We start from the raw sequence: 278866 nt of genomic DNA, 5'->3' as shown, positions 1-278866 counted from the left end.
GAGGACTCTAACACTGGCACTTCCACAGAATGGCAACAAGCTGCATGAAAGCCCAAGGGCTCCTCCCGGAATGAGTTTGGGCAGTGCAAGGTCTGTCCATCCACTGGGATGTGAACATGCATGGGGCTGCCTGGATAAGCAGACTCCCACTTCTTTGAGGGTAATCCACATGGCTCTTCACTCAGCAAATGACCTCTGCTGAAACTGCTGTCCTCTGGGACAGTCCTCCTGGCTGCTGACCCTCCATGGATTGTTTCTGTAACACTTTCAGACAGAGGATCTCTGAAAGCCTTTCCTGAATCCACTTTACTGCTCTGCCTCGGCTCACTGTCAGCAGTGTCAGCCCCCGGAGGTTTCTCAGCACGCCCCACCTCGGGCTCTGCTGCTGTGCAAGGATTTGCTAAGACATCTGAAGGCGACGGCTCTGTGATTTCAGTCTCTGGCTGCACACTGCTACATCCAGCTTCTTGTAGGCCCCCGGCCTGGCCCTGGCCGTGGCTGTTTGCGTCTGAACCAGGTCCTTCAGAGGAAGGCGCAGGACTCCGAACAGTCCCTTCGGACGGGTTGATGATGCCATCGCCCAGCATGGTCTGCGAAGCGCGGGCAGGAGTCAGGAGCGGGATCTGCCCTCTCACCCGAGGCCTGTGGAAAAGTCTGTTCCAGAGCCTGCCCAAGCGCCGCCGCGAGGAGCTGCGCCGTGACGAGTGCCGCCTCATCTGTCTCCGCACGGCCGTGCGAATGTTCTGCAGCACCGATGCCTGCAACACAGGTGCGACAAGCCATGACTGCACGCAGTCGCGGGGAGGCTCTCCAGCTCTCTTCTCTGCCTTGCCAGAACTCTCAGGCTTGCTCCCTGCACTGTCTCGTTGACATGTGTTTCAGTGCACTGTTCAAAGCTCTGCCTGTACCCAAATGTTCTCCCTTAGCATTTCCTGTACGAGTTGCCTGAGAAAATACTCCACTCATGGGATCACACCAGCACTAAAGAACCAGACTGCAGACCACTGAGCCCTCTGTCACCAGCAACAGCAGAGCCTCCTGCAAAACTGGTGACATGAGCAGAGAAGAAAGGCCAAAGCAAATCACTTCTCCGCTCCACTAGCAAACCACAAGAGCTTTATTACACCAAGAACTGTGTCACAGTTGGATGGTTTTGACAGGGCACAGGAGAGTTTTGACATCTCGATGAAACAGAAGAAAGACTTCCCAGTAATGCATTGGTCAATGAAAAATAATGCCCTGGTTTCTCCAAAACAGTGCCAGAGGCCTTAGTTCCCTTATAATTTCAGACACACTTCATTTCAGCTGGAAATGCCTTCAACTGTTTACTTTCTGACCTTTGTCTCCGTTTATTCTATCTTGAGGTAAAGCAGCATGCACTCATCTCACTGCTGTTCCCAGAAAACTAACCTAACATCTTCAAAGCTACCCACAACACCAGGATGTGGCACCGTGGTTCCTCTCACACGTATTTTTCTATGGAGAATACTGTCACAGCTACTGAAAAATCCAGGCCCAGCCTGAGTCTACCTAATTTACAGTACTCTGTCTGCTGGGTTCATTAGCACTCCTGTCTCCATACCTGTGATGCATTGTACGCAGGGAAGTCTTCAACTGGAGGGATCAGTCCTTGTGCAATCAGCTGCCCATAGGAAGGAGGCGCTTCCCGACGCACAAATTCTGCCTCAAGTCGTGTCATCTGGGTCTCAAATGCTCTGCAAAAAGAAACAGAGGGAAAACAAGGACAGAAGTAAGTCAGTTTCTCATACCTCCATCAGTGCACGAAAGCACTGTGAAGGCTTCACACACACCCCTCAAACACAAACCTTCAGCTAGACTGACGCTAAAACCAAGGGAGCAGGAGGACAGGGTAGTAGCACCACTGAGTGGCTGGGCTCTGTGGCAGCAGAAGTGTTTGTGCCAGTACCAGCGGTAACATGCTAGCGAGGGCTGGAGGGTTATTTTTGGGAAACACAGCAGTTAGAACTGGCAACAATCGCCCACGTAGGGCAGCTTGCAGCTGCAGAGAGCCTTGGCTGTTCTGCCAGAACAGAGGCGCTGAGGCTCCCAGCACAGCACCACGGCTGGTTTCAGCTCCTTAGTCATGCAGATTTGATCAGAAGAGCACAAAGCACACAACGCTGCAAACACCAGCGGCGTCAGCAGCACGGCACAGAGCTGCTGAGCACGATGACAGAGGGGCTACGGAATGTCCCTGACAGCCCCCATCTACAGACACAGAAACACACACACAGAGTCCACACAGCAAGGCACCCAGGACCAGAGCTCACAGTGGCAGCAGCCAAGGGTAAAATGTCCTGCTCAGAAGGGGCCTTGCCACTGCAGGCCATTGCTGCCAGCTAAGCTGAGCGTGCAGTGCTTGGGCAGGGGAAAAGAGTCATTCTCTTTGGATTCAGCACAGACTCCACTCTAACAGTTCAGCACTCAGCTCTGGCACTGCAAGCAGTTCGTTGGAGGCGGCAGCAGGGGGAGAAGAAATTGCTCGGAACAGTTTTAAGTTCAACACAAGTTCTGCCAGGCTGCACACTACATGTGCATACCTCACAGACTACAGAAGCAACAACATTGCCCTCAGCACTTGCAAAAACCTCTAAGCCTAGCGCAGTGGCTGCTATGTAACTGTCAGCAGTGCCTTGAGCAGATTTCACTGTTGCAAACTCTCCAGTTAACAGCAGACCTCTTTTCCTTTGAACAAAAGGAGAAAAATGCCCCAGCTATTGAAACACCATAAAGGAAAGATGCTTGCCTGTACTCCCTGGTCCTGAGAGAATACAGTTTAAATGCACAGCCCAGGGCTATCACCAGCAGGAGGCCACAGACAAGGCTCCCGATCAGGGCTGCAGTGATGACCTTCCTGGGGACGATCACCAGGCAGTTCTGTTCATCACTTCCATCCTGGCAGTCTTCTTGGCCGTCGCAACGCCAAGTCTCAAAGATGCACAGATTTGTGCCACAGTGGAAGTTTCCTGGCTGGCAAGTGAAGCAGTTTTTTTCATCTGAGCCATCTGGGCAGTTCTTTTGGTTATTACAGCGGTCGAGTATTGAATAACAGAGCCCACTGTTGCCTTCACACGGGTACTCGTTCTTCTGGCAGGTGGGACAGTTCTCCTCATCCTTGCCATTGGGACAGTGCCACCAGCCATCACAATGCTGCTTATCTGTGAAACACTCCTCATCGCTTCCACAAGGGTGCTCCCATGGAAGGCAGTAGCCCTTCACCTGATAGGTTGCATTGAAGCCATGGCCAGTGCTCTTGGAGCGGGCATGGTAGGAGACGGTGAGCTGGCCCTTTGAAGACTCCACGCTCACTGAATGCCTGTTGTTGTGGTATGAAAAGGTTTGCATCAGTTTGTCACCTCTCTCCTCGATGCCATCGTACACCTTGACATAGTCATTGTAGCCTAACTGCAAATCAAGCTGCAGCAGAACGTGTCGATTATCCTGCGTGTCCACGTACCATGTGCAGCGAAGGTCTGACCTGCTATGATCAGCACGGAATAAGTCTGGGGAAGCAAAAGAGCCATAAAAATTACCCAGCCTCTTGCCACAGGAGAGATCGGGACAGTTGTCTTCATCTGAACCATCACTGCAGTCCTTAACTGAATTACACCTCAGCTCATTCACCAAGCACTTGGTGGAGTGGGCTGCACTGCACTGGAACATTCCTGATGGACAGATGCTGGACAAAGGCTCTGTGGGAAGGACAGTGCAGTTCCTCTCATCTGAGTTATCGCCACACTCATCCATGGAGTTACACTTCCAAGTACTGGGAATACACTTTCCATTTGCACAACGGAATTCATCTGACTGGCATTCAGCCTGACCCAGCTTTCCTGTGAAAGACAGCACAAAGGAAGAAGTCAGCATAAACACTTTTGGAACCACAAGCTGTCCCTTTTAATGTCTGCTACCCTGCGCGTCACAAGTCAGTCAGGACAGTACACTTCAAGAATACTGATAAAAAGCTGAGTGAAAACACCATCAGTGTTACCCTGCTAACACCTCCCAGCCACATCAAGAGTGGCCCAGGACTACAGACAACAGAAGTCCCACCAGCAGAGAGAACAGAAGTGGAGCTAACAACGCTGTGAGGTTTTACCTCTAATGTAAGAAAGGCGAAATCCCCGCGCCTGGCCTGAGCTTGATGGGTCCGAGTGAAAAAATATCCAAACGTGGTCCCTGGCAGAGATGAATGATGGAGGTATGGAAGAGCCACACACTTTGTACTCCTCTCTCTTGGAAGAGGGGCCAATCATCAGCCAGTCTACTGCACACTTCTGAGAGTCTTCCAAATCAAAGTTCTTAAAACTGTCAGTAACAAAAGAAAAGGCAGGTTACAAAAAGGATGTACGGCAAGAACAGAGCCACGGAGAAAACCCAGACCAACAGCTGACACCTGCACCAAGCAGTGCTGACAGATCCAGTTCAGCAACAAAGAAACACCTCAGTATCCCAGTACACGTCAACAGAGCAGTCAAATTCCTGCAGCTTGGAGAAGCACCCGACTCACAGGCACAAACAGCATGCCAGGCAGCTCCCAGAGCTGAAAGGCCGGTTCTCTTTCACTCAGTCCTTAAACAAAACTGCTCCCTAAAATATAGCTGTGAGTGAAAGCACAATGCCAGAATACATTATACAGAGGGCAGATCAATTTCAGCAGTTTTTTTCCAGCCTTAAATACTATGAAACTATGAGAGGAGATCCTGCTGTCTTGGACAAAGCACAGGGAGCACCAAAAAGAGAACAGTATGAGACATAAAGATCAACTTTGAGATATGGATGGGCAGAGGGAGGGAGAGGAGAGGACTGCAAGGAGTGGAAGTGTAATCTATAGTCTAACACTATTATTTGTAATTCAAAGACTAAAATAGTCCCTTTTCTGGGAACACAAACAGAGCAAAAAACAACCTGTAACCTTGTACAGTCAAACCCAAACAAAGAGCAACTAATTTTCCCACATCAGTTGTGAAGCTGAAGTGGATTCAGAGCAGAATCCCAGCTTCCCCACTAAGAAATCCAAGTTTTAGCCACAAAACTGACTGAGTACAAGGGTGATGAGGCAGAACAGACTTGCAGGAGTCTCATCTTTTAGAGCCTCCTTGAAAGCACCATGCCTTTCAGAGGTGCACAAGCTACCCAAACAAATGCCTTAGTATGGGAAAGAGGGCAATGCAGAGCATTCCTAAAGATGAACTCTCGTTGAAAAACAGTTAGCATCTGAATCACAGGTGCCTGGAGTTCCAAACACAGCTTCCCTAAAATACAGATGGTCTCATTCTGATAGAAAGTTTCATATCTAATAGATACAATAGCATTTTAAAAAGGGCTTTCATCCAGAGCCTGCACTTAGAGGCAACACTCCTCAGCACTGGCATCACAGTGCACAGTGACAAAAGCAAGAAGAATCTGGCCTTCCTAAAAGGCTTCTTGTCCCCTCCATGGCCAGGACACACAACTCTAGTTCAGAGGGCAGGGAGTCGCCGTCCCTGGGGCAGTTCAAGGCAAGGTTGGACGTGGCACTTGGTGCCATGGTCTAGCCTTGAGCTCTGTGGTAAAGGCTTGGACTTGATGATCTGTGAGGTCTTTTCCAACCCTGATGATACTGTGATACTTAGGTAGAAAACTGCAGGAGTCGAAAGCTGGCATTTTGAGCACTTACAAGTGCAATGTTAACAAAGTCCAGAACCCAGCACTAACACACACAGCTCCCCTTAAAGTGCTCTGTCCCTTAGCTTGTCCTCACCACATCTGTGGTCCCCAACACAACACAGCAACAGAGGAGACTGGTGCAAAAGACCAAAAGTATCAGAACAAATCTGGCAGTTTGTGTTTCTTCTGAAAGACGCTATTCAGAAGCACAGACTGAGCTATCCTGCTTTTGGAATGCCTCTTCTGCAGCTCATTCCTTTTAAAATCCCCTGATTTTATAGGTAAGTACAAGAACAGGCTGTCAAACACTGGAAGCATTCAAGCTCCGAGGATCACAACTGCCAAACGCAGTAGGACATCTGGCTTTACAGAATCCTGGAAAGATAGGTAAAATCATGATTCTTCTTTCAGTGAAATGATACTGAGGCAAGGTTGCCTCCAGCACTGAGCAGACTCCAGGATCAGCCATGGATCAGATCCTGCCTACAATGATATTTTCCTATTAACTGCCAAGTCTTTTTATGTTGCTGCAAAGACTGTCATTGAACCAGCTTGTCATAAATACTCGTTCACACTCTGAAATAGGAAACAATGTGCTACCTGCAAAAGTAATGCCGAGCAGAGCTAAGCTCTGTGCCATCTGCGCTCAAAGAGGCAGCAGCAACTAGAGAAAAAGAAGCACTTTACAAATAGAGCAGGGAATTCTCTGCAGCTCTCTTAGTCATTCACACGAGCAACTATAGCTTCAAGCATGGCATGATCAGGAGAACAAAAACCAGTCGGAGGCCCCACAGATGTAAAATCTGAATAAAAGTAATTGGCAAATAAATGTTTTTTCATGGCAAATTTGGCCCTCTAAACTCATTGCAAATGAAGAACAAATATTATGGGCAGATCAGTAAAGCACAGTTCCAAAATAAAACACACCAACCAATTAAGCAAGAAAAGTTACTTCTATTTGCCAGCCTCTCACAGCAAGTGCAGACTGTGAACAACTGATGACTTAATTGGCTCATTAAAAACTTCTGCTTAACCGCCGAAGCACAAGGACCTGGAAGTCAGAAGAGCTCCGTTCTACTCCCGGCTCCCAGGCACCACCTAACCGTGCAAGCTCAAGCAAGAGACAGAGCTGTGGTTTCAAAAGCAGAGCACATGCAAATGAAGGCAGTGAGAGGCTGCTACGAGTTTTTCCCAATTAATGTCAAGCTCTGGAATGCTGTGTTTGGTAAATAGGGCAGGCAGCAGGCCCTTCAACTCTTCACACAGAAGAATTACAGATCAGCAAGCCCTGACACCAGCAGGCCTTAGCTTTTCTCAGAAGCTCAGCTGGTATCTGCACATTCAGATTTTCAAAGCCAGTGACACGAATGACTGAAGTGAAAGCCTGTGAAGGTGATGCCTCACCTTGTCTCAACTGAGAAGAGACAGCTCAAGTGCATCACAGTACTCATCTTGAATTCTGAACACGGAGAACATTTGAATCTGCCCTCTAATTAACCACAACTCATTTACACTGTGCCCACCTCAGGTTAATTACTGCCACCAGGTAACAGTGGCTGGTGAACAGAAATGGTTTGATCTGTTTCTCAGATGTAAGAAAATGGTGATGGGTAAAGCCTGAAAAGGATGGCATAAAGGCAGGTGCTGCACATGGCACCTTTATCTGATCCTACAGGATTTGTATGCAGCCTCTGTGAAAACTGGCATAGAAAGAGAGAAAATGGGAAGAAAAATCAAGTAATTTGTCCAGCAATAACCAACAGACTGAGTACCTGAATCTAAAGTGACACAGCAAATTCTTGGGAAGCAGTGGCTACACACTCATCCCCAGGTCTCAGCAGGACCTTTCCAGCACACACACAGGCTTAGAAGTACTGGAAGATGCACAATTAGCAGAGAGGAACAATCTCAAAGAACATGTGCTTCCTTATCTTGTAAAGTCATCCTCAAGGATTTCTAACAAGTAAGCTGTAAGGCAAAACAATAATCATGGAAATGTGAGTGTGTGAAGAAGACCAACACACAAACATGAAAGGCTGGCATTAAGACAAAGGTTCTCAAGGGCAGGCCCATAGCAGCCAGCATTTAACATCCACCTGTAGATCTGGGCACTGATCTACTGAAAGCTGCTGAATTATCAAAAATGATCACTGACTGCAAGTGCTTGAGCAGTCGAAACTGCAATGCTACCCCTTAGTGACTCCTGCTGCATCTCCAGTGTGGTCCTTACAGAACATTGCTGCCTCGCTGCCAGCGAGGGTTCAGTGCACTCAGTGTAACACAATGCAGAGAAGGGGGAGTTTTTAAACCTTTCCAAATCCAGATGGCAGCACAGGAACTATTTGATTTTCCCAGGAAAATGTAAAAAGCTATTCTTTTGTGCTCTTTTCAGCACACTGTCAGGACAAGAAGCACAGGCAGCTGATAAAAGCTGTGTAAAATGCTTCTTTGCTAGTCCACCTATTCAGTGCTGGCCTAGGCTAACCAGCTGCTTCTTTTAGCTCCGTAGTACTGCCAGGGCTACATGCTTCTGAAGAGATCCTCCTGTGCTGTCTGTTTTGCATTTCATACCCCAGAGCGAGTCACTACAAGCACATTTATAGCCAGACACATAACACCAGACTGCTACTTCCCAGCATGTAAACACACAGCTCCCACTGTTTGCATGTGCACAGGAGGGCAGGATACGGTGGGGACAGAAAACAAACCCAATGAGAAGAAACCTTTCAAACCTTGCTGCTATGCACACATCTAGGCTCTTGGGCTGGTTTGAGGCTAATTGGAGCATTTTAATAAGAGAAATTAGATCACTGGAAAGTAACACTAAAGTCTATATCATTCATTGGATTGCTGAGAGGCATAAAAACGCAAAACATAACAATTTGTCCCCCTCTGGTCTGTGTCTGGATCTATTTGCTGCCTCTTCACTCTGCTGTAACCTCAGCTAACAGAGACGTCAGCTTTGCTGGTTGTTTTGTATGTCTGTCTGGGAAAGCAGAGGGAGAAAGAGAGGGTAGGAAGGGTGGCTTTGATCCTCTTCTGGGCAGTTTCTTTGTCTGGGAGGGAGTTTGTACTTCTGTGTTATTTCTAGTTTGTTTACAATTGTAAGTGCTTGTAAATGTACTGTGTCTATATGCTTGTCAGTTTTGCTTTGCTGTAATATAGTTTCATCTTACCTCATCTGAGTCGGCCTGGTAAATTCCAACAGCGGGCACAGGTAAAGGTCCTAACCCACATCAGCTCTCTACAAACATCACAATCAGTTTCCTCATCTCATTTTCCTTTATCTCCTTAACCTCACTTGCATCCATACCCGCAGAAGAGAATCCTAACTGGGACTTCTGTGATGTTTCATCACACAAATAGCAGTCCCATTCTCCAGAGCCAAGTCTTGTGTCTCATTTGTATGCTTCCTCAGAGTTGCCAACAACTTCTGCTTTGAAACAAATTCCCCAAGTCCAATACAATTTAATGGGGCTTAAAAGCATGTTTCTATTTATGGGTCTGAAATGCTGGCAGGTATTTGCCTCCTCACTTCTGATGAGCGGTTCCTATTTTGAACTACGCATGGTGGAGCCCTCCTATTATTCCATCTGTGGCAGATTTGTTTTTAATTGCTGAGCATCTGCAGTCAACGAGGTTTGCAGTCCTTTCAAGCAGCTGAGCAAAGAATGAGCAGATGGTGTCAGATACAACAGTGCTAAAAACCTAACAAAAACCCCTTTCCGAGGCTTGCTTTCTTTTTCCTTTTTTGAATAACAAACTCTTGGTTTGAAAAGTGTCACTATTAGCTCAGAGAAATGCAGCACATCCACAGTATGCTGACATTAGAGCCTAAACATTCTTAACAAACCATTTGTAATAAACTCCAGTCCTTGCTGAACAGCATTTTTACAGAATGCCCAGAAATTGTGCCAGCCACACTGTTCTTCAATGCTGCTAAACAGAGCATGTGTCTTTTGGTTAACAAGTAGTAACAAGCAATTACTACCTTCAGCTGTCAAACTCAGCACCATTTCAAGATAGTTCAGAAAACATCATTTTTGCTCTAAGGATTTTACATACCCCACCAAGGCTGCCCCAGGTTTTCTAGCCTTCACCTGTTCTTACTTATGAGCGAGGAAGAGAAGAGGGACTATTTACTGCGAGCAAATACATCACTGTTCTCCATCTCCTAACCTACCGAATCTCACTACTAGCGATTTGCACATACAACAGCTGCAGTGGAGCATTCACAAAACGGGAAGTGCCCCCCCTGGAGCCATGCTCCAGTGTAACCAACCTCAGCAGCTGAGACAGCCTCATACTGCTGCATCAGATAAGAACTCACATTTTGTTTCGTTTCAGCACATCGTGCCTGTATCTCCACAGAACATCAGACCATACCTAATTGTTATCATGTCTCCACGATCTCCTTTAATGTACCAGCTGCAGTTTACAGCTGGAGGGTAGTTGAAGGGCCAAGAAGGGCTGTAGATAACTCCCCGTCTCTCCGTGTGCTCTTCCAGCTCTCCACTGCAAGCAGCTGTTAATAAGGGGGGGAAAAGATACGACTGTTAATGTTTTACCTAATCAACAATTCACATTAGCTACAGAGCTTTCATCAATTTCTGGGGATTACAGACAAATGAGTCAACAGCTTCATCCTCTTACTGCTTTCTGCTCTGCCTCAGTGTTTAATTAAGACAGCAGCTCTATGTGTAGGTAAGCACAACCTGCATCTCAATGCAGGATCAATCAATAACCTCGTATGAATCTACCAAAGGCTCCAATCAATACTGCTGCATGGATCTGCCAAGATGCAAAACAGAAGTCCTTTTCACCAGCCTCCCAAAGCCTGGGTACATCACCCACGCCTGATGAGGAGCCACATTCAGTGCCAAGCATCCAAAGACTCATTCTGCTGCAGTATGCCCCTGACACATCTGCTCTCCTAGTCATGGGACAGGCTCAAAGAGTTTGCGATGGTTAACAAGAGAGTAAACTGCACTCCAACGTCAAATAGTTTCACCAAACACTACAAGGTACTCTAAATTTCTTCTGAACTGCCACAGACAGGAGAAATTTGTCAGATAGGGGAAGGAGCAAACAGGGCTCAATGAAGCTCAGTACTTTCAAAGCACTTTTAGATCTTCCTATGGAAAACAGCAGACCAATTAGGGGTACATCAAATACTTATCATTAGTGAATAAGTAATTCAAAAACGAAAGTAAAATGTTCCAAGGACAAGTAGGAAAGCTGCTCTGATGGGAAAACGTACTCTCAGCAGACTCCAAGAGGGGAAATTCTGTGTACTGCATGAGCTATTCTGAACATTCTCCAAAAATACTTCCTACACTATTTTTAAAACGGATCTGGAGCACGGCTTGTGGTCTGCAGCTGAATATTCCCATCTTTCACAGCAGCTTACTTTCTCTTACTCTTTAAAAAGTGGCAAGAGGGGGAAAAAAAAGTCACCATCCCTCAGGTTTCCCCGTGAACATATGAGTTCAAACACACTGCATTGTACATCACACACAGAAAGGCATCGCTTCCAGGTCACTGTCAGGACCAGGTTTATCTGCATTGGAGGGCTGGGGGAAAGCAGTGCCAGCAAGGCTGCTGGCTGCAGTCAAGTCAGGTGGCAGGGTACTCACAGAGCTGCTGGCTAGGGCCAGGCCGCAGCACTGCCCTCCCTGCAAATCTGTGCCTGGCACTATGCTGTTTGTTCACAGTAGGCACTTTTGAAGTGAGAGCCAGGAGTATAAAAAGCATAAGGTGAGTAACTTACCTGAGGCAAAACATTATTTTTACTCTCCAAGCAGGGCATTCCACTGAAACATATGCATCTGACATCTACTAGTTTCAAAGGCCACCAAAGCACCCAGAATGCATAAATCCATGGAAACATCTATTCTCCAGACAAGTATTTTCCAGCACCGCAGTTAGCAAAAACAACAGCATTTCTGTTACCGTGTTTCTAAAACCAGAGAGGCTCCACACTAGATGCTGGCAAAACACTGAGATGTAATCATGAATTACAGAAGCAAGGGCAAGATCCACAGGACCTTCCAACCCCAACTCTCCCTTGGGTTAGGTCTTCAAAAGTGCTCCTCCGCGAACTTGTCATTGCATCAACACATCATAACAGCATAAGAGGACTTGGGCCCAGCAACCACATAAAAGGAGACAGAAAGGCTGCCAGACTACTCAATGGGAAGGAAATAGCAAGCACAAAGCAGAAAGAGCAAAGACAACAGACAGCACTATCCAGAGGCTTCCAGTAACAGCTCTGCAAATACTTCTGATGCCCTTGTACCAAACAGAGCTCTGGATCAATGTCCTTTACTCACAATATATGCACTAGAGAAGAGAAAAGAGCCAGAATTACACACAGCTGAATCTGGTTCCCATTCTGAGAAGCCCCATTAACAGGCTGTTGCCTCCATGTGAGCACTCCTGCATTCAATCAGTGCAGTTCAGCAGAGCTTCTGCTCTCCCCAACACTCATTGCTCAGTTTCGGGAAGCACTCACAAAGATCAAAGAATCAGCCAGGTCGAAAGAGACCTCCAAGATCAGCCAGTCCAACCTAGCACCCAGCCCCATCCAGTCAACCAGACCATGGCACTAAGTGCCTCATTCATTCTTTTCTTGAACACCTCCAGGAATGGTGACTCCACCATCTCCCTGGGCAGCCCATTCCAATGCCAATCACTCTCTCTGCCAGGAGCTTCCTCCTAACATCCAGCCTAGACCTCCTCCGGCACAACACACAGTATACACACAGTATCACCAAGGTTGGAAGAGACCTCACAGATCATCAAGTCCAACTTGAGGCTGTGTCCCCTCATTCTATTGCTGGTTGTCTGGAAGAAGAGCCCAACCCCACCTGGCTACAGCCTCCCTTCAGGTAGTTGTAGACAGCAATGAGGTGTGCCCTGAGCCTCCTCTGCTGCAGGCTGCACACCCCCAGCTCCCTCAGCCTCTCCTCACAGGGCTGTGCTTCAGGCCCCTCACCAGCTTCGTCGCCCTCTTCTGGACACCTTCCAGCACCTCAACATCTCTCTTGAATTGAGGGGCCCAGAACTGAACACAGCACTCAAGGTGTGGCCTGACCAGTGTTGAGTACAGAGGAAGAATAACCTCCCTCGTCCTACTGGCCACACTACTCCTGATGCAGGCCAGGATGCCATTGGGTCTCTTGGCCAACTGGGCACACTGCTGCCTCATCTTCAGCCTACTATCCACCAGTACCCCCAGGTCCCTTTCTTCCTGGCTGCTTTCCAGCCACTCTGTCCCCTGAGCAACAGCTGGATAAGCATCCCCACCTTGCTGAAGTAAAACCGCGAGCCATTTTAGTTCTGCGGTCACGTATAGCTTCCTAATCTGTCAGCACTGGACCTGGTGTAACACACAGTTCAGGTTCCCAGCGAGAAATGCTTCTTCTTACTAACACTGCACATCTGCTGTGAACACAGGACTTGGGAAGAACAGACAAAAGAAAGAAATTTCCCATTTTAACATGGAAAAATGCTATGGACATAAGCAAGGGACAGTCTCCACTGACACTGTGTGCCACCTGGGACAGTTCCTGCAACCGTCATTGTTGCTCAATACTTCCCCGTGGCTTTACCTCTTTGACACACATGCATTTCAGACTTTCTCTACCCAAAATGGAAAGGACAACTTCTTTGGTCTTAAAAAGGCTCCTGATCTGAGTGGATCACCAATCTGCATCCACATTACCAAAACACAATCACACCATTTTAAGGATATACTGACAGTCTGCTAAAGCTGTTGGAGCAAAGCGGGGAGACAAATCCATCCACCCCCCAATATTACTGTTCTGTTTACACACAAATCACTGCATCGCTTTTCCAGCACTGGTCACTGCTGTGGTACTGGCAATAGATCTCCCTGCTAACCAGACACTAGCCTCTTCATTCCTGTACTGGCTGCTGTGTGGTAGACAAGGTGGAATATCTGAGTGCTGCTTCCAGCAGCTGTGCTCTCACCTACATGAATTCTTAAAGAAAAATCTACACTAAACAAAGCTTTCAGTGGTGGCAACAAATCAGAGAAACCAGACAAGGGTGCAGTTTCATACTGTTGGGGCTTCAGTGTCAGTTAAAGGGGCCCCAATTTCCTCCTCAGCCCCGGCCATGAAGCTGGCAGAATCACACAGGTGCCTAACGAGTGCACTGCTAAGTGGAGCCTTGGCATGACAGGGAGATTCCTTCAGGAAAATAAACAAAAGCCTTCTCAAATTGCCAAAACATCTAAAGGAAAGGGAAGTCTCTAAATAGAAAGGTACAGTCCTGGATGCTGAAGGCCTCATCATCAGCGACAACATGTGACAAGAGCAGTGACAACGTGTTTTCAACAATTGTTCTGTGACTTCTTTCTGTGCAAACCCAGAGGTGAAAACCCAATTTATAAGAAGCCTCAAACTGCTTAATTTTTCATGTTTAGAACACCAGTCCTTGGACTGGGGATCCAACCCACCAAAAAAATCTTACTGAAATGGTGCTTTAAAAAGAAAAGAAAAATTCTTAAGACCAACACTTTTGTACTCAATGAAAGATTCATTAAACAACTTGAAACAAATGCCAGAAGTGGTTTGAGTTCAGAGAGTTTCTGTCAAGCAGGTACAAATCTTAATTAGGCTCTTTCTGTAATAATCAAATTGATTTTTTCTACTGTAAACAGCAACAGATTCCACTTGCCAGTTAAATACATCACAAATACTTGCAAGGAAGTTTCCAGCACTTTACATGAATAAAATTACTCCTGTATGTGCAAAAGCAACTGTACATTGAGCTCCACCAGAGGATAGCGCTGGGGGCACTAAGCTATGTAAGAATAAATGTTCAGACAATCCCAGCAGAAAGTAAACCATACACTGCCACACTCCTCTGAGATGCCCCAAGGTCTGCCCTAGTCCTTGGGGACACATCCCAACCATGTGCTGTATCATAAAGAATGGTTTGCACCTGCCACAAGGAGCCCTTTCTCCAACCCAAAGGCTTGGCAAGATGCACTTCCCCAGCAGCTACCTCAGGATCAGCAGGAAGCTCTCCCCAAGTTCTCTAAGTGCTCCCTCAACGAGGGCTTGCACACATTGCTCAATGTAGATCTTCATGCCCATGGAGAGAAAAAGATTGAAAACTGCCCTTCACCAGCAGGCTGCTGCTTCTGCTGCTATCAGAACCAGCAGAGGCACAGCCAAGAGCTTGACTGGCTGTGCTGACAAAAGCTGAACCTGTGCATCGCTGGACCTAGAGGCTGAGCTGGCTCACCAGGGGCACAGGCAGCAGGGCTCAGGGGAGAGCTGTTACCTACCAGCACCAGCAGCAGCAGCTGCTCTGGATTAAGGCTCTTGTACAAACACAGCCAAAATGGTGGCTCAGTCCGAGTCCCTCAGAACTCATTACTGTTGCTACTAGTGTTCTGAAGAGAAACCACACAATACCTTCTCAGAGACCAACGCTGCAACAAGTTGCTTTGCTGGGACGAGTTTGGCACAGTAAACCATCCTCCCAACCTTTATCAGGGCTCCTAAGGAGCATCTCCTGCAAGACCACACCTGGCAGGTGCCTTACAACTGTACTACCCTAACCTGTAATCCTCCAGCACACAGGTAAGAAAAACTACACGTGGATCACACAACTGCATCGCCTTTCACCACCATTTTCCTCCTCCGTTACAGTGACGCTGATGGGAAACAAAGCAACTCAAAACTGTATCAAGACAAGACAACATGAAGGTTACAGTAGGCTCCTGAGGTTTTCAGCATAGTTGAAAGGGTAACAGACAAACGTTACAACCTTCTGTTTCTAACAAAAGCACAGCAGTGTGAATCAGCAGAGCTGCCTGGATGGAGCATTACGAACTTAAACCAAGGTGGGAGCACCAGGTCAGGCCAGCCACCACACAGTCACAAACCCTCATAACTACACAGCCAAGGGACAGCAAACTCCATCAAAAGCCAGAGAACTATCCAGACAGATTAGGACACAGATGACACTGGAATTCTTTTCAAAGAAAAAATACTGTGTTGAAAACAACATGTGTCCTGTGTGGTTCATCTCTGCTTCCCCTGAGCTAAACTCAAAAAGTCACCTCACCACAGAATTACCTTTTCCCAATCTCAACCCCCCATGCCAAATGGAACACTCAAGCTCACACGCTATTCAACACACTGCCTTACAATTACTTTCATGTTTCCCCATTTCATTTCCTCCTGTTTCCCTTATTTTTTGCTGTTTTAAGTTGCAACCTCTTGGGAGATAAAGTACACCCACCAATGTGACAGTGGAGGGACAGGCACAAGAGGACCCTGATGGCTGAGAAGACCCTGACTGCAGTGTTGCTCTCAGGTCAGTAAATAACAGTACTGCTGCAGAGAGAGAATTACACTGAGCACTTTGATTTCATAGAATTTACACTTTGACATTCCTGAGGCATTTTTAACATTCTTGTTTTAACTCCCCTGAGAATGGGCCACGGTCCCTGGCTTAACACTTCCAGGCACATTTCCTAAGCAGAGCTCTCCCCTGAAGGTACCAGCAGGTACTGTGACCTTAGCATCCAGCTTAGGATCTTTTCTTAGCACGGTGACACCGAGTGAGCCTATAACCCCAGGAAGATTTAAGCGTCCTAAACTTCCTCATATGTCATTGTTGCTCCCCCTCAAACAAGGGTCATGCTGTTTTGTTGAAAGACCTCGTCACATGGGGAAGAAACAGTAAAATCCCAGAACAAGAAATACAAATAAGAAAAGTACATCTTACCTAATGAGGTAACAGCACTTTCTATTTTCCCAGTCAGGAAGAAATTCACTGTGTAAAGACAGAAAAATAACATTGATACAGGTTCCAAGTGGCACAGGGTGACAGTCAGCAGTTAACCATTTCTAGGTGGTTGCTGGGGTGTTAATACAAACACATCACACTTTTCCAACAAGAATTCTGCTTATCTACACAGGCAAGTCATGTAATCAACGATTATCCTTGACTGCAGCTAGAACAAAAGTCAACACACAATGCTAGTTCGGTATCTGTCAAATACGCTGCCAAAAGAAACAGCTGCCAGTCTGTTCCGAATTCTCTCCAGCAGGGCTTTTTTAATTGGGGAAGACAGCAAAACAATCACACTACAACATTCACCATCACAGTTAGTCACTTCACCCGCTTAAAGCTAGAAAATAACCATTGAGATCGTCTTTAACTATGTCTGCTCTGACCAAAACAAAGTTCAGTCCTTTCAGGCGTATGTCACCTTGAAACCAAACTGCTAAAGCTGACCTGATTACCTTCCAACCAAAGATAACCACTGGCAAAAGGCAGCACAGGAGGTGCTGTTTGCCACTCACAAACGACTTACAAATTAAGTCTTGGATACTCTTCACTCTCCTCTCAAGAGTATACACAACTGGAGTGATCTGCTAAGAGCTGTGACTGCCAAAAAAATCTCTCCTGTGTCAGTGCTGCTCCAGAGGTCTGCATCAACAGGTAGTTCCACCTCCATACGTGCTTTAAGACACTTTTCCAACAGTTACAACATATTTCACTAACTGCTCTCATTACAGCAGTATTCTAGAATCTACAAAGAAAAACTATTAATAAAATGGCATCTGTTTAAAGGAATTAGAAATGTTTAAAAGCTTACCAAAATTTAATTTACTACACCCCAGCCCAAGCACTTGCTTTGGCTTTATTTTGCATGTGTTATGTCCTAAATCTTTTTACAGTCAATCTGCTGGCAAGTAAAAAACATCATGAGAAAATGAACAACAGCAGAAGAGAGGAAGAGAACTGTCCCTGTTCCCAACAGTCACTTGGGAAGCTTCTGACAACACTATTTATGTCTCAGAGAAGCAAGCACGAGTGCAGGCCCCCATTGGCTTAGACACTGCCCAAACACATCACAAAACAGTGATCCTTGCCCTGACCACCTTCTGACATAACTCCAAGCAGTACAAAGGCAAAATGCAACTAGCACGGAAGGAGCAGAAAAAGAGAAGTTAAAAGGATCCCCCAGCTTGGCAGTTTGGTCCCAGTCACAGCTTCCCATCAGTGCTGGGTCAGGGCTACTGCTGAACTGCAGCAGTCCAGGTGTCCAAATCAGTCTTTCCCTGCCCTCCACCTGGATGTGCACAAGTGGCCGAAGGAAGAGCTCCCACAGCTGAAGGCAGATGGCCATTTCAGCAGGCATAGGCTGCGTTACTGTGCACCTTAACTGCACTGACTTTACCAACATCATTAACGTGCCTTGTCCTGGTTTCCTTTGTTCTACAGCACCAGCTGGCTCCAGCAGGTCAGCAGGCACACCGAGCAGCAACAGACCACCCCGCGGCAGGCCGTAGCTGGGCTGCAGGGGCTCTTTCTCTGTGACAGCAGCATGTCCACGTGTGACAAACCTTGGACCGCAGCAAGAACAGCAACATGTTTTCTGACAGGGTACTGAAGTACTGCTATTCTTGTAACCATGGTAACGCAGTCATAAAGACAAGAAGAAATTAACCCATGATTAAGTCACAAATTTAGTTTCATGACAATGAAAACGTTGTGGTTTGTCCAAAGAAAGTACATGAATACACTCTGTGCCACCAGCAGCACCACAGCTGAACGAGCTTGAAGGTGCATTGTATGGAAATGCCCAGGTCTGTACTACCACGCTGCAATCTTTCTCCACATTTCCTACATGACGGCTGTAACAGAAGACAAGCTCCCAAACAGAGGCACCCTCATGGCTGCTGAGGGGCTTCCTATGCCCTTTAAATGGAAATAAACAGCATGAAGACAAGAGCTGCGATAGAGTGGAGTTAGCTGACTCAAAGTCACCTTACTGCCTTCTGAGGACTGTGAAGCACAGAGCCCTATCTGAGGCAGAGCTGCAGGCAGCTTTGTACACCAGACCTCGCAAATACCCACGAAAGACAACCCTCAAAACTGTTCATTTAGCTCTGCAAGTGCGAAACATCTCTTGGCTGCTCTTGCAAGCTCTTTGCTCTCGTTTTCAAACTCTTGTACACCAGCAAGTCAGCAGTCAAGAACAGTTCTTCGAAATGAAGTCTAACTTTCACATCAGGTACCTTCCCCAGCAACTGAATATGCTTACAGTTCCCAGCATCTGTTTTCCTCACTCAGTCTCACTCAGGACCATCAAACCAAACGACAACAATGCTGCAAACCAACATTTTTTGAAGCGCACACCTCCCAAATCCATCCAAGGCCCAGAAGAAAGGACAGCTATTCGCTGCTGCTTTCTTGTCTCTTATCAGAACAAAGTCTTGTCAAAATAAAGACAGGTATATTACAACATTTTCTAGGTGACATTTCTCTTAAGTGTTGTGGAAAGCCAGAATAAAACAAACGTGGTTCAGCTGGCTTCACCTCCATGTAAGAAACTCACTGTGCACTCATTTGGATTGCTAAGTAATTCCTAGGGTTAGCTTTTCAGCTAGAAAAGCAGTTATTTGGATCGAAACTTGCACCATGGCACCTCCAAACCAAGTGACAGCTACCAGACCTTCCCCCACAGTTAGGAGGAAATACCAGCTTCACTGTTTTGGTTTCTTCCTATCTGATAATTTTCTATGCCCTACAAGATTTATCAAGAATGAGAAACAAAATGGCCTCATGATAGAACAGTTGCAATAAACTCAATCACAGTCTTGGAGCAGCAGTTTACAGACAAGGTCAAAAAGAGCAACGGTCAGTGTCAGTGCACTGATACAGACACGAAATGCTGCACGCAGCCTAAGGAAATCAAAATGTAAAAGAAAAGAATGGCAAGAAGCAGGGATCAAAAACAAGACCAGAAGGAAAGGACAGGCAAGCAAGAAGTAAAATGTCAAATTAGCTAAAGCAGCAGCATTATATCCTTAAGGGTTCACTCAAGCAGAATACCTTACAAGCTTCCTACCTCTCACGTTTCTCAACTTCCACTACTGTCAATTGTGCAAGGAATAGAAATAACATTCCAGCTGAAAAGAAGAGCCAGACAATGAAATTCTAGGAATCACAGAAAGTAGAAGTCTGCTAACCTTTCAACCTGGCATCAACTCACAGCTAAGTACAAGAAGTGTTTTCACTTAAACTCTGGGGTTCATAAAATCTTTTTTATCTTAGTAGTCATTTTAATAATAGCCATTCTTTCTGCTAAACAACATAGCTTTACCAAAGAGATGACTGGGCCAGAACAAAATCCCCAAGAAATTCAGAGATGACAGAAATTTGTATCTTTAACTTTAAATAACCCAGGTAGCAGACACTGTCCTCATGCTGTGCAGACCTCTGACATCCCTCCAAGGCTCTGCACTAGCAGAAGGGATGATTCTTGCACTGCACTTCCGTTAAGAAAGGGACATCTGAAGCAGAGTAGCTTTTAATCTTCAACTTCCCACATTTCTCTAGGCAAGCAACATGCTAGAAAACAAACAAACCAACCCAAAACAACAACCAACAACAAACCAAGACGCTTTTACAAAACCAGAATTAACAGCCTGGCCACAGATACACATTTCTGACCATTTATGTAACGAATAGTAACTGTCATTTGGGATTGTAAAAATCCCACTTTATTAGCAAACAGCTGTGGTTTTAGCACGTTCTAGCTGGAGGAGTTTACCAAAGAGCTGTCAGGAGAGCTGGGGCAGCCCTGGCTCGGCGGCGGCAGGCAGGAGCGGGACAGACAGAGCTCCGCTCGCTAAGCCCCGGGTTCTACGTGCCCGTTAAACACGCGGGGCCTTCCGCACGCTCGCTGCGATCACAAGCGACAAAGCTTCTCCGAGCCAACAAGCCCTTCCCCGGCAGGCAAGGCTGACAGCCCGGCCCTAGTCGCGCCGCACCACGCTGCCATGGCCGAGCACCTGCTGCGAGCAGCGCGGTGAGCTCCAAGCAGGAGGGAGGAAGGAGAGCAAAACATGGCAGAGGCACGGAGGGGATAATGTTCTTCCACCCTGCCACTCAGAAGTGAGAGGCAGGCGAGAACCACGACCGAGCGCAGACAGGCGAGATGGCACCCGGGGCAGTTTCGTAACTGGCCCGGGAGCCTCTGCCTGCACGGCGTTTCAGCGGACCGCAAAGTCCGGCGAAGGCCCCCATGATGGTCAAACTTTCTGCCTAAAGCGTTACACGGCTTTAGAAACAAAGGCGAAACGCTGATTTCCTCTCGGCCTCTCCAACGCTTGGCACCGCGACCTACCAGGCCCCCCGCGGGACCCGCGGCCGCGTAGCCCACCCCCATCCTCCCCTCCTCGTCAGGAAGCCAGGGGCAAGAGGAGGACGCGCTGAGCCGCTTTGGTGCGGCGGCGTCTCGTCCCGCTATCTCCCTCTTCGCCCTCCTCCGGTAACTTCCCGTAGCGGACGAGGGGGCCCGGGAGCCCCGACGCAGGTGCCCGTGCTCCCCACCGCCGTGCCCGGACATGCCCCGCCAGGCGGGGAGCGGCCGGGCCAGCACTCACCCAGGCAGATGGCCGTTAGCGGCACCAGCGCGCCCTGCCGGAGCTCCACGGCCGCTGTCTTCTCCATGTCGGGTCGCCACCGCCTGCCCTTCAGCGCGGGGGAGAACCGCGGCAGCTCCGCTCCGGCCGAGCCGCTACGCCGAGCCGTAGGAGCCGGCGGCACGGGTGGCCCGCGATGCCCGCACCTGCGAGGGGGCCGGGAGCGGCGCGGGCTCCCGCCGCCGCAGTCCCATGGCCGGGCCGCGCTCCCCACTCCGGGGCAGGTGGAGGCGGACAGACCGCAGCAGCGGCGCTGCCGCCGCTCCGCCGCCGCCCCACGTGACAGGTCCGCCGTGCAGCCGCAGCGGCCGGGCCGGGGGACGCGGGCAGCGCCACCCGCTCCGCGCCCCGCCGCGCACACCTGAGCGCTCCGGCGGGCGGCGCAGAAGGAGCGCGGCCCCCGGCGGAAGGGAAGGCGAGGGCCGAGCCCGCCCGCGCACCGCCGAGCTTCCTGTCAAGCACCGGGCCCCCCCCGCCACCGCGCCCCGGCCCCCTCCGCTGCGAGGCCCGGCACCCCCGCCGGGCCGGGGGCGTGCGGCGCAGCGCCCAGCGGGGTCGCCCCCTGCTCCAGGCGGCCTGCGGGGAGCCCGCGGCCCCATGGTAGGAGGCCGCGCCCTACACCGCCGCGGCCTGCCGGGTCCCCCCGCCCGGGGAAGCGGCCTCGCCGCGCGGGGGCGGGCGGAGCTGCCCCCGGCCGCCGCGTCCAGCGCGGGTGAGCCGCCTCGGCCCCTCTGCAGAGCTCCTGGCGCTGTGCTGTGGGCGGCAGCGAGGGCTCGGGCGGTCGGCTGTCGGAGCTGCCTCCTCTGCAGCTCGATAAAGGGAACGCGCGAAAGGTGAGCAGGGGCAGGAGCCTCCTCAGGAACGAGACCGTCTCCGGAGCTCTCCCCTTCCGCCGAGTCATGCTGCGGGCCACTGGTCTTAAGGGATGGGACGCAGAGCCTTCCCGGCCCTGCTGAGTGTGCACCTGAAGCCGTCTGGTCATACCAGCAAGGTTCTGTATCCACAGCAAGTCAGCAGAACTGGGCTGGGTGCGAGGAACGTAAAACCACCTTGCTCCACTGCAAGCAGTCTCGTGTGTCTGCAGCAAGACAACAAAGTTAAGGGAACTTCAGGAGCAGAACAGCAAGAGTGACAGATGAAAGATACTTGTGCTCAGGAGACGAAGTGCTAAAAGGAAGCACTTCTGCCTCACCTATTTCCTCATCTTTTCCTTGAGTTCTTGTACAAGCGCCTCTGTTGGTGCCACAGCATCTCTCTTCCAAGCAGCAAAGCCCCAACGGTGCTGCCACGCAGCTCTGACATTAGGGCTACAGCCCTCTGAGCAGCCCAACAGTTGAGCTACAGATAGCAACGACGACAGAAAACCGTGCCAGCACCTTTTCTTAACCTACACGGACGAGGGCTGTGCTACAGGATGCGGCTTAACGCTCCAGGGCAAAGATGAGGTCTTGCTGCATTTCTCTGTAAAGAGGAAAATCCCTGCATGCCTCCAAAGGTGGCATCCTTGCATTCTGTCATGAGAGACCAGACCTGCAGTTGGGGTGTTTACAATGAGAACTCTCTGACCACGAAATTAAGTATCGATTGGTAAAATCAACATCACAAAACAATAACATAGGTTATTGTGCCCAGCTTCACACAAAAGAGATGCATTTTCCAAATAAAATTCATACTGGAAGGGGTTTCCACCCAAGGTGAAGGTGTAACTGGGGCTGACACGCAGGCACTCGCAGGCACAGCTGCTGTCCCCTCCAGGGTGCGGTGTAGCAGGGTACCAGCTCAGTTACAGAAACTAGGGTCAGGTTCTGCTCTCCCGTCTGAGCAGAGATGGTGGAATGACTGCGTTGAAAGTGCGACATTCCTGAGGCAGAGCAAGAAAAGCAAGAGACAGCAATAAGAGGAACTGGGATGCTGGGGTACAGGTGAGGTGCTTGCTGACGGTGAACACCACCTTTGAGCAGTACACACACCCCAGGAGTGAGACTCTCACAGAAGAGATGCAACACCAGAAATCACCTCTGCTATGCTATAGTGAAAGTTGAGCGCAGCAGCCAGGATTAGCTCAGGTCCTGTCCAAAGCCAGGTCAGAAATGAGCACCTGCAGGATGTGAACAAGCTCAGTAAGAACACAGGTGTCTGCTGGGAGGGGAGTGAGCAGCCATGGCAGGAACTGGGCTTCTTGGGCCCATGGCAGGGAACTCACCCAGCTGTGTACATCATCAGGGTTCTCCTCCCAAACGCCCATGTGATGCACACCCAGGCACACATATTTCAGGTATTTGTTATACATCAAGGCAAGCAACTGCACAGTTCTAACCAGCTGCCTGTAGGGCTAAAACATGGGAGAAAAGCACATTGAATGTGCCTGGGGTGCCCTGCACTTGAAATATATCAATTAGAACCATGATCCTCCCTTGGCTGTAAGCTCCTAAGTGTAATTTTAAAACACAGCTCACTTAAATACTTTCAAACATGCCTACGATAAAACCATTCCACAGAGTCGTGCTCCTGGCACCATACCTTGTTTAAAATTAAGCCACTCAGCAGAAAGTTTTGGAGTCAGATTTGGCCTGGGAAATAGAGAAAAAGGTGGAATTATAATATGGGAAACACCAGTTAAGAAAGGGAAGGCAGAAATGGATGAGAAAATGTCAGGCCAGGCCAAAACTATTTCTGGGTAGCAGAGATGACAGCTGCTTTCTGAGGCACCTGCAGGAAGCAGTCCTGTTGAGTACAGAGAGCACACTAAAGGCGAAGCACAGACCCAGGTTCCCCTTTGCTGATGCAATGGTGACAAACTGTCAGAACAGTGGGACAAGGGGCTAAGTGCTCTAATGCCTGGGAACGCCACAGCTCCACCAAAGGACATCTCTGAGCACACTGAGGTATTGCTTCAGGCCCGTTTCTTTCAACAACACAAAGTGTGGCTCCAGCAATATCTTGGGGGTCCAGGCCATCCTCACTGAGCTCAGCCTTGTGCCTTATCTCAGCAGCTTTGATGGAATTGTAATAATTGTAATTCACATTTGTCTATCACTCTGGATCTTAATGGATGCCTAATGGATGACTGGCCTGAGGATCAATAGTATCACGTCTTGCCTGCTCAGGCTGAGCGACCTGGATGCTAAAATACATCCTTCTGCCGTGCTAAAGACCCAGAAGCAGGCAGCAGATCAATGCAAACCGAGTCTCCCTGCAGGTGAGAAGGCCCCGCAGGCAGCGTGGAGGGGACCTGTCTGTGCTGCAGACGCAGCCTGCAGTGCACGTCTGTGTGCTTTGTGAGTAGCATCATAAATCACACAGCGCTTTCCACAACTAAGTTCTTCCTAATCTAACCAGACAATTCTTAAACCTTTAATGGGCCCGTGATTGTAAAATCATTTTGTCTGAGTTTTCAAGCAGTAATCTTCAAATTACAGGTCTGTGACAGCAATCATGGCATGTGTCCTCAGTGAGTCTATTACTGTAATAAAATAATGTGTCTATCACCTCTACCTTCCACATTAACCCTTTTATGGTTATTATGCATAAAGTGCATCTCAGTTTCCATTAAATGCTATCCCTACATCTCCCTGCAGCAGCAGGCGACACAGGACCCAAGGCAAAGCCACACATGCCTGTCCTTTCTTAGCAGATTCTGTCCATGCCACTAACTTCTTGTTAAGATAAAAACCACTCAGTCTAGAATTATTCTTACTCCTCGGTGTTCATGTGAGACTAAGTTAAAATTCTGGGTTCTGATTTTCAGGCAGACATTTTTGTTTTCACAGAAATCTGTACAAGTTAGACCATGCTATCTGCAATAGCCTGTACACAAGCACTGCCTCTGCTGGCCTAGAGCAATTCATGCCCCATCACACCATCCACACAAACACATGGAAAACAACCAGCAGGACCCAGGCGAGGTGCTCCAGTTCGGAATGACCTGCAGGTCGTTTTAAAATCACTTTAAAAGAGTTGCACCAAGCTATAGCACTGTTGCAAGCCGAGTGCCGAGCAGTTTCAGAACACAGGATATGGAGACGGCTCTAGCAATGTCTCCAGTAGGAGCTGTATGTTATGTGTGCTGCAGCCATAGGCATGCTCAGCTGCTTGAAGGCCCTGGACAGAAGAGCGTCCCAGGTGTCCCAGGGAACACCACCACAATGAAGTGCTGAGCAGTTTTACTGAGTGCCATCAAAGGATACAGCAAGTTCTTGAAATAGGCAGGGAAAATAGGAAGATGTAGTGAAAGGACACAGCAAAGGCGACAAGGAGATGATGGATTTCATCAACATTAGCACTAAGAATTTTAGCATATCTTGGAACCTTACCCTGGCACCTGAGGAATCCGAGTCTTGGTCTGACTGCAGACTGTTTTATTGCATTTTCCACAACAATTCCCTCAGTGCCTGGTGTTTGTAACTCATAAAAGCTTATGCTTCTTTTCTTGGATTGAGATCTCTTTAAGACTATAATTTCACCTGTTCCACAAGTCCTTTCTATGCTCTTTCACCAGCAATGGGTTTCAGTGTGAAGGCAGCACACACAGAGCTGTGTAGAGAAGCAGGGCTGCAGTCTCATCATTTTCAATGATCACTGTGCTCTTTTGAAGCCTGTCGTGGAAAGAAGGTTGCTCAGAAACCATCAGGTGTGGTAATGTGTACTGTTTGCCTCAGTCTCAGGTGGGTCACCATTTTTACTTTTTTTTACTTTTTAGTTTTCACAAGGGCTTGTACTGCACCACGACTTAAGGCTACCCACATGGATTTAGGAAGGCTTTCATGCAATGACAGCCTCACACTCCCTGAAAGGAAAGAAAATTCTCAGCAGTACTTGGCTGCACTGATTTTAGCACTCTTCCTGTCTTGATCCATTACAGATCATTGCTAACTGTAGCGGTTTGGGAATTGCCCACCCACCCTCCCCAATTTCACCAGACTAGACTCAGTCAGCTGGAAGTTAAGGCAGCTGTATTTACAGCTTAGCAAAATTCACAAGCATGTATATGTACACACAGTATACACAGATATTTACAGCAATACGCGAGTTAAGAGTAATACAGAGACACAAAACCCCTCCTGAAACAATCAGACTGCTCAGAAGGCTCCCAACCTCTCCCTCTCTTCTTCCCCCCCAGAAATAACCAGATCAATCTCCATATAGCTCACATGGTTAATGTGCAGAGATCTGAGGTGAGATGTCAAAAAGAGATTAGGAAGGTTAGAGGAAAAAGGCTTGGATCGGGTTACACAGATCTCATGCAAAGGAAAAGAAGGGCGAGATGCAACCAGACCCAGCAGACAGAACTGAGAACTAAGTGAGAAGTGTGTGAGAAGTGAGTACCTTACCTGTGTTTTGACTCTTTGTCTCTCTCAGCAGAAGAGCGAGTGATAGAGCCACCACTGTTATTTCCTTCCCTCAGCCAAGGATTTAATTTCTCTCATTAAAATACTCCAATTGGCCTCAAACCAGCACACTAACCTTCACAGGCTTTCTCCCCTTTCTCTTCTTCAGGACTTTGTTACTCATCTGTTCTGTGAAGAGCTGAAAACAGAAGCATTGCGATTGACGTTCGTTATACTAAATGTGATGGGAACAAGCACAAGCAGCTTGGTGTTGCAGGGAAGCCAAGCCAGACTGTTTGCTGGAGAAAGACTACAGTAAGGTCAGCAGCACATAGGCATCTTCCTGGAGAGGCTACAAGGCTGTGCAATTCCACTGTGAATGTCCGAGGAAATTCTGAACTTGTATCAAGCAAACCAGATTATGAGAAGCAATTACAGGAGGGTAATTGGTTGAAAAATAAAAACAAAGTCATTCTCTCTTGAAAGGGTTCAGTCTCTGTGACCATTATCAAGGCAGATTAAATGCATCTTGGTTTTTTTTATACTTGTAACTGCTCTTTTAACAAAACTGGAGGTCTGCTTAGCCTGCTCCATCAAGTACATTAGATGGTATTTTTATTTGTGCCCCTGACATGACAGTTTCAAACCGTGCAGCATAACTACAGAACATCAGAGTTGTCTGCATGAGAAAGTTTAGCTGAGTTCCTCATCAAAATGGTTGCGCTGGACTTTCTCTGGGTAGCAATTTGTTCTGGACACCTAGAAGAGGAAAAGCCAGCACCAGGACCATTTAATTTCTCTCTTCTTTTTTGCCTTTATTTCCAATGTGATTCAATGGTAAAACTCTCATCTGAGGGGCTGGGTTTGTGGCAGCAGTCATGTCAGTTGTTTGACAAGACCCTTGTCTGTCACTGCCCATGCACACCCCTGGTCTGCTCGCCAGCAGCCTCCTGCCACCCCCTCAGCACCTGCCCAGCCCCCCTGCCTCACACAGCAGTGCTGCAGCTCAGACAAGCACAATGAGTTCCTACACATGTATTTCATTTCTGACTCCACAGTAAAAGGCTATTTCAGCACCACACCTCCTGCCTCCCTGGTGACTTTATCATTTAATAACTGTATTTGGATTGATTTATGCTGTGGTGATGCTGGTTCTTATTATCTACATCCTAGAAAAGCATTGCAAGACAAGAGTGAGTCCCCTGATCCTCCAGGACATTAAATTGATTCGTCTCTTCTGCCCATTCCTTTATGTCAGTTGATGAGCTGGGTTTGGATGATTTAATTTGGTTTATGATAAATCTTTTTATGCTTTGGTTATGTTAGGGGCTTACTCTCTCTGGAAGCTGGAGTCATTCTGGGATTTACTATTCTCTTTGCTATATGAAACCTTCAGTGAACGAGGGCCAGAGTAACCCAGAAGTGAGTCTTTCTGCTTGTAAATGAGGGAAGAGTGATGCCAAAATAGGCTGAGTCACACTGCAGGTGTGTCAGATTCCTCTTCACACACAGAAATTCAGGGAAATAATGGACCCATAAAGCCCTAGAGTTGTCTTTATTCCTTTACCTCTCTTACATGGAAAAAAACAACCAACCTACCCCATACATTCTTAACCAAGCATACACTGGCTGCCTTGCTACAGACTTGGTTTAGAGTTTAAGCAGGAGGTCAGAGTTGAATTAGAAACATGAAAGCTCACCTCAGTCACAGGACGAAGACAGGGACGTGCGTTAGAACTCCCTCCCAGGGAGAGCACAAATAACTTGCTTGGTGTGCAGACTGTTCTCAGGGCAGGCGAAGTGAGCCAGGACCGGCTGCCCGGCAATGTGCTGCCAGCCTCTGGCTCTGCTGGGGGAGGGAGAAGTGGGGTGGTGGTGTTTAAAGAAAGGGAAAACAATGGAAATGAAATACGGTGCTGCCTGCAGTAAGGCCTGTCTAAAATGGAGCACTCATGGAAGCAGGAGTACGAGGGTTCTCAGTGGTTTAGAGCATCAGAACCCTTCTAAGACTGCACAGGTACTCGCGCCCACAAAGCTTTCCAGAGACTTTGGAGAAATCCTGGACTCTAAAGCCATACAACACTACATGCAAACACAACGCCACAGAGTCAGTCTAATGTCTGTCAAAAACTGAAAGTCAAGAAAAATGTGAGAAAATTCCTGTACTTCCCTTTTCCTGAAGGCAGAACCATCAGAGAGCCTCTTCCATACACATCAACCTTTCAGGCAGACTCAGTGGTCCTCCCCTCAGCTGTTTGTTGATTTATCCTCAAGGGCAGCAGCTGCAGAATATTTACCTGACTGTCAAAACATTCCAAGTATTCCCTTAGCTGAATGGGAGATGAAGGTGCTGGGTAGAGAAGCCAAATGAAATAATGAACAATATTATTTTAACAGAAATAAGGAAAATATTATTTAAAAGGAAATAAAGCTGGGGGGGGAAAAGCAACAGCAGAACTTAAGATAGTATCCATCAGTGTCTGGAGCAGTGTGCAGACGAAAGGCACTGCTACAAAATGGCACAGGCTTCAAATCAGAACTCTGTGAAGGTGATTTTGCCTTTCCTCAATATGTAGTTTCTGTGCAGGGTGCCCAGCCTGGAAGGTCTCAGGACTGAGCAGATACTCCAAAGGGCCTGGCTGGGGAGCAGGAGCAGAACACTGCAACAAGCAACGAGACAGTCCAGTTCATGCACAGGCTATAGCATTGGAACTGGATGATCTTTGAGGTCACTTCCAACCTAAACTGTTCTATGATTCTATGATTCTCTGTGCTTACACATTACACATCTATGAGTCCCTGCAACAAAAGGCAGCCAACCTGGCAAACAGAAGCAGCAGAGTCACAAACTCTAAGTGAAAAGTAACTGGCAGAAAAGTACTTTGGTCTTGTATGGGTAGGAAAGGAATTCATGGTAATGCAATATCCGTAGCACAGAAATTCTCCCATACCCAGACTGGCATCTACATTTGCAGCTATCACTGTTCAAATAGCCTTCACCACAGCACTTCTCCCTATGGCACCATTTTATTGGGTTTGTCCACGTCTGGGGAGGTGCTGTGAAGATTTAACCTGCTTTAAAACTTATTTGAATAAAAGAAGAGCAATTTATTTATGCTTAAATTTGTGTTCCCCTTGTCAGAATCATTTACAGACAGGTTGTGCTGTTTTTTTCAATGACTAGCCTAGCCAAGCAGTTGCTTTGGGAGTTGGCTCTAATTAGCTTCTACAAATCTATCATTATTCACAGACCACTTTGGAACGAACGAACAAAGATTTTTATGCATTTGTGTGGTTGAATACTAAAAGTCTGGCAGCTCACCTTGCATTTTCATGCAACTTGGGAAAAACTATGAATTTTAAAATATTATTTGCTTCAGTAACTTGTCAGTTTCCGTAAGTGGCCAAGGTACTGCTAACAAATTTCTTCCATGGACCTGCAGAGTGCAACATTTGCATAGTGAATGAAAAAAAACAAAGTCACTCACATCTTTTACTTCTCAGCTCTAACCAGCTTGAAAGGTGTCCTGTGTCCTGCAGTCCTGTGACCACCCAGAGAAATAAACCATTCCTGGAACAACTGAGGCACATCTTCAGCGCCAGTGTGCTGCCCTCACCCAAAGTCTGCCTGTTTTAAGATGGCTGCAGCCACAGGTGTAGCAATCACAAATTCAGTTCCTGTTGCCCCTGCTGCAAAGAGCTTTTGTATTCTGATGAGTTGCTGTGTCCTCAGCCCTATGCTGGCTGACCTCAATGGCACAGCATAGCCGGCTGACTGCAGAGGCACGAATCACAAAGGGCTCCTGACTCTGGAAAGCTAGGCACATCAGCGAATATTTCACTGAATATTCCATCCCATGTCTCCAGCTTTACTGAAAGCAGAAGAATCCCAGCTGGAAACACTTGCAGCGCCCCACTGCAGTGCCCACAGAGCCTGGCTGCATTTGCTGGCAGCCTCCCCAGTGTGCCGCGGCACAGACAGTGTGCCTCACTGGCAGAACTCTGTGCCCCCCGCAGGAGCGATACCAAAACCCCGTCTGCAAACATTCTCAGTTTAACACGGCCACAGCACAGCTTTGTTCCAGGAGTGTTTGTAGTCACTGAACAAAGTACACCCTCTTCCTTAGGGGCAATTTTCACTCCTCGGTCACTCCTGAATATTCTTCCCGAAGTTCTTCATAAGAAGAACAGAACAAAGAACTGGATCCATTTCAGACTGTGCAGTGCCAACCAAAAGCCAAACCAGCTATGATCAGCAGCAGGCAGGCTTGAAGCCAGTGGTGCCCAAGACAGCCCCAAATCTATTTTTATGCTCTCCTGAGGGTCCCATGTTCAGAGTTGCTGAAATACAGAAACCAACAGCAGCTGCATAATCAATTTACATGAAATCACTTGGAAATATTAAGTCAGGAATTTAACAAGATGGTATCAAAAGAAATTATTCATTCCTTCTCTTATTTCTAGTCACGCAACATCACGTCTGGACCAGCGCACCTAAACTAGTGTTGCTATGGATCTTAGCAGCACCTTCGCAAGAGCTGGGCTAGCAGCCCTGGGCTCTAGTCCTTCCAGCTACTAACTCATTAATCCTCCCCTAATCTTCCAGGTTCTGTTCCCACAGACCACAGCTAGAGGATTGCCAGAAGAAACGGCAGCTGACCTCGTGGGAAACAACGTTGAAAGAGCACATGAAGTCCACCCTGTTCTTGCCATCTTAAAACAGGCAGACTTTGAGCGAGGGCAGCACACTGGCGCTGAAGATGTGCCTCAGTTGTTCCAGGAATGGTTTATTTCTCTGGGTGGTCACAGGACTGCAGGACACAGGACACCTTTCAAGCTGGTTAGAGCTGAGAAGTAAAAGATGTGAGTGACTTTGTTTTTTTTCATTCACTATGCAAATGTTGCACTCTGCAGGTCCATGGAAGAATTTTGTTAGCAGTACTTTGGGTGCAGTTTCTCGAGCAAAAGAAAAGGATATGAAGATGGTACTGAGCTGTCTGAACAACCCCAACCTCCACCACTCACAAGCATGCAGTTGCAGCGATTCAGGGCACGCAGCTCTCACCTGTTAAGGACATCCCGTTAGGAAACAAAAGAATACAAAGATTCGGTTTGGGTTGTTTTAAAGGTAGAGAAATAATAGGGCATTGGTAGCCTGCTCAAGTAAGATACTGCATCCAAGCACAGTTATTATACACAGATAAGGCAAATGACCACAAGAAGTGCTGGAGGAAAGAGCGCAGCCCACACCAGCAATCCTGTTTTGCCTGAAAATGACATGGAGGAAAATAAAAACCTTCCAAAATCTCATGCCGCAAGCAATGGCCAAACAGAACTGACTTCGGCTGTTGTCTGAGGATTCCTGGTCCTGACAGGAAAGAGTTATTCTAACAGAAAAGCACCATATATCATATATTTAATCAGAAATAAACAGAGTAAACTGAACAGCTTTACATAAAATATTTTCCAATAGCTTATATAAAATACTCCAAATATTAACTCAAATCCATAAAAATAATTAGGGACACCACAATAAGTTATTTCTGGGCTCTGATGTTCTCACCTGTTCAGCGAGACACATCAAACGGAACTGCAGGTGGAAGTGGTCATGTTATTTACTCTTGAGCTTCAACCACTACCTTTTGTATCCCAGGAGAAAAAGAGAGAAGGATGTGTAATGTCTAGAGCATAGGTACTATAAAGAACACATGCTTAGAGAAAGATCATGTGGAGAATACCTAATCGACCTTTATGTGATAAGAAAGCTGCAATTCAGGCAATTTCAAAACACTGCCTGCCCTGAAAGCTTTCCAAGAGATTTTCAGAGAACCTCAGCACTCAGTTTTGCTTAACAACAACGAGAGATCAGCACAGGCTGTGGCAAGAATAAGGAGAGGGCCAACTGTGTTTAGTTGCCTGTCAGGAAGGAATAATAATAAATGCTGCAGCAGATAAGGACAGACCTGGCTGCTTCCATAGCACCGCACAGCTAAGAACACGGGGAAAACTACCCACACAGCTTGGGCTGATTCATCTTTTCCTCCTTTTATCATGAGTCAGGTGCTTCATTAACTTTCTATTGAATGAGCGCCTGACTGCAGCACAGACAGTGGGAGCTCTGCCATGGACGTCCGCGAGGTCCGCTGCTGATTACCTCACCACCTAGTATTAAAAACATCCTTCTGTATCTGAGCCTTGATCACAGCTTCACCGAAGCTTTTTGGAGGAAAGAAAAGGGCTCCTGCAAGAAGGAAAGAGATGTCTGCCCGTCTCGCACGGCTCCGATGAGCCCTTGGCGGCCGGTGCGCAGCACACCGGCTGCGTGCGGGCCCTTCCGAGACGCCGAGCGGCCGCCGCCCGCGCTGCTCCTGCAATCCGTCACCTGGCGTCTCCAGGACCGAAGGGCAATGTCCTGCGACAAAGCTCATGCAGATGAAGCCAGAGCAAAGCACCCGCCACCTAGTAAAGCCATCTGCATTGTACACCTGAGACAGGAGAAGTGAAAACACCTTCAAGAAAGTGAACTTGAAGCATGAGCCAAGTGTAGCTACCGAAATAAGCTTTTTCAGCCTGCTCAAACAAGATCTCCAAAATGGCTCATTTTGGCCTCTGGTCCCACAGAACACCTCCTTTCACGGCTATGGATTTCAGCCTTGGGGATGAAGAATGCTCAGTTTTGCTGCTGGAGGGCACACACTTGCAGTTTCCTAATTAACCTGTCTCCCTTCTTAAAGAATCTTGGTTTTCAGTCTGGACTGAAAGCTTTCAAACCCGATTTTTCTTCTGTTGAGGTGTACCCTCAGCTGGGTCTACTGGAAAGGGGAGCAGCGCGGGTTCAAAACGGGAAGGATCTAAGTTGCTCAGTGCTGGTCTCTTACTCTCTCTGCTGCTGCCCTCTGTGGTGTGTTCTGGTTTTTAGGTGACACTTTGGGGTATCGATCTCTACGTTCACAGCCTGGTTTTGTCTCTGTGAAGGTCTAGACTGTAAATATCAAGAGCAGAATATACGAGGGACCGATCTGCTGGTGATGGGGGCAAGTCACTTTCTTCTCAATAAGGTGCTTTTATGTGGTTATTTTGTCAGAACAGACAGTGAAAACATTACAACAAGCCTACAAGTGACAGGTATCATTGCTGCAGAGTACTTACAAATTAAACTATCCAAGTCAAAGTGTTCTACGAGCAGCAAAGCAACAGTGGAAAATGTCTTTGTTTTCCAATATGCAGACTACAGCATGGCAAAGACCTGCCCCATCTCAGAGTTCAGAGCTGGCATCCCGTGCTCCGGCAAACCCTTACATGCCACATACATCACAGCACACAGGCACGATGCCACGTCAGCAGACGTGCCTGCTGAAGGGTGACACAGGGCAGAACAGCACAGCATGCCAGGAAAAGGTAAAGGGCTGTCTCACAGACTGGGGTAATAGGCAGCGTGGCTTCGCTCAGTGTTTTCGTCAGCTGCTTTCACCCAAACCCTTGTCAGCAACCTGCAGGCAGCAATGCAGCTCCTGGGCAGGCTGGAGAGCATCACACCCTAGGCCTGCAGTCACTGCTGCAGTGAACAGCCACTACACATCTGACTGCCTCCAGTATTGTCATTCTTTAGGCAACTGTCCCAACAATAAAGGCATCTCCATATGTGGTCTGCCTGCAGGAGCCTCTTCACCGCTTCCTATTCACAGGCACAGAGAAACAAAAACCCAATGTGGCCAAGTCCATATGGGAGAGCTCAAGCCCGGGTGGCTTAGCACACCAGGTCATGACACATGCTCAGCTTCACTGAGCCGCCACGACTGGGGTCAGATCTGGGTACACTTTCACAGAACAAGCTGGTTGTGAAACTCCTAAGACAATTATTAGTCACGGGAGAATGGGAGATAAGGACCTTCTGGAACTATTCCTGCCACTTGAGAATTCTTTAGAATGCCAGACACCAGCTTTTTAATTTCACCATTTCACACTGTTTGTACATAAACGTGAAGCTGTTGAGATGTCTCCTCACATGTTGCGCTCCTATAGGGCCTGGAGCTGATTCTCAAGAGCAGCTTCATTTCCTGCTCCTAACTCAACTTCAAATCAGAAGTTATGGAGCCTCTATTTTCAAGGAACACCTTTATTGAAACCCTTTGAAAGTTCCATTTGCAAGCTGATGGTCTACTCCATCAGTGAGGTGAAGTCAGCCAGGCCCTTTTTCCCAGATGCAGACCAAATGCATCCGTGATTGCTGCCAGCACAACTGGAAAGGCTTGGTACCAGCGTGACCTAACTGCAGAAGGGCTGAGCTTACTGAAAAGAAAAACAAAAACTCGGCTCAAATCATATTGATTTTATCCAAAAGCTCAAAGTGCTTCATGCAACATTAGTTAACTCTCCCAGCAGCTCTGTGAGATCAGTATTACTGCAGTTTTGTAGACAGCAAAAGAGATCAAAAGTTCAAAGCAGTGTGTGCAGAGCCCAGGAGCACCTGAGGAGCACAGAACAGGGCTCTCCATGCACCAGGCCGGTTTGACCTGGTGCTCTCTCGCTGGCTTGCAGCTAAACAGACCACACTTGATTATTTCTGTTCAAATACAACACTGCAAATGCCAGCAGCGAAAGATCCAGGGGGGCTATCAGCACTACTTGCTGTAATTTAGAGCAGCTGATGACATGATTGCCTGCAGAGTACAACTACTTTGCTTTTGCTGGTGTGGTGGTGTAATGCTGGAGTGAGGAGTGGGAGAAGGAAGCTCCTCTAGCTACTATTACAAGTGAAAATTGAAATATTTATGCAAAGACAGCTGCTGCCCTGGCAAGCCATGCATGAGCTTTAACGCCGTTTTATCACTACTGACAAATCTGTAACTACAACCCTAAAGTCACTAAGTGGCCTTCACCTGGCCTATTCCCACATGTAAAAGGAAAAACAAAACCAGCAAACCACACCGGCTCATCACTCCCGTTCAGCTCAGGTGTCAGTGGTTTGTCTGTCTCTGTGGGATCTCACACATGAGCCATACAGAATCCTTTTGGCATCACCAGTGTTCCTGCACCAGAACTGGGGGGGTATCATGTGCATTAAAAATACTTTCGACAGCCCCACTGTGTGTTTCTGGGGTTCTTGCTCTAGCCCTCAGCTTAGGAACTTAATATTACCGCGAACAGAGGAGCAGCTGAAAGCCTTCATCTTGCAAAAACGTTTGTATGGAAGTAGTTTCACTGAAGTTAGCTGAACTGATTGAACAGTCCAGCTGGCTACTCCTTCAAGGAAAACGAGTGAGGTGATGTAGTGCTCAGCCAAAATCAAGACCCATTTCAACAGGCACAGGCACTGTTTCCATCTGTGAATCAGAATCTGCCCTTATTTCCTGTTCCAGGACACTCAAAAACTCAGCCTTTTAGGTGACAGTTGAATTTTGCCTCCTCATAGACAGCACTTATCACCCTCCTTGCAATCAGACAAAGGACAAAAGGCAGTGCAAAACGCTGGACAAAGTGACTGAAGAGAGGGACTGACACCGCCTACAGCCTGAGGCATCCACAGGCCCCCGTGAGGAATAGGCGGGCAGCAGACCCTGAGCAGCTGAGCCTGAGCCATCGCCCCCGCCAGCAGTACAGGCCCATCGCGGTGCAGCTCCCATTGCTCTGTACTGCGCACCTTGCTGGCTGAACAAGAGCAGCAAGCAGCCGAGCAGCCCGTAAGCCCTGCCCCATGCGCTGTGGGCAGGCAGGGCAGGCAGAGGGCTCAGGTGAAGCTGTGTCCTGAGTACAGGCATAAAACGTGCAAGTAGGAGCCAAAACAAGCAGGCTCTGAGATGTCTTTGTGTCACAAAATTATGCACCAAAGCCCAAACCCAAACAACACAGTTCACTCAGACTGCTTCAACACTGGCTTAAAACACTACTTACCGTGTCAGTATGCAGACCAGCCCAGAAAGCTGCACAGAAGCCAAGGCTCCACGCTTGTGACCAACACGAAACCACAGAGTCCCTCTTACTGAATCCAGACAAACGGTGTCTGTGTCCAGGAGCCAGTTCAGTATCTGATTTTGTCCTCTTTCGCCCTCAAACTTTCAGAGACTTTTTTTGGGGTGACCACATTGGAACAGGCAGTGCCCGGCATGCTCCTGTCTGGCTTATCCTGACATTCCTGCTGATGCACCAGAAAAAGTCTTGATACGAACACCTGGAGACTCATTAACACTCAGGGGTCTCATCATCAGCCTAAGACCAGAAACCAGAGGGAAACAGCAGAGTCACAGCACGTACAGATACCCAGGCTGAAGAGCCTTCTCTCCCTGCTGTGTCACAGCTGCCAGGCTGGGGCTTGTGTCAATGCCTTTTAAGCCTTTATCTTTAGATCTGAGGGCAGGTTCTGCCTTTGTTTACAGTAATGCAAATTTAGGATAATTTAATTGAATGCAGTTCCCAAGCCTAACAGGGCAGGATTCAGCCTTTGATTTTTAAAGACCTTAGGAAAAGCTTCTGTGCCTCTGGGGCCCAGAGGGTGGTGGTGAATGCTGTCACGTCCAGCTGGCAGCCAGCCACTAGGGGTGTCCCCAAGGATCAGTGCTGGGAACAGGCCTGTTCAATACCTTCATTGATGATCTGGATCAGGGCATAGAGTCCAGCATCAGTGAGTTTGCAGAGAACACCAAGTTGGGAGCAGGTGTGGATCTCCTGGAGGGTAGGAGAGCCCTGCAGAGGGAGCTGAACGGGCTGTGTGGGTGGGCAGAGGACAAAGGGACGAGACTGAGCAAGGCCAAGTGCAGGGTTCTGCACTTTGGCAACAACAAACCCAAGCAGTGCTACAGGCTAGGGACAGAGTGGCTGAGAGCAGCCAGGCAGAGAGGGAGCTGGGGGTGCTGGTAGAGAGTAGCTGAAGATGAGGCAGCAGTGTGCCCAGGTGGTCAGGAGAGACAATGGCATCCTGACCTGGCCCAGGAGCAGTGTGGGCAGCAGGACAAGGGAGGTTCTTCTGCCCCTGTGCTCAGCACTGCTCAGGCCACACCTTGAGTGCTGTGTCCAGTTCTTGGCTCCTCCATTGCAGAGAGATGTTGAGGTGCTGGAAGGTGTCCAGAAGAGGGCAACGAAGCTGGGGAGGGGCCTGGAGCACAGCCCTGTGAGGAGAGGCTGAGGGAGCTGGGGGTGTGCAGCCTGCAGCAGAGGAGGCTCAGGGCAGACCTCATTGCTGTCTACAACTACCTGAAGGGAGGCTGTAGCCAGGTGGGGTTGGGCTCTTCTTCCAGACAACCAGCAATAGAATGAGGGGACACAGCCTCAGGTTGTGCCGGAGGAGGTCTAGGCTGGATGTTAGGAGGAATCTCCTGGCAGAGAGAGTGATTGGCATTGGAATGGGCTGCCCAGGGAGATGGTGGAGTCACCATTCCTGGAGGTGTTCAAGAAAAGAATGAATGAGGCACTTAGTGCCATGGTCTGGTTGACTGGATGGGGCTGGGTGCTAGGTTGGACTGGCTGATCTTGGAGGTCTCTTCCAACCTGGTTGATTCTATGATTCTCTCCTGTCACTAAATGCACAGAGAAGTGCACAGAGCAGTCGACACAATTCACACTTAGAGAAGGCAGAGCTTGTGACAGGCGCCAGTCCTGATAGTGACAAATCCTCAGCATCAGCCAGCAGGCACCCAGACTGCAGAAGGGGAACAACACAAAAGGACAGAAAGGCTTCGCTTGCTTCACTAAGCGACTGCTGAAGATCTGGAGACGAGAAAAGACTTTTGCGGGAGGGGTTTTCTTGGCTCTGTGCGAACCACAGGCAGGGGAGCGGCAGAGAGCAGAGCAAGCCGGGGCAGCCCAGCCCGCACGGTACCGCCTCGGTTTCTATACCGAGCTCTTATGGGCTTTTGGCTTGCAGCAGCAGCGGAGCCACAGCCCTGCGCCCGCCCCGGTACACGGGCTCCGCGGGCGACCCCGACCCAGCAAGGAAAAGAGCACCCGGGAGCAAAATGTACGGAACCCACCGCCCACAGGCACCGCTGGGATTCGAACCCAGGATCTCCTGTTTACTAGACAGGCGCTTTAACCAACTAAGCCACGGCGCCAGGCATTGAAGCAGCTTTCCGCGCCACCCCAATACTGCGGCTCGCTCGGCTCGCTGCTGCCAGTGCAGCCACTTCTGTCGTGCCTGGTGCCTTTGCCCGTGAGCTGCGCCGCACGGCCCTTGCAGTCTGGCAGCACACAGTTCAACTCCCGCCGAGCTTAGCCAGGCAGCTGCACGGCGAGCAGAGCTTTGTGCTGCGAAAGGCGTAGGGCTGCGGCCGGTCCTCGGCGGGTCCCGCTTCTCCGTGCGTGGCTGTAAATGGGCGCTCGCCTTGGCAGCGGCCTGGGCACCGGACGTGAAAAGGCCGAGGGAAGACAATTAAATGCCAGCAGCTTAAGCGGCGAGGGAAGGCTCCTCACGGTGAGCTCTAGTGCCGCTTACGCCACAGCGCCTCGACTGCCCAGGGCTCACCGCAGTCATCTACAATCATCGCCAGTGACGCCAGAATGAAACCTCGCTGTGCCTGCACCCACTGCTGAATGCCCACACGTCACTCGGGTCCCTAACCAAACACTCACCTGTTCCCACACACCAAATCAGTAGAGCAAGTGACTTGTCTGGGTTTCCACAGAGCAGATCAGAATGCTTCCCACCGAGCGTGTTCTGCCATCCCTCGGGGTCCAGCCTTCAGCCCGGTCCCTGCACAGGGCAGCAGCTGAGGAGGTGTCACTGCACAGAGACGAGCTACCGGTGGCTGCAGAGCCTGACTCGAAACCCAAGGGAAGGATCGTCCTCATGAACAGACCCAGTTGCACGCTTGGAGTGACATCAGGCTCAGCAAAGCATGGAGATTGCTTTGCAATTTAGCAGGCATCTAAAGCATTTGACAGTCAAACTGTAGATCATTCCTCAAATGACTCCTGCAGAATGGCAGCCAAAACTGACTTGGCCTAAAACTCATCCAACTTACCCATCAGACAAGAAGAGGAACTTATGAAGCTACAGGTGTGCAAGAGTTGGCAAAAATGCATATAAACCTCAAGCTTATGAATTGTCCATGATTATCACATCTCTGCCTGCAAATAGGGGCCTGCTGCTGCAGGTGACACCAGCTCAGGCAAGTGACATCAGCTCAGGGATAGAGAGAAAGTGACTCACGTGGCAGCCGGGCACTGAGCAGGTGATGAACAGCAAACAGTAATAACATTTACTGCTTTTATTAAAACCACAAGGTAAGAACTTTTTTTTTTCCCTTGGTTTTCTCAATCTGGGAAAACAGAAAGAGGATTTATTCAGAATAAAATTTCCGACCTATTTATATTACTAGTGCAAAATTAACCAAGGCACAGAGGGTTTTTTCCTGTTTCAGTGGGGGAAAAAAAAGGAGCTTTGATTTTTACATCTGAAAAGAGTCAAGGAAGAAACAAAATCCATTTTCAGTTCTAATATAACACTGACTGTTATAGGGCTAATATTTTCTAACATACAGAAATCAGTTCAGTATTACCAACTACATTAAAACCAAATTACTTCAGCTATAAAATATGCATATTTTATGTGATCTGTTTAAAAACAATCAAAACAAATCTCACAAACCCACACCAAACCATGAGGAGCATGGACACAGCATTTTCTTTTAGCCTCTGCAACAAAGCACTATTTCCTTATGGAGTAAAGAGGGGGAAAGAGTGATGGAAAGTAATACAATTTAGCACCTCATACTTATTCAAAGCCATAAATCTGCACCAAACAAACTATTCCCTAGAAATATGTTTTCATTTAACCTTGGACTCAAGTGTAATTGTTGCTACCGAACTCACATAATTTAAACAAGGGGAAAATCTACCTACTTAAACATCTTTGTATTCCACAGCTCAGCTACATACCAGGCTGTCACATGTCCGCTCCCTACTATTCTCCCCACTTTGAGTTCCTTCTAGACAGAAACGATGAGAAGGCTGAAAACACTATTTTAGGAAGGAGGCTCCCAAACATTTTGAAACACTCCATCTTTTATTTACTAACATTCTCACATATACTTGATAGATAAAAGCCTTTCAGCGTTGCTCCTCGTTGGAGGGAGCCTCTAACACACAAAATTATTTGTGCTCCAGCACTTCAGGCATGAACTGCAACACACTTGCAAAGGCTGAAAGCTCCTATAAATTTTTTTGTAAGGGGTGTGGCAACAAGTTAGAAAAAGGTTGTGGTCTTCATGGTTTTACTCACAAAAGGCAGCCTGACGTCCACTGACAGCAAAGATTCTTGGTTGCTGTAGGAAAGAAGTAATGCATCCACTTAGGCTGTTAGAGAGTTTCCAAAGCAGGAGTAACTAATACTGTTCTCTGGTACCAAGCAGCACAAGCAAGATTTCCTGGTACATCACAGCTATGGAAGGGGCTAGTACAACGTCTTTCATTGCTCCTCCTATACAGTACTCTGGTAGAGCAAGGTTAGAGGAAAGCCTTAGCTTTGCATAAAAATGGGCAGAAAGTCCATTTATGCTTAAATCCATGAACATCCCAAACCTACCAGAACAGGAGAAAGAGAAGGTGGCCATGGCCAAACTGTTCTCACTGAACACAGACCACAGAACTCACACTTGGATACTAGGACAGACTTTTAGAAGCTACACATAAAGCTACTGAAAATCTATGCTGAAAAAAGGAGAGCTTCTGTAATGAAAATGGCAGGTAAGTAACCTTCAGTGCAAGCAGTCAGCTCAGGTTCATTCCAGGACACCAAGTTCCCTTCTAGGCTAGAAGATTTGCAAAACCATGATGAGTTTCTTCTGTAATGAATGTGAAATGTTCTTGTCACGAGGGGTTCTGGCTCTTCAGTGGCGATGTTGCTGGGTAACCTGCTGCGACAGACACTGCTCTGCACAAACACAGAGCCACATCACACAACAAAGCTACTCTCTCAAGTTGCCTAAAACAGCAGGTTTCTGTTACATGAAAGGCAAATTTTTTCCCCTCACAGATTTTTATTAAATCATTCCCAAATAGCTAAAGTAATATTTCTACTGAAAGTCACTCTGTGTGACAAATGTTTTTTGAGACATTTTGTTTTTTTGCTTCAAGTTCATAACCTGTCACATTTCCATACTTCCCCAAGGAAATCCACACAGTTTCCAACAACTACATCAAAAGTACTATTATTAGCAGCCTTTTCTCTACTCCATCTGTATACTTCCTGTAACCAACACAATATCTGTTCTTAAACAGAAACATGGAACACAGACAACCAGATGGAGACGATGATCTGTCAGCATCTCTGACTGCGCAGTGGTTTCCAGGGCTGTACACACTGCTATTTTACTGTGTTTTTCAAAACCACACACAACTGCAACAGCAGCACAGCATGGTTACTATTCCCTGATCAAAATCTAACCAATCAGCTCTATAATCCCATGAAAAGTGATTTAAACTATGACTTAATGACAAAATGTGCCACGAAGAGTACCCGTGGAGGCACTGTGTGGCCTGCTTAACCAAACATTAACGCACACTGCAATTAGTTTGACTGTTGTGCCTAGACCGGCACAGGATCAAGATGCATTTCTTTTCTAATTGACAAGAACTGAATGGAAAGGCTGCAGGACATCAATAAACCACAGAGACAGAAGAGAACCTTCCTAACTCTGACAGGTACACACCTGAACCTTGGCTATGTAACACTGTTCTTTTACACAAGTGATACATATCTTTATATACCTCTTTCAGAACATAGAGCAAAGATAAACTTGCAGCCCCGTATCACTTAGAAGCAGAATTAGACAAGGCCTTTGCTCTAAAGCAGGTCATATGTACCAGACTCTTTCAACAGGCATTGAAGACAATAAAAAGATCACTGCTGAATTCAGCAGATGTGATATGCAAACCAGGAAAGAGTTAGAGCTCTGTACAAATCTTAAGTGAGAAGGAGATGGCATTTTTGGTTGCAGGAAGATGGCAGGAAACAGCCTGCTAGCAGAACATGGGCAGCAAAGATGAAAGTGCAAGGATGGAGAGAAGTAGGAGTGTATGGAAGAAGGGAGATGACAAAACTCTGGCAGAATGATTTATCACAGAAGTTAGCAAAAGAAGTTTGACTTTGATGTAGTATAAGTGAGGAAAACATAGGAAAGACTGAAAATCTAATTTAATTGTTCTAAACTTTGTAATAAGTGTTTGTGTATGCACTGAAACTGAACCTTGAGATCACAAAAAAAATCAGTTCACTTGTTTCTTTAAATTAATTAAGACAGAAAATGTTCACCTTCTGTCATCAGGAGTCAAGATGCACTCATAAATTGGGGCAGTGTGTTCTTCAAAGACTTGAACAGGAAAACCTTTCTCAACATCCTTCACTAAATCCAAATGAGTTTGATTAGGAAGTGCTTTGCTAAACTGTAAATAACAAGGGAATACAAAGCTCAGAGATCATTAATGATAGCCTTAATTTAGTCATCTTCCAACCACAGAACGCTAGGGCTTGGAAAGGACGTCTCTGACTAATCCTTCTTTCCAAGGCTCAGTGAAACAAGAGTTCATCTCTCACACACAGACTTCTGTTCATCTTTCCCCATTGCAGCTGTTTTCACCAGAGACTTCCTGAGGAGGGCCCCATCGGCACCCACACCCAGGTCCTCGTAAGCCCTTCTCCACAAGCCAAAGCCCAGCTGTCCAGTGAATGCTCACACTCTCAAGGCTTGCCAGCCCTTCTGTCATTTGAGGCTTCCTGCATTATTGGATCTTGCCATCCGCAGCTCCTGGATAACATAAAGGTGCTAACCTGAAAATTGCCTGCACTTGTTTACACTTTTGGGGTTCTTGGGTCTTTTCAGGATGTCTGAAAAAAGATTTGGATGACAGTAGAAGCCTAGTCCTGCACTGGCAAGAAGCCAACACTTCAGATCCTCTACAGAACTATCTGATGTGTTTGCAGCATTCCTGTAACTAATTACCAGCTCTTGAGTTGTCAGGACTATTTAACATATGCCAGATCTCAATGCCTGCCATCTACTTAGCACAGCTACATTCTTGTTTGCTTGCATAAAATTCAAGAGCTCACAACTCTTGACTCTGAGATATCTTTTGGACTAAATTGAGATTTGGAGCACCCACTATCTGTACAATTCTCCAGTTCAGATATGCCCAAGGTAGCTGGAATTTTAACTGCACAAAACTTGGAGGATCAAGAAAATAAAGGGTGCGAATCAAGGCTGAAAGAAAAGGAAAACGCAAGTGACAAGTTTGAAAGCCCCATGGCCATCCTGGTAACTGTGTGATCTCTGACAGACAGTAACACACACGAACAAGCTAGGAGAAAGAATGGCCAGGACACAAATGCAAGCTTTGTGCATCGACTGGCAGTTTTTCAGTATTAACAACCAGAGCTCTGATTCAGTGCACACTACACATGCTGACAGGAGTCACCCTTTAATGTCAAAGCTGTGTTCAAAGTATGAAACAGGAGGTTTATGGTTCATCTTCAGAAGAGCCCTTGATGACTCAGGCAGCCTCCATGCCTGTATAACATGCCTTGTTTGATTGCAGCTTTAAGACAATGTTTTTAACTTGTCGTTGATACATCCATAACATATCCAGAGCTTCACTGTTCTGTTGTAAGAGCTTGAAAGTATTTGTGTCTGCAAAGCAAAAATGGCAGCAGCTCACAGTATCACTGTGTCCTCTCTGAATTTTAAATCGGAGCAGCAAAGGAACAGAGCACAATCTAGGAATGTTTTGCCTTATTTTCGACGGCTTGGTCCACAGGGGGGAGTGTGGAAGCAGGAAGAGGAGGAGGCTCTGTTAAGGCCCCTTTGCTTAGGAAGAGTTTACTTCCTCTCCTTGGTACCAGTGCAGAGCAGATACACCAAATCCACTTGAGAAAGAAGCATTGATAGAGGGGGATTTTTACTTTTCTTGGGTGAACGACAGCTTGTTGGGGTTTGGTTTCCAATTCTTCTGCCTCTCATGAAACGTAGTATTTATCTTTAAATCTCAAGGCACCCAAGAACTTTCAAACACTCGTCTCTTGGTCCTGGCCCAAAGGGCAGCAGCACATCAAACTCCAGTGCCACATGTTTTAGCCAAGACCATGAGAGTTTCCATCACAGCCCTTTTGCAAGGGCTTTCAGTGGGCTTTTTAGTCACTTGGCAGTTTGCACCCATGACTTTCCAGCAGGCCTTTGTGTGACCAGAGCTAAGAGCCAGCTGCCACAGGTGGTTACCACCGCCAAGGTGACCGACAACTCTCCAGCAGCCCCTATCTGCCTTTGGGTGCAAGCCCTTGAGGCCTGCCTAGGCCCAGCTTCCCTCCCTTCATGGTCTCCCTGGGCCATTGATTCATGGCTGTCCCCAGCCACCCTCTGGTCCCTGGGCCAAGGGCTCCCCACCACTGCTGCTCCCTGCTGCTGTTTTACCCCGTGTGCCACCTCAGCAGCAGTGGCAGCCTCACAGTAGGCTTGGGGCCCACCATTTACCATGGACTGCTTCAGACTGCACCGCAGCAGGGTGCAGCTCTGGAATGCCTCCAGCACATCAATGACACCACTCTGGGCTGACCCAGCACAAGGATCTGATGAGAAAGGGAAGAATCCAGATTCTTCTGAGGGCTGGGTTCACTAAAAGGCGGAGCAAGGCCAAGGGGCCTGCACTTGTGCACTGGGCAAGAGTTGTGTGGGTGGTTAACAGCCTGACCACTCAAAAGCAGTTCAGCATTATTTCAGAGTTTCTATTAAAATAGCTCCACAAGATGAGGATTGCTTTTAAATGTACTGCAAGAAACAAGAGAGTGCTGTAAACCTTTCCCACAGTAACCACACTAGGCAGATTACAGCAGTAATCTTTTGGTACACTGGCCTGAGTAACTTGTGTCCAAAGGGCAGCCTACTGGTTCAGATCGGCTACAGTAAATGCTGCATCCAATTTGGAGATGTGAAAACTCCAAGTACAGGCAGACACTGTGAAAGAGCAATGAGAATTTCTGTATTAGACTCACCAAAAACACCTGCATGCACCCAATACAAATCTTGCACTGCCTTCACTTTTAATGCCCTAATTTAATTCGGGATGAGAGCATTTTAGAGGTACTGGGCAACAACTCATGCTACAAAACTTATTTGCAATACTTACATTTATTGAAACATCCTGTTCCAAGTTAATTAACACAGAGCCTGCGGTACTTCTGATTATGCTGCCCAGAAAGGGGCCTTTTCAGCATTCCATCATCCATACATTTTGAACATGTGCAGCATCACAAAATAAACATATGCACATTTACTTTCAGACCAATTCAATATGAATCCAGTATCTACAGTGCTGCAAAGTATACACGGTTGATCTACCATCATGGAGGAGACCAAACATTTGAGATCAGGCCACACAGCACTGAAGAATGCAAGCTACCTCTTCAATACTGAAGTTGTTTTAACCTAAAAGAGAGGAATAAAAGAAAGGGGTCAGACTGAACAATAATGTGCTACATTAAGAGCATTTAATTACTTGAGCAATTTCTTAAAACTGAGTGTGAGAGGTCTGAGCTATGCTGGATACTCTGTCCCACGGACGTACAGACACAGACCTCCACAACTGCCTGGACAAAGGAGTTTTGTGCTAAACACGTAAAAACTTCTTTAATCTCTTTAAAAATCAAAAGAAACCCCATTTGTTTTTTTTAATAACACCACACTGATCCACGAGGGAAGTTCAATTCCAGAGGAATGGAAGGCAGAGGCTTTTCTGCCAGCCCTTCCAGTAGTACATCTGCATTCCACTGAATGCCCAGGTCCCAAGCGGTCTGCCAGCTGGTTATGGTGTTTCAACAATACTTCAGCTAATAAGACATGCTAAACAGAAGCCAGGGCAGCGACTGTTCCATATGGGATGCACTTAACCTGAACTAGAGACAGCTACTTTTGTTTGTACTTTACTTTAAGGTGTGTGAGCAAAATGAAACAGGGAATAGATTTTTTCCTGCTGGCACTATGTTCAAGCCTCTGGTTTGCAAGAGTGTACCAGCAGAGTCTCAATTTAGCAGATACGAGCATGACTGCAGCATTTTGCTTCACTGCTCCCTACTCAAGCACAGAATTACCTTAAGCTACACAATACATCTACCTGGATTGGATCTTTTGCTAATTATGAACAAACCAAAGCAGAGTCAAACCTTCCTGGTGCAGAAATATTGTTTCCAATGTTTCCAAATAAGGACAAGTAGAAAAAAGTATCAGAAAAATCAATCACCACCTCCATTTGGTTAATAGCTAACTTCTATTCAAAATACCTTCCAAAATATCAGTCATCTTTAACCTCCTTTAACTAGCAGGGCTCTGTACTTGGTGGCTTCTAAACACCTGAATGTTGTCATCATTCCCCAGGTTAATTGAAACTGAGCAGTATTTTATATTCATAAAGAGACTGTCTGACCACATTTGCTGCAAACAGGTTCACTAGAATGACAGCTCCTGAACTGAAGGTTTGGTTATTCACTGAAAAATCTCCTAGTGCTTCAACATTCTCTTACCTCCTCAGAAGTTCTTTGGGTGACAGGCCTGTGGTATCTATGTCACTAAGACTGTCACTGCTCTCTGTAGAGTCTGAGCTGCTGTCTTTTTCAGATTTTTTATTCTTTTGTTTTCCTTTGTTTTTCTGTTTCTTATGTTTCTTTTTCTGTTGAAAGAAAAAAAGAAAAAGAGAGATAATTCCTTAGTTCCTTGGGAAAGGCTTGTTTTTCTCTGGCAGGCAACGACAGCAAAAAGTTGATTTCAGTGTAGACTTCAAGCTTGGCTGAAACAGAACACTTAACAATGACTCTTTTCCACTACTCAGTCGGAAGTAAGTGCACCGCAAAATCACCCATTTCATCCCGAGCGCTTTATCCCCTCTGAACTACCCACAATATTGTACCTGTAGTCACATGGCAAAAATGGAAAAAGCAGCTCCTTACTTCCAAAGTTCAGGTTTCAAGACACGGAGAAACTCAACTGAGACAGTTTTAGTTTCAGTCTATTTTCTACAACCTAGTAAAAATAATAAAAACTGGCAGATCATAAAAAGCAATACATTAATTACCTTTTCCTTTTTGTGTTTGTGTTCTTTTTTAGTCTTGTGTTTCTCTCTGTTCTTCCTATGTTTTTCTCTCTTACTAGGCCCAGGAAAACTTGTTGGCACCACTGGTTCTTGTTGCCAAGAAGGGCCTAAACCACAAAAAATCAAAACAGAAACAAAAAACATGACAAGAAGAGTAACTCTTATTCTACAGTGCTTTCCCTCTCACAGAACAGTTTCTAAAAGACAAAACCATGCCTCTATGCTTGCAAATGGAAATAAAATGCCTAAGACTGCTAACTGCAACCTTCCAACTCCAGTGAAATGCCTGTGCAATCTCTTACTAAAAGAAATGACAAAGTTGGCCCTATGTTTATACTACATTTTTTTCATCCTTGCCTGCATACAGCTACACCAAAATTGGTAAACAAGCAAAGAGGTTCCTTTTGGAGGCTCACAGCACGGGAGCAAAGCATTTGCTGATGCCAGTTTGACACAAGACGGGCATTTAAGACAAAAAGTCCCTACTCACAGATTGTTTTTTTAGAAAATGTCTGTACAATATCATTGTGCAGAATTTACACACCAGAATTCCATGGAACCTACCAGAAGAAAAAGCTGGAGGCAACTTTGGTCCAAATTCTTCTGCTGCATCCGGTTCCTGTTTTGAAGTAGGCAACAAAGAAACGCCAGGATCGGTCGTTGCAGCCACATTCTCTGCCAACAAACAAACCAAAGCAAACCAGTTCTTTATCTGAAAGGACAATAAGGGAGCATTTGCTCTCAGAAGTGCTGAAGAATCTTAAAGAAGACTTTCTAAAATACTTTAAGAAAGCCAATGGCTCTGCACCCTGTTTGTGTGGGCTGCCTTGTCTGGCTGGGTACTGAGACGCTGGCAGAGGTCAGCATACTGGGCTGCTGCGGCTTTTGGCCTTATTCAGAACCGACCTTTCACACTGCACGATTACTGCTTACATTAGTGCCAGTGTGTGCCTGCTTTCCCTGAGCAACACAGCACTGCTTTTCCATTACTTACAGAGCAAAAGACCCCATTTGATGTATGAAGTTAATGAATGCTGCAAGTCAGATGCTAACAGGACTAGCTGTGCCAGTAAGGGCACAAAGTGGGTTGTACATTTGCTTCATTTAATGACATTCTGAAAAGAGGGCAACTTCTTACAGCTTGCTAATTAAATTTGATTAAGGAGTAAACGATAGGTCTTCTCCCTCTTTTGCAGGAGAGTCCCCATTACATTTCACTAGAATGTCAGTACCTGGAGAGTGAATGTCACTGTCAAAGAAATACAAGTTAGTTATTTCTGAATTTGTCAAACACCCACCACAAAACTCATGGTTTATCAACCCATCTTATAACTTATCATAGATTAAAAATACTTTCCATTATTTCTCAGTGAAGTGCCCTCTAATGTTAGATGTTCTGGTTTCCCTCACTGTTTAACAATCATGCTTCAGTTTGCTTCTAATGCCCAGGAAAGATGCATGGCATCATCAGTAACACTGCCCCATGCAAGGCCTTCCTCGGTGTTGTGCTCCCGACACTTTCTGACATGGCCAGCTCCACCATAAGCACAAAAGCATAGGATGGTCCTAGAACTCCTGGAGTATTTGATTCATACACATTAACAAGGTATTTAAAACAACACTTATTAAGCACTACCTTTTGCACTGGAGGAAGAAATGTCTGGTGTAGCAGCCTGCTTGGTGGGTTCTGAATCTGTTACTGAAGCAGTTGGTGGCTGTTCTTCATCACTCTCTTCTTCAGAGGAAGATGATTTTTCATCTGAGGAACTCACAAAGATGGCCTTAAATAAGTCCATGGATGGCCTGCTTTCTTCTTCCTGATTCTTATCTTCATTAGTTACCTGCAAAACAGGTAACTAACTGTATTTGAACACTGCAGAAACTACTGATCCCTGTCTGATTGTTAATAGCTTCAAACATCCTGACCTGTGTTTACAGAACACTCCAGTACAGCAAGAGCTGTGAAAGACAACCTTAGCCACTTCTAGTGCAGAACAGTCAAACTCTGCAACACTGCCCAACTAAGTCAATGGAGAGGGCAGTGCAATGTGTGAAAGCAAATCCCTACTTTAAATTCTAATTCACTGACTCAAATATAACTTAAGTAGAAAGAAAAAAATGATCTTTCTCTTCAAGGTATGCATCCTCCTCCACTCAGAGCAGAAAAATATACATTCTGTGCCTGCAGCAAAGTGAGTGTGGGGAACTGATTTTAACCCTCAGACTGCTGAGCTACGGTTTTCCTCCTCTGAAGTTGTTTCTTCAAGCAGTCACACTTATTGTCCTTGTACTGATGTCATTGCTTTCACACCTGAGATTTCACAGAGTCACAGAGCTTTCGAAGTTAGAATGGACCTCCAGAGATCATTGAGTCCTACGAGGCAGGATCCCCTAGGGTAGTTCTCACAGGAATGCAGCCAGGCAGGTTTTGAAAGTCTCCAGAGCAGGAGACTCCATAACCTCTCTGGGCAGCCTGTTCCAGGGCTTGGTCACTGTCACTGTAAAGAAGTTTCTCCTCTTGTTGAGGTGAAACCTCCTATGTTTCAGTTTCTAGCCGTTGCTCCTTGTCTCATTGCTGCTGACCAGCAAAAAGAGTGAAAGAGAGTTATAATTTCAAAGCATAATCTCATATCTTGGCTTCTTCCTCTACGGACTGCTCTGCATTCAGTTTATCCACTACCCACCCTCACTTCAGGTCGAGTGTGAGGGTTTACCCCTGTTCCTCTTCCAAGTCAAATACCAGTGTAAACTCACCTCACTTGGCCCAGTTCCATGTTCTTCTGTTGCTGCCACCGGTGGCTGCTGCTGAGCATCCGCTTTTGATCTAGCAAGACTAATGAATTCACTGATAGAGTCTTGTTTTTCCTTCTCTTTATCTGACATATCCCATCTTGAAGGTTTCTTTGGTTCTAAAAACACCCCAAACACTCAAATGAGTTGCATGTCAAATTACACTGCATTTCGTGGCCTATCTGACTTTAACTTACTCTGCTTCTTCAGTACAGTTTGACATTTTAAAAATCTTTTTATTGAATATCTGAGTCATCATTGTCTTCTAGGAAGAAAGTAGCATACTATCACTGACTTCTGTTTCTATGTCACTGAATTATTTTTTTATTTCTATGTGTTTGGGTTTTTTTTTTTTACATTACAAAAATTAACCAGACGAGGAAGTTCTCCCTGACAAAGATAGGCTTTTTTAATACAATTACCTTACTTACAGCTAAGTGAACAAAGGAACAACAAACTTACTGTTGAGGCTGTTGCTCTGCTGGCTTTTTTCATTCACTGCCTGAGTTACAGACGTGGAGGGCTCAGGCAGAGTCAAGAAATTAAACACAGAATATTTGTCCCGTTTCACTTTTGGTAAGCCAGCAATGGAAGAACTAGAAGGAAATAAAAAATGTCTGTTGATTATTGTTTTGAGCACAGAAAAGGCCTCAAATTACCTACAAGCAGCTGAAACACCCACATTAGTCCTTAAAATGCATGCCATGTTGCCATGGGTCAAATGAAAGCATCAGGCAGTTCTGTGTTGTGTCTATTATAAGACAGGAGAGAACATCAAGCCAGACTTTCCACAAGCAAGTGAACAATTCAGAATTTTCAAAAAGTATCAGTCATCTTACTCGGGATATGGATCAGGAACATTAAATCTTCTGCACAACAGCTTTTCAGGATGCCATTCAAAAGTGTCTCTTGTGAGTTTGCCAAACATCTTCATCTTCACAGCAGTTTCCTTATCATCAATATCATTCTGAAAAAAATTAAACATTTATAGCTTCTAAATAAGTAAAAACTTAGTTAACTGAGTACTGCTGCTGTAAGACTTAAGAGCAAGACAGAAACATAAATGCTTAGGAGTAGTTTAACAAATCACTGCTTTGTATTCAGTGAGCATCTTCAAAAGGTTGCTAAACAGAGGGGCAACAGAACACTGACACCCTGTCTACAAAAAAAGCTTTCGAGGAAATTAATTGTGAAGGTCCAGGTTAAGGCAGCAGCTGCAACTCCCACGTACAAGAGGCCCACAAGCAGCACACACCTCTTCGTCCCGAGGAACTTCAACTTTGTCAACATCATCCTCGTATTTGGCTCGAGTAAACCTGGATGACAGTGTCGAATTTGAGGATTTGTAGAGCATTGCTGCACGGAAGAACTCCTCTTGTTCTCTTCCTCGCTCCCATTCTGTCATACTTGGGTCTGAATAATGGTCCAATTTCTCTGCTGTAAGATAAGGAGGGAAATGCTTGGCAGAGATCACACCTTACCTAGGCCTGATGCTTTCCCAACAGAAGGTAACAGAGGATACTTGCTGAGGTGCTTGCTCCAGCACTGGTGCCAAGCACAGCACTAGTCTCAGTAAGCAGAGGTAGAAATTTCAAGACATCAAGAACAGCAGCATTTCCCACAGGCAAGACAGAGATTTAAAACAATTTTACTTGCAATGCCTGCTCCTTACTCATTCCCCATGTTCAAAATGCTTCATGTATTTAGCAAGTATTTAAAACAAGATAAAAAACCAAACATATAAAAAAACTCAAAACATTTTTTCAGAGAAAAATGAACTGTCAGGATCAATCTCTTCAGTTACCTTTTTCTCCTTGTTGAAGACTTTTCACAAAGCTTTCATATCTTTTTTGTTTCTCTGGATTTCTTGCAAATGGTTTGAAGTCACTGGAACCAGCATTTGCTAGCTGGTCTCCCATCAACATTTGCCACTTGTGAGCAGCATTCTCTGGGGATGCTGGCTGGAACCTGCTGGTTTGTGCCTGCTGAGGCAACACTTTGGCTTTCATTTGTTGTTCAGAAGCTTGCTTCACTTCTTTGAGTCTTTCCCTGTCCTTCTCAGAGAGATATTCCAAAACAGAAGGAGCTGGACCTAAAGCCAAGAAAGCAGTAAGAGACAAGTCGAAATGAAAAATTATTACAATTCTTTGTGCCCCTTTAGTGGAGGAAGCCCACTGCTAGACACGTGCGCTCAGAGAAAATGCTCCTGGCCATCAAGAGAGAGTTTAACAGCAGAGACAGCAGGTAAGGAACTGGCCACTCTTGCATCTTTTATGCCGTCTACCGCAAACATATTACTTTGCAAATTTCAGTCAGCTTTTTTTGTTGTAGATAGAACCTGGGACAACATTTAGAAATTACCTTTTTAATTGATTTGTATTTCAGTAAAACCTCGTTTTACAAAAACACAAACAAAAAACAAACCACAGAGCTCACAGCCTAGTACATTCCAAATTCATAAGAGCACCAGAAAAAGAGAAAACCCAACCCACATCAAAACATAAGCCCACACACTTCATCTTTACAAGAATGAAGCAAATGAAAAGACAGATACACCAACAACCCATCTGTTGAAACTGAACACTGACCAGGTATTCTGGCTAATCTGACCAGATGCTGTCCTTTTGTATCAGAAAACAGTGCTCATGGCTAGACTGAACTTTCACTGTTGTATAAATGAGCAGGAGACCAAGCAAAGGTAAAGTCAGATCTACCAATACCTTTGAGACTAGTCTCTCCCAGTTGTTCCCTCCTCTGGGAGGCATTCAAAGTATGCCTACTTCGTTGTGTCACATCACTTTCCAGCCTTCCAGTTGACTCCTCTAATGCCCTCTGTAAATGGTGGCTTTGACTCCCAGCTGCTACCACAGGTCGAAAGTAATGGACTGGTCTGTAATTCCGTGGCAGGTCCGGTGGCGGGTAAGTCTTGGCAAGGAGATGACAAAACAAGAAACCACTAAGAGAGAGACACAACTTTGTATTTAATGGTTACAAATGTACTCCAGGAAAAGCTCCCTCAATATAACTTATGGCTTAAGAGTAGAAACAGGTATTACAAGTTACTGATTCTTTCAGACCCCATCAGTAAGAGGCACTGCAACACAAGTTTTGGGAACAAACCCTTACACTGTCACTGCAACCGCCCCCAATTGACTGCAGAGAGGCCAGACTTGAATGACCTCTACAGGCCCCTATCAGCTCAAAGCATCCCAGGATTCAATGCCAATGTCACGATTACAAAACTCAAGCAAACATGCACATCATGCCCCAGCAAGGTTAACAAGAGTCTCAGGGTGCATTGCGTTCAGCTGAGAAAACGTTCTTGGTATTCCTTAATAAAGAAGAGGAGGTTTAAACAGAGGTCAGATGATTTAACCAATTAAACTATCAAGTACTTCTGTGCTTACTATATCTTAATGGCTTTCAAAGTCCTTTTCCCTCACTCTGGTCACTTAAACTGTCATTTCAAAGGTTAATCATATGCTTTTCACACACTGAGCTTTTACACACCAGACAAATGCTCTTCCATGTTCTTCACTGGAAGCAGGCCCACGTCCTGCAAGTCTGTTTGCCATTCCCATTTATGCAAGTATATGTGGTATGAACAATGCAAACCTGGTAACAGGGCTATCCATTTGTCACCAAGAGTGAAGTGGATGAAGCACAAGGCCTGACTTTCACAGAAAACAGAATGCTACATCTAAAAGATTTGGGAGAAAAAGCTGCTTATTTTTTAACTTCCCATTTAAATGGAAGTAATTGTTTATGTCAAATAACACTGGACAGCGTGGAAAGCATTTGCTCAAAGCCAGTACCTAAGCAAATTTTAAACCCATGCAGTAGCATGACAAATTTTAGCTTCCTACTGAAGAGCCTCCAAGGCTATAATTTTTCTCATTCAGCAATCTTTACTGCTGACCAGAACTTTTCTTTCCAAGAACATAAAACCCAGTGAGCAACAGCAGAGCCCATACAGCTCACACGGCAATTGGCTGATGGCATTCTTAACACAAATATATCAGTCTCTGCATACCTTGCTTGGACTTGATGATTTCGATGCCAAGGAAAAACCATCCAAGATCTTGCCTATGTATTTAACTTCTCTTTCAGACCCTACAAAATCACCAAGGAATTGGTCAATGTTTAAAATATGTTTGGCAAATGACACTGCCTCTTGGTATTGTCCTTTTTGCAGTCTATGTTATGAAGCATACCTGCATTTCTTTCTTTACTGCCTTTCATTTAGTTACAGGTTCTGGATTATGCAGCTACAAACCCTCCCAGCAGGGATTGCTGTAAGATGAACAAGGCTAAGAGCAAAGCAGCAGTTCTCCTGCTGCACACAGCGGACACCAAGAGAGCTGTTAATTGTGTACAGCTAACATCAACAGGCACTCTAGAAATCATTGCACTATTTCATGGACTTAAAAGCTGCACTAAAAAGAGAGATATCAAGACAAAAGTTGCAAACAGTTTTACAAGTAAAACATGTCTCTGCAAGGCCTGGATCGTACTTGGCAGGCATAGTTCACCATCATTTGCTCCCTTCAGAGGAGCTGAAGGCTGTATCTCAAAGCAGCACTTATTGGCCTTTAAAAAAAAAAAAGGGTAATTTGGGTCTAACGGGTTTAACCCACATCGTGAGGAGTAGAGGACTTTGGAAGTTAGTTCCAGATTTGGGCACATCAATACAGAAGGAAGATTAAATGAAATGTCAGGTATCTGGGCCAGAAAATACCAGCCCACTGAAAATCAAATTCTTGGGTAACAGAAGCTACATTTGGGCCTTTTTTCCCCCCAAACACAACTTACAGAAGCTCTTCCAACAGAACTCCAGTTCTTACTTTTTTTGGACTTGTACTGCTTAGGTGCTGTCCAGCCATACAAGCCGTCTCCAGGTTCCTCATCCTTCAGAACTGTGTCGTATTTTGACAGTGCTTCGGTTGCATATATATCATCATCTTCCTCCTCTAAAGCTCCTACACCAAATGCCTAAAACATATTTAAAATCAAAAAATTGTAACTTACACATCAGAATATGTCTGCAAGCACATCTATGTATTTGTGGTATGATACAGAGTGGGAGAAAATGTACCCCCAAAAGTGTTACCAGCTACTGAAAATAATCCAGTGAACAAAGCTCACTGAACACAAAAGCTGTGTCAGGAAGGGACAGACAGTTTGGGTTGTGCAGGATGAGGGCAGAGCCTAACCCTACAACATTTGAAATCTGACTAGAGCAGACTAAGCTCTCAGAAGGAAAAAAAATTAAGTTGGCATTGAAACAAAGATAATCCCCACAAAAATAAACTGACAATGTTTCTCCATATTACAGCATTGAGGAAACTACAAACACCACTTCTCTAGCTGACAGATTCAACAAGTGAAATTAAAAGATGTAAACTCACTGATTATCAGTTTTCTCGAATCAAAGAATACAGACATTTTCTCCACCCAACACTTACAGGTATTTTAAACAGGATCTACAAGTGAAGGCATTTAGGTCTGTGAAGATGTGGATAAATTCTCAAAGTAAAACCATGAAAAAAATTCCCCTTTTCTCAAACCACACTTCAGATTTCTTGTAATAACCCTACAATGAGTAGATGCCTTCCATGGAAGTAAAAAATGATTGAGATTTTAGTGTGCTGACAACTAAGTGCACTTAAAAATGTCCTTACCTGACCCGTTATGCCCAGCTTCCTTCCTCTACTGTGGCTCAGATCACCAAGCAAATTGCTTGTGTCTTCAGAACTACCGGCGAAAAGATTGAGGTGTTCTCTTCCAGATGCACCAAACAAAGCTTGTGAAGGGTCCAAACCCTTATAGCCAAGCCCATGGACATTCTCTTTTGGAGTCAGATCTACAGGCATTACATCTTTTGGTGCAAATGTCACATTCTCTGGCTGGTACTCATCTTCTTCATCCTTGTACAGAACAAAAGACAGCAGCAAATCTGACCCAAAGTTTTTTCTGTTGAGCTTTTACAATATGAAGTTGCCACAGGCCCACACAAGTTTGCATTGCCTAAATCATACATCAAAATGGGCAAGTACTGCACCTTGCCCAGGCAGCAAAAGAACATATCCAGTCACTTTAGAACCTTTCCCCGCAGTAAGCATAAAAAATATGTGTGAATACATTTAGCAAAAGTCAAAGATGCAAATTAAAATCCTGCTCAAAGACATCAAAGGTTTCTAAAGGTGTTAGCTCACATTCTGACCCAAGTCAACCACCAACTTTTGCCAGTTCCATACCTCAGAACCCTCAGAGGGTCCAGGTGGCAACGCACAGCCGTACACTTTCACTGCAGGATCTGCAGGAGACACAACAGCATCAGATTAAACTACAGCTCTTCATTCAAGACTAAAAGCAACAGGCCAAAGAAAAGGAGGCTTTTAAAAGAGCTTTCTGATCAGTTTACAGATGCTCGCTCTCTGCTCACGAGGTCAGGAACTTCGCTGCCCTTACCAGGTTTCTGCCTGCGTGGCTTTCTTTTGATTCGAGGTCCAATTCCCTGTCCTTCCTTCCAGCCCATCTTTCGTAACAGTTCAACACCAACTGTTATTCTAAGAGTGAAAGGAAAAACATTACCTGGGATTGCATCTTTAATGGTGAGAAACAATATACCCATACACCATTCCAAATTACACTTTTATATTCCAAAGTCCAGTCTGAATGTATTAACATTTGCATATATTCCACATCGTAGTCTGTGAATGTCTGAACAAAGGAAACAAAGATCCAGATGAGGAGCACTTAAAAGTGTAACACTGTAGATCTTCCAGTCTCTTTCAAGGACTTGCCTAACCAATGCAACACTCATAAATTAAAGGAATTGTTTGGTGTGATTTTACTGAAACGTACTTACTTTGATGGTCCTATTAAATCATCAAATGCTGTGGTTCCCGGAATGCTAGCAACTACCCCTGCGATCTGCCTAGCTTTCTCTTTCACTCTGTCTTTAGTTTTGGAGGCAAAATCATCTGTGGTTGTAATATCTTTCGGTGCTATCCCAAACTCACTAAGATCCTGGAAAACAGACAAAAAGGAACAATTTGCATTAAAACCATGTTTCCCTCAAGGGTTATTTATGGTGGTGGTAAAGGAAAGAAATTGGAATACGTCCCCCATATTGGCTAAATCTGTTAAGCCATTTATGTGGTTGCTTTTTTTCAACAACTTGAAGGGTCATACTTCAAATAGCTTCAGAAGCATTTGTATTTTCTGACAGAGGAAGCAACAGGATTGAGTTCTGAAGGGTTTTTTAACACTGTAACTACAGAAGTTTCCTAAGTGAATCTATGGAACATCCTGTTACACTCTAACACTCCACAGAAGAAGTACTTTTAAAGTTACTTACTTGCATATGCACTGTTCAAGTTCTTTAGAAGATTTAATTGTCTGAAAACCCTGCAAGTACTTCCAAAACAATCGCATTCCTTTCTAAATTTACCTCTTCATCCATGAAGTCTTCTGGTCCAAGAACAGTTCTGTCCGCTCTCTTCTGCCGTGATGACACAAAAGCTGAAGGAGTCCATCCTTTAAAGAAGATAAATATCTAAGTGAAGTGCTGTAAACTCCAATATATTAGTTTCTAAAAACCAAAACCACTTCAAGTATTTTTACCTTACATCTATAAAACTGCAGTCCAGACACTCAGGGGAAGAACTTCAACAATACCATTTCAACTATTTACAGTGTAATGAATAGGAGGGGAAAAAAAGTTTACCAGCAGCTGGTTTTACTACCTTTGGATTACAGTAATCAACTAATCCTTCCCAGAAGGCGGAAAAATATCTAACCTTCCTTTGTGCCAACAGTGTTAAAGTAACCGGCAGAGAAGCCACCAGTAAACGCTCCATGGAAACGCTGGTATCGTCCTTTTGCGTCCTTAACAGTCTGCTCTTGGAGAGGAACTGGCTTTTTAATGCGTTCACCTGCAGTTGGAGAAATCAGAAACTAGGTCACAATGCTGCTTAAAGAATGGACTTTCCCCTTGCTCCAGACACCATCTCTTCCTTGCAGTTAACAACTCCATCAAATAGCACCCACCCAGAAGCAGAAAGCACAGAATCACAGAATCAACCAGAAAAGACCTTTGAGATCATCAAGACCAACCTACCACCCACCATTATCTAATCAACTAAACCGTGGCACCAACCACCGCATCCAGGCTCTTCTTAAATGCTTCTAGTGATGGTGACTCCACTGCCTCCCCGGGCAGCCCATTCCAATGCCAATCACTTCTCCTGCAAAGAACTTCCTTCCTAACATGCAGCCTAAACCTCCCCTGGTGCAGCTGAAGACTGTCCCCCTTGTTTTGTCACTGGTTGCCCGAGGGAAGAGACCAACCTCACCTGGCCATAACTTCCTTTCAAGTAGTTGAAGAGAGCAATAAGGTCCCCCCCAGCCCCCTCTTCTGCAGGCTGCACACCCCCAGCTCTCTCCACCTCTTCTCACAGCGCTGTGCTCCAGGCCCCTCCCCAGCCTTGCTGCCCTTCTCCAAACACCTTCCAGTACCTCAACATCTCTCTTGAATTGAGGAGCCCAGAACTGGACACAGCACTCAAGGTGTGGCCTGACCAGTGCTGAGTATAGGTGCAGAATGACTTCCCTGCTCCTGCTGGCAACACTATTCTGACACAGGCCAGGATGCCATTGGCCTTGTTGACCACCTGGACACACTGCTGGCTCATGTACAGCTACTATCTACCAGTATCCCAGGTCCCTTTTTGCCTGGCTGCTCTCAGCCACTCCGTTCCCAGCCTGTAACACTGCATGGGGCTGCTGTGGCCAAAGCATAGAACCTGGCACACAGACTTGTTAAATCTCATGCCCTTGGAGTCTGCCCACCCATCAAGCCTGACAGTCTTCCTACCCTCCAACCTATCAACACTTGCTCCCAACTTGGTGTTCTCTGCAAACTCACTGATGCTGGACTCAATCCCCTGGCCCAGATCATCAGTGAAGACAGTGAACAGAACGGGGCCCACCACTGATCCCTGGGGCACAGCACTAGTGACAGCTGCCAACTGGATGTGGCTTCCTTCACCACCACTCTCTGGGTGCAGGCCTCCAGCCAGTTTCTAACCCAGCACAGAGTGCCCCTGTCCAAGCCATGGGCTGCCAGCTTGGCCAGGAGTCTGCTGTGGCAGACAGTGTCAAAGGCTGTGCTGAAGTCCAGGCAGACTACATCTACGGCCTGCCCCACACCCACAGTGGGTCGCCTGGTTGGAAAAGGAGAGCAGGTTGGTCAGGCAGCATTAACTCCACCCTAAATACCTGCACACACTATTGATGCACACTGATGAAATAAAAGCATCAGTTGCTCAAATAGGCATCCTAAACTCTAACAAGTTCCAAGAACATTTTCTTGCCTGTGAAACTGCACCTTCAGTTGCCAACTGTGCAAGATACCTGATGGGGCTTCAGCGACTGCCTTGAAAAATGACACCACATCACAAGTGCCCAAAACTGAACAAAACACAAACCCTATAATCTTCCACATAAACATCTGCACCTTTTAAACGTATTTTTATGAATCAATTAGCACTGACTCAGGATCCACAACTGTTCAAGAGCCCTTGGTGATGTGGAGTCTGTCTCACGAATATGAAGTGGAGGCCTCTCACACTGCTGTAGCTGCACACGCCTGAGTTGCATTTTAACTTCCTTCTTTATTTTAAGGCTTGGGGGAAGAATATAAAGACAGGCCCCAGCTTTAAGGAGAGGAGTGCCGGCGGACACGAAGGCTGTTGTACCCCAGGCCCACACCAGGCTGAGCGCCGCCCGCGGGAACCTGCCCTCCGTCCCCACACCACTGTACTCCGTGGCCTCCGGCCCAGGGCCCGCGCCGGCAGCGCTCTCGCAGGCCGGCACGGCCGGCTGCCAAGGCAAGCCCTACTCTCCACGGCGACAGCAGAAGGTCTGTGCTAGGCTCATCCGCCACAGCTTGCCTGGTGAAGGCCGTCAGGAGGCAGACATCAACCCCAGACCGCACCGACCGGGTCCTCCGGGACGCCCCGGCGCCTCACGCCGCGCTCCCTCGCAGCCCATACCCACCGCAACACCCGTCGGGAGTGCTGAGAAGGTTCAGGTGCGCTCTCCAGGGGTCCCTTACCTTCCTGCAGGGGCTGCAGCGCGGACCCATAGCTCACCAGATCCTCCTCCTCGCTGTCACCCGACTCCGCTGCCGCCATCTTTGCCGCTACGGCGCCTCACGCCGGACAAACCCCGTCACGGCAGGGAGGCGGCGCGCCCCCTGCTGCAGAGGAGGACCCGGCGGCCCGGACACGGCGCGGCAACGCGGGGACCGCGTCGTGTGCTAGTCCAGAGCAGCCGCCGGCAGTCTTGGTCGGTGTCTTTTAACAGTGGAAGGCGGCGGAGCACGGCACGCATTTAATAATCAATGGCCACCCGACCACCCACCCCGGACAGCAGTGTGCCACATCAGGCCCACCCGCTAAGCACCGCAGGACTAACGACAAGGGCAGCAAAACATCTGTGAAACAGGGTTTATCTAAAGGTGCAAAGCAGACTCCATCCTGAAGCCGTCTGGGCAGAGGAGGTGTGGACTTAACTCCCTTCCAGGCTTTAGCAGGCCCGTGGTAAATGGGGTGAACTGCGCTGCTTTACTCGCTGTTCAACCAGAGCATGCAGAGCAATGGGGGCAGAAGTTGTTGCATTCAGACCTTTGCTGAAGACCTTCATCCCTCTCTGCGCTGCCAGGTATCTCTGCACCTCCCTGGGGAGTCCTGTCATGAGCGAAACCTTTACCGAGTGTTTTAGACAGACCACACAAGCACCCATGAATGTTCACCAGTAGTAAGACCCATGTGTGCAGAGTCTGGGTTTCAGTTTTGTCACTTTCCACAGTGTTAGCCACAAGAAACTGCTGATTTTGGTTCATTTGATTTTCTCATGCATGACATTTTGCTTTAGTATTCTGATTCTCTACATTTAAATGTAAACAAACCAGGCCCAAAGCACTGCAAACCCCAACAAAACCCACTTAATTTGGCGTGGAGATAGATCACATCAATCTACAAGTTGTGTAAGCAAGTGGCATCAGTTCCTTTAAATGCCTGAAAATCAATCACAATTCCTGCTGTCAGCAGCTAGGATGTCTGCTCTGGAATCCAATACTTGTTTGTTTGTACACACAGAACCGGTTCTTTCAGAGTGAAACTCCCTGAGTTGTGCATGGTTTCAGGTTTCCATAGGGAACATTTATATAGTTTCATGCAAATAGGAAGTACTGTTTAATTGAGGTCCCTAATTCACTTTAAAACAATATAATAGAAGCCACAGATATATCTATGTGCATTATTCTTTCTCATCATTACTAATTAGTAAGCAGTTAGCTAGAACATGGAGTGGCAAAATGAATTGTTAGTACAGTTGCTGTTCCTTTGCTTAGGAAATAATTGTTCTTCAATAGGCAACCCTATGAGACTTTGATTTAACACACAAGCATAAATAAAATCTTTTTTGCACAATGGTAACAGAATTTTGTCTGCTGTGTTCAAAGAGTTGAGGTAATCAAAGATCAAAGTGGTTTTCCCTTTAAGGCTTTTACCAGATTAGAATTACTTCGCAACCTAGGGGTACTTCCTTCTCCATTTCCATTTCACAATGGTTAACCCAGGTGTCAAGTGCTATTTGTAGCTGGTAAACAAGGCGGTAGTTCCAGTGGGTTTGGATAATTGCAATGAAATGAAAATATTAGCAGATCTGGATAACTTACGTCTAAATTATATGTTACCATCATTTGGATGGTGAAAAATCAAGTTCAAGTACACATAAAACTGAAACTGAGCCCTTCAGTCACAGATGGACTGTGGGCCTTACTTTTCCAACGCCTTTTCAACACCTCTCTTTGAATGAGTGCATCAAGAAGGTTGACCCGAGATGTGTCTTCCTACATCTTCTGCCATGGTCTGTAAAACCTATTAACCTGCTAGAACAGATAACTTCTCATTGATTAGCTTTAAGTTATGTGAGCCACTGGAACTTCAGAATAAAATAATCATAAATGACAAAAGCAGGAAACAATTGTAATTCATTTACAAGGGTATTAAAAACATGTTAAAGCAAAAAGGAAAATGCATGTACATGAAGTATAAAAATGACAGTATTAATTCAAACCACAGCACAGAGACAAACAGCTTGGACTTCACCTCTGCCTTGTCTTGCTTTCAATGGGAATATTCCCCCAGATGTTCTTCCTACCAACACTTGGCCACCATATCGGCTGATGGAACAGCTTGGTGAGGTACTACAGCCTCTGAGGTATTGTTTTAGCTTCTCTCAAGTGCTAATATTCATTTCAAGAACAATCAACAAACAAAAGAGATAAGGAATACTGTCCTTAAGTACACACTCTGTGAATCTCAGCCAAGGGCAAGGTATTAGCTGGGGAAAGCAGTGATGGCTTTGCTCATGTTTGACCTTACATTCTCAGTTGCCACTGAAACTGCAGTGTCTTGTTTCCAGGATGATCTCACAGCGGAATAGCCACAGCATACCAGCAGATAAGGGCAGTTGGCAGTGAAGATAAAGCTGCGATTAACAGGTGCCCCACGCTATGCTGCCTGTAGCCAATCCTATCATGGCCATCCAAAGACTTTACACTGCTTGTGTACACTATTTTGTTGTGACTCAGTAAATATCTTGATAAGGAGACTACATACTGGGACTTGCTTGCAGCTCCTGTCTGGTCACTTCTCAACTCATCTGTCATAAAAGGCAGAACTCCTTTTCTTTATGAAGATGCCTTCCCATTCTTTATTCTTCAACTTCTAACTTGGCAATCTCCTGTATCTTGTCTCAAAGATTCACACCACTGTTGCTAAGAAGGTTTTGCCCTGGTTTTGCCATTCTCAGACTCTTTTTTTCCCCTAAAAAATGCATATTTGGAAAGAGTTGAGAGTGAGGAAAAATCCATTCAGTTCATTAAGAACTGCAATCTTCAGAAATCAAGGATGACACCAACTCAACTAACTGGCTACCTTTGCATTCATGGATGGTACAGCTACAGGCTCTCAGGGTTACTGACAAAGCCTTTCTGTCTTTCTGCTCAGAGATTTAATGTTCAAAGCCACCAACTTTGTCAACTTTTGTCAGGTTCAGAATTCAAGAATCTACCTAGAGTTGATGCATCCTTCTCTCTTCATCCAGTATCACTCTAATATGTTTTTGCTGGTAAGCTCCCATGTCTCTGTGTGACAAAAACTGTCTTTGAGGCGCCTGTGACCATCCTGTAACTTTGGGGGCTGTAAAATCACTCTTAAGAAAAGATTCAGCACCTGACCTTACTAAGTCAAAGCAGATTCCTCTCTTCACTGTGTAACAGCTTAGTAACACACATGCCAGCAGAAGACACATTTCCCAAACCGAGACCATTCCCTTGTGGCCACAGAGAAGACGAAACTCAGAATTCCACAGTCATGTATGTTTTCAGGACAGGGAAGGAGGCAAAGGACAGGATTGAATGAGTGGGCAGAGTGGCACTAACAGAACAGAAACGTGGCACAGGATGTGCACGTGTACACATTTATTACATCCTGTGTCTGTGGCAAAGCCGTTCAAATTCTTCACAGAATCACAGAATAAAGCAGGTTGGAAAAGACCTCCAGGATCATCGAGTCCAGCCTGTCACTGAACCCTTCTGATTAACTAGCCCCTGGCACTAAGTGCCTCATGCAGCCTCCTCTTAAATACTTCCTGGGACGGTGACTCCACCACCTCCCTGGGCAGCCCATTCCAATGCCAATCACTCTTTCTGTGAAGAACTTCTTCCCAATGTCCAACCTGAACCTGCCCTGGCACAGCCTGAGGCTGTGTCCCCTTGTTCTGTTGCTGGGTGCCTGGGAGCAGAACCCAACCCCACCTGGCTACAATCTCCCTTCAGATAGCTGCAGACAGCAATGAGCTCTGCCCTGAGTCTCCTCCTCTCCAGGCTGCACACCCTCAGCTGCCCCAGCCTCTCCTCATAGGGCTGTGCTCCAGGCCCCTCACCAGCCTTGCTGCCCTTCTCTGGACATGTTCAAGCATGTTCTTGTTCTTCTTACCTTTAGTACTATGAGACAAAACAAGCTCTGCCATTCTGTACCTGTTCTTTTGATGGTGATCACTGCTCAGACCATCTGGCTAGCTTATCTGTGAAATGCACGAAGACAGATAGCAGAGTCCTGTAAACAAAGAGAGATTGGATGCAGAGATGAGATTCATTGCTTTCAGTTTTAGTGCTTCAGGCACAACGCGGTCATGTTGTGCCATTCTAGGATGCGAATTCTAAAGCATCTGATGCTTTTCCAGAGATAATGCCATGTCCAGTGCACCAGATCACTCAGTGGACTCTCTTCTCATATTAACAATAAATAATCAACCACACATCTGCATCTCTAAAGCCCTTTTTCCAAGTGGATGCATTTCAGATTCCCAGCCTGTTATTCCTCAGTCTTTGCAATGCAGCAAACCAAACCTAATTGTGAGAAACTGAGAAAGTCTATGGTACAAATCCACCATTATTTAGGAATTCTTATAGCAATCAGAAAGCTACTGGAAACAAGATGTTTAACCAACTGGTGGGAAGAGCAGGGACATGTTTTTTTGGAGGACAAATTATGGTTTGGAATGTTCTAAGCTGTAATTTACATTCCAGGGTCAGGGAGCACTCCTACCCAGTCATTCCCCAGCTCAGTCCTTGCTAACGAGTCCATATAGTCCATATGTGCCTTTTGCAGAAGAGAACAGAACACTCACCATGTGCAGCCAAAGGTGACAGTGACTTAGGAACTTGCCTTCAGTCCTAATGCAGTCCTTAACAAGCTCCCTTTATGCAGGTGAGGGGGAGGCACAGTCTCATCTGGCAGTTGCGAGTGTTGAGCAATGTACCCGGGACCTAAGGAAGTCGGTTAAGAGCTGCCTTGGCCTCTCCTGAATTTTCTCTAGAAATAAGCTGTGTGTAACACTGCTGACTTTGGTTCAGAGAATCCACCGGCAACAAACAAAGGCTGGCATGGTAGAAATTCCTACTTAAGATCTAACTGGATTCATTCATCCAGTGTCGTTATAACTATTTAAAAAACGAAAAGGCTCAGGAGCAAGAGTGAACAAAATCGAGAAGAAACCTCATCTGACTTTAGGAGATACCAGCAGATCTTTGGATCCCTACTTCTGAGCTGCTGACTCCAGCCTTCTTCCTTACAAACAGGCAGCAGGGGCAGAGCTTTCCCGGGTTGCTCCACGTAGCCCTCTGGAGACAGCGGCACTGGCTCCAGGTTCAGCTGAGTATGTCATTCCAAAGGGCTTTCTCCTTTCATAAAGAAACATTGTCTCTGCAGATTTTTTTTGTGACAACTGTACTTCTAAGGATGAAAAGAGAGATAAGGGAGAAGGAGAAAGCCCAAGCTTGGCAAGTAGCAGTGTAAGTATCGTGCTACATCGCAGCTTTAACCACGAGATGCCCACGTACCGCAGTCTGGCCGGCAAGAGGAGACAGTGTCGGCAGTTTCCGGACACCACCGCCCGATGGCAGCGTTTGTGACACCGGTAACGGCGAGAATTTCGAAGGCGTTTTCAGTTCGAACGCTGCAGGTTTTGCCATGTCCAGCCCTGCCTCTTACCCACACGCTGCTGTCCCCTAACCAGGGGCCAGAGCCGGAGCCCCCCCAACTCCCAGGGCTCTGGGATCTCTTCTGGGCTCCTGCCCCGTGCCGTGTGAGGCCGCGGGCCGGGGCAGAGGCAATGCGCACAAGCCCACATGCACCCCAAAAAACAAGCGTTAGGGTCCGATGTCTCAGTACGGGCTCCGGCAGCAGGCCCCCGTGCATGCTCCCCGCTGCCCGGGGCACTCCCCGGTTTGGGGACCACCACCAGTAGGAAGATGCCTGCGCTGCGGGACAGCCACCTGCAGTAACTTCATTTCCCCGAGGCGGGCCCCGGGCCCGGGGGAAGCTGGCGGCAGCCCCATAATGCCAGCGGAGCCCGCCCCGGGAGGGCAGCCTATGGGGCCGTCGCCAGGAGGAGGCCGCTGGAAAGCGGCAAGAGGCGAGCGGCCCCTCTGGGGCTGCCAGCCAGCCAGCCGCCGCCACGCTCCAGCGGAGTGCGGGGCGCAGAGCACAGCCGGAGGGCCATGCAGGAGCGCGGTAAGCGGCCGCCGCGCAGCGGGGCGCCGGGCTCCGCTCCTGCCACTCACACCCACCGCCTCTCCTCGGGTAACAGGGGCACCCACCCACACCCCCACACGGCCCGCCAGAAGCTGCCCGGCCGCGGGGCTGCCACGGAGAGCGGCACGAAAGTCACCGCCAAGACCTCGCCGGGGCCACCCCCGGGGCAAGAGGAGGATAGCGGCGTAGGGCGGGGCAGCTCCTCCCCGCCACCATCGGAGGTGGAGCCGGGCGGCACCGTGGGGCAGCGCTGGCATTTCCCGCAGGGTCGCGGCTCCCCGCAGCAGCTCTCGCCTGGCAGCCGGAGCGCAGGAACCGCTGGCTCGCCCGGAGATGACGGACGCCCTCCCGCCCCGCGCCTGCAGGGCGGCGGAGCCGGCAGAGGACGGCTATTTTCGTAAGGTGAGAGTCGCGGCGGCCGGCTCGGGGACCGTGGGCTCTTGTGCTGCCCGGGGCAGCCCTCCTCGTGGGTACTTCGTCTTTGGCCGTCCTCTGTCCGCTGCTCCTGGGCTGCGTCCTAGGCAGCGTCGCGAGCTCTACCCCTTCACAGCCCGCGGTGGTGGGAACCTGCCGCAGGGTGCGGGAGAGGAGGCGACCTGGGACCTTGGCTCTGGCAGAGCGCCCGTGCCCGGCCGTGGACAGGGCAGTGCGCGGGGCCGGGCCGGGGGTACGCGTTAGGCTGGCGGCGGCACGGACGGGGCGCTCCGCGGGGTCTCGGGCGGCCACAGCCCGACCGCAGCTCGTGCGACTCTCCGCTGTCCGCGGGGCAGACTCCACCGCGCAGGGCTCGGGCACTCGTACCTCAACACAGCCAGCGCAACCCCTCCTTGTTTTCCCGGAGCTCCTTCCTGCTCGCTCCTCCCCGCGCTCTCTAGCAATGGGCTTCTGTGCCTGGCGGTTGGCTGGGGTGAGGCAGTGCAGCGAACAGACGCCTTAGGAAATTTTTAAGGAACATCCACCCTAATTACTTCTCAGACTGAGTGGGCGGCTTATGCCGTAACCTGCACCCGAATTCTTTCTGCACAACAGCAATTATAGTTAAGTATCGCCTGTAATGCAGCCCGGGGGCTGGTGGGAACTTTCCCGCGGGGACCGAACAGCGAGCGCCGTGCCCGGGGAGCTTTCGTTTTGCCTCCCCGCGATGAGTTTTAAGTTCTCCGCGCCTGTAACTGACGGGCTTCAAATAGGAGTGTAGATACACGAGGCTTTCGGTGTGGATTCTGGACCCGAAACTAAAAATTGTGCACGTTATGGAGAAAAAAACCAACCCACCCCATAGCTCAGGTTGTTGCTGTTCACTTCTGCACAAAGATAGCCCCACGATGCTCTTCAGCTCCCACCTGACTTAGGCGGCAGGGAGGCCCTGCTGCCCTCTTCACAGGGTATTTTTTTTTTGCTCCTAGTAGTTACCAAATCCATGAGCCTGCAGGAGCTTCAGCAGCAACACTGTCCTTCAGCAGAGGGACTGCTGGCTGCTGAAAAGAGCAAAGATTTTACCTGCGTCAGCCATGTTGAGAGGAGTCCGTGCTGCTGTACACATCGCTACGCAGGCTGAAACACAGCTTCTACCAAAGCTTGTCTGCTTTCTTCATCTGAGTAATCCTACTGTACTCTTTGCTGAGTAATCACTTCTTTCTTAGTCCTGGGCAAGAAATGTGGCATGAAGTGTGGCAAAGTTGTAATTTAGAGTTGTCACAGCAGTTTCCTGACATATGTGATGCTCGTAGTCTGTCTTGAGGCATCCTAGTAAAGAAGTTGACTTTTATTGAACTTGTTAAGTTAGATAAATCAGCTTTTTGACCTGTCTGATGTTAATGATGGAGACTAACTGAAGCTGAATAGCCAAGTTGTGCTTCATGAGTCACAAGAGTAGTATGTACCATCTGCATGCAGTCTTGCTGAAGGGCCGAGCTTATTTTCAATGAACTTGCCATGTGTTGGGATAAATTCACTAAAACAGCATTGGATCACCCTATATCCTGGGAAGGGATTGGTTTTTTTCTTCTCATATATGAAAATACTGTAAAAATCAATTTTACACCTCATCATGAGCATCTTTCCCACATTCAAAGTGCTTATGTCTTAGAGCACTAGAAAAGAGATATGAACCTGGTATTAGCTAGATCTGGGCAAGCCAATGTTTCAGTGGAGCATTCTTCCCTCTGTTCACCCACGTCTTAGGTTCACAGAATTATCAGGGTTGGAAGGGACCTCGAGGCCACCCAGTTCCAACCCCCTTGCTATGGGCAGAGACATTTTCCACTGGATCAGGTTGCCCAGAGCCACATCCAGCCTGGCCTTAAAAACATCCAGGGATGAGGCTTCCACCACCTCCCTGGACAACTTGAGGGTCTTGCATGCTGAAGAATTTACTCCTAATGTCTAATCTCAATCTGCCCTCCTGTATCTTGGATCCATTCCTCCTGGTCCTGTCACTCCCCAACACCCTAAAAAGTCCCTCACCAGTTTTCTTGTAGGCCCCCTGCAGACACTGGAAGATACTCATCAGCTCACTTTATTAAAGACACTTGTCTTTATTAAAGTTGTAAACTTCAGGCTAGATGCCCAAAGCCTTCTGAGGTAAATGTAAGTGGAAACCACTGTTCCTGTATTATACATTGTATTATTAGAGCATTATGCATTGGTGCCATGGTCTTAAGAACCAGAGCTTTCACTCTGGCTTGGTAGTTCTAGGAGAAGGGAGGAGGAATAAAAAACAAATGACACAAGCCCAAACTCCCAAACAATCCCACTCTTGGAATCTTGAACCCAAGGAGGTGCTCTGCATAGTGTCTTCAGGCCTGCCATGCTCACCCGAATGGCACCCCGGGTGGTGTCACCTGACTGAAACCAGTGACCTCACCAGTGCCCATGGGGCTTGCCTCCCCGCCTCCCTTTGTGTCACTTTCCCCTCCCTTCTTGAAATCACACTCCACTTGGTTTCCTGGAAGGATTTGAAGGTCAGTTACCAGCTTTGTTGGTGCAGACCACATCAGTTTCCAAGGTCCTCGTGGATGTAGGTCAAGAGGTGTTTCCATAATTCCTTACCAGTGGGGTAAGGTGAAGACATTTGCGTTGCTTCAGTCCTGCTCACAGGAGGGCTTCCAAGTGCTATTTGCATGGTGAGGAAGAACATGGTGCACAATGAAAAATGAAGCAGTTGATACCATACCTATTTGTTTCAGGCTCTGGGTTTTTGACAGCTGGATTGCAGTGGGAAGCCTGTCAAGGCGAGCAGTGCTCTCTTGTGCATCACTGAAGCCTTAAATGCAGCATACCAGAAAACAACCCTCAGTATCCCCAAGATGCAAATGTAAACCAGCTTATTTACTTAATTCTTGTTTAGTACTTTGTTATCCTCACAGGGAGGAGGCCCTGTAAAACTGACTGGTTCTGTGTAAAGGGTTGTGACCAGCAATGGTGAAACAGATACCCAGTCCTGTTTCCTGCTTTGCTTTCTGTTGCCACACTAGAAAGTTAGGCTTGCTGTGACACTGCCAAGTGAGTCTAAGAGGATGAGTGGTAGCTGCTGTGGTCCACTTGCACCCTTCTTCAGACTCTCTCCATTCAATCCCAGCACTGTCAGAATTGCTCTGTAGGGACCTTTTCCTGTTTCCCCTACCCCATCTCTGTCCATTATCTCTCCTTTTTCCCCATGGTAAAGGCCTGTCATATTTATCTAAGTAAAGTTAAGTTTTCCTTAAACCCATAAGATGCTTTGAGCTGGATTGGATGTTGTGTTCTGTTTTCTTTCAATATCTGCTTTTAAGAAAACTACCTGTGTAGCCACACAGCATACGTGCAGCTCAGTTAGTGTTGCCCCTAAACCCTCCTCCTTATCTCTCCCCTCCAAAACAGCTCTTTTAAACCATTTGATTAGCTGCAACTAAACTTGTGAGAAGAATTTAATTTTAAAAACAAAACTAACCAAAAAATCCATATCCTGAAGAGAGTTTTGCAAGGTGGGAGAAGCCCTTTACTTTGCAGGAAGAAGAAGATGGAGCTTTTGTCTAGAACTGTTTACTTTCTGGTAAGACAAGGTACCAGGAAACTGGTTCTGCTGCTGTTTATCTTGGCCATCACATGTGGATAGCTTAGCTCAGGGTGTTCCATGGTGCATTGCCAGGGCAAACTGTACCTGTGCTCCTGGGTCCTGAGCGTGCACTGGACTGTCTGCCCCATGCCTCCACCTCCTCTGTGCAGAGTTCCACATTTTTCCACTGTTCAGGCAGTAGCCTGTGAATCAACCATGCCTGTCCTACAGATCCATCTCAGCAAATTCTGGCCCTAGTCCTTCTGTCTTGTGAAAGAATCTGTGGTCAGAAGACAAAACTAATGATAAAAGCAAATCCCAAATTGTTGTAAAAGCAGATCAAGGCATTTAGACAGGAAGGATATTTCAGCAGCTGGTGAAACAGACCTGTCCTTGGTTGATGCTCTGCTCAGGCGAGATACCCCTGGGGAAGTTACTCTTTAAGCTTGCCATGGCCCTGTGGACTGCTTGGTCTCTCACACCTCTTCCTGGCTGTGTAGTTAACTTTCTAGTTCTTGTGGAAGAAACAACTCTTTCTGAAGCTGTTATTCCCCATGGCACCCTTTTTTTCCCCACTAAAGTAGGAAGTTTTGAGAGAGTAAATATCCTCAAAACGCAGCAATGCACAGGACTCCAGGTATTTATGAAGTGACACTAACCTAGTCACAGGATCCAAATTCCCAGCTCAGTCAGGACATTGCAGTAAACGACAAGAAAATGCCATCATTCGTTTTCCAGGCTTACCCTTTCTGCAGCTGTCCCACTGTCTGCTGGGATAGCCCTACACATCCCATCTTTGGTTGTTTTGGGAGCAGTTCAGGGTGCTGCATAAAGGCATTGCAGGCTTAACAAGCCTTTGGATTCTGGTCAGCTTAATGGAGATACTTCCTTTTCCTTTAAAGCCTTGGTGCCGTCTGTAAGGCTAGATACTTCCCATACAGACTAAGCTGATGATTCAGAAACAGACAGTGTATTTTAGTTCTCCCTGCCAGGGGAAAAGGCTAAAACCAGAAAACAGGCAGTTCTGTACATGAGGCACCAAGCTGAAAATGATGATAGGTATGGTAACCAGCTCATGAATCAGTGCTTTCCTGTTTGACTCTCTCCTTCCCCTCCTTAGCTTTTGGGGTTTCCTCTGCAGGGCTTCCCCCTAGCTGTGGTTCATGTATCAGTTCACCAGCCTGCTCCACCTGTGCTTCCACTGGGCTTTAGTCTCAGTCATTGGCAGCCAGGCAACCATTAGCACTGACACAGGAATATTTATTGGGCTATTTCTGTCCTGCCAGACAAGTGGAAAGAGAACAAACAATACTGCAGTGATTCATGTCATTGCACTCTAATTCATAAAACCTAAACCCGAAAGCAGGCTTTCATGTGAATCTAGGAATCATCTGAAACTTGGGTGGTCAAGAGGCAGACGTCGCTGGTGAAAAACCAATTTTCATTTTGCTTAGTGAGCAAGGTGACAGGATGGAATATCACATAGAAAAGGTGCACTCGGAATGCAATACCATAACCACTTAGAAAATGTTATATTATTTGGGGCAGGCAGGCACTTAGAACTGAAGAATACTTGTTCACAGCAGAAGTAGACCAGGCTCTGTGAGACCAGATCTTCTTCCTCCCTACCCCCCCCCCCCCACACACACTTTTTTGAAAGACTTGTAGCACAGAACTGACAGAGAAACTTCAGTTCTAGTAGTGGAGGAAGGTGAAGGAATAAACATCATAGTTCAGCAGGATTTAGGGTCAGCCATAGAAGCACTGCTGAGAATCCTGCTGTTTACTACAGCTGCAGCTGAAGAAGTGAGGAAGGTGACACGGTTAAACCCCTGGAGGTGCACAGCTGGGCTTGCCAAGCAGCACAGGTTGCACTGGCTGCAGAGGAATGCTTTAAGTAAGAAGGCACACCCAGTTTCAACTCTGTGTCACCTCCAGACACTGGCTCATCTTAAAAGTTCAAACCACTACTTCCTAAGCCATACTTAGGTTAATTTCAAATGCTTCCTGCCATTACTCACCATTTGGCATTATTACTGTGTCCAGCACAACTAGATTTTTGGTGCTAAAAACCACTTCTGTCTTGAAGGAAGAACTTCTAAATGAAATACAACTGCTTCTGTATTTGGGACCCGTACTTTGCACAGCTATCCCTCTGTGGTAGGTAATTTCTCAAGGCCTAGAGCCTGGACTTGGAAACCCACAAAGATGCTGCTTGTACCTCTCAGACTGCAGCATTTTAAGGTTCCTTCAGATGAGAGGCAAGCTCTGATGCCTTGTGCAGAGACAAGATCTGCCTGTCCAGAGTCAGCCTGCAGTACCCAACTGCAGGTTTGCCTAGCTACCCTCTCTGTCCTCTTGTACTCTGTAGACTAAAATCTCTCCAGAATCCCAGGTGAGTCCAAAGCTGCATCCCAGCTCTGCCTGAGCTCCTGCAGTTGGGCTGGCAGTGCCTGCTCTGACAGTGACACACTGTGAGACCACAGGCATTCACAATACAGCTGTTTGCCGGGTGTGTGTGGTATAATGTTTATAAACTTGAAATAAGCCTGGGTGGGATATCCTGCCACCTGAGCTTAGGCATCAGTTCAACAGCAGATGAGCAGCAATGCCAGCTCATGGAATCTGCCAGCATGCCACATCAGTCAGAGGGCTCCTGTCAGGCAGGCAGCTCTGCACAGCCCAGCCTTCCTCAGGGGCTGCCAGTTTATTTGTCCAAAATCAGTGCCTGCTTCTTTAAAGATGTTACCTGGCTAGGTACATAAATAACATATGGCAGAAATCCATAGTTCTTGATAGGATATATGAAAGACTCACCAGCTTCCTGATGCTGCAGCTCAGTAATGCTGTTCAACCAAGCATGAAGAAATAGACTAACTAGGTAACTGAACTTCAGGGTTTAAAAAGCATCTGCCAGTTCAAGAGCTAAGGATAATAATACTTAAGCACTTAAAGCACTTGTATTTAATGCAGTAGAGCTGTGCTCTGAGGGGGAAAAGGCTCTAAAACTGATCGTTGAGTTTGCTACTTGAGTTGTCTTGACAGCAGTGTTACTCACTTGTCTTTCTTCTCCCCCCTCTTCCCCAGCGTGTGCACCCAAAGCTTAAACCATGCTCCATTCTTGTCATTGTTGCATCTCCCTTCAAAATCCACTCTCTCGTGGCTATGTAGTAAATTTCATTGATCGTGTTATAAGCCAGGGTAGGCTCCAGTTCCCTCTCCACGCTGTCTTGGCTGGGCAAAGAAATGAACAGTAATTCCATGAAGCGTGTGGCATCCTGTTGACAAGAGCTGCAGCAATAGGTGTGGAAACCACTGGGAAGCGTGGCTGCCAGGTACTGCAGTGAACTGAGCTCTGACGTTCTGGGGGTTGTGCAAATTGCAACCAAGCACAAATGCAGCCTGGGAAAGGAGTCTTCTGCATGGAGCAAAATAAAATGGGCTTTCTTGGATCTGTCTGCCAAATGACTTTTAAATAGACAGAAGCTGTGCTTTACACAAGGGGGAATCTTCCCCAGGTTGTGCATTTCCCTTTTTGCAGACAGTGGTTATTTTTTACTGTCTTCCATTGGTTTTCTGGCAGCCTGATGACAGTAGAGTTTAAGCCTGCAAATGCACACAGAGGAGCTGAGTGGCCCCACCCCTGTGCAGGAGATGCAGAAGCTGCATTTTCCCAAAGCTTAACTATGACCTACAGGCCTTGAGAAGTAAATAGGAGGGCTGTGCTTGCAGCAGGTGAGCCTGTCCTGAAAACAAGACTCTCCTCAGGAAGCCTTTCATCAAGCAGACAGCCGTGCAGCACTGCCAGGCACACTGGGGGCAATACGGATACCTCAGTCTGTCAGTGCCTTGTCCTCTGGAGCCCCAGAGCTGGTTCTGCATTAAAGCTTTATGAAGAGATCGGTGGCTGGTCGTGGTCTTGACATGCAGGCGAACATCTCTGCCATTTTTTCTGTCCATGGAGTTTAAGATCATTGCAGCTTTGAACTTTCTTCAGTGGGAGCTTATTTGATTTCTGGACTAGAGCTTGAGCAAAGGTCCACGAAAATAAACCATCACCACCTACACTGAGCTTCATGGGCTTGGGGATCAGGCTTTTGATCTTCCTGAAAGTTTTTCCAGAAGCAGAGCTGTGAAGAAGTATTTGAATGATGCCACAACACTTGTTTGGCACATGGAAAGGGCAGGGAGTTTTGTCAAGAAGCTGCAGCTTTACAGAGAAAATGAAGACAAGGATATGTTTAGTAAGATGCTTGGATTAATTGGTTGAGAAAGAAGTTGGAAGAAAGTACTGCAGACCTATACAGGGATATAGAAATGAAAGGTCCAAGCTGAAAATCAAATATTCAAACCAAATGCAGAAAGCAAGAGGAAATGATTGGCAAGGTTCTGGTGAAAAATGGCATAGAGTGAAAGGAGAGGAGACACTGAGCAGCAGCAGTAAAATTTGTACAATGCAAAGTGAAGAAAAAAGTAGAAAAAACAGTGTCAAGGCATAAAAGGAAACAGAAAGGAACTTGTGGATCCAAGGCTATGTTGTACTTCTAAGTGTGCTTTGCTTATCCCTCCGTGTATGAATGTCTATACTGGAGCATGAAGTGTTTGGTAGTGTGTGGTAGGTTGAAATTACCCCCAAAATAAATTGCCAGAGTAGCTCAGAAGTTTAGAAGCAAAATGAAGCTCCATTTACAAATGCAAGCTAAACAATTGAAAGTATAAAATACAAAGAAAACTTACAAAATATATTTACAATTCAGAAACAACACAAGGACCCTCTTGACTTGTTCCCTGTCCCAGAGAGGGCTACCAGCAGCTTCCCTTCCCTGCCAGCAGAAGGTCAGGAAAAGAGCTAGGGGAGTCATGCTAAGCAGAATCGCAAAGCAGCAGCAAAAAGGAGAAGAAGCCAGAATAGTTTATCCTAATCTCAAGTGAATGGAATGATACAAACTTATATTTTTTCTTTTGTATCAAAACTCCTATTTTATTTGCCTTTTACTATTTTCTACTCAACACCTCTGAAATTGAAATTTTCCTACTCTTTTTTATAATTAAGACTAAGCTAATGCACTTTGCTTCGAACCATAACAGGGTGAAAGCAATGCCTTCAAGTCTGAGGAATGACAGTTTGGTGCATGTGCGTGTCCTCCCCAGTAAGAAGTTCATCCTTTATGTCTTGTGCTTGCTGCCAGTGCTTTCTCAACAAACAGAGGATGTACTGACACCCAGATTTTGGGCTTCTGTTATAGTTATTTCAATGCAGAATTATTTCTGCAAGCAAAGTGATTTACTGTGGCATGTTTGTTTGGAGTTACTTGGCAAGCAGTGCTTCTGAAGATGTTTGCACAAGCTTCTGACATCTTTGCTGTTCACAACAGACTCTTCAGACTAGGGATTTAGAATGAACGATATTGAGCTGTATGCTTTTCCAGTTGAACTACTGTAAGCTGTACTGATCAAATCATTTTTCTATTGTCAAGCCACTTTGTTTTCTCTTGCCAGCCCAAATAAGAAGTGAAATTCAAACAGGTTATTACAATTTTGTGTTCTGTTTTTAATACTTGCTTTTGTTGTGCTGGTGTCTCATTGAGCACTCAAAATTAGAGCTTGTTGACTTCTAAATGCTGTTACATCGAAACCAAAATTTTATACTCAAAACTAAGAGGAAAAGCCCCAAAACAGTGTTTGGAGTACTCGAGGGAAGACTTGTCTCAGACAGATCCTAGCCTCCTCCTTGTGTAATGTATGGTCCAGAAGGACCCTTGCAAGCCACTCACAAGAGCATGCTTGAAGGATAAACCTTAAAGCAAAGTGGTCTTAACTTGCTTCAGAATCAGGAATGTGCTGGTTGGCTGTAAATGGGTGCTCACGGTCAAAGACCTTTCACTGCTATAAATGAGTGTTCATGTTCAAAGACACCTAAGAGAAGAATAAAAAAGTGGAAGTCAGACATCTGATGTGTTTAAAAAGGTGCCAGGCCTGTGTGTCCCTCAAAAAAAGGAGATGACAAATGTGCAGTGCCGTTCATCCCTGGCCACTGTAGCTCATCGGCGCTCGCCGTAGTGCAGCGTCTCGGTGCTGCTCAGCTGCACCAGTCTGAGCCTTGTGCTCGTACACAGGGGCATTCTCCTAAATTCTGCATTTCATGCTGTACTTTTAAGGGCTTCGTTTGACGTGCTTCTGAACCTGTCTAGCCTGTCAAGCTCTATTACTCCATATCCCACCTTATCTTAGCCTGTCTCCATTTCCCATCTTACTTGCTACTGAGCTTTCAATATGCAATCTTCATCTGGCCAACAGGCAACATAATCTAATGAGCAGATAAATCACTGCATCCTGAACTGTGAACAGATGAAATAACCTGTAAAGCTTATGCTCATTTTTGGTGCAGTATGCAAATGTGCTCTTGGGTTAGGGCAGGGTAGACTGAAAGATTTGAGAGATCTGCTGTGTGCAAAGAGCTGTGCAGATAAGCAATGCTGTCCCAAAAAGAAGCTTGAGGGATGGAGAGAGGAACCTAGGGCAGGAGGTGTAGGGATTGCACTGAAGGTGTGAGCACCAGAGGGAACAAGAACAGAGATCTTTACCAGGGTTCTTACAACTGTGAGCAGTGGTGCCACCAAAGCCCCTTTTCTGATAGAGTTGTCTTTAAGACTTGCATACACCCCAGTGTGGAACTCTAATGTGTTGCTAAGGTTAAGCAGATGCTTTGCAGGAGTTACTGTCTTGTCAGAAACTGGTTTTATGAAAGCTCTAACAGACAGTAACCCTGTCAGATTTGGATGCCACTGGAAAATAGCTTCACATGTACATAAACCTTGAAACAAACCTTTTCTGCCTCAACTTTGAAGTGAAACACTCTGGTCATGGTGTCTCTTTCATTTTTAAAGGCCATGTTTGAGAAGAGGAATGTTGTCAGTCACCCATCACTGCTGTCAATACAGTTAATTTGTATTTGTGCAGAACCCATGCCATTAGAGTTCATTTAAATTCAGTGTTACTCCTTTTTCTGTGTCTCTTCCAACAGTAACAAAGACCCTCATTTCCTTGATTCTAGGGATGTAATCCTCTGGCTGAGACTGGACGAAGCAAACTGCAAAATCAAAGAGCTGTCCTAAACCAACAGATCTTAAGAGCAGTGAGAATGAGAGCTGGTGCTGAAAATCTGTTAAGGTATGTGCCATGACTTCCAACACCATTGGGATACATTGCTTAGCAGTCTCTGAGCTCTTGCTTTTCCCCAGTCTGCCTATCTGCTCCCCTAACATGCTGCATAAATTACTGCTGGAGGTTTCTAGTGCTGTAGCTCTGTTACTACCTGCTGTAAAGTGTGCTTTCAAAGCTCTGTGCTGTAGCAAATGAGCTGCATGTCGGGCTGTCTCGTGATGCTCTGTTTGATCAGCTTTACTGCCAGAAACAACGGCAAGTGAACCTTGCTGAATACTGGAACGAGTCCTTAACTCAAAGAAAGGTATTGCCACTGTGGTGCTGCTTCTGCCAAGGTCCTTCAGTGGAAAGGACCTGCCTGGCTGTAAAGCAGTTCCGTGGGGGAGCTGGTTTCTTTTATTCTTAAGCTCAGAAGTCTCAGCAGATCATTATTCAGTTTATAAAGTGGGGATGTTTCTTTTGAAAGAACTGTCTCCTGACTCCCCCCACCTCCACTCTTACCTCCTTCCACAGACAGGACAGTGACTCTGATTTAGATTCTTTGGGTTTGCTGGTTAGTGGATCTGAAAAGAGGCATGACCTCTAATCACACAAAAAACCAGCACGTAGCAAGTCTTCCCTGTGTTTGTATGCTGTTACCTGGAAACTATCCCAGGCCCTTTCTTTGCAGAAGAAACTCATAAATTCTGAGCCATGAGTCTCATATCATCTCTTAAGGAGATTAAAAAAATCTTTAAAATGCTGAGAATGCTGGCAAAAGGGCAGCCAAGTTTATGTACAAACCTCCTCAGCAATGAAATCTGATGTGTCTCTTTCTGCAGAGCAACCACTAACAACAAAGTGCGAGAGCAGGTGCTACTGGAACTGAGTTTTGTAAATTCAGACCTGCAGATCTTAAAGGAGGAACTGGAAGGACTTAATATCTCAGTAGAAGTTTACCAAAATACAGCGTAAGTATAAAGCTTCAAGTTACTCAATCACTAACAGACCTCCTGTTTACCACTGGAAACAAAACTGTTTCCAGGTGAGAGTGACTGCTGGAAACAGTGACGTGAAAGAGCTCGATAGGGAGAGAACATACTGGACGGTGGATTTGTTGACTAAGGGTTAGTCTGCATATTTGTCTTTCACTTGGGCAAGGTACATACCGCAAACCCTTAGATATGGAGTTCCTTCGCAGAGGATCGAAAGCTCCTGGGGCTTTCTGGGGAGACACATGGCATCCAGCAGAAGTTCCAGTGCTAGAATGGATGAGTGCACTCCAGAGCCAGCAAACCTAGTGATAGAATTTTCCGTTCTTAAATGCAGTGCACACAACAGCCCTCTGTCTGGCTGGAGAACAGAAGTCCAGCACTGATTTGGAGCTCAGAGCACACCTGGAGTAATCTTTAAGGTGTGTACTTCAGCAGCAGAAATCCATAAATTAGCTGGCTAAACCAGACACCTTTAGCAGATGAGGCTGGAAGAGTTCCAGGATATTCTCCTGGCTTTAAAGAGCACACTAACCTTCAAATTGCAACGGATTCCTCCAAGATAAAGCTTCAGAAGTAAAGATTATTTGTTGCCTGAATACTGCACAGATTTATCAGTGTTGTTGCTTACAGAAGGGAGTGGTTGCCATTTGATTAACATCAGCAGCTCAAGACACAAATGAAGGGCTTCATATGAGGGGAGTGTAATTCAGGGTCCCTCTTAGCACTCACCTCAGTTAGATGGTAACCTCCAGGTGGACTACAGGGAATTCTTACTGTAGAGGGATCGAGGACGTTTCAAGTGGAGCAGTGTTCCAACTGATGCAAAGTTGCAGTTTCATTTTTCTCAAACAACTTATACTCAAGTTCCTGCCCTCTCCACCCACATGTCAAACTTTGACAACTGTTTGATGCAAAAATGGTTTTTAAGATTGTACCAGTCTCCATGGATGCATGTGAGCATAGAGCAGTGTGGAAGTTCTGGGTAGGAGAGCAGGGCTCCTGAAGTTCCATTTCTCCTAAATAAAGAAATTCAAAATGTTGGGATTCTCAGGGAAGGGTGAGCAGGAGGTCAGGCCCCAGGGCAGGCAGAAGCCTTGCAGCTGGACAGCAGTGTGCTTTTCATCCTCTCCTGATCTTGTTTTCCCAGTCTGTTTTGAATTGTTTTATCTTTCTTATGCTGCTCATTCTAAGCTCCAAGCACTTTTTATGTTCCACCAGTTAAAAGAATTCACTCCCCTCAGCTCTCCAGCCCTTAATAGCACGAGCTCACTCCCACACGACTAGGTTACACTGTGCTGTGTTACAGCAGCCCACAGGCTTGGCCTTTCTAGTCCTTGCACACAGCTGGACTGAGAAGCATGATGCCATTTCTGCTCGTCTCTGGAAATTCAAGGGCAACTCCCTCACTGTTAAGTGCCCCCAGAATGTTAACTCCATGGTTGTGGCACCTTAGAAACTTCAAACATAAAAATTCGGTTGCAGTGTCTGCACGGACTGTGGGTGGTACTAGAATTCATTCACTCAGCGAGTCAGGATTTCTTTTGTGTGTGTGGCACATCCTTTTGGTGAAAAAATCTTGATACAATCTGTTGTAAAAGTGTTGTGGTTTCTTCTAAAAGCCTTACCACAAATCAGGTTATTTGCATTCTCTGCATCCTGGAAGGCCTTTTCAAGCTAACAGAGCCATTTTCTGATTGTGACAACCAGTTTGAGAATTCTTCTTCCTCTGCTGAGGAAGCTGCACTCTTGCTCCTACTTTCCTGAGATGGAATTTTCACCAGCCAGAAAGTAATTTTGTTGGCTTTGCTGGTTAGACTATAAATTAATCACAGCCATGGGACTTGCTAGCTGTTAATGGAGTGCTCTAAGCAATGATTAGACAGGCAATCAGGTGTTTTCAGGAAAAAGGCAAATGTTAGTTAAACCTTCTAATTAGTACTGATCTATTCTGATCCTTCTGGCTTATAACTGGGTGACATCCTTGTGGCAGAGGAACAGATGTAGTTTCTGAAGGATAAATGGTGCATTTTAATTCAGAATAGTCTTATCAGCTAATGTTGTTTACCAACATGATCTGGGATTAAGTCCATCATACAGAGGTGGTATTCTCTTAAGGATCAGATTTTAAGTCCCAATTCTCATCATTATTGCCCTTTGATAATTTACAGGTTCATACTTAGCACCGTCTACGAACTCAGTAGTACTCAGATTTCCTTGGTGTAGACCTTTCGCTGTTAAAGTTGGTACCCTTAGGTCCTGCTTTTCCCTCTGTTAGACTCACCTCACTTCTACATCTGAAACCACTGGTAGTAAAGTACTGATGATAACTATTGATGATCACCATAGCTCACCATAGATCACCGTGGCAGACCTCCTGTTTTCTGTCCAGACATCTTGTGTAGGTGTATGTGTGTTGAGGTAAATTGCAGTAAGCCAGCTTTTGAGAGTCTCCTCTTTCCTTGAAGGAAAAAAAGGCTCAAATGAGAACAGACCAAAAAAGCACAGGCAAGTAACTTTCCTCATGCACTTTTTCAGGAGGCACAGGCCATTAAGCAGTGTTACAAACTGTACCTTTCACCTGAACACCCAGCAGCACGCTAACTTTCTGTCATCAAGCCAGACAAAATGAGGTATCAACAGAAAAGCAGAAAAACAATGTTTTCTCAATCTTGGTTTTTTCCTAGAGAGACTTTCAGCATTCCCTTGGTACCTCTTGGCCTGAAGGAAACCAAAGAAGTAGACTTCACACTCCCCCTCAAGGTAAGTTTCAGAGGCATATTTTGGAATGAACGGTTACCTGAAATACCTGCCATTTCAGATTTGTTTCAAGGAGAAGTAATTTTCTTTGGTTCCATTTGCCCTAAAGCTGAGATCACAACGTGTTAAAAAATAGCCACTAATCATTTGGATCACTGTTCATATCTAACTGGGAGAGGAAGTCAGAAGATGCTGCAAGAAATCCCATTTCAGAGGCCACAGAGTCAAACCAAAGAGAATAAAAAAATCCTTCTACAGGTCTTGGTTGCAGTAAGACTGTTGGTTACTATTCTAAGTGTGAAATGAAGTAGTGAAGGTTGTACTCGGCACAAAACAACACAAGGCAGTGCACAAGAGTGCAAGTCACTTCTGCTTGCACTAACGGAGCTAGCTGAGCTGGGAAGCAGTGCTGCAGCATTAGCACTGCTTGTTAGCTGGCCAGTGCACTTCGCTGGCTCTTTGAGCCACCTTCTGTGTTTTGGCTGGCGTGTGTTGTGCAAGGGCAAACCAGCTTGTATCACTATAGCACTTGGCTCTGCTTTTCCTTCTGTTGCCAATCTCCGTGGCCAGATTATGGTACCACTTGATGCCACTGCAGTTCTGTTAATTTCAGTGGAATTGCACTAACACAGCTGACAAGAACTTGGCAGTCTCTTTGTTAGCAAGTCGTTAGGGTAACTCGATTCCCTTGTTTTAGCTAACAGGGTTCATTTGTCCCTTTCAAAACCACTAAGTGGTGTTGTTTTAGAACTCGACGGCATTTAGGTTCTTTACAGCAGACTGAAATTTCTTGTCTCAGACATCAAATCAAATTTCAAGTTCTGTCTTTCTGTACCTTAGATGTTAGGGTACACTGAGTGGCCAGGAGCAGATGACATGCACATCACAACTGAACTGTGTTTGTACCGTTTGCAACTGCAGGAAAACAAAATTAATAGTTCAGTTTTGGGGTTTTTTTTAGGACTTTATTCTGGAACATTACAGTGAGGACAGTTCTGAGTATGAAGATGAAATAGCTGATCTCATGGATCTGAGACAAGTAAGTTCAAGTATGGGACACCACGAAGTCTTTTAATGTATAGCTGTAATTAACAGCATTTGTACAGCATCAGGGTATGGCATTGTTACTTATGACTCACCCTTAGCTCACTCCCTTCTTCCTGATGTCACTTCTGAGATCTGGAACATGAATCTCCACAGTCCAAGAGCTTTATGATCTGAGCAGAGAACAAGTGCAGTTAGGCAAAGTGCTTGAGCTATTAATACAAGTTTGTAAAGCCTGTAAATCTAAGATTCACCTTTTCTACTTTTTTCACTTTCAAGTATTTTTAGCTTGGCAGGAGGAGTGCTGAAGTGAATGAGTGGCAAAAGTCTGCAGTAGAAGAGTAATTTTTGACTGATGTTTATTTCCTGTCTTGTTCTAGAAACAAACTGATTTTGTCACTTTCATAAGATAGCTACAATCGTTCTTTCACTAGTCCTGAGACCTGTCCAACAGATCTGTTTGGCTTTCCCTAGTGAACTCTGGGGCTTTGCCAAACAGATCCTCTTTACTCCTTTAATGTGCACCTTGTGCAGCTGAAAAACTGATTTGGAACGCATCCATACAGCCTTCAGCTGACTGTTCTCAGACTCCTCACATTTCTGTGATCTGCAGAAGTCCAAAGGAAGCAAAGCTCTGTCCTTGCTATTTCGGTATTCAGTAACTCAGCAGCATCCACTTTCTTTCCCTCTGCCGTGGCGAAGGCCTGCCGCACTCCCAGCCGAGATGAAGCTGGCATTGAGATGCTGACAAGCTATTTCCTTCAACTTGGTTATGTAGAGAACAGATTTTTCCCACCCACCAGGCACATGGGAGTTTTATTTACATGGTAAGTGTGTACTTCATCTTGTTCCTTTGCCTCTCTTTTCTCAGCACACTGTTAACCATTAACTGTATTCTGTTTAAACTGAGCATGTCAGTGAGTTTCTGTCCCTGCAGTGTGGTGTCAGGGCTTTTTTCAAGGCAGCATTGAGAGCAAACCCTGTTTGTGCTCAGAGTGAAGCCGCTGGCTAGATTGTGATTTGGGCTGCAGGTTAGCACATGGGGAAAAGAGAGAAAACAATCTTCATGGTGGACAGCTGCAGATGTTTCCTGGACTCTGAACCTTGGTGCACAAAGGAGATGGGGAATGGGTCAGACCTTAATGTCTCCCCTTGCACTTGTTAAGAGCACTTGAGCTAGAAGAGTGGAGCAGCTTGATTTATTACAATGGGCAAAGTTTGACTGTGAATCGAGACTATTTAAGATGAAAAAGGATGTCTGCCAAGCAGCCAAGAGCAACTGACCAATTTCTAGTGATAACTGCAAGAAGAAGGTTTAAAGTACAAGCTATGGAGACCAGATGATGCCAGTAGTTGATCTTTGGCAACATCTAAGAACAAGAACTTGGCAACACATACGGATACCGCCCCTCTCGTGCTCTACAGGCAGTTCTGAGCCAGATAGAACATGCTTGTGGAGGCTCTGCTGTATGTCCTGCTGAAAACTAAGCCCAAAGCTGTACTCTGGCTTGTAGCACTCAGCTTGTCCTCGCAGCACATTGTGGTATTTCTTCTCACCCTCTCTTGCCCTGTAGCAGAACAACTATGTCTGTCGTTTCAGTGGACTCTGCTCATCTTAACACTTTAATATTTGTTTCCCAAGGTATGATTCCTTCACAGGTGTGCCGGTGTGCCAGCAAAATCTGCTGCTTGAAAAAGCTAGTATCTTATTCAATATCGGAGCCCTCTACACTCAGATTGGAACAAGATGCAATCGTCAGACCCAGGCTGGACTTGAAAATGCTGTTGGTGCTTTTCAGAGAGCTGCAGGTACAAATTTAAAAGTATTGGGAAGGTCTTTGTGCAAATGTTCCTAATCTCAACCTGATATCCTCCAGATTTTTGCATTTCATTACACAAAAAAATGAGGAATAGGGAAGTTAAAGAAGCCTGCTGAAGAGCTGAAACAAAGGTTAAATTAAAAACCCCAGAACTGCAGCCTGAGCCTGCAGATAAAACCACTGAACGCTGTGGTTAACAATTAATGAACTGCAGCTCAAAGGTCCCACCAACAGCCCCAGCTTAACTGCTTCAGTGTGCATTCTTTGCTACACCAACACAGCTGCCCTTGCCTCAGTGACACTGCATTGGTGTAAAACCTGTACAAGACAACTGAAAGAACTTAAATCCTTAAATCCATATGGTCTCTTAATCTTACTGTGTTCTTTAGTAAAGTCTGCTGGCTATGTATATTCCATAGATTCCAAAGGCAAACAGGTTCAAAATAATCAATCTCTGCCCCAAGTGAAGAAAAATACAGATGCTACTAAAGCAAAGCATATCTCTTGAACTGAGATGCTGCAGAAGCTTTTGCTTTGTGGTGGTTTTTTGTAAATGTCACCTGTCTGCACATAATGATAAAGACAAGACCTGTGGGGTGAGGATGTACTGTAAGATTTACTGCTGCACCAACAAGCTATGGCTGCTGGCTTCCAGCCTGTGGGGAGCTTTATCAGGTACAAATGCTGGACCACCCGGCTGGACTGTCCTAACCCCCCAGTTTTGACAATGCACAGCTATCAGAAACAAATTGATAGTCTTTCTTAATGCATTTATTAAAGAAACTGGCTTTCAGTCCTGGTATTCAGATGACTAAAAGGAATTTCAGCACTTGAAATGTCTCCATTTTGCTGCTGCTCCTCCCCCCATTTTGCAAATATAAAAAAAATCACTGCTCTACACTTCAGTATATGTGAAGAACAGAATTAATTCACAAATGGAAGTGCATCATTTGCTACCTCAGTACCTTTGAAGGGCCCCAAAGCACTCTGCTCTGGAGGCATTTCTTTGTACCTGTGCATGGCTCCGTGACACCTTTGCAGAGTGAGTTTTAACCCTTTCTCTGTGCTGAGGGAAAATGGTGCAGTTTAACCTCTTCTGAGCTCTTGGTGTTGAGAATGGGGGAAAAAAAAACCCACAAAACCAACAATTCCTCTCTGTACCTTTGGTTCCTGTCAGTAGGGCACGGCATTGGTACTTGGGATGTGCCTGGCAAGCTTAGGGTTGGGGGCTTTTGGTGAAAAAGGTGTAGATGGCTGCAACTCAAGTGTGTGTAGGGGCATGTGAGTAAGATAAAAGGTACAACTGTAATATAGAAGATAAAAAATCCCAGAAACTAGCAGTAGGTGTATACAGCATGGAGAGAACTGGGTGGGAAGAAGTCTTAGAGAAGCTGGGACACTTAAAAAGCAGAGGTCTTACCTGTTCTCTTTGGTGTTGTTATCAGCAACTAGCAGGCCAGCAGAGCTCTCTGGACCAGTTGGATGACACACATTGAACATGGTGCTTCTCTGTCCCAGAAACTGTTCCTGCTTGTCGGCACTGCAGCTACTGCTTGGCTTTCATTTGATAATGACTGAAGGGATTCATCTGTTGGTGGAACCAAATCTCTGAAACAGAATCTACTTTTACTCCATTAAATCTTACTGTTGTAGTTTACTTACAGGGATGGAAGTGAGCTTTTATTGGGACACGAAATGCACTTAGCAGCATCTGAAAAGGAGATTCACAGTTAATTAAGTTTGTATGTCCAAGAGTGTTACTGTCACCTCCTCATAGTTGTGTGCATTTCTTTTTCACTCTTGTGCTATGCATAAGCCTTAGGCCACCTCTCCCATGTACAAGTCACACTCTCTTTATGGTCAGTCCCAAGAATTGCTACAAGGGAATTTGAAGGGATTACCCTTAAAACTTACAGCTTCTGTTCCTCCTCTGAACTGTAATCTTGAAAACCCTGCCTGGAGATGTTTAGTGGAAATGCAAGGCAAAACATGTAGGTCAGTTTAATTTCCTGTGTACTAAGAATCCCCTCAGATTGCTGTAGTGCAATACTAGAAAGTATGCTCTCAAACTCAGTTACCATGGCACATGTTCACTTGTTTCTCTCTTAGTAATACTGACAAAACCATTCTGTTATTTCAGGAGTCCTAAGCTACTTAAAGGAGACCTTTACTCACACCCCAAGCTATGATATGAGCCCAGCCATGCTGAATGTGCTGGTGAAAATGCTGCTTGCCCAGGCTCAGGAGTGTGTGTTTGAGCAGATTGGTCTCCCAGGGATACGCAATGAGTTTTTCACCCTGGTGAAAATGACACAGGAAGTTGCCAAGGTAAAATGCGAGACTTAAAATTCAGTCTGTAAAGTAACTGTTTACAGTGCTGAGTTAATAGCTGCAGCCTCTAGTAATATTAACAGAATATATTAAAGCTCAGTGTTAACCACTAGGACTGAAAAGCTGAAGGAGGGAGAGCTCACAGGCAACAACCTTTCAGAAGATGAAAATGTGAACAGCTGCCATTTAGTGCTTTGGAAATGCTGACATTTTATCAAACCCCATAATCCAGGAAGTTCAGCAGAGACATGTCAGAATGCATGGGCTTGCCAAAGGTTGTTTGTTTTTTGCAAGCTATGTATCAGTATTGCTCCTTTGAACAGTACAGATCTTGTCCACAGAACAACATACAAAAGGACAGGGCTGTTTTCGTAGCTCTCTCCATTGAACACAACCAGTAGCTGGAGGTTATGCAAACCTAAAAAGCTGAAGTCCAAAAGAACAACTAAATTGTAACTGGGGGAAGGACCCCGAGGTGCAGTCACATTGGTAGCTGCAGTCTTTGGGCTTGCCTGACTAGTGTTGGGGGCAGGTTGTACCCCAACAGGTACTTGATGGAGGTCGCTGACATCAAAGACTGGGTATGCCAGCAAGACCTGAGTGTGCTTTCTGAGCCATTTCAGAGCAGCTGGCCTAGAACTGGTTCCATACCAGATAAGTGGGCAGAGCTTCTCCTCCCGAGCTTGTAAATCCACCCTGCTTTATCTGTAGGGCTGATCAGCTGCAGGGGAAGGATTTTTTTGATTCTGTTAGCTGGAGCTGTTTGATCTACTCACTGCTTGAAAAGCTCTTCGGTTTACTCCGTGTGGAGGATGGCAGCCCAGTTTTAACTAAGCCACACAAACTTAAGGCTAGATGTGACCCCATAGTTTCAGAAGTGAAGCACAAGCCTATTGTGTAAGTAATGTGCTTCACCCTTTTTCTTAGCTGAATAAACCCAATGAGATGCATTTGTAGGTTAGAAATGTTTATTCTGTAGTGATTTGTTGAACTCTGAAGCCATGTAGAGTGACTGACTGGGTCTACCTTTTCTTGTAAGGCAAAAATCAGTAATGGAACTTAAGATTGTCTCAAAACTTACTTCCAACATATTCTAACCTTTTAAAAATAACCGCCTTTGACATGATGCACATAAAGCTATTTTAAGGCTGAAAAGAATATCCCTTACTTGAGCTCCTAATGACTAATGTTAAGTTTGCAAACTTCATTTCTGTGCTTTATTTCAGGTGGGAGAGGTTTACATGCTGGTTAACACTGCAATGAATCAAGAACCAGTGAAAGAGAACATCCCCTACTCCTGGTCTAAGCTGGCACAGATAAAGTCAGATCATTACAAAGCTCTGGCACATTACTTCATTGCCACCATCCTGTGTGACCATGAACGTAAGAGTCACACATTCCCTATATGTTCATGTCAATAGCAGCAAACACACAGACAGTAACAACTTGTTCTATGACTAAGACGAGGAGTCAGGAACTTTGGGGGGTTCAGTGTATGTTAATTTGCAGTCATTTTCCTGTTCAGATATGAGGCCATGCTTTTCTGTCCATTACAGAAGAATGTGAAAGTTCAATAAACTAACTTATAGAGAAACAAAAGAAATATTCTACCTAAGCTATGAAGTTACTCAGTTCTTGTCAGTATGTTCTGGCATGTCACAGCTACTTGCAAACTGCAGGTAATAAAACCATTACAAGTCCATCAATATCTATGTGTAAAAATGCACGGCTGCATTTAGAGAGAAGGCAGCAGTAACTGCACAGCCTCACAGCTGCAGGGACAGGCCCCCAGAGATGTATAATGTTCTCTATCAATTGTTACAGTGCAGGCTGGCGATGATGAAGACCAGCAGGAGAAAGCCTTGTCTCAGCTGTATGACCACATGCCTGAAGGACTGATGGCTCTCAGCGTATTAAAGGACAAAGTCCAGAGAAAACAATTAGGTAACTGCCAGCTATGGTTTGAGAAGTGCCTGAGCCCTCCCCAGACCCTGCTGTCTGGGAGATGAGCAGGTCTCTCTTTTCTCAGGGAAGGCACATCTGCGCCAAGCTGTGGTGTGCCACGAGGAAGCTCTGCGGGTCTGCGGGCTGTGCAAGAAGCTCCGAAATATCGACGTTCTTCAGGAGGTTCTGACAGCTGCTCACAAGCGCTCGCTGCTCAAATACTCTCAGCAGGAGACAGAAGATGACTTTCTCAGTCTAATCCAGGCTCCAGATATCATTGGTGAGTATGCAGAGCTAGCAGTAAAGGGTATCTCACCACATGCCCCCGTGGGACCTGCACTGATGTAGGTGCAGGCATTTATGATATGCATCCATCTGCAGCAGAAACAAGGTACAGGCTATAAACTGCACCTGTCAGCTCAGAGTCCTTACACATTTGCTCAATCACAGATAAACTTGTTTGTTACAGCTGCTTCAGTGTTTCTGGCCACATCATTTTCCAGGGTAGGTAATAGTGGTTATTATTTAGAATTCAGCTTTCTTTGGTGACTATATTGTCAGCTAGAAAAAGTGGGCAAACTTTAAATACTGAGATAAGCCAGGGGAAAACAAGTAACTGCCTCTTACAGCACAACTTTTGCCTGCTCTAAATTGGTAACTTGATTTGATTGCTGTTGGTTCTTCCTACCTCAGTTGAGCTCCTCCAGCTCTTTACTCTTTGGAAGCAGGGGGAAAGAATGAGAGCTGGTTTTAAGTATTTGTCAAAGGCAAACAAAGAGGATGATAACCTGGCCTCATTTGGAGAGATTGGTTTCAGGTTCCTGTATTGATGCTACGAGCTTTTCTACAGCCTGGCAAGAATATAGGAGAAGTTTCTGTCTGGCTTGGAACACAAGAAAAATACATTTGTATGTCTTGTAAGTAATACTTGAGAGAAAATTAATTTGGGTTTTGTCATGTTTCAGCTAAAACAGAGCACAAAATTGAAATCATCATGCCGCAGTTTTCCAAGGTCAAAGTGAAGGACTTCTTTCACAGGCTGGTATGTGATGTGCTCCTGCTAGCCAACAGGAGGGAAGGGATGCAAGGATTTCACCCTAAAAAATGATCCTGTAGTAACTGTGTTTTCCAGAAGCTATTGGAGAGATCACTCCTAGCTTCAGAGGTGGAAGTCCACTTAAGGCTAGCAAAGAATCAGAGTGCCAGTCTGTGTGGCTTTACACTTGATAACCTTTACAGATGCTCCCTAAACTGTCAGTGGGTAGCTGCACACAGTTAAGAGGCAGGGGGAAGTGGGTAGTTGGAACCAGGCAGCAGAGGGTGTTACGGTGCAAGCTGCACAGCCAGTCTTTGAGGTGTCTCTGTATCAGTGAGCAAAGGGAACTGGGAATTGTGGTGAAGCTCCAAACATGAAATGTTTCTTGAAACAATTTATCTCCTCCAATGGAATCATACAAGACCTTGGAGCTTGCTGCAGTCAAAAGGTTCTGCACACCTAAACAGAGATCTCAGAACAACGTGGCAATTTGTCTCATCCTACTCTGAAGCATCACCTGAGCAGTCATGAAGTAAAGCTGACCATGTCAGATGACATCTTCAATTTTGGGGAAAAATCTCATTGTTGCATTTCAGAGAAGGAGATGGAAGTTAATTTGAGTAAAACCTACACAAGATGAGCCTAAAGCATTATACTGTAAAAAACCAGACATGCTTACCTACCAATGAGAGTAGCCCACACTGTGCCTGCTGCTGTCACCTCCAGGGCCCGCTGGCAGTATTCTCAGCCAAACAGCGATGGACAGCTCCACGGCCCCTTCGCATCCACCGTGAGGCAGGAGAGCTGGGATTCAGTCTTAAAGGAGGTTCACCGGTCCAGATCTATTGTCTTGATCCAGTTTGTTCTGCAGCGGTAAGTATGCAGGTGCAGTATCGACAGCTTCCGTCCAGACTCCAGCATTACAGTGTTTTATGTGTAGCTTCAGCTTGTCCAGACTGCTCTGTGGAGTATTTATTGAATTCTAGTGTACATCAGTATAGTCAGTTCATATAAGCTGAACTTTAGGTGTCAGAGTGTCCTTATCCCTGACATCACATTGAACTAGAGTTGTGTTTCTCCCTCCATTCACACTTAATAGATAAAAATTCCCCAAACCCAAAAGCTAATGTTATTTCCCATTTATTTCGGAAAGTTAGAAGAGATAAAGGCTTTCCAGAGTAGCAGCAACAAAGGTGAGGATCAGGAAGGGAAGGCAAAGTAGTATGTGCCCAAGTAAAAGAGGGAAAATAACACGTTATTGCTTCTAGTATATCGTTCTTTTGGGGGAAACAACAAAGGGATAATGCAGCACACAGTGATGAGCATAGTTTAGCTACAGGAAAGGCAGAAACAACCACAGGAGTACAAACAAAGCTACTGAAGAAATAGAAGAAAAAAGACAAAATAGCCCATGGGGGTTTCACACACTTCAGGAGAAGAGTGAAAAGGACATAAAGAAGAGGTAAGGTGAGCATGCCTCACGTGGTTAAGCCACATAGATAACTTGTGTGCTTAAGGGAGTTGCAAGTTTTGGTGCTGGGTGTTCACCTCTGTTCCGCATCTGGCCAGACGATGGCTTTACAGCACTGAGGAGGGGAGTGCCTTTAGGGCAGGGACTGGATAATGACAAAAACACTTTATGCATCTGTATAGTTCCAGATAATAACTTGTGCACAATTTTTTTGACAGTCAATGGGCCTGAAGGAAGGTGACTACATTGTTTCAGTTGGTGGGGTGGATTGCAAGTGGCTTGGAGTGAATGAGGTGCTGGAAAAACTAAAAAGCATGGGAGAGCAGCCCATTGAGATGGAGGTCATCAGCTGCCAGGATACAGCAGCCTCCATGGTACGTAATTAGAGAAAGGTGTTTTACAGGTGGGACACCTGAGAGCTTTTTCATTTTCCCTGATTGTTTACTTTCATGTAGTCAGACCTCTCACTCCATCGGTGAACCCGTGAAGTGTTCAGGCATGTGCTCAGTTTCAAATCATCAGGACTTAGCAAGCTGAAGTACAGTCTGTGTGCATAAGAATCGTTGGGTGGTGGGTTTCTTGTAGTGGAGCTAGACTGGCTGCATTATAAATTCCAGGGCATATTTTATTTTCCCCTAACTTGTCCCAGAAGATGAAAAAATAATCCTGTCCAGCATTGGAAAAAACATAGTGAAACACAACTAGAATGATGTAAAACATTCAAGAACACATGCTTATTTTTTATGGACTATTAACATAAATAATTTGTGACTTCTGTATTGGAGCACCAATTAGAATCACAGAATCAGTCAGGGTTGGAAGGGACCACAAGGATCATCTAGTTCTGACCCCCTCTGCCATGGGCAGGGACACCCTAGCCTAGATCAGGCTGGTCAGAGCCTCATCCAGCCTGGCCTTAAACACCTCCAGGGATAGGGCCTCAACTACCTCTCTGGGCAACCCATTCCAGGCTCTCACCGCTCTCATGGTGAAGAACCTCAACCTCACGTCCAGTCTGAACCTCCCCACCTCCAGCTATGCTTCATCAAGTATTAGTGTATGTATTCTTTATCTTGATGAATTTTAACTATCTGGTCAGTTACTAAGCTACTGCAGAAGCTTTAGACCAAGGAAAAATGATCAGAAAATTAAAAAACATTAAGCTGCAAATAACTTCAACTTGTTTGCAGTGTGAGAAATTATAATATAGCTAAATCCACTGTTTCATGTTTCTGACATTTCCTGGCAAGCTTAGGCACTAAAATGCTGTTGCCTTTAAAGTGATCCAACTGCTCTTCAGTACTTAGTTTTCTTCATCTGTTTAAGTGGATTTTTCTTACTGAAAATCCAGACTTGCACACCTGCCCTTCTGAATTGCTGCTGGAGACAAAAGGCTGGAGCAGAAACAAACTGCTTCGGGGCACAGCTGAGATAAGGCAGAGAATCCCAAAAGAATGCCCTGCTGTAGCTCTTGTTGTCATAGCTGCAGCCAACGTGGAACCAATCCAAGGACAGCAAAGACTCCCCCCAGAGCTTTGTGCAAGAGCTGCCTAGCTAAGCTTTGCAGAGAGGTCAGTGTACCTACCGTGGAGTTAGGCTAGAAGCCAGTGGGCACTCCAGCACAGCCCCTGGAAGAGACTCTCGTGTCCCTGCACACAGCTTCCTCTACCCCAGAGCCTACACAGGCAGAATGCCAGAGCCACAGCACTCTGAAGGGCCTTGTTCCTTAGTCTTCCAAGGCAGAGGACAGCAAGCTCTCTGTGCTAATGACGTACCATCTGCACACTAACCTTTTGTTAGCCTCAAAATTTTGACCCATTTTGGGTGACTGATTCTTATAATGATTCTCTTTTTCCTACAGCATAATAAGAGTGCAACTTATTCTGTGGGAATGCAGAAGACCTACTCCTTAATCTGTTTAGCCATGGAAGAGGATAAGATTGATCAAACTAAGAAAACACCACTGAAGTTGCCTTTTCTAAGTTGGGGAACGAAGAACAGGCAGAAAGCTGCAAGCACCCTCTGCCTGCCTTCAGCTGTGGCTGGAAGTTCCCATATTAAGAAGAAGCTTTCGCCCTTGACCCTTCTTAATTCAGAAAGTTCATTGTACTGACTCTCTCCTCAGGACCTGATACTGTGGCTGTTTTTCTTTTAGATGTACGTAAAATATTGAACTGTTTTAACTTTATATGTGTGTATGAGCTCAGACAAGTGCTGCTGGCTGTGCTGTGCGTTGAGCCACTACGGAGGTCAGGGGCCAGCTAAACCTGTAAAACTGAAGTATGTGAAGGTTAGAATGAAGTTGTTTGGGAGGTCTGCAATAACAGGTTGCAGATAGTGTTGCTTACAAGACTGAATTCCTTTGGAATTTCAAAATAGTATCATGACTAGCATTTTGTAACTATGATAATGGGAGCTATTTATTTCAGACTTGGTGCTGCATGCACAATAGGGGACACAGTAAAGGATGATTTTGCTGTAAAAGTGTAGAGCAAACACTAAACCACTGCACACTATAGAGTTCTCTTGTCAAAGTACAGGTGAGGGAGAAGGATATTCCTCAGCTACGCAAGCCTCATGCCATGGGGCAGGGCAGGTGGTGGTTTTTATGCACGGCCATTCTCATTCTGAGAGCCCTAGGTGTATTCTGCTGAATAGTCAGTTTAATTCTAGATGAGAATTAGAAGGTGTAGAAGCCAAAAGATCTTTCAAACTGCAAAAGGTTTTTACCCTGCCCTTTTTCTGGTGCCTGATGGTGCCATTGTTAAAAAAGGGCTTTATTCCAAACTTGAACACATTTAACCTGGCTACCATAAGACTTTTATCTCAGCAGTCTCGATAAAATGGATAGCTGTAGAACGGTTCTCAAACCTGACATGTTCCAGTATATTGATCAAGAGTGGTGATGCTTCAAAATACAAGAAAAGAAGTCTTAAATGGCAGAATACTTGGCACGATAAAGGCAAATAAAGGGATACAAGATTCTCCTTCCCCCCCTTGGAACACCCAGTGAGAAAATACTGGCTATGTGTTAAGGAGCGTGACAAATAACACAGTATTGCTTTGAGATTCCTCTATTTGCTGAAATTGAAATGAATTGAGAATTGCTAACACTGTAGTGTTAGTTAACATTGCCATCTACAGAGTAGATATATGCTGTTTGATACTCAAAACTTCAGGAGAAAATGTGTAGCTGGGTGTAAAGTTTGAAGTTGGCATTTCTTTTTAGTTTCTTATGTAATAGGTGTAAATATGTTGATGACACTTATTTAATAATAAAAATCAGATGCTGCCAGTTGGTAGTAGCTTCTTGATTCTGCTACACTTTGAGTGTCCAAGCCTGTCAGTTTTGCTCTATTTACCTCCTGGGTGTTTCTTTAATATTGCTCTCAAAGAGCTAAGACAATGTCTGTCTTAAAAATTTATGTTGTATAGCACAGGAACTTAGAAATCACAGTCTAGAACTTCCTTCCTTAAAAAGGGTGTTGACATATTTCTAGTTTCTCTATAAAGGTTACATTAGAAGTGTTGTGAATGGCTTGTGACTGACCTGTACTTGGTAGCTGCTCTTAAAAGGTGTTAGCAGCAGCACCTCTTTCCCACACTGGCACAGCAGCAGCCATACACCCACACTTTACATCACTACCCTTCCTGCCAAACTTGTGAGAGCTTTGGCAGAGCCACACCATGCACCCTTCCAGCTCTTCACTTTTCTCAGCCCATTGTGATGGCCTTCCTGCAAATACACCTCCTCTGCTTACAGTTTTCTGGCAGCTAAGGACTCATTCCACAGGGAGTGGTGGCCAGCAGCTAATGTAAGGCAAACCCCAATTCGACAGCAAGTTACGTTCTCATAACAAGTTTCTATCTACAAAGATTTAGTATAAGGCTATAAGGCCCTGGAAGATTTGCAACAGATCAGTAGTTCAGCCTGTAATTCCATTAGTACTACTTGTTACTACTTCAACTGAATTTTATGTAATGCACTCAGCAGGCTCTTTGAAGGAGTGAAAAGGTGTTTGCCTTGGAACATCAGTAGCCCAGTAACTTTAGATGTGAAATTCACTCTCTGTAGCAAAGTGACAGAGGCTGAGAGACAAAAATCCAAAGCTACAAGCAGGGAATACTTAAGCTTCTTTATAAGAAAGTAGTATCCTGTTGTTCTGGGAAGTCTGACGTTTATTTTTTGGTAAATAAAACAAATATTTATGGCCAAATTATATTTTCATCCCAAGTAAGAAATCAATATAAGCAACAGGGCTTCTTGCTGCCCAGGCTACGTGGGGGATGAGAACAGTTACAGAAGTGCCAAGGGTCTATTACTCACTTCTCTTTGGTTTACCAAAGGGAGTTGAAAATCCTGCTTAACTGCTTCCTGCTGTGAGCTGAGCAGTATGAAAGAAGCTTTTCACACAGACCCTTCATCAGTGCATAAAGCAAAAGGCAATTGTACTAAGCACGGTAAGAATGTATTTTAAAATAAAATTAATGACGTCAAGAGAACCACTCCTCTTTACAAGTAACTCAAAACAATCAGTACTCTGAGAATAGATCGAATTACGAGTTGTAAGTCACAGATAGCACTCTCAAGCAATGCCTGTAACTTTGGTAAAGAACTGTTACTCACGTGCAGCACAATTCCTGAGCGGTAACACCATCCACTTAGTGACAAAGCCTTTATTTCTGTAAGACAAAAGGCAAGCGAATGGCTTTTCCTTTTTTACTGGGGATGCCGGAAGGGACAGCTTTCTCTGAGTTTTCTGTACAATGAAGATGGAAACCACCTCCTCTCCAAGGTGATTTTCGCTCTACACGAGCAGAACGGCTGTGAAGAACGCCCTCCAGTTGCTATCAGGATTACAGAAATTATGATACGTATCAAAGCCAAGATTTTATCGTTCACAAGAAACAATCAAACAAAGCAGCACTACAAGTGCACGTCAGGAACATAGAAACCTGTACATCTGTTGTGCTGCTGTCTGTCCAACTACTAGCTCGAGCTCTTTGACGGACGCGTTACAAAGCTGGTGGATGCTTCCAAAGCGCTGCAGTAAAAGCAGAGCTTTTGTCTTGCCGACGCCTGGAATTTGTTGCACCGTCCGAAGCACGGCTGCCTCTGCCAGTTGCGGGCACTGCTTACGAAGGAAGGGGTTGCTGCCGCGGTCTCTACTGAGCTCCCGGACCTGGAGCAAAACAAAGGCGGGAGGGGCAGTGAGCGCCCTCTGCTGGAGCTCTGCTACGGGCTTTAAAATGCTCTTCGCCCACCTCAGAAACTTTAGTTTTAAATACAAGCTCTCTCCTCAAGCGTGCCCTTACCACGGGCTCTAATGCACATCCTCAAAGTATCTCTAGGAAATCAACAGTTTCTTAATACCGTCTATGAATTGAAACAATTATTTCATCATCTTTGTGGATGCAGTCAGAGAAAAGATCAAAATAAACAACAGAACATTGTTCCAGCTCCCAGCCAAAGCAAAATCTCCTGTTGTTTTGGACAGAGAAGTGAGAAACGTGAGACGCTATCCAATGGCATCTCAGTGCAAGTTACATTAAAAAAATCCAGTATTATATTCTTTAACTTTTCATTGTTGTTGTTGTTGCCAAATGAGCCTTCTTTCCCCTGAGCTGTATCACCAGATTGCTGCCTCAGGATATTTACTCCTTACATCCAAACAACAAAACATGTAGCTTTCCTTTAAGATGCTAAGTATGCCTTCTGGATTGAGGCAAGATTGATGGAAAACAGGTACTGCTCCTCACAAAATCACAGAATCAACCAGGTTGGAAGAGACCTCCAAGCTCGTCCAGCCCAACCTATCACCCAGCCCTACCCAATCAACCAGAGCATGGCACTAAGTGCCTCATCCAGTCTTTTCTTGAACACTTCCAAGGACGGTGATTCCAGCACCCCCCAGCAGCCCATTCCAATAGCACCATAGCCCGTGTTCTAATGTTTGTCTGCTAACACAGAAACTTACTAGCTGAGTAATAAGTTGAGAAGCTTCTCCTTGATTTGCCACAGGAAGCAACACCATTCCAAGCTCTAGAACAACAAGCTTTTGTACTGCCATGAAGTACTGATCACTTATTCGGGTTTTTTCTACAATTACAATTCCCCTGAGACTGCTGGCCTGTGTTGAACAGAAACAAGAAAATGCTTTATGACAAGCTGATGCAATGGAACGGAGAGAATTTCTGTCAAGCACAAGCAGCCTGAAAGCAAAGTAGAGGAACAGCAGAATTTGCACCAACAGTACCGATGCTTAACACAGCTGCATAATATTTCAGTTTTCAGGTGAAAATTATCACAAAAGTTTAGTTCCACTAGAATTTGAAAATAACATAAGAATGTTTTTGGAAGCACAGAACAAACAAATACCAACTGCAAACTTTTCATTTTTCTCTTTATACAGTACTTACATTTCTAAACCGAACCAATCTCCGTTTGAATTCATCCCCTGCAACCAAATCTGCTTCAGAAATATATAAAATGCAAGTTCTGCTTGAAAGATGAAAATCCACAAGTCCCAAGCCATCTTCAAAGATTAATCTAATTTTCCCTTAAGGTGAGATTATGAGAAGAAATAAATGCAGTTATTACAAATACACTGTTAGAGCACACCCTTCCCTTGATGTCAGTAGTGCTTGTCACTCGACAACAAACGTTATACTCTAAAACACTTTCTTCTCTCTGAGTTAATAGCACTTCCAAGCTACAGATTGGAAACTGTGCCAGCTTCTCACTAAACTCTTCACTTGAACAAAGCATCACATACTACTCTGAGCAGAATCAGCCTCATGTAGCTTGCTCTGCCAGCAGGTGGCAGCACAGTCCCAGCCCAGACACACTCCAGGGGACTTCAGAGGAGCTGCATATCCACAATAACCCCACGGCTGTGGTTCTCAAACAGCAGATACTTCTACTTCTTGTTCATAGTGCTTGGCAACTACGCGCATATGACAGAACTGATAACACAGACACACAATAGAAAAAGACTAATTTTCAGTCTGCTAACAGGCTGTAACACAAAAAAGGGATCAGTCAGGCACAAAGTAAAGCATAAACCGAGAGGAATGCTTTGCCTGGATTGTTTTTTCTTTCAGATTGTTTACCCTGTAATCTTTGGGCTATCTCCGACCCCCTCCACTTCTCATTTCCAACGGCGTGCCCGTACGGGACAACTATAGACCCTGCCGTCACCGGAGAGCTTGCTTCCGTTCTCATTACACCTCCTTTAAAACTTCCCTTCAGGAGCAGTTACACCCTAGAAAGAAACGTGGAAGAGATACTAACACACGTATAAATCTGTGTAAAAAATACTAGTTGAAATACTCTGGAAGAGATGCTCGCTCCTCCCTGCAGCTACTTTAGCCACGCTTATCAAAATCAGCAGGCAGCTCTGATTACTTGAATACAGGCTGCCGGCTTGCAAATTCCACACCCAACTGTCAGCCAGTCTGAAAAACACCTGGATTAAGACACGGAAATAGTAGAAAAACCCAAAACACCAACCCACCGCTTTTTCTACGCCTTCATCCACCCTCGCTGGGACAAAGCCTGCCTCAGCTGCAAAGCTGACTCCAGAGGCGCCTCCAGTCCTCAGCCGACAGAAGCCTCCCGAGAGATTATTAGAAGGGAGCTGCTGGGAGAGATTATGTTCGCGTTTGTCAGCGTTACGCGCTGTTCTGGCCTTCGGGCAGGAAGGGAAGCTTTGCCCTTAAGGCAAGATTAAGGAAAATAACTAAAGACGACCACAAACACCACCATCTGCGCCACAAGCCGTCCCGAGGCGAGCCCTCACTGCCCACCTACTCTGAGAAGAGCGGAAAAGGACCAACAAGCAGCCGCCGCTCACTGCTGACCTGCCCAGAACAGGCTGAACTCCTCCCTGGGTGTGCCGACCTCCCGGAGCAGCCGCCCGGCGCCCCAGCCGCCCGGCCCCGGCGAACCCCAGCCGGGAAACAGGCTCCCCCGCCCCTCCGCAGAGAGCGGCCCGCCTCAGAGCGCGCCTGGCTGACAGCCGCGGCCGCCAATAGAAAGAGAGAGCTCTGCCGTCCGGGAGCGAATGAGGCGGCGGCATGGGGCGGGCCTCACCGCTGGTAGGTTGCTAGGGCCGGGGGAAGGGTGAGCAAGGCGCATGCTGATTGGCGGAGCGCAGAGCCTCAGCAAATCCGCCGCGCCGTTGTTCCCTGGCGGGTCACGACGGGAAAGCGTCGGCGGCGGCGACAAAGTCGCTGGCGAACGGTGTCCAAAGCCTGTCCTCTGCCCGCTCTCCATGGCGTTTAGTTTCAGGAGAGGCCGGAGGGGCCCCTTCGTGAGTATCGCTCCAGCTAGGGCAGGTCTTCGTCCTCATGAGGCAGGGCTAGCCGGGGAGGCGCCAGGCCGCGCATAGGCAGGACAAGGGAAGGCGGCCGAGCGCTGCGCTTGAGAGAGGAAAAATTAAGGCCTAGGCACGGAAAATGCTTTTCTTTCGCTCAGTCCCGGGCCTGCCCGCCTCCGAAAATACCTGGCTTTGGCGGGGCCAGGAAGGTGTTCGCCAACTCCTTTTTCTCTAGAGAGGCGCGGGCTGGAGCCCCCAGTGCTGAAGTGCGGCTCGCTTGTTTCCAGAGCTTGTTGAGGTGATCCTCGAAGCACAAGTTCACTGCCCTCAAGTAAACTGATAAAAATGTTCATAGGGAAAGCCTCCAGCAGCCAAGAGTTGTATAGTCTGCAGCGGGGCTGTATTATCTTCTAACCTACTGGAAGTAATTGAAGGATTTTATTATTAGAATGAAAGTAGAACATAGTGAGCTGTTGTCTGACTTACACTGTGGGATGGTAACAAGCCTCCTTTTACCTCGGCTGTAGTTCCTGGTGATGATAGTAAAACATCCACAGTCAACAGCTTTCAGCAAACAAAATCTGCACATCAGACTTTCAATATTACAAAGCAGTGCATTTGCAAGATAGGACCAACTGAAAAGGGTATCTTTGTGATGTATCATTTAGTTATTTAATGCAACTTCCTGTAAAAACAGAAGTGTTTCCCATTCATTTGTTCATTATCCTTGGGGAGAAGCCAATTAAAAAATAATAAATAATTGAAAAGGAAAAAAAAAAGAGTAGTCTCTGTAGCAGAGCTGGCATTTAATGTTACCCTCTTTTAAAAAATGTTACATTTGCTACTAAAAGTAATTAGGAATTATTTATAGTTTTAAAATCTAGGTTGAACCTTTGCAAGCCTTTGTAGTGATAGTTCTGTTCTTCCATGCCATACTGTTATGGCTGAGGGTTTCTTCTGACTGCCATATTTTTCTACAAGAGAGGGATGAATACTGTTGCTCCTTTAAGTTTTTTGTCTAGTACTCATTTTTGTATATATAGGAAAAAAACCCAACTTGAACTAAGCAAGTTAAGGTTCCATTTTTTTCATATTGCAGTGTAATGAATGGAAAAACAACATTCATGGATCTTATGTAAATTATGTTCCTAACCTTCATTAGCAGTTGTTTGTACCTGCAAGAGAGTTCAACTTGGAACCATTTCAGGTTTACATTGCATGCAGTTGGTTTTAGTTTTTTTTTAATATTATTTTCATTGTTGTTTTTCTTCATGTACAATTCTGTGGTTTTTTCATTGTGATTCTTAAAGTCATTGTCAACTAATTTTATTTTAAACTGTTTAGAAACATATTGCTCATGGCCTCGTCCCTGCTGCTACCATAGCTCCTAAACCTGCAGTTCCCCGCACCCCTCCCCCTCGTAGTCCAAACCCTTCTCCAGAAAGGCCCAGGTAGGTTTTGAGTTGTTTGGGGTTTTTTTGTGCTTCATCAGCTATGGTAGCATACTAGAAAAGCTTGTTTAGAAGAGTTGCATGTCCTTGCGGCAGTATTTACATAAACCTTTTCATAAACAGAATATGTTTTGAACTGGGGCTGCGCTTTTCTTTGAACCTTGAAGATAACTATTTCTCTCCCACTCCTAACCATGCTAAATCGTTAGGCTAATGACCATTATGGTTATGTAACTTAGCAGAAATTTCAGTCAGTTCAAGATGAATGGACTGTCCAAAGTTAGGGCCATTCAGATTTGGCTACAGTAAAGCATAGCACTGTAGCACTGGCAGTACTGTGAGCTGGGAAATGTAAACTCCTTAGAAAAGCAGCAGTTAAACATTACTGACACACTGTTTTATTGTGTGTTCAAAAAACAGGGACTTAAAAACCTGGCATGTAAAGCTATTTTGGGTTGGATTTGAGTTAGCTATACAGGCAAGGTCAATAAAGAGAAAACAGACATTTATTTTTCTTTTAACTTGTAGTTTCTTACAGGGTTTTTTTCCCCCTCTATGCTTAGTTCAGTTCTGGTTGTTTTCTGTGGTCTTTCTAGTGTCTGTAACATTCCTACTTTATCTTTCTTTTTGACCGCCAGTTGTCATTCCTGTTACAGTCCTCACCATTTCTCTCCTTAAATCTTTGTTCCTTCTTGTTTTCTCCTTAGTCTTCTGTGTAGTCCACAGCACTCCACAAGTAGACACTTCTATCAGTATATGCTTGCCCTAGCTTGCAATCTGCCAGCACCAGAGTCACATCAGTGGAAGGTTCAGAGTAGGGAACAGTGAAAATTAGGAGACAAAATAGCAGAAGGTGGAACACTTTCATCAGAGCACGAGGTAGTGTGATTAAAGGTTAAAGTGAATGCTAAGATTGCAACTGCTCAGTGTCGTATTTTGGAATGTAACTTGGTGTGTTCCATGCCTTTCTCGTGTGTGAATGGTGAATGCCATTGGGTGGCTGTGCTGCAATAGCTCACCATGTCATGCATGTTGCTTTGGGAGGTCATAGTTTAGTTTATAACCAGTCCCTTAGCACTTTCACTTTGTTAGCTGTGAATGTTTTGCTCTGCTGAAGCAGTTGAGGACGTCTTGCAATGAAAAAACTGCAAAGTGTGGCACAGATTGAAGACAACTCTATTCTGTTCTGTCTGTTTGCTTCCAGATCTGCTCTAGCAGCAGCTGTTTTTGCAGCAGCGCTAACAGGGCGCACTGTTGCTATTCCTCAGCCTCGGCAGCGATCACTTTCAGAAGGTGATTCCACCTATGTGGAGCAAGAATGTTTTGAACCATATGCAATAGTCTCAGAGTTCAGAATGGGGTAATGTATACTTCCTGGTTTGATAATCTTATCTTAGAAATAGAATCTGTCAGTGGTACAATTTTACCAAAGAGCTACAACAAACTTCTGCTGTTAGAGACACTTTTTTTTCTTATCATGTCCTAAACTGTGTCTGAGTGTCCACAGTCCTTACTCTCTTTTCCCTAAAGTGATGTCATGCATACGGTCTTCGGAGAGGGAGATTTGGATTGTGCAGCAGTCACAAGTAAAACCAAGCATTATTTCTGCCTAATGACTATCAATTATACAACCAGCTAGTCACTGCGAAAGCATCTGAATTACACGTCAGATATTTTCTTTGTCCTAAGTAATTACTTCAGACTCATCTTTTTGGTAGAATTGGCAGCCTTCTACCTCTAATCTGCCATGATTTTTTAAGGTAGAGAAGAAGATATAACTCCAGTGTTAATATTCTATTTTAAGCATACTTACAGGCTAGATTCCTTGTTTGCAGCTGACCAGTGTAGATGCTGTTTGGATTTGATGTGTATATTGTGAGACTGATGGTTCTACTACTAAGTGTTTGTTTGGAAGAGTAAGCAACACTGACAGAGACTTTAAACTGCTTTCTACTTACAGCACTGACTGGAAAATTGATGGTAGTGAGAGATCATCTCTTCAGTCTGCAGAAATCTCAGGCAATGATGGCGAGGATGAGGACATGGACACTTACCTTTCAAATCCTGATAAACAGACAGAGTCCAGCTGTCAGAGTGATGAGAAAAGGGGAGAAAGTTGTAGCACCGATGCTATTTATGCTGTTCCCTGTAAAAATAAAACGGTAGGGGTTTCAAATGTGTTTGTTCCTTTGTGGTATTTTAGCATATTAATGCAAATATTAAATATTTTTAAGGCTCTTCATTCTCTTCATACTCCTCAGGCATTTTTTCCAACACTTACTTCTTTCTGTGATTCATTTACTCCCATATGACTTAGGCTGGTTTGTTGATCCTCACAGATACCACATCTTTTCTTGTTAGGAAAACAGTGGTGGTGTGTGTAATTATTGTGCATAATTTAGTTTTGTAAAATGTTCACTATTTTATATTGAGCATGATACTTAGTAGATGATGTGCTAAAAGCACTGGAACTTTACTTTTAAATGATGAAAGCTTAGTTAATGACTCGCATCGTGTCAATGAGCAGGGACCTGTATGGAGACAAGGAGAGTCCAAATCAGTAAATAACCTTGTTGCCTTGAAGAGCCGTGGTTTTTCTGTGTTAAAGTCTTGGATTGTCTAACCAGCAATGAGCAGCTTAATACTCTTAAGGCACATCTAAAATTCAGTCCAAAATGATGGCAAAATTTAACAGACAAGAAAAAATAAATGAGTAGTGAAAAGGCAGTAAAATGCTATGTATATAAAAGAAATCAGAACACAGCTCTAGGGGAAGAGATAGTCATCTGCAAGAGGAGAGAAGGGAATGAATCCAAGTGTGAGTGGAATATGTGGGACACTGTTATGCAATCAAAACAGCAAAAACAGTGTCAAACATTATTGGTGACTGCTTCAGTGCTGTGAGGTGGTAGGGAAATGATTGATGTTTTATTAAGAGCAAACTGAGATAGAACCAGCCAAACAAACATGAGATAATTTCACACATTTCAATGACTAAGGTGACAGGGAATATTTGCCCTGTGAACTAAATGTCCGTTGTAGTTTCCTACCTCCAGCTGTTCATGGTAAGGTTTAGATTTTATTTACAGAGCCCTCAACTGAAAAAAAAATGTATTATGTTGAAATATTGGAGCACAATTCTTTGACTGGGACATGGGTGCAATAAAGGTTTTCTACAGAGATCAGGCAGTGGCTGTTTTACCATGGTTTATATAGGCTTGTCTTATTTGCACATAGGAAGAGTTTCCACCATCTCCTAGTACTAATGCTGAAGAGAAAGAGATACCTTCTCGTGAAACTGAGTTTCAGCTGCTGGTGAGAGAGTCAGACAAGCAACTAGAAGGTAAATAAGCTCACTTTAGGTCAAAATGCCCTATCTTTTAATGTTTGGTTTTAATAAAATAATACTACATGCTAGTGATCTGTTCCTTTTGTTTGAAAAGGCCAGTGAAAGAAATGCTACTAAATACTTCACTATTTCTAGTAGCTACAGAAAGTTAAAAACCTGCTTAAAAGAGAAGACTGGTCTGTATTTGCTGTCTGAATGAAACTCCTAAACATCCACTATCCACCAGGGCAAAACCACAGTTGTCTGCTTTCCAGTGTCTATTTCAGTCATTCTGCAGTATGTTTCTGTTGAGATGTGATTCCAGTTTGTGTTCTGGAAGCTGTTGGACTTTTCTCCAAAAACTGGAAAAAAGATGGAACTAGCAATATTTAAAAAAGAAGAAAGCTAAAGAGGTAGAAAAAAAAATTCTATTCAGGCATTTTTCATGGATAACAAAATGCCATGTCTAAGAAAGAACTTTTTTACAGACTGCAGTGGCAGGATACTAGGATGGTTCATCTCTACAGAAGTTGTATCGTTCTTGACACCTTATTATGTCTGGCCATTAAGAGGAAGACTCTGACTAGAGTGTGGAAGATGATCATCAGTCTCATGTGTAACCTTAAGCTCTGAATTAGACTTCACAAATAATGTCTTTGCAAGAAGTACTTTCATTAGAGTATTTTATTAGGGCTTACAAACGCTTTCATTTGTAACTGACTGAAAGATGTGTTTTTCTTTACCAGAAGACCAACCTATCAGCTTGAATGTAAAGGTAAGACTTGTATGAAGAATAATCTGTGATTCATTTTGAAAAAAAAAAAAAAAAGGCTGATAGTTTACAGTCAGTTTAATTTATTGCCACTGGGGAACCTTTTTCATTTGGAGTACAAAAACGGTACTTTGCTAAAACATGGCTATAGAGGTAAAAAAGGCCATAGAAGGTAGGCTGGGTTGTTTGGTTTGTTTTGGTTTTGTCTATCTTCCAGCGTTCATCATGTGGAAGAAACAGTGGGGGATGCCTTGTTATATCAAGAGACTGCTTTTACTGATCATTTTCAAATTCTCAGCATGGCTCCACCAGATTCCTATCTAATCTTCCAGTCTGGGCCCATCTGACTGTTTTCAGAAGTTTGAAAAAGAATACCAAAAGTTTAGTTTTTCAGATCAGTTTGCTGGAATACTACTGACAAAAATCCTCAGTTTTTCCATTGTTAACATCTCCTTTTTTTCCTCAAGCTCATGACTACATATTTTTTTCTTTTGAATTTGTTGGTGAGTTTTGACTCATTCAGTCATCAGTGCCTTGGTATGATAAATTGCATGGCATTGTATCCTTACAGGAACTTCATGCTGTTTCATAAAAAATAGGTTGGTTTTGTTGTGGTTTTGTTTTGGATTTTTTTTTAACCAGCAAAGGGAGAACAAAGTTCTCCAACTTTGTTGAAGAGCATTTTATATTTTAAGGTATTGGTTGAGTTGTCAGTTGAGGACTGAAAGCTCATACCATACCTGACTTGATGATCTGTGAGGTCTCTTCCAACCCTGATGATACTGTGATACTGTGACTATTGTAAAGGCAGCAGGAGCAATATCCATCCTGCCTGGTGAGGAAGCTTTTTAAAACTATTTTGAAGCCATAAAAGTGTTTTGAGAGCTGTGCATCTCTGACAACTAAATAGAATGTTAGCAGCCTCAAGTGCCCACAAGTGAGTGATGGCAGTGATGAGTGACAAAATGACACCAAGATGGGCAAGTGACAAGTCATGTCATGTCAGTATTGGATACAACCTTAAATTTTGTCGATATTAAAGAAATTGCTTCAGAAGTTCTGTTTCTTAAGTTTTCCAGCAGTGATGCTATCCACAGCACTTCAGAAAGGATAACTGTTATGGCAAATTGTCTCATTTTGTATTTCTTCACTAGGAAGAGAAACCATTAGCTGAGAATCTGACCTGCGAGAAGCCTCCACCCTCCCCAGGTACTTGGCCTATATGAGCACTCTGTCCAGAGGGATAAAAGGAAACATTTGAACATGGGATCCATTATTACTAATGCCACAATACACTCCCCACTGTGCAGATCTGACATGTTACTTTTGTGAGGTCTGTGAAAAGGCTGCGGTCAGTCACAGATCACTGAAGCCTCTTCAGTGGGAAGGGGGGTAAAGCTTTCATTAACACAGGGGATTGAAGCAGGAAGGTGTGAGGTGGACTGGCTGGTGCGTGCAGAGTGCAGCCACTTTGCTTAGCGGAGTGGATGTTTATCTTGCCTCTTGTCACCCATGCTAGGATGCAACTTTATTTTCACTTTAAGGAAGGAATGTTTTCTGTCTCTGGGAGACAAGATGGGAACTTTTCTCATTCTCTCTGGCTTTACCTTCTGGGAGCCATAAGCTGATTTGTGCCTTAGAAAGCATTGCTCATACATAATGCTAATGTTAGAAAAAATGGATTTTCACTTGCTGAAACTTGTACCCAAGTCTGAACACTATTTAACTGCTCTGTGCTGTGACACTACAGACCTGTCTGCGCGAGCAAGACGAGTACGGGAAAACCTGACTAGAGAGAAGTTCAGAGAACTGAAGCAAGAAAACTGGTGTCTGAACAAGGCGTACCAGGCTATGGCTCAACAGTTTGAGGGAACAAAACAGCAAATTGAAGAACAGCAATTAAAGATGAAGAAACTAGAAGAAGAAAACCGAAGACTTAAAGAAGGTGCAGAGAAGTCACCTAGAGAAGGTTGGAGAAACACTGAAGTTCTTCTGTAGTTACCTTGTTTCATTTTTCTGATTTCTTACAGCCTGTTCTCCAGGCAAGTATCTATGCAGAACTAGTTTCCAAGCAGTGTTTTCTACATGTGTAGAAATTTCCTCAAGGAGTACTTTAATGATCGTAAAAAAACAATGACTTGTCTGTTTGAAATTTGATGGGGTTTCATTAGTAATTTCTCATAGGATTAGTCCATTACAGTATTGTGAGAGAAGTTCTCTTAGGATTCTAGTTTACATGTTCTTGCAACATTTCTTGAATTTTGATTGATCTTTCTTGTTGGATATTTGTTTTAATAGAGGAGGCTACAGAATTACTTTCTCTCAGGCAGCAAGCACAGGAACTGGTAGATGAAAACGATGCTTTGAAAATGACAGTCCATCGTTTAAATGTGGAATTGAGTCGCTATCAAACTAAATTCAGGCCATTGTCCCAAGAAGAGGTAAGAATCTGAAACATTCTGTTCTCCATTCATTCACTTTCGAGTTTTTAAGATTGTTTTCTCTAAATTTGCCACAAAGTCACCAAATGGCATAGGCTTTTCCTGAAATCTGAAATAAGTGTTCATCATTATGTCTAACAAGTTAGGCTTCCACCTGCATTAGTAAGGTGTATGTTGCATGTGCAACAAATGTTAATTAGAAACATAACCTTGTTGTGACTGTAGTGGACAGTAACTGGTGCTTCAGAAAGCAGGAAGTAATTTCAGTATCTTTTTTCAACTGTATTTTAGCATCTAAAACTGAAAAGTTTACCCATAAGAGGACCACCACCACCATGGCTGGTAAGTAATATAATATCTTTACTTACCTGTTCTGTGCTTACCTGCTGCTAAAAGAAAATAGCATATTTCAGTGAGTCTGACAGTAGGAGTGGTCATGGGTCCACTAGCAGCCAACAGACTTCTGGCAAGAAGACAAATAGTGTGTGAAGTTGAATGAGTTTCTAGTATGTGAAACAACTTCTCCTTGAAGTGCTAATCAAATCTTAAATTTTCATTTCTCAGTGTTATAGCCATACAGAAATAGAGAAGTTCTCCTTCTGCCCTGCTTTTCTAGCTGTAATACCCAAGAATCACATATATACGTACTGCAGATTTCAGAGTGTAAAAATTCCTTTCCCACTTACTAGTGAATCTGGGTCAATTTCGATTATTAAGTGTGTTCACCATAGTTTCAGATTGTTTTTTTACTCAGTTTGCATCCGCATGATGCTGTGCTGCAGATAAGCAAAACTAATAGCTGCCTGTAACCCAGCCTCGTCCCTTCCAAAGCTTGTTCCTAAAGTGGCACCATTAAGTGCTTCTGCAGCTTCATTTTGAGTATGCTGGTCTGTGTGCTTGTGTAAGTCCTGCATATACAACCCCCCCAAATAGCTTTAAAAACTACTAATATATAGCAGAAGTAAATAACAGTGACATTATGGCTTGTAATGGATTTGTATGTTTTTGGTTTTTAAGTTGGATATGAAGTACTTGTCACCTCTTCTGTTGGCATATGAAGACAGAATAAGAGAAAAGGAAGATTTAAATCTTGAACACGAGGCAAGTTGCCATTTAAAGAAAATATACTTGACAGCAGAAAGAAAGTTTGACATTTTGTAGAATGAATTCATTGTAGGAGAGGTTTTCTGTCTAAAATGAAATGTTACTTTATTGGCCTTTTCCGTGCACAGTTACTGTGCTCTCTTACCGGCTTGTCTTGCTTGGTTTTGTCACACTGTTCACACATGCAGAATCAGGCATTTCACTGAGAGATACAAGACTTGTGCTCTCTAACTGGAGTAAACCACAAACACTGTGGTAGGAAGAATCTACTGTGGTCACTCACAGTGGGGATTCAGTGCCCTCTATAGCTGCACTTCTAGTTACAGGCCTGGATTTTGTGGCAGAGGAATATTTCTTTCTAGATGTCTATGAAGTAGCTACTAAGGAATGACAACTCTTTGCTCTTTAGAAAGCTTGGGGGTTTAGTCACTCAATCTTTGAAAAATGGTGATCTGCACTACAGGCTGGGGACAGAGTGGCTGAGAGCAGCCAGGCAGAAAGGGACCTGGGGGTACTTGTAGATAGTAGCTGAATGTGTGCCCAAGTGGGCAGGAGAGCCAGTGGCATCCTGGCCTGGATCAGAAACAGTGTGGCCAGCCAGACAAGGGAGGTTCTTCTGCCCCTGTACTCAGCACTGGTCGGGCCGCACTTTTGAGTACCGTGTCCAGTTCTGGGCTCCTCAATTCAAGAGAGATATTGAGGTGCTGGACCATGTCTAGAGAAGGACAACAAAGCTGGTGAGAGGTCTGGAGCACAGCCCTGTGAGGAGTGGCTGTGGGAGCTGTGGGTGTGCAGCCTGGACAGGAGGAGGCTTGGGGTAGACCTCATTAATGGCTACAACTACCTGAAGGGAGGTTGTAGCCAGGTGGGGTTGGTCTCTTCTCCCAGGTGCCCAGCAACAGAACAAGGGGACACAATCTCAAGTTGTGCCAGGGCAGGTCTAGGCTGGATGTTAGGAGGAAATCGTTGCCAGAGAGAGCGATTGGCATTGGAATGGGCTGCCCAGGGAGGTGGTGGAGTTGCCGTCCCTGGAGGTGTTCAAGAAAAGCCTGGATGGGGCAATTAGTGCCATGGTCTGGTTGGTAGGTTGGTCTAGATGAACGTGGAGGTCTCTTCCAGCCTGGTTGAATCTATGATTCTGTCATAGTTTTTCAAAATAATTTATTTCCTTCAAAATAGTAAGCCATAAAAAGAGCAGAAAATACTGAGCACTTTATATTAGTGCAAAATCACTGTACTATGCTACCATACCCATATTCATACTGAAAATATCTAATACCATCTAGTAATTGACAGGATTCATCTATTTTAATCCAGATTTTAAGGATCTAGCTCTTTTTTAATTCAAACAACTTGTAGCAAAAATGTGTCACAACTCAAACATCTGAATTTTTCTCAGTATTACTGGATTGATGAAACAATTCAGAAGGATGCACACCTGAATTAAAAGAGGAGTGAGTAGTGAGAGAACTGACTGTTAGCAGAAGCTTGAGAAGACACTCCACCATTTTTGACAATGTGAAAATTAAACCAAAATCCTTACCTCTGAAGAATTTCACATGGCATCCTTTGCCTTACAGGAGGAGATGAAGAATTTTAGAGTACGAGTTGAAGAGCTGGTGAAGGAGAACGAAGACCTGCATGAACAATTACATAAAATTAACTGTATTAGTCCCACAGAATGGCAAGTTACATGACTAGATATTACTTTGAAAGCTACTCATAACTTTGCTTGTTGTGTGCAAACTTTGAAGATTACAAGTCTTAAGGAAAAAGGTTGTTTTCTTCAAGCAAATCAAGTTTTGCTGAAGAGCTAATAGGGTTACAATTTCTGTCGTGTTGGAGCAATGCTGATCTGCAATGCCTGAAATAATTCCCAGGCACAAGGACCAAATGGTAAATGTGCAGTTTTGCAACTGAAGCCAACTGTAATTCTGTCCTAGACCTCACAGGCTATGTCACTTCTACACTTCTGCTAACAGTGACAGTGCGCTTCTGACAGCAGCCTGAGAGAGCTGGGACTGTTCGTCCCAGAGAAGGCCCAAGGGAAGCCTAGTGCTGTATGTAAGTGGCTGAGGGGAGTCTGACTCTTTTCAGTGTTGCCTTGGGGCAACCAAGATGTGACAGACAAGCTGAAACAGAGGAGCTTCCCTGTGAATAGAAGGAAGGAGTTTTTCACTGTGAGCACTGTAACACACTGCCCACCTGGGATCTAAACTCTCCATCCCTAGAGGTGTTGAAAAGCCAAGTGAAGGTGCTCCTGGGCAGCCTCTGGATGCCTCTGGTTGAGCACAAGAGCTGGACCAGATGACTTCCAGGGATCTCTTGCAACCTCAACCATTCTATGGATGCTACAATTCCAAGTCTTACTTTCTTTTTTTCTATAGGGAATTGTTGCTTTAGCTAGTCAAATATTTCAAACGTTATTTAAAACAATTTACATTTGGAGGGTTGTGAGTTCATGTCTCTCATAAGCTTACCCTGGGTCCTGGCATTGCTTTCAGTTAGGGTTTTTTATCTGCTTTTTAAAGAATTTCAAATATGATTTTACAAGTTTATGCTGTTGGAAGTCAGTTTTGTTTCTTCTCTGAATGTCAGTCAATATTTGAATTATGTTTGATTTGTAAGCCAGTTACCATTGCAGGCAGCACCTACACACTCAGGCCAAACTGGTCTTGGAAGAAAATGGGTTGTTGAGGGAGCAACTTGGAATTCAACAAGCTAAAGCAAAAGACAGCCACAGACAACATGTTCAAGAAGGTAAAGTGCTTGAGTTGCAAATCATTTGCACCACACCAAAGACAGTACTGCATGTTGGTTTAGATCTGGATTTTTTTCCCCTGAATTTGGCCTTTCTATGTTTGTTTGTTTGGTTTTTTTTGCTATTCCTTGTTGTGTCTGCAAAGCATTGATGGATGCGGGAAACACTAACATGAGACCAATCTCCGGATGTCAGCTGATACCAAAGAGAAATGTCAGTGTCACCCATTAGTACTCCACTGTGACTTGCTCCTCTGAAAAGGTGCCAAGTGCAGTATGCTCATTTTCATAGCCCTTTGACTTTCACAGGTTGGCATTTGTGAGGTATTCTTTGCTTATTTGAACATTCATTTTAGAATTTGTAGGGTGTCTTTAATTTTCTGCCTTGTAACCAATGCCTGTCACTTCATATAGTTAATTATGGGTAGCAGTATTTGCTTTTACACTTTTATAATTTGGTACTGCTTACACTTGCACACATCTTGAAGTGTTACTTACACTTGAAGTGTTACTATTGCTGTTTTATCAGAGGTTGATATTTGCTTGAATTCAGAACACTGGATACTCCTAGTATAGGTGATTCTGCTTTGCAGGGGGGCTGGGACTAGGTGATCTACAGAGATCCCTTCCAGCCCCTGACATTCTGTGGTTCCATGTGATTCCTCTTCTTCCTGTAAAGCTATTCCTTACCAAGAGCAATTTTTCTGGTGATTGATTCCTCTGACTGTATCTCATACGTAGCCTGCTGACCGAATGTTAGAGAACAAACATGTTATAGTTTAAAATCCCAAAACTGAAAGTAAGAGTTCTCAATGAAGTTTAATAAGTGAAAATCAAATCTTAATTCAAAGACTAGGGTGTTCTGAAAGATATTTAATTATGTGAAATTAACCCAAGTCATCAGCGAGAACAGTTTCCCAAAGTTCTGAAATGTTGTACTTGTCTGCCACCTGGTTCCAGAAATACTTCCTTTCTGCATGTAAAGTTTCTGCGTTTAGAAGGTAACAACTTCTCATACCCCAAGACCAAAGGCCAAGCAATACCCCAAAATCAAATGTTCCTCTTTTCAAATCTCAGAATAGCTTGACCTGGTATAGAGTATCACTAGCAAATGCTGAGAAATCTGCCGTCTCTTGCTGGAGATTGCAGACAAGAGCCCTGACCTTCCATTGAGTGCCTGCTGCTTTTTGTCAGGGTGTCCAGTGACCGAAATGCTACAACAGGGGAAATGCAGAACAATGAACAGAAACTGGGCAGGCTGCAGATGTGTGCCCTGGCTGCTAGGCTATAAAAAACATGCTCCATTTTAGGTGCTTTCCCTGAATTACTAAAATCTGCATCAGAGAGTTTTTCAGAATAAAAAAAAGTTTTAATGAGGAAATTACTTACAGCCCTGGAAGAAGTAAATCTTGACCTTTTGGTGCTTTTCCAAAGCAAGCTGCTGTTGAAATATAACCTGACAAATCCACAATTGCATAATGAATCACAGAATCAGTCAGGGCTGGGAGGGACCACAAGGATCATCCCGTTCCAACCTCCTTGCCATGGGCAGGGACACCCTACCCTAGAAGTGATTGAATTAGTTCTGTTATACTTAGTTTTGTTGTTTTTTCATCCCAAAAGCTTCAAAATTGACCAAACAGATAGTACTCTTAGAAGAAAAGAAACAGAGTCAAGAAGAGGAGATAGCAGGGTACCAGAAGCAGTTGGAAGCCTTGCGTTCTACTTGTGAAGAGCTGAAAGCCAAACTGGAGAGCAGAATAGCAGCAGAGGAGCATTTTGCTTTGGTGAATGATCTCAAAAGGTATGAGCTTATACATGGTGTGCAGAGAAACATTCTGCACAGCATTCATGTGATGCTGCATCAGAGTAGGTAGGAGGCAGATGGAAACTTTATCCAGGTAACTGCCCAAGGTAAAGCAGTATTTCAAAAATAGTCTTGCTTTTTGTAGACAATTGAACATCAAGAGGAAAATCCTAGATCTAGAAACCTCCACTGATGTGTTCACTGTGAAGTGCATGCTGCTGAGCATACCTTTTTGCATGGGAGAGGAAGCTTTAAACGTAGCATTTTTATCCAATTTCTATACTGCCAGCAGTGTTTATAAAACATTCACATTCTTTTGGTCCCGTCTTTGGGAAAATGTCTGAAGGATCCTTAAACTCTAAACTAAAAATACTACGTTTCTCCAGTTTTTACAATGTGGAAGTACCATGAAGCAGCAAAACACAAAAGTACTGTCAGGCAGAGTAATGTTGTTCTAAAGACCTTCTGTAACTATGTTTGCCTCCAGGCCGTAGGATACTCCACATTGCTGGGAAGTTCTCAGACCTGTTTTTTGGCACTGGTAGTAATTTCTTTGAAAACAGAAAAAAACATAAGGGAATACATTTGGACTGTACAGGAGATGCTTATCATTTACACTTAGCTCAGGGGCAGTCAAGATGAATTATTTGAATAATTTTCCATGATTTGATATGTTAGAAGATGATCATAGCTCTGCTTGGCAGTGCTGAACGTGCAGCATTCGCAGCGTACCTTCAGCCTGTGTCTTACTGTCACCCAGCTTTGCAGCAACTTAGGGCTGTAATGGTCCACTTCTGTGCTCTTGGGTTTTGCAGCCACTTAGAGCAGGAGCAGGAGGAAAAGCGCCAGGAGGTGGAAGATCTAATGGGAAAGATGGCGTCACTACAAGCTCAGAACAAGAAACTGCTTTTGGAGAAGAACAGCTTCATGTCCGACAAGAAGATCCTGGAAGCAGAAATGGAAGCAACACAAAAGACAAACAGGTCACATCCCTTTCTCATTTTCTTACACAGGAATACTTGTATTTCCAAAAAATAGAGAAATGTCTGCAAACACTATCTGACATCTCACAGCCTGTCACTTGTACCAGTTACAGACAAAGTGTTTCCTGAACACCTCTCCGTCACATCTGGAGGCCTGGCTGTTGAGCAGCTTTGCTGAGCATTATGTTTTCGTGCACACTGTGTGTCAATGTGCAAATTAAGAATGTGTCTTTACTACCAGTAGTTAGATATGTGAATTAGTTGTTCGTGTACTCACCTGGAAATAGGATCTTATGCTTCTTGTAGAGCTCATGCACTGAGCTGGTTCAGAGTTGGGCTTACAACATTTTAAGAAGTAGAAGCAGTATTATGGTTACGCTCCTAAGAACTGCAAGCCTGTAGCTGCTGCAGCAATTGGCATTACTCACAAGGAAAACAGCCCCCAGAAGTGGGCAGTGATACCCTGGGCATTGAAGATCTTTTGTGCCAGTGCACAAGTTGATTTGCACATCCTATACAACTTCTTTTACTGCCGTTATTGATTCCTAAGCTGAAGGTTTTCCTTTTTCTGATTATTTCATAGGCGATTAAAGAAGAAAATGGGTCTTTTGGAACTGCAGTTGGAGAAATCAATGGAAAAAGAAGTTGCAGCCCATCACTATCTGACAAACCTTATTGGTTTGGTGGAGAAGATAGGTCAGGAACGTGATCATATTATTCTTTTGGTAATTATCTTTAAATAATTAACATGACTGAATTGATATTTTACACAATTACCATCCTGCTAGCACAACTTACTGCTCATCTGAATTATCAAAAACTAAAGCGGCGATTTCAAGGTTTGGACTTAGCTATTTAATTCAGTAGGCTTTTGCAAACAGGATAAGGACAGCAACAGATGATTTTCCAGAAGAGTGGTTAAAAGCAACTACCACAGTTTCTGAAGATAACATAACTAAGCCTTAATTCACATCAGCTTTAGGGTCTGCAATAGTATAGAGCAAGTTTAAAATAATGTTTCAAAGTGATTTCAGAGATTGGCTACAGTTGTTGAAGCTACAAGTACCCAAGTGTAGCTCACAGGCATACATTTTATATATGTGTTTCTGAATCCTGAAGTAGTCAGCATGGGCCTTCTCCTGTGGCTGCATATGCACATGATGGCTCCTTTTTGGTCAGCTGTCAGTTTGACAACTTCTGTGTAGTGGAGGCATCTGACTTTGAAGTTATTGGGCCTTTTTGCAGGCACACTTTATTTCCTTTACAAGGTCCTGGACCCGATGACAGTTCTATATACTGTTATGTCTTCAGACTGGTCCTAGCAGTCATTTCATAAAACTTTGTTAAAATAAAGCTCCTCCTGCTGTTCAAGCAGGAGATAAATGTTGCCATCAGTGTTGGGTAAAAAGATCTCTAGTGGTTAATTCCTAATTCTGGAAGAGGAACTATGGTGACCCAGCTCAAATCCTTGTCCACTGCAAGCCGCACTTTTGAGTTGTGAAACTAGGTACAATAAATATCTCCTAGGAATTAGGGAAAGTGGTTCTTATCTTTGAGTCTCTGTTATATCTGCTTACAAATATTCAGCACACCACATTAGAATCATCAGAGATCCAGAATTGCTCCTAAGTAGAAGGTGTGCCACTTGTCTTAATAATGCCCTGGCAGAGCGCTCAGAATACTTCTAGCAGTAACAGCCTATTTTCAACGGTTGAAAGAGATGCAGAACTGTTTGGGCTTATGGCATCAGTAGCTGTGATCCTCTCAGAAGAAACGTATTGTGTCAGTGAGATAGGATTCAGAGTCAGCTAACAAATTACTAATTGGCCATTAGAATAATTTTCAGGATTCTCTTTATATCTTGGTTCTTCAGGCTATTGGTGCTCAAAACAATGTATGTATTTTGTATGCCCTTTAAGGCAGTGGTTACATTCAGTTGTGTGTACTGCATGGTTGCAGGCCAGGTGCTTGGAGAAGGAGAATCATGGTGTTCTCAACAAAATAGTGGAAGGCAGTCTGCGCTTAGGAAGGCTGGAAGAAAAAGTGAAGGTAAGCAGTGTTTTAAACAAAATGCTCTGTAAAGTGTTTGGGTTTTTTAACGGTGGTTAATCTGTGTCAGTGTTTTTGTGAAAGACTTAGGAATGATCTTTTGAAAAGCCAAACAATCATAGTGTAGCTTTCACAAATACCATTTTCTGTTTTGTTTGTACATAGAGTGTCACCAGGTCACTGCACTGATGTCATAACATAAGAGAATCACATCTGCTTGTAAAAAGAATTGAAATTCACATGGTGGTAGTAGTTAATTTTTGTTCTGTAGCCTCACACAGTTTTGATCTTTCCTATTTTTTGGGGGCTGTGCTAGTGCTTGGAGCTGAAGGCCATTACAGTTAGATTTGGAAGAATGTGAAACTACCTTGAGTGTACAGTTGCCATCAAGTACTTCCACATAGCCATAGGGGAGGAGGCTTAGAAGTTCAGAGGCTGTTCAAACATCTAGCCTGATTAGAGAGCACATTGCAGGTGTAGCAGTAGGTATATTTGGTGCTTCAGTAATTGTTTTTACTGTAAACTTGAAGGAGGAGAGCATCTGGTATATTGGGTTAAATATATAAGTAATAGCTGTCCCTTTCAAAAGAAGCTGTTTTGTCCTCTTTGTGCATTTTATCCTAAAGCAGTCTCCACACTTGCACTTTGCTATTCAGGACCTGTACTGCTATTCATGCATCAAAGGACACAAAGGTGCCCCAGCATGTTAACAGTGACCAGCTCCTGCTCTTTCCCTTTAAGGATCAACACAATGAGCTGAAATATAGCTACAATTTGTAAGGAACCCTTTATAAAATACTTAACTGCATAAATACAGTTTTTCTGCCACTTGATAGATCTGTGACTTATGTAGTGGTCAGAGAAAGGACTCACAGGAGATCGGGATTATTTACATGCTGCACATGCTGTGAATTTTAGGTGCAAAAGCAAATACAATTGCATAAAATCTTTCTTAGCCAGCAGCTGTTAATGCAAACTAGAAAGAGCAGCCTGTAGATAAGTTCTTAAATGTCACTGTTTCTGTTAGCAAAATTCTTTGTTCTTTCTTGTTAGAAAAGCAGAGGGCATAAACAGTCACAAAACACCTCAAAGTAGTGTGTACTTCTTGTTTACCATATTAAGTGACCTTTGCTAAAAGCTAGCATGGTTGATGTCTTTGCTGAAAACACTTCCCTTTCTTCAGCACCTCCAGTCAGGTGAGCCACTTGTCTCAGAGGCTTTATTCCTTTAGTCTCTGCAGCAATTTGCAGATAATTTTGGAGATTCTTTTGATCTCTACATAAAAAAAATAAGTATTCTCACAAATCTGAATAAGTGGCCAAACTTTTTGTTTGATTTCTTTTAGTCACAAGACTATTGCTGTCCCAGTATGCAATGCAGATCCTCAAACACAACAGGCCATATTACACACACTGCTTTTTCAGGTGCTGCTGATAAAAATGGAGGTGAATGTGAAAGGGCAAAAGGATTCTTCACTTGCAAGATATGTGCTTGCCAGCACACTTCATGCAGAGTTCTACCAGCCACGAGGCTTGAGCAGCAGCTTCCTATAGCACTACAAACTGCTGCTTAGCAAAGTGAGCTAGATTAGAAGTCTCAGCCTGATTCTGTCAGCTAGAGGAACAGCACTGTCAGCTGCTTCAGGAAATCACAAAGGGCATGACAGCCTTCTGTGGAGGGTTACAGGTTAAAGCTCTCCTGAGCTATTTAGGTGTTACCTGTCTCCAGCGATAACAAGTACATAAACTGCATTCATCTTTCTGGAGGGGTAATAAACCTGTTGGAAATGTGTGTATGTTAGCTATTTCTAGTCATATAAAGGGTGTTGTGCTTTGGCTTTTAGTCATCCTCAGCTATTTCAGTGAAATACAAGATAAGAAATGGAAACTACATCCTCTGCATTAGCCTCCTGCTGTTATGATGAGAGAAACACTTCTAGTTTACAGGTTTGAGTTACTTGGGGTGCCTCAACAGGAGCCTGTATCCTGTCCATTTTACACGTAGTTGGGTATCCTCTGCTGCTGTCTGCTGAAGTCATGGCCTCGTATCTCAAAAGGCACAAGCTCCTCCAAGACTGGGTTAGAGGTCGGACGCAGAGGAGGGGACGTGAAAAGAGACACTGCGGAAGTTGTTCGGGGGAAAGGAAAGGAATGCAGGCTGGGCGGGACAGCCATTCCTCAGAGGGAAGACCTGGCACAGAGCCTGTAGGGAGCAGCCATTCAACAGGCTGGCTTACTTAGCAAAAGCTGCTTTGAGTCTAACGTTAGGAGAACCGGGGTTTAAGTCTCACTGCAGGGGGAAGATGAAACAAGGAAACTTGAGGCTTTGAGTTCTTTATGGGAATAGGATACTTTATCATACCCCCCTTCCAGGCAGGAGAGATCCAAGAAATAAGTTAAAGATAATTAGGTTGAAGTAGACCAAGATAAAAATAGGTTAAAGAATAAAGTGAGATAAGAATAAGGAAATATCCTCTGTGAAGTTTATCTCCAGTGAGGTATTGCATTTTCAGATAATTCCAGATTTAAATTTATGACACAGTATTGGATGAGTTTGCAAAGTCTTTTATGTTAGTGGTGCTCATAAAGTAAGCCTCAGCTAACAGACATTTCCCTTTCCGTGTCAGTTTTGTGTTATGTATGTCTCAAAGTCAATGAGTTATCTGATACTGAACTATTTTTTGTGAGAGGAAGTCATGTACACACACAACTGTCTCATACCTTTGGACATAGTTCTAACCTTTCTCCAGCACAAACAGATTTTCCCTTTCTGATTGATTTCCCAACTATTTACCCTTCATCAACAGCCTGCCTTGGTGAGCTTAAAGGTCTTTTCAAGCCCAAATGATTCTGCGAACTAAGTGCCAGTATCGGCAAGCTTGTTCACTGGGACACATGATATTAGAGCAGAACAGTTCATTGGGTTTGTTGGCTTTTGCATGTGAGCTTCTGTGTTTTGCCTACACCCTCTTCACAGAAACTGAATAGAGGTTTTAAACAAAAATCAAACCTTACCAGATCAGCAATGCAGTGCTTGTGATCAGGGGACCCATCACAGGGCTCTTATGTAGCACATTCTGTGGAGGCAGTTTTCTTTTTCATTGCTGTCTTTTGGAGTAACTAATCATTACTGGTAAAAGATAGGAGAAAAACATGTTCGTGATTGACAAAAAATAGCTTCAGTGCCTCAAAAGGGATCTTGGGATGAGATCATTCCATGTGTCATAGCCAGCAGCCTGTGTCTACAGAATGCTTTGTTGGCTCTCTGCCCAGAAGTCTCCAGTTTGTTTTGTATTCAGTACATAAAGTGTGAAAGGATTATGGTACCCGTGTGTACAGCTTACTGAAACTACTTTAGAAGAGTGTAAATAATGTCCTCTTCAGTACCAGTTGCTGCAGCCACCGTGGATGCCTGCTGTGTACTGGTGATACGTGACCTTGGGCAGACTACCATTTACAGCTCCCAAGGAAAACATGAAGACCTCCAGCTGTATGTTATCACCCTCTTCCTGAAAGTTGTCATCTCTACCAGGCTGTTGGCCACTATCTGCTTCATTTGAGACAAAACTAACAGGAGGCTGCTGTGAACAATTCAAAGGTAGTAACCTGCTGTGAAGTATCTGTTAAGTGCCAGAAGCTTGGCTTGTCAGTGTGTCCAGAGGCACCCCAGCTTGGCTGGGCTCCCACAGGCAAGTATGGAGCCATCTGGGCACTTCACTCACCTTGATGAAGTCATGCTGAGATAGCTTCTGCATTCTTTTGTAAGAGTCCCACCTTGAACATTGCCTCCAGTTCTGGTGTCCTCAGCATAAGGAGGACACAGAGCTGTTGTAGTGAGTACAGAGGCCACAAAAATGATCCAAGAGTTGGAACACCTCTGCTATGAGTACAGGCTGAGGGAGCTGGGGGTGTTCAGCCAGGAGAAGAGAAAGCTGAGGAAGGGGGGGCTGGGCTTAGAGCTGCCTTCCAATAGCTGAAAGGATCCTACAGGAAGGCTGCAGGACTTTTCATGAGAGTGCCTAGAGACAGGCTGGGGGGAATGGTTTGAAGTGGAGGAAGAGCAGGGTTAGACTAGAGCTGAGAAAGAAGTTCTTAAGTGCTAGGGAAGGGATACTCTGGAATAGGCTGCCCAGGGAGGTTGTGGCTGCCTCCTGCCTGGAGGTGTTCAAGGCCAGGTTGGATGAGACCTTGGAAAACCTGGTCTAGTTGAGAGGTATCCCTGCCCATGGTGGGAAGGGTGGAGTGGGTGATGTCTGGGGTCCTTTCCAACCTTAGCCATTCTGTGATTTCAAATAGACCAAGCTACAGCCAGCCACAGGAGGTGGATCAGAACCACTGATGCCTCCTATCTGGTTTCATGCCTGAGTCTCAGGAGGTCAGCAATGGTGCACTTCTACCCTCTGTGCCCCTGCGGTTTTGCAACCTCTCTGTATGTAAGACAGGTGCCGCTGGCAGGAAAGAGCAGATGCCAAGCCAGAAGAGGTAGCTTTGGGATGTGCTGGAGCCACAGGCTTGAACCAGCTCAGGCAGAGCATGGCTTGAAACAGAGCTCCAGCTGCTGCACGATCCACGACCACTAGATAAAAATGAGCATCAGCACTACCAGGAGCTGCTTTGTTTTCAGCCCTTTGTTTGCCAGAGAGAGAGAGACTTGCTCTGGTTCCTAGAAATAATTACGGGCAGCTGCCCTAACGGGAGTGTTGCAGCTTGCTGCCCGGAGCTTGTGGGGACATCAAGAGCAGTGAAAGTCCAGCTGTTCTGTGCTCTGCACTTCCTGTAGGCTAGCTCCAGGCTACTGTCTGCTCAGAGGAACATCACAGGCATTTCAAGGACCTCTCTGGCAATGTAAAAAGTAGAGTAATGTGATCTGAACTTGCAGGCTTCTAATAGTGTGGGTTTAGAACTGACAGGGAAAAGCTAAGAAACAGAAGCTGTGGATATCAGCCTCATGATTAATGTTTTATGTTATTGTTTGTCACCATCTTACTATCTCCAAAAAGTGTAACTCCAACATGATAGATTTTGCAAGAGCTAGAAGGAAAACAGTTTGTGGAAGGGATTACACAACTTGCAGCACCTACCCGAAAATGCCATTTTTCTCCTCCTCCAAGGCATGCTCAGGCTTCTTCCTGAAATTCAGATGAAGATAAAAACTTAGGTAACGCCTTAGATAAAACTTCACATTAGCAAGACATTAATAGCAGTATTTTCAAAGCTTCACTAAGTAGTTTACAGTTGATGCTTCCCTGCCAAAAAAGTCAATCTGTCCTGTAGCTTACAGCAAACATCACATTCTTGCAGATGCAATAACAGTTTAAGCATTCTGTTTGTAATCAGGAGTAAAAAGCTAATATTGGATCCTACCTGTTGCTTTTGTTGAGAGCAGCAACGTGCAACAACGCACAAGCTGCCTTTTCCATTGCCTGATGTTTTTGGGTAAGGAAAGGGGGTTGCTGTTCCAGAGTGCAAAGTCACTGGGCACTGAAGGCTGCCTTCATCTGGAACTTCAACCAACATACAGCACCTGCGACACAAGGCCACTCTTCTCCTCTCAGTGTTCAATTAACCAAGCACCAGAAAGCAAGCACTTCTGCATGGTATGCACTGATCAGTGTGATGCTGGACAAGAGCTGAGCAATGTGCTGCACAGTGTAGTTCCTGCACCTTGGAAACTTCACCCCTAAGATAAACATGTGGTGTGGAACTCACTGTCCCCACTGGGTTTGTGTGTGGAACAAAGTGCAAGTGCAGTCTTGAACAAATAGGTAAAAGCCCCATAGCAACCTACCTGACACAGTTAAGCAGGGCAGTATTTGCGTGCAGATTAAGCTGTAATTTAGTATCTCCAGCCATTGCTTTTTGAGTAAGGAGTTGTCCTTAGTTCATACACAGCCACATTTTTGCTGTTTTCTTTAACTCTTACAGGTATATAGAAAGAAAGTGTCTGGGAAGCTTGGAGATATCAGTCTCAAAATGATTGAGCAGGAGCAGGAGTTTGCAGAGAAGGCTGCTCAGTACCAGCAAGAGCTGAAGCACCTCCAGCGTCTGCTGCAGGACAAGCAGGAAAGCCTTGATGAAGTGCTACAGCAGAAAAGGTCAGTTACAGGCAGCAGCACCCAGTCAGATCCAGGAAGAGAAAGGGTGTTGTAGCTGCAGTGTGCTGCATGTGGAGCCAGGGGCACCTGCAGGGCGCTCCCTTGGCAGCAGTGTGCTATGGTTGCTCCTTCCAGTGAGCACTTTCAGCTCTGCAGCTCTCTGCTGTTTAAAAATTCATCCTCCAAGAATCATTCTAGTACAGCACTACCTCTAAAGGGATCTCTTTCCTTGCTACTGAAGTGATTTTAACTGCATGGCTACTTTTAAAACTGATCTCCTGGAACTTTTCTAAAACGAATGCAGTTGCCAGCCAGCTGAAAATGAGCATCCATTTGCTAACATGCTGACAGCATTAAGCTACAATTCAGGGATCCTTAGGTTAATCATACAATTTTCTCTGCTTCAAGCTCAGCCAAGTATTAACAATGCACCAGTCCTAAAGAAAAAAAAAAGAAAGGCTTGGTTTTAGCCATGAGCAGATGAAATAAAGTCTGGGCGCTGTTCGGCACTGCAGTGAGGGTAAACCAGGCTTCTGGTAAGGGACAAGTGGCAAGAACAAGCAGGAGCTTGTCCCTTTTGAGTTAAAAACAAAACAAGATGCTAAAAACATTCCATCACAATACAAAGGGCCGGAGCCAGCCAGCAGGTGAAGCTTGGGACAGCTTATTGAGGGAGTTCCATTATGTAACTTCACATTCCCTAAAACATCAGCTGAGGAAAAAGCAAATGGCCTTTGTGTTTTGAAGCACATGCTGAGTTACTGATAGCAGCAGATACTCACTCTTGGGTTAAAGTTGTTTCACAGCATCTTTTATGAGAATAAAGTCATCTTTAGTTTTGGTGTTTCAGTATTTTTTTAGCTAAATGGAAAGGTTCAGCTCATGAAATGTAGCCTGGCACAGTCATGGGCAGAGGCTTCAGCTGCCCTTAGGAACTATCCTGCTTTCACCTGTCTCCTTCTGCTTTAATTCCATTCTTGATGGTTAATGCTCTCCACCACCACAAGTTCATTACAAGCAATAGTATCAGGATAATCTTTCTCAATAAACTTTCTTTTTGTCCATCTTCTTTCAATATCCAGTCATAAGGCAAAAGACAGAATGAGCCAGTACTGTGTTAGAGCTGCATTTTACCACCTCATTCTCAGTGCTACTGATCACCAAGGGCTCTGCAACACCTGCTGAGGGGACAGCTTCTAGTGTACACCCTTTGGCAGAAAGGCAGCCTGACAGCAGCTGAGCTCAAGGCATTGATGTTTTGTACTGATTTCTCAGTTCTGTAATCTGGGAGGCAGAAGGCTTTGTGTGAAAGACTGTCTCTAATCCAGAGCTTCAGGTAGTGCCTTGAAGCAACTACATCAGAAGTCTGTGGCATTCAGATTTGTCTGTGCCTTTTCCTTGTAATGACTTCATTTTCCAGGTCAACTGACCTTGATTTCCCTTTTACTTTGTATTCTGACTTACAGAGAGGCAAGTCAGAGGAAGCCAAGAGCTTACACTTGACAAAACAGAACTGTGTGTGGCTGAACACACAGCATCAGTAAAACCTGGCAGCTGCCATGTTTGAAAAATAGTCTTTTTCTGGAAAAAAACACAAAGTGAGTCATTCCTTTATGCTTGGGCTGTCAGGGAGAGTAGCCCACAAGGTGCCAGTGCCTTAAGGGCTGTCCTTCACCATCTTCTCCTTGAGCTGTAGAACAAGGCAGTAGCTGAGCCCCACATCTGACAGTGGGTGTGATCAGAAGCTTTCAGCTCAAGTGGCAGCTGACGGGAGGGACCTGGCAGCCAGTGTGTCAGAGGGCATGGAGCTGTCCTCCTGGTGGAGCCCAGCCTGATGGACAGCAACACTTGGGTGATTTGGATCTCACATGCACTGCTTTGTGTGCACTTAATCCAACTTACTGCACATGTCCAATCTCCCCTGATCACAGCCTGTCAGCATTACCGTTAGCGGCCATTTAAAAAGCAGAATGGGAACAGATTTCACACAGGTCATTTCAAGCATTGAATCCATGGCCTTTGTAAGCTGCTTGCCCACCTGCTGTAATTATGTACTGCTGAAAAACTCCTTGAAAATGAGGATTTCATTTCCTTTCTAGGAAGGTCGAAGGGGAACTTGAAATCATTTGGGAATCCACATCCAATGAAAACCGGAGGATGAGAGAACTCTTGCATAAATCCCTGAAGAGCCACAGGAGGAGCGCTGGCATGGGACATGAGCCATGCTTAGATGAAGTCTCTCAGAAGGACCTGGTTTATAGACAGGATTTCAGCTATTGTGATGTGAAACCTCCATCCCCTACTAAAAAAGAAATTCCTCAGGAATCTCTGTGATAATAAAGATGTTACACATCCCGTTCAGGAGAACTCAGTGCCTGAAGCTGATTATTCAGCAATGAGACTGCATAAACACTGACCTTCCTGCAAAGTCCTGCCTGTTTCAGTGCCACCAAAACGCCAGCAGCACATTCTGCAGTGTACTGTCAGCAGTGTCACCTGGCTTTTGTGGAGGATGTATCAAGATTTTGTACAAACAACGCCACAGAGCTAAAAAAGACCATAGTGGTCATTAATTCAAAGGGGGACTTTCACAACTGCCAGTAGTAGCTTGACTGTTTTTCTGCTGAAGAATATCTTAGAATTACACCTCTGCCACATCTGCTTCCCATTTTAGAGCAGCTTTTAATGCGTGGTTCAAAGGGCAGCAGCATGAGGATGCCACACTAATATATGGTCAGGAATAACATCTGCATACAGCCGAAACAGTGTGGTGAAGTTCAAGTGCCCTAACTGTTGATTGGTGCCCTGCCAGATTATGCACACTTAGTTTTCCTGCAGCAGCTATGGAGACTGGGCAGACACCATCTGCCCAAGGGAATTTTAAAGGTGTCTTGGGATGGCTTTTTTTGACCACTTCTCCAAAAAACCCTGGACCAGTTACACTGAACACACAGGTACAGATGGCCTGGGCAGCAGCCGGGGATGGCAAGATCCTGGAACTGTTTCAAATTAACAACAGCTAAAGACATTGGAAAGAGTGTCAAGCATTGCACAAATAGAATTAATGATTAGACAAGTGCTCCTCTCAAATTCTCACACTTAGCAAAGAAAGTTTCCTTTCTGCTCCATGAACAGCTAAAAGGTTTGCCTTCAGTCTCCCGCTTAAAGATAAACATCTGAAGCCCAACGTTTGTCTTGCACTGAAACACTTGGGTGTTTCAGCATGTTTCTGTGTACAGGAAGTACATGTTCACTGCAGACCGCTGATCTAAGGATTACAAAGAAACACAACAGGCATTACACATTGAAAAAAAATCAAATATTAACTTCATTAAACACAACACTGAAACACTGAACAACACCCAGAAAAAGCCCACTGGGGTTACTTAAGAGAGTTGGCAATAGTTATGATTTCCTAGCAGGTAATACCACTACTTATACAAAAATCCAGTGTCTCAGAAGCTAGCTAGGAGAAACAAAGAGCTTGAAGGATGATCACTTGCACTTCTGTGCTGAAGGAGAAGCTAAAAACCAAAACAATTTTGAGCACTGGGGGAGGGAGAAAAACAAACAAACAAACAAAAAAAATACACAAACCACAAGCAAGGCACTGGAAAGTAACCACTAGAGGTGTTCTGTGTGCTCTGGTGCTTAAGGATTCTACATAGCTTCAGGACATTGTCACAGGCATTAATCCAAGGCAGGTTAACTACAATAAGTTACAGAGCACTTTTGTTGCATCCAGAATCAGGGGAAAAAAATGGAAAAAAAAAGAATACCCCCCCTACACTCCTCCAGCCAACCAAACAACAGCTTTTAAAGGGTTAGGTTAGAACGGGGAAACTGCCAACACCTTGGCAAGCAATAGCAAATACATGTCATCGTGCAAGCACCAGAGTCAGCCTTTTGGCACAAAGGGACAACATTCTTCTCTGGTGTAAATGTCTCATTACAAAGAGACACCAAGATGCACTGCCAGTGAAGCAACATTTCAGCACCAGAACATCATCAGTGCATCAGACGCCAGTGCTGGCAAGTCTAGTCCACAGCATGGACTTTGAGTATGTCCCAGTCAAGTAAGAGATCGACACAAACAGCCTTTCTGAAACTAATTTTCCTTTATCAAACGAGCAGGGAAAATGGATGGATTAAACAAAGAGCTACCAGGCAGAGAAGTCTAAATAAATGGAGGCATCTCCTCACAGTACGAGGTAACAACTGAAGAACAGAATGCTCAGGAAACAGCAACTCCACAGCCACAGACTCACCGAGAAGCAAGTAGGCCAGACAGCATCACACCATTTCACTTCAGCTGTCAGGTATGACTCCTTTCCTCACCTGCAGCTACATTAAAATCCCAACTCAAACACTGCTGCGTTGTGTGCAGGGATTTTAAAACCAAAGCCACCAGCTTCCAGGACACCGAGCATCTAAACTGAGCACTGCTTGAAAAGGGAGCATGAAGAAGTGTGCAAAATGGGCAAGAGTTACAATCTCACCACCTTTGCAAAGTTCTGAGGCTTTTTTCCAGTGACAAGGCAGGCTGTGCTCTTCCTTAAAGAGTGCTCCCCTTGTAACACCTGACACCTGCTGGCTGTTGCTTTTGCCTTTATCAGGCACCAACTGACAAGGTGAACCCCCTCTGCTAGTGCCTGGAAAGGGCTCTTGAATTCACCTGTACCAACACAGCAGAGTGTTCAGTCACTTCCTTCAGCTGAGTAATGATGAAAGCCAACAATGCGAAAGGTTAAAAGGTGACTGCTGTGGTGCATTTTACTAAGAGAACTCCTTAAGCAAGGAATTAAAATAGACAATATCTTCCACTATCACCTACCAGGAGCTGGGCATTTTACCTTTTCTCCACAGACTAACTTGCCCCCACTATACACTTTAAAAGCCTCTCTGGCCCTAGTTCCCACAGTCCCAGCCACTGCCCAGTTCAGTTGCTTCCCCACACAAAACGTGCATGACTGCAAGTAATAAATACCAAACCCAACAAACATTAACCTTTATTATTAGTGACTAATGACAATAGAGCTATATTTATACATTGTGCCATTGCCATTTCCCAAATTAAAGTTGAAAATTAATTTTTACCGTTTAATCGGCAAATAGCTACACTGTTTATACGCCAGCACACAGTGTTTGCTTCTGCACCCCCTTGGAATTTGAACTTCTCGACCTCTTCATCTCTGTATATGAGGGGCAAGGAGTATTCTCCCATGGCTGTAAAATGCCATTTCTCTTGTCCTTGAAGAATATAACAGTAGAATCCCTGAACTCAGTGTTTACTTTTGCCTTAAGCAGCCAAGGAAAAGAAGGACTGCCAGCAAAGTTACAAATCCTTTAACGAGCTTATGGCATCCGAGGAAGATTAACCCCTAAAACGAGACAATAAGCGAGATACTTTTCCATTTTCATAAGGAAACACAGGCAAAGTCAGGTCAAGTCACTGGCAGAGACATCTACCAAACACATGAAAACAAACAGGCATTCCAGGCTAACAACCTGGTTGCTGGGTGAAAAGCTCCAGCAACATATTTTCAATGTTGCCTTTACTGCATCTGAAGAAACCAAGTACAGATGGGATGCAGAAAGAAAACGCACCTGAAACCATCCCGAGACCCCTAGAGATGACACCCTCCAGCACCTTTTCACCGAAGCTGCACGAGGCTTCTGTCCCCTTTAGGTGGTCTGAGAATTCCAGGGTGATGCTGTGAAAGGCGTCAATTCTGTTTTGAAGGACAAAGACCCACAAGGATTTCCTCCCCCTCCTCCCCCCTCTTCAGACTGGTTATTTCAAGAGTCTCGGCAGCACTTCACATAAAACACAGGGCTGAGAACTCTTCATTTCAAAACCACCGGCAACAGAGAACATGCAAATACATTACACACCTGCTTCCAAAGAAGGCATCTGCAGTGATGGATATGGAAGAATTAGCTTGTTTAATCCTACACCATAATTACTGTATTCTGAAGTCCTCGCTGAAGAAGTCAAACAAGTTGATATCCAGCTTTTCACAGGCTAACTTTAATTCCCTTTATCCTAAAAAAAGAACTTTTCTTCAACCATGGCTCAAATAGTAATTTTGGAACAAGAAGTTAGCTACAGAAGAGCTTCCCTGGAAGCTTAATCCTATCTCTGTGATGACTGAACAAGAAAAACAAAGATAGGAAAATGTAATACAGTGAGCAAAAGAGAGTTTGGCTTTCTTTTCAGTATTGGCATTGCTTTGCCATCTCAAGTCTCGGAGAATTCACAGCACAGGACTGGCTCAACCAGCACAAAACAGTCGACAGAGCAATGCCAGCCTGTGTTTTCTGCAGAGTCTGGTTTTAGTCGCAGATTTACACCAACATTACAAAGGCAGAATTCCTGATGATCTAGCCTGCATGCTTAAACAAAAGGGCAAGGAAAGACCAACGAAACCAAACCGCAGTGTCAGATTGCACCAGACTGTAGGGTTTTTGATACTCAAGTCCAACAGTTTGGTCTTCCTCCCAGTACTACTATTGCTCATGAGGCATTATCTCAGCAAGATACAAATCTTATCAACAGTGACCGATACCGGTAAAAGCTGAAAGATTTAACAGAGATGTTCCTTGAACAAAGTCGACTGCAGTTAGGCTGATCGCGACTGACTGGTTTTGATGTGGCAGAGGACTGGAGCTGTACAACTGCATGGCAAAAAGCAGTGAAAGGAAACACCATTAACGGGTTTTCTGCAAGTATTTTAGGGATGCTTAGCCAGGAAAAGAAGCTGCCTTTTCCCAGCATTCTGGCAGCCCTACCTTTTGGCTGGAGATAGACCTCTATGAAAAGGGAATGGAATTTTTCACTAAAGCAGGACTTTTCAGCATTTCGAAGAAACGCATCTGAACTGCAAGCGAAAGAAACGTAAGCTTGGCTACTCAGCTGCCTCCAGCTTCATACGAAATGAAGGAAAAAGTTCTGCTACACCTTGCCAAGATAGAAGCATCAGCTGCTTTGACAGGATGCACCAAATATCTAATCAGGTGTTTTTAGTGCACCGATGCTATGACAAGTCGCCTTCCCGAAGTCTTTCTAAATTAGAAATAGGTAGGTACCAAAATCTAATCTGCCTCTTCCCATCCTGCTGCACTCTCACTGAGCGACACCCTGCTCGGCACTAGACAAACAGTCTCACAAACGGAACAAAGGCTTTTTTTAAAGATAAACTAATTTGACTATTGGTTTACCTGTGGCTCCAATCTCGAAGCTTCTTGGCTGAGGATGGGTTTAATGATTGATTACCTTTTATAACCTCTGTACTTAAGCTGCTGCTGTTGCTTCTGCATATTCTGGTTTCAGACATGGAACTGTCTTGCAGCCCAGCAGGCTGGTGAAGCTAGCAGAAGAGCGAGCATTACACTGTACAAAGACTCCTGGACCAGATTAACACCAAACCAGTAAACAAACAAAAAAATCAGTAAGGTAAGTGAGAGCATGCATTGCTAAAAGACAATGATTCAAACCTTCTGAATACATGACTGAAGAGAGGAGCTGGGCACAAAGTTGCAATAAAGTTCAGTGACCCAAGCCCTGGCTTCCTTACGTGTGCGATTTTATCATGTAGATTTAATCTTAACAGCTAGATTTAGGGTCATTTATTTTAAAAATCCTTAATTCAGAGCAGAAACTGGATCTGGATGCCTTTATCACCCAAACGTTTCTGAAGAGCAGCAGTAGCAGTTAGGTGTTCTGTCAAGGCAAAATGCGACAGGTTTTGCAGCCAAGAACAGCTGGATACCAGCCAGGCTGCCAAAGGGTGGCACATTCCCAGCCTCTACAACTGCTAACATGATCTGCTCTCAGTCACTGTAGCTGTGGGGTCTGAGCAGAGACTTTTGACTGGATCAGCTTTTGAGAAGCTGATGAATTTCTTTCAGTATGTCAGGTTGCATTTTGTTCCAATACTATGTGAAACAAGCAAAATCCTCACCAAAATACCTCAGTGCTACATTTGAATTTGCAAACAAATGTCTGTTTTCTCATGATAAACAAGAAAATGGTCAGAAGACATTCAGTCGGAGAAGGCTGGTGACTGAGGCAAAGAGCTGTTAATTAGACAATTACAGCAGACAGCACTGGGATCAGCAGATACTTGCATCTCCAAGGAACTGAGAGGAGGCCCAATTGAATGAAGATCAGAAAGAAACTGCCCAGATAAGAAAAACGCTTTTAGGAGAACGATTAAATCTGTCTGGACCTCTGGAGGAATTCAAAGCAGGGACTAGCTATAAAACCTAGACTGCTCCAAGAAGGACATCCTCTCAACTGAATGTAGCTTCAGACAGAAGACATCCAGACCTCCACTGCCAGGTGGGTACGAGGAACTCCCACAGCATGTCAGAAAAACTCGAGCAAACAATACAGCAGACTGATAATTTTGCTTTTATTTCTCCAGGGATTGCCACAAGTAAGCCAAATGGGTGAAGAAAGCTTGAGGAACAGAAAAGGAGAGGATGATGGAAAAGATGAGAGACAATCCATTCAGAGCCATGAACCCCAAGTCACAAACCTACAAAAGCAGGCAAACCTTTTTCTTTTTCCTCTTCGGTCTGCACCTGTGCAGGGGGCTGGCAGAGGGAGGCAGTGGGGCTATCCATCATAGAATCAGTCGGGGTTGGAAGGGACCACAAGGATCATCTAGTTCCACCCCCCCCTGCCATGGGCAGAGACACCCTACCCTAGATCAGGCTGGCCAAAGCCGCATCCAGCCTGGCCTTAAACACCTCCAGGGATGGGGCCTCAACCACCTCCCTGAGCAACCCCTTCCAGGCTCTCACCACTCTCTTGCTGAACAACTCCCTCCTCACATCCAGCCTGAACCCCCCCATCTCCAGCTTTGCTCCATTCCCCCTAGTCCTGTCACTCCCCAATATCCTGAAAAGTCCTTCCCCAGCTTTTTTGTAGGTCCCCTTCAGATACTGAAAGGCCACAATAAGGTCACCTGGGAGCCTCCTCTTCTCCAGACTGAACAGCCCCAAATCTTTCAGTCTGTCCTCATAGCAGAGCTGCTCCAGCCCTCTGAGCATTCCAGTGGCCCTTCTCTGGACACACTTCAGCATCTCCACAACCTTCTTGTAACAGGGGCTCCAGAACTGGATGCAGTACTTCAGGTGGGGGTCTCACCAGAGCAGAGGGGGAGAATCGCCTCCCTGGCCCTGCTGGCCACACTTCTCCTGATGCAGCCCAGGCTCTGGTTGACTTTCTGGGCTGCAAGTGCACACTGCTGGCTCACGTTGAGCTTCTCGTCCAGGAGCACCCCCGAGTCCCTCTCCTTAGGGCTGTACCTGTGCACATGGATCGTACAGCAAAAATTACTTGTGTCCCAGTTTAGCAGTCATGCACTGAGGTCTCGACATGTGGTTAGCTACACTTCAGGAAACTGAATATGGTTTTGTATTACTTTTCTGATGATTTCAAAGCTGATCCAAGTGAGACTTTTTGTTCCACAAGTACAGAGGCTGAAGTGGTTATTCAGCTCACTGCTTTAGCAAGTTTTGTGGCCATTGCCCCTAACAAGAAGTCACTAGTACACAAGTGAGGATTTGTCTCCTCCAGAAAGTCAGACACTGTAGCAAACAGGTGTGCCACCTGCCTTCAGAAGGCAGTGGAATTCCTCTCTGAATTTCTCTAACCCAAAAGGACATTTGCTATGTGCTTTTAGTTTGGTGCCAAGACTGGGAAAATATTGATGTTATTAGACTAACAGGGAAATCACAATGGGCCATAATGCTGGGGTTTGGGTTGTTTCTGTAACAGATGAGTCTTGAGTTTTAGTAGTCACTAAAAAGTCAAAAGAACATGACCTCTTCACACCTAACAGCCTCGATTCCTGCGCACTAACAGCTGAAGTGAGGACAACTGAAAGACAAAAAAAACCCCAGAAAGCAAATTTTTGACACTCAGAAAATGCCTAATTCCTCAAGTGCTCATGCAAAACCATCAGCATTTAATCAGACTGAGGTGTTAGAACTGACCAGACTGTCTCCTTTCATTTCAAGGTGGGCCTCATCAGTGGAATCTGCATGATCGTTGGTACAATTATTGGCTCAGGTATCTTTGTTTCTCCAAAATCAGTACTTGCCAATGCTGGAGCTGTGGGACCTTGTTTAACCATCTGGGCAGCTTGTGGCATCCTTGCAACATTAGGTAAATGAGTCCAGACAATCTGAATCTTTGCTTAAATCTCTGTATCTGTTGTTTTTGCATACTACTATCTTCTCACTAACTGGCCAATGGCACCTAGATCAAATCTATGGCACCCTGAGTGGAGCAGGACTCAGGCAAAGCTTCAAAATGTTGTATAATAATGTAAAGCACACTTTCAGCTCCCATGGGAGCCAGCTGAGCTCTGCTTATTTCACTCACTGTAACATTTTTCCACTTGCATCAAAACACAGGTTTTACTGGCACTGAGCTAGGCACTTCTGCATGTTTTTTGTGTGAATATAATTACAAACTGAAATGCACCACAGAATGTTTCAGTGCATCTGAAGATTTCTTTGGGCATTGGGTCAGGCACACAGCACGCACAAACCCCCTTAGTGCAAAATGTCAGCTACAGCAAGAAACCTGCGTCACCACACTTCAGAGCAAGTCTTTTTTTTCAACTTTCCAAAGTAGGTCAGTCAGGGCAGTTGCCACCTCAATGCTTCTCATAGTGTTGGTTTCCTAAACAGAAACCTACTATGAAACCAGAAGGCCTGTTAATGCTTAAGTATTAAACAACATAACTGGGTAGCATCCCAGTTGCTTACAAGTAATTAAACTTCAATTTGCACTGTGTATATGAATTTCCTTCACTCTTCTCCCTAATGAAGATTGTCAATCCCAGTCCCTAGCCAGTCCCATCTTCACAAGCATATGAACTAAACCAGCAACAAATCTTTTTCTTCTTATTCAGGTGCACTTTGTTTTGCTGAGCTTGGCACAACGATCACCAAATCCGGGGGAGAATATCCTTACCTCATGGAGGCATTTGGCCCAATTCCAGCATTTTTGTTTTCTTGGACGAGCTTACTTGTCACAAAACCCACTTCCTTCGCCATCATTTGTCTCAGCTTTGCAGAATATGCATCAGCTCCTTTCTATCCGGGTTGTGATCCACCCCAGGTTGTCATCAAGTGTCTTGCAGTGGCTGCCATTGGTAAGATTTATATTTTTGAAGACAGAGATAAACTCCATAACTGTCGAGCAGTTCCTGTTTGGCTCCAGTGAGGGCATCTTCATGACACCACCAGCAAGTGAACCTACACTGAAAGCAATGGAAAACTTGGAAGAGTGGAGCAAGCCCTTCCCACAGGAACCAATTCAATGAGCTTTAAAAAGAAGAGGTTTCAAAATGGCTGTTGCTAGCCTAAGTTTCTTTTATTCTTTAAGATGCCTACAGCCGTGTAATGCATGTTTATATTCATCAGGAAAGAAATTAAACAGAAAGATATTAATTCTGCATTTGTCAGAATGCTGTAAGGCTTGTTAAAGGTACTACTGAAATCTTAAAATAGGAAAAACAATTCTCTGAATTAAGTTATCCAAACCCTACTATATTAAAAAATTGCATTAACAGCACAAATAGTAGGAGGGAAAAGCAGTACAGTAAACGGGGGGGGGGGGAAGGTGTTAAGAGACAGTCCTTCTTACAACCCTGAACCTGTTTAATGCATGATTTCCCACGTTCCTTCCAGTGGTGATTACAATAGTGAATTCGCTGAGTGTCAAGCTGGCAAGCTATCTCCAGAATTTTCTCACAGCTGCTAAAATGATCATTGTCACAATCATTATTGTAAGTGGAATCGTTCTCCTTGCACAAGGTAATTCTATAGACTTTATTTGCAAAAACTGTTTTAGCTTCTGCCATGACCATTGAACAATTTCCCACCAACTTAAGCAGCACAACGTTATGAGTCTCTTTGGTTTAGCTGGGGATCTTTTGGAAACTACAGTACCTGGAGAAGGGCTAGGAGCTGGAAATGCAGCACCAGGGGTTAGTTAATAAAAACTGGTATTATTTTAACAGCGAGGAGTTTTGAAACATGAAACTTGTTGGAATGCTTGTTTTTCTAGAGGGAATGAATTTCAACACTCAGCAGTGATGTCTGTCTGATTTGCAGGAAAGACTGACAACTTCAAAGATTCTTTCAAGGACAGTAAAGTTTCTGTGAGCTCGCTCAGTCTGGCATTGTATAACGGACTATGGGCATACGACGGATGGTAAGGTCCTTGCTAGCCCTCACTGCTGCAGGTAACAGCCTGCAGCTGGCTTGTCCTCCCCTGCAGAACCCACAGCTAGTACCCGAACTGTTAATCGCGCCTGAACGAAGTCTGGAAAAGGAACACCAGCGCAGTTCGAGCCAAGAATCCCCAGAGCAACACGTGCCCCCTCCCCACCAGACCCTCGGGGGGCTGCCTGTTAGGGAAAGAATAATGGGGTTGTGCTTGTGGGTTTGGGGTTGTTTCTAAACCACAAAGGTAAAGCACAGTGATCCGAGAGATGACACCTGGCTTCAAGGGCAGTATCTCACCTCCTGACTGCCCATAACATTGCATCAATGTCTTTCCTTCCAGGAACCAGCTCAACTACATCACAGAAGAACTTAAAAACCCTTACAGGTAAAACTATGCAGGAAAGCAGTGTTTCTAACGACAAACCTCCAACACTTGATAATTTGGTACAAGCAGGCAGACATTTTGGTTTTGTTTCTGTTCATCTTAAGCAACAGTTATTCCAGGTTTGATTACTAAACAGACAAAGCTAATCAGCACCCATTACAGGCTTTGTACATTCCCATAAATTTGATTTTCCTTTTAAAATTCTGATTTCCATGGCTCTGCAACAGACAGGTAAATACACCTGAAGTGCATAAGAATTAAGAACCCAGTGTGCAGTGACACCTCTACCAGTGATAGGGCAATGCTGATGAAGTCTTACTTTTGCATCCTTCAGAAATCTCCCACTATCTATAATCATTGGAATCCCCTTGGTTACAGTTTGTTACGTTCTGATAAACGTTTCATACTTCACCGTAATGACTTCAACAGAGCTCCTGCAGTCCAAGGCGGTTGCTGTGGTAAGCCACTTCATTTTCTAATACAGCATCTGAGGAAAACTTTGTACACGAAAGTCATGAGCAAAAAAGGAACCTGTACTTGTTCTTAAGACAATTCAGTTGTCTAAGCTGTGTCACCTTTTCCCTCTGCAGCTCAGAGGTTGGCTGTTTTCTGTAAACACCAAGAAAACGGAGAAAAGATAGCATCTGAGTGCTGCTCTGCCCTTGGCAGTGTTACTGGAGATAACATCGAGTACTCCACAATTCACCGATTCCTTAATTCTTGCCTTTTTCCTTAACAATGCTAAGAAATCTCCTTTCTGCATTATTGCAAGGCATGTTCATATAGACAACGTTAAAGACACTATCAATCTCTACAGTCTCACCAAATACATCTGTCCCTTGGGTTCTACTTGCCACATTTTCCGTGGGACATTTTCCTCCAAATTGTTGCATGGCCTCTTGGCAATTTTCCCCTAATGTTAGTTTTTGGGGAAAACAAATGGTCCTACTATTGGACAAAGTGTGATGATACAGCAAAACCATAACTCCTTATGCTTGGCTTACTGAAAAAAGTTAACCACTCCTCTATTAAAAACCTAAATCCTGCCCAAAAATATTTTAACTGGCATTCATTTACAGCATCTTACCACACCTAGATTAGATCTAATCCACCCTGCAGCAACAAGTAACATACCACAGGAGAGGTGAAAACTGCAATGTAGAGGGGCCTCAGCAAGTCAGTCTTCTCCTCATTCACCCACCAGGCCTGGGTGGCCCAGCTGCCATGTGTCACTCCCATGTAGCCCCAACTCAGATGGTGCACATCAGCCCTGTGCTGCAATACTGCCTGTCTTCTGGGTTTGCAGGCAGAAGTCCCCAGAGCAGCTGTCTGCCAGAGTTAAGTTCTGTACATGTTTCACACCTGTATCCCTGTGTTCCCTACAGATGTGGCATCCCCAGCACCACAACATTCCACTCTAGAGCAGTTCACAAACTAACCCAGGCCTGCACTTGGCAAGTGTTACCTACACAAAACACACAACCTATTTTTATTTAGAACCCACTTCAGATACCATTTATTGTACTTTGTACAAGGCTTCAACCTCAAATACACCAAAGAGTAGTTGAAATAACAAAAATTACTAATTTTAATCCCATACTCCAGACATTTGGAGATAGAGTCCTTTACCCAGCCTCTTGGATCGTTCCTCTCTTCGTGGCCTTTTCTACAATTGGATCTGCTAACGGGACCTGTTTTACTGCAGGCAGGTAAGCTTCCATCCTGTGGGGCTTAAAATTAACACTTTTCAAGGATGGAAAAAAGTCACACATTTGTGTACCCATACACAGCTTTGAGACTAGGAAATCAGGTCTCAATTCAAAGCAGCTACATCAGAAGGTTTTGTCAACTCTCATTGCATTTAAAGCAAAGACAGTTAAACTAGCAGTAAGAACCTGAGTACACCATAAAGGCAACTGGAAAGAAGCTCTTCCTATCAATGTTTCCATTTGCTATCTTAAAATATTTGAAGTTTCAAATACATCTGAATGGGACAGGGCCACAAAGGTAAGTTCTTTGACAACCTTCTGTCGATGTAGCTTTTTTGGTATGAAGCAAATTTAAAAGGAATACATTAAAAGGGAAAGTGGCCAAGGTTTCTGCCAAATGAAGTTTGCAAACTTATTTTTCTGACATTAGTTTTAAGGTTACTGCTTAAATATTGGTTCAAAAATTGTTTCAAGCTCACTGCTTTACTACTGGTTGCTTCCCCTGATCTCAGTCTTCTGCAACACTCCTTAACTGTCACCCTGCTTCAAAGCAAGCAATGATGAAGCTGCAGTCAGATGTAGCCACACAACAAAGCAACTCCGAAAACGACCGATGCTCAATTCTCACTTTTTAAAGCACCACCACTTAAACGCCAGGTGCCAGGCTAACCAGACTGCCTTGTTTTTGTCTTGTCAGACTTGTTTACGTTGCAGGTCGTGAGGGGCACATGCTGAAGGTGCTCTCTTACATCAGTGTTAACCGTTTAACGCCAGCGCCCGCCATCATCTTTTATGTAAGTGTTCCACATACGGGAAAAGCCCCCAGTGACACCTGCCTTCACCACTTCTTACCAGCAGTCCTCACACCTGTCTTAGGCTAGGAAAGAAAACTGCTAAATGCACACTGGGAAGGAAGACTACACAATCCCCTCAGCTTCGCACATTTTAAACAACAAATGTTTATGAATCCACAGCATGAAACAAATGAAGAAGTTAAAGTAATGAGCAGGGAAATCCTTTTTCACTGGATGCCTGAAAGCAAGCTATCACTATATCCTAGATCCTCCCTGTAAGAGTGCATTTAAATCAGAGCAACGACAGAGTCGTCTGTGAATACATGGTAATACCAATTTAGAGTATCTCGGGTTTTTATTTTAGCCACTTGTTTTGTCAAGGTAAAACAAGATAACATTTAGAATGCAATTGCTCTGTTGATTAAAAATTTAATTAATATCTCTTAAAATAGAATTAAGGTTGCACACCAAAATAAACACCTGATGGCAGGGTGCACACAGGGGAACGCATCCAAAATGTTTAAGCAACATTTACAGATGCACCCATACTGACACAAGTAAATTGCAGCCGCCTTCTGTAGCAGACTACTGATTTCTGTTTTGGTTTCAGGGGGCCATTGCCATTATTTACATCATTCCTGGTGACATTAACACACTCATAAATTACTTCAGTTTTGCAGTTTGGATATTTTACGGTTTTACTGTTCTTGGGCTCATTGTTATGAGGTTTACAAGAAAGGAACTCAGGAGACCAATAAGGGTAAGTTCAGCATTCAGCATGGCTTTTCCTCCATTCCTATCAATACTGTCACAACTCATCCTAAATACCTGGATATTTAAATCACCACCTTTGGGAGACCCCTTCCCCCCAACTCCCTTTTACCTGAAATACAGCCATTAATTGAAGCTCTTGGGTCTAGTTTTGCAGTAGGACAAAGCTCGTAAGGGCTGGGAAAAAATTAGACAATGTTTTGTTTCACTTGCACAGACCACAGGCACAAAACATGTTCAGGTACAGCAAACTGCAATCAGCAGACTACCACTGAAGAAGTACCCAAAAGTAAGACCTCAGGTCACTGTACTAGACTCAGCATCCCGATTCATTAAAACGCAAATTTTCACCCTGTAATTTGCACCACAGACAAAGGGATCTTGGACAAGGATTTAGCAGAAGAGGTTTCTTTCGTTCTTAGTCTTGTTACTCTTTTGAGCTGCTCTATCTAATTCCAGAAATCTTAAAAAGGAAAACAATGTGAAAGGACAAGAAAAGATTCTTCTTTCATACGTACAATTTCTGCAAGCACACCAAAAGAATAACCAAATAATTTTGTGCCTTGTATCTTGCAGGTCCCCATTGTGATTCCAGTTGCAGTGACGTTAGTCTCCATTCTGCTGGTGCTGGCACCTATCGTCAGTGCACCTGAACTGCCCTATTTGTACTGTTGTTTATTTATACTTAGTGGACTTGTAGTTTATCTACTGTTTGTTCACTTCAAATTCGACTGGCCCCGGAAAATATCAAGTAAGTATAACTCAGACAGCCAGCTCTAAACTCTGCAGATCACTGCCAAGGTTTCAGCTGTTGCACTGAAGCTTGCTAGATGGCCCACCCCATCTCAGTCAGCAGAGCAAGGCACGCAGGGAGGCAAGTTTCCAGACAGAGCAAGGGGCCTATTGTGAGCTTTCCTACAGATTGCATTCTACTCCTCCTGTGAACAAAATGCCTGGATTTCATGGAAAATTAAAACTCAAAAACAAAACAAGCAGTACACCACTGCAGCTGCTGCAAAGAAACTAGTTTGTGGAGTGAACAGAACCATTTTACCTGTGAGTTGTGTCCACTGTCTGGATTTCAAAACATTGCTTTAGCCATAAACTAAGCAGACATACATCCTTCTGCTGCCTGCCCTTAGTTCAGGTTACCAACTTCACTGTACTTGGAGAAAACATTAACAGCACTAAGACCAAAAATAATCACAGCACTAACAGCTGATACTGTTCTCTCACAGAATCTCTTAAACATTTTTTTTTCCTCCTCAGAGCCCATCACTATGCATCTTCAGATGCTTTTGGAAGTTGTTCCAGCAGAGGAAGCTACTGAATGAAGGCTTTTTTATGTAGCAGGTACTTGAAGTGCTACACTGATGGAAGGAGAGTCAGTTTAGTTTGGCACACATTGATACCTTTTAAATTGTTATGCTCATACTGGTGTATTATTTTTGCACCACTTTAATACTTGAAAAATGCTAAATTTGTTGGAATAAAGTATTTGAACCAGATCACAGTATCTAGTTGAGCTGTTTCCATTGTTTGCCAGTATTATAGAATAGAATCACAGAATCATTAAGGTTGCCTCATCTGCCTTTTCATCCTGGTTGGGTGGTCTGTAACAGACTCCCAACAGGTTATCTGCCATGTTGACTTTCTCCCTTATCCTTACCTATGAGCACTCGACCTCACCACAATCACTGAGCTCTGTACAATCCAAACACCGCCTAACACAAAGAGCCACCTCACCATCTCTTCTTCCCAGCGGGCCTGATGCCACATGATCAAAGAAACCAAAGGTTCAACAATGGCACCAGCTTTTTAGCCACTGTTCATTGGGAGCATCTTCCTCTTCCTTTCAGTGTTCCTCCCTGCCACTGTGCTCCTGATAGTTCAACCAATCACCCCAGTGGCATGAAGTCCATTTTAGTTGTCTTTGGACTTCTCTCCACAACCTCATTGTTGCCAACCTGCATAACCGACAGTGGGTAATGGTCAAAAGGCTGGACCAGACCAGAGTTTCCTCAGGATGTCCCTAATGCCATCCCAGGCACGCAGCAGACTGCCAAAGACAATGGGTCTGGTTGGCAAATTGGGCCCTCTGTGCCCCTCGGAAGAGGATCACCTGTGTCAATGACCCTCCTCCTCAAGGAAGGCACTCACAATGTGTAAGGCTGACTCACCCTAGGCATCATCCTGGATGCATCTTCACCTCAAGCTCTCTTTTCCTGGCCCTCAAGTTCCAGAGTCCCAGATCTGTTGTGAGGGCACCACAGACAAAGGAGACAGATGATTTGCCTTCTGCTTTGACTGATCCCAGGTTACTATAAATTACTACTGAACTGCAAGATCTTCTGGATAGGCACAAATTAGCAGTTTTACTGAAACAGTATTCTAAAAGGCCAAAGCCTTAAAGCTAAGCAGACAAGATTTTATTGTGCATTTTCAAAAGTGAAAACAGATTTAGGTAAGTGAGAGGGAATGAGAGCATTCGTGAGAAGTGAAAATGGCAAATTCAAAACAAATAACTGCATCTACTACCACAGTGCTTGTTCCATAGGAGTTACCACAGTGAGCTGCACTGTGCAGTGTTTCACACCATGCCAGCACATCCCGAGACATCATTTCTTGATGCCGAACTGGCAAGCATTGTGCTTGCCAACAAAACTATAACTGTATGAATGTGAGGCGTATGGTAGAAAAGCCATGTATCAGGACCTGTGAAAGCTCAAAAACTACCAACTACTACTGGCACAGCAAGCTTGCTCATTGAGGACAAACTAGCAGGCTCTGCAGTTACAAATAAACCCAACTGCTTCACAGCCCAAGCTTCATCATTGTGTTGTACTGTTTGGATGGCACACGTGACTACTAGAGCCAAGCAGCCATTTCAAAACAGGCAGAGGAAAGCATACACACTGGTCCTCTATGGAATGCTGCTTCAGATCCCCAGAGCCCAAAGGTAAGAGTTTCTTCACTGCTTCCCTCCTGAAATCAAGGACAGGTCTGCCACCTCCATGCTTAAATCTAACAATTTCAGTGAAAATACTAATGCAAAAGATACTACTTTGAGGTTTAATTGTTATCAGAGGAAAAGGAATCTCCAAATTACTCATCATCTTCTGTTCCACTGTCTTCTGAGTAGTCAGTCACTTCTTCAGGTACTGTAGCAGCGCAGTGTAGTTCTTTCTTACCTACAAATAATTAGCAAAGTATGACATTTGTAAAGCCAGATAAAACACATACGTCTATTCTCAGAGAATCTGAGCAAACCAGCTAAGCATGTCTGAAATGAGTGTTCAGACAAAGGCTACAAGAAAATAAAGATGCCAATAATTTTATACATGCTAAAGAGACTCATTCATTCCTCACCAGCTGAAAAAGGGCTTTTATCCTCAAGTTCTTGCCAGTGTTCAAAATCAAAGGACACATGGTGGTTCTGTTGACAAAAACAGTTTGAAAACCTTGCACTGACGCATGATGGATATGCTTGTAACATTAACTCAAATTAATTTCCACTTCACCTTGTTCTTCAGTAACTTGCACCACGCTCCTTTTTTCTCTTTTGTGAGAACAATAACCACCTCTTTGTCTTCAACTGCACAGGTGGACCTTTCTGCAAGTATATGTTGATGCAGCTCCACATCAGCCAAATAAAGTTTGTCTCCTGAACAAGCACTATGTCACAAGAAGGTTTGAAATGTTAAATGCGAGGTGATGCTCAAGCAGTTTGTTTACTAACCTTAAATTGCTTAAAACCTACCTGAAAACCACCTTCTCTTTAGAGAACTCACATTTACAGTCAGCTACCCCTGCTATTTTTACCTTGACTGTAACAGTGTCTTCATTTTGAAACCACTTCATTTCTGGATAAAAACTAAAAACAAACAAAAAACCACACACCCCACATTAATTTGATTTCATGAAAACAGAGTAAGATACATTCAGCCAGAGCTTTTCCATTAGGTTACAAACAACCATCTGAGTTTCAACATCTAGGTATACTCAGATATAATTTCACACTGTATAGCAGTAGCAGTGTCAGGGATGTCAGTCAAGTGGCTACAAAAGCTCTGCAATCCATCTTTGGAGAAACACTTCTAGTTTAGGTGGGGAGACACTCCACTGACTTTGCTATCCAGAGAAACCCAACTTAGCACTCCGTCTAAGGAGGCTATCATTGACTAATCCTGAAGGGAAGCAGTAGTAACAAGACCAACCTCCAAAAGAAAGCAATCATTTCAACTGACCACAGATTTCTCAAATACTTTAAACTGCTTATTCTGCAGCTGTTATGCCTCCAATTTACCCCATATGTTGAATGGTTTTCCCAGGGAAAAGATAAAGTATATCAGCAGGTTACTTCTCTTACACCCTTCATCACACCCAAACTCTCATTGATTCAACTAAGCCATACCTCAGTGTGTGCTATATAATGGAGAGCATCCTAAACTGTGCTAAGCACTCTGCAGGAGATACAAGTGGATTTAGTCGCCCTTCTGAGAACTTTTCTAACAGGCTACAAAGTACTTCCGGTACTTGCAGAAGAAGTTAGCCAGCCATAACTAGAGTTACCATAACAGGCAGATGAAAAAGAAGCAGTCACCAAAGGGAAACATTGCCCAGCCTTGAAGTGTGTAAGAAATCAAAAAGCTTCTCAGTATCCCCTGTCTGTTGACGTTGTCCACAAACCACACCTAAGATGCTCTTCAGCATACTGACAAAACTGACGTGCATTTCTACTGCATATTTCTCACATTATTTATCAACAAACTGTCATATTCACAAAGGAACCAGGATAACTGATTTGCTTTCAACCAGAAACAAAAGAAGAAAAGGGAACAGGCTGTAACTTTGTGTTGCAGATAAAAAAATACTCCAATTCAGATTCTAATTTTCAGGTAACAACAAAATCAGGTTAAAGGGAGAGATACAAAAGTGATTAATCTCATTAAACACCAATACACAGAGACAGAAGGGCAAGAGCTACAATTTAGACATCAAATATGGTAGTCTGGTTAAAATCCGGTTCAGACAAGTGCAAAGTCAAAGCTTATACCCAATACCTACTCAGAAGACAAACCACCTTGGTACGGATGATTTGGCAGCTTACGTTAAAAAGCAAGCATGGGTATAAACCACACTGAATTTTCATACCATTTACGCTGCTGCAGAGTTGTCTCTTCTGCTCCTTGAGTTCGAGCTACACCAGCTAAAAGTAAGAAATTCAGAAATGTGTTTTGTATTCATCTACGCTGCAGACACCAGGCACTTTTCTAACACCCCACTGCCATCACCAAGTGACTCACTAGCAATCAGATTACTGCTACAAGACTATCTGGCACTTTCACTGGGTATTCCTTCTTTGACAAGATGTAATCACTTCAATAAATTCAGCTGACAATTTTAACTGAGTACTAGAGTTTGTATGTAAAGAAAAAAAAATCAAAGCTCCCAGGCCCCAAAATGCACACACAAAAAGAGAACAGTTTTCCAGGCCAGGCAAAAGCCTTTTCAGCTTGAAGACATTACTTATTTGAAAGACGTCTCCTTAGAAATTTGCTCCAGAGATGAGACAACCAATATTGGTGTTATCGCCACAGCCTGAAACATTTAAGCATTTAACTTCAAATCAAAGTTTTACAGTTTCGGAAATTAGGAAAGAATTTACCACGTGGATTATTCCCAACAGTAATTTCAGAAGAATTGCAGTTTTCAGTAGAATTTCCTTGCATTGACACATTCTGTGGACTGGATGCCCTTTCTGGACCACCTGTACCCTCCTTTATGCCTCTAAACACAGAAAAAGACATTTTTCACACAAAAGGGCTTAAGTATGTTTAATATTTAAAGGATTCCTAATCACGACAGAAAATTCACTTGAAATGAAGCTTTTAGCTCATAATGCACAATATAAGGCACCTACAGCAAACCCAATCTCAGCACAGGGGTGCTGGAATTGAGTGACTCAGCAAGAAGCGTTTATATAGAACCGCACTCGCGGTGCGCCCCCGGGAGCGCGCACAGCCCTCCGAGGGTACCAGCTTTTCCTCAGCAGCCCTACAAATCTGCTGCTCTTGCTGTGTCTGATAGGCCTGGACAGAAAAACCATTGCCTGTCACAAAGCACTCCAGCAGGCTTAGGGGAGTTGGGTCATATTTCGTTCTGATTTGAACCAGTAAAATAGTTCAGAATACTCAAAGATCTTCATGCACTAGCAAGAGAGCTCTGGCTTCCCAGCTGTACAGCCAGGGGCTTCACTAGCTGGACTCAAGATATGGGAAACACAGCAACAGAATTAGTCTGCTTGAGAGCTCAGAGATGGGAACCATGATGCCTCTACTCCGCAGTCTCTACATCCCTGGCAGAACGAGACTGTGCAGAATGCAGCGCTGCAAAGCTTCTGAAACAGCCACACCAATGAAAAAAAGACTTTCTCCCATTGGACTTTGCTGTCCAGGAGGACTACAGCCACTCCAGTAAGCCTTCCCTAATGTCCCAGGTCCACAGAAACACTAAGTTTTAAATGAATCCATAATGAAGACTTAGTATTGAACACCTGCACAGCTATCTTTATTCCAAACTGATACACTGCTTACCTTCATTACTTTGGAAGTAAGTCAATAAGATTACTTTAATAGTAAATGAAAGATACCTCTGACCATCTTTTAAAAAAAATGCTTCTCTGTTCCTCAGAATAATTTCAACTCAATTACTTGATGGTAGGTAAAATATAGCACAGAAAATCCAGGGTATAGTATATTTTAAAACAAGATATTTCTGTTCAAACACTTCAAAGTCAAGTCTCCTGTGATTTACTGAACAGCTCTGGGAACCCCAGGCCTGCAAGAACCTAATCCTGCCTTGAAATTCAAGTTACTCAGTTTAAGCCCACCTTAGAGGAAAGCTCTTCTGAGTTCCCTTTATTTAACTGCTGCAGTTAGTTCTGAACGTGTGAACAGCAGTATCAGACCCAGAGCGTCAGCAGAAAGCAATCCAAGAGCTGCACTACAGGTATGCAAGACGGAACTGTTGTACACAGCATCACCATAAAAGATAGCTGGATACATGTTTTGGTGGCCATTGGACAACCAACCTTTCTGCTGAGTTACAGCAGGACAGATGAACAACTCAAAGAGGTTGTACTTGAGGTAGCAGAAATGTCAGTGTTTGAGAGTCCTCTGTAAGGACTAAAATCTGAAAGATCCTTCCAAACATCAGCAGTGCAAACACTGTTCACAACCTTAAAAATCAGTAACACTGAACAAGACACAGGATAGAACAAATCCTTTGGTTAAGGCCAGACCATGGCACATTTTTAGATAGAAATGAAGAAACCTGAATCTAAGGTGGAAAGGGACTATGAAGCAGGTTAGGCTTCCTCATCTTCCTGACTGGCTAAGTCACAGAAACAACAGCCTTAATTAACTTGCCCAACCCTTAGACAACAGGTGCCCATGCTGGTATTCCAGTAACCCTTTCTTTGCTGAAGATGCCACACTTCAGAGAGTAAGAAAACACTTGCTATTTCTCTCTTCCTTGTAAATATTTAAACCTTGGTTTGCCACATAAAAGCATCCAAATTACATTTTCAGTGATGTCTTTCCAAATCAAAGAGCAGCTAAAGAATCTCTTCAATCAGGTGCCACACAGTGGCCAGAAGAAAAAAGTTACAAATGTGTTGTTAATAAGCACTTTTAACCAAGAGTTCTAGGATCCAGGGCTGACCACAGTGAGACGTTCCCTTCCAGCACGTACAGTTCTAGAAGTTTACAAAGCAAGGGAAAAAAAGTACAGTGCTGTTACTGCAGAAAACATCAGGCAGCCATACTGAAGAAATGTACAGCACTAATCCTTTTCAAGTAAGCTATTTCCTTTCTCCAGCTTGAACTCTCCACCTGTACAAACACTAACAACCTGCTGTACTGTACCGACTGCCAGGAGGTACTGGTTAAGTTCTCAAAAAAGCCAGTAATTGCAATAAAAGATAACAGCATTTCAATACAGATTCCATATGTTTGTCTGCACCAAATACCAGTTTAACATTTCCAGACTGCTACTTTTCTGTCCATGATATGTGGCTAAAAGGAAAGCTGACATCACACACACTACTGTCTAAATAAAACCCCACCACATTCAGGAACATCAAGCTGAAAAATAACCAGTTAAAATTCAGTAAGAAAATCCTTTCTCAGTCAAGTACATGCTAAAAACACCAAAAACCTGCAAACACTTACAAAGGCTCAGAGTTTTCTGCACAATCCACTACTTTCAAGTATCCACACAACTTCTGAAGTTGTGCTACATGCTCTGGATTGTCAGCTCCCAGACCTGTAGACAAGATCTCAGATCGAACGTTGTACTCGTTGATTGTTACCTTCAAAGCTGAAATCCTGGTGACCCGGACCTGGAATCACAAAACACACTTGACAGAAGCCATTGTTCATAACTGGTCACTCTCCATCTCTGTGCTGGTCCTTAAGTAAAACTTCAGGTATACCCTTACTTATTTACACCTGCTAGCAATTTATTTTCTCTTATTTTCAAGTAGAAACGTACTCATGTTTAAGTGTTTTCAAAGTTAACTCCATCCTGTTCATGGTGCTTATGACTAGTAGCTACTTCTAAGAGTATCAAGGTGACAATACAGTAAACAGGCCGAGCATTGAGTACATAAGTAACACCAAAACCACATAGCACAGAGACTAACTTTGAGACCCAAATAACACTGCTGGAAGGACAGAGTAAGAAAACCCCTGAATGAAACTAAAGAATGTCCATCTGAGAAAGGTGGAGATACACTACATAGGAAAATAAGCTGCTAAAAATCATTACTTCCAGGCAGTTTTCTTTCTACTTCATTCTTCAGCTGATTGGTCAGACAAAAACCAGCACGATGCATTCTCAAGCACAGGAATTGCTTACTGCACACTTTAGCAAGATCAACCAGGCAGACACAAATAACACATCACAGTCCTGAAACATCGGAGGCCTCTCTGATGAACTTGTCCAGGAGATGACCAAACCTAAGCAAAGCGCAACCCAAAATCCCCCAACAACCCATTTGAGCTACCTTTGATAACAGCAATGCTGAAAGAAATTCAGTGCACAAAAAGGCACAGGTCTGCGTTAGTCTGCATGACCACGAAGCATGTGTTAGTGTAAGCAGCATAAAAAACCCATGACAAAACCTAAGAACAAGAGCACCCTTTCTCTTGATTCTGATCAAGAAAGCCAAGGAAAAAAGCTTCAAAGCAGTTTTAACTTGCAAAAACAATTTAGAGTAAAACTAACTCTGAACTAAGATACTTCCAGTACTAACTCTGTGAGACAGTCTGGCTAACATTTACAGCTCCCCTGGTGCTCTGTTATGGGTGCACGTTCATCTCCCCAGGTTTATAGTTCAGTTTTGCTCTGTCACGTATTCCACATACACACAAGCATACATATTTATTACAGAACAGTTGAGGTTGGAAGGGACCTCTGGAGGCCTAGTCTCACATGAACTCTCCTGCTCAAGCAGGGTCACCTACAATCAGCTGTGCTGGACTACATACTGACAGCTTCTGAGCATCTCCAAGTATGGCCACTCCACAACCTTTGAGCAACTAGTTCCAGTGCTCAAACACTAGCACAGTGAATTAACACAGTATTAGATGAATATCACTTAGAATAAAATTAAAACAGGAACAGAAGACAAGAGAAGAAAGCATGCTCTCAGCAAAGGACAATTCTATACCTACCATTGGGTCAACCCAGGCTGTATTTCCCAAGGTATGCACTATTTTTGCCTCATGCAGTTTGCCTTTAATTTTGTGACCAATATAATGAGTTACCTAGGAAAAACAAGTTTTCACTGCACTTGAGATGCATGCCAAGAAACAGTGATTTTGATTATAATGAAACAATCTTCTGAGCATAACAGTGAGAAGAGCATTGAGTAAATAAACTCAGTTTGGAGTAAACTACCAAAATACTCAAACTTTACTGCAGGTCAAAATAGTACCAGCATTTAAAGGAGGAGCTTCTTGACGGAAAAGCACATAGACAGGTCAATTTACGAAGGCCACTATTCCCCTGTTACTTCCCACAGATTCAAAAGCAGCAATAACTTGTTCTGGAAGAAGCCATTTAAGTCATAGAGAAGAAAACCCCCAAAATTTCACTTTATTATTTTGTAGGAAAACAATGCAGCAAACTGGCTCCTTAGTATCTAGGCCAACAGCAGAAATAAAGACTGATCAATACGCCTGCAGTTCATAACTTTTTTTTTTGTAGCAGAGAAGACACAGAATATAAGTAACAAAGGAAGTACCAGGCAAAAAGTATTACCTTAGGGTTCCATTCAAGTTCGTTATCAATGGGTTTCACTCTACAAAGTACAAATTCCACAGCCTGAGGTGGCAGACACTGAAACTTTGCTGGTAAGTGGAGCAGATGATAGTTCTCAACTTGACGTGTTCTGCCTTCATCTATATATTTGATTTTGACACTGAAGAATAAGTTTTCCTCCTCTTTTGGGGCAACCTCTACTACCTGAACCCTTGATACAGAAGGAGAGGAAACAAGGAATTATTATTTCTACACTCAGTTGTAACACATTTTTAATCTACTTGTTCAAAAACCAGTACTTTCATAGCAAAGTATCTGAGCACAGGCGGGCAGAGCTGTTTTCCATTCAGTAACATAAAGAGCATGGGAGACACCTTCTAAGGGATGATCAGAATAGCAGTGATTTTTTGCTGGATTTGGGGGTGAGTTGGCACTTTTTAACTACACAGAGAAAGTTTTCAATTACTTGGCATAAAAAAGTGCATATGCATAATTTAAAACCTCAGTATTTTTACCTGTGGAAAGATGCTTCTTCACACAACCCATAAAACCCTAGCTTCTGCACAGTGGTAGCTGAAATTTTATTATTAGGTTTCTCAAAATACTCCTTCATTTCTTTAGCAAGAATTGTATACTGGTCCATTTCTTTATTTACTATTCGGCCGGAGTAGTTGGTTGCATTTATGATGTTGAGAGGCAGGATCTGAAAGTGCAAAATGCAAGAGGAAAAAAAGGATTGGATGATGTCTTACATTAACAAAACCTAAGCCCAAAGAGGTGACAAAGATGCTGCTGCATTCACACACTTCAGAAGATTAAGATCTACTATACTGTGGCCTTTCAATACTCAAAAAGCAGGCCTGTAAGAAAGATGGGGAGAGGTTTTTTTCCAGGGTCTCTTCTGACGGGAGACAGAGTAAAGGTTTTAAACCAAAACACAGCAGATTTACAGTAAGTATAGGGAAGAAACTTCTAACAATGAGGGAGGTGAAACACTGACCCAGGTGGCCCAGAGAGTCGGTAGAAGCTCCATTCCATAAAACATTCAAGATCAGGTTGGACAGGGCTCTGAACAACTTGATCTAGTTGCGTATGTCCCTGCTCATTGCAGTGGGTTTGGACTAGATAACCCTTACAGGTCCCTTCCAAACCAAAGCATTCCATGAGTCCACAATAAGATTATGAATAATGCTCACTGGCCATAGTCCAGAATCAAGAGTGTACAGAGCAGGAATACTACACAGAATCATAGAATGATGTAGGTTGTAAAGGATCTCGGAAGGTTATCTACTCTACCTCCCTCTGCAGTAAGCAGGGGCATACTCAATTAGATCAGGTTGTCCAGAGCTCTGTTGAGCCTCACACTGGCATAAGCCCAGACAGGACAGCAAGAGGACCAGAAAATTCCCACTTAATGAAACCCTAAAAAAGTACAGTGAGACTTGAGGTTCTTAAAGAAAGGAAATATTATACTGAGATGCAAACAGAACAAAGTAGTGAATACTCAGTGATAACTAATTTGTAAAACACCCAGGCTCTACAATCAGCAGATGAGGAAGCGGAAGAGGCTACAAATGCCATCTTGAATGCACCACAGATGAGCACAAGTTTCTAACAGGAGCATTGTGAAATGTATCCACTAGTTCTGGCAAACCCATCTGGCACCAAAACAAGAGGAATGTAGGTCAAAGGTTTATGAACTCAAACCTACCAACACAAGCTTATTGATCAGGCAGAAAGGGAGTGCATGAAAAGGTAATGTGCTTAGTAGCTATTTCAGACATGTTCTCTCAGCACACCCCTCAAGACAAAGAACAAGAACTCACTGTCACACATCCAGGCAGCTGGGTGATTTTATCATCCAGGACTTTCTGGACAACATCTATCTGCAAATTAATCTGATGACGATCTGGACAGATTGTTCTATTCCTATGCAGGAAAAAGAGGTTTTTCAGTTGCAATCTATTTCCATGTGAATTACAGCTTTCAACACAATTTCGTCATCCCTCAATACCGAATTTCAGTCTCAATATCACCAATCACTTATGGTTAGACAAACAGCCAAAATGCTCTTAAAGCAAGAAACCTGATTCAGAGTAAAGCAAACACCAACATAACATTTTTTCATCACTTGCAACACCAGTTATTTATTTACACTAGAAATAATATCTGAGAACACTTTGGCTTCCTCCTTTGAGCCTAAGTTACAGCTCAGAGAAACCACCTACTTGCCCACTCTGGAGAGAGATGAGGGAGGAGAGTATAAAGCACAAACTTTGTGTCATTATTGTCAGAGTACTAAATCCAATCCATGGTCTAATGTTCCCTCAAGTATGCCTAAACAGGAGTCACAATAAATTATGCCATAATATCATATTGTGCACAACTGGTCTCTGTAACAACCAATTAAGCACCTAAAGAGTGAAACAGATGGAACAGTGAAGAGAAAACAATTCCAGTCATCATGAAAATTTTGTTTGACTAGATGAATCCTACTCTTGGATACTTCAAGTCAGTACAAGTGGTCATCATTCAAGGCATATGTCTCCCTGTGTCAGTATGGGTGTCAAAACACTTGGCATTTCCTTACTTGCAAATCCCAAATGTTTTAAGATAAGCACACAGTGGCCTTGAAAGTTTCTTTTCTTCTTCAGCTTCTAGCATCTTGGCAGTAAAATCACGCAGTTCTGGTGGAATTTCAGCTCCTGCACGCTGCAAATACTGCAGGATCTCAAGCGCATGACCATCGCTTTTTTCTGTCAATAGAATCACTGATCTTGCCTTTGTGTGTTCCTGAGCTGCAGAAGCCTCCTAAAATTCAAGTTTAAAAGCTTTTAATGTATTCACCACCTCACAGCAAAATGTAACAGCCACCCATTAAAGATTCCATCATACCTTTAACACATTACAGAAGTTGTCAGACATACTGTGTAGACGCTGAGCGAAGGTTCTTGGGGAAGGCCAGCTGAAATGTATCACACAACTTGCATCTGTAATTCCCAAAGACTGCATGCAATCATCTGTTAAAACTGAGCAGATGTTTTATGCACATATATAACATAACTGTAATATCTGAAGCACATGAAGCATTACATTAGTAATGCCTGCTTCCTCCTCCCCATCCATTCACTTCAGAAAGAAGCCAGAGGCATTTTCTCCACACACTTCCATAAGACACTGCATTTCTTCAGTCAAGCACATAGCAGAAACAGCATTAGTCTAATTATTTAATGAATTATTATTAATACCAATAAATATCTGTTCCAGGATATTAACATGAGCTGTAAACAGACTTGTCTACAGCCAAGTGCTTCACAGGAGTAAGCAAGAAAACACCTGAAGCAATACAGAAATGCTAACACGTTGGCATGTACCCACAAGGCAGATAGGATTACATTAGTCTTCTTGCTTTTGGCATACAAAACAAGGATTAAGTTTGAACATGGGTAAGAGTTTTGGCTACTGGGAACAACCTGAGAAACCAAATTCCACCATAACATGGGAAATGACAACAGGAAGTCTTCAGTGTTTAAGTGACTTCAAACTGAGAATGCCCTCTGTGGGTATCACACAACTGGGAAATCGTGGCAGCTCTCTGCAAGCTGAGTCACCACTACAAGTCACAACTAGGCAAAAAGAAACTACTCACCCAACACAGTACGAGTGCCAGAACCATGCTTCTTTGTCCACTGCTCTAATATATACTTGAAATTAAATTTGCACTCTTTATGTGTTTTCAAGGAAATCATTGAGCTGCTCTTCAATGCCTGGATAAAAAGTACAAAGCTATGTGTTCTTCCCATACAGCAAGAACTGCTCTAATAGTGTCTCGTGTTTAGTACCTAGTATACCTTAGCTACTGTAAAGGGAACCAAGGGAAAGGATTAATGACATTTAAGTTGCTTACACGAAAAAATTAGGCACCAAGTTTATTAATTTCCTCAACAATAAAGTTAATAAAGCTCAGGTTCTTATGGCTCAATACACTTGACAGGTGTTTGAGAAAGCCCAAATCTCATCTGAATCTTTTGCACCATTAAGATGTTCTCTCTTCCAAGTGAATTCTATTGTGTAGTAACAGTCAGGCTCATGATTCAGCCTCAGAAAAAGCACTGCCACCCCATCACTGACCTTGCATGAATTTAGTGTTCTCAGAAGGTTTTAAGTCTTTAAAATTCAAGGTTCATGAATTAACCACTACAGAAGCCTTACTTACTTGCTAAGCTAGCATGTCTAAAGGAACTTAACTCTTTAGACCATTTAGAATATTTGAGATTGGTGTAGACAAGAATTACTATGAAAAGCTTCAGCACTTTATTAGCATCAACAAATCCTCTTTTAAGTGGTGGTGGAGTAGTCTGGATATGCTTCAAGGAATTAGCCCTCAAATACTCACAGAAACCATGTTAGAAAGTTACAAGACCAAGCCAGATTTCCTTCCACCTACAACTTCCACAAAATGACAGAAAATGTTTCTTCAAGACAGAGAAACAGCTCTTTACAACTGCAACTACTCCAGAGTAGAAAGCAACAGAAAAGAACTTCTTAGCATGGTGGCTTTAACTCCCCTCTCCACACACCCATTTTACTGGCAGAAAGCCACTATGATTCAATTCCAAGCTCCCACCTGACAGACAGAACATAGGTAAGAACTTGGCAGTGGATGCCTTCTATGCCAGATGTTCCTGTCAGTGAAGCTTTCATGTTGGCAGAAGGGCAGAGCTGGGGCTTAGCAGAAATAATTAACTTCAAAATGTTTGCTCCTCCTCTATTCTCAGAAGCCAAGACACCTTTGTTTCACCTGAACAATCAAAGCCCCACCTACTTATATAAACTTGAATACTTTCTTACCTCATGAACCATTTCTGTTTCATTCACAGAATCTGTGAACACCAGTACCTTCTGAAGATCTCTGGGGGTAGTAAACTCCAGTATTTTGAGTAATACAGCAGATCTCTCACTGTTCATGCAAGGCTGCACAACCTAGAAGTACATGAAAAACAAGAGCCTGATGAGTCATGCAACCCACACTTATTTTACTACAGAATTCTTCCTTTTAGTAAGCACTAAGAGAGAACAGTAACTTTGGTAAGTGTTAAATTTACAGAAGAGACAACCAGCAGGACAAGAGAGGTTATTCTTCCCCTGTACTCAGCACTGCTAAGGCCACACCTTGAGTACTGTGTCCAGTTATGGGCCCCTCAATTCAAGAAAGATGCTGAGGTGCTGGAACATGTCCAGAGAAGGGCAACAAAGCTGGTGAGGGGCCTGGAGCACAAATCCTATGAGGAGAGGTTGAGGGAGCTGGGCCTGTTTAGCCTGGAGAAGAGGAGGCTCAGGGCTGATCTTATTACTGTCTACAACTACCTGAAGGGGCATTGTAGCCAGGTGTGGGGTGGCCTCTTCTCCCAGGCAACCAACAATAGAACAAGGGGACACAATCTCAAGTTGGGCCAGGGTAGGTATAGGCTGGATATTAGGAAGAAGTTCTTCAGAGAGAGTGATTTCCCATTGGAATGGGCTGCCCAGGGAGCCCACTGGGTCATACACTAAGTTGGACACCTTGTCGTAGAAGACCAGATTCATCAAGCAGGACCTGCCTTTCATAAACCCACATGCACTGGGCCTGCTCCCCTGGCTGTTGCAGAGCATTTGCGCTAATGATGAAACACCTGAGGGAGTATTTTCACCTCAGTCCTACACAGAAAGGTAAGAGACCTACAGCTTGTCCAGTGATTGATTTGCACAGGTCTTCTAGGAGTCACTTCAGTTCATACACGGCAGGTGCACCTGGGTAGTCTTGAGTTAGAACTGCAGCACTACCCACTCAGAATGAACTACTGGCAGCCTCTTATACTGACCTCGATCAATATAAACAGTAAAATCTCCACTGTGATGTCATCCTCCAGTGTTTACCTGTTGCACATTTCTGTAGATGGAGGCTTCCTCCACAGCTGTTATCACAACATACGGATTGTTCATGAACTCCTCTGTTAAGTGTGATATATGTTGATTCCAGTGAGTTCCGACAGCGATGATCTGCCTTGGTGAACACTTCTGCTTCTCGGCGGCAACGGCTCTCTTGTAACAATCTAATATACTAAAAACCTGGAAAGAGAACCCACATCTGACAGCAGTGACCTGGAAAGAGAACCCACATCTGACAGCAGTGACCTGGAAAGAGAACCCACATCTGACAGCAGTGACCTGGAAAGAGAACCCACATCTGACAGCAGTGACCTGGAAAGAGAACCCACATCTGACAGCAGTGACCTGGAAAGAGAACCCACATCTGACAGCAGTGACCTGGAAAGAGAACCCACATCTGACAGCAGTGACCTGGAAAGAGAACCCACATCTGACAGCAGTGACCTGGAAAGAGAACCCACATCTGACAGCAGTGACCTGGAAAGAGAACCCACATCTGACAGCAGTGACCTGGAAAGAGAACCCACATCTGACAGCAGGCTCTGACAGCAGTGACAAGTACACTGTTGCAACAGAGTTTTTTCTAGTCACCAGAACAGCACCACAGCAACACGCATTTCACACCCCAAACTGAAGCGTTTGCTCTGTGCGCTTTTGTCCTGTTATTTCTATGACTTCAGGAGCAAGAAGCGAGCAACGGACAATGCAAAGACAACACTTATGCGTGCACAACCAACAGCAGGGAGATCAGACCTCAGGGATTGCCACAGCTCCGCTTCATCAGTGTTTTAGCAGCCAAACACATGCTGGTAACATCCCTTTTTTTCAATTCCCTCTTCCCCGTTCTACCACAGGGGCTCAAGAAAGTGATTTTTTTTCAGGATGTGCCACTGTTTTCAAGCTGCACATGATCAGAACAGCATTTTACAAGCTGAATGTGCAGGGCACTCACCTGCTCAGCAGCATCAGAGAACAGCATGTCAATCTCATCAAGAACTAGATGGCGAAGTCGGCAGAATAACAACCCCTGGTGCCCAAACAGTCTCAGGAGGCTGTACGGTGTGCTCACGATGACCTCGCCTGGAAATGGGAAGCAGACACTGTTAACTTACACCCTGAAAGATATTAAGACAGCGCTATGAGCCCTCCAGCTCTAAGCTCTCCATTTCAAGGAGGGCAGGGACCTACTAGGGAGTCCAACAGAGGGTCACAAGGATGAGAGATGTGTGCCAGTCCCCTCATGAGGGGAGGTGAGAGACCTAGAGCATTTTAACTTGGGAAAGTGAAGACCTTATCAATGCATATAAATGCCTAAATGGTGGAGGGGGTGAGGATGGGCTCTTTTCAGTGGTGGCCAGTGACAGGGCAAGAGGCAATGAGCACAAACACAGGTGGTTTCACTTAAGGTGAAATTTTTTAGCAGTGAGGGTGCTGGAACACCAGAGCAAACTGCACAGAGGTGAAATCTCCTTCTCCAGAGGCTTTCAAAACCTGCCTGGATGTGTTCCTGTGTGACCTGATCTAGGCATCCCTGGTGTTACCAGGGCAGTTGGACTAGATGATCTCCAGAGGTCACTTCCAACCACTACCATTCTGTGATTCTTCTTTCACAATCTCCTGAGACTAAGGCAGCCGACACTGTTTTTAAGTGTAATTAGGAAGATAAAAAGTGTTCTTACATCCTTGGATTTTCACACTTCCAGCTTCTTTGTTCTGCCCAAGTATTACCAACATTGGATGAAGCTGTCTGCAGCACATCCCATATGTTTTCAGCAGCTCAAAAACAAGTTGTGCCTTCTTCCACCCAGGACATAAAATCAGTGCTAGTGGCTAAAACACATACACAGAATTTTGCACCATAGCATTAGACAAGAGTTCAGAATCATAAGCATTGTGCTACTTTAGCATTTAGGGCAAAACCAAAATATGCAACAGAGGTGTTTAAATACTTAAACGCTGGAGATTTTAGTATCTTATCACCTCCTAAGTGAAGATGCTATAGATCCCAGGAACCATATGCTAAGCAACCTGGAGACATAAAGGATGCATGCAGCAACATACAGTGAAAGGTTTAAAAATTAAACAGAAGTAGCAGCAGCACCTTGTCTTATTTGGGGTTGTACAAGGCAATTTCTAGAGGTCCCCTTCAAGCTCATTCTGTTTCTGTGATTAATACAAGTTACAAAATTAATTGTAGTATTTAGAAGTGCAAATAAAATAATCCATCAGAGGACTACAGGCTATCACCTCCCAAACAAATCTTCATGAAATACCCAAGCAGTACACCATCAGCCCTTGAGCAGTATTACTTGCAAGTATGTTTCAGACTCCCACATTCATGCAGTCCATCTCTGTGAGCCTCTGAGGGCTTAAAGAAACAGCAAGACACACAAAGCTCACATTCAAGGCACATGCTCTAAACAGCCACTATCTTTTGGCACAGTAGCCCACATCTGCATTTCTGAACAGAGAACCTGTTGGCATTCTGTGGATACATACACCATCCCTCTTTGGCAAGGCTCTGTAGCAACTCTCCGACTGCAAACATGTTAGAAGTGGTGGAATGTACATCAAAGGGTCATTTCCCTGACAGGAGATGGCAACTACATCACATCCTCGAGCTACTGGTGGCCAACAGTAAGATTCTGCAAAGCTAAGGCATAGAAATTTTTTCCGAGCAAGTTCCTATGAAAAGAGAAATTAAGAATCCCATGTGAGAAATGTGTGCTTAAACACTAACAGCACAGAACAGTGAGAGATTTACAAGCTTTTGACAGGACATAAATACATTGCAGATGTCCTTAACTTACAATACAAAAAAAGCTCTTCTGAGTTGAGGAGATGAATCCTTGTATTAAAAACCTTACCCCCATGGGGCACTGGTTGATAATCCAGAAGTACTTACAATTCTTAGACTATCTCCCTGATTTTTTTTTTTATATATAAAAGCTTTGCTTAGGAGGAAGTTCTTTACAGAGTGATTGGCATTGGAATGGGCTGTCCAGGGAGGTGATGGAGTCACTATCCCTGGAGGTGTTCAAGACTGGTTGGGGCACTTAGAGCCATGGTCTGGTTGATTGGACAGCGATGGGCGATTGGTTGGACTGGATGAGTCTCTTCCCACTTGGTTGATTCTATAATTCCTCAGTCCAAATTAGTTACTACTGCATTTAGTATTTGAAGCTGGGGTATGATACTGGCCTTAGAGAGATATTACTACACAACACTTGAACCCATTAGGTTTGCAGTACCTTTCTCAGGTCGTTGAACAGTGGTGCTGTTTCCAGAAGTGACAGTGGTTCAATTTTGTTGTTAAGAAACACAAAGTTTCTTTCTTCACTGAGATTTTGAGAGCTCTGAAACCGTAGGACAAAAGAGAACACTTAAGGAGAGTTTCAGCCTAATCAAAAGCATTCAGTGCATTTTAAAACATGGTCTTTTGAAGAACAGCAGACCAATTGCCAACATGCTTTCAATACGACTCGCCTGTACGGATATGGACTTTGTGGAAAGCATGAGGGTTTCTTGCACTACACTCTCATCTATGAACTGGAGAGAGATGGATTTGAGGAATGACCATTAGGTGGATAAGGAGTTGGCTGGATGGTCACACTCAAGAGATGTGGTTTATGTCTTAATGCCCAAGAAGAGACCAGTGATGAGTGACATGACTTGGGGACCCATACTGGGACTAGTGTCATTTAACTGGTGATGTGGACAGTGGGATCAAGGCACCCTCAGCAAGTCTGCAGATGACACCAAGCTGTGTGGTGTGGTCACCACACTGCAGGGAAGGGATGACATTCAGAAGGGCCTTGATGGGCAGGCCACTGTGAACCTCCTGAAGCTCAACAAGGCCAAGTGCAAAGCTCTGGACCTGGGTTGCAGTGATCTCAAAACACTGCTGGCTGGTGGATGATAGGCTTGAGGGCAGGCCTGTAGAGGATAACTTGGCAATACTTGAGGGTGGAAAACTGAGTATAAGCCATCAGCATGCACCTGTAGCCCAGAAAAGAAATTGCATCCTAGGCTGCATCAAGAAAGAAGTGGCTAGCAGTCTCTCTGCTCTCGTGGACCCCACCTGGAATACTGGGTTCAGCCCTTGGGCCCTAAGCACAGGACAGACATGGACTTATTGGACTAAGTCCAGAGGAGGGTCAAAGATGATCAGAGGGCTGAAGTGCCTCTATGACAACAGGCTGCAAGAATTGGGGCTGTTCAGCCTGGAAAAGAGAAGGCTCCAAAGAGAACTTAAGAGCAGGCTTCCAGTACCTAAAAAGGGAAAGGAACTCTTCATCAGGGAGTGCAGTAATAGGACAAGGTGTAAAGGTTTCCAACAGGAAGCAGGTAGGTTTACATTAGGTATCAGGATTTACTGGGAGAGTGGTGAGACACTGTAACAGGTTGCCCTGAGAAGCTGTGGATGCCCCATCCCTGAAGGAGCTCAAGGCCAGGTCTGGATGGGGCCATGAGCAACTTGGTCTAGTGGGAGGTACCTGTGTCCATGGCAGGAGGGTTGGAACTGGATGATCTTTAAGATTTCTTCCAGTCTAAACCATTGTACAATAGTTACACAGACCAGTGTTGACACAAATAGCTAGGACCAGTATTCCTTAGAGAAACCTAGATTAAGTTTGGTTTACACAACTGTCTTAAGTCACTTGAGGTGATCTGTATACAGCTAGCACTCAGCTTTAACAGAAGTCAAAACACAATTACAACAGATGATTAGTAAAAGTTGCTGTATTGGTTTGGCCTCAGCTCATGGCCAAGCACCCACACAGCCATTTGCTCACTCTTTCTCCCCAAGAAGGATTGGAGAAAAGAAAAGGGAAAGAGGGAGCAAGAATATTCAGAAGTCAAAATAGCACCACAGTTAATTTCTGATGGAGGCAAGTCAGACTCAACAGTTCACTTATTGCCATTTTTGCATGTCTTCGAGTACTGATTTGATTATTGGGAAACAAAGAAATAGATGTTTACATGCTTCAGAAAAGTACCTTTCCTCCCCCACTGTCAGCCTCAACTTTAATCCAAGTCCTTTCCTGTCCCCTTATCATCACTTGGGTCCCACAGCTGAGGAAACAACAAGTGCAAGGAAGGAACTGCAGACAGACTGTACCAGCTTCTGTCTTGCTTCTTCCCTCTCATTTCTTCCACTTGCTCCAGTAGGCACCCTCCACAGACTGCAATTCTTTCAGGTGCATCTGCTCCAGCAAGGAGCACCTCCTCCTCTAACCCTGGCATTGCCTCAGTTTTCCCATTTGTTGGTTTTGTTTCCTGCTCTGCATTTTTTGCCTGTTTGTAAATGTTTTCAGAGGCACGAGGAACTTGGATAATTGACTAAGCTTTAACCTGCAGTGGGTCTTCATGCTGATACAGCTGTGATCAGCTCTCAACCTCCTTCCAGAAAGGCCACCTCTGCAGCCCCTACCCTACCAAAACCTTCCACATGCACACAGCACATTTGCACAAGGCAAGCTAAGTGGAAGTTAATGTCTTAAATACCTGTTCGCAATTTTTTATTATGTGTGCCTTCAGAGGATCAGAATTCAGGGGTTGCTGAAGCCTGAGAAACATATAAATATTAAATCCAACACAAATGCAAAGGTAAAAAGTAACTCTGAAATTTTAGAAATACTATCAGCAATTCATTTGCAAAGTATTTCTGATGTGTTACCAACACCTAAGAGGAAAATGATATCAAAACTTACTGTTATGACAGTAAACTTCAGTTTTAGCTTTTAATTATCTGAAAATAATCCTAAGACTAGTTTTTTTAACAAAAGTAACTGGTGGGTGGCAGGAAAAAGGTTTCTTATATTGTTTCATGCATTTGAATCTTCAATCTTTGCATCAGCTAGGAACTGGATTGAAAGACCCACTCCTTGTGTTTATTACACATGCATCACCTGCAGCACTACAGCATAGTAAAAACATGGCACAAATCAGTTCATAATCCTATTTCATTGCATTTAAAAACTTACAGATCACATGAATAAAAAAAATTAAAAGCAACTCATTATGCCCAATGGCAGAAAACTTCCCTGTGTTGACAAGCTGTTGTTCAGAAAGAGCTCCTGTTTTTATCATGGTCTGGATAAGTACCCACAGCTTCAAATTCCTTTCTTCCCCCAGCAGATAAGTATGCATCTTCTCTTACCCTCTACACTGGAAACATGCCACATTTCCTCATTATCTGATTATATCACCATTTAAAATATTTAACATGCTGCATCATACCCATCTGTGTGAACTCTTGGATCCTCCTCGAGAGACAAACCTGGAATTGCTTTGACAGTCTATGGAGAAAAGACAAAATACTGTTCAAGAGCAGCATTTCCAAAAAGCTGTCTTCATTCTATTGAGTTGAAAGTGGTTTTCTTACCTATTGCTAGGATTCTCCAAATATTTTGGAGAATTTTTGCACAGATTTATAAGGTTTGTCTGAAAAAGGCAACAGTTTTGATAAAACAAATGTCAAAAAATGCCTAACATCACAGAAGACTTATTTACTACAAATCAGGCATGCGAGACGAGCATTGCCCACAGACCAGAAATCAGTTGAGAGTTGCCTCTCAAGCTATCGCCACAACAGGGGACCTGAGCTAGCAGGAACACACACTGGTTAAGGACGTTCACTTGTAAAACAAGCATTACACAAGTCCTGAAAAGCCTCTACACCACAGGCAGGAGGAAGAACATACACAGGCTACTCAACTGCATGCTTGGAAACAACGCACGTGAACTTAAAAGCTGAACAACACTACACATCCTCAAGAGAGTAATCAGCAGTGGACACTGGATCCAGAGTTACCCCAAAGATTTCTTGTTCTCAACAGGGAATTTTCTAGCATTCATCATCAGTAATCAACAGGCATGGCACTGCCAGACCAGTATCACTCAAGTAGTTGATAAAGCGAAGTCAGCTGTGTAAGAAAGGTAACCCTGTTCTACATCAGTAACAATCTACACTACTACAGCATTCCCATACTGTCCTGCTCATGTTTTAGATAATTTTTGACAACTTAATACAAAAGGTAACACTTACAAATCCAGTACTTCCATCTACAGCTGTACTTAATCTTTGGCATGTCTCTATATGAAAGCATTTGGTAGCAGCAAGATCTAGAAAGATAAGCAAAAACCCAGAAAACATTTCTATTTAATTGAATGCATAACAAAGCAGTACTTTTGTCTGCAGGGGGTTGCAGCTGACTTTCACTGCTTATGTAGTTTCCCAATGGCAAAAAGAACCAAAAAATTGGTGAACCAAGCAAACAAAAGATGAAGGATGGAAAGCTGCATCATGGTAAAAATAGAGATAAACTTGAACCACTATAAAAGAAACAACTCATGGTAAACAGTTCTTGATTCCTGTTTGGTGGGATTTATTTGAACAGTGGGACAGTAATGCATCACTGATGGAAGCCACAAGTATTTTCAGTAACAGGCACACCAATGAAGTATACAATTGTGTAGATTGGGAAAGACCTTTGAGAGTCCAACCATTAACCTAACCCTAACAAGTCCATTGCTAAGCTATGCTGCTAAGCACCACATCGACATATCTTTCACAACGATGACTAAACCACTTCTCTCGGCAGCCTGGTCCAACGCTTGACAGCACCCTCAGTGATTCTAACTCACCCCCAAGCCTTCCTTTGTCTTCTATACCACAGAAAACCTTACAGGATTCCTGTTTCTGATGATCTGTGCTTTGTAAAGTCTGACAAATAATCCCTGTTACACAGATCCCATTTGATCCAATTGTTTAATTCCAGCTGAAACAGTAGGTTCTTGCTTAACACACCCAGTTAAAGACACAGGATTTGTATGACAGCTTCCAACACACGACTCCTACCTATCTCAGGATTTGTCGGCAACTTCTGAAACAGCACTGGCCTGAAAGCAAGCGCAGGATTAACAACTGTCACTGGAAGAGATTGGACATTTAATGGCGTTAGGTTCTCCTTACGATCCACAGAACTCCTTGTGTTCTCCTCAGCTTCCTCAAATGCAGCAAAGTTATGTGTGACAAGATCATCATTGACACATAGCTAAAAAAAAAGACATCATTGACAAGCACTGAGCATCCATCAGCACCACAGCATGCTGGGGAATGCTTCATGAGGAACATTGACTCCCCAGTGGGGAAGACAGTCTACCTTCTGTATGCTCTCAAGACAGAGGTCAATTAGTTGTTAGTTGGATGCTTCCAACTGCAATTCTGTACTTGATCAACTTTTTCAATGAGCCCTAAAAAAAAACCAACCCTGCTACTAAGCCAAGACTGTTTATTTCTTTTGCATTTAGTGTGCACCAAAATCTGACAGAACAAAATAGTATCAAGCTTCATAGAATGGTCTGGGTTGGAACAGACCTCCAAAGGTCATCTAGTTCCAACTCCCCTACAGTGACCAGGGACATTCTCCACTAGATCAGGTTGCTCAAAGCCTTGTCCAGCCTCACCTTGAATACCTCCAAGGAGGGAGTCTCAATCACCTCCCTGAGCAACCTGTCCCACTGCTCCATTACCCTCATGGTGCAGAACTTGTTTTTAACATCCAATCTACATCTACTCTTCTCTAGTTTGAAGCCACCGCCCCTTGTCCTGTCACTGCAGGCCTTTGTAAACAGTCCCTCCAACCCTTCTTCTAGGCCCCATTCAGGTGCTGGTAGGCTGCTCTTAGGTCTCCCCAGAGCATTCTCTTCTTCAGGCTGAACAACCCCCAGCTCCTTCAGCCTCTTCTCATACCAGAGCTACTTCAACTCCCTAATCATTTTTTGTGGCCCTCCTCTGGACCTCCTCCATCAGGTCCATGTCCTTCCTGTATTGCGGGCTCCAGAGCTGGACGCAGTAGTCCAAGTGAGTGCTCTGAAGTGGCAGAATCTCCTCTGTCCATCTGCTGGACACACTCCTTTTGACACAACTCTGGATGCCATTAGCCTTCACTGGCTCAGAAGTCAGTGATGCTATTGCAAATTGGGATTCTGAACTGAAATCTTCAGGTTAATTTGCAGCTTCAGAGTTATTCTCCACAGCAGAGACCACAGCTCCAGGGTTAAGAGCTTGGTAGAATACATAGAAGCAGTACTGAAATCAATCCCTTTGTATCAACCATACAGCTGGCTTAGTCTGACAGCTACAACAGAAATTTAGCACAAATTGCACAGCTTGGCAAGTGAGCTAGTCTTGTTTTCAAAGGTTTGAACTCTATTTAGTTATAGTACTGTGTAAATGACTTAGTGAAGCATTTTGAAGTATGATACCACTAAGGTGAAGAAGTAAAATCAACTCAGTTATCCACCTGAAATACTTGCTGGGCTTCACTTGCTTATCAATAGCTTCTAAAAGAAGACTCACAAATTAAAATGAAATTTCCATCTCGTGGAATTCTTCCAGAAATTTACAAGCCACAGAAATATCAAACAAAACCTCCAGTAAGTTAGTGATTTAGTTTCTACTGCATGTCACAGATATCACAAAACTTACTTCCAAGGAATGCTTTTTAGTCTTATGCTAACTGCAAACTTATAACTTACAGAGAACAGATTTGTAGATAAGAAAGTACCTTACCTTTTCATCTTTCACGGTCACATAAAGAAAAACATGGTATGTGCTATCCTCTACAGCACATAACTGGACTTTTACTTCAGTGGCTGCTAAACACAGGAATAAGCACAAGAGCAAGTGAAAAGATTAAGCCCATTTCCAACTACCAAGGACAGTAAGCCAGATCCTGCCATGTCCATACAAAGCTATGAATATGCATGTGTGATGCTGACGTGAAAGTTTAAGCTAAACACACAGAAAGACTCCACTGTTCAGGAATTATGTGAGTGCTACCTCATTTAACTGGTCCAAGAGTCAACTATCAAAATTTACATGGCATAGAAGCCCACAGTATTCAAAATGTGGCTCCAGAAATATTTTTGCTGTAGTCCATACAAAACACTCTTGTGCAGCTCCTTTCTCTTTAATACACAACATACTTAAAGATGACCAAATATATAAACACAAATACTAGCAGTCTGTTTTTCAAAAAGTGCCAATTATCATTTTGGCAGATTGCTTCATTTACCTTTGAGAAGGTTTTGAAAATAATTAACAGCAGCACTGTCCCATCTTTCAGTTGGTCTAGGAAAATAAACACAACTGTTATGTTCTTGGAAAATAAAAGAGTGACGGTGGAAAAAGCTTCAGCTGCATCTAAAGAAATTATTTCAAGCGATGTCAAATCTTAAGTGCACCAGACATCCACAGAACCTTACCACTCAGAATGTAAGCTCAGTCTTAATATTGTCTCAGCTGATTAAATAAACTAATTCAAAAGTTACTGGATATTTTTTACTCAAGGGCTTACATCCAAACACGATGATTAAAAATGAGACAAGTAAAAAGGCCAAGAATGCACTTGCAAAACGTTAAAGAGCTATTTCAAACAAGTGCTTAAGAAGCACTGAAATGCACTGAAAAGTCTGTAGCAGAAATTCAAGTTCATTTTTTACCATCTTCTTTAAAAAAAAGACAAAACTGTTCAATCACATGATTGAATAATATTGTTTAATGACACAAAAAAGTAGCTTTCTTGCTGTGGAGCTGCATTCCCCAGTGTCTCCTCAGCTCCTCTCAAGTCGAGAGGGTCTTTGACAACAGCATCACGGAACTCAAGGATGCAAAAGCATTTAGGTTTACCACCGGATCCTTGAGAAAAGCCTTATCCAAATTCTTCAAAATTGTAGTGAGAAAGAACTGACATGAAAAATCACAATAGGAATCCAAAACTTTGTCAAGTAGTACAGAATGAAGAAAACACTACATACAAGCAGTTCTAGAACTTCAGTTCAGAAGATAAGCATCTCTACTAATCTATCCTTATGGGCTGCTTCTTAAAGAAGTTCACACGTTAGGAGTTAAGAAACGCATCTCAGGGATGATAGACAAAGAGCAAGAACTGTCAGAAAATTCCAAAGGTTTTAAAATAAAGGAAGAATCCTTATGGAAGCAGTTCCATTTAAGGACTGCTCCTTCAAAATAAAGGGCTTTCCAGATCCATTTGCCAAGTACTTCCTGCAGTAATCTCTTCTAAAAGAATATCTGCAACCAAAGCTGAAAAAATTATGAATGAAATACAATTACTAAAGCCTACTTACATCATTTTTGCAGTGTCTTCATAGAAGTTGACATGCAACGTCACGGGCTTCGTGCAATACAGTCTGCACTTTTTTGCTCTATATGGCTTCTGAATAAAGGCTTTTGGTGCAACTCGAATGCTGTAAACCAAAGCAGAAGTAATCTCATTTTACAGAGCTGAATGTCCCCTAACTCATCTTTCCATTACCCTGCATCTGGCTCCCACTATGAAACACCTTAAACTCCTATTTTATTTTCCTCTCCAAAAGAGGTGCTACCAGGCATAACCAGTGAGCAGATTCACTTCAGGTATGTATGCTATGTACTCAAAATCTTTCTGATCCTTCACCTCTACAGTCTCAAGTCTTCTCATGTTATCTACTTGTCATACTAACACAAGTATCAGCTGTTAACTGCAGAATGGAATAGGCAGTATTAACTCTGTTTGAGAAACCAGTTATAAGCACCAGCAAGACGGAAACCTAATAAATGCACTAAGCTGCATTTGCACTTATTTTCCTACAAAGAACTTGTTCTTTATAAAGGTACCAACAGACTGGCAACCTCTACACCTGGTAGAGCAGAGACTTAAAATGCTGCCATATACAGTGTCTTGCTGTTTAAGATCTAGGTATTTATCACTCTTGTTCAGTTTATCTCACAATGAAAAAACCAGTAAGCCACACCTTTACTTCTGGTTGAACATATTTATTAACTCAGCACTCTCATTTTCTAATACAGCATATTCAATTTAAAAACATTAATTAACTTAATGTTTTAAATATGCTTTCTTAACTCTGTGGACTACCACAAAGAAGAAAAAAAGGGTAAAGCATCTGTACTCAGAGTTGCATCTTTTATCAGAAAAACGAACTTTGAATCTAGCTAAGAAGTGGAACATACTTCTTAGAATAAACTTAACACTTCAGAGAGAATAGGTTTCATGACAATTTTCTAACAACTCAGCATCTATAAAGGCTTAGCATTTTCTGCACCATGCCAAGACAGACTGTGAGCTCTTAGTAAGCTAAGCTTGGGGGTTGGACTCAATCTCCTTGGGTCTCTTCCAACCCCTAATATCCTGTTATCTAAGCTAGTAAACCACTAGGGTCCCACAAATTTGCATCTGAATGTTAAAAGCTGGTTCAGCAAGTGAAGCTCTACTTCTGTGTATGGTTTGTGAACATCTTCACTGGTTATAAGGGTTTTTTTGGTATATAATCACTTAAGGGAGAAAAGTAGCTATAAATAATGTGAACCAGCATTTATGCATTTCAGTCATAACAAACAAACAGATTCCTATTTCAAATCTTTACAAACCCATAACCTACAATATATATTCAACAATGTACAAAGCAGTTTGCAGCCACACTTGCAAGAACCTATCATACTGCTATCAGTTTCTTGTGGAGCCACCCACACCCCAATTACACCAAACCTGTATCACTATCAATCTAAATAAATATTAACAGTACCTGTATACATTAACTAAAAAATACATCGCAGTGACTGCCAAAAACCCCAAACACTTACTCCTTTGATTTCACAAAAATGTATTTTGCATAATCCACAAGGAAACACTTTGCTTGATAATGATCTGTGCAGTAGATGATTGACTTAATAACTGCTCTACACCAGCATCTGAGTTCCTCGCTGAAAACCACACAAATCTGGAAAAGAACAAGACAGCAGGCTCCTGTGCATGGATTGACTCACACTTGGCTGTTTTAGAGGCAAGAATAGAGTACTTATTGCATAGCCCTCAGTTTTCTATTTAAAACGCACCGCAGCTTACACAGTCAGGAAGTTTACAGACGAGCAGATGAATCGCATATAGATGCCATGATCTACTTCTCTACTGAACACACTACTGAAAAATAATAAAAATCAATGCATGTCTTGGATCTTTCACCTTCACACCCATTCCAATCAATTATTCCTAAGTGCACAATGCAGCAAGGATTTTACCTGGTCTTCTTCTATTGTTGCTGGTTTGACTTCATCCACATCTTGAGAAGACATGTCATAGAACAGATTCATTTCAGCATGCAAGCTTTCATACTCTGTTTCATCAATTATGTAAGGTCCATGTCCCTTCATAGCAACCCAGAAGCAACCTGGGTCTTCAATCTGGAGCAGCAAGCAGAAAACAGTAATAAATACTATTAGCTCCTGCTAAAGTTATAGGATGTTTTAAAGAATATCTGAGCAGAAATTGTAAACACAAAACTTAAAAACATCACTGTGACACCTTAAAAACTATGGTGACTAATACTTAGCATGCAGAACACCAACAAGCAAAACACCTTTCAACTTCAGACCATTAGTTCACCATGTGACTTCTCAGTTTGCAAGTGTCTTCAGCACTGCAATTAATGACACACAGTATAAAAGATGGCAGTACTAAATAAAAAAGCCAGTTAAGCCAAACAGTAACACGGAAAAAAAAAAATCTTTTTACTACTGTACTGTCCTGAAAAATGTACAAATCTCCAAAACACACAAGCTTCACCAATGGGCTGCTTTTTTCACACTCAGAGCAGCTACAAAACCATCAGTTTCTTTAAAATGGGATCATAGCTTTCTGTTCAGCCTTTCCAAACCTCTGTATCTCTGTCTTCCAGCTCATCTGGGTTCTCAGTTGCTGTAGGTTAATGCCCCCAGGCAGCTAAACACCACACAGGTGCCCTCTCACCATACTGAGGGACAAAAGAAATGGAAGGGTATAACTGGGAAAACTCATGGGTTTGATATAAAAATAATCGGATAAATAAAGCAAAAGTTGTACATACAAACAAAGCAAGATAAAGAATGCATCTGATGTTTCCCATTAGCAGGCAGGTGTACAGCCATTCCTGGGCTTTACCAAGCTTACCACTGCCTCTGAAAGACAGATTTCACAACCAGACATCTACCTTTCCTCCTCTGCCCCACAGCTTTTAGTGCTGAGCACATCATCATCATCGTACGTTAACTGGACATTCCTTGGTTGGCTGCCCTGGGTGCATCCTGGGAAAGCAATTTTTCCGAGACCTCTGTGGAGTCTGCTACAGCCTAGTACTGTACCACATTACATACAGCACATTTTCAATTGCAGATTTTAGCTGTGTCCCTGACGACCTTTTGAGACGAAACTGCCTAAAACAAATGCTAAAACTTATACAATCCATATATCACCCCAAATACATGAGGATGTGCTGCTAAATGAAAATACAGAGGCATCATCCTATTTCTGCAGGGGACTTACAGAGTGGCACTGAAACAAACAGCAGTTCTTTAGACTTCAAAAAACACCAGTATACCTCTAATACCAAGACTTCCATGCCTCTCAGCCAGTCGTCTTCAACACTACTGTAAAAGAACAACAAACATTTGGTCAACCATTTTTAAAGCTGTCATTTGTTCTGGACCATATTTAAAGAGCATACTTAAGCCAAATGTACAGATCCTTGCCAACTGTCTCAGGAGTACGAGTCTAGGCAACTGATTCACGCACAGGAAAAGCTTCAAAACAATCTTATTAATGTTAAAGTCTGATAAATACTTGCCATGGCTGGTTCTTTACATATAGCCACATCGATTTCCACACCAAAACACACCTGTTATCTTCAACCTATCTATATATAGCTGCTTATCTTACACCCAGAGGCAGGCTGAAGAGAAGGGCTGCCAAAATCTACATGATCAAAGTTACCAAAGAAAAATGCTTACAAAACTAAAAAAACATCAGTCTAACACAAGTCCCAAACCTAAACAGACAATTTTGATGTAACTGGGATTTCACACTAGTCATCTGCAATTGTCTGGGAACTACACCAGAATAATAAGCCACTTGCAAATCAAAGTAACTCGCGTTTCATTTTGGCACAAACCAGCACATCATTGCAGTGTTTAGCTTAAAAGAAAATCACACTGAAAATAGGTGCCTAAAAAAGTCTACTGGGAAGGACAGTGAAGACATATTGGCCTTCCACTTCTAAAGCTAGTGCTGAACAAGTCAGCAACTAAGTCAGAAACAACACAGCTACATCAACCAGCAACAGGCCTTGCTAAGAGACGGCAATAATTATTCCTGGTTTAACTCTACAATAAAACTATTTAAATTGTTTTAGAAGCCTTACCCAGTATCCTGTAACACTGGCATACCATCCAGATCACACATAAGTCTCTAACACCACACTACAGTAGCATCTGATACTGCTGCCTTAGCCAGACCTTTACTGACTCCCAGTCTGAGAAATGCAAAATGCCTTAGCAAGGCACGAGGGATAAAATAGACCCACTTAGCAGGCTAGTTTCCCTAATACATTCCTAGTAACACACCCACTTTATTAAGAACTAAGAACACAATGTCTGCCCAAATCCCGCACCGAACACTTTGTAAAGACGCATGAGATCACTACACCACTGTGCTAGTTTGAAGCTAGAGTGTTTTGGTGAGAAAAACTAGATTACAGGTTGTGAAAGAGAGACAATGGTGATGTCTACTTCACTCACAGGCTTGCTGAGACGTATAAGAACAAGAGTATAAACACAGATAAGGGAGTCGCTCTCTGTCTGGGCTCTGGGCTGCATCTCTCTAATCTCACCTTCCGTCTCTGACAAATCCACTTGCTTCCTAACCCCACTGGCCGACCCTCCATTCTTCCTTGGGCACAAGGCAACATCTGGGATAGAGAAAGGTGGGAGAAAGAGGAAGGGCAGTTGGGAGCCCCTACTGGGGCCTCAGGAGGGGTGTTGTGTTTCCGTACTACCTTTTAACTTGTATATTTCTGTATATAACTGCATACACTGTATATACAGTTATATACTGGTTGTATAGTGTGCTAAGCGGTAAATAGAAAGCTTCAATTTCCAGAGCCGGCTGAGTCTAGTCTGGGTGAATTCCAAAGTGTGTGGGGGGAGAGGGAGCAGGTAACACCCAAACCATCACAACCACTCACTCCTTACCGGCTTCCAGAGAACGTAAAAGGCTGCTTCTTCAGCAACACAAGGCTGACACAAACGCCCCTAGACAAGAGCATCAACTCCTTCTCTCACAACCACACTGCATCTACGACTAACAGACACTGTACAAGGACAGTACACAGAATGCCAGTGACTGGAAGGGACCTCAAAAGAGCAAGTCTAACCCATCTGCAGAGCAGGATCACCTCAAGCAGCTCACAGAAAAAACTCATTGAGGCAGGTTTTGCATGTCTCCAGAGAAGGAGACTTAACGAGCTCCCTGGGAAGCCTGTTCTAGGGCTTTGTCACCTCACGGTGAAAGAGTTTCTCCTTACGTGCTCAAGGAAACTCCTCTGCTCCAGCTGCAGCAGTTGCCCCGTGTCCTACCACTGGACGTCCCTGGGCAGAGCCTATTTCCGTCCTCCCAGCACTGCCCCACACATCCTTACTGGCAGCAATTAGGGCAGCCCTCAGGCTCCTCTGCTCCAAGGCCCAGCTCCCTCACTCCCCACAGTTTGGTGTCATCAGCAAACTTGCTGACCTCTGTGCCCCCGTCCGGGTATACTGACAAATACACGGAATGGCACTGCTCCCACTACCAACCCCCGCGGTATCCCACTAGGTACATGCATCCAACGATACTCCGTCCCACTGGCCACGACCCTCTGGAGCTCTTTCCGCCAACCGGTTCACACCAACCTCACTACCCGACAGTCCAGACCACGCTTTCTCGGTGCTAAAAGCCCGGCAAGAAAGGCTTCTCCTGGCTCGCTTTCTTCCTTACTCCGGCAGAAGGGCAAACCCGCAGGGCCGCTCACCAGCACCCCGACACACTCGACCCCTCCGCCCCCGGCCTCGCTTCTTCAACCCTTCCAGCAGCCGCCACGCCCTCGCGCGGCCCTCGCTGCGCATGCGCCGTGCCACGTGCCCGCGGCGCCGGTGGCGGTGGCGGGAGCGGGAACGGGAGCGTCCCGCCCCAGTGCGTGTGCGCGCATCCGGCGCGCCCCAGCCGCGCCTCGGGGCCTCGCCTCTCGGTGCGCCCTGCCCCGAGATTGGAGGGGCAGCAGCGGTGCTGCCTCAAGCTGAGAAGGGAGGGTGCCAGGCGAGGAGGTGATGCAGCAGGTAGAAGGCGGCGGTCCCTGGGCGTGTTCCTATGGCGACGCCGGGCGGTGAGAGCCAGAGTCTCTCCGGCACGAATTTGCCCCGGCGGACAGACTGTGAGATAGAGCCTTGACTTGATAGGCATATAAAGTTGGCTAGGCGGGGGGAAAGAGCACCTCGCACTGCCCTGTCGGAGTTCAGCTATGCTGCTTAAGTAGCCACCGTAGCAAACAGGTGCTGGAAGCAGCACAGAGCAGTTAGGGCTTAAAAAAAAGTTTAATCTTGCATCTCTCTAGGTGATAAAACTGCACTTTTTTTCACTCTTTTTTCTTTACGCAGGCATAAAAACCCGTGAAGGCCTGATTCAGTTTTGCACAAGGCAGCGTAGTTCCAGTCCAAGAGATGAAATACACAGCTGGGAAATAAAACTCACCCCTCTGGGCAGATGCTTGCCCAGACTCACTGTTGTGAACTACAGCTTTAATCCCCAAGATTATTAACACAAGAAGGTATTTATGTATATGCTAATCAATTCTGTGCTTACGTAAATGATTGTTGTAACATTTTATGTAAAGTGCTACATTTTGGGGGCTTTTTTTGTTACTTTTTTGTCCCTTGGCCCTCAAGCTCCCCCCTACTGGAGCATTTTGCTCCTCATGGTTTAGGAGACAACCAAAGCTGTGGGGGCAGACTGTTGGCTTACAGTGTGGATTTTGCTGCGGCTCAGCATGACACTGGTGTCTAAACACCTCTGTAACAATCCAACCTCTATAAAACTTGCTGGATAATTTACTGACTAGAAATATTTTCTCAGAATAGTTACTTTCTACCACAAAAAATAATCTGTAGAGCAACTGTACACTACAGAACAGTAAAAAATTATCAAGGAAGCTCTTCAGCAACTACGAAAGGCTATATTGCAACTTAGGTAATTTCCAGAGCAACTGGACATTACATAGGTGCCTCTTTTTTTTTTATTTTCTCATATATATTGTTTTGTATATTTAAATTCATGATCTCAAGGGATATGAGCTGGATAAATAGTAAAATGAAGACTGAATTTTATGAGTGTGAACCTTCAGTTGTTTAAGGAACTAGTGGATGGAAGCCCCTGGGAAGCTAGCAGTACAAATCCTCTCAAATCCTCAGATGACTTATTTTACCCGTTATGAGTAAGTAACTGAATCTTAAAAACTAAAAATCATGTAAAACAGCAACACAGGCTACTTTGCTGCTTCTACTCCATTTTAATTTTCCTGTTGTCTTTGTGTTCAGAAGTCAGGCAGCATATTCTGAAGGAGGCACTATATTGCATAATATACAGTATACATCATATACTGCTTCACATCATCCATGTTTAGCAGAGGTATACAAATTCAACAAGCTCTGCAAAACCATGAAGAACCTGGGTGTGTTCAGAGAGAAATGTACAGTTTTCTTTCCAGTCCAAACGAATGCTGCAAACCAATTCAATGTAACTAAAATACTGCAGACGATTTTAATTGAAATGCAGAACAACGGCTGAAACAAAGCTTTCTGAACAATTTTACTGGCTAATCTCAGGTCCTCATTCATTGTTCTTCCAGATAAACAAGAAGGTGCATCACTGCTTGATTTATTCCACTTACTGCACAAAAAAGACAGAACAACTAACCAACCAAAAATCCAAGCCAAGAAAGAAAGCAGCGATGCTTCCATTGAAGTTCTTCAATCTCAGACGCACTTAGTGTAGTAGCTGAGAAGCACTATGCAGGACGTTGAAACATGGCATTAGGTGTTTCCAAGGTAGGATGTTGTCCCTGAAGTTACTGGTACTAAACAATTTATTTCTTTATTTATTAAATTGCTAACAACTTGAAAAGAAAAAAATCAAGAAAAAAACGAATGTTGAGAATCTACTCAAGCTGATGACTGAAGTTTATCTAAATTACCTCTACCTTGGAAATCTGTGAAGCTTGTAATACATTACCTTTAATAGAAATATTGATGTTATTTTGAATATAAACACTATAGTAATGCATTAAGGAAGTGAATTTAAACTAATTAATTCCTGTATACACTTATACGCTGCTTTTCCCAACAATGAAAGAGAACAGACTGGGAGTGTCAGCAGATAGGGGAGATTTCCTTCATTCCTGGACATACATTACAGCTGTCTAATAGATGATTTCAGGTGTGGAGTTGTTTGTGAGAACTCTAAAAAGTAGAGCGGGCCCAGTGCAGCCAGGCCCACCATGATGACCTGAAATACAAACTCACATACCGGTCTGAGAAGAGGAACCATGTCTGCAGAGTGGGCCAAATGGCCCCCATCTCCTTAACCAGTGGCTATTTATTGAGAGGTTCATACATGGTCTAATTCACTTTCCCACAGCCTACCCCCTTAAGTCCACAGTTTTATCTTTAACAGGTGGTTTTCTCCCCAGTTGCTTTTCCAATGCTCTTCAAAGATACAGCATTTTGTTATCTTTACTCCTATCCTTTCTCACTGGATTTGAGGTATAAGAAGATGTCTCATAGCTTATCAACCTCCAGTACTCTGTGAAGGACATCTAAACATCCTGTTACCTACTCCCTTTGGGTTACCACATTTGAAAAGCATAATAAAATACTTATCAGCTCAAAACATACTTGTCCTGAAAAAAACACATATACTTAAATTTTCAGTGAGAAAAGGACCTATGTGACCCAACAGAGCTGTGTTGCAGCATACTCTGCAATTTGTATATAAGTAGAATAAGGTGATAATGGCTCAGTATAATTACCACCAAATCATGTTTAAGTTAATAATTAAGTTGATGATTATGCTGTCAGCAGCCTCTAAGCATCCTAACTGGCACAGCTGTGGCGTTTCAGAGAGTCAAATAACGAAGCACACATTAATCTTGAACCAAGCACACACATGAAAATGCTTTGGCAGGACAAAGGAGTATTTCCCTATTTGGCACTGGTTAGAAAGGACCCAAACCACACTGAGTATGTATGCAATTAAAATCATTCTAGCTTTAAATCACACAGATACTATAATCTGCTATTGCAATGTGAACAATCAGAGTTTATCACCAATGGATTCAAATGTTTGTATTTTGCTTGAACATTAACATAGACAGCAATATTGTTGATGTTTTTTATTACTATCCTGTGAAATACACTACCCTCTTTCATGAGATCTTTGATTTTCTTATCTGTTGACATGAGTATTTTCTTTTCTCCTGTATAATCTGGATTTTCTGGATATAATTCATCTCCTGGAGACACAAAGAAAAAGTTTTAGTTACACACTGCCTGCCTTATTTTTCAGCCTTTTGTTTGAGCAACACTAGCAATTTCCTAATATTTCTTGAGGCATAAAACTTGGTAGGGAAGTATTTCACAATACCAAAGTAAATTGCCTATAAACATTTTCAGATTTAAAGATACAGCCATAATTTCTGATGCATCTGTCGGTGATGCTGCAGCGTGCATTCCAGGCATTGACTTGAATGCTGAAGTGTTTCTGATATGCTGGAATCACAGCCTGGTCAGATAGGAGAATCTGAGAATCATAGAATCATAGAATCAACCAGGTTGGAAGAGTCCTTCAAGATCATCCAGTCCAACCTATCCCCCAGCCCTAGTAGGCAGAAAGAGGACAAAAAAAAAAAAAAAAACTTTCCAAGTGAATAAAGGTAGGCTACAGTACGACTGAGAATAGAAACTGCTTGTTCTGTTTTGCTGAAGGAAACAAGTGTTTTGCTGTATAAATGCATGTTTTACTTGTCAAAGGCTGGTAATATACTAAAGGTATATACCTGGAACAAAAAAAAAAAAAAAAGAAAATAAGAGAGAAAGCAAACTGAAGAAGCAGAAAATAAACAGTACATGCAGCTTGCAAAGACAAATACACACATCATTATGAGACAGACTTAAAAAGGAGAAAAGGCAAAGGGAAAATTAGTTAGTGGTTCTTTTTAGATCATGAAGCCTGATGCATGCAGTGTGGTCCATCCACTTGTGCTTATGAAGACAAACGGTTAACTGAAGTATATGAGAAGTCCCACTGGAAGGGACTACAGGCGAGTTCTAATAGACTCTTCAGATTAAAAACCAGTTGAAATGTGGGCTTGTCTTCATAAGTGTATTAATGGCAAGCAACTTGGACAATGAGATTTTAACTACAGAAGTAACTCTGACGATTCAGTAGCTTGTCTCTGGCAGCAGCCATTATCAAGTATGTTAAAGGAAGCTAAACAGTATGCATGCAGTAACTTGACTTCTAAGAGTATTTTCCCTATAGTTACAGACAGTTCATGTCACATGGTGTGCACGCACTGCAATTCCCAAGTTTTTATATATGTGAAAGAATCTTTATTTGTTTTCTGACCTGGCAATAGCTGAATGTAGCCATCTGAAGCATTTAAGATTACAGGCATCCAACGTTCACATCCCTCTAGAGCTCGTTGGGAGCTAAACTCATGTAACCTGGAGAGTGAAGAGAAGTTGCACAGCCTGCACAACTCATAGAACTGAGGTGGAGCAATCCATATTTCTTGAGATTTAAAGTGTTCCATGGCTTCTGCAGGTGATGACCACTGTAAGATGAAAACAGGCCTTGAAATAATAGTTTCATCAGCAGACTAAAACTATCACTAACTTTAGAAGCCATTACAAAGGAAGTCTTTACAGACTAAAAGACATCATTGACTAAGTCTCCTGAAGCCAATGGAAAGCCTTAAAGTATGTGTTACCAGAGGTTGCTACTGATGCTTCAAGAATTAAGAGTACCTCTAAACATCTGCTTCCTGTAGGTGTTGTTTCAGAGCATGAACATCCAGCTGTGTATGCATTTGTGCTTTTTTAAACAGAATTATCACAAACGTGAGCTCTTCTGAAGATACCTAAGGTAACTTCTTTGAAATTTCTGCAACAAGATCTGGTAAAAAAATATCTTAGCATCAATATTAAAATTGTTAGGTAAACCTTTACAGACCTCTCAGGGACTTGAGCACCTCCCCTACAAAGAGAGGCTGAGAAACCTGGGGCTGTTTAGTCTGGAGAAGACTGAGAGGAGATCTGATCAGTGTATGCAAATATCTGAGGGGTGGGTGTCAAGTGGCTGGGGCCAATGTCTTTCCTCTGGTCAGCAGCTATAGGAAAAGGAGCAACAGCTACAGATTGGAGCATAGAAGGCTTCACCTCAACAAGAGCAGAAACTTCTTCACCGTGACGGTGTCAGAGCCCGGGAACAGGCTGCCCAGAGAGGTTGTGGAGTCTCCTCCTCTGGAGACTTTAAAAACCTGCCTGGATGCATTCCTGTGAGAACTAGGGGATCTTGCCTTGGCAGGGAGGTTGGACTCTCCAGAGGTCCCTTCCAACCTCTACAATTTTGATTCTGTGATCCTTTACTCTCATCTGCTACCTTGCTTTCAAACTTGTCAGGATTCTTCAAGAACTTCACGACCCTAATGCACTTGAGTCTGAGCTGTCTTTATTGAGATTTTTTTTTCACTCTTTCACCTCCTCCAAATAAAAAATAAAAATCAATAGAGCTTCTTTTTACAAGGAGCCCCATGGAAAAGACAAGGGGTAATAGGTACAAGTTGCTCCTGGAAAGATTCCCACTGGACTCTGGAAGAAAATGTTTGCCCATGAGAACAGTTACACATTGGAATCATCTCACAGGGAAGCAGTGGATTCCCTAGCATTGGTCAGTTTGAAGACAGCCTGGCAGGGTGCCAGGACAGCTCATTTCAGCTACATTTATCACCTAGAAAGGTTGGACCAGATGATCCTTGGGGCCCCTTCCAGCCTGGCATTCTGTGACTATATGAATAATTCCAGTAAGTCTATAGGTTACTTTACATATTCCAAGTAACTACAGAAGGCAAAAATGATGAGCAGCTCTTGCAGCCCTAGGAGACTCCATACATGCCACATGGATGTCTCAAAGCATGCTGAGTGTTAAGGGTATTAACAACAGCATCGCATTGATAGTGCCGGAATTAACGCATAAAGTGATTACTTGTCATCCGCCTTTGAAATATAGAGTAGTTCAAGGTGGAAACGATCTGACGTGACACTGCCCTGTGCCCTCCAAGTTCGCGTGAGAAAGGCCCCGACTGCGCCGTGGGTGAAGGCGGGCGGCGGCAGCGAGCGGTTGGAGACTGACAGAGGCTGCCGCCAGGACAAGCGCCGTCCTGTGCTCACGTCTGACGGAGCGTCACTGGGACTGCTAGATAGCGGCACCTTTGTTCGACTGGACTGGAATCTGTGCTGGAATCAGGCCGGAGCGGTGAGGAGGAGGGCGGCAGGGGGAGATGAAGCTCCCCCGTGCGCTCTTACCAGGAAGGCTGTCACCTCTTGGTTGTCCTGCGAGGTGCGGGGCGGCCGCTGCTGCAGGCAGCACAAGTAGAAAGCCGTGTCGTAACGCCGGCCGCCAGCCTTGCCCGCGGGGGTCAGCCAGTTGCTCCACTCGTGCAGCGCCCAGATGTTGGGCACGCAGCCCAGGTGCCGGCACAGCTGCAAGAAGCACATCGGGTCCTCCTGCACCCGGCGCCGCCACTCTCCCAGCTCCGCGGACGGGGGTAAGCGCTCCGCTGGCAGAGAGGTAGCCGGCCCGCCGCCCGCCGCCGGGCCGGGTCCCGGCACCAGCAGCAGAATTCCCGCCTCCTCGAAAGTTTCCCTAATAGCGCAGATACGGAAGGCGACTTCCCCGGGCACCGGCGAGCCTAGCTGCTGCCGGTCGGTGGTGAAGAGCGGGGAGCGGGTACTGCCGAGAGGCGGCGGCCTGACGAGGCCCAGCCCGCAGCGAGGCTCGGCGGGCAGCAACTGTAGCCAGTCCTCGGAGAAATCCGCCGCCTCCACCAAGCCGCCCGGGAAGACATGGGCGCTGGGCATGAAACCGCTGCGGGAGCTCCGCTGCAGGAGCAGCAGCTCATAGTCAAAGGGTCTGAGCGGGGAGCGCGGCTGTCGTCCCAGCGTTCCCGCCGCCAGTAGCAGCGTAGCCGCTTCCCTCCAGTAGCGCAACCGCGAGTTCATCTTGAGGCGTGCAGGAGACCGAGACCGAGACCGCGGCCGCGACCGTGGTCGTGCAGCGGAGTGGCCCGGGCGGCACCGCCGCCTGGGGTCCCGGAGGAGCTACTGCAACTGAGGCAGCAGGCGGGAAAAGCTGCGTGCCTCTGCCGGTTCAGCTCGCCGAGAGCCACGGTGGGATGGAGGCCTCAGCCCTGAGCAGCCCTAAGCCGGTAAGCAGTGTCCTCAGAGGTCAGAAGCTTAAGAAAAGGCAGGGGGTTTACAGGCATAAGTCGCAAGGCTGAGAGAAAAGAGGCCATGGCTTTCAATTTGCTTGAAAAACTACGGTATGGAGTAGCTTGTGCTTCCCGAGTTGTTACAGCACTGCTGAGTGACCTTGGACCCTAGTCTCCGGCATGCTGCTGTAGTTACAGCCCCAGGCATCAGTGCGAGGTCAGGAGTCAAGGGCTCGGATTTGTCATCATAATATTGCTGCTGACCTACTAGCTGGCCTCAGAGGTTATCTCCTTATGTCAATTCCACATCAGGGCATGTTGATCACAGGATATTAGGGGTTGGAAAGGACCCAAGGAGATCATCGAGTCCAACCCCCCCTGCCAGAGCAGGACCACACAATCTAGCACAGATCACAGAGGAGCGCATCCAGACAGGCTTTGAAAGGCTCCACAGAAAGAGACCCCACAACCTCTGCGGGCAGCCTGTGCCAGTGCTCTGGGACCCTTACAGTAAAGAAGTTCCCCCTTGTGTTGAGGTGGAACCTCCTGTGCTGCAACTTATACCCATTGCTGCTTGTCCTATCCCAGGGAGCAGTGAGTGGAGCCTGTTCCCCCACTCCTGACCAGCCCTCAGATGTTTATAAACATTTATTAAATCCCCAAAAAAGCCCCAGGTCCCTCAGCCTCTGATAAGGCATGCCCTCCAGGTCTCTGCTGGACCCTCTCCAGCAGATCCCTGTCCCTCTTAAACTGGGGGCCCCAAAACTGAAGGCAATATTCAAGATGTGGTTTCACCAGGGCAGAGTAGAGGGGAAGGAGAACCTCCCTTGATCTGCTGGACACACTCTTCTTAATACACTCCAAGATCCCATTGGCCTTGGCCCCCAGGGCACATTGCTGTGCCACGGATGTTCTCCCCCAGCACTCGCAGGTCCTCTCCACAGGGCTGCTCTCCAGCAGATCACCTCCCAGCCTGTACTGGTGCAGTTTATTATTCCTCCCCAGGTACCGGGCTCTACACTTGTCCTTGTTGAACCTCATTTGGTTCCTTTGTGCCCAGCTCTGTCTGTGCAGGTCTTGCTGGATGGCTGCACAGCCTTCAGCTGTATCAGCCAAGCCTCCCAGTTTGGTGTCATCAGCAGACTTGCTGAGCACTCTGTCTGTGCCCTTATCAGTGGTCAGCCTGCTCTAGGGTAGGGTGTCCCTGCCCATGGCAGGGGGGTTGGAACTAGGTGGTCCTTGTGGTCCTTTCCAACCCTGACTGATTATATGATTCTCTGAATCTAAGATGTTGAACAGGACTGGACCCAGCACTGATCGCTGGAGGACTCCACTGGTTACAGCTCTCCATCTGGACCTGGAACCATATTTTTGATAACAAAAATATTTCTTTATTCTTTGAACATGCCATACTCCAAGTTGTTTGAATTTGTTCTACTAGACTTCAGAGGGGAGGAATTATGTAGAATTTTAATTATTTTTTTTATTACTCTGTTTTAAGGCTTTTAAGTACCTTGTTACCTGACAAAAAATTATATCCAGGCAATATAGGAAAACCTTAAAAAGTGTGTTGAGCAAACATTTCATTTTAGGAAGCATTTTATTTTGTTAACGTAGCATTTTGATTCCTCAACTTAATTGTAGGTTGTTTTTCTGGTTTTCTTAGGGGTTTAAGCAGAAGAAAGTCTATGGCAGGTTGATAAATGTAAGAATGTTACTTGCCTGTAAGATGAAGAATCCTCCCCCTACTCATAATCCTTGTGCTAGATTGTGTTTGGCAGGTATGCAGGTCCCTACAGATGCCTCTGACAAATTCCCTTCTCAATTCTGAGCACTAAATGCCTGTGCTGAAATGTTTCGAGGCCAGAATATGTCAACCGACAAAACCAGCAGTTCAGTCAGGGTGCTGGCTGCGGTCAGCAGAGGTCAGCCAGCCAGCTGCTGATGCTAAACTGGGCAGCACACCAGCTGTGGACTAGCCAGACAACCTACAAGTCTGCTTTCTTTCTCCTTTTGCTTCCCCCCCCCCCCAGAACCAAATGCAAGATGCCCTGGTTTTGCTGGTGTCATTTTTATGCTAATTTAATCATATTGCTCATCAGTGATTACCATCCTGGGCAGTGTTGGCACTAAGTCCACCAACGTGCCTGCTTCCTAGTAGAAAGCAGTTTGAACCTAAAATCACAGTGTTCACCTCATATTTGTTTGCCCTTTGTACTCTTAGTGCAGTTGCCTGCTTTACTGTGTTAAGTATACATCTTGGTTGGTCCATGCTTTGCCTAAAAGCTACTTTACACATATTAAACCTACCGAGGCTTTAAAAGATTTAGCATCCAATGAGCTTGATGGCTAATCAAAAATATTTAGGTTATGTCAGATCATTTCAGCATAAAGGCATTTTAAGCAGAAAGTGCTGATGTACCAGTAATGAAGTGTCATTTGCAAAGCACTTGTAATAGCAGTACACATACAAAACTCTTAGTGTGGCAAAAATGCAGGGTCTGATATTCCTGGAACATTGTTTCAGAACAGCTGTAGAAAATTTGGTAGTAATAGTGCAGATTGTATTAGTATTGTAAGTTTCTAAATTGAGTGGATGTCTTGGTTGGTTGGTTTGTTTTTTTCACCTGGTGCAGTCTAAAGTCTCACAAGTGCTAGAATGTATAGCAGGAATATTTTGGAAAATAATCCCTCAGGTTTCACTGCTATTAAATTTTGCAGACCTAATTTCATAGCCATTGTTGCATGAGGAGTAGAATTTGTTGCTGGTTTATTCACTGCTGTTTGCAACCTCAAACACATACAGAATACCAGGACTGTCAGCAGAGAAATAGTTGTGTGGTTACAGCTTTGTTCATGACTGTTCTCAGCATCTGAAGCAGTCCTTTGGGATCAAAGACAGCCAAGTGTGAGTTAAGGCAAACATTCTTCTCCACTTGTTTCACTTTTCTACAGTCTTCTTCGCCCTAAGAAGGATGACATTCCTTACCCAAGGGTCAGCACATTCACCCTATTGATAGCAATTTTTAAACTTCCTTTCAATATTGTCTTACAAAGAGCAGTTCAATATCTGTTCGTGACAAAGCTGAAGTCACCTTATGCAAAATTCCAGGACCATCTGAGTCTTCAGTTCACCCAGTTATCAGGGCTGGATGTGGCAGAAGGTGCTAAAAATGACCACTCAGACTCTGTGAGCAGAAGTCAAGGGTGCAAAGGCATGTTTTACCCTTTTCCAGTTTCCTATTAAAAAAAGCAAAAGTTAAGTACTGTGTGTATGTATCTGCTGTCTTAAATCTGCTGGAGACAGCTCAGATGAATATAGAAAACACCTTAAAGCCATATTAGATTTAAAGTTATTTATAAAGCATGATTAATTTTTTAATCTCCAGTTTAGCTCACTTCTTTCTTCAGTATATTCTGCCAAAATGCAGAGCTCATCTCACTTGTACTGAGAATTTATGTAACGTAATGAATGTTTCAGAAAAAATGTGAAATCAGAGAGAATTTATTACTCAGGATTGCCAGCCCTCACCCAAGCATACCAGTTCATTTAATTGCTCTGGTGTAAGCATTCCAGGACAAGGGCATTCTACATTCAGATGGGCTCCAGCATAGTGCTTCGAAGGCCACTCGTGTGGAAAAAAGGCTCCCTGTAGCAAAAATGGGCCCAAGATATATGTGACACTGCGTAAGAAGGTCAAGAGAAGGCTGGAGAGTCAGAGGTTCCATCCAGATTAAAAATTCAAAAAATCCAAAAGTACTTTTTCCAAAATAATTGAGAATTTGACTGTCTTTCATGCTTCTTGTATGCCAGAACACAGTTGTTAACTTACTGTACCCAAATACTTCTGTATTTCAGATTGTTTTTAAGACCAGACTCTGCTGTATTGAAAAATAAACTCTTTTGAAATTACGTGAAAGTTGAGTGACGTACCATAAAATTATTACTTTGATAAGAATTCTTTGTGGCATCTTATTTTGGCAAGTTGGAGGTTACTTCAACATTTTTCTCTCCACTTCAGTTAGGGCTTATGAGAAAAGGAAATAATTAGTTTGTTTAAAGAAAAAAAAAGATTCAGGTGAGTAGGTAGATGGAAATTATTGTAGAATTGTCTCTGGAGTTTGTTTTGTGTGTGTTTAGAATACTTAGCAATAGAACAAATTAATTTCTTGTTGCATTACTGCATAAACTATTTGGCACATACAGATCACAGTGCAGGTCACATCACTGTAATAATTAGTATCAGATAAAAAGCAAGGTCCATCATAATTTCACTATTTAATGTAGCTTACATGCTGTCCTGAGAGTTGGATATTAGGCCAAGTCAGTTCTCACTTTAATTTATTTGCACCTGGCAAAAGCTTTGTGCCTCTGCATATGTAGCATCTATTATACTGAACAAATTGTTAGAACCTCACCCAAAAATTGTCAGATTTCCCTGAGCGTGTCTACTGCCTCCCACACCGGCTAATTTCCAAGGGAGACTCGAAAGCTCTCAGACCGTTTAGCTCACATAGCATCAGTGAACAGGCAGGCTTCAATAGTAAAGCTCCCTTAGGTTATTCATTGTATGGTGATCGAAATACCATGTCCAAAATGTGAATAAATGTCAAATTTAGGAAATGCATGTTTACAGCACCATTGTATGGACTAACAGTCATCATCATCATCAAGTGTAGCTGCCTTTATACAAAACAGTATTTCAGCAAATCAAAGTAATCTGAAAACGGGGCTACAGACAGCATTGCCAACAAGAGGTGTTCTGCTTCTGACAGGTGAGGAGTAGATTACCTCTTACCTAGTTCTAATTCTCTATCTGTTAATTGCATGAATAGTTTTCACACTAAAGTGATGCTTTATATGAGCAGTGAGCCAGACCACTCCTGCAAAGGTCCGGAACTCAAATGCATATCAATAGTTACACATGCAGTTAGCAGGCTAGATTAAGTTGCTGAGAGGGTATCATGTTTGGTGGGTCAGTTACTCCTTGGTCATTCTATACAGTATTAATAGTTAAATATTTTCTTTTGTCTTCTTTTCTCATTTCGCCCTTTCTCACTTGTTTTTTCCCCTCGGGTTCATGCTGTTTAGATACAGATTCCTCAAGATAACACAAAGGAGTTGCATTTGCATTTTTACATGTTTTTTTTTCTCAGTACCATTATACATAGTTGTATGACTTGACATTTACTATTCCTACCAAAATCTGATGACTTCTGAAGTAATGTTTTAGACAACATATTTCCTTAATACTGTGACACATCATTTGTATGAGAGGTGACTGGTAATAGATTTTGGCAATTATTTTAATGCAAAGTGAGTAACTTTGCAAACTGGATGTGTGTTTATCCTATGATTGTTACTTTCACTTCTGTCTACTTGAATTAGAAGTCCCTTTCAGAGGATTGGTGTGTTTGATTTGCTGGAGATGTTATTAGTAGGTATATGATAAATGATGTCACCTGCAATACAGTGCAAATAAAAGAAAGCATCCAGTTCAAACAAAACAAACCCACCTGACCCCATGGAGTCTCAAGCAGGCAGTGACTGACACTGGGGAGAAACACATTAGGTATTCTGACAAAATTTCTGGAACTGAGCCATAAACAATAGTTGCTTTTGCTCGCAGTTTCCCCTAGCCCCTCTGGGTAACAGGTCATTTTATTTGTATTTGCCTGCATGGCTTCTGGTCACACTGCTTCCAGCATAAAGTGCTGTGTGCATGACAGTATCAGAAGGTGCATTTGAGCAATCATGCTGGTTGAATGCCATGTGCCTTCTCACCTTTTAATCAGTGATAGCTGATTAAGCTACCTTTCCATCCACATCACAGGACTGCAGCAGCAAGCTGTCAGGATGGATGACAGAATCCAGTTTCTGGGGACACCTGCTTCCATGAGAAAGCCTCTTGTGTGAAACAGAGAAAGAAAGGAGTTGACTTTTGTGAAAATGGTATCAACATAAAATCAAAATATTTTTTCCCTTACCCTTCACTGAATTAATCAGAGAATGAGTAGTCAGTTCCCCTCAGGGATATTTGATATTCTTTGTCCCACTGGATATAAGATACTGCCTTGTAGAGAAGCTCTCATTAACGTTGATGATGCTCTTGTGCCATATTTATCAAAGAGCGTACTTTGCTAATCTAAGATGAAGGCATCTTGCTGCACACATTCATCTTCTTTTTCTTGTCCTTCCCTCAAGCACACACAAATAATTTCATATGGAAAACAGTCTTTTCTAATCCCACTTTTATTGTATGCTTACCATAGCAAATCTGCTCACGTGTAGGCTACTATTTTGTCTCGATCTCTTCCTGCATTAGAAGACTTACATAATCGTATTGAGAGACAGCACTTAGAGATCTGTAATCCACTGGTCTTACTGAATGACTTTTTACATAATGAAAATCTGTGAAGGGTAAATATGTTGACTAGGAGTTCCATTAGCACTTAAATATAAGGTATTTCTGGAACATGTACATAAGAGAAGAAAAAGAAGTCCATAACCAGTCCTTGTGGGCTACAAGCCATAAGCGTATGTTCAGTTTTCAGTCCAACAGCTAACGACACAGGCCATTTAGTCTGCTTTGAAATAACAGCATTTGTGCCAAAAATATTTTCATATTTGCATCGACAATTTGGAAAAAAATTCACATTACTGATGTTGAAGACTGACATTACATTGTTTGCAGCTTATGGAGAGTCACTTGAATTACGTCTCTGGTTGTTTTGTTAGTAAACGAAAAAGCAGTCTGGAGGGGTTTGATAGTGCTAGACTGGGAGTCTATTGGATTGCTGCATTCAACAGACTGCGTTCTGGTAGCTTGATAGAATTACTGGTCATTCTTGCTATCAGTACCCGAGGACCGTGTTTTACGCTCCATAGGTTCTGTGTATCTTTTGTTAAGTAAATCCAAGCTTTGCTGTCTGAAGGAAGGCAGAGTTTGGATCCTAACACAGTGAGAGGATCTAACACATTGATCTAGTCTAGGGCTTTCTTTAGTTTTCAGCTGCTGAAGTCAGTGGTTCGTTCTAAACAATGCAAACATGCAATGCCAAAGGCAACGTCACTCCCGGTGTCCTAGATGTTACTGCAGCTATTTCCTAAGGCAGAGATACCTAGACTCTAGAAACTGTTGCTTCCCTTACAGTATAAATTAAGATATATCACTATATTGAACTTTGGGAGCTTGAGAAGGGTGCTTTTATATCACAGTATCACACAGTATTATTAGGATTGGAAGTAGACCTCACAGATCATCAAGTCCAACCCTTCACGAATCCTGTAGTGAGAAGGCTTAGTATGCTACTTTTATTCCCATGGTTTAAATATGAACTTATTGTTTAGGGTTCCTGACAAGCCATTTTAACATACCAGGTTTTGTTTGGTTTAAATTATGCTGCAAGCCAATCAGTAAAAGAATGTATTTTAACTTAAATAGTGACAGTAAGAAGTTTGAATTGTTCAGTGCGCCACGAATACCACCTATGCACATGCAAAACCAGTATAATTCAAGTTAGGAACAAGATTTTAGTGTACAACAAATTTAATAGGTGTACCCTGTGAATAAAGACAGAAGAACTGAAGGAGAGTAACACTGAAATTAAGCAATGACCATCTTCTTTTGTACTGAGAGCACAGTAACACGCTCCTTCACTCATAAGCATGACAGTATTTGCAATATTGTCATGCTATTTGAAGATGGAGTTTGACTACCCGTTTACTACTTAAACCCAGCATTTTCAGTCTCTTCCAGTTGCAGTGGGGAAAAGAAAATGAAGACTGCAAAGCTGTATCTCTCTGTATTTGTTAAAGGACACACCAGTACCTCTGCCGTGGTGGCTTGGTCTTGTTTTGCTGTGGTGCACTGTCATGCCTGCCCTTCTGTCACATCGAGCATACACTGGTAGCAATGGCAGAAGCATTACCCACTGAGGTGATGCCAATCGTGAATTCTACAGAATCCATTCCAGAAAGCCTAAATGTAAGGTGAAACTGATTTCTAGGAATAAACAGTTAGTTTTGTCTTAAGATTTAATTCCCGGGCCCAATCTTTCCAATCCGAGTTGTGTGCATATTCATATTGAATTACGAGTTATGTAATTACAGGCTCCTTGCATGAATTCTTTTAGTCCTGTACCAAACACCCAAATTAAAAAAAAAACAAAACAACAGACTGAAAATTTACCCTCTGAGACTTGCTTTTGGAGATGAGAATACCTATTCCTACAAATTCTTCTGCACACCTAGCCATGGATAGACAGTGCACTTGCTTCAGGATAACAGGATTCAAGGTAATGAATGCTGCAGGTATTACATTTTACTTATCCACCAAAAACCAGACTTGCATTACTGATTTTTTTCCGAACGTGTTTAACAATCTGGTTTCAAAGAGAACAGAGTTTTCAAGAAGCACAAAGCAGAATCCAACTTCTCATCTGCCTTTCTGTGAACCAAGCAAAAGGAGATTGAAAAAACACCCACAAGTCTTCAGTGACTAGTGGTGACAATCCCCTGTGCACATTCTCCTGCAGATTTTGCTGCTGTCCAGTTGTTTACTCAGCATGATTGTGAAGGAGACACGATTTAAATGAACACCTTATCTAGACAGACTTGGAGCAGTGGCACCAAAAAACACTTGACTTTGTTAGAATGCTGTTGGGGATCTCTGTGAACCCATGGAATGAGTTTAATACAGTAGAAAGAAACATGGAGTCATCTCAGGCTGTGAATTTCCACGAGAACAGGGCAATACTAGATCAGTGTGCAGAAGCATGTTATCCTTCAAAACAATGATAGTCTACAGCCTCCACTAACTATTTCTCCTCACCTTCAAATAACCAGATTCAAATTTGTCACACCCTTTTCCTCCCCAAACCAAGTTCTTTACAACTTAAAACTGTTTGCTGCAGTTTTTCAAAGTATGCTTAGTTCTTATTTCAAAAACATTAGCACTTCATGAGTGTTGTCAACGGTTTTATTTAACAGGCATGAAGACTATTATCTAGTAACTTCACAAAACACCTCCAACTGATACTTCTGGTGTGTCGATAATAATCAATGCAGAAGAACAGTAACTTATAAAAACTGCAGTTACAGGGTCTATTTGCCTGTGGAGTGCCCCATATACCTAGGGCATTATAAATTACGTGCCAGGCACTCCCGAAGGGATGGCCTGTGTTCACAGTCACAGAAGACATTTCCCCACTAAGTAACATAATAAATACCATAATACACAAATCCTTTTATAAAATATTACAGAGATTCTCTGCAAAGTTAGTGTCTGTCCCCCTGAGTTGTACATTTAAACACTGACAGTTTCGTAGGGAAGCACTGCAAAGTTTCACGCTGCTCTTTCATTTCCCTTCCAGCATTGCAGTGTATCAGATTGGGCCAATCCCACAAGCTTCCCGTTTCCCAAATTAATCATGAGGCTGAGACATTTCTAGCTTTGCCCGTCTTTTTTTGCCAAGAAGTCAGCAGCCTCCAGAAATGTGACTGTACACATACAGGCATCAGTCCTTGCCTGTCAACATGAGAGAGGGGATCTCTTTTTGAGTTGAAAGGTTTGCTTTAATTTCACTAATTTGTTTGCCAGAACCTATTTTCAAAAATTATTGCTTCTGCTGTGGGTATATTCATTGCTCCTACATTCAAAGTTAAATGTGAAGTGCAAACTACTTGCTTCTACAGCAAGTAAAAAACTGAACCAGTGGTGAGAACTGGCCTTTCCCCAGAAAAAGACAAAATCATGGTAAACGTAGATGAGAACCTCCAGGCTTGCTAGTATTTTTCTCAATGTGCAACTCCTCCTTTTTTCCCTCTGGGTTTAGAAAGCGATTAGTCATTCGGGTGTGCCGTGGCAGCCCATGCAACTGCGTTCTGTACGCTCTAGCCTTAAATAAGCAAATACTATTTGGTGTCAAACATTGCTTGTTCAGTTTTCCCGTCCTCCTCCAGCCACTAACTCAGTTAAAATCGGGGTTTTTTATTTAATAAAAGGCTTTCATCCTTCCCGGTTTCCTCCACTGAAATATTTTGTGTATTTGATGAACACCTCCCCTCCGCTTTGTTGGACAAAACACCCGTGTTAGCCTTCAAATCTGTTACCTCAAATACTATAACCAGTGAGCAGCAGCAAACATCAGAGCCTATTCAAGAACAAAACCCACAGGCTTCTATTAATAGCAGTCAAATCGCTGTAATAGCCAGTAATGGTAATACCCTGATACTTCACTGTTAACTCGTACGAGTCCAGCAGACAGACATCCTATTCCGCAGGCTGGTTTACATTTCTCTTCTTCATAAGAAAAAATCATGCATCTTAGGACATTGAGAGGCAAAGTTTTGTTTGCTTCTTTTTTTTCAAGTGTTAAGTTTAAATTCTCAGCTCATCCAAGTGACCCGTTTTGAAATTAAAGGTGAGGCATGAAACGTTCCAAATAGACGGGAGAGGGTTCACTCTTGTCAGAGCCTGCACCAACCTAAGAGAGTTTTACCACGCACACTGCCAGGACAATAGCGATAATGAGCACAGCGGAGAAAATAATCCCAGCTAGAACCTTGCTGATATCGCAGAAGGATTTGTTTTCCTCCACAGAGATCATACCAATAGAAGAAGCGCCCACACTGATGGTGGATTTTAATTCAGCCCCTGGGTCTTGTTTAGCCTCTACTGTCCACTGGGGGACATTGACCTTCATTTCCATCTCGTACATCATCTCTCCTACCTGGTTGATTTCGTTCTCGAGGTCTTTCAAATCCACCACGTCTATATTGTGCTCAGCCTCGTATTTCATGTTCTGGACGCTCATTGCCCTGGCGGCCACGCCAGAGGTTCCCCCGCTCATGCCTGTCTGGATCAGGTGCTTTTTGGGGACATTTAGCGGGAACTCGTGACCTAGCTCCAGAGCTCTCCTCATATCGATCTCCAGGATCTCTAGGCACGTGGAGAAAATCACCCATAGCCTCTCGAATTCGGCTTTATCTTCCTTACTCACGGTTTTGTCCTTCAGGACCGTGGTGAGCTTGTTCCTGTTGGCCACCGCCAGCTCCTGGGCCTTCTGTCGGGTTTTCTTGAGCTCCTCCCGCAGGTTCTGCGAGTCCGAGGTGCCGCCGATGGTCAGCACCATGTGTCGGTAGCAGGCGGTCACCTTGTTGAGCGCGTCCAGCAGCGCTTTGCATTCCTCCTTCACCATGATCCCGGCGGCGCGGGGCTGCGTCTCCACAGCTCTGCCCTGCTGCTGCTCCGCCGCGATCACCCGGTACCGGGACCGGCGAGCTGTCCAAGCCGGACGCTACCAGCACGCATGGCCACGGGCGGTTTTGGGTCGCGCAAGCGTTCTGCGCTCTCTTAATCGCCCCGCGTCCTCGCCGGCTTACTCAGACGGCGCCAACGCCTGCGGGAGCCCGGACGGGCCGCAAACAGCCCCAGGAGACAAGCAGCATCACTTCCCGCTTGCTTTTGCCACCGCGCAGGAGAACCGGGGCAGCTCTTTCGGCAGCGCACTGAACGGCAGCTGGGCTTCCGGCGATCGGCCGCCGCCTTCTCAGAAGTGCCAAACACCGAGGAGAGATAACAGAAAGCCGCGAAGGGTAAAGCTCTGGAGTACAAAAGCCGCAAAGCTGTCTGTCCCCAGCTCCCGCAGTGCTGCCGTTCTACCCCACGGCCGCTGAACGCCTCCCAGCTGTGCTCAGCGGCGACACATGGCGGAAAGCGCCCTCGACCTCCCGGGCACCGCCCGGCCCGGCCCCTATAAGCGCTGGCAGGCCCCGCCCCGCAGGCTGGGACCCCGCGGCGGCTGCCGGGCTCCCAGCTCGCTCTCCGGCCATTGGCTTCGTGCGCGCTGCCGCCGCGCCGGGCCCGCCCTGGATCCCGGTAGGGCTTGGCTAAAACGCGGAGCGGTAGTGGGGCGTGGGCTGCCAGAGGCTCTCTGCGGTCGGGAAGAAAAGGTGATAATGCTGTTGGTGCAAGCAGCGTTCTCGCTTCGGGTGCCCCCGGCCCGCTGACTGGCGGGAGGACGACTCTCCGCGGTGCCTAACGGACAGCGCGGTGCCGGGAGTCGCCCGATCCCACCCGCGGGCCAGCCGTTTTCAGGCTAGCCCCGGCAGTGCAGTCCCTGTCCTCCATGACAGGAGCGGGGGTGGGGCGGGGCAGGGTAGGGTAGGGCGGTCGGCCGCGGCGCGGTCGCGCAGCAGGCGGGGCTGTGGCTCGGCAGCGGCCTGTTCTGCTACCGTGCTGCGGCCGGGCTGCCGAGCCCCTGCGGGGCGGCTAGGGGCTCGTAGCGGGGTCGGGCCGAGCTTCTTCAGCTCTCGCTCGGGCGTCCGGCGCGGCCGCCTTCGGCCTGGTAGACGCGCTCCGTGCCCATGAACAGACAGACGGCACTTGTCTGCTGGCACCTGCCTGCGCTTTCGCTCCGGCAGCAACGCCTGGTGTTCAACGTTGTTGAACTTCGGTTAACCCAAGCTACATAGCCTATTGACTTGAGGTCAGTGTTGGCGGGTTCCTGCCAGACTCGGGGCTGCAGCAGGTGCCCCGAATGTCTCGGGCACTCCGGGCAGTGCTAATAGGGAGTCTCTTCTGTCATCTGCATCTTCTGCAGGGGGTGGTTACGGAAACCAGTATGAAGTGCTGGAGCGAACCGCAGAGGTGGGTCGCACAAGTTAAGCACTTACGCATCAGAAACTGCAGGACGCACCAGTTTGTCACTGGCAGAACTGGTGCTTCACAAACTGTCCTTTTGAATGTGTTTAAGTAGGGTATAGTCGTTAGCCCTGAACTCAAGGCTGTGGTTATATGCTTACCAGAACCAATCAGAACATAATTGATGATGTTGAGTGTAACGTTGGAAACTAAGCTGGCTTAGCTTGTTTACAGTACACGATGCATCCTTACCAAAACAGTGTCCTAACATAGGCCACTATGTATGTCTTAGTGCTTACGGGTAGCTGAGCAAGTTTCTGATGTTACAGTAAGTTGGAAAAGATGTGAAGAGAGAGTCCCACGAGCAGGAGGCGCATGATCCTTTCATTTGTGCTACCCCTTTAGTGCAGTGTGTGCTGTGAGCAAGATAATTGTTGTGAAAAGTAGAGTCTAGGCAAATTTGCTTTCTGGTGCTGGGCGCAGTCTGAAAAGTGGACTATGTTCTTTCTTCTGGATGTCAGTAGCTTGGCTTTTGTTGTTGTGCTACCCTAATTTTGGCTTTTAGTTGCAGCCATATGTAGCTTCTGCTAAAGTTTGTCACTTTTGGAAGAAATTAACCTTTTTAGCTTCTGTTGACTGTCAGGTTACTAGAGTAGCTCTCTACCAATTTCTATGTTGGTAGCCTAGAAGATAACAAACGAGTACTGCCTGGTTCACTGTAGGAATAAAGAAACAGAGGATGATTTCGACCTGATTACAAGTGAAGTCTTTTAATTGCTTAATCATTGTCAGGTGGAAAATGGATTAGCTCTGGATTTGAATCTGGAATTCTGTCTGACTTAAGCCTTAAGCTTATTGGTGAGTAAATTAAGTGTATCTGTGTGTACATAGTACCTGTGTTTAAAGGCAGTCACATACTACTAAAGTTACACTGTGTTGTGTCATATAAGCATCTTGAAACAGTCTATGGAAGTAGCAGGACAGGGGAAGGCAAGGGGGTTGTTTCAGGAACGTGTGACTGATTAAATCTTGAGGTGGCAGGAGTTATAATCTGTCAGATAATGCCTAAATAGATCTTTAGGTGTGTCATGTGGGAAGAAAGAGGCTGTCATTTAGGTTAGTTCTAAATTAAGTTTGGCTGCATGTTATACAAATTGGGCAGATTGTGGAAACTCGTAAAATTCAGTTGTAGTTTGTCACCCAGGCATGGTGTTCTGAAAATCCAAATCTTGATCCACTTTCAAACAAGATAATGTCCTGGGAAAACTGTTAGGGTGGAGTGTAAAAGTCCGTAGAAGTGAATTACAGAATCACAGAATGTTAGGGGCTGGAACAGACCTCGAAAGATCATCTAGTCCCACACAGGATCACCTATACCAGAATTAGAAAGCAGCATGGTAAGGAATAGAAGTGCCTTTCCATAGGAGCAGGAAATACTCTCTTGCAATAGATGTTAGTGCTCATGTTATTCCTATTCTAGTACCCTTAAATGTTTCCAGAGCGTTGCAGTGCATCTTGGAGCATCACTTGTTAAATGCTGTATCTTCATTTTAACAGATGTATTTAGACTTGCTTTTGGAATAAGCTCAGGTACTCAGTTTGGTCTGTAGGATGCTGTGGCTGCTGTGAGTTGAAGGGAAATAAAGATGGGATGCAGTGAAAATGAAATACAACATCAACCCTGCCTCTCATAACAGATAACAGCATGCAACTTTCTTCAGTTGCTATTCTGTGATTTGCTTTCTGCTAAGTATTTTGCTGGTAAAGTGGCTTAAAGTTTTGATCCACAGCAAGAATCTTAGTTTATATCATGGAAGAATGTAAGGCTGGTATGTCTTACTAGTTGGAAGCACTTACTTGCTGAATTGTTCTAGCTTTCCTTACCCTTGATCTGCTTCCTGAAGGAGAGAACTAGTGTGATTCCACAGTGTTTTTAGTAACTTGTGGACCATTCCTGTAAGGGTCTGATGTTCGAAAGTCTTGCAGAGATAAGGAAAGACTTAGTTCTGGCCTGCAAGGATTAAATTCCTCTCCTGTTGTCTGATATAAGGACAGTGTGAGCTAAGGTAAACAGATAGAGGGTTGGTGGCTTCAATTCCATTGTGTTTCTGTGGGTGGCCTCTGATGGATCTGACCCTGTATACTTGGTTTCTTTACAGAATTGCTTTGTCTTGGCATTGATATCAACCTGATGTGAACAGTGTTGATCTGTGACTCTTTAGTCAAGAAATGGTGTTATATTGTGAGCCATATTTTGGCAGTACAGATTTTGGGCTCACTGCAGCCTCGGTACACAGGCTTTGGAACTACACCACTGTCTTGCTTCTAACTAAAGGATTACCATAATTGGTGTAAGTAAAATGCTGTTTATCCTTGTATTTAAACTCCAAAGAAGTACCTGACACCCCTGCAAGCCTGAGGAGGTGGCCTTAAATTACAGCTCATTAATATTTGGAGGAAGCATCTCTAGTTGAAAATCTGTTTTGGGAACTTTGCATGTTCTGTTGATACTTCTCCTCTAAATGTTCCTCGTCACCATTATGTGGTTCACTGACCAGTGCTTGTGAATAGCTCAGGGTTCCCACTGTGAAATTGTAATGCAGCTTTATTAGTGGTAAGCCAAAGAATGAAAATTCTTTGCCGCTACTCGGGTGGGCTTCTAAATCTGTGAGAAATGAGAACTGGAAATCTAGTCTCTTCTTCTGCTTATTCCCAATCCTGACTAATGACAAGTAAGATTATTTCAAAAACCAAGCGACTAGATGAAAGTGGGAAGCTTGCCTGTTGAGGATGAGCCACTCACCTTTTTCTGGAGGGAAGAAATAGGTGGCTGTGGATGGCCAAGCCAATGTTCTTTGCCCTCGCATCTGAGACAAGAATGCATCCCCATAAAGCTATGGTTCTAAAATACAGAGGGTGAACCTTCTACTACTTTTCAAGAATGAGCTGTTGGGAGAAGGAAAGAAATGGACACCGCAGCCAATCCAATATGGATTATAAGCAGGTGACAACTTTATTGGAGCAGCAGCGTTCTTTTATAGCAAGCAGCTAAGGTATTCCACTGTCAGCAATTGCTTATCTATAGCTCTACGGGATGCACTTGTGTGGTCCTTTCCTTCAAAACAAGTATTGTGTTCCTTCTTCATAACAGGAAACACATCCTTTTTCCCCTTGTTTACCACTTTGCCCAAGGACAGTGTCCTTGGTCACTTTGTCACATCAGCATGTTGCAATCTCTTCATTCTGCTGACCCACTAATTTCATATATTCTCCATGCCCATTCTCTCTTAGCCATTCCTCAACAATTCCCCCGTTTTGTTTTTGGGCCAGCAGAATGGGTGCCCGGGTTGCTTTCTCCACACCACGCAAGATGCATGAGTAGGCTATCCTAATAATCAAGAGTACAAGAAGAACTATTCCTAGCAAGCGAAGCACTTCCTTAATAAGGCTCAGGAGCCATGGTGAAAGTCCACCAGCAAGAGACTGAAGCCATTCGTCAAAGGGGCTCATCTCCTGCTTTATCTTCTGCGTATGTTCCTTCAACCATGTCAGTTTTTTGTGAATTGACTCACTATGATCTGACAGATTAAAGCAACACATACCTTCAAAATCTTCACACCCATGGCCCTGGGCAAGCAATAGGAAGTCTATAGCGGCGCGGTTTTGAAGCAAAGCGTGTCTAAGGCTATTCTGATCTACTAGCAGCTGCTGTAAAATGTCGGTCGTTACATTGGCTTGTTTAACTGACCAACATGCCAACTTATCTATTTGTCGCAATGCCCGGGCAGCAGCAACCCCAGGTGCGAAAAGGGAGGCAAACACCCTAGCGGTGAAAGACCAAAGCTCTACATCATCCTTACAGTCTGGACCTAGCGCGGATATTGAACGTTTCTCCCGCCTTACCAGGCCTGACAGTTTGGTTATGTTCAGCCAATCCCGATGGTGAGGGGCAAAGAGACTAAGCCTCCCTAAATAGCAGGGCCCACCATAGGCATTCCTCGGTATCCCCTGCCATGCTCTGTCACCACATATTAGAAACACGTTGGGCGGTAAGGCCTTGGCTGTCTTGTTGTTCCATAGCAGAGGTATGTTACTCTTCCTAATGTCCTCAGTATTACTGAAGAGAACACTGGTGGCCCCATAAGCTCCTGTACTACAATTATAGGCATGAAATCCACTGTGTGCATTACAAATACTAGTGCCACAGTATCCGCCAAGAGATAAGAAGTCATCATAAGGTGGCCCAGGTGACACGTCTGTCCATTGGAAATTTTTCTCAGGGCCTTTAGACAGTACACCCAGCATTTGGGCTACATGTACCATAACGTTCACACCCCTAAACTTGTCCCCAAATACAAAGCAAGTCTTACTCCACCCCTCTTTTTGGTGTCCTATCCTTTGGGAGCCCAATAGCTGCAGCTCTTGAGGATCCCAAGTCATTAAAACATTCAGCCCCTGCAAGAGGGTGGTTGCACACTCAGCAGGGGTTTTGGAGTTGATACAGCTGCCAGTGGTCTAGTAGTCTCCCCCTTTTTGTTTTTTGCTTGGGTGACAGCACCAAGCAACGTGTGCTCAGCGGGCAGGATGTTCCAGGGGCTTGTTGATGGCCGCAAGTGGCCAGCAGCAAGTTGCTCTTGTACCAATAGATGGGCTTGTTGCAGTCTCTCCTTCTTAAGAGGCCACTGTTCCACCCATACCGGGTCGTTGGTTAGCCAGGTCAAAGGTATGGGGAAAGACCGCTCGACAGTGGCCACTGCTAAAAGGGGTTTTCATTAGTTAGTCGAACCCCTAGTTGAGAGAGAGCATCTCGGCCCAAGAGGCCGTTGACACCATGTGGCAGGTGCATGATGGTGATATGCAAGCGGGCACTTCGGCTATCTAGCGTCAAGGTGAGCTGTTCAACTGATTGCTGCACACTGGCTGTGCCCCCAACACCTTCAACCCCTTTTACACCTGCAGTGGAAGGCCAGTGCTTGGGCCAGTTTCTGCTTGCCACTATGGTGATATCTGCACCAGTGTCCATCAGCATGGTAAGCTGCAGTCCATCCCTTCCATTAGAAAGGGTTACTGTGACTTCTGGTCGGTGCCTCATGTTCATTGTCAGCATAGCAGCTGTTCCGGTAGAGCCAAATCCTTGAGCCGCCCTTTCTGTCTGTGTCAGGGGCTGGAGGTGACCGGTAAGATGAGGGTACGGTAATAACTGAGCGATGCGGCTTCCAGCTGGTATGTGGATAGGTGGGAACAAGGTGTACAGCATGATTTGAATAGTGCCAGTGTAGTCTGCATCGATGACGCCAGGAACAATGCTCAGTCCTTTAATTGCAGAACTAGATCGTCCCAATAACAATGCGCCGACTTGACATCCGTTAATGACCAGGGGTCCGTTTATCGTGGTGGCAATCCTGGTCGGGCGTGCGTCTACTAGGGTACAGTCTACTGCCGTTGCCAGGTCCAAGCCGATGCTTCCCCTGGTTGCTGGCTGTAGGTCACCGGAGCCGCTACTTGTGTCGGTGCGCGGGGGCCGTTCGCGCTCTGCCTCCCGTTTCCCGGCGATCGGCATGCTAGCGTAGCGTGGTTTGAAGTTCGGCAGTGGTCACAGAAGACGCTCTGAGCTCGGCAGCGGTCCTTGTGATGTCCCGGCTGTCCGCAGGGAAAGCAGTGCTCTTGTCGCCGTGGCAACCTCCTCGGCGCTTGCACCAGGGGCGCGAGCGCGGCCAGGACTTTCTCAACCTGCGTCTCTACCACCCGCTCCAGGGCGTTCCCTGCCCCCACTGTAGCTGGGTCCTGAGCCTGCACTTGGTATGCTCCCGGACCGGACTGACCCCCCACGCTCTCCAGCCGCTGGACGCGCTCTAACATGTCCTGTACCGAGGCATCTTGCGGCAGAGTAACCAGGACCTCCCGAACCCGTGGCAGGGCGTTCTCAAATGCTAACTTCCTACCAAGGGTGTCTGTTACATGTTCAGAGTGACCCGATAGTGCAAGGGCTTCATGCAGCCTGTCCAGGAAACTGCTATAGGGCTCACCTGGCTTCTGTTTGACGGATAGGTAAGAGGGAGAATGGGTCCCTACCTTCACATCCCCCAATGCTACTTGTGCCAGTCTCATAGCTTCCTGCAGCACAGCTGGGGGTAGGACTAGCTGAGCCTGTACCCCTACATAGCGGCCCTTGCCCAGTAATTGTTCTGCCGTCATTCCTGCCAGGGGGTCCCCTTGTGCCCGAGGGAGCGTGGCTGCCATCTGACAGTACCTCTCCCACTGAGTGGTGAACTGCATCTGCTGGGACGGGGTTAGAATCATTCGCACTACTTGCTTTATGTCCTCCTGCACTAATGTCCCACTTGCTGAGAACACATACTGCAACATTTGTCGGGCGGGCTCACCGTGCAGCCCCGACTGCCTAACCGTCTCCCGGAGCTGCGTTAGCAGCTTCCAGTCAAAGGCTTCATGCTCCCCCCGTAACTGGCCCCGCGCCTGTGGCTGATACACTACTGGCCACGCCTTGAGCAGCTCATTAGCAGCCTCCATGTCGCCCGCGGCTGCAGCCTGTCTCGCTATCAGATGCCACGGCTGGCATTTCGGCGGGGGCAGCTGATTGGGCACGGAAGTCCCTGAGTCTTTCTCCTCTCCTGTCCTTTCCTCTTCCCGAGCCTCCTCCTTTCCTGCACGCACCGCCCACGCCCTGTCTTTACGCCGCCGCTTTTTAAACAGTTTTTTAAACACTTCTTCCATTGCCCCCTCGTTCTCACTGGTATCACTACTGCTCCCATCAGTCGCGGTGCTGTCCGAATCGCCGCAGCGGGACGGGGCAGTGGAGCCGCTGACCGACCCCTGCAGCGAGGTCTGGGTGGTCGCTTCAGTGAGGAAGGGATTATTGCGGGGTGGGGCAGTGGGGAAGGTGGAGGGCTCCTCACTCTGTGCCGGCGATTCTGATGAATACGGCGGTGGTGAGGTGGCGGCTGAAGACAGAGCTCCGGCTTCAGCCGCGGTTTGGGCAACCGTTACCGGTAGCCCCACGGAGGGGGGGCCAGGAGCAAGCAGCTGAAAAACTCTCCCTGGCCGGCCCTCCGGGCACTGAGGCTTATCAAGTTTCAGCGTTACGGCAGCGGCAAGATCCTTCTCTGCCTTGTATCTCTTAATTGCATTTATCGTCTCTCGCCAGGGCACTTGGAGCTTCTTAGCTTCCCTCTTATCACTGATAACGTCATCCCATAAATCACTCCCGAATGCTCGCCACTCGGTTTCGTCAAAGTAAGCGTCCCCGGTTTTAAAATAGCCCTTCGTGCAACCATAGGCACACAAGCCGGGCAATAACCTTAGGTTATAGTCCACTTTTCGCTTTTCTAAAAAGCTTCTGAGCAAAGAAAGCGCTACCTCTTTATCCATGCTGGCCAGCCTTAATCACGCCTCCCGCTCTGCGAGGGAGTGAGCTGTTTCTCACCCCCGGGCCCCGCTGGGTCCCCGACCGCCCTCTCGGCCACGGCGTCGCCGCTCCGGTGCCCGCTCACCGGTCCTGTCTTCTCCCAGTTCTCGGTTAACCCCTTCGAATGAGGAGTCCCTGTTCGGGCGCCACTGTTGGGAGAAGGAAAGAAATGGACACCGCAGCCAATCCAATATGGATTATAAGCAGGTGACAACTTTATTGGAGCAGCAGCGTTCTTTTATAGCAAGCAGCTAAGGTATTCCACTGTCAGCAATTGCTTATCTATAGCTCTACGGGATGCACTTGTGTGGTCCTTTCCTTCAAAACAAGTATTGTGTTCCTTCTTCATAACAGGAAACACATCCTTTTTCCCCTTGTTTACCACTTTGCCCAAGGACAGTGTCCTTGGTCACTTTGTCACATCAGCATGTTGCAATCTCTTCATTCTGCTGACCCACTAATTTCATATATTCTCCATGCCCATTCTCTCTTAGCCATTCCTCAACAATGAGCTTAGTTTTAATGTATTAGAGGGTGAGGTTCATAATGAAAAGCTGCCTGAGGAACTGAGATAAACCAGACTGCACAGTGCTCCCTGGTTGCTGGCAACTGCTGTAGGCTCTGCCTGAAAAGGGTGGGAGCAGTGTTAGGAGAGCCAGAGCTGTTAGGCCTAAAAAGGACTGGGGAGGGCGTTGGGCAGAGACAAAACCATCATCAAGAGGTCCTGTGCCAGCTTTTAACCCTTTACCAGAAGCAAGGTATACCCGAAGGGGAGATGGTGAAAGAAATGAGCATCTTCCTGAAGTGCTGCTGACCACTCTTGTCCAGACCTTTTTCCATCACTGTCAGACTTAGGTTTTGGGGTCAGAAAGCTGAGTTTTCCCCTGGTTGCTGGGAAGCCTTGAACTGACTGATGCAATTTCATGTCTGAATTATAGGATTATAGAGCAATGTTATTCTGATGCACTTGAGTTTCACATAAAGAAGATGAATCTGAATCTAAAAGCAGTAGGGATAGCCTGCTTCCTCCTTTGCTCTCATGGTGGACAGGGTGTACTGGAACATCTCGGTTGTTTTTCACAAGATGCTTGGTGCTCATCCCCTAGGGGAGGGAGTAAGGTTTCTTAGGGGCTCAGAAATAGAGGAAGGATTTTTTTTGTCTTGATGTGACTGTCGATTTGAGAGCTCCAGGCCAGATTATCACCTTTGCCCTGAAGTGAGGTGAATGAGCAGCAGTAATGCAGTGAGATCTCACTGTGAGATTCCTGCAAAGTGCTTGCAAAGTGCTCTAAGATGTGGTTAGCTTTGGCTGCTCTTACTAACAATTGGTGCTTTTTATTAAAAGGCACTTAGTGAAAAAGAAAAGTCTGGAGGATTCAACTGTTCCCCAGTTGTTTGGTGGTGTGTTGTTTGTTGGGTGGTTTTTTCAGAGCTTTGCAGTTGCAGTTCAACAACCAGTATTCTACTTACCGTTTTGCTAAGCCTTCGTTGTTTTAGGGTCTGCAAGCTGAGATGAAGTTGGTGTCCTCATGTGAGACTAAGAAGGAGTGTAAGGAGTGTAAGTGTGGGAGACTAAGGAATCTAAGTGGTATTATGCAAGTAAAATTCAGTGAATTGATGCCTCTTGAACATGATTTGCTAATGAGTCTTGGTGTTGAAGATGATGGAGAACATGGCATTCTGCTTCTTTATAGCTGGATTTTCCTGGAGAGGACACTGATGTACTTAGTGCTGGCATCCCAGCTTGCTTTCCTGGAGAGATTTCAGGTTACTGAGCTAGGCTAGTGCTTGTAGCCAAGTCTAGTAGCTGTTTTACTGTCTTGAATATTTTGCCAGAACAAATAGTTTAGTGAAAACAAGGAATCTCACACTGTGCAGTGGTGAATATGAAGTGTTTGTATCCCTAATTCTTTCATGAAAGGCATTTTTTCCTGCTGTTTTGGCAGTGGTGTGACTGGAAAGATGATGTGCCTAGGAACTGAGTAAAGAGTTGTACACCTTGGAGGAGGATGTGATGTTGCTGCCAAGTGAAAATGCAGACACAATGACATCTGCTTCGACTGTCTAAAGCTCTAAGTGCTTCTCAAAAGAAACTGAAACCTCATGTATAAAAAGTACCTCACTTGAACATCTCCAAAGGATAACACCATCAGTGACAAAACCTCTCATAGTTAAATCCTACTTGTTTTCAGCACCAAGCTCGTAAGACTTCATTAGCAGTGTTTTAGAGAAAGCAGTGATGTGCTTAGATTCCACTGTATGTTTTTCACTACAGCTGTCCCTTGTACTGTGTAGTTTAATCATTAGCATTATCACTCTACTCTTAAACGAGCAAGGATTTGGCTGTTTTAAGGTCATGATTATGTTTGTTGTTGTTGTAACCAGTAACATAATGCTTCTGTTTTTTTCCAGCAATTTGAGCTATTTCTGTGTTTACAGGCACGAGCCCACGCTTAAGTGACTCCGTTTAAACCTTTTACATAACATAAATACTTGTGCATTGCTTTATGGCACAGCTTGATAAAATTGAATAAGCTTCGTAGTGAATGTGGCTTATGACAGTTTTTAGTGGGTCTTCTGCTAAGCATTAAACTGCTCTGGTAATATACAGAAAGCTTTGTCTACTGAGTGCTAATAAATCTAAAGCTGTCCAAGGTGCAACAAGAAGATGAAGTTTGTATCCCTTTCTGCTGCTAGCCTTCCCTTCACAAGTTAAATTAGATTGAAGTTGGGTGCTGTGTTCTGCCAGCAAAGTCTCAATGGAGTATTCTAATGTGTTCCTAGAATTACAAGAATGCATTAGTCAGTATTTTCAGATGCACTTCACTTTTGGAGTAGAAAGAAACTGACTTAATCTCAAACGTTTATATGCCAAAATTTGGAGAAGCTTGATTCTGTAGACTAAAATAGATTGTTTAGTGTAAAGTCCTTTGTTTTTTTGTAGTTACTTAAACTGTAGGTGGTTTATACATCCAGAGGTCTGTCTCTGGAGAATGCTGTCCAAGTCAATACAGTCACTGTTTCAGTTAATAAGTAGTGCACTCTTTCACACTCATATTTTAATCAGATGTGATAGCTACCCACAAATGTAGCAGTGAGTACATGCAGGGGCAAGGAAGGGAGAAAAGAGAAGTAAATCCAGAATGGTGATTCTCAAGACACTACTGATTTATGTAGTGGTGGCTGTTTGCTGCTGTGTGGGAATGTGTGTGGTGAGCAGTTCAGAGTTCACAATCTGCTTCTGCTCAAGATGAATGACAAATACACATGTAAACTGAAAATTCTAGCTGGCTTATTGAAGCACAGCATCATAGTTCCATTGCACTAGCTAAAATTCCAGACTTCAGTGTTTAGAATGCAGTTTCTTTTCACTTCTTGCTGATTCAACGTTGTCAGTAGTTCTGTAGTAAAAGTGCTCATAGCTACCACTAAGTGTTTTAAAACCTAGTTATTTGTGTAACTCATGAACCAGGAACTGAAGATTATAATGTCAAGATCTTCCTGTGATGATCTGTCAACCAAAATGATTCTTAGAGTACTCTAATTGTCTGTCTTTTTGCAGCTGTAGGTAATGATTTAAGAGCTACATCAATCATGTAGGCAGCAAACTTCATAAACTCAGGTTTTCGGTGGAAGCTCCCCTCCTCCCATGAATCTCTTCCTCCTGTTTTGCCAGGGAATTAAATGCCACTTCTGATTCTGTTCCAGACAAAGCTTTTCAGTTGTGGGCTGTTTTTTGGTGGTGAAATACAGCTTTCTATCTCGATGAGGATTTGTAGAAGTTTGTCTTCTGCTTCCCTTTCCTATTAGTGGAAGAAACTTTCAGTTTACGACATACTTAAGTGTGCAAAATGTCACAATGTGGCTATAGCAAGGGGAGACACTTGTGCACTGCAGTTGTCTGCAGTCTCCTGCTCCTGTGCCTTCTTGTGTCAATGTCCTCTTCTCCCGGACAGTCACATGCTGTCCTAATATCCTCTCCATCACTGTCTGAAGGTTGTCGCAATCTCATCTAATACACAACCAGATACTGAACATGAATTCACTAAATAAAAAGGCAGATGAAGATGCCTCCAGTAGGCCAGCTGCAGTAGCAAAATCTTGATTTAGAAAGTGCCTTGAGACCCTAATCTAGGCTTCTAGCTTTGCTATGTCAGTCTTCATCTCTAGGAGAGGTCTGTTTAACAGTTTCTGAAAGATTTGCAATATGAGAGGCTTGGTAGCTGTTCAAGTGGTCTGAAACATATCTTTACCTTTTCTTGAAAAGGTGTTCCTGATATCTAATCCAAGTCTGTTTTCTTTGGATGAGGCTTATTTCTTCTATAGATGTGGAAAAGAAGTCCTTCCCTAAGAGCTTGATTGGCCTGGAGGGGAAAAAAAAATCTTGCCTCTTTCATGCATTTGCTTCAGCATAAACAACATCCCTGCATTTCTTGGTTTAGATCTGGGATTCTCTTTCCTTTCTCACTTCAGATTCTGCTCTGGCCAGATCATATCCTTGGAAGTGCAACACTCAGAACCTGTAAGGCTCCAAAACAAACCTTGCTGTGGCAGACTTGAATACATCATGTGTGTGTACCTACAGCCCTGCTTGATGTCTGACTTGTGTGTAATACATTGACATTGATCCATGTTTGGACTGTAAAATGCAGTCATTTAAGGTCTTAGAACTGTGGCCTAGGCAGGTGGGGCTTTTTTTGGTAGCTAACTGGTGCTGTTCTAGCCCTAGTGTTCTATGGATAAGTGGTGAATTGTCTGTGTTCCAGCAGCAGACGTGCTGCTGGGTTTGTATTGCCTTCTCTTTTATCCCCACTGTTGGCTGAGGCAACCCACAGCTTGAATTTGAGTTGCAGCTGCCTGCCAGAAAGTATTTATAGCAGTCATCAGCCCTGGAATTATTGGTGATCGTCCTGTTTACCAAAGCACTAGTAGGGCAGAGCTGCACTTTTTCCAAGGTTTGAGGCCTTGTAATTACTGAACTTGGCTAGGCTGTTGAAGGCGTCGGGAGCAAATGTTTTCTTCCTTATTCATGTTAACAAACTTCAGATCTGTGCTCCAAAGAACGGTTTTGAGACTGCTGAATCAGTATTCTTTCACAGATGCTCTTCTACTGTATGTTTTGAAAGCAAGTGAACCATTTCACCTGGAATTTCCCAGGAAGACTGAGGCAGTTACCTGCCACTGCTGAGATAGAACCCAAGGTTGTCCAAGCTGTAACTAGTGCTAACTTGATGGCGGAAATTGCTTGCAGCTTTAGCTGGTCATGTTTGTGTTGAGGTCTCTAGGGAGCTTTCCTTGTGCCTAACTGTAAGGACAGGCCAGCCTGCTAAGTTAAGCCTGTGAATTGGTGAACAGCATAGCTGAAGCTCAAACGCTATATGAAAATGAGTGGGAGCTGGGTGTATGTTGTTCCGCTCTGTCAAACAGCCGTGCCGTGGTTTTGTGCTCTTCGTGAGCTGAAGCGACACTGCCTTAGTACCAGGACAGTTTTAGGTAATGAGATTGTACAAGTGCTACAGAACAGGTGTAGGAAGCTCCCACTGAGCAAATCATAGCTAGATATAATTCCACACTTCAGAGAAGGGGACTACTCATTGTGTAAGGGTGGTTTATTCCAGTTAAAGTTCTGCTGCTGTTCTCACCCTTTCTTAGGGCAGAAATTGCATGAGGAAATTGTGTAAGTGCTGTTGATTTCTTAAGAGAAGTGGGATGAGGCAAAAAGCCATGAATAGACTAGTTAATTAAGCACTTTAAAGCCTGTTAATCACAAGTCTTTTGAATAAAATAATTCTGAAGTTACTCCAGGAGAGACCAAGTAGAGTCTTTGCTGCCCTTGGGTCTAGGGTAGGAAATAAATCTTCACCCTAGATATGCTATGTTTTAGTTAGGTTTTGTTGTTCGGTTTATGAAGCATTAGAATGGAGGAAAGAAGCAGTTGAGGGTTTAGTGCCCCAAGAGATCATCTTTTTTGCTGTGGCACACCTAGTGACAGCTTTTCCAGTGCCTATGGTTTGGGGGTTCTGCCTCTTGTCACTTTTCTCCCTGTTTTGCCAAATGTTAGGCGTCAGCCTGCTCTCGCTTGTTTTTTTAGCCTTGGGAGTAGGTGTGACCGCAGCGACGTTTTATTCATGACACAAATATTTGTATCTCCTCAGTCTTTCTCTTTCCTGTGTTTTCTGCTGGAAAGTTGAGGACTGCCATACGTGAGGGTGTGTCTTGGACACTATCAGGTTGTCTCGTTGGAACGTATCAGTCACTAATATGACGCAGGGGAGTTTTAGGCTTGCTTGAGCATACCAGAAGGATTGTCCTGTGATGCAGTAGAAGCTGCTGTAAAGAAGCTGTTGTGTCTCTTGACTTGTTTTAGATCTCAGCAGAGCAAATGAGCTGATGTATCAAAGTGGTAGTGTAGCTCTTCCTTTCTCCCCTAAGTTTTGGCCAAACATAGCATGTGTTATAAGACTCCAATGCTTGGAAGGCCTAAGGAGACACTAAGAGCATAACTGTAATTGGAAGTGAATATTCATGGCAAGTAAGCTTTCTGCATGACTTCTCTGTAACTCCAGGTACCTGTTCAGTTAAGCATGTCATTGCCTGCTTACATCAAGACCTCTTAGACAAGGGGGGTGAAACTGCCACCTAGGTAGTCACAAATCTGTTTTAACAGGTCGCGTGTATGATACGTTGCCCATTCTCCTTATGTGTTCTAGAAGATCCGGGGATGTCTGCTGTCCGTATGGCGATGTACGATGAAGACATCTTGAAAAATCCCTTCTATGTAGCCATCCAGAAGCGGCGTCCTGATCTGTGCAGCAAAGTTGCAGAATTCCATGGTGTTGTAAGTATAGATAAGTAGATTTAAAACATGGTGATTCAGTAGGAGCTATATGAATTCAAATCATCTGCCTGCTGTGACACATCTAAAGATTAGTTCAAGTCTATGAAACTTAGGTGTGAGGCAGGATGACTTTTACTTTGCTGCTTATTCCTTGACAGTGAAATATGTTTTCAGCATGTGTGTAACATCTGTGGTTTTCATGTGTTGCTTTTCAATTAAGAATGTCTCAAGCTGCCAGTTTAGTGTGTGTCAGACCCCCCTTCTTTCTTTTGGATTTTATTTTACCTTGAAAATATACTTCATTTTTATTAGCTGCCTAATTGTAAGTCATTTAGATGACTGCTGTTAAGAATTTAAGATTTCATCCCTTCTTATAGTGTTGTCTGCTTCAGTTACATCTGTCATCCTTTTCCAAATCAGTGACTAATTGAAACTGCTAGGTTAATTACTGGCCTGGATGCCTATCAAGGGCCATTTCTTCTTTACTTAAACAAAAGCAGCTATAGTTGCTATACATTTGCTAGCAAATGCTTATAAGGCAAATTGAATTGCTTGCTGCCTCTGAAGGCAAAATCTGTTGGTGTTTAGTTGGTGATATGTGGCATTTATCTCTAAAGCATAATCTAACTGTTTTAGGTGTTAGTTCCATGCAAAGGAAGCCTTTCAAGCAGCAGTCTCTCTACCTGCCAGTTTGAATCTTATGTTTTGAAGCCTCTGGAGGAAAACTTTCAGACTGTAAATGGAAAGGTATTATTGTTCTGTTATCTGTAGCTTGGGGACACTCCAACAAATGCTTCACTGCAGCTGACTCATACCATGAACTATTAGTTGCAGGAGAGGTAGCTGGATACTGCTCACTGGCAAGAGTAGTATCTTGGCCATTTAAGCCAAAGTTCTCAACGATACACTGCTTTCTAGCAAAAGCTGTCTTCTTGTGTGTACACAAGAAGAATTCAGATGGTAAGGCTGCCTTTGATTTCAGCACACTACTGTGGCAAGCAGCTTTGTCAGCTGATGTGTTCTGTGGCTGGTGGGAAATTTTTTTGTGACTGAATGGCCTTTATCACTTACATAACTGTTTCTGGCTTTCAGACACACCATAGCCTGCCTATATGGTATGCAGATGCAAGCTCACCAAGGCTTGAGACGTAATTGTGACAGTTTGAGTTCAGTCTGAAGCCTTGTGCATTCAGCTCAGTGAGCAGTAACTGCCTTGGGTCAGCAAGTCAGCAAACTGATACTAGCACTGTGTAGGTTCGTGGGGTCTTTGCTTGATTGCAGCCTGTTTGCAGGCTGTCATCCAGGTCCTCCTACTGAAAATTCTTTGTTAGAGTTGCTCAAGGAGATAAAGCTGAGCATGAGAAATGTAGACAAGATGTGTGGTGTTTTTTCTGATGTAATTTCCTCTGTAAAAGTGCTCTAAAATCTGCAAATAATCACTTGGACCTTGGAGATAGTCTGAAACCTTCTCTAGTAGTAGACTTGTAAAGGAAATAGTTATGAGTAAGGTGTAGCTGGCCATCGTAGGCTGGATGAGTCTGTTCCAGTGTGTACACGTCACGAGAATGGGATCTCTGGAGTCTTGCGCGATTGTTGCCTTTCCCTGGAAATCTGACCATGCGGTGCGGAAGTCGAAGAGGTGGAGTTCTGTACTTGATCTGGTTTTCATTTTTTTTCAGGAGATCTTCATAAAAGGAAACTTCATCGTTTTAGGAACTGGTTTTAATTTTCATCTCTCAGTACCTGTTCTCTTTGAGGAAACGTTTTACAATGAAAAAGAAGAAAGCTTTAGTATATTATGCATAGCTCATCCACTGGAAAGAACAGAAAGCTCAAGTATGTACTGAAGTCTCAGCTTGGTGGCCTTGTTTGTACAGTGAGCAAATTAGTATGGTCCACATGTTTAATACATTTCTTCCAGTTGGAAAAGCATTGGCTTGGTTGGAAGCTCGTGGCATTTCCTAGCCTTCTGGGGCGGGTGTCCATATGCTCCTGCAGAGAAATATTAAGTAGCTGCCAGGCAAACGAAGGTCTGTAGGGTCTGTGCCCCAGGTGCAGCACTAAAAATCATGTGGAATAATTGATTCAGGCTGAATTGCTTTTAGCAATACTCAGGTTAGTGCTGACCGCTTAAAGGGATTTGGTCTTACACGTGATGTGTCTTGAGGTGCAAGATGACTATGCCAAAATAACCCAGCCCTGGAGAGGTAAAATATTTCATGGTCACTTCATCAGTGGTTAGAAGCTGTATTACATAGCTGTGTGGCAACTCTCCTGGCAGTGGTCTGCCTGTTGAAGCTGAATGTGTTTTTTTTTTTTGTCCTGGAACTGAAAGTGCTCTTGCTAAGGCTGAAACATTCTTTCCAAGGCTACTGTTAAAGCTGTGGATGTATGGGGATTTTGTTGTGAAGTTGTAGAACAGTCTGTGTTTATTAATTAAAAGGAACAGGAGCTTCTTACAACATAGGCTTTCTCTGCCGTGAAAGCATCTGGTTTTCCTAAATACAGAAGAATAGCTATTTGAAACAAATGATGACAGGGTGTGAAAGGTGTTCTCTAAAGAGATAGTTGGCATAAATTCTGTAATTACTCCTCTAAATCTTCAATATTGTTCTTGTGACAGTCCTTTTTTGAGTCATCACTTAATGTAGTTCTATAGCAGTCTTTCAGAACTGAGGTGATCTGTAATTTTACAAGTAATTTGAAATGTGTTAAAGCCTGTTATTAGTTGGCTGACTTTGCAAAAGAAAGTCTTGCCTAGGAAAAAAACTTGGTAAAGTTATAATGTGAATTTTATGTGAGGGATTCAGTTGTTTTATTCAGGAGGAAAGTGGATTTGGATTAATGGTTACATGAAGCTACTTTGCTCTCCTGTTTGGAGAAAGTGCATCTAAATAAAGCAGAGGTTATGTAAATGCGAGATGGGATTTTTACAGCTCCCTCGGTGCACGCTGCCTTCCTGCGTGCACATTCGGGCAATACCCTAATGGGCTTTTCTGCCTTCAAGCTCGACTTGCCCTCAGATTATGTGAATATGGCAATAAATGATCTCAGGGTAAAGAAGCTTGTGAAATGAGTTTTAAGTATGGTACATAGACATCTGATGCAAGGGCAACAGAGCCTACTGTAAATGTAAGGCATGAAGTTCTTGTTAAAAGCAATGCCTTCAGTTAAAGGTATGGTAAGCTGAACTCATGTTTCACTGCACACAGGCTGGCTGTGTATGTAGGGATGAAAAGTACCATGCGTACGTTAAATCTGTGTTAACTCTTGGCTTTCATTTTAGGTGAATCTACAGCTTCATCAAAATCCTATTCTCTTAAAAATATTGAAGATGTTAGAGGATTCTTGGGAAGGCACTGTGAGAGGTTTGATAAATACATAGGATCTTTCCACAGAACATGTAAAGAACATGAAAGGAAAAGCCTCCGTCACTACATAGTCAGTATCTCCTTTCTTGATGCTTAGTTTACTAAGTTTACTGCTTTGGCTATCTCTGTCGTTCCAGGCTTTTCTGTCAAGGTGGTTTAGAGTAGAGGAAAGTGGGAGGAGAGCAAATAGAATTAGTAATTGTTAGTTACATCTTAACTGTTGGGTAGAAGTAATTTTTCTACCTAAAAATCTTACCGTAGTGCACATTTCTAAGGCAGGGAATACTTCTCTTTTTAGCTGCTTTGTTGTTTCAAGTGCGATTTACCAGAGTCTGATTGCTCTTTCCTTTTCTCCTCCCCCAGGACTCTGTCAATGCACTTTATACTAAATGTCTCCAGCATCTTTTGAGAGATTCACACTTGGTAAACACTTACTCTACTAAATACGTAGCACACAGTGGTACCTAAGCAATAAATTGCCTAATTTCCTCTTGCTGTTTGTGTGGCTTTACTTTTCTAGAAGATGCTTGCAAAGCAGGAAGAGCAAATGAATCTGATTAAACAAGCAGTTGAAGTAAGCATCTGAAATGAAGTAAAATAATTAGCAAGCTATTTTTTTACTCTCATGCCTAAAGTACTGTTTTTTTTTGCAGATGTATATCCACCATGCTATTTATGACCTAGTTTTTAAATATGTGGGGACTATGGAGGCAAGTGAGGTAAGTTTGTTCAGTTGCTGCAGATCGGTTGTATTAACCTGATGCATGTAAAGTAAAAAGCTCTGTCTTTCTGCCGATTAGGATGCTGCTTTTAACAAAATCACGAGGAGCCTTCAAGACCTGCAGCAGAAAGATGCTGGAGTGAAGCCAGAGTTCAGGTGAGAGATTGAGGAGTCATTGAGATCCTGTCTTAAACAGGTCTCAGGCCAGCCAAAAATCATCTTCCTTCAGACTATAGCAAGTGGTTTTTTTTGTCCCTTTGAGGTGGCAAGGTAACCCTTTAAGTATCATGGGTTAGGCAGTTTTTGCATTGCTGGTTAGCCTTTGCTTTTATATTCTTACGCTTCCCACTCATCCACAGGGTACAGAAGTGCAGCTGTGCGTGTAGCAGAGGTGGAAATGTTTTAATACCGTTCTTTAGACTCTGGACGAGTTAAACCTTGGCTTGGCCATTCTGCACCGGAGCTCTATGCTAACCATTTCTTTGCATTGGTTTTTAGTTTCAATATACCACGTGCAAAGCGAGAGCTGGGCCAGCTGAACAGGTGCACTTCCCCTCAGCAGAAGCTGCTTTGTCTACGAAAAGTGGTACAAGTTGTCATGCAATCTCCTAGCCAAAGAGGTCAGTAATTGGGAAATTAATAACCGTGTTTTAAGTTTACTCTTAACCAGCACACATAAAGGACTTTGATATATAAAAAGCTGTTTGAATAGCGCTTGTGGGTTAAACACAGTTAAGCTGGAGTCTGCCTTGCTGGTCTCCAAACTAAGTGACATATAAGCAAGAAAGGCCCTTAGCAGTTTCTCATGGGGTGCTTGGTTAGTTCATGCTTTAGCTAGAGCACTTTCTTATACAGGAGAATCAGGTTACCCATTTTGTGCACTGTATGTTTGAAATTTATACACTAGAGATCCTTTGCAAAATGCTGTGTTGGTGAGGGATAAATAAAACTATTGCTGCATTGAAAATGCTGCCGTGGATTACAGAAAAGATTTGCTGATAGGCCTCTTCCACTAAGCAAATGGAATAGTGCAGTGAACTTATGCTTTCTATCTCCTCCTTTCCCCAAGAAGACTCCTGGGTTATGGAAAAGTGTATCAACCTCCAGAGTATTTTTTCCTCTCAATTTTGAAAGTGGTGTGCTAGTGCTCTGGCTCCTACTGTATAGGAAGAAGTAGATTCTAGTGACAAAAATGCAACATGTACAGCACAAACTCTGTATGTTTTGACTCCCGTAGCCTATTTTAGAAGGAGATTGAGGTCATTTGGAGGGCTGCCTTGGTTACTCAATGGATTCTCTGCTAGTACAGGTGGCCCTTAGTGTTAGGAGACAGAGCTGTATTCTAGATATTACTGCTGTTTCGAGCTGTAGTATAACTAACCTAAGATGTAAATTATTGTTTTAGTTAACGTGGAAACCATGTGTGCAGATGATCTTCTCTCTGTTTTGCTGTATTTGCTTGTGAAAACAGAAATTCCAAACTGGTATGTAACTATATTTTGACTATAGAGAGCTCCATCATATCATCTTACATGTAATGCTGCTGTAGGGGCAAATGTCTGAACATGTGGTAATAACTTTCTACAAGTGTGAGAGGGACTGATGTAATGCATAAAACTAACTTCTTTTTAGTAGGACAGACAGCAAAGACAGATCCTTGGTATGAGTGAGCTGAGAACCTGTTGGGAATTCAAGTGCTGTATCATTTTGTTTTTTTGAGTCCCAGCCTAGAGAAAACTTGTAATGGGAGGCCATGTGTATTCCAAATCTACATGTCAATACTGGTTGCACAGACTAGTCCTTCCTTGTCTGTTTGGAGCTGTGAAACCTTTAGGCAGCTTCTAGGTGTTTGATGCGATTCATATAGAGAAACTAGGTTCGAATACTTAATTGGCTGCTTCTAGCCTCTGCTGTTGTGTTTCTCTGCTCACTGTCAGTAAAGAGATCATCTAAGTCTTCCACTTGGACTGAGTTTTAGTTTTGGTGTGTCACATACCTCTGAGGTTAGTATTTTCCCTTTAAATTGTGGCTGTCACTTTACACGGGTGCTTATGATGCTTGAAACGGTCACCTCTGAAAAACAAAGTAATCTCCCACCGCTGTTCTTACCCTATTCTTTGTATTCCTTGTGTCCAAATCATAACTTGTGAGTGTTTAAGAGCTAAGTAGAGCTCTGGTCCATCTGCAGAGCTTAGAGCAGCCATAGTATTGCTGTCCTAAGACTTTTTCAGGAAGTTTTTTTTTAACGCATACCTGCTGTCTGCATGGGTTGTCTGAGATGGGTTGCATTGTTAAGGTATGTCCTGCTAATGTCTTCTATTTTTGGTGGTTTATGGCCCTGATTTGTTTTATTCCAGGATGGCTAACTTGAGTTACATAAAGAACTTCAGGCTTTGCAGTTCAGTGAAGGATGAACTAGGATACTGCCTAACTTCAATTGAGGCTGCGATAGAATACATACGACAAGGCAGCCTCTCCGACAGATCAGCAGTAAGCTACTCTTACCCTATTGAATCTGTGTTTGATAAGTCTGTAGGACTGCAAGAGTAAATCCAATCAGAGAACACCAACAGCTAACATGAATTCTTGTTTTCACTTAAATGAGTTAACTCTACATGATTAAATGCTAAAATGATTTGAATGATTACAGTGATGTCTTACTTCTGCAGCCATACTTGTTGTGCAGTGTATACTCCTTGAAGGAGTTAAACGTCAGGTCTGCCTCTTCATGTCATTAGAGGCAAAAATGACAGCACTATTTTCAACAGCTGAGTCTTCAGTACGTTTAATATCTCCTGTTTGTGCTTTCCATGACAACTGTGACAGCAGGGCCGTAATTGAGGGCAGGCATGGCTTAAATAGATCCTTTAACACTGTTAAAAAAACTTGAGGTGTCCTAGCAAAGTGGAGTCTGCTGCTGGCTTTAGACTGCAGTGGAATCTAGAGGCACTCTGTAAGCCTTTGTGTTGAGGGTGTTTCAGTGTTCATAATGTGGATTGCTATGTTACTCTGAGTCGATGGTGTAATGGGCATGCAGGTTGCTGGCAAGGTGGTGTTGAAGGTCAAATGATACTCTCAGGATATCTCACCTAACAGGGGCAGGAGATCTGTGAACGCATGAGTTATTTCCTACTGTGTAAATGGGCCTTCTGTTGGGCAGGTCAAAACCCTGCAGGACAATCAAGACACTAAATTTAGAACCTTCTGTGATGTAAGAGCTTTGTAACTAATTCAGTAAAGTCATCCAGTCTTGCTGCTCCTGCAAAACTCAGGTTTTCCTGATCTGATGTGGAATCAAAAGAAGTGAACTTAAAACCAGAGTGAATTCCATGTGTCTCAGTCTGCTCAGCTGCAAAGCACTGGAATCTGATTGCAGAGGCCAGTGTGGTGCAGGGCTTGTGATGGAACCATCTGGGGCACAGTCTTAAAGCACTTAAAAGAACATTTTAACGTTCTGTTACTTTTGGTATTGTTCTTTGCTGGGATCTTTCCATGAACCTATCATGGTTCATGTAGGTTTGCTCTGTACATTCTCAAAGTCCAAAGCCAAGCAAAAAAAAACACACTTTTTTTGTGTGTGGACTGTGGTGGTATTTCTTGTTTGTTATGCTGCATTGGATTATGCTTAAAAAAAATAAACCTCATCATTTAAAAGGAAAAGAACCTGCCAAACAAGCTTGCTTCCTGCAGTCATCTGGCTATCATTAATGGCCAGTATATAGCTAGCAAGACTGGTCTGGATGGAGAAGTGGAATCCAAGTAGAATTGTCTTCACATCAGTGCCTGCAAACTGAAAAGAATTTACTGCTTTTACATTCCTAAAATAAGGACTTTACTACTGTGTTCTTGGGCCTATCCCTCGTTACATAGTTCAAGGTAGCAGCTTTGCTTTTTTTATACTGGGATTGCCCTCAAGTGATTCTAACTGAAGTGCCACTGCCATTAAACTCCTGTATTTCTTTGGGAGGCATCTGTCTTCAAATATGAACTGCATATTTGAGAGGCCTAAATGTAGGCTTCTGTTGATATCTGCACGAATATAGGACAAGTGGTAGGTGTTTCTGTCCACCTCCCAGCTGGATCAGCTGCAGCCCTAGAGCGCTAGACCCTTTCTCACTTCGAGGTACAGACATGCAGGGACTGTGCAACAAGAATTCCATTTTTCTACGTTTGCCTTTCATAGGAGTCAACAACAGAACCTTGAAGACAAGGAAGTGGATGAGTCCCTGCCCTCTAGCACAGCTGGAAAGGAAGGAGCTAGAGCACCCTTTTCTCTAGCGTAGGATAAGGGAGAGCCTAGTACACAGTGTAGAGGAAGGTAGCAAATAGCTGCAGGAACTGAAAAAGGGTGGTGAGGAGGTTGGAGGAACACGGTATGAACTCTGATACCATTGCTCTTCCTTTTAAAGAGCTTAGCAGTTGAGATTTCCTTCATGCTCTGCTAAAGGAGGTGAGTGTTTTCTAAAGCAGCAGCAGCTGTCATGTTGATTCCCCATGGTTTCCTTTTCCAGATTGTGCTGGAAGGGGTTGTGGGATTTCAGTGAGCAGGAATATTGCTGTGCCCTTGGGGCTTCATTACAGCCCTCCAGGTAGCTACACTTAATTTTATAGCTGGCTTCAGATTTACTTTTGGCAGCTGAGTAATGCTGTTGTCCGATCCTTAATGAAGCTAACTGCGTAAAGAAAACTCAGTGGGGAGCTAATGTATCCTGCGGGATAATGGTCAGTGTTGTCACCACACCAGTAAGAAAATTGCACTTAGGAGCAATCCGGATCCCTTTACCCAAGGTCTTGTTGGTCTTGGAGAGACATTCTTTTTGTGGGAGTTATATTAGGATGTTATTCACTAATAATAGGAAAATATTACTTGCTACATATTAGAACAGATCTGTAGTTAACCTTTAGATTCCTATGACCCTTCAGTTCAGAGGGCTGTAGTAAGGTATGAGGTAGGGAGCTAGAGTCATCTGCTAGGAAATGGGCAACAGTTTCAACTTCTATGGAAAGGGCTATAGGTGGCAACAAAGCTGACATGGAGAAGGCACAGGTGGGAGAAGCTAGCAAAAGGAAACTTGAACCCCAACAGGCACATTGCCTGGGCACGCCCCTATGGGCACAGATACTCCGTTTCCCTAGTGTGCAGAGTAGTGTTATCGGAAGAGGCTGTGTTTGGGTGAGTATTTTCTAGACACCTAGATTTAAGATACCTCAGAGTCCCACTCAAAGCAATTTTTTTGTTCATTTCTGTGGTGTGGGTGAAGCTGATACAAGCAAATTTTGTCTTGGAGGATCCAAGCTTGCTTAGTACTTCAGCCAATACCTGGAGGTTCTGCCATTTTTTGGAGACACACAGTTTCCTGTGGGATGGACTCTTACTTTCTGATATAGATGTTAACTTAAGATAGCACTCCTGATGGAGCAGTATCTCCTCAAGGAACTCTTGGAAATATTTTTTTCCTCTTGGGGAGCACTTCTCTTTTAAAATACACTGCTGAAGAAACTGTACTAAAACTGCAGTGTGTCTCGATAGTGGTTACTTGTACTTTCACTGTGGAGGACCTAACGTTGTCTGGTTAGACTTCAGAATATTTTATTAGCAACAAAGTTTTAACCTTTTTTTTTCTAGTTGTTAAACTTCTGGATCAAGTGTTTCTTAGGGAAGTTAGTCCTGATCACAAGGAATATTAGGTGGCTCATAATTCTGAAATGGTATGCTTGGGTCTCTTTAGCTGAAGTGCTTGGACTGCAGAAAATGGATGCATTTTGTGCAGTCTTCACATACTTAGATGTAAACAGCTTGCTGTGAAGTGCAGAGTCAGACTTTAATCTCTAGACCTCACAAACACATTCAATTACATTGTTTGCTATGCAATGAAGGCTTTTCCAGGCCGCTTTATGAGAGACATCTCTATTGATTTTGAAGCTCAAGTGATCAAATGTCTAGAAAGTCTGATCTCTGTTCTGGGTGTTCACATGATCTTATTTATCTGCAGTTCACTGCTTTGTACTGGCTTGCTAATGTCAAGACTTTTAAAAACGAGTTCATATTTGAGTTTTACAGGATTAACTGCAGAAGCTATAGCCTGGATCCTAAACCATGGTGTGAGGGTTTGGGTGTTATCTGCCCCCCGCACACTTAGGAAAAATCACAGCCTATAATCTAGCTTCTCTCACTAAAATATTCCAGCTAGGCTCAAACTAGCACACATGGACATCTTATCGTAAATGCAGTGGTCTTCAGACTGATGGATGCTGGGAGTTTTTCTGGTTTTAAGGAGACAGTCACTATCCAAAAACAAGATCCAGAGAAATTACACTCACTGCCTCCTATTAGTAGTGGTTGATTGGAACCAGCCACATGCAAGTGTTTCCATCTGCTTCCTTAGAAAGCCTTTTCCTTCCACTGTTACAGTTCACGTGAGGTTGAACGCTGCTGTTGCAAAATGTGAGTCTAATAAAGGTTTTTCTCTGGTTTTGCTCGCATTTGTATCCTTGGGTGCATCCTGAGGTGCATCTCCAAAATCTCCCAGGAAACAGGAGGCAGAGCCGTGAGAGCTTCACTCACGCTGCCCCTCTCACAAAGTGGTCAGCAGGAAGCTTTATGAGTGAGTCTGCTACAGACTCTACCTGCTTCAATCTTTCACTTTCCTGCAGGTAGCAGAGTTCAGCAGAGTCAGAGGGAGAGCTCTATCTGGGCCACCTTTTTTAATGGCCACTGGTAGATGTGTCTTCCAGGAGTTTGTTTAATGCCTTTTTGTGCCAAATTAAACTTCTGATTTTTACAACATCCTATGGCAATAAGTTCTGCAATAAGGCAACAATTGTTTCTTCTCTCTCTTACCCCTAGTCCCTCTTTGGACCTGTCGTGTGGTGATTGTTGGGTGTCCCAGATCTTCAGTGTTGAGGACAGGCAGATGCTTGTTCTTTGAGTACTTTCTTTGGCCTTCTTGTGATTTTTATAGACTGCTGTAATGCAGTCAGATCTTTTCCAGAGTGAAGAGTCCGAAGTTCTCCTCATAAGAATCACACCTCTTAGAGTTCTTCTTGTCTTTTCTTATGTCTGTTCTGATTGCACCGTGTTCTGTGTTAGCTGGTACAACCAGAATTCCATCAGTGCTCAGTTAGTCCATGGAGAGTTTCAGTAGAGGATGGTTCTGGTGAACATCTGCCTGCTTCTTTGAACAGTGGGTGTGCAGTCTTTTGTGTCTCAGTCCTAAATGTGAAGCTAGTTTATGTTTTATGTGCATCTGATAATTCATAGTGGTGAATACAGTGTTTAACACTTTAAATTCTTAATTCCACCAGTAAATTCATTTACAAGCAGAAGTGCCGAGGTGACCTTCTTGTGGCCTTCCCGTATCTGAAGGGGGCCCACAAAAAAGCTGGGGAGGGGCTTTTTAGGCAATCAGGGAGTGACAGGACTAGGGGGAATGGAGCAAAGCTGGAGATGGGGAGATTCAGAGTGGATGTGAGGAGGAAGCTCTTCAGCATGAGAGTGGTAAGATCCTGGAATGGGTTGCCCAGGGAGGTAGTTGAGGCCCCATCCCTGGAGATGTTTAAGGCCAGGCTGGATGAGTCTGTGGGTGGCCTGATCTAGGGTAGGGTGTCCCTGCCCATGGCAGGGGGATTGGAACTTCCAACACTGACTTATTTTATGATTCTGTGATTTATAGATAATTGATCTGTGTGTCTTACTTTCAGGAATCTGAGAGAGTGTGTGACAAGCTGCTTTTGAGACAAAGGATGAACTTGTTGTCCCAGATGTCTGCTACTCCAACAGATTGCTTATTTAAGGTTAATAATTTTTATGGCAGAATCTGTGTGTGCTTACCTCCTTGCATCACCTTTCTGTGTTGTGCTGATGTGCAGTGCTCAGTATATCAGTACTGTTGGATGTGTTTTAGTAGCTGCCTGAAGTGCATTTGCAATACGGTGCATTTTGGTGCTGAAACATTGTCATGTTAAAGCAATCTTAGAGGTTTCAACACCTTATGTACATTGGAAGCAAATGAAGCTGAAGTCCTGCTGCTCTTTGCGTTGACTGGCACATCCAGTGCACAGATGTGACATTGCTATCCAGTTTTCTCTCACAGCTTTTAGTGCTCAGAATTGAAAGCTTTCTGAAATGCTTTCAGCCTGCCAGCTACTTCATACTGAGTTTATCTCATATTGTCAATCTGAAAGAATATTGCCTCTGCAAGGACACAAAGCAGATCTTGTAATGATATGTGTTCACGGCTCATGGCTGGAGACCTGATAATTTTGTAGACATATTTCTGCTCAGAGGGAGCCAAGTTCTGTGACCAAGTCTAAAGAGAACAATGTGCATCGATTTAATCTTGTACAGAAAATGAAGTAAGCCAAGAACAGATTCTCAGTAACGGCGAGTGCCCGCTAGGGAGTTTTGTGCTGTGATGTTGTTTGCTTCTGCTTTCCAATGCTTGAGTGTGTCTTCTAGAGTTGGGTCCTTGTGTGTATGTGTGTGTGATTCCTCTTTTGTTTTTCTTAAAGGAAGCTGTTTGATTTGGTTCCTCACTCTGTCTCTTGGCTTCTTGTAGCATATTGCTTCAGGTAATCAGGAGGAAGTGGAGCGATTACTAAGTCAAGGTGACAACGATAAGGATACCGTACAGAAAATGTGTCATCCACTCTGTTACTGTGACAGATGTGAGAAGCTGGTTTCTGGGTAAGCACTTTGCACATGCTCACAAATACAAGCCTTCGTCTAAGATTTACTTTGGCCGGTGTGCTGCTTTTGGTTGTGGAGGAATTCGGTAGTGCGTCAGGGTGCAGCAGGGTCTGCTGTGTGTGGTGTCAAAAAGTAGGAGGAGTGTTAGGAGAACGCTGAACATCTTTGGAGCTGCCAGGCTTGTACTGAGGTTCCGCATCTTTGCGTAAGCACAGCGCCAAACATTGCTTTTCTTAAATCTAACTTGCATACCTTGGGCAAAACCGCATCTCTTAGCAAGACTCCATGTAGCATAATTTGTCAGTGGGAAAGAAGAAAGAGTGAAAAAGTCCCCAAAGCAATTTTTTGTTGTCCTTTGCCGTTTTTCTGTCCTCTTAGCACTGCTGCATAGGTAACTGCACTGCTTTTAAACGTTGTGTTTTAAAGGAAAATGAATGATCCTTCCATTGTCACTCCGTTTTCCCGAGACGACCGGGGATATACGCCGCTTCACATAGCTGCTGTTTGTGGTGAGTACAGTTGGCTTTCTTTGCTAGTGTTTTCTACTCCTTATGTTTCTTACCCCTTTATGTTTTCACGTTTTCTAACTGCATAAAACTGAGGTTTTACCTGAGCCTGTTTTCCGCTTACTTGCTGTGGAAATGGGTGTCCTGACACACACCCAAGCTGTATGTTCTTTTAAGCTCGGTTTCTTATGGCCAAGTTATTGTTTGTTCACTGATGGTTCATTTTTGCCTTAGTGGTTGCCACTTTATTTCTTCCTTCAGCTGTGAAAAAAGTAAAATAGATCCTCAGAAATCAGTCTTGTTTTATAGAACTGGCAGATTGAGAAATTAATCTTTTCTGCCTCCTGCAGCTGGCTGTGCATGTCAGATCTGTACCATCTCCTGTCTTGTGATGTTAATTATGCCATTGATATTAGCAGTATTAGGAGATATATTAATTGCCCTAGTGAGTTGTTTAATCAATAATGTCCTTTATTATTATCTTGAATTCCAGTGGGAGTGTGCTTTGTGTGACACGGTTTTATCTTCTCTTCTTATTTGTAAGATGCAAGCACGGCTTGCTTTTGGCTGGAGATTCCTTTATGGAGCTTTGGCCTTCAGTATTCTGCAACAAAAAAATCCAAATATCAAGGAATTAAATACATAATATTCAGTATACTATGTTCAGTATGCAATGTAGCTTGCAGAAATGTGGAGTATCCTGTTTTTTGGTGCATGTTTTGAGTTGGAAAAGTGAGAGTGTTCTTAGCAAAGCTCATGTCTTTCTTCTAATGTCTGCATACTTCTCAAGGACAAACATCATTAGTGGATTTGCTGGTAGCCAAAGGAGCCATTGTCAATGCTACAGATTACCACGGTTCAACTCCACTTCACCTTGCCTGCCAGAAGGGGTATCAAAATGTTACAGTAAGCACCAAAAGGTTTAGTTAGGAATAAATTCTTAATGTAAATACTTAGTCTTACTAAGCTGTCCTACTGTTACTGCCATTTAGGTCTTCGGAGAAGCTTTTATTACCAGACTTGTGTATGTTGTCAGAATTGTAGTGTGCATGATACTTTTTTCCTGCACTGCGATATTTTCAGCTATTTGCCATAAGCAGTTGGCAGCTATGAATTGTCAGGGATGCATCCATTTATTCACACAAATCTCTAATGCATAGTACAAATGGAGAGACTCTTAATATCTCTGCTCTTGATTAAGACGGAACCATCACTGCAGTCATTGGAGGGAATGAAATGAGTTCACAATGTATTTAGGATAGCTAATTATTGCTTACTTTTGTGTGTAAGGTTCTTCGGTTAGCAGTGTGGAAACGAAGCTCTCTTCACTTATGCTTTTAAAACTTATGCTTTTCTTATGCAGTACATGCATTGCAGTGTTTCCTGCAGGAGATAATTCATTTTTCAGTGCAACTGAATATGTCAGAAGCAGCTTTCGTTGGGTAGGGCAAAGCTAGTAGGGAAGTGTCTGAAACAGGAGAGACATAGCTTAGTTTCTCATAAAGTTTTTCATCATGCTAGAAACCTAAAGAAGTCTACAGAGTAACATTTGTTTATTTATTGTTTTTTAGTTACTTAAATGTCTACTTTTATTTTCCTTTTAAGCTTCTCTTACTGCACTATAAGGCAAGTAGTGATGTTCAGGACAATAACGGAAATACTCCACTTCATCTAGCCTGCACTTACGGCCATGAGGATGTAAGTAATTGTGTTTTGTAGCAGACTAAATAGGTATTGCGGTGGAGTGGAATTAAACTGATGTGAGTTTTCCTGAAACTTAGGGCTTTTTCTAAAAAATATTTAAAAAGTATTTGGAGAGTAACTATTAGATGCTGTAAATAAGAATGCAGAATTAGTTGTTTACCTCTGTTGGAAGACTCTGCACTGTAAAAGCCATGGGTTATCTAAGAAGTGATGAGAAAAAAGCTCTTCTGAGAACTGAGAGACAGCAGTGCGTTTATTGTTGGCTTTCTTTTCCTTCCCAGTGTGTTAAAGCTCTAGTCTACTATGATGTGCATTCCTGCAGACTAGATATTGGTAATGAAAAGGGAGACACTCCTCTCCACATAGCTGCTCGTTGGGGCTATCAAGGGATCATAGAAGTGCTTTTGCAAAATGGGGCAAATCCAGAAATTCAAAACAGGATGAGAGAGACTTCCCTACAGTGTGCATTAAACTCCAAGGTATTTCCCTTCGTTTTCTAGCCTGATTTCTTTCTGATGCAATTCCAAGTTGGCGTGGGTTCTCACCTACCAATAGGATCTTGTGATCTGCTACTATTGAAGTGAAAATATGTGCTTCACTTGAAGGAAGAAGCATCACGTTTTAGATCTAGTAGCATGAATAGTCTGAGAACATGAACTGGTAAATGGCTGCTTTTAATCTGTGCAGTCAGAATCTGTGACTAATAGTGGGCTGACATCTAGTTGGTGTTTCAGTCAGTAGGCTCTTCTTTAAGAGGAGTTACATTGGTTCTCTTCATTAATATTTTTGTGCAGATTGTGTCACTGATGGAATTAAACTATCTAACGTTTGAAAGAGGACAGAGCGCTTCGGAGGTAAAAACCAGCGCAAGCTGATAAACTCCTCTGCCTGTGTTGAGCCTGCTTGATCTCTTGTGCCGGCACTTCTGGGTTTCGGTTGGTTTTGTTGGCCTCGTTTGTTTTATTTGTCTTTCCTTTCCAACTTTAAGTCACCACTTAGGTCTCCTCAGCACTCTACAGAAACTTTCAGCAGAGGATCTTCTGTCTCAAGCCTGTCATCAACGTCAACTGATACAAGGCAAGAAGAAGTAAAAAATAGCTACAAAGAGGTAAGACTGAGGTGTAAGTTTTGACCGTTAGCAAAAGGAAGCAAATAGAGTAGTGGTACTTTGCCACGTGGCTTTAAACTGCTGCTTCCTTCTGGTTTGGAAAATTATTTGCTGCTGTCCTCAGGTGTTTGTCATCTCAGCATCTAAATGTTTGTGTGTGACATCAGCTGCTCTGCTGGTTATTTCCATATGTGGAGCAGTTGTTCAGATTTAGTGCAGTTTACCAGGTAAGTGGAGAATTTGTTGAGGTTTACAGAATTATAACGGCAACCAGTGCTGCAAGGGTCTTGCTGTTCTTTCCCGGAATTAAATGCCATTACTAGCTTACAAAATCTGTCAGGGAGAAGACAGGCACACTGGCAAGCAACCCAACAAACCACACTGTTAAAGAAGTTTCCCAAACAGGCATCGGAAGTCAGTTTTGTGACCTGTGAAGAACTCTACACTAAGTATCTTGCACATATATATACTAAGTATATACCAAGTATCTTATATACTTAGTACGTACATATCTTGCAGCATTTGCTGATTGGGCTCTGTCCTTACCAGCCAAGATGCTGTCCTCAGATGTTGTGGACCCTCAGATCCATCACTTCCATTTATCCCTCCACCAAGACTGTCATATCGCCACTTCCCATGCTTCAATCTTTTTTTTCCTGATCCTTCTGTAAGATTTTTTTTTTCCAGATTGTTCTCATTATTTTTATTGATCTCCATATCGCCTCTAGACTCAAATTATTCCTTTTCCTGCTGCTAAAATGTTTGCAATGAAGCTGGTGAGGGGCGTGGAGCACAGCCCTGTGAGGAGTGGCTGAGGGAGCTGGGAGTGTGCAGCCTGGAAAAGAGGAGGCTCAGGGCAGAGCTCATTGCTGTCTACAACTACGTGAAGGGAGGGTATAGCCAGGTGGGGTTGGGCTCTTCTGCCAGGCAAGCAGCAACAGAACAAGGGGACACAGCCTCAAGCTGTGCCAGGGGAGGTCTGGGCTGGATGTTGTTAGGAAGTTGTTGTCAGAGAGTGATTGGCATTGGAATGGGCTGCCCAGGGAGGTGGTGGAGTGGCTGTGCCTGGAGGTGTTGAAGCCAAGCCTGGCTGGGGCACTTAGTGCCATGGTCTGGTTGACTGGCTAGGGCTGGATGCTAGGTTGGACTGGATGAGCTTGGAGGTCTCTTCCAACCTGGGTGATTCTATGATTCCTCTTGCCAAAAGTTTCTATTTTCTGAAAATGTTCAGTCAACCCAAAGATGTAAAGCTTGCCTGGACAGTATCACTTCACACTTCCTTGTTTGAAGAAACAAATCTATTGTACAGAAGTGTGTAGTTCAAACCAGGGAAAAAGCTTACAAGCAGCTTACACCTTAGGTTCTTGGGATTAGTGACCTTCTCCTGTAATCCATCGTTAGTTAATTTCTGTTTACCAAGTTACACGTGGGCTCGCCGCTTTTGTAGAAGAGGCAAGGGCCTGACCCTGAGAGACCTCCTTGAGGAAAATGTCGCTGGAAGTAATGGGAAGGTCAGTTTTCCAGAGTTCCGAGTGTAGACCATGGATTAAGGGAATGCAGTTAGGTATTTATTAGTCAATAACTGCTGTTGAATTAACCTTTGCTTTAATGAGCCAGTCATGGTGTGCGTCTTGTATGTGGCTTGTTTACAACTTAGAGAGTAAGAGCCAGACATGTAAATTTTGAACTTCCTCTGCTGGAACCAGTGACTCCTTCCACAATTTCTGTTCAAGTGCAGGAGTGCTGAGCATGTGAGCCAATCATGCTAGACTTGCTTTATCTAGTTTTACATTTCAAGGAAGGTACTTCTCTTCCATGGAGGAGAAAGTAAACTGGAAGGGTGAGGAAATACATGTAGCAGGTATTTTGCCCTAAGTACTCTTAATAAGTTATCTATAGGCTGTATAACAGATGCTGTATGCTTTTCTACTGCTAGGTCCCAGGGCAAGTTTTAGGGCTCTAAGGGAGTTGTTAAAATCTTGGAAATAAATGATCAGACCTTGTGGGTCAGTTGCTATTATTCTAAGGCATCTCCTTTGTGATAAGACTGGCTCCTGAAAGTCGTCAAGACCTTTCCATTCTCCAGCGCTGTTATCCTATATAACTGGGGGCATGTGTAGGAGGCGCAGATCTCTCTAGTATACATTTTAGATCTATGTGTGTAGAGATTGGTATTCAGATTACCTAACTTTACACATCTCTTTTCCCTCTTTAGGCTGTGGAGAGAATTGGGTACCTCCAGAAAGGAATAGTCTTGGGCATGGTCAATTTGAGTTGTACTCTGATGTTGTTTGTTGACTGTGTTCTGCTCTGTAGTTAGCAGAAAGGGAGTTTAAATGACTTAATTCAATTTAGCTTACTTTGTCTAAAAGTTAGGAAAGTGGAATCCTGCCTCAAGTGCCTAGGACATGATTTCAAGGAGCTTCACCTTGCTTGAGAAGGTACTGATGAAATAAAACATAACAGTTTTCCTGAAAACAGATAAAAGGGATTGAGAAATGTCTTGTTGCCTCAGATCTTTCAGCGGTAGATGCGCCCTGTTCTTCCGCGAAAGCACTGAAGAGAGGTCAGGCCAGTGAAAACGCAGCTTTGTCTCATTCTTCCTTACTTGCCTTAGCAGACCCTGCTGTCACCATCAGTAAGAGCCTTCTAGATAAGGACTAAAATGTGACTGAGCTGTTGCTCCTTGACATCTGCAACTTGTGAGATGTTTTCTCACGTTGGAATAGTTTTACTCAGCAGCACTTTGGTGATCTTTAGCACTACACAAGAATAATTTGCTATGAATTTGTGATTTGCAGAGGCTGGGCAAGCTGCCTATTGATAACAGTGTTCATGAACTTTCCTGCCTTTTTAGTGGTGCCTGTCCCACTTCTATCACGTTAGATCTCAACTCCTTCATATGAGAGTATGGAATCAGAGGAGGAGCAAGACAAGTACATCTCATTCTTCTCTTTTCACAAGCAGAGGGGTCAAGGGAATGGCATCAGTGCGCTGCAGAGCACCTTCCATGTCTTCTTTCCTCAACTGCCTCTTTCCCCCTTCCCACAGAGCTCATGAGCAGAATCCCTACACCAAACTGCTGTCCCCAGCTATTAGCTGGCCTGTGCATAAACACACTTAATTGGTCTAATACTGGTCCCTGGGATAACTGAATTGGAGAGACCTTGCTTTTTGCTAATGTGTAACTTTGGATATTTGTATCTTTTCAGATTTTAAGTAAGAAAACAAATTCATATGTGGGGTCAAGTTAGTTTTGTAAGCTTTTAGGTTTTGTTATGGGAATAAACCAGTAGAAGTGGACAACTGGAAGACCTCTTTCTCATCTTGAACTCTTTTTTCCAAATAGCAAATTAAACCTGCTGTTCTTGGTGCTTCTTGTAGCCTAGAGTAGCTCGGGAGGAGTTCACATAGTGTCTATTGGGGTACAAATTTGTCTTGAGTAGAGATTTTTAATGTTAGGTTCACACCAGGAAGGTACAATCAGTTGCTGCTGAAGCAGCATGATGACGTGTATCAGTTTACATGGCTTTGTGTGTGGACTGCATGTCCTCTTTTTAGATGAGAGCTGTTAATCTTTAAGCAGGTCAGAGATCATCAAACTGCTGCAGGCCTTGGATAGCTTTTGTATTTGTAAGAGAGGAAGGTTTTCCTCTAAAACATGTATGAAATGAGCCAGCAGCAGTCCTACCAAGTGAGCTTATGAGGTTAGTAAAGGCCATGGGGTTTTCTGTGTGCTAACAAAGCAAATACATGTTCTGCTGTTTGGGTTCTTTCATACATAGGTGGAAAAACTCCTAAGAGCAGTTGCTGATGGAGACCTGGAAATGGTGAGTCTTAGCATGGCTGTTGCATATGACTGAATTCCAGTTTACTTCATTCAAATGGAGAGTTATTAGTGAATAATATTAGGTGAAGAATCCTTTAGCCATCAACAACTCATCAACTATCGAATTTCAGCTCATTTTGTACAAAGAATATTCGCTCTGTGTTGCCAAATTATTTTACCTACAGTGCTTTTAGGCTCATAATTTTGGCTTTTACGTGACTTCTTGCACTAAAGAAATCACTTGAAATTGAATAATTCCTTTGTGAAGACCTGTCATTTAAAAATGTCTGCGTAGTCACCTCTGGGAGATGCACATAACTTGGGAAGAGCACCATCCAGGGCAGGCATTTTGAACAGCAAGAGCAAGTCCTAGGATTTATTCTAGCTGCAGCTGTTAAATTTGATAGATGATGAATGCTCGTTTGGTTTCTAGAGCTACGTTAACAGTAAGCAGCAGAACTTTCTGACACTTGTGAGAGTGAACAGAGTGGGAGGAGCTGTAGGAAGTTCCCTTCTTCTTGTTCTCTTCTTGACTAGCATCTGTAGAGCTTTTGGACTGGTCCAGTTCTGTAGCATCAAACCCCACCCACACATCCAGCAAAGATGGTTCTACCTCTTTCAGCAGAAAACGGTTCTTTGATTTTGCTCCATGACGCTGTTTGGTGGGAGGCAAAGGGCTTAATCTTTCCTCATGTCACCAAGACAGTGATAGATGTTTTGATAGTGCTCTTAAAAGCCGCTATAAAAAGGAGTAAAAGGAAAAAACTCTTCACAAGGTGACATGCATTAAGCTTCATACCAACTAAGTAGTCCTGTAACATGCTGTGTTTGGGAACTTGCCAGAAGATTTGCAGAACCTCTGAAGGATCTATCCTCCACATAAAAGTGGGTAGGTCTTCCTGCTCTCTGGTTTTTGAATGCTGTGCTGTTAGCCTTTTCCATGCACCTGTGACTGTTAATGTATAGCACTTGCCTTGAGAGACCAGTTTAACTCCCCTGCCTGTCTTCTGTTTCTGAAAGACCTGCCTCACTGAGCGTGACACAAACTCAGAAGGACAGAACATTGCCAAATGTTGGAGACTTAATACAGTCAGTGATAATTCTAAGGTGTCTTTACTCTACAGTGGATTGATGAATTTCATAATAATAATGTGTTTCTTAGAGAGCTTTTTTATTGTTGTATAAAACGTGACGTCAAATTAACATGCAGTACGCATCACTGATTGCAAGTTGCACATGAGTGCTCCGAGTCCTAAGACTGTCTTCACTGAAGGGCCTTTTTTCCTCAAAAATGAAAAACTGTACATTAAGGAAGAAGTGAAGCTGTCAGGTTCCTGGGAAGTGACAGACCTAAGGAAAGGCAGTGTCCCTGCACAGCTCTGGATAGTCTTACCTTGTTCTCTTTGGTGCCTCTTGGGGTAAAGCAAAAGGTGAATGAAGGCCGATGTTGATATGAGGGTTTGTAAATAGATGAACACAGAAATGTTGATTAGAAAGCAGGAAGTAATTTATAATTTGCTTCACTGCTGTAATTAGTGAACTTTGACAACAGTCGTGTTTGATTTTTATTTTTAAATTTGGCCTGTGGGCAGCTGATGCCAGGAGGTAGCTGTGCAGTCTCCCTGGGCTATTCCTAGCTGTGTGTTTGTGAAATCTTATCTGTCTACATGCGCAAGTGGATTGGGACCTGAGACCTGTGCACTCTAAAGAAGGACTTGCTTTTTATGCCAGGTACGTTACCTCTTAGAGTGGATGGAGGAAGACTTAGAAGATGATGATGATGACACAGGCTGTACATCAAAACCAGAACTCTGCCATCCATTATGTCAGTGCTCAAAATGTGGGCCAGCACAAAAGGTTGGAATATTCATGCTGTAAAAAGAATAATTTATATTCTTCTAAGTTCTAGTTGTAGGGAAAGAACATTCATGTTGCCCAGCACTCTGTATCTCTGGTGAAGAAGCCATTAAATATATGTGGATCTTAGCAGAGTTCCTCTGATGTTCTCTTTATAATTAAACTGTAGAACGTTCTGGATACAGGAACAGTATTCAAAGACTTGCTCAGTATCTAGAAGAGTGAGAAGTCTTTACAGTTTGCTTTTACAGTATGTGGACTGGTGTCATTAAGGTTTGGGCAACTTGGAATAAATGGGGAGAATCTTTTTCTAAGCATGGCCTTCTGGTGGTTCTCTTTGGTAGTTGACATTGCTAACTGTCAGGCAGTACCTGCTTGCCTGTGAGGAGTCAGATTTGTCAAGGAGTGCCTGCTGATCCTATCATCACTGTAATGCTGAGAAGGCCTGTGGAATTGCATGGCATCTTCGCACATATCTGAAACTTGAGAAGTTGAATAGGACTGTGAAGACTTTTCCAGTTGCAACTTCCCTTATACCTTTGTTTCTTTAATTACACAAGGAATGATCACCAATTGCTTGCCTTTCAGGAAGGAGGTGTATTACTGTGGCAGAAGGTATATATAACAGGATAAATCATTGCAAAATAAACCAAAGTAGACATTTTCAGTGTACTGGCTATTTTGAGGTAACAGGATCCTCACTGCTACCTTATTCTTCCTTTCTGCTGGCCAAGGGTATGCAAGTTGTCCTTAAGTGCTTTTGCCTACACAGCATGCTTTGTTCTCTGATAAGATGAACGTGTATCCTGTTGTGCTAAAGGTGCTGGAGCCTGGAACCATACAATTCTGAAAGGACGTTGTAGCCAGGGGGGGTTGGTCTCTTCTCCTAGGCACCCAGGGTCAGAACAAGAGGACATAGTCTCAAGCTGTGCCAGGGCAGGTTCAGTCTGGATCTGAGGAAGAAGTTCTTCACTGAAAGAGAGATTGGTATTAGGATGGGCTGCCTGGGGAGGTGGTGGAGTCCCCATCCCTGGAGGTGTTTAAGAGGAGGCTGGATGAGACACTTAGTGCCATGGATAGTTAATTAGAAGAGTTAGGAGATAGCTTGGACTCGATGATCTCAGAGGTCTTTTTCAACCTGGTTAATTTGGTGATTCTGTGATTCATTTTACTGTTGAAGGTGGAAGGAATGGCATTTGCTGTGGAGTTTGCTTGCCTACTGAATGAAAAATAAAGGGAACTTGTTAACACATCTTAAGCATTGTATTAGGTAGGCACATGTTAAAAAGCATGCTGAGGGCAGGCAGAATGGAGTATCTTCTGCCATGGTGTGGTTGAGGTACCTGCACAGGGAGCAAGTAGCTTGTCACAGAGCAGTGACAGGGGTGTTCTGTACTGCTGTGTAAGCTGTCTTTCAGGCAGTTTCCTTGTCTTCACTCCCCACAGAAGTCTGTTCACTGGGCCAGTGTTACTTCCACATGAATAAATGTAGCTTTAGTTTTTATCCTCACTACCTTCAGCTTTGTGTAGCAGTAAAACAGGTATGTTTATACTGTCAGTATCCAGAGTTACAGGCATGCTGTGGGCATGCCTGTAACTCCTAACTTTCACTATCTGTATGTATGAGCATACTAACCTGTCAGTTTTACTTCTGCATCAGCCTGTGCTGCTTTAGCCTCTTGCTCATATCATGAATACTCTGCTTGGAATTTCTTGGTGTAAAACTGTCATGTTAGAGGGAGTGAGAGAAAGTGAAAACTCATTGTTCTGTTGAAAAATACTGCCAAGTTGCTCTGGTTTAACAGCTCTGAAAGTCTCAAACTGGGCTCTATAGCGGAAGTTCTTGTAATACCAGTCTGCCTGTTTTGTATATACTTAGGTATTTGGCTGCTTTTTGGTCAGCAGAAAGTAGTATGATTGTGTTTTTTTTCCTCAACAGAAATGTGCAAGGGTCTCTGCTAATGGACTTGGAGTAAACGTTTCCAACCAAGATGGTTTTACACCATTGCATATGGCTGCACTGCATGGACACTCTGAACTTGTCTGTCTCTTGTTGAAACATGGGGCCAGTATCAGTGCCAAGAATGTAAAACATGCAGTTCCTCTTCATCTAGCCTGCCAGAAAGGTCACTTCCAGGTAACTGAACCTCTTCATAAATGGAAGCTATTTAATACTTAACCACAAACAGAAAGCTTATTGTGAGATTAACTGGACTAAATCAGTGACAGTGAAAATGATTTTGGTAATTCTGTTCTTGATTTCAGTGTCTAAAATCACCAGATGGAAAGGAAAAACTGGTACAGTTCCAGCAGGCACCTTGTCTTTGTCAGAGCCCTAATGGAATGGGGTAGTGTGTGCTGCAGTTAGCTGCTGTTGTATGTCAAACACTTGAAGAATACCCTTGTGCACCTGAACCTTCCCATGCATGTCTTCTGTTCCAGGAATTGTGCACTGCTGGAGCAGACTCAGTGTCTCCAAATAGCCACAGTACTGAGTATTTACTGTATCTGCAGTTCATTTCAGTAGACTGAGCAAACTAGAGCTCTGAGAGCAGCAGATAACCTCATCCCCGAATTCAGGGCAGGGGAAGCAGTGAAGAAGTAGTACAAGGTGGTGAGAGGAGAGTTTTAGTGGAGGAGTAATGATCATGAAAAAGCAGGTGCAGGCAGGCAAATGGGAATATGTGCAGTAAAGTGTGAAACTTGGGGGTTAGCAATAAGAATCTGGAATGGTTTGGAAGTGATCTCCAAAGGCCATCCAGTCCAGCCCCCTGCAGTCAGCAGAGACATTGTCCACTTCAGCAGGTTGCTCAGAGCCTTGTTGTACCTGATTTTGAAGATCACCAGGGATGGCCCTTTGCAGATGGAGAGAGGTGATTCTGTCCCTCTGCTCTGCTCTGCTGAGACCTCACCTGCAGTGCTGTATCCAGCTCTGGACATCTCAACACAGGATGAACACTTGATGAAGTAGGTCCAGTGGAGGCCATCGGGGGCTGGAGTGTCTCTGCTGCAGGGACAGGCTGAGGGAGCCGTGAATGGTCAGCCGGGACAAGAGAAGGCTCTGGGAAGACCTTAGAGCAGCCTTCCAATATCAGAAGGGGGACACAAGAAGGCTGCAGAGTGACTGTCTCCAAAGGGTTGCAGTGGCAGGACAAGGAACAATGGTCTGAAATGAGAGAATTGCAGATTTAGATTGGATATGAGGAGCAAGTTCTGCACCACGAGGGTGCTGGAACACTGCAACAGGTTGCCCAGGGAGAGAGTTACCAAGCAGCTGTTCCAAGCTGGGGAAGCTGATATGTGGGAGCTGTAGGGAGGCAATCAAGAAGCCCCACAATGATTAGAGGCCATTAAGTTTTCTCTTCCTACTGAAGCCAGTAATAAAGTTGAGGATTGCAAGAGGAAAAATACATGGGAGAAGATGTTGTGGAGACAAAGCATCAGGGATGCAAGAGGAAAAAGAGAATTCAACTCATACTTGAAGGTTAATGAAGATACTACAATATAAAGAGTTCCTTCCACGTGTTCCAGTGAGGTCAGAAAGGGCAAAACAATACTGTTGCCATGGAGTTTTGGCTTTGATGCCTTGCTGAGTTGCCGATGATGTATGTTTTTCACATACCTCCACTTTTAATCTTTTGACTCTTCTTTCAGTTACTTAGTTTTGTTTGTGTGTTTTTGGTTTTTTTTTAGTGTGGTAAAATACGAAAATTAGTATGATAGGAAGAGATGCTTGTGTTGTTTTCTCCATCCTTTTTTCTTTCATTTTTTAATTCTAGATTAAAAAAAAAAAAGTGGGACAGGAGATGTGTCTCTTTGAAGAAAGAAGGCTTCTGCAGGATTATGGTTAGCTGGTATATTGAATGAAAACTTCTTTTGATAGGTGGTGAAGTGTCTGATGGACCACAATGCTAAACAGAATAAAAAGGATATATACGGAAATACTCCTTTAATTTATGCATGCTTGAATGGTCAGTATGAGACTACTGCCTTGTTGTTACAGGTAAGACCACTGAAAACCATGTTCAGAATAGTATTTCTTAAGTGATATCTGTGCTGCTTTAATGCTCAGGATCAGTGTTTCTTAGTGACATACTTATCTGTTAAAACTAATCAGGGGGAAACTCAGAGTTTGTTTCCTCACACCTTTCAATCCCTTCCCCTTGTGGATTCTTATTCGACAAATACTATTTTGCTGTTAAACAACCAGCTTTATTTAAGGGACTTTCTGTGGCAGGTGTTAAGTTTTCTTGCTGTTCTGTGGAACTGTGGCTGAGAGAGCAGGAAATAGGAACAGGTGGCTTAACGTTGAACTGGTGATTACTGCATCCGTGTACAGCTACAGGCTTCTGGTGCATTGTTCTCCTTCATACTATGCCAAGAACAAGGAGCGAAAGCAGAGCAGCCATGTGCCACCTCCACTTCTCGCTGCTCTGTCTCTATAACTGCTGTTTATCTTGTGGCCCAGCATGGAGCTTCAGTTAACCTTTCTAATGCCAGAGGAAACACAGCACTGCATGAGGCTGTGATAGGCAAGAACGAGGCCCTGGTGGACTTGCTGCTGCGGAATGGCGCGGTCACGCACATCAGGAACGAAAGGAACTGCACGCCTGCCGACTGTGCTGAGCCGGTGAGCGTGGCGAGCTCGGGTCTGAGTGCAGTTTTCCCTCAGGCTCCATAAGCATACAATGTAGGAGAGAAAACAAGTATGTCTGGGATGGTTTGGGAGTTGCCCGCCCCTCCCACGAATTCACCAGACTAGATTCAGTTGGCTGGAAGTTAAGGAAGCTGTATTTACAACCTAGCACAATTTACAATATGTTACACATACTTAGAGTTCTATACAAGTTAAAGGTAATACAGAAACACAATACCCCTCCCAGAAATCAGAGCTGGACTGCCAGGAGGATCCCAACCCAAACCTCCTCCTTCCTTCCTCCTCTTTCCCTCCCTTTAGAAAAAAACAGACCAATCCCTGTATATCTCACGGGATAAATCTGCAAAGATCTGAGGCGAGATATCAAAAAGATGACAAGGAGGTTGGAGGTAAAAAAGGCTTAGGTTGGATTAAAGAGTTACGGCAGATGCAACCACACAGACCACCAGAGAGAACAACAACTGAGAAGTGTGTGAGAAGTGAGTGTCTCGTCTTTGACTAGATGCATTTCTCAGCAGAAGAATGAGTGACATAGTTGACTGTTTTCTCCTCACAGACAAGGATTTAATTTATCTCAGTAAAGTATTCCAATTGGCCTCAAACCAGCACAACGTCACAAAAATATGCTCCAAGACTTCTGTATTTAACCATTGGACATGGAATAAATACTAAGGTGCCTGTCTACAGGCAGTGTACAGCCAGCAGTATGATACCTGTAGCATATGAAATCGTCTGCATTTCTAAAAGAAGTTATCCTAGACAAAGGTTTGAGCCTAGAAAAAGTGGAAGTTTTCTCTTTAAGCTCATGCAAAGCAAAAGCACATAGGTGAATGCAAATAGCATGGAAATCTGTACTACCCATGGGAGAGAGCACAGAAGAAATTCAGAATGAAGGAAAATAAACACCTGTCAGTGGTCACCTACCATCTTTTGCCCTTCTGGTCTTTCGATAGCTTTTATCTTGTCATCCGTAACTCAGACCGTCCCCTTGATGAATAGCAACAGCACAACATCTAAACTGGCAAAGGATTATTGCACTCTTGAATTATTTGATGTGTGGTCCCTGTCTTTGAGTGTTTCAGAAACCTGTGAGATACAGCGTAATGTCCACTGTATCAATTTCATCTAACCTGAAATCTTAACTGTCAATTAAGTAGCCTTGAAGTCATAGGTCAAGGCCTACAAATCACCACTCTGGTACAGTGCAGCTTATGGAACACCTATTTTTGCCCCTACTCAAAAGGGTACAAGTTGAAGTTTGTGTTTATAATGGGGTATTTCTGTGTGTGTGATATTCACTGTGGCAGCAATTGGTTAACATGTGCTGTGTAGACTAGAATCCTGAATTGCAATGATGTTTTTCTTTTTCGTTGATAATGGTGAAAATGGAATCCTGAAAAATGAAGAATTCCAATATCATTAAGTTGCTGGAAACAGCACCAAGCTGTGTACCTGTGTCAGCAGGAAGAGAAGAAAAGGAGTGCGAGCAGCATGCTACTCTCCAGATAAGAAAAAAAGGTACATGTCATATTTCCACTGCCTTGAATAAAAACATTTGGCAATTCATTTGCAACTACATCAAATATTTTAGGTAAGGGATTTACACAGAATTAAAGAGCAGTCAACTATTTTGCATACTTGTAGCAGGTAACATATGCAATTCTGTAACTAAATGCAGCAGACTTCATTTATATATGCAAGATGTTCTTGCAAACTCAGTTTTCACTTTTTGGTGCATGGGGTGTGCATTCTACATAGAAAAGTATTTAGAGTTGAAAAAGACATGCCATGGCTGGAGACGATACCATCAGCTTTGTCTGTTTTGCACTGAAATGGACAGTTATTACAGATGATGTCACCTCTAGCCCTAAAACAGGGATGCTGATGCCCAAGGCTCATTTAGATCTTTCTAATGTGAGACCACTTCTAAACAAGCCACACAAGATAGGAGTAAGTAATATTAGCTAAGAGGTGGTATGGGATCTGTCTGTTGTTTAACTGAGCTTTGTGAAAATTGGAGTTACGGGCTTCCAAGTGCAAAAGTAGCTGGTCTCTGCCATCTGGTGAAGAATGCTTACTCCTGCCTCCTGCCACCTGAAATGCTTTAAAATTTTCCAAGATAAACCACGACTGGTGCAAGTTATTGCTATTATAGTTGTACAGGAACATTACAATTCTCATGTCCATAGATAACACTTCTCATTCAGAAATGTGTGTGGGGTTAATTTCTAAATGTAACTCAGTTGTAATTTTAGCTGCCTGTTCTTTTAAACCCCTAGTGAATTCTAAGCCATGTGAGAAAGCTGATGATCCTGCAAGCAGACAACTTCAATTGGTCCAGTCAATTAACAGATTTAACAAGTAAGCACAGAGGCTTCCTCAGAAGTGTGTTTATTGTTTCCATTAGCAAACAGAAAAGACAGCAGTTGATAAAGCCCCAAAAGTGGGTCCAGTGTTGTTGCACACTGACTATGACTAATTTGACAGTAGGTGTTAATCCTCCGAGGCATGCACATTGCCGTCACCAGACAGACGTTCCTGGCATGAGCCTGCTCATTGCTGGTGAACAGCAGCGGGGAAAAGCAGGCCTGAGGGAGTGCTTTCAAGCCATCTTAGCTTTGCTTTGGCACTAGTACTTGGTGCACCATACGCACAGAGTGTCAGAGACAGGCTGCTTTAAGAATATTACAGTAGTGCTATGCACAATGGTTGTGTTTTGCCTGTGACGTTTTAGCTGTTAATGTACACTCTGAGATAAAACATGGGAAATACCAGCAGGCTGTCCTTACGAGGTGGTTCGTCAGAGCAGCCTTCCTGTGTGCAGACGATGCCACAAGTGGATTGTCTTTGATCAAGAATTCTGTAGTTAAATTTAATTTTGCAATGTGTTTTTTTAGAGCAAAACATTTACGGAGAACCATAACAAGAGATAAAACTGTACCTAATTTTGACTATCAGTTACTGCATCAGGTAAGTGGAACTATTGGCTTGAATTAGTTGTGTAATGCATCGGATCTAGTTGTCTTCTATTAATACAGACTTTTATCCAGGAGAGTTTCCATGTTAGTGGTCATTGGTGAATTCCAGAAGTTCTGACCTGTTTGCCACACTGTTAATATTTTATGGTTGTTCAAACTGCCATGGTGTTTCTGTAACTTCTTCAAATATGTGGCTCTTTTCAACTCCTTAAACCTCTTATAACTGCAGGCTGCTTCTTGGTCTTGTTTTCTCTATCATGTCTAACTTGAAAAAACTCTGCAGTTTAGGAGAGGCCTAGCCAGACAGAGGTGCTATTGTCAAGGGAGAAATTTCTCAGATGAAAATTAGGGTTTGCATGATAAGTCTGCTTGGAGGAGAAGATGGTTTGCAAGAGTAATAGCATGTTGCATTGTCAGCTGTGACACAGATACAGGTAATCAGTTCAGCTGTGGTTGGGGGTGCCATGGCATGCTCTGCCAGTTTGGCTGTTCGATGCTGCCCTCCACTCGAAGCGTGTGCTCCCTCTTCCTCCTTCACACTGGTTTCGACTCCAATTGGACCTTCACATGAGCTATTTCAGCATACTAAATCGAGAGAAACTCACCTGTTCAAAAGAAAATGTTTCTACCATACTGGTTGAGTAGCTGCTGACATAATAGAAATGCATCCATCTAGAACAGGGGCCCTCGAACTTTTCCAGCAGGGGGCCGGTTCACTGTCCCTCAGATGCTGTCGGGGGCCGGACTATAGTTTGGTTCCAGCCCAGTCCCAGCGGGTGCTTGGGGGCTGCAGTGGCCGGTGAGTGGACTCAGTGGCAGGAGGAGGCTGCTTGGTTTCCCCCCCAGCCCCTGGCGAGGGGGGGGCGGGAGGGTTCTGTAAATACCAGCGGACCAGGTTGATGACCCTGGGGGGCTGTATCCGGCCTGTGGGCCGGAGTTTGAAGACCCCTGATCTAGAAGATGGAACAGTGCTGTGTCTCAGAGAGCCCTTGTGAGACTGACCATTTGAAGCCTCTTGAGAGTGACAGATTAATGCTGTATAACTTGAATAGTTGATTTATTCTTTCTGGTGTTAATGGCAATATCCCACTGTTTGAGCGTGGGATTTAATTTAGTAGCTGTGGGTTGCTGAAGGCAGTGTGTCATGTAGGCATGAGAGGTGCCAAGAAATCCAGTGTATGACTTGATGGCTTGACCTGGGCGCTGCCACCACGGCTCAGGGACTATACAGGCCCTACAGCTCTGGATTGTTTGGGTTTGAATGTGCGTCATCTCCACCTGCAGCTTTGTCAAGATTGCTGCCCTTATTTCAGTAAAAGGAGGTGGTAATTAATTCTGCTTTCAGTTTTCATGTTCCTGTCTTTATAAGACCACCATTAGCATGCTTGGGTTCTGTTTCCCTCTGGGTTATGTTCACATTTGTAAAGTAAGTGAGCATCCAGAAGTAGGGAGCTCTTGCCTTTGCCTTCAGCAGTGTCTGGCTGAGCCTGTTTGAATTACTACTTAGCTGTGAAAAGAAATGGCTGTTAATTTCAAGTAGCTTGAGCTCTTCTGCTTTACAAGAGATGTTTAGAAGAGTTGGGATGATATTGCAGTAGTGCAGTGAAAAGAAATTGCCTTCAGTTCTGGTACTCACATATGTGTAGGCTGGGGCAGGTTGCCTCTTCTTTTCTCCTTTGTAGACTGAGTATAATCACTGCTCTGCAGAGGGTGAGTGCTAGGTAAATCCTTGGCCGTGTTCTCAGTATAATGAATACCATGAAATGATTGTGTTAATTATACTTAGGAAACACCATTTTACTCTAACTTGTGATGGAAAAAAAAAAGACATTGCTTTTGATGTGCTATTTTTCTCTCTCCAGTTAGCTATTAAAAGCTTTGATAAAACCAGGTTAAAATCTGTTGAGACACTGGACCAGAGCCAAGTTAAGATTACGGGCACACGATGCAGTGGTGAGCATGTGGAGCGTGGTGATGTGATGGAAGCTCCTCAGAGGAGTAAATTAATGCACCGAAGACACACCATTAGTGTGCCACTCTCAGCAGACAATGTCAGTGACGATAGTCTAAGTATTTCACAGTCCAGAGACTGCTGTGATGACCTGTGTTGAAAACACTGACAAGAAAACACGAATTTGATGTCAAATCTGAGGAAACTGGGTGGTGTTCATTTCAGTAACCCTTCACTATATCAAAGAATGCTGCCTGCCCTGGGGACAGAACACGAGGGCAGCTCCTCAGCAGGAGCAGAATGTTTTAAGCACTTTTGCATACTGAATCTTCTGTTTACATTGGAGATAACTGCGCAGCCAGATCATTCCTGAGCTCAGCAAACACAGACCTCCTGCGATGGAGACAGCAAAAATACTTTCCTGTTCTACTTAACACTTATTGAAGAATTAGATGTGCCAGTAAACCAAATGAAACCTTGTATTTTTCAGCCACCCACTTTGTTTTTAAGAGTATTTGAAGAATTTTTGCATTTTCAGCTTTTATCACTACATTGGATACATGCAAAGATATATTTATATATAGCACAGTGAGGAATTTATTGCCAGAGGTAGTTGAAATGTCTCTATTTTTATTGTAATGCTACAAACCATCATGGTATATATTTGTGTAATTCAGTACCAGCTGTTAGGAGCCATAGTTCAGAACAACTGTGATGCCACGTAAGAAATTTATCCGTAATACTTGTGTGAAGTGATGTAATCCTTGCTCATCTCTTTGCAATGTTCCTCTATACTGGACCTACAAGATCAGTTTTTTATGTGGAAGCCAAGAGAGCAAGGAAAAAAGAGAGCACCCTTCACAAAACAAAACTCTGGACTCTTTTCACAAGCTAATTAAAAAAACCAAACATGCAGAAGCAAACATGTATAAGGAGACACAAACCTGTTTGAAATTGGTGTTTTGTTGGTGTTTTTTTTTTTTCCTTCCTCTAAAGCAAGTCATAGAAAAATGCACAAATATTCATGATTCTCACCCTGGGCAACATCTGCAAACAAAACTGCCTAGGGGTGTGCTCTGGGCTGCCCTTTAGAAAGGGTGAAATGTCAGTGAGGAAAGGTGGTTCTCACTGCAGTAAGCATGTGTTGGAATAGGCCAAGTATTGTCCTGTTCCTAGAGGTGACGAGTGAAGAGGTGAAAGCTCCCCAGTAAGGTGGCTGCTTGGATTTGAACTTGTTTCTGTGTTTTCATTATGGTAGAATACGTAAATAGCACAGGTTGGGTTTCTATGGTTGGTTGTTTCCTTACTCATTACATACATTCACATTTTAGATCATAAACTGAATAATTCTGTTTCTTTGAGCTGTGCTGTTAGTACAAGCCTGGCAGTCTAGAAAGCTGGAGGACATCCTGGTGATTTCTTTCAGCTTTCTTCTGAGATAAAAATGTGCAGTCAGTGCACGTGTGGAGAGGTGGAGATAAGGGTCGTGTGTTTATTTTTCTAATAACGTATTCATTCCTGTGGTTTTTCTAATGTGCCTTTGCTTTGTGCCAAATGATGGAAAGAAAAAACCCTAGTAAAATAACTCTTGAAAGAGCAGCTTTGTGTTTTTTTTCAAAGCATGGAGTCTTCTATACAGATCTTTTGGTTCTGTAGGTAGATGAAGATTTCATTTTTTTTTTATCTTGGTATAAATTGAGTTAAAATAAAGCCAGGACATTGCATCACACTTTTGACAACCCAGACGAGGGAGAACAGCAAAAGCTTCTGTTGTAATTAGAATTTGCTAAACTTATGCATGGGAGTGTGAATTGTGGATGCTTTGACTGTATCTCTAGTGCTAATGAAAAAAACCTCTTAAAATATCTATCACTTTGGCTTGAAACTCTTCAGACTGTTGAAAGGTCATTAGCTTAAGGGTGTACTCTGAAATTCTTGAATATTATTACAGGCTTCCAGCTACAAGTTGATGCCCAGTCTAGTCCAAACAAACCCAAACCATCACCTGTTGAAATCGCTTACCCACATTCACACACAATGAAAAACACCCACAGGTGATCATTTTAAACAACTTTATTCTGTTCCAGAAACCACTATGGATCATCTGTGTTCCTGTGAAATTACAGGCTGTGTGGTGGTAGAGCACATTACAGCATTTATCCCTCTCTCTGTAACCATGTTTTCAATAACTGTGTAGCACACAAGTTCAGTTTTACTTCATGCATGCAGGAGCTGCAGAAAGTTTAGGGAAAGGGGCCTTTTTTGTTCAAGGTAAGAAACACTCCAGCCATCTGATAAAAATGGAGGTAGCCTTAATGTGCTGTAGCAAGTGTCAGACCAGTGCGGTGTGAGAGTTAACCAGCTTCTTTCTGAGACTGCTTTGTTACTTGGATTGTATGTTGGTTACAACATCTTTATACAGACCCTGATATGCACTCCTCTGATCCAAATATTCACTTCATAAATTTCCAGTAAGGAGGTGAGAGCCATTGAGCTGCTGGATAGGCCTCCTGCAAAGACTCAGGGAATTGTGTTTCTAACACCTGTGATTAGAGCCTAGAGGCAGGTCCTTAAATTCTAGTGAGGGCAGCTGTTCCCAACATGACCTTTAGACTTGCTTCATGTTACAGTATGTCCAACAGCTGTATGTGCAGTTGCTGGGAGTATAGCTTAGAGTAAGAGGCAGCAAACTGCTCATGGTACTGAAGCAGTGGAGAACCCCCCCTGCTCAGGCCTCTTACAGTACTAAAAATTAAGCTATAAAATCCCCTTCCTATATTTATTTTACAAGACAAATTCCTGTGTCAGCCTTTTTATACGTTAAAAAAACAAATACAAATGAAACACAACCAGAAACCAAAATACAAATTCCCCCCCCAAATCAAAAAGTAAAGAAGCATAAACGTTTTCAGGTCTTGCATTTCACTGATAACAGCACGTGGCATTTTTCCAGGCCTGTTGTTCGGCAGACACTTTACAGTATCAGTAATCATCCTCTTCATCAGAATCCAATACTTTCCTTCTGTTGAACTACAAGGAGAATAGAAGGGTTACAGTAAATCTGACACAGACTTTCCAGCTGCAGGCACTGGCTGATGAATACATCCTCTGGAGCAGAGCATTTGCGCTGCCAGGGCCCTGCCTCTCCTACTAGAATGGACAGACAGGGCAGTCTACCTGACAACAGAATACCATCTGCCACTTTTGCTATTGACAACAACTGCTATGATTTAAACCCCGCATATATCACTGTTCTACCCTCAGTCCAAGTGGTCTAATACATGCAAATCTTCTGTTTTACAGCAAATTAAAATCACATTTAGGAAATCAAGATTACCTTTACTGTTGTTTTCTTTTCTGTTTGCTGACTCACTTTTTCAAGTATTTCTATCAAACCTTGTTCTGATACCTAGGAAAATAAAAGTCATGTAAACACGTTCTGAGAGACACTTAGCATCAAACAATGGAATCAAATTTTCCCTCTTGTAAAAAGTGTTGACTGGAATTACATAATGGGTTTTAGAAGCTCTCAGCTGCCTTCCAGTTACTTGCAGATATTAAGAAATCTCCCCTCACGCCTTCTTCAAGGGTAAATTAAATTTGAATATAGAAGAAATAGTTAGAAAAACACAGCTCACCTTTCCAGCTAGCTGTCCAAATCTTGCCATCTGTATAAGATAATTCTCCACTGCCTTAGCTTTGTCTGGTTTCACAAGTGCTAAATTGCTTACTGCAACAAAAACAGGGTCTGGGTTTTTTAAAACATACTCAAAAGCATACCTTCACCAGTAACTACAAAGTGACAAAACAGCCCTGTGAAACTGTTGTCTTCATGCCAGGATAATGAAATGAATTTGAAAAGGCACTTTCCTTTACATAAAACAAAGATAAAAGATAGTTAAGTACTTGCTGTAGTTAGCTTAACTAACGTTAACTCTCAGTACAGTTTCTACCATTACATAAAAAAATAATTTGGATCAACATCATTCAGATGTTAGTTAACCCTTCCCCTGCAATCACCAATATCCTTTGCTAAAAAGCTGTAATCCTTTTTCTTTCCATCAGCAACAGTATTTCTATAGTCTGGCCTCCAGACAAATACTGCAGCGGACTAGATGAGAATTTCTTACTATAAAGTTACAAGGGTACTTACATCTTGCACGAGCTGCTTGATCAAGAACTTGAGCTAAAATAGTATTTCTTATCTCTGCTTCCCTGTAATGAAAAATTAACCATACAGTAAAAAGTCTGACTTCAAATACCTAACATAATGTGCACAAACTCGCAAGCTACAGAACATTTTTAATTCATGTAAGTGACTTCTTGGGGTCCCTTCAAACCTTACAGTTAGTTACATGACCTCTTTTCTAGGATTTTCTGTTCCGAGTAGCTCTGTGTACATTAACAAAGTTACACAGCTCACAACATCTTACAAGAAATGGGGTTTACTACTTACGCCTTCTTACTGTTTATTATTACATCTTAAAGAAAAAAGCCATGCTGTGCGCTGTAGATTCTGCATTCAGTTCCAAGTGGAATTTTAAAGGCAGTGTAGAAGGAATAGTCCATGCAATTGCAGGACAGAACCAAACCTTACTTAGAACTTTTCAGCAAGCTGTTGTATACTTGCAATATTTGACTAAGTATTTGCAAAACTGAAACCTTAGTTTAGGCATTTCACTTCATACAAACTGTGTGTGTAAAATCTAGCTCTTGAAACACACCTTCTCGTTAAGTACAAATGCTGAATGGTTTCTGCACTCATCTCTAATGTGAATCATTTGGTGTCATATTTTTAACTGCAGTAGGTGTCCAAGAAAAATCAAAGCAACTAGCAAAGCGCATTCCCATTACAGTAACAGAGCCAAACCCAAGTGTAGCACTCAGATAAAAGTCCATTTTGGGTCAGGTTCTGCCACCCTTCAAGATTTTTCTTATAAGCAACTCCAAAAAGCCAAAGCTTCTGAGTTCCAGAAGCAGACGACCATGAGCATGATGTTTTCCCAAAACATTGTGTCACTGAGGGTCAGGAGACTACTGCACTTGGCTGACTCCCAAAGTGAAAATGAACCATTTTCCTCCATGGCCTCCCACCTCAATTGGGGTTCAGACATCCCTGCTGTAGATCATCTGAGATAGTCATGGCCTGGCAGATGTTTGGATCAATCAGACTGAAATCCTTGGATTTCATCTTTGGCATTTCTGTTTCTTTGTTGGTGGTTTTCCAACAACAGCATTTCAGGTGAAGAAATTAAATAAAGGTTCAAAATTATTACACGTAACACCAGAAGGCAACAGTTCTAATTAATACCTCTGTTTTGCTTCCTGTTGTGATGGATCACCAGAAGGATCCTAAAGAATGAGATCAGAATAAATATGATTATCCAAAAACATTCCAGACAAGACAGTAAACTTAATTATTTCAACTTGCTTGACCACAGATGAGATCCTGAAAATAAGAATCTGCTGCTCTAACAAATAAATATGCTACACTACACTTTCCTCACAAAGCAGTAATCCAGACTAGCGTGACACACACTGCTACTGGATCTACCCTCAGTGTTGGAGGCTTGGATGTTAAAAGGTCTTCCTTTCAAGTTTAAGATAATATATTTTCCCAAAGACCAGAAAAATAGATACAAGCATTTAAAACCTGTTAGAGTACACTTAAGACAAATTAAATTCAATGTAACACTGCATTTATCAATATAGAGGAAAGTGCAGTCTTAGCACTGTACTCTGGGACTACCGTAAGCAGCTGAGACTATTCAGAAACGAATTACGAAAACAACAAAAAAAGGAACCCCCCCAAACGTCACAGTGAGTCTGCACTCCACAATTTATCAACGACACTTCAAAGTGTGAAAGCAGAATGGAAAACCATACAGAGAGGCACCAAGGCTGAGCACAGCTATGGAAGATCCCCACAGAGGAGCAGAGGACAGGCTGATACATTTCAGCTCTGAAAAGACTAAGGGCAGTAATCCATACATTTGCGAGTGGCACGGATAAGGGTGGAAGGCTATGCACTGCACCTTCCAAAGCAGCAGCCTGGGCAAAGAGGGCAGGTGGCAGGCCCAATGCGCCCTGAAGACAACTGCTCACGCAGCAGAACGTGGCCGCGGAGTCGCGGCCGGGCACCCGGTGAGTCCCTCACCCCCCCCAGCCCTGCCGGTCACTCAGGCTGCAGTCGGCGACGTTTCTAGTCAAATCAACGGGCATGGCAGTGCCGCCTCCCTCTTCTCCCGGACCCCAGCAGAAGCCTTTCCTTACAGAGGCCTGCTCGAAGCCCGCCTCCTTCTCTCCCCAGCTCCCGGGTTCCTGAGAGGGTTGGGCGGAGGCACAGGCCCCGTCGCACCCGGTGAGTGATCGCTGCCCCCGGCTCAGCGCTTGGGAGCGGGCGCTCTGCCGGGCAGTGGCGGGGCAGAAACGCCGCGCATTACCCCGTGCTTGGCCTGCAGCTCGGCCAGCCGCTGCTGCCGCAGTGCCTCCAGCTCCTCGTCCGCCATGGCTGCGGGGCAGCCGCGCAGCCGCAGCCCCGCACGGCCCGTGCGCCACCGCGGCAGGCGCTACCAATCCACTGCCGAGCGCCGCTTCCCCTGCGGGAGAGCCGGGGGGCAGCGCCGGGGCGGCCGCTCCGTCGCGGCGCGGGCAGGGCGGCCTGCGGGCAGGGCCGGGTCTGCCTGCGGGCTGCCGGCCTAGCCAGTGTGGCAGCCCTGTGCTCGGAGTCCTGGAGCCTTCTGACTCCTGTCTTCAGGAACAGCTTCCTGTGAGCGGGGCTGGGGAGGCTGCTCTGGGCAGCTAACGGGAACGAACCTTTTCTGGTCCTTGAGACGGTGCGGGCTGAGGAGGTGTTGTGCTGGGGGGCGCAGTGCCGCCTATGGCGCTGCTTCTGGCTGAGGTGACCTCCCCGTGGTTGGGACTGAGGTCATTCCCGGGGCGCCTGAGGAGGTGCTGCTGTGCTGCAGCCGGGGGGGCCGGGCCGTCAGTCGGGCGCAGGCCGGAGCCTGAGGCTCCGTGGGGCTCCTGGGAGTGCCGCGGCGAGAGCGGCCGCTGCGAGCGGGGCCGTGTGCCGTGGGTGCGCGGCGGGAGGTCGAAGGAGGGACGCCCCCTCTAATCGGAGAGGTATCTGGGCCCGGCCTTTCAGACGCGTGGGACCGAGTGTGCGCCCTCCCTGCTTCTGGAACTTTTGGCCTTTGGCCGTGAAGCTCCACTGCCGGGCTGCTGATTCTGCGTCCTCTAGCTCTGGGCCCAGGCCAGCTTCTTGACTCCCTGGGTGTCGACCCTCCCATAAGCGGGGTCCGGATCCAAACCGAGACCCTTTGTGCTGAGCTGCGCTCCCAGTTAGCGGAGTTTGGGTCAGGATGCCCCTGAATGGGAGAGAAGGAGCCTCCTTTTGGACCGAGACTGCTCTGTAGATGGGGGTGTCCCAGGTGCTTTGCAGTGCCCGCAGCGGCTCCAGCAAGCGCCTGTAAGCAGGGGCGAGCAGCCTCTGGCCGCTGCTTTGCGTGCCCTCCCAGGAGGTGTTCAAGGCCAGGCTGGATGAGGCCTTGAACAACCTGCTCTAGTGGGAGGTGTCGTGGGCAAGGATTGGAACTGGATGATCCTTAAGGTTCCTTCCAGCCCAAACCATTCTGTGATTCCCTGGCTCTTTGACCCATGAGAAATTTGAAGGGATAGAAAAGTTCTCCAGGGGGTCCATGACCTTCAGCACCATGATATCATTTAAACAGTCTCATGTTTCTGTAAGAGTCTTTCTTATCAGTTTAAGGATAAAAGTGTGGGGGTGCAAATGCTGGGATCTTTCAGGTCGGCAATCACATGACTTAGAGTCATAGAATCAGCCAGGTTGGAAGAGACCTCCGAGATCATCCAGTCCAACCTAGCACCCAGCTCTAGCCAGTCAACCAGACCATGGCACCAAGTGCCTCATGCAGTCTTTCCTTGAACACCTCCAGGCACGGTGCCTCCACCACCTCCCTGGGCAGCCCATTCCAATGCCAATCACTCTCTCTGTGAAGAACTTCCTCCTGACATCCAGCCTATACTTTCCCCAGCACAACTTGAGACTGTGTCCCCTTGTTCTATTGCAGGTTGCCTGGGAGAAGAGACCAACGACCACCTGGCTACAGTGTCCCTTCAGGTAGTTGTAGACAGCAATGAAGTCATCCCTGAGCCTTCTCTTCTCCAGGCTAAACAAGCCCAGCTCGCTCAGCCTCTCCTCATAGGGTTTGTGTTCCAGGCCCTTCGCCAGCTTTGTCACTGTTCTCTGGACACCTTCCAGCACCTCAACATCTCTACTGAATTGAGGGGCCCAGAACTGGACACAGCACTCAAGGTGTGGCCTGACCAGTGCTGAGCACAGGGGCAGAATAACCTCCCTCGTCCTACTGGCCACACTGCTCCTGATGCAGGCCAGGATGCCATTGGCTCTCTTGGCCACCTGGGCACACTGCTGGCTCATCTTCAGCCTCCTGTCTATCAGTACCCCCAGATCCCTTTCCTCCTTGCTGCTCTCAGCCACTCAGTCCCCAGCCTGCAGTGCTGCTTGAGGTTGTTGTGGCCAAAGTGCAGAACCCTGCACTTGGCCTTGTAAAATCTCAGCCCACTGGCCTCTGCCCACCCATCCAGCCTGTCCAGGTCCCTCTGCAGGGCTCTCCTACCTTCCAACAGCTCCACAGCTGCTCCTAGCTTGGTGTCGTCTGCAAACTCACTGATGCTGGACTCAATCCCCTCGTCCAGATCATCAGTGAAGATATTGAACAGGACTGGGCCCAGCATTGATCCTTGGGGAACACCACCAGTGACAGCTGCCAACTGGATGTGGCACCATTCACCACCACTCTCTGGGCTCTGCCATCCAGCCAGTTCCTGACCCAGCACAGAGTGAATCTGTCCAAACCATGAGCTGCCAGCTTGGCCAGGAGCTTCTTGTGGCAGACAGTGTCAAAGGCTTTGCTGACGTCCAGGTAGACTAGCACATACAGGTAGCAGTTTTCCCATTCAAGTCTTTTCCCAGTCCCCTCCCAGTCCTTCCCAGTCCCTCCCAATCCCCTCCTAGTCTGTCCCAGGCTCTCTCAATCCCTCCCAGTCCCTCCAAATCCCCTCCCACTCTATCTCAGTCCCTCTGAATTCCTCCCAGACTCTCACAATCCCAGTTCATCCCAGATCCTTTCCCAGTCCCTCTCATTCCAATCCTTTCCCAGTCTACCACACTCCCCTCCCAGGCCTTCTTAGTCCCTCCCAATTCCTCCCACTCCCTTTCCAGTCCACTTCCAGTTCCTCCCAGGCCTCTCCCATTTCCTCCCAGTTCACTGTCAGTCCCACCCAGCCCTCTCCCAGTCGATCCAGTCCATCCCAGTATCTGCCATTACATCCCAGTCCCCTCTCAGTAGCTCCCAATCCCTCCTGTTCCCCTCACAGTCCCTTCCAGGCCCCTCCCAGTACCTTTCAGTCCCTCCCAGTCTCTCCCAGTCATCCCTAGTCTCTCCCAATCCATTCCAGATCCCTTCCCACTCCCAGTCCCCTCCCATCCTCCTTAGTTCCCTCCTAATCTCTCGCATTCTCTCAGTCCCCTTCCAGTTCTCTCCCAGTCCCCTTCCAGTCCCTTCCCAGATACCTTTCCACTGCCTCTCACTCCTTCCCAGATCTCCCCCCCGTCTCTCCAAGCGCCTCCCACTTTATCCCAGTCCCTCTCAATCACTCCCACTCCCTCACACATCTCTTCCCAGTCCCTTTGAATCTGCTCCCAGTCCTTCACAGTCACTCTCATTCCCCTCCCTGTCCCTTCCCAATACCTCCCAGTCTCATTCCCTTCCCAGTCCCACCCAATCTGCTCTCAGTCCTTCCCAGTCACTCCTAGTCCCTCATGCATCCTTTCCTGCTCCCTACCAGACCATCCCAATGCCCTCCCAGTCCCACTCAATCCATCCTAATCCCTCCCAGTCCCTCCAGATCCCCTCCCAGTCTCTTCTAATCCCAATCCATTCCAGATCCATTCCCAGTCCCTCTCAATCCCCTCCCAGTCCCTCCCATTCCAGTCCTATCCCAGTCCTTCTCAGTCCATCCCAATCCCCTTCTAGTCTGTCCTAGTCTCTCCCAGTCCTGTTCCAGTCCTCTCCCATTTCCTTCCAATCCCCTATCACTCTTACCCAGTCCCCTCCCAACCCCTACCAGTCAATCCCAGTGTCTCCCAGTACTTCCCAATCCCCTTTCAGTCCCCTCCCAGTAACTCCCAATCCTCTGTCAGTCCCTCCCATTTTCCTCCCAGTCTCTCAAAATCCCCTCAAAGGGCCTTCTAGACCCCTCCCAGTCCCTCTCAGTCCCTTCCCAGTCCATCCCTGTCCCCTCCCACTACATCCTAGTCCCTCCCTGATCCCTTCCCACACCCTTCCCAGTCCATTCCAGTTCCCTTGCACTACCTCTCAGTCCCTCCAATCCTCTCCCAATCCTCCCTAGGCCCTTACAGTCACTTCTGGTCCCTCATGCATCCCTTTCCACTCCCGCTCACTGCTTCTCAGTCCTTCCCAATCCCCTCCCAGTCCCTGTCAGTCACATCCCAGTCTCTTCCAATCCCTCCCAGTCCATTCCAGATCCCTTACCAATTCCTCCCAGTTCCCTTGCAGTCCCTCCTACTCGACCCCAGTCCCAACCACTCCCTCCCAAGGCACCCTTGCAGCAAAGGAATTGTTCCTGATGTCCAAGCTCAGCCTTCCCTGGTGTATCCTGAGGCTGTTTCCTCTTGTCCTTTCAGGAGTTACTTGAAAGAGGCCAGTGCCAGCCTCGCTCCAACCTGCTTTCAGCTGGCTGTGGAGCTGCTGCTGAATGAATGTCTCCTTACTCATGATTCTTTCACAGGCTCTGACCTTCTTCGACTGTTTGTTATTGTGAAGTTGGGGAGTTTGTTATTGTGGGCTGGGGGCCCTGGTAGACAGAAGGATGCACATGAGCCAGCAATGTGCCCTTTGTGGCCAAGAAGGCCAATGCCATCCTGGAATGGATTAGAAGGGCTCCCAGGAACTGCAGAATCTCATCCAAGTGCTCCCACTAACACTGTGTGCACTGCCAGCCCCTCCTCGTGCTCCCAGCGTGGCTCCAGTGTCCACTCAGTGCCCCAAGTGACCCCCAACTTCCTAGGCCTCCTAGTTATCCCCGTGTCATCTCAGTCCCTCTCAGTGCTTCCAGCCCCTCCAAATTCCCTTGCCAGTGCTCTCCCCGTTTTCTTAGTGCCCCGAGTAACCTCTAGATCTCCTTGCCAGTGCTCCCCATGTGGCCCCAGTGACCTCCCTGTTTCTCCCAGTATCCCAAACTCTCTTGCAGTGCCAGCAGTAACAGCAACTGCTGCCCAGTTTCCGTCAGTGCTGCCAGTAACAGCCAATGCCTCCCAGTGCTCCTGGTGACCCCAGTCCCTGACAGTGCTCCCCGTCATTCCCAAAGCCTTTCCCAGGGCTCCCAGTAATGCCCAGTGACCTCCCAATCCCACATAACTCCTCCCCGGGGCTCCCAGTAACGGCCAGGGTTGCTCAGGTCCTGAGGACACGCAGCTGCAGTGGTGTCTGCTGTCAGCTCGTGGGGGAGGTGCCTGTGGCTGCCTGTCCGAGAGTGCCTGGGCTCTTAGTGGAGCTGTTGGGCAGCAGTAACCTTTGTCTCTCTTTTCTTGCAGTGCCCCCAGAAAGGACTTGGAGTGGCAGAGGTTCTGAGAGCTGGAAGCATCCCATGGTTTAATGCATGAGAGCAAGAAGCAGCAGAGAGTCGTGGCTGCCAGTGATAAGTGCAGGGCCTGCAGGGCGATGTCAGGGTAGTAAATGTTGGGGGACATGCGAGAGGGTGGGAGCTGCAGCCCTGTGCGGCAGCTCTGATAGAAGACAAAAGCAGCCGGGGCTCAGCCGTGTGCCAAAGGTGCAAAAGTTAGGCAGAAGGATGTCCCTGGCTTGGGTGGAGAAGAAGGAGCAGAGCCTGTCAGCTGTCCTTGTCTCTGGCTTTCTTTCCCTGACACCATACAGGGGGTGAGGGCTGTGACGATGAAGCAGAGGAGCAGGTGAGTGAGGGGTGGGGGCAGCCTCCCTTGCAAGGGTGCTTGCAGCCCTGCACGTTTGAAGGGCCTGAGAATTCTTGGAGGGGATTAAAACACACTGCAGACTGCGTTAGTGGGAGGTGCTCCAGGAGAAGACGAGCTCTGTTTTTCCTCTAGCTCCTGCAAAACGGCCTTAATTCTCGTGTCAACAGCTCCCCCTGTGTCTCCTCTGCTGTCTATAAATCCCTCCAGAGTAGATCAAGGAAGTGCTGAGTAGCCCCAGCTGGAGTTGAGAGCTGTCCCTATAAAGTGAGTGTGTAGGAGTGGCAGAGCGTGGGCTGTGCCTTGCGTGCGGTGTGCTGTTGGCAAAGGCAATAGGCAGAGCGGCGCTGGGCTGAAGGCGCTGCCCCCGGCCGGGCGCAGAGGCGCTCTCGGTTGTGTGTGCTGCCCTCCGGTGTTTGCTCGTGGGTACTGCAGTTGTGTAGCGGCTGCGGTGTGGCGCCGGTGCTGAGTGCTGCCACCGTGTGTTTGCTTGTTCACACTGCATTTCCTCAGCCGCGGCGGTCCCCCGTTTTCCTGCCTCGTCTCTAAAGGCCGTGCACGACTGAAGTGGCTGAAAGCTGAGGGGAGGGGAGGAGAGGAGGGGAAGGTGAGAGGTGGGAGGGAGAGCTGAGAACTGGTTTGGATTTGTAAGTATTGGAGTGAGGAGTTAAAAGCGGCAGGCGGGGGGGGCGCTCGGGGGGGCGGGCCGGCGCTCGGGGGGCGGGCCGGCGCTCGGGGGGCGGGCCGGCGCTCGGGGGGCGGGCCGGCGCTCGGAGGGCGGGCCGGCGCTGGGGGGGCGGGCCGGCGCTCGGGGGGGCGGGCCGGCGCGCGGGGGGCGGGCCGGCGCTGGGGGGGCGGGCCGGCGCTGGGGGGGCGGGCCGGCGCTGGGGGGGCGGGCCGCGCCGCTAGGGCTCCGCAGTCGGACGCATGCGGCAGTGGGAGCGGGGCGGAGCATCGCGGGTGGAGCCGCAGGGAGCGGCAGTGGCGCTGAGCAGGCTGCAGCGGAATGGCGGCGAGCACAGAGCGGCAGGCAGGCGGGCGGGCGGGCAGGGCGTTTCGGGCCAGAGGGAAGCCTCCCGCGTTCCCCGGCAGAGCTGCGTTCTTTGTCTCTCGCAGCAGAGGAGTTTGGGCAGGTGAGTTGCTCGGCAGCGGCGCCGCATCTGAGACGCGTTTTAGCGCAGCTGCCGTAAGTAGCCTTTGCGGCGCTGTCTGCACGTGGCCCTGTGCCACATGTGCTGGGCTCTGGTGCTGCTGTGGCAGGGGGGTTGCGCTGGTAGCTTTGCACAGGTCCCTTCCAAGCGCTACCCTCCTGGGCTCTGTGATCGCACTTAGAGCAGGTTGCGTGCTCGGCTTTCCGTCCCATAGTCATTACGGCTCCGCCAGCGGCGTGTGTGCTCTTATTTTCTCCTTTTTTTTCCTTCTCTCCTTTTTTCCTTTCTTTTCTCCTTTCTTCCCTTCTCTCTTTCTTTCCCTTTCTCTTTTTTCCACGTTTTTTCTCCTTTTTCCCCTCTTCTTTTTCCTTTTCTTGTCTCCTTTTTTCCTTCCCCCTCCCCTTTTTTCCCCTTTCCTCCCTTTCTTCCCCCTCATTTCCCTCCTTTTTCCCCTTCCCTCCTCCCTTGTTCCATCTTTTTTCCTGAGGAGTGTTTAACCTTCTCCCAAGAGTCTGCCTTGGAGCAAAGATTTTCAGCTGCGTTTGAAAGGAGTTCTGCAGCCTTTCTTCAGCAGACCCTAGTGGCCTGACTCGGAGAAATAGAATGGTTTGGCTTGGAAGGAAAATTAGAGATCATCTTGTTGCAACCCCCGGCCATGGGCAGGGACACCTCTCAGTAGATGAGGTTGCTGAAGGTCCCATCCCAGCTGCCTTTGAACACTGCTAACTTGGAGCCTCCTTAGGCAGCCTTTTCCAGTGTCTCACCGCCACAACTGCTTGCTAGCACCAAGTAAAGTTGGAGCGAATGACTTCTTTAGAAAGGGAATCTTTCCCACCCTAGATTACCAAGAAGTGGTTCATTCTCTTTCTCTTGGTCCTCTTCAGGTGCTTGGAGAGTACAAGCCCTCAGCGGTGTGCGGTGATGGTGCTGTGCAGGCCAAGGCAGGCTTTGAGCAGGATGTCCGAAGGAAGCAGCTCTGCGGTGCCGGCAGAAGCTGGAGCGGCAGCTGGCAGCCCAGCACAGGTAACTGAGAAGCATCCGAGTGCTGCTTGCACTCTGCCTTTTGTTGTCTCTTGCAGCACTTGACCTTTCCAAAAGAGCAGCTGTGTTCAGCTGGATGGATGGATTTGCCTGCACTCAAGCTGTTTGCAGCCAGGAGCCCGTGCTGCAAACGTGCAGCTGCTGCTTCCGAAGCCACTCCATGTAAATCTGTGCTGCCGTTGGGTTCTGCAGCTCTCTCCAGCAAGCATGGAATGAGCTGAAGGAGCAGCAGGAGCAGCATGGCCATTCCCCAGGCAGCAGGAGGGTTCAGCCCAGCACCAGCTCATGCGGGAGGAGCAGATGCTGAGGAACATCCCCCACGAGATGCAGGTGGCAGAAGAGGCTGGGTCAGGTAAAGCTTTGTGTCGAGTTTGTGCTCCTTCTGGCAGTCAGTTGCACCTATTCAGATGAGTAGAAGCATGGAGTGGTTGCTGTTGGAGAAGAGCTTCCAAATCATCCAGGGCAGCCCTTAAGGCAGCACTGCCAGGTCACCCCTAAAGCATGTCCCTGAGCAGCACAGCTGTAGGACTTTTCCTCCCTCCAGGTAGCTGCAGCCAGCAGTGAGGTCACTGATCAGACTCTGTGCTCCTCAAGCCCAGCACCATGTTTGCTGCTGTGCAGGCAGATGCTGAGCAATGCCATGAGCATGCTGCACTGTTACACATAAGCAGTCTCTGTTTAACTAGAGCAAAGTGCTGTCTCTGCAACCCACACAGCACAGAGAGAGGCTCCTCAAAAATGGGGGCTGCTTTGCAAGGCAGGGAATGAAAATCACTGAGCTGAACTGAACCTGTACCATAACTGTAGCTGTGTTGACTGCAATTACCCAGTTTGGAAGGAGGCCAGAGAAGCAGCAGACAAATTCTGCCATCTCTTGCAGCCGCCTCATCTCACTGAAATCACTGGGCAGAGCTTGGCTCAACTCTGGCTAAGCCCTTGGAGTCCTGGGGCTTAAGCACTCCAAGTGGTCAGGACCTTGGAGCTGTGCCTCTTTTAAAGGAGGAGTAGATGTTTGATGGATTACCTTTAATCATCTGACTTGCACAATCTTCAAAGCAGTGAGAAACTTCTATGGGCACAAAAAATAGCTTAGAACATGACCCTGCCAGCCTGGAAGAGCAGGGGAGAGGAATAAGGGATCAGGTCTGAAATGGGCTGCAGTTGAATGTGTGCAGGGCAGGGCCATGAGGATGAGCAGAGGGCTGGAGCACCTCTGTTGTGAGGAGAGGCTGAGGGAGTTGGGGCTGTTCAGTTTGGAGAGGAGAAGGCTCCCAGGTGACCTCGTTGTGAGCTTTCAGTACCTTCAAGGGGTCTAAAAGAAAGCTGGGGAGGGACTTTTTAGGCTGTCAGGCAGCGATAGGACTGGGGGGAATGGAACCAAGCTGGAAATGGGGAGATTCAGGCTGGAGGTTAGGAAGAAGTTGTTCAGCATGAGGGTGGTGAGAGCCTGGAAAGGGTTGCCCAGTGAGGTGGTGGAATTGACCAGGTTGGAATCATAGAATCAGAGAATTAACCACGTTGGAATCATAGAATCATAGAATTAAGCAGGTTGGAATAACAGAATCATAGAATTAAGCAGGTTGGAATAACAGAATCATAGAATTAAGCAGGTTGGAATAACAGAATCATAGAATTAAGCAGGTTGGAATAACAGAATCACAGAATCAACCAGGTGAGGCTCATGGAATCAACCAATCCAACCTGCTTGATTCTGTGATTCTATGGTTTCTCCCTTCCTTTCTTTGTACCAAGGATCTGATCTCAGCGTGGAGCTGCAATAAATCTTGCTCAAGTGAGATGTGACTCTTCTGAGCACAGCCAGTTTGTCATTTCCCCCCCAAGCAAACAAGCTGCTTGCTCTGCAACTCCAGCTTGCTGCTTAGCATCGCTTAGAGTAGCTTCCTGAAAGAAAGCCCTCAGCTACCTGGAGTAAACCTGGAGAGGGAAACCACTGCTGCTGCTGCCTGTGGGCTAAGAAAGCTGTTCCAAGGAGAAGTTTGACTCTGCTGGCAGGGGGTGGATAAGCTAATTCAGCTTTTCTTCCCTTTGCACTGATCAAGGCAAGTTCTGCACGCAGCCTTGCTGCTGTTGTCTGCAGCTAACTTCTTACCTTTGTTTTAAGTGGGTACATAAAGGATGAGTGCACAGCAGGGGATCAGCTTTGTCAGGCAGTGAGTGCACAGAGTGCTCATGTATCTCATTAGGAGTTGTATGTTTATTACAATAAGCATGCATAACTTAGAATCCAACAGGCTGGAGGAGACTTCCAAGCTCAGCCAGCCCAGCCTAGGGCCCAGCCCTGGCCAATCACCCAGCCCATGGCACTAAGTGCCCCAGCCAGGCTTGGCTTCAACACCTCCAGGCACGGCCACTCCATGGAACGTGCAGCTGGTGCTTCCAGAGCCACTCCATGTAAATCTTTGCTGCTGTTGAATTCTGCAGGTCTCTCCATGTATTGTTGTCTCCAAGTGGGACAGATAAAAGTCTCCTCCATGCCTGACAATGCATGACTTTGAGAACTAGCATCAGTTATTTTTTAGGCACCTGCATTTTCCCATCTCAATTTGCTCCATCACAAGTAGTGCACTGTTGGATTTCCAGAAGCCTTGTATCAATTTGGGTATTGCCTTTTGCACTTGAGCCCCAGCTGAGCAAAAGTACTGTTCAGTGGTGCAGTGGAAGGAGGCTGGACCCCTTTAAGAGTCTTTGATCACAGTCATGTAAGCAGCAAGCTGGTTTTCATGCCAACTAGAGCTTCCCACTAACCACCTCTAGAATGCTAGAATCAGTCAGGGTTGGAAGGGACCACAGGGATCATCTAGTTCCAACCCCTCTGCGATGGGCAGAGACACCCTGCCCTAGAGCAGGCTGTCCAGAGCCTCATCCAGCCTGGCCTTAAACACCTCCAGGGATGAGGCCTCAACCACCTCCCTGGGCAACCCATTCCAGGCTCTCACCACTCTCCTGCTGAGCAACTTCTTCCTCACGTCCAGTCTGAATCTTCCCCGCTTCCAGCTTTGCTCCATTCCCCCTAGTCCTGTCCCTACCTGGTAGCCTGAAAAGTCTCTGCCCAGCTCTTTTGCAGGCCCCCTTCAGCTACTGGAAGGTCACAATAAGAATAACAGAAAATAACCAGGAGAACTGTACTGGAATGAATGACATTTCCACATGGGAATATTGCTGGTGTCTTTCAGAGTCTTTTCATCTTCCCTGGACTAACTGAAAACCCCTCTTTCAGTATGTGACCTTGCCTGAGTTGCCTGCTGTTGTGGTCTTCAAAGATGGAGCTTCCTTTGTTTCTGATGGTAAGTAAAAGTGGATATTGGCCATATCATGGAATCAGCCAGGCTGGAAGAGACCTCCAAGATCACCCAGTCCAACCTAGCACCCAGCCCTAACCAATCAACTGGACCCTGGCACTAAGTGCCTAACAACCAGCCTGTACCTCTCTTGGCACAACTTGAGACTGTGTCCCCTTGTTCTGTTGCTGGTTGCCTGGCAGCAGAGCCCAACCCTAGCTGGCTACTGCACTGCTCCTGTGCACTGCGGCCCTCCTCTGGACCTGCTCCAGCAGGTCCTTGTCTCTTCTGTTGGAGGTTCTGTAGCTGTGTGCAGTACTCCAGGTAGGTCTCACCAGAGCAGGGCAGACTCAGACTCACAGAGTCAAGCAGGTTGGAAGAGAGCTCCAAGCTCATCCAGTCCAATCTAGCCCCCAGCCCTGTCCACTCAACTGGACCATGGCACTAAGTGCCTCACCCAGGCTGTTCCTGAGCGCTTCCAGACACGGTGACTCTGTGGTGCCACAGCAAAATACTCCAGGTGGGCCCTCAAGGGTATTCTTTGAGCTGTCATGGAAGGGCTGTGCTTGCCTTCCTCTTCGCTCTATTGCCTTGCAACCAGTCACCCACCAAAGAAAAGTTCACTCAGTGACCTCCTTGATCTGCATTTGATTTAGTTTTACTTTTGAAGCGGCCTGGAGAAGGAAATTTTGTCAAAGAGAAACAATTTTAAACTGCTGTTTTGTGATGTGACCTGTCTGCTTTTGCCACCCCTGTCAAAACACACAAGCCTTGTTTCAATCCAGGCTCCTAATTCACTTTGCACAAATCTTACTCTCTTAAAATGTATTAGAAGGGTTTTTGTAAACCAGTCAGTGCAGAGGCCCTGCAAGAGACTGGATATTGTTTTATGTGCAGCTTACCATTGGGCAGGAAAGTGCTGTCAGTCACAGCTCCCTTCCCATGTCACATTCCCTGCTGGGAGAGGATTGTTTGTCCTTGGTTTGGGTGAAACTAATCAGCCAATCAGCACTGCATGCTGTGCTCTAATACACTTTTTGTTCAACAGCTGCAAATTGCTGTAGCAGCTTAGGAGTGACATTTCTGGAAAGGTGAGAGACCTTGTCTGGAAACAGTAGAGGGTTAAAAATAGGCTTCTCTAGGCTGAAATAAATGTTATTGCCCACCTCACAGCAGCAACAGAAGAACACATTCTGCTTGCTTGCTTGCTTTCTCTTTTGTTGTCAGAGTGTGAAGATGGTGATTTGTCATCCTGGATAAACAGAGCAAGATTTCAAGGGTATCTTCATGTGGATGGCTTTACACTTCATGAACTTGGAGACAGAGGTGAGCTGCTGCTGCCACTAAAGTCTTTGCCATCTCTTCTACGGAACAGGAGTAACAACTGAGGAGCACTAAGAAGTAACTTTTCAAGCCCCTGAAATTATTTACAGTTAAGATGGACAGTGCCAGTCTGTGTTTGGTGTTGGTGAGACCTGCTCTACTGACCAGAAGCCTCATCCAAAGCCTGCACCAGTCCTTTCCTCAACAGAAAAAATGAGTATGTCTAACCCTGTAGTAGTCACACACAAAAAAATGAGTAGGCCTTTTAATTTGAGAGCAGTTTAGGATTTGCATAAACTACCTATCAACTCCTGCAGTGCCTACAGGGAACTGAGAAGTCTTAAGTCTGGATGGGTTTATGTCTTGTATCTGATGGGTTCAGGTAACTTTGAGGTAGATCTGCTCTGTAGTTTTTATCATGGAATCACAGAATGGTTTAGGTTGGAAGGGACCTCAAAGCCCATCCAGTTCCAAGCCCCAGCCATAGGCAGGGACACCTCCCACTAGGACAGGCTGCTCAAGGCCTCGTTCAACCTGGCCTTGAACACCTCCATGGATGGAGCATCCACAAGCTCCCTGGGCAACCTGCACCAGTGTTTGACCCCCCTCGCTGGAAAGAACCCTTTCCTAACATCTAGTTTGAATCTCCCCTCTGCCAGTTTAAACCCATTCTCCCTTACCCTGTCATTACAAGACCCTGTCAATAGTCCTTCCCCAGTCTTCCTGTAGGTCCCCTTCAGATACTGGAAGGCCACACCAAGGTTTCCTTCTCCAGGCTGCAGAGCTCCTGCTCTCTCAGCCTGTCCTCAGAGCAGAGCTGCTGCAGCCCTCTCAGCATCTTGGTGGCCTCCTCTGCACTGGCTCCAACACTTCCATGTCCTTCTTGTGCTGGGGACTCCAGAACTGCCCCCAGGACTGCAGGTGGGGTGTGAGGAGAGCAGAGGCAAGGGGCAGAATCCCCTCCCTTGCCCTGCTGCCCACACTGCGCTTGCTGGAGCCCAGCACAGGGCTGCTGTCTGGGCTGCACTCACACTGCAGGCTCATCTTCTAAGTCGGAATACTTTCCAGCTGGGAATGCATGTTTCCTTTTTAAATGGTTTCAAGTATTTTATTCCTTATTTTAGGAAAACTTGTGGCTATTGCAGTCATTGATGATAAAAACTCTTCAGTGGAACATACCAGGAACAGAACTGAGTGTTGGTGACAGTGTGGGAGAAGTTTGCTGATATGATGTAGAGAACTTGGGGAAGTTTGTTAGATCTGAAGAGATGCCAGGGTGAGTGAGTGAACTTGTGGATGTTCCCTGGCTTATGACTTGTGGATGTTGCCTGGCTTAGAACTTCAGCCTGTGACTCTGTTGTAGCACACTGCAAGCTGAAGGAGGTGATGGGAGCTCCTGTGTTGCTCCTCTGCCATTTGGTAATGAGGTCACAGGAGCAAACAATGATCACGTGGCTTTCTAAAGCCTCTGGGTCACCTTTAAAGCACAAACAGGAGCAAAGGAGTTCTGATGCCTTTGAGATGAGCTCAGTGAGCTTAAGGAAGTGACTGTTCCTCAGCTCAGTTGCATTAAAAACAACTTGAGTGATGCCTTACATATTCACTGTCTATGGAACTTATATTAAGGAGGGGCATTTCAGTCGGACTGTAGTTTGCTGAAGAGACTGAGAGGAAGAAGACCTTCTTCTGTCCCTTTCTGACTGCACATGTGGACTAAGAAAGGATTTTCAGTGCAGTGTATGCTGTTTTCCCAGGCTGCTTTGGATTGTCTTCAGCCGCAGTGCTGCCTCTTGAGGAGTCAGTGGACGGAGCGAAGCAGCCTGAATGTCTGAGACTCTAGGAGTCAGCCTTTCAACCCTTAGACACCAAGCAAGGTGTTTTTTGGTCCATTTTGCTGAGGAGTTACTGTGTGCTGCTTACTGTAGTGTTTATTCTTTGTGTTTTGAGAGAGAATATAGCAGTTTTTCAGAGCTAACTTTCTGTTCCCTCCAGACTAAAATCTGTCACTCAGGAAGTTGCCAGAGATTATGGGGATAGTTTTCACAGGTAGGCACAACATGGTACCATGGTCAATAGCATTCTGCATTAGCCTGCCTAAACCAGCAGGAATTGGTTTGTTTTCTGCATGAAAAATGCTACAGTGCCTGTTTTAGTATTCATATGCTGAAATTTAACAAGACTCTTCCATTAACTGAACGTGTTCTGAGGTGCTGACTGTCCTGTACACTGTCTGGTTTCTGATTGTATTGCTTAGTATCTCCTTAGTTACAGGAAAAGTGTTTAAGAAAGACCCTTCACTGGAAATGATTGTTCAGTTTTCTTGTCCACCATTCTGTCTTTCACTGCTTCTCTTGCAGGGATTTCCAGTTTGGCCACATGGATGGGAATGACCACATGAACAGTTTGCTAATGGAGTGAGTAAATCCTTGGTTGAATATTCTTTCTGCTCTTGTATCTGGTGTTAATGAACTGAAAACAGTATGATGAAGAGCTCTTCCCTTTCCTGGGTGCCCTGGCACAACTTGAGACTGTGTCCCCTTGTTCTGGTGCTGGCTGCCTGGCAGCAGAGCCCAACCCCAGCTGGCTACAGCCTCCCTGCAGGGAGCTGCAGATAGCAATGAGCTCTGCCCTGAGCCTCCTCTTCTGCAGGCTGCACACCCCCAGCTCCCTCAGCCTCTCCTCATAGGGTTTGTGTTCCAGGCCCCTCCCCAGCCTTGCTGCCCTTCTCTGGACACCTTCCAGCACCTCAACATTTCTCCTGAATTGAGGAGCCCACAACTGGACACAGTACTCAAAGTGTGGCCTGAGCAGTGCTGAGCACAAGGGCAGAAGAACCTCCCTTGTCCTGCTGCCCACACTGCTCCTGAGCCAGCCCAGGATGCCATTGGCTCTGCTGCCCACCTGGGCACTGCTGCCTCCTCTTCAGCTCCTCTCTGCCAGCACCCCCAGGGCCCTCTCTGCCTGGCTGCTCTCAGCCCCTCTGTCCCCAGCCTGCAGTGCTGCTCGGGGTTGTTGTGGCCAAAGTGCAGAACCCTGCCCTTGGCCTTGTTCAATCTCATCCCTCTATTAAATGTGGCCTCTGTTAAATTAACTTCTCTATTACAGCTGTAACTTAGGTTTTCCTTAGTTAACTCTGCAGGGCATTAGGCACATTCAAAGTTATGTCAGTTTGTAACTGGGGCTGTAAAGAATGGTTATGCATTGCCTGTGCTTCTGATTTCAGGAGAGTCCCATTTCATTCTTGATGCTTTCTTTAAGAGAGGCATACAACTGAGCTCCCTCAGAGAAGCAGCATGAAGTGCATGAAGGATGCTGGCTGCACTCAGTACAGACAAGGCACATTGGAGTAGGTTAACAAGATGCTTGACATTTGCCCTTAATGGTCATTGTCTTCAAATGCATCATTCGGGAGTGAAGTTGCTTGGCATTTGCAGTTGACTACTTCTTCTCTGGCCTTTGGAGTGAAGGAAGGGAAAAACCAGAGTTGAAGATGTCAGCTCTGTAAGTTTTCTCTGGGTGATCAAAGCATGCACAACATCCTGTGCTTGTGCTCTGGAAGATTCTAGGAGCTTCCCGGGGACTCAGGGAGCACAAGTTCTGGATTTCTGTGGGCTGTCTCTAGATGAACACCTGATTGCAGTGAATCTAAAAGCAGCTGTCTCTCATTTGAAGTTAAAGTGATGTGAGTGATCTGGTGCTTTATAGGTGCCAAAAAGGAGAGCTTCTTCACCTGCTTCTCCTGTGCAAGCTCTTCTGTCTGTCTGCTGAGATGTTTCTGCCTGTTTCTCTGGCAGAGAAGTGTTTGCTTTTTTGGCTGGGTAAGTAGGAGATTTGTTTTGTTGATTTGCTTTGTTTTGTCGCTGAATACTTGGTGCAGCTGGCCTCAGATGCTGTTTGTTCACAAAGGACACACTACTGTGTGATTGGTGGGCATAGAAGCAGTAATTGCTGACAGAAGCACGCTTGTGACCTTGGCTGTAAATTCATGAACAGACATTACAGTGTTTCTGTCTCTGCAAGCCAAAGTACTCTCATGCTGAAGAACTTCTTCCTCAGATCCACTCTGAGCAGCCCTGCTCTCCCTCAGCTTCAAACCATTCCCCTTGCCCTGTCTTTAGACACCCTTATGGAAAAAGTCCCTCTGCAGCCTTCCTGCTGCAGGTTCCCTTCAGGTACTGGGAGGTAGCTTTAAAGTCTCCCTGGAGTCTTGTCCCCTTCAGGCTGAGCAGCCCCAGCTCCCTCAGCCTATCCTCTTAGAAGTGCTCCAGCCCTTGGCTCATCCTCGTGGTCCTGCTCTGAACTGGTTCCAGCAGTTTTACATTCTTCAGCTGGACTGTGGCCATGTGGAATGTTTTGGGTTGTGCTTTTGCCTTTGCATGCTGAAAGACTTCCTGTGTTACCTTAGTAGTACGTTTCATGTGCAAGGTTCCTGTCTGTGATCTCTTGCTGCTGGGGAAGTCATGAGCTACCTGTGGGGGTGTGAAATGCAGTAAGCTTCCATCGCGTTGCCTGCACGGATGTGAGGGGACAAAGTACTGCTGAGAAGCTTTTTTGTACCATTCTCTTCCCCCTTCCCCTCTTGCCTTTAAGGGAACACACACAGGGAGAAGCTCACTGAGCGCCCTCTGACATGCTGTAGGAATTCTTTGCTTTGCAGTGTTTTACACTGTGGCTCTTCAAACCTGTAACCCATCTGCTTTCCATTGCCAGCGAGCTGACCATCCGTACTACCGTCGCCTTGAATGCCTCCAACCAGCAGTGTTTGCTGCCAGACAGACACCTGGAGAAGACAGAGGACATGGTTAAGTTCATGAAGGATATCTTGGATGGTGCTGCTGAAGTAAGTCTTTGTTGTGGCTTGAGATATATTGGTTGGTGTTTGGTTTTTCCCCCCTTAGCTGCGGTGGCTCCGATTGTTACGCCGTGTGATTTATCTTCCTGTCCTGGCTGTCTTCCCGTGCTGGGTGCTGGCAGTGAATACGTGGTGAGGAGTGCTTGGGGTGTGCCATCCTTTGCTGTTCTCACTGTGGGAACTCCAAGAGCCATGGAATGGGTGCGTTATGAGTGATGCACAATTAATAACCAATATTAATGTTGGTATCCAGGCAAAGGTTGTTAATAACTACAACCAACCTGTTTCTTATCATTCAGTCTCTGCAGAAAGCTTATTGACAAGGTTCAAAGCACACAGCTGGGGTATTTGTACACTTAGAATCATGGAATCAGCCAGGTTGGAAGAGACCTCCAAGCTCATCCAGCCCAACCTAGCCCCAGCCCTCTCCAGGCAGCTAGGCCATGGCACTAAGTGCCTCATCCAGGCTTTTCTTGAGCAGCTGCAGGGACGGCGACTCCCTAGGCAGCCTCTGTGGTCTGAGAGCAGAGCAGCAACTTGCTGTTAGTTTGCTGTGATGGTCTCAAACAACTGTGGGAGAGTTTGGCATGAGCCTGTTGGAATGCTTAGCCTTACTGGAGGAGCTGGGAGCGTCTGGGCAGCATGAAATGCAAGAGCAATTGCTTTTCACTTCCTTCTTAAGGGACTTAAGGGTTGGGAGGTCTGAAGAATGAACTGTTGGGATCATAACTGCAAAGTGTCAGCAGTTTTGACATGGTTCCATTTGACATTGCAGGCACAGGCTGGTGATGGACTTCTGCAACGAAGCAAGAGAGTCATCTATGAGGCCAAGGCTGCTGTAATGGTAGAGTTCATTGCTTATTCAGTGAGGTGATGCTCTTGTCAGTCAAGAAGGACTTAGTTGCAGAGGCTTTAGAAATGCTTTGATGTAAGCTTGTTGCTATGCTGTGCCTAGTGTATCTATTGTCACTATTTAGAACTAGGCTTAAACCAAATGAACTTCTGGATTAAAACAGCCAATCATGTCTGCCACAGTTCTAACTGTTCCACCTGCAGGAATGTCACATTTTTCACTCTGCTGTTAGTCTGACATATTTTAAGGGACAGAATCATGAAAATCCAACCTCTTTTCCTTGAGCTTTTTGCCATCGCTTCAGAGGTTCTTTTGTGTTCTGAGCAATGTTTTGGTTTCAGTCTGTCCCAGTCCTCTGTCAGCCTCCCAGCCAAAAAATCTCTGCTGCTGGTGAGGCGGAGCAGCTTCTGTCTGTTGTTACTTGTCCTAGTGCTGAGCACCACCAAGCAGCAGCTGGCACCTTGGTGCTGACCCCTGCCCCTCGGCAATGTATAGACATTAAGGAGATCCCTTCTCTTCCCCAGACTAAACAGCCCCAGCCCCCTCCTCTCTTGCCCCCCCACCGTGTCCCCCTCCCCCCCCTCCACCTCCTCTCTTCACCCCCCCACCTCCTCTCCTTTCCCACCCCTCCTCTCTTCGCCCCCCCCCTCCTCTCTTCGCCCCCCCCTCCTCTCTTCGCCCCCCCCCTCCTCTCTTCGCCCCCCCACCGCCTCTCTTCGCCCCCCCCCTCCTCTCTTCGCCCCCCCCCTCCTCTCTTCGCCCCCCCCCTCCTCTCTTCGCCCCCCCCTCCTCTCTTCGCCCCCCCCTCCTCTCTTCGCCCCCCCCTCCTCTCTTTGCCCCCCCCTCCTCTCTTTGCCCCCCCCTCCTCTCTTTGCCCCCCCCCTCCTCTCTTTTCCCCCCCCTCCTCTCTTTTCCCCCCCCTCCTCTCTTTTCCCCCCCTCCTCTCTTTGCCCCCCCCTCCTCTCTTTGCCCCCCCCTCCTCTCTTTGCCCCCCCCTCCTCTCTTTGCCCCCCCCTCCTCTCTTTGCCCCCCCCTCCTCTCTTTGCCCCCCCTCCTCTCTTTGCCCCCCCCCTCCTCTCTTGGCCCCCCCCCCCTCCTCTCTTTGCCCCCCCCTCCTCTCTGCGCCCCCCCCTCCTCTCTGCGCCCCCCCTCCTCTCTTTGCCCCCCCCTCCTCTCTTTGCCCCCCCCTCCTCTCTTTGCCCCCCCCTCCTCTCTTTGCCCCCCCTCCTCTCTTTGCCCCCCCCCCCTCTCTTTGCCCCCCCCCTCCTCTCTTTGCCCCCCCCCCTCTCTTTGCCCCCCCCTCCTCTCTTTGCCCCCCCCTCCTCTCTTCGCCCCCCCCCTCCTCTCTTCGCCCCCCCCTCCTCTCTTCGCCCCCCCCCTCCTCTCTTTCCCCCCCCTCCTCTCTTCGCCCCCCCCCCTCCTCTCTTTTCCCACCCCTCCTCTCTTCGCCCCCCCCACCTCCTCTCTTTTCCCCCCCCTCCTCTCTTCGCCCCCCCCCTCCTCTCTTTCCCACCCCTCCTCTCTTCGCCCCCCCACCTCCTCTCTTTTCCCCCCCCCTCCTCTCTTCGCCCCCCCACCTCCTCTCTTTTCCCCCCCCTCCTCTCTTCGCCCCCCCACCTCCTCTCTTTTCCCACCCCTCCTCTCTTCGCCCCCTCACCTCCTCTCTTCGCCCCCCCCCTCCTCTCTTTTCCCACCCCTCCTCTCTTCGCCCCCCCACCTCCTCTCTTTTCCCACCCCTCCTCTCTTCGCCCCCCACCTCCTCTCTTTTCCCACCCCTCCTCTCTTCGCCCCCCCACCTCCTCTCTTTTCCCACCCCTCCTCTCTTCGCCCCCCCACCTCCTCTCTTTTCCCACCCCTCCTCTCTTCGCCCCCCCACCTCCTCTCTTTTCCCACCCCTCCTCTCTTCGCCCCCCCACCTCCTCTCTTTTCCCACCCCTCCTCTCTTCGCCCCCCCACCTCCTCTCTTTTCCCACCCCTCTTCTCCTCACCCTCCCCCATTTTTCTCTCTCTCCCCACCTCCTCCTTTCTCTCTCCCCCACAATAACGAGAGCCACACCAGAGGCCAGAGCTGTGCTGTCGCAGCAAGCAAAGGGCAAAGGAGGCAACGAGATGCTGTAGGGACTCTGACTCTTGCTGCCAGGCTGCAACAAGAGGAAGGGAGAGTCTGGCCCCCAACAGGTGAAAACAAGAGAGGAGCAAGGCAGGAAGCACAAAAGCAAACCTATCTCATGAAGGAAACAGCACAACTTCAAGCACAGCTTTAAGCACAGCATACCAAGGAGGAACAGAAATCCCAAGCAGAGCAAAGGGGAGGAGTGGCTTAGAGAAAAGCAAAAGCACCCCACAAAGGACACAGCCAAAACACCACCCCACAAAGGACACAGCCAACCTACCCCCACAAAGGGGATCAGCCAAAGGCTTCTGCCTCTCCTGGGGCAGCTTAAAAAGGGGAGGTCAATTGAAGTCTCCTCCCACCCCAGCTGTGGCCACTTTGCCCTCCCTGCTCAGTGCCCTTTATAAGCAGAGCAGGAGGAGCCCAGCCCCAAGCTGGGCCCATTGCGGGCCAAGGGATCCTCCGCCTGGCATCCCAGGTGAGTGCGCACGGGTGAGCACCGGGTGCGTGGTGGAGGGTTTCGAAGGCCGGGGGGCCTGGCTGGCCCCCTGGCTAGCTAGGGCCACCTTAGGGCTGGGCTACTGACCCACTGCAACATCCCCCTTAGCTCACGGGTGCTAAGTCTGTGTTGCTACTGAGGCTGAGGTTTCTCTAGGAGGTTGGATCCTCGAAGGTTTTGCTCTGGGTTCTGCGATGGAGGCAATGATGGAGCAGGAGCACTAACTGGAGCTGGTAACGGACCAGCAGCAGCAGCTGGTAATGGAAGTGGTAATGGAGCAGGAGCTGGTAAAGTAGAGTGGAGAGGAGGAGGAGGGAAGCAGCAGAGACTGCCCGGGGGAAGGCAGAGAGTGGGGGCAGGACGGCAGGGGCTGCCCGGGGAAAGGTGGAGGGCAGCGGCAGGAGGGCAGGGAAGAGGTACAGAGCTTTCAGGTGCTGAGCTTCAACAGAAAGACCTGATGGAAAAGAAAAGAGACTAACTTGTTTAGCAAAAGTACTCTCTGGAATTTCCCAAGTCGCTTATTTATTGAAGGGAGTCATTTGTTGGTCATTGTCATCACGAGAGAGGACCTTTTGCTTTGCGTTAGGGTGGTTTGGGCTTGCCTGTAACTCCAGGCCCCTCAGAAATTGATGGGGGGGGAAAACCCCAACCCATGGATGTTCTCTTGGTTGTCTTTAACAGATAAACAAAGAGCAAGTGCGACTGAAAGAGCTTTGCAGGTAACAACTCTGTGACCCTGTTTGGAGAGTTTTGAATTGGTCATTGCCAGCGAGATCAAGGTAGTGCCCCTTGGCCTTGCTGCATGTGGTGAACTGCTCCTAACACAGCCCAGCTGAACACAGAGTCAGGTGAAATGAAGGCTGAAGAGATAGGAAAAGTCTTTCTCAGCCTCATAGCTAAAGACAGTTTAGTTTCCCCAAGAAGTCCCATTCTACCTGTTGTGCATTGGTTTGATGCCAAAGCCAAACAACTGCCCCAGACCTTTCTATTTTCTCAGCTTTGGTGTAAATGAATATGAATTGAGGTTGGATGAGGCCCTGAGCAGCCTGTTGCAGTGGGAGGTATCCCTGCCTAGAGCAGAGGGTTGGGACTGGATGATCCTTGAGGTCCCTTCCAACCTAAACCATTCAATGAAGTCTTTTATCAGCTCCTAGGATTAGTGACAGTGGGGAATGTTTGCTTGCTATGAGCTGAGGGAGCTGTTTCCTAAATGGAATGTTCATTAGTTCTTTAGCACCTGAAAATGTTGGCAGGCTACTTGATAAACCTCCTGGAACGCAGGGGCCTGTTGAATTGTTTTCCCAGTGCCTGAACAACTTGCAGTGCTGTAATGGGTTAGCCTCCTGTTTCCCTCCAACACAGAAGTGAGGCAAAAGTAACACAGCCAAGGAAAAACCCTCTGGGTTGAGATCAAGAGGTAAATACAAAATGAGATCCTGCAGTGCACAATTACCTTAGCCTGTTTCTGTTTGCAGAAAGCAGGAGTCAGCCACCTGCCACCCATCCCCTCCTGACCCCAACCCCAGAAACCCAAAGCAGCACTTGGCACAGGAGGTCTCTCGTGTTGCAGTCTCAACTTCAAGCCCTGGAATACTTTGCTTCAGCCAGCAGCATGGGGTTGGATACCAACAGCAGAGTCGACTTAACCTGTGACTAAGTGAACTTTAAGTGTTCTGACTCCACAGTGGAACCTGATAAAGAAAGATGTGAATGGAAGCAGGCTCTGACTGCTCTGTGTAACTGATGAGAAGCTTTCTGAAGGAGGTGAATTTGTTTTACAGCCCTTCCCTCAGCTGGTTACAGATCTTCAAGGTAGCTGCTGGTGCAGTGTCTGTTGGAGACTGTTAGCCACTCTGAAGGAGGGAGTTAGTGGAGCATCATAGGAACATGTAGAGAGATTGGTCAGGAAAAGGCATTTGTGTTACCCTTTTGAGTCATTTGAGTCACTTTTATTGTAATCCCATGGCTGAGAGCAGGACTCCTTTGTGTCCAGGGTTAAAATCTTCAAGGAGAAACAGTGCCAAGGCTCTGAATTGATTGGGACTTGGTGCTGCTAGTTACAATGTAGGACAGTTAAGGCAGTCCTATGTTTTGTGATTTGCCTTTTTTCCTACCGTTCTAGTTTTGGCTCGGGCTAGTGTGAAGTGTCTCTGGAACGAGGTCCTTGTGGTCCCTTCTGACCCTGACTGATTCTGTGATTCCAGCAAGCAGCTTTTGACTTAAAAACCCCTGAGGTCACTGCAGCACCTCTCTATGGAATAAAAGAAAGGGATTTTGCTGCACTGCTGAGAACTGTTTCCAGCTCTGAGCCTTTGTTGTTGTGGTTGTTTTTGGTTCGTGTTTATAAACAGCAGTAGCTAAGCAATCCTCTCTGAGCTATGGACCAGAATCTGCTGCATCCTGTGCAAGAAGCAGATCCCAGTGTGATCTGGTGCAGCTGTAGCACTTCCTAACTGCTAGGTTTGGGAGGAGGGCATGTGTCTCAGTCGTTTCTGAGCTGTGATAGCAATCAGGTGTCTGCTTAAGTCTTGACCCTCTGCCACGTGCTGCCACGTTCACCAGATCTTTCTCCCGGCTTCAGGGAGAGAAGGAGTGTCCAGCTCCCAGAGTGGGTGTCAGAAGCGATGTGAAGTGAAAGGGGTTTGCTGAGGTCATGTAGGAAGTTGTGTGAGGGCATCTGGCAGTTTGGTTTTTGATTTCTTCAGTCTCTAAAGTTTTTCTTGGAGCAGCTTCACTGCAATCCTTTTAAATGCACAGAGTATCAGCACAGGCCCTTTTAGACAGTCCTCCAGCTTTGCTGCAGGTCCCTTTCAGATACTGCAGCGTAGCTCGAAGCTCTGCCTTCTCTTCTGCAGCCTCCACAGCCCCAGTTCTTTCAGTCCTGCTTCCCAGGAGAGGTGCTGCAGTCCTCTGCTCCTCTTTGTGGCCCTCATCTGGCAGAAGAGCTGTGTTTTTCCTCTAGCTCCTGCAGAACGGCCTTAATTCTGGTGGCAGCAGCTCCCCCTGTGTCTCCTCTGCTGTCTGTAAATCCCTCCAGAGTAGATGAAGGAAGTGCTGAGTAGCTCCAGCTGGAGTTGAGAGCTGTCCCTATAAAGTGAGTGTGTAGGAGTGGCAGAGCGTGGGCTGTGCCTTGCGTGCGGTGTGCTGTTGGCAAAGGCAATAGGCAGAGCGGCGCTGGGCTGAAGGCGCTGCCCCCGGCCGGGCGTAGAGGCGCTCTCGGTTGTGTGTGCTGCCCCCCGGTGTTTGCTCGTGGGTACTGCAGTTGTGTAGCAGCTGCGGTGTGGCGCCGGTGCTGAGTGCTGCCACCGTGTGTTTGCTTGTCCACACTGCAGTTCCTCAGCCGCGGCGGTCCCCCGTTTTCCTGCCTCGTCTCTAAAGGCCGTGCACGATTGAAGTGGCTGAAAGCTGAGGGGAGGGGAGGAGAGGAGGGGAAGGTGAGAGGCGGGAGGGAGAGCTGAGAACTGGTTTGGATTTGTAAGTATGCGAGTGAGGAGTTAAAAGCGGCAGGCACCGGGGGCGGGGCGGTGCTCCGGGGGCGTATTATTGATAGGGACCTTTACGAATGCGCCGTAACGCGGCCCCGCCTCCCGGTGCTAGGGAATTTCGCGCATGCGCCATGCCGCGGCCCCGCCCCCGTTGCTATGGGGGTTCGCGGCCCCGCCCCCGGTTGCTATGGAGTTTCGCGCATGCGCCGTGCCGCGGCCCCGCCCCCGTTGCTATGGGGGTTCGCGGCCCCGCCCGCCGTTGCTATGGGGGTTCGCGGCGCCGCCCCCGGTTGCTATGGAGTTTTCGCGGATGCGCCGTGCCGCGGCCCCCGCCCCCGTTGCTATGGGGGTTCGCGGCCCCGCCCGCCGTTGTTATGCGGGGTTCCGCGCGCCGCCCCCGGATGCTATGGGAGTTTCGCGTATGCGCCGTGCCGCCGCCCCGCCCCCCGTTGCTATGGAGGTTCGCGGCGCCGCCCCCGGTTGCTATGGAGTTTCGCGCATGCGCCGTGCCGCGCCCCCGTTGCTATGGGGGTTCGCGGCGCCGCCCCCGTTTGCTATGGATTTTCGGCGAATGCGCTGTGCCGGCGGGGTTCGCGGTCCCGCCCCCGGTTGCTATGGAGTTTCGCGCATGCGCCGTGCCGCGGCCCCGCCCCCCGTTGCTATGCGGGTTCGCGGCGCCGCCCCCGGTTGCTATGGAGTATCGCGCATGCGCCGTGCCGCAGCCCCGCCCCCCGTTGCTATGGGGGTTCGCGGCCCCGCCCCCGGTTGCTATGGGGTTTCGCGCATGCGCCGATCCGCGGCCCCGCCCCCCGTTGCTATGGGGGTTCGCGGCCCCGCCCCCGGTTGCTATGGAGTTTCGCGCATGCGCCGTGCCGCGGCCCCGCCCCCCGTTGCTATGCGGGTTCGCGGCCCCGCCCCCGGTTGCTATGGAGTTTCGAGCATGCGCCGATCCGCGGCCCCGCCCCCCGTTGCTATGGAGGTTCGCGGCGCCGCCCCCGGTTGCTATGGAGTTTCGCGCATGCGCCGTGCCGCGGCCCCGCCCCCCGTTGCTATGGGGGTTCGCGGCCCCGCCCGCCGTTGTTATGCGGGTTCGCGGCGCCGCCCCCGGATGCTATGGAGTTTCGCGTATGCGCCGTGCCGCCGCCCCGCCCCCCGTTGCTATGGAGGTTCGCGGCGCCGCCCCCGGTTGCTATGGAGTTTCGCGCATGCGCCGTGCCCCGCCCCCCGTTGCTATGGGGGTTCGCGGCGCCGCCCCCGGTTGCTATGGAGTTTCGCGCATGCGCCGTGCCGCGGCCCCGCCCCCCGTTGCTATGGGGGTTCGCGGCACCGCCCCCGGTTGCTATGGATTTTCGCGCATGCGCTGTGCCGCGGCACCGCCCCCGGTTGCTATAGAGGTTCGCGCATGCGCCGTGTCGCGTCTCGTTGCTATGGAGCGCGGTCCACAGCGAACTGCAGTGCCGACAATTAAACACACGGTGGCAGCAGCGAGCACGGTCCCCAGCGAACTGCAGTGCCAACAATTAAACACAGGGTGGCAGCAGCGAGCACGGTCTCCAGGGAGCTGCAGTGCCTACAATTAAACACAGGGTGGCAGCAGGGAGCACGGTCCCTAGGGAGCTGCAGTGCCGACAATTAAACACAGGGTGGCAGCAGGGAGCACGGTCCCCAGGGAGCTGCAGTGCCGGCAGTTAAGCACAGGGTGGCAGCAGTGAGCGCTGCGCGCATGCGTTGGGTCGCTGTGCGGGGTGCGGAGCTGGCGCATGCGTCCTGCTCTGCCGCCTCGTTACGCATGCGGGGCCGGGGCCGTGCTGAGAGGCCTGCGGGGGGAAGGCTGCGGCGGCAGCGGCGTGGAGCGGCAGCGGGGCCGGGCCGGGCCGAGGAGGGCTTTGCAGTGCCGGTGAGTGTCCGTAGCAGTGCCGCAGGGATTGTCCTTAGTGCGTGGTGAGTTTTCTGTGTCGCTCTGAGCGGGGCCCGGCGGAGCTGCTTCCCAGGCCGCTCAGCGTTGCCGCCCCTCGGGAGGGGCTGTGCGGGCCCCTGGAGTGGGTCTGGCAGCGTCCCGAGGGCTGCGGGGCGCATGGAGGCGCCTGTAAGCCTCTGGGTGTCCCCTGTGGGCTCCGATGGTCCCAGAGGAGCTGGGCAGTGTCTCTGGAGCTGTGTGGCCTCTGTGGGCGCCGCAGGATTCGGGCGGGATCTGAGTGGCTCTCGGTGAGCTCTTTAGGGGTCTCTGTGGGGTCCCCACAGTCCGTGGGCTCTGCTGTGCAGTCTCGGGGCTTGGGGAGCTGAGGATTTGGGGCTGTGCCCCTCTGGTGTTCAGTGTCCAAGCCTGGACCTGGCAGCCACTGCCCTGCCGGCCCCTGCAGGTGATCCGGGGGCGTCTGAAGGGGTTTTGGGAGCGACAAGGGGGTCTGGGGGCTATCGAAAGGCCTTTTGGGGGCATCTGAAGGGGTCTGGGGGCATCAGAATGGGGTTTGTGGGTACCCGAGGGGGCTGTGAGGCCTCTCAGTCTTCCCCTGGGGGCTCCTGGGGGTGTCTGGAGGATCCCAGAGGAGCTGGGGATGCTCTCAGTGAGGTTTGGGGCTCTCTGCAAAGCCCTCACAGTGTCTGGGCTCGTCTGTGGAGCTGTGAGGTGTCGAGTTTGGGGTGCCCCAGGGTTTGGGGAGGTCTTGCTCTGTGTTTCAGTGTCCCCTGAGGGCCTGGGACCTGCAGCCATGCCCCCTGCGGGGTGTCAGGGCAGTCTGGGGGTGTGCAGAGGCCTTTGGGGGTGACACAGAGGATCTGGGTGCTTGTGTAGGGAGTCTGGGAGCATCTGGAGGGGTTCTGGGCTCCCCAAAAAGGGTCTGTAAGCCTGTGCAGGGGTCTGTGTACATGTGAGGTGAGTGTGGGGGTATCAAAGTGGGATCTGAGGGCATCTAAAGGGTTCTGGGGTCATACAGAGGTGTCTGGGGGTCTCTGGGGGAAGCCCTTTGGTGCTCCAAGGGTACCTCTGCAGGGTCCTGAAGGAGTTGAGAGGGACCTGGCAAGGTGCTGCTGAGGGGCTTGAGTGGCGTCTGAAGGGGCTTTGGAGGCAGCTAAAGGCCATCTGGGGGCTCCTAAGGGGATTCTGAGGGGGCCAAAGGGGATCTGGGGGTATCTAAAATGGGTCTGTGAGTATCAAGAGGTCTTTTGGGGACATGTGAAGTGGTCTGGGGGCATCTAAAGCGGTGGGGCTGGATCTAAAGTGGGTCTGGAGGCATCTAAGGGAGATCTGTGAGTGTGTAGAGGGGTTCTGGGGTCTCTAAAAAGGTCTGGGGCTGTGCTAGAGGCTTCTGGGCTCATCTGCAGTGAGCCTGGGGGCCCTCAAAAGGGTCTGGGGACAGGTAAAATGGGCCTGGGGTCATGCAGCAGGGTTCAGAGGCATCAGAAGGGGCATTGTGGGCATCTAAGTTGGCCTGGGGTCCTCTGGAGGTTGCCTCCCTCTTCTGTCTCTGTTGTTTGTGCCTGGGTGAGAGTTCTCTGCTGTGTTTGTTCTCTCTTTTTGCAGGGAGCTGAACTGCTTTGCCCCAGCCCAGCTGCAGATCTGCACTCAGCCTCAGCCCCAAGCCCTGGCAGGGTGGGATGCTTTGGTCCCAGGCCGTGGAGCTGTTTGAAATGCAATTCCTGCTTGCAGCTGGTTCAGAAATGGATTTCCTGTGGCTGTGGGGGCAGAAATGTCTCTGTGGTGAGTTGGTGCCAAGTGCCAGCCTTGCTTAAAGCCTTTTCTTAGGCCTTTCAGTGTGCTGATGGTTGCAGAGGAGAAGCTCAGGGTGTGAGGGAGTGAAAACTGAAGGGGGTGTTCAGGTGTGGGGAGAGGCCTCTGCCCTGGAGAGGCTGCTGGGCAGTGCTGCTGCAGCTAAGGTCTCCCTCGGGGAGCTGTTCCCCTCAGGGGCACTCTGGGGGCACTGTGCAGGAGGTGGCAGCCAGAAGGCAGAGCTGCCTGGGCCTCGTTGCTGTGCTGGCCAAAGCAGGTCACTTGTGCAGCTGTGCCACTTGCTGCTCAGGGCTGTGCTTGGGCAGAGAGGCAGCTGTGCCAGCAGCCTGTGCCGCAGTGCAGTTGGTGCCTGTGTCGGGGTGGATTTAACATCCTTTTACTGCTGGGATGTGCTCCTGCTGCTGCCTTTCTGCTGCCCGGCTGGGAGGGGTCCAGAGGGACTGGGAGACACCAGGAGGGGTTGGGAGGAGACTGGGAGGGCATTGGGATGGAGTGGGAAGGGATGCATGAGGGACTGGGAGGGAATGTGAGTGACTGGGAGGGGAATGGGTAGGGCTGAAGGGGGTTGGGAGGAAATGGGAGAGGACTGGAAGGGACTGGGACCGAGAGAGACTGGGATGGACTGGGGAGGGGCTGGGAGGGGAATGGGATGGAGGAGGAAAGGACAGGAATGGGAATGAAGGCAATTGGGAGGGAACTAGGAGAGGACAGGGCCAGACTGGGAGGGATTGGGATGGATTCAGTGGAAGTGGGAGAGACTGGGATTGGGAGGAGACTGGGAGGGCATTGGGATTGAGTGGGATGGACTGGGATGGACTGGGAAGGGCCTGTGAGGGGATTTGGAGGGACTGATGGGAACTGGGAGTGGAATGGGAGGGACTGGGAAGGGACTTGGAGAGGCTGAGAGAGACTGAGGCAGACTGGGAGGTGTTTGGGAGGCAGTGAGAGGGATTCAGTGGAACTGAGAGTGACTGGGAGGGATTGGGAGGAGAGGGAGGGGTCTGGGAAGGCATCAGGGATGGCCTGAAGGGATTGGGATGGGGAAGGCCTGGGAGGTAGTGGGAGGGGACTGAGAAGGGGCTGGGAGGGGAATTGGAGGGACTGGGAGAGAGTGATAGGGGATTGGGAGTTACTGAGGGGACTGGAAGGAGACTGGGATATGCTGGGAGATAGTGGAATGGACAGGGAGGGATTGTGAGGGGCTGGGTGGGACTGGAAGGGGACTGGGAAGGACTGAGAGAGACTGGGCTGGACTGAGAGGGGACTGGACTGGCAATGGGAGGGAGTGGGAAGGCATCTGGAAGGGATCAGAAGGAATTGGAAGAGACTGAGAGGGAATTTGGCATGGGAGGGTATTGGGAAAGGCTCTGGGGGGATTGCAAGAGACTGGGATGGACTGGGAAGGAGTGGGATGGGCTGGAATGGGACTGAGAGGTGTCAGGGAAGGGAATGGGACTGGGAGGTCCTGGGATGGGACAGGAAGGGGAATGGGAGGGACTGATGGGAACAGGGAGAGGAATGGGATGGACTTGGAGGGACTGGGAAAGGACTTGGAGAGGCTGAGACTGAGCCAGGCTGGGAGGGGTTTGGGAGGTACTGAGAAGAACTGGGAGGGAGTGGGAAGCCTGCAGAGGGACTGGGAGAGAGTGATAGGGGATTGGGAGTTCCTGGAGGGGACTGGAAGGGGAATGGGATATACTGGGAAGTAGAGGAATGGACTGGGAGGGAGCTGGGTGGGACTGATGGGGACTGGGAGGAAATGGGAGGGGACTGGGATGGACTGGAAGGGATTGGGAGAGAGTGAGAGGGGGTGTGGAATGAGTTTGGAGAGACTGGGAGGGACTGGAAGGGATTGGGAGAGAGTGAGAGGGGATGTGGAATGAATTTGGAGAGACTGGGAGGGACTGGAAGGGATTGGGAGAGAGTGAGAGGGGATGTGGAATGAGTTTGGAGAGACTGGAAGGGACTGGAAGGGATTGGGAGAGAGTGAGAGGGGATGTGGAATGAGTTTGGAGAGACTGGGAGGGACTGGAAGGGATTGGGAGAGAGTGGGAGGGGATGTGGAATGAGTTTGGAGAGACTGGGAGGGACTGGAAGGGATTGGGAGAGAGTGAGAGGGGATGTGGAATGAGTTTGGAGAGACTGGGAGGGACTGGAAGGGATTGGGAGAGAGTGGGAGGAATTCAGAGAGACTGGGAGGGACTGGGGTGGAGTGGGAAGGAATAAATGAGTGACTGGGAGGGATTGGGAGAGACTGGGAGGGGATTGCGAGGGACTACTTGGAACTGGAAGAGGAATGGGATGGTCTGGGAGGGACTTGGAGAGACTAAGCCAGACTGGGAGGGGTTTGGGAGACACTGAGAAGGACTAGGAGGGGACCAGGCTAGACTGGGGGGGGATTCAGAGGAACTGGGAGGGATTGGGAGGAGACTGGGAGGGAGTGGGATGGAGTGGGAAGGGATTGATGAGGGACTGGGAGTGATTGTGAGTGACTGGGAGAGCCATGGAGGGGAACAGGAGGGGCAGATGGGGAGTGGGATGGGATTGGGAGGGACTGGCGAGGAGTGGGAGGAGACTGAGAGGTAGTGGGAGGGAAGTGGGAAAGGATGAGGGACTGGGAGGCAGTGGGAAGCAGTGGGAAGGCACTGGGAGGGGATTTGGAGGGACTGGGAGACAGTGATAGGGAGCTGATGAAGGGGACTGGAAGGGGACTGGGGTATACTGGGAGCCAGTAGGATAGACTGGGAAGGATTGGGAGAGGACTGGGTGGGAGTGATAGAGAACTGGGAGGGACTGGGAGAGACTGGGAGGGGACTGGGATGGACCTGGCAAGAACTAGATTAGGACTGGGAGAGAACTGGGATGGGCCTGGAAGGGACTGGGAAGGACTGGGAATGTGAAAGTACTGGGAAAGGAGTGGAATGGGATTGTGAGGGACTGGGAGGGAGTGGGTGGGATTCAGAGGAACTGGGAGAGAGTTGGATGGACTGGGAAGGGATCTGGGAGAGACTCGAGGGGACTGGGATGGACTGGGAAGGGGACTGAGGTGGCATGGAGGGGTATGGGACTGGGAGGTACTGCGAAGGGACTGAGGAGGGCAGTGGGATGGACTGGGAGGAACTGGTGTGGAACTGGGAAGGGGGGGGAAGGCCAGAGAGAGAATGGGAGGGGAATGGGTTGGACCTGGTTAAAGACTGGATTGGGACTGGGAGAGGACTGGGAGGGTATTAGGAGAGGCCTGGAAGGGTCTGAGAAGGACTGGGATGTACTGGGAAAGGCCTGGAATGGGATTGTGAGACTGGGATGGAACTGGGAGGGGATTGGGAGGGAGTGAGTGGGATTCAGAGGAACTGGGAGAGTCTGGGATGGACTGAGAGTGGGCTGGGCTGGGAAGGGATCTGGGAAGGAGTGAGGGGACTGGGAGGGATTGGGAAGGGGACAGAGAGCTGTCAGAGAGGGGAATGGGACTGGGAGGTACTGGGATGGGACAGGGAGGGGAATGGGAGGGACTGATGGGAAGTGGGAGAGGAATGAGATGGCCTGGGAGGGGATCTGGAATGGATTGTGAGAGAGTAGGAGGAGACTGGGAAGGGATTGGGATAGACTGGGAGCTAGGGGGATGGACTGGGAAGGATTGGGAGGGGGCTGGGTGGGAGTGATAGAGGATTGGAAGGAAATGGGAGAGGACTGGAATGGGACTGGGAAGGGACTGGGATGGACCTAGTAAGGACTGGATTTGGACTGGGAGAGGACTGTGAGGGCACTGGGATAGGCCTGGAAGGGACTGAGGAGGACTGAGAGGTGGCAGGGAGGGGACTGGGCCAGGGAGAGGATTGGGGGGAATAGGAAGGAGTTTGGAATGGATTGGGACTGGGAGGGGACTGGGCCAGAGTGGGAGGGGAGTGGAAAGGTAGTGGGAGGGTGTGAAAGGTAGTTGGGGGGCACTGGAAGGGACTAGGAGGGGATTGGGATGGACTGGGAAGGGACTGGTGAGGATTGGATTGGGAGAGGCCTGGAGGGTACTGAGAAGAAGTGGGAGGGGACTGGGATGGACTGGGAAAGGAGTGGGATGGGATTGAAAGAGACTGGGGTGGGACTGGGAGGGGGTTGTAGGGAGTGGGTGGGATTCAGAGGAACTGGGAAGGACCGGGAGGAGACTGGGAGTGGGATGGACTGGGAATAGTGGAACTGGGAGGGGACTGTGAGGGATTGGATGGGACTGGGAAGGGGCCTGAGAGGTGGCAGGGAGGGAAGTGGGACTGGGAGGTACTGGGATGGGATAGGGAGGAGATTGTGAGGGACTCATGGGAACTTGTGGAGAAATGGGAGGGAATGGGAAAGGACTGGAAGGGGACTGGGATATACTGGGAGACTGTGGGATGGACTGGGAAGGATTGGGGGAGGGCTGGGTGGGACTGATAGGGGCTTGGGAGGGACTGGGAGAGACTGGGATGGACCTGATGACGACTGGACTGAGACTGGGAGGGACTAGGAGATGACTGTGAGGGAACTGGGAAAGATCTGGAAGGGACTGAAAAGGACAGGGAGGGGAGTGGGATGTCCTGGGAAAGGAGTGGAATTGGATTGTGAGAGACTGGGCTGGGACTGGGAGGGGACTGAGAGAGAGTGGGTGGGACTGGGAACAACTGAGCTGAACTGGGAGGGGACTGGGAAGGGGCCTGAGAGGTGCCAGGGAGGGGAATGGGACTGGGAGGTAGTGGGATGGGGCAGGGAGGGGAATGGGAGAGACTGATGGGAAGTTAGAAAGGAATGGGCTGGACTTGGAGGGAGTGGGAGGGGATTGGGAGGGAATGTGATGGGGTCTGGAATGGATTATGAGTGACTGGGAGGGCACTGAGCCAGAGTGGGAGGGGATTGGAAGGGATTGGGATGTACTGGGAGCTAGTGAGATGGACTGGGAAGGATTGGGTGAGGCTGGGTGGGACTGGGAGTGGATTGAGAGGAACTGGGAGAGGTTGGGAGGGACTGGAGTTGGACTGAGACTGGGAGGGGACTGAGGTGGACCTGCTAAGGACTGGATTAGGACTGGGAGAAAAATGATAGAGGAGTGGAAGGGACAGAGAAGGTCTGGGAGGGGAGTGGGATGTACTGGGAAATGACTGGAGTGGGATTATGAGAGACTGGGATGGGACTGGGAAGGAGACTGAGAGGTGGCAGTGAGGAGAATGGGTCTGGGAGGGACAGGGATGGTAATGGGAGGAAGTGGTGGGAACTGGGGGAGGAATGGGATGCACTGGGCTGGAGTAGGAGGGCATTGGGAGGGAATGGGAAGGGATCTGGAATAGATTGTGAGTGACTGGGGGGGACTGAGCCAGAGTGGGAGTGGACAGGGAAGATACTGGGAGGGGAATGGGAAGGCAGTGTGAGGGCGTGAAAGGTAGTTGGGGTGGCCTGGAAGGCCCTGGGAGAGTATTGAGAGGGAGTGTGAGGGGACTGGAAGGAGACTGGGATATACTGGGAGCTAGTTGGATGGACTGGGAAGGATTGGGTGGGGCTGTGTGGGACTGATAGGGGATTGGGAGGAGATTGGAAAGGGCTGGGAGGGGAGTGGGATGTGTTGGGAAAGGACTGGAATGGGATTGTGAGAGACTGGGAGGGGACCAGGAGGGATTGGGTAGGACTGGAGTGGGATTGTGAGAGACTGGGAGGGACTGGGAGAGGATTGGAGAGAGTGGGTGGAATTGAGAGGAACGGGGAAGGACCGGGAGGAGCCTGAGAGGGCATTGGAATGGACTGGGAGGGAGTGGGATGGTGTGGGAAGGGATCTGAAGGGATCTGGGAAGGAGCAGAAGTGGGAGGGGACTGTGGGGGATTGGGTGGGACTGGGAAGGGGCCTGAGAGGTGGCAGGGAAGGGAATGGGAGGGACTGATGGGAAGAAGAAGAAGAAGGAGGTAGAGTGGGAGGGGATTGGAAAGGAATGGGAAGGGATCTGGAATGGATTGTGAGTGCCTGGGAGGGGACTGGGAAGAGACTGGCAGGGGAGTGGAAAGGTAGTGTGAGGAGGTGAAAGGTAGTTGGGGTGGCCTGGAAGGGACTGGGAAGGCATTGGGAGGGAGTGGGTAGGATTCAGAGGAACTGGGAGAGACTAGGAAAGACTGAGAGGAGACCAGGAGGGCATTGGGATGGACTGGGAAGGGATCTGGGAAAAAGTGAGTGGAACTGTGAGGGGACTGGGGGGGATTGAGTGGGACTGGGAGGTGCTGGGATGGGACAGGGAGGGGAATGGGAGAGACTGATGGGAAGTGGGAGAGGAATGAGATGGAGTTGGAGGGAGTGGAAGGGGATTGGGAGGGAAGGGGAAGGGATCTGGAATGAATTGTGAGTGACTGGAAGGGGACTGGGGACTGGGAGGGGATTAGGAGGGAGTGGGAGGTGACTGGAAGGGGACTGGGATGTACTGGGAGCGAGTGGGATGGACTGGGAAGGATTGGAAGGGGGCTGGGTGAGACTGGGAGGGGATTGGGAGGAAATGGGATCAGACTGGGAGGGACAGAGAGAGACTGGGAGGGGATTGGGAGGGAAGGGGAAGGGATGGGGAGGGGAGTGGGAAGGGGCTGGTAAGGACTGGATTTGGATTGGGAGAGGCCTGGAAAGGACTGAGGAGGACTGGAAGGAGATCAGGAGGGATTGGGTAGGACTGGAATGGGATTGTGAGAGACTGGGAGGGAGTGGGATGGACTGGGAAGGGATCTGGGAAGGAGTGAGTGGGTCTGGGAGGGATTGGGTGAGACTGGGAAGGGGCCTGAGAGGTGTGAGGGAGAGGAATGGGCCTGGGAGGCCCTGGGATGGGACAGGGAGGGGAATGGGAGGGACTGATGGAAGTGGGATGGGATTGGGAGGGACTAGCGAGGCGTGGGAGGAGACTTGGAGGGACTGAGAGGTAGTGGGAGGGAAGTGGGAAAGGATGAGGGATGGAGTGGAGGGACTGGGATGGCCTGGGAGGGGATGTGGAGGGCCTGGGAGAGAGGGATAGGGGCTCGGGAGTTAGTGGAGGGGACTGGAATATAGTGGGAGATAGTGGGATGGAGTGGGAGAGATTTGGAATGGATCTGGAATGGATTGTGAGTGAGTGGAATGGCAATGGAAAGGGACTAGTAGGGAGTGGTAGGGAACTGGGATGGAGCTGGAAAGGACTGGATTGGGACTGGGAGAGGACTGAAAAGGACTGGGAGGGCAGTGGGATGTAGTGGGAAAGGAGTGTAATGGGATAGTGAGGGACTGGGAAGGGATTGGGAGTGAGTGGGTGGGATTCAGAGGAATGGGGATGGAGTGGGATGGAGTAGGATGGGCTGGGAAGGGATCTGGGAAGGATTGAGCTGAATTGGAAGAGGACTGGGAAGGGGCCTGAGAGGTGTCAGGGAGGGGAATTGAATGTGACTGTGTGGGGATTG

At 45.7% G+C, this 278866-nt stretch overlaps 14 protein-coding genes, 4 long non-coding RNA genes and 1 other non-coding gene across 51 annotated transcripts in view; 6 read left to right on the top strand and 13 right to left on the bottom strand.

Annotated features, from left to right (window-relative positions):
* LRP3 (LDL receptor related protein 3) overlaps positions 1–21606 on the bottom strand; it is a 21686-nt gene extending 80 nt beyond the window's left edge. The window contains exons 1-7 of one of the 2 annotated variants that reach the window (XM_064159861.1): positions 21120–21287; positions 16444–16491; positions 10057–10195; positions 4121–4329; positions 2768–3854; positions 1583–1715; positions 1–758 (exon numbers count right to left, since the gene is read on the bottom strand). The exon at positions 1–758 is cut by the window's left edge and continues 80 nt beyond it. In XM_064159861.1, coding sequence (XP_064015931.1) covers positions 1–758; positions 1583–1715; positions 2768–3854; positions 4121–4329; positions 10057–10195; positions 16444–16491; positions 21120–21186 — 2441 coding nt within the window. In that variant the 5' untranslated portion in view covers positions 21187–21287. Of the gene's footprint in view, positions 759–1582; positions 1716–2767; positions 3855–4120; positions 4330–10056; positions 10196–16443; positions 16492–21119 lie in introns of both variants that reach the window. The other variant, XM_064159862.1, reaches the window with a different exon arrangement.
* A 6-nt stretch (positions 21607–21612) lies between these two features.
* On the bottom strand, positions 21613–31703 carry LOC135184275 (uncharacterized). Its single transcript, XM_064159863.1, has 4 exons — positions 31551–31703; positions 28186–28331; positions 26622–26684; positions 21613–22236 (listed from the first exon to the last, which is right to left on the bottom strand). Exons 1-4 carry the CDS (start codon positions 31561–31563, stop codon positions 21613–21615), a joined length of 846 nt encoding a protein of 281 aa, XP_064015933.1. The 5' UTR covers positions 31564–31703.
* Positions 31704–38455: 6752 nt separating this feature from the next.
* TRNAT-AGU (transfer RNA threonine (anticodon AGU)) lies at positions 38456–38529 on the bottom strand. The gene has a single exon. It is a non-coding gene; the product is annotated as a tRNA-Thr (tRNA).
* Positions 38530–43825: 5296 nt separating this feature from the next.
* Positions 43826–60559, bottom strand: GPATCH1 (G-patch domain containing 1). Of its 2 annotated transcripts, XR_010305947.1 has the most exons (21): positions 60459–60559; positions 58141–58275; positions 57792–57877; positions 57207–57367; positions 56807–56904; positions 56593–56651; positions 56017–56262; positions 55180–55327; positions 54369–54448; positions 53056–53260; positions 52140–52427; positions 51591–51772; positions 51175–51302; positions 50798–50931; positions 50300–50454; positions 49182–49386; positions 48110–48220; positions 47528–47652; positions 46980–47125; positions 45590–45888; positions 43826–45417 (listed from the first exon to the last, which is right to left on the bottom strand). XR_010305947.1 is itself a non-coding variant. In XM_064159859.1 (20 exons), exons 1-20 carry the CDS (start codon positions 60535–60537, stop codon positions 45867–45869), a joined length of 2793 nt encoding a protein of 930 aa, XP_064015929.1. In that variant the 5' UTR covers positions 60538–60559; the 3' UTR covers positions 45421–45866. The 2 variants fall into 2 exon arrangements, 1 of the variants encoding a protein (XP_064015929.1); XM_064159859.1 differs by lacking the exon at positions 43826–45417 and having other exon boundaries at positions 45421–45888.
* A 1814-nt stretch (positions 60560–62373) lies between these two features.
* On the bottom strand, positions 62374–65649 carry LOC135184273 (uncharacterized). The gene is made up of 2 exons (XR_010305948.1): positions 64452–65649; positions 62374–63237 (listed from the first exon to the last, which is right to left on the bottom strand). It is a non-coding gene; the product is annotated as an uncharacterized LOC135184273 (long non-coding RNA).
* Positions 65650–66751: 1102 nt separating this feature from the next.
* Positions 66752–94379, top strand: RHPN2 (rhophilin Rho GTPase binding protein 2). Its single transcript, XM_064159850.1, has 15 exons — positions 66752–66912; positions 77598–77713; positions 78529–78657; positions 81366–81441; positions 82400–82477; positions 83185–83309; positions 84125–84291; positions 86443–86630; positions 87860–88016; positions 88458–88577; positions 88663–88857; positions 89543–89619; positions 90340–90486; positions 91303–91458; positions 92946–94379. Exons 1-15 carry the CDS (start codon positions 66844–66846, stop codon positions 93195–93197), a joined length of 2052 nt encoding a protein of 683 aa, XP_064015920.1. The 5' UTR covers positions 66752–66843; the 3' UTR covers positions 93198–94379.
* Positions 79607–85917, bottom strand: LOC135184270 (uncharacterized). Of its 2 annotated transcripts, XR_010305945.1 has the most exons (4): positions 85723–85917; positions 82578–82655; positions 81033–81139; positions 79607–79697 (listed from the first exon to the last, which is right to left on the bottom strand). It is a non-coding gene; the product is annotated as an uncharacterized LOC135184270 (long non-coding RNA). The 2 variants fall into 2 exon arrangements; XR_010305944.1 differs by lacking the exon at positions 79607–79697 and having other exon boundaries at positions 80875–81139.
* An 863-nt stretch (positions 94380–95242) lies between the features above and the next one.
* Positions 95243–99103, bottom strand: FAAP24 (FA core complex associated protein 24). Of its 6 annotated transcripts, none has more exons than XM_064159852.1 (6): positions 98894–99103; positions 98602–98724; positions 98198–98349; positions 97505–97644; positions 97063–97215; positions 95243–96267 (listed from the first exon to the last, which is right to left on the bottom strand). In XM_064159852.1, exons 3-6 carry the CDS (start codon positions 98307–98309, stop codon positions 96025–96027), a joined length of 648 nt encoding a protein of 215 aa, XP_064015922.1. In that variant the 5' UTR covers positions 98310–98349; positions 98602–98724; positions 98894–99103; the 3' UTR covers positions 95243–96024. The 6 variants fall into 6 exon arrangements, with proteins under 6 accessions (XP_064015922.1, XP_064015924.1, XP_064015926.1 ...); XM_064159854.1 differs by having other exon boundaries at positions 98898–99103; XM_064159856.1 differs by having other exon boundaries at positions 98948–98993.
* A 167-nt stretch (positions 99104–99270) lies between these two features.
* On the top strand, positions 99271–124561 carry CEP89 (centrosomal protein 89). The gene is made up of 19 exons (XM_064159849.1): positions 99271–99399; positions 100750–100856; positions 102061–102216; positions 102817–103018; positions 104094–104199; positions 104931–104959; positions 106111–106165; positions 106707–106925; positions 107255–107397; positions 107689–107739; positions 108415–108498; positions 110082–110189; positions 111150–111261; positions 112885–113065; positions 113884–114051; positions 114635–114776; positions 116011–116100; positions 122025–122194; positions 124294–124561. The coding sequence occupies exons 1-19, from the start codon at positions 99361–99363 to the stop codon at positions 124526–124528; spliced, it is 2397 nt and encodes a 798-aa protein (XP_064015919.1). The 5' UTR covers positions 99271–99360; the 3' UTR covers positions 124529–124561.
* Positions 102917–110119, bottom strand: LOC135184271 (uncharacterized). Its single transcript, XR_010305946.1, has 3 exons — positions 110045–110119; positions 107781–107860; positions 102917–103002 (listed from the first exon to the last, which is right to left on the bottom strand). It is a non-coding gene; the product is annotated as an uncharacterized LOC135184271 (long non-coding RNA).
* Positions 124562–126603: 2042 nt separating the features above from the next.
* On the top strand, positions 126604–139616 carry SLC7A9 (solute carrier family 7 member 9). Its single transcript, XM_064159858.1, has 15 exons — positions 126604–129275; positions 129528–129650; positions 130222–130538; positions 130624–130749; positions 132227–132374; positions 133129–133371; positions 133910–134035; positions 134336–134435; positions 134790–134834; positions 135169–135292; positions 136440–136543; positions 137241–137337; positions 137948–138097; positions 138685–138859; positions 139378–139616. The coding sequence occupies exons 4-15, from the start codon at positions 130645–130647 to the stop codon at positions 139440–139442; spliced, it is 1482 nt and encodes a 493-aa protein (XP_064015928.1). The 5' UTR covers positions 126604–129275; positions 129528–129650; positions 130222–130538; positions 130624–130644; the 3' UTR covers positions 139443–139616.
* Positions 139617–141166: 1550 nt separating this feature from the next.
* TDRD12 (tudor domain containing 12) lies at positions 141167–168849 on the bottom strand. Its single transcript, XM_064159848.1, has 30 exons — positions 168805–168849; positions 167471–167632; positions 167036–167172; positions 165523–165642; positions 164451–164506; positions 163946–164031; positions 162230–162425; positions 161417–161493; positions 160609–160667; positions 159874–159934; positions 157617–157721; positions 156865–157050; positions 156045–156195; positions 155318–155445; positions 154354–154545; positions 153289–153420; positions 152087–152204; positions 151333–151466; positions 151028–151248; positions 150264–150366; positions 148953–149140; positions 148438–148648; positions 147849–147941; positions 146343–146512; positions 143777–143898; positions 143263–143317; positions 141869–141982; positions 141630–141783; positions 141478–141544; positions 141167–141299 (listed from the first exon to the last, which is right to left on the bottom strand). Exons 1-30 carry the CDS (start codon positions 168823–168825, stop codon positions 141214–141216), a joined length of 3705 nt encoding a protein of 1234 aa, XP_064015918.1. The 5' UTR covers positions 168826–168849; the 3' UTR covers positions 141167–141213.
* A 2578-nt stretch (positions 168850–171427) lies between these two features.
* On the top strand, positions 171428–172022 carry LOC135184264 (uncharacterized). Its single transcript, XR_010305943.1, has 2 exons — positions 171428–171666; positions 171890–172022. It is a non-coding gene; the product is annotated as an uncharacterized LOC135184264 (long non-coding RNA).
* A 755-nt stretch (positions 172023–172777) lies between these two features.
* Positions 172778–178589, bottom strand: NUDT19 (nudix hydrolase 19). Of its 3 annotated transcripts, none has more exons than XM_064159844.1 (3): positions 177872–178589; positions 175914–176121; positions 172778–174798 (listed from the first exon to the last, which is right to left on the bottom strand). In XM_064159844.1, exons 1-3 carry the CDS (start codon positions 178565–178567, stop codon positions 174572–174574), a joined length of 1131 nt encoding a protein of 376 aa, XP_064015914.1. In that variant the 5' UTR covers positions 178568–178589; the 3' UTR covers positions 172778–174571. The 3 variants fall into 3 exon arrangements, with proteins under 3 accessions (XP_064015914.1, XP_064015916.1, XP_064015917.1); XM_064159846.1 differs by having other exon boundaries at positions 174664–175341; XM_064159847.1 differs by having other exon boundaries at positions 174664–175085.
* A 166-nt stretch (positions 178590–178755) lies between these two features.
* ANKRD27 (ankyrin repeat domain 27) lies at positions 178756–238654 on the top strand. 8 transcript variants are annotated; one of them, XM_064159829.1, is made up of 29 exons: positions 178756–178773; positions 205557–205684; positions 206321–206431; positions 207364–207520; positions 208971–209125; positions 209419–209478; positions 209576–209629; positions 209709–209774; positions 209856–209932; positions 210275–210396; positions 211182–211260; positions 212134–212266; positions 217478–217570; positions 218335–218462; positions 218892–218974; positions 219762–219877; positions 220577–220669; positions 220957–221154; positions 221470–221529; positions 221664–221783; positions 225569–225613; positions 227344–227469; positions 229409–229606; positions 231353–231472; positions 231938–232099; positions 233533–233644; positions 234406–234487; positions 235024–235096; positions 236967–238654. In XM_064159829.1, the coding sequence occupies exons 2-29, from the start codon at positions 205568–205570 to the stop codon at positions 237213–237215; spliced, it is 3189 nt and encodes a 1062-aa protein (XP_064015899.1). In that variant the 5' UTR covers positions 178756–178773; positions 205557–205567; the 3' UTR covers positions 237216–238654. The 8 variants fall into 8 exon arrangements, with proteins under 8 accessions (XP_064015899.1, XP_064015895.1, XP_064015896.1 ...); XM_064159825.1 differs by lacking the exon at positions 178756–178773 and adding an exon at positions 190568–190658; XM_064159826.1 differs by lacking the exon at positions 178756–178773 and adding an exon at positions 190568–190732 and having other exon boundaries at positions 205560–205684.
* On the bottom strand, positions 185012–190882 carry RGS9BP (regulator of G protein signaling 9 binding protein). The gene has a single exon (XM_064159842.1). It carries the CDS (start codon positions 189976–189978, stop codon positions 189265–189267), a length of 714 nt encoding a protein of 237 aa, XP_064015912.1. The 5' UTR covers positions 189979–190882; the 3' UTR covers positions 185012–189264.
* LOC135184180 (uncharacterized) lies at positions 194412–196325 on the bottom strand. Its single transcript, XM_064159765.1, has one exon. It carries the CDS (start codon positions 195861–195863, stop codon positions 194643–194645), a length of 1221 nt encoding a protein of 406 aa, XP_064015835.1. The 5' UTR covers positions 195864–196325; the 3' UTR covers positions 194412–194642.
* A 459-nt stretch (positions 238655–239113) lies between the features above and the next one.
* PDCD5 (programmed cell death 5) lies at positions 239114–243632 on the bottom strand. Its single transcript, XM_064159843.1, has 6 exons — positions 243499–243632; positions 242367–242407; positions 241209–241270; positions 240694–240785; positions 240393–240464; positions 239114–240085 (listed from the first exon to the last, which is right to left on the bottom strand). Exons 1-6 carry the CDS (start codon positions 243562–243564, stop codon positions 240038–240040), a joined length of 381 nt encoding a protein of 126 aa, XP_064015913.1. The 5' UTR covers positions 243565–243632; the 3' UTR covers positions 239114–240037.
* A 4340-nt stretch (positions 243633–247972) lies between these two features.
* On the top strand, positions 247973–271909 carry LOC135184259 (uncharacterized). 16 transcript variants are annotated; one of them, XR_010305939.1, is made up of 13 exons: positions 247973–249377; positions 251146–251284; positions 251495–251654; positions 253055–253362; positions 254541–255927; positions 257049–257200; positions 257917–257970; positions 258282–258338; positions 259148–259425; positions 259630–259742; positions 260635–260725; positions 260823–260977; positions 261552–261810. XR_010305939.1 is itself a non-coding variant. In XM_064159832.1 (8 exons), the coding sequence occupies exons 3-8, from the start codon at positions 251588–251590 to the stop codon at positions 271466–271468; spliced, it is 717 nt and encodes a 238-aa protein (XP_064015902.1). In that variant the 5' UTR covers positions 250168–250243; positions 251146–251284; positions 251495–251587; the 3' UTR covers positions 271469–271909. The 16 variants fall into 16 exon arrangements, 9 of the variants coding, with proteins under 9 accessions (XP_064015908.1, XP_064015907.1, XP_064015910.1 ...); XR_010305940.1 differs by having other exon boundaries at positions 254497–255927; positions 259148–259270; XR_010305941.1 differs by lacking the exon at positions 257917–257970 and having other exon boundaries at positions 254497–255927.
* The last annotated feature ends 6957 nt before the right edge of the window (positions 271910–278866 follow it).

The sequence above is a fragment of the Pogoniulus pusillus genome, chromosome 20, assembly GCF_015220805.1.
Source record: "Pogoniulus pusillus isolate bPogPus1 chromosome 20, bPogPus1.pri, whole genome shotgun sequence".
Lineage (NCBI taxonomy): Eukaryota > Metazoa > Chordata > Aves > Piciformes > Lybiidae > Pogoniulus > Pogoniulus pusillus.
This window is presented reverse-complemented; position numbering and strand designations above follow the sequence as displayed.

What these genes read in the sequence shown, in the direction of transcription:
- PDCD5 (XM_064159843.1), bottom strand. Translation starts at nt 243,564, where the DNA reads ATGGCGGACGAGGAGCTGGAGGCACTGCGGCAGCAGCGGCTGGCCGAG. An exon ending in AGCTGCAGGCCAAGCACGGG is followed by an intron (nt 242,408 to 243,498) that starts GTAATGCGCGGC and finishes CTCATTCTTTAG; the next exon opens with GATCCTTCTGGTGATCCATC. An exon ending in CAACAGGAAGCAAAACAGAG is followed by an intron (nt 241,271 to 242,366) that starts GTATTAATTAGA and finishes TTTTCATTACAG; the next exon opens with GGAAGCAGAGATAAGAAATA.
- GPATCH1 (XM_064159859.1), bottom strand. Translation starts at nt 60,537, where the DNA reads ATGGCGGCAGCGGAGTCGGGTGACAGCGAGGAGGAGGATCTGGTGAGC. An exon ending in GATTTAATAGGACCATCAAA is followed by an intron (nt 56,905 to 57,206) that starts GTAAGTACGTTT and finishes TTTCACTCTTAG; the next exon opens with AATAACAGTTGGTGTTGAAC. An exon ending in GGGAGAGACTAGTCTCAAAG is followed by an intron (nt 52,428 to 53,055) that starts GTATTGGTAGAT and finishes TCTTGGCTTTAG; the next exon opens with GTCCAGCTCCTTCTGTTTTG.
- RGS9BP (XM_064159842.1), bottom strand. Translation starts at nt 189,978, where the DNA reads ATGGTGAAGGAGGAATGCAAAGCGCTGCTGGACGCGCTCAACAAGGTG.
- CEP89 (XM_064159849.1), top strand. Translation starts at nt 99,361, where the DNA reads ATGGCGTTTAGTTTCAGGAGAGGCCGGAGGGGCCCCTTC. An exon ending in GTCTCAGAGTTCAGAATGGG is followed by an intron (nt 102,217 to 102,816) that starts GTAATGTATACT and finishes TTCTACTTACAG; the next exon opens with CACTGACTGGAAAATTGATG. An exon ending in GCAACACAAAAGACAAACAG is followed by an intron (nt 114,052 to 114,634) that starts GTCACATCCCTT and finishes ATTATTTCATAG; the next exon opens with GCGATTAAAGAAGAAAATGG.
- LOC135184259 (XM_064159835.1), top strand. Translation starts at nt 251,588, where the DNA reads ATGCGGGAGGAGCAGATGCTGAGGAACATCCCCCACGAGATGCAGGTG. An exon ending in GGCAGAAGAGGCTGGGTCAG is followed by an intron (nt 251,655 to 259,629) that starts GTAAAGCTTTGT and finishes GGTGCTTTATAG; the next exon opens with GTGCCAAAAAGGAGAGCTTC. An exon ending in TGGAGAAGACAGAGGACATG is followed by an intron (nt 260,726 to 260,822) that starts GTTAAGTTCATG and finishes TTCCCCCCTTAG; the next exon opens with CTGCGGTGGCTCCGATTGTT.
- NUDT19 (XM_064159844.1), bottom strand. Translation starts at nt 178,567, where the DNA reads ATGAACTCGCGGTTGCGCTACTGGAGGGAAGCGGCTACGCTGCTACTG. An exon ending in AAGAGGTGACAGCCTTCCTG is followed by an intron (nt 176,122 to 177,871) that starts GTAAGAGCGCAC and finishes TTCATCTTACAG; the next exon opens with TGGTCATCACCTGCAGAAGC. An exon ending in CTACATTCAGCTATTGCCAG is followed by an intron (nt 174,799 to 175,913) that starts GTCAGAAAACAA and finishes TTGTGTCTCCAG; the next exon opens with GAGATGAATTATATCCAGAA.
- TDRD12 (XM_064159848.1), bottom strand. Translation starts at nt 168,825, where the DNA reads ATGGAAGTCTTGGTATTAGAG. An exon ending in ATTTTTGTGAAATCAAAGGA is followed by an intron (nt 165,643 to 167,035) that starts GTAAGTGTTTGG and finishes TTTGGTTTACAG; the next exon opens with CATTCGAGTTGCACCAAAAG. An exon ending in AAAACATTTGGGATTTGCAA is followed by an intron (nt 150,367 to 151,027) that starts GTAAGGAAATGC and finishes TTTCCTGCATAG; the next exon opens with GAATAGAACAATCTGTCCAG.
- FAAP24 (XM_064159852.1), bottom strand. Translation starts at nt 98,309, where the DNA reads ATGAGAACGGAAGCAAGCTCTCCGGTGACGGCAGGGTCTATAGTTGTC. An exon ending in GATTGGTTCGGTTTAGAAAT is followed by an intron (nt 97,216 to 97,504) that starts GTAAGTACTGTA and finishes TGTTCAACACAG; the next exon opens with GCCAGCAGTCTCAGGGGAAT. An exon ending in CTCAACTTATTACTCAGCTA is followed by an intron (nt 96,268 to 97,062) that starts GTAAGTTTCTGT and finishes GTTTTGCTCCAG; the next exon opens with GTCCGGGAGCTCAGTAGAGA.
- SLC7A9 (XM_064159858.1), top strand. Translation starts at nt 130,645, where the DNA reads ATGGGTGAAGAAAGCTTGAGGAACAGAAAAGGAGAGGATGATGGAAAA. An exon ending in TGGCATCCTTGCAACATTAG is followed by an intron (nt 132,375 to 133,128) that starts GTAAATGAGTCC and finishes CTTCTTATTCAG; the next exon opens with GTGCACTTTGTTTTGCTGAG. An exon ending in CTGGCCCCGGAAAATATCAA is followed by an intron (nt 138,860 to 139,377) that starts GTAAGTATAACT and finishes TTTCCTCCTCAG; the next exon opens with AGCCCATCACTATGCATCTT.
- LOC135184180 (XM_064159765.1), bottom strand. Translation starts at nt 195,863, where the DNA reads ATGACTTGGGATCCTCAAGAGCTGCAGCTATTGGGCTCCCAAAGGATA.
- RHPN2 (XM_064159850.1), top strand. Translation starts at nt 66,844, where the DNA reads ATGACGGACGCCCTCCCGCCCCGCGCCTGCAGGGCGGCGGAGCCGGCA. An exon ending in ATGGGAGTTTTATTTACATG is followed by an intron (nt 83,310 to 84,124) that starts GTAAGTGTGTAC and finishes TTGTTTCCCAAG; the next exon opens with GTATGATTCCTTCACAGGTG. An exon ending in AGGACTTCTTTCACAGGCTG is followed by an intron (nt 89,620 to 90,339) that starts GTATGTGATGTG and finishes TGTCACCTCCAG; the next exon opens with GGCCCGCTGGCAGTATTCTC.
- ANKRD27 (XM_064159829.1), top strand. Translation starts at nt 205,568, where the DNA reads ATGTCTGCTGTCCGTATGGCGATGTACGATGAAGACATCTTGAAAAAT. An exon ending in TCACATAGCTGCTGTTTGTG is followed by an intron (nt 218,975 to 219,761) that starts GTGAGTACAGTT and finishes ATACTTCTCAAG; the next exon opens with GACAAACATCATTAGTGGAT. An exon ending in CTGATGGAGACCTGGAAATG is followed by an intron (nt 225,614 to 227,343) that starts GTGAGTCTTAGC and finishes TTTTTATGCCAG; the next exon opens with GTACGTTACCTCTTAGAGTG.
- LOC135184275 (XM_064159863.1), bottom strand. An exon ending in GTCTTCGTCCTGTGACTGAG is followed by an intron (nt 26,685 to 28,185) that starts GTGAGCTTTCAT and finishes TTCTGTTTTCAG; the next exon opens with CTCTTCACAGAACAGATGAG. An exon ending in AGGGGAGAAAGCCTGTGAAG is followed by an intron (nt 22,237 to 26,621) that starts GTTAGTGTGCTG and finishes GTCTTGCTGCAG; the next exon opens with ACACACGAGACTGCTTGCAG.